Below are 207,500 nucleotides of genomic sequence, written 5' to 3' on the forward strand. Positions count from 1 at the left end.
AATCTTTAAAATTTAATGACTTTAGTTCTCTATAGTCTACTTGTATGTCACATATACATTAATGTGTATTTTACACCATTAGCAAAAACAAATAAAAAATATCCCGAAAGTGTGTGTCACAAAGTATCCTGGTTTTTGGTACTCTAATCAGAACTCACCTTCAAGTTTTTAAGCAGCAATTCTACCACAGATAAAGCTTCTGTTCTCACAGATGAGTAGGTCTTATTTTCTAAGGAAGAAAATAGGCAATTCATAAGTATGTTTTAAAAACAGAACTCCCAAGAGTAAATTAGTGTTTGAAACATAAAAAGTTAAAACTCTGTGGATTCATTTTTGAAGAAAACTTCTATTTGTTAATTATTATCAAATATTTAAATTATGCTCTATGTCCACATTCATTATTTTTTGAGGCACTATTGACAGCCAAATATATTAGCCCTAATATATTTAATGTTTTGAAAGACTCATCTTAGACACAAGGAGATCAAAACACACTATCCCAAACACATGTCATAATTATGTCATACATAAATATGGCTCTGATCTGCATGATCCTCATTTATTACAGCTCTATAGCCACAAAAGCATGCTACTTCCAAGAATTACAAACAAAACAAGCTTTGTTGGTACACATACTCATTCACAAGGCACTGAGTTTTTGGAGAATTGTCTAACCAAAATTACTATGCATCTAAGTCGGGAAGTGAAGTACTAAAAAGTAATGGTGACCCCCCTCAAAGGGACAGGGAATCAGCTTGCAGAGACTTTCATTAGTAATATCTAAGACAATTAAATAACAAATTAATTAATGACAATAATCAGGAGCTAGAGATGGATCAGCACCATGTAATCCTCATGCAGCTCAGAGGCCCAGAGTTGAAATCGTAGCACCCCACTGGCAGCTCACAATAGTCTGTAACTTCAGTTTCATGAGAACCTCACACCTCTGGACTGTGAGGACACTGGTGTAAGTACACATAATTAAAATTAACTCCTAAAAATAATTAGTTATAAAACATTGAGAGGTTGGTGTGTGTGGGGATTGCTATTGTAATGACTAATGATGCATAAATAAAGAAATAGGAAGAAGAGAAGAATCTTGTTCAAATTAAAATGGCAACTACCAAATAGTTAATGTGGAGGAAAGGCCTAGAGTTGAATACAAAAAAAAAAAAAAAAAAAAAAATAACACCATAGAAAAGAACTAAACAAAGAAGAATCATCAATGCATTTTTAAAATCTAAAGGATAAACTTCCAAGAGTAATACATATGAGAATGTGGTCTTACTTAGTGTCTTCTCACAAACTGTTTAATAGATTGAAGGAGATTAATTGTTAATAATAATAATAATAATAATAAAGTATGCTATTAAATACAAGGAAAAATAAGAATGATATTAGAGACAAAATCCACAGTACCTCGACTAGGTAAGCAAAAGTTAACAATGAAAAATTAGGAAAGCTGAACATTGGCCCCTCTTGATGTGAGGAAAAACACATTAACATCAGAATTCATAAGCTAGATCCAAGCCTATTGAAATGCAAACAAACAACAAATGAAATTGTTATTTTTTCAAAAAAGGAGGAAAGGCTTTATCCTTCAAAATCATGAGTATAATATAAGAGAAAGAGAGGCCAAAGGAATGTGCCAAATGAGAAGTGACTATAAAGGCCAGGAGTGAAGGATGGTGCACCACTTTAATCCCAACACTCTGGAGACGGAGGTCGGCCTGGACAACAGAGCAAGTTCAAAAATAGCCAAGGCTATACGAGAGAAGCCCCTGTCTAAGGAAATGAGAGCGAGAGAGAGAGAGTGTGTGTGTGATAAACTATAAAATTAAGTAATTTTATTTGTATTTGGTCCTGGGCTGTATGTTTTAATGGAGGTTGAGGGGATGTGAGATCCAAGCAAAGAATTACTTGAGAAATTACAATATGAATGAGAAAAAAAAAAAAAACTGGTAAAACCTGCATTCTACAATATTGTATAAATTGATAACTACAGTTTTAAATTAAAAAAAATGTATCTCAAAAACTTAAAAATAAAGGAACATGTTATAATCAATACACTTTTGAAGGGCTCAGGATAAAGATAAAGAAGTCCAAAAGATAAAGGGGACAACAGTGTTAGCTGGTAACTCCTGTTAAGTATATACTAAGTACTAACTGAGCTATTTTAACAGTTTTATAAAACTGGAAACTATATTAAAAAATGTTTAATGCTGGCGTAAAGGTAAATCTAAAATTCTACTGTAATTCCGGATAAAACACTTGTCAGGGTACATATGGTATATAAATAGAACAGTCAGCAATAATCCAGACAGCTAGATCCTAAGACTCAGCTCTTAGTTTAAAAATCAGGTTTCTTGAGCTGGGTGTGATGACTGTGGTGGTTTGAATAGAAATGGACCCCATAGACTCATATGTTTAAATACTTAGCCCACAGGGAGTGGTGCTATTGAGGATATGGCCTAGTTGGAGTAGATATAACCTTGTTAGAGAAAGTGTGTCACTATAGGGCCAGCACCACGGATCTCACTTGCTCAAGCTAAGCCCAGTGTGGCACTCAGTCTTCTGCTGCCTGTGAATAAAGATACAAACTCCTCAGCTGCCTCCTCCAGCATTATGCCTGGCCAGAACACTGCCATCTCCATTATAATGATAATGGACTAAACCTCTGAAACACATATGTCACCCCAATTAAATGTTTTCCTTTGTAGGAGTTCCTATGGTCATTGTGTCTCTTCACAGCAACAAATATCTTAAAAAAGAGACCCTGACTCAAAACAAAAAGGGGTGAAGTATATAGTTGAGTGGTAGAGTGCCTGCCTAAAAACACGCATGAAGGACTGTGCCTGATCACCAGCACCAGCATCAAAAACAAAATAAATATAAGCAACAAAAAACTATTCAAATTCTAGTTACACTCACCTAAAGAGTAAGTAATTGATTTACAAGTTTCAAGAAGAATTTAACAGAGCTTCAGAATCTGCATGTTCTTCCTCCAAAAGCATTAACCTATAAGCTTAAAAGTGACATACAATATCACTCCAACACTAAAAGTTTAAAACCTTCCCTGTATAACCTCTATCTGTACATATCACTTATCATGATATTTCATATACTAGTAGTATCTAGAATTAATTATAAGACTGTGTAAATAACACACAATCGGTGGTATTTTGCTGTTTAAAAATGACATCATGAAATTTGCAGGCAAAGGGATGGAACTACAAACGAAAATACATAAAAACAAAAAACAAACCAAAACAAAAAAAACATCCTGAGTAAGGAACCCAGACCTAAAAAGGTAAATATAGTATGTATTCAATTATCTGTGGACTATTAGCTGTTAAATAAATGATAACTAAGCCACAATCCATAGACCCAGAGAGGTTAGATAAAGAGAAAGGGTCTGGGGGGAATGCATGAATTTTCCTGGGAGGGAATATAGATTTTAAAGGCAGGCTGGTAGGAGGGAGGGGGGGGCAGAAACTACAAGCTGTGGAGGACATGGGGTGAGGAAAAAAAGGCTGGGGTGGCTGGAGCTGGGGGAATTTGCCGGGTGGTATGGAAGCCTTAGTGCAGTAAAGCTTCCTGGAATCTATGAGGTGAATAATGGCGGGTAGCGAGTCTCAACTGGCCATCTTTTGTAGCCAGGTGAGGCTTATGGGCTGGGCTGCATTCAGCTGAGATGTTAGTCAGGCAGGGGAGGGGGTCTCACAGAAATCCTCAAAAAACTCAGGCTATTGCTAAGACAAAGTTTGCTCTCCTAAAAACTGATAGTGGAGTCCCATTGCCCAGGACAACACCCACAATTCACTGAACATGGAGTGTTGAACTAGTGTCTACAGGAGCCTTTACCGCTACATTTTAGTCTCATGGTGTGGAAAAGTCCTCTGCAAGTCTACCAGAAAAACAAAACAAAAAAAGGGGGGCCACTAACTCAGCCACAAAACCTTTGACCTATCATCTGTCCTGATTATAAAATACACTAGGGCAATGTTGGCACAGAATTTGTGTGAGCATCCAAACAATACCTATTTTGACTTAAGGGCCACCCACTCCTTGAAAGAATCCACACCTGACACAGCTTAGGTGACCAAGAACCAGAAACTATGTAGCCCAGAGATCTAGGGTAAAACCAAACACTATTGATCTAAAAAGAATGGGTATCAATAAAATGGCTCTTAATGATATTCTGCCGTACTCATGCATCAGTGCCTTATCCAGTCATCATCAAAGTGGCTTCACTCCAGAAGAGGATGGAAACAGATGCCAGAGACCCACAGCCAGACATTATGTAGAGAAGTCTAAATAGAGATCTACATCAAATCAGAGGTCAAAAAATTCCTCTGAATAAGAGGCAGAAAGATTATAAGAGCCTGAGATTAAGAACACCAGGAGAAAAAGCCCTTTGAATCAACTAAGCAAGGCACATATGAGCTCACAGAGATGGAAGCAGCAAGTACCATATCTACATGGGTCTACACCTGGACCTCTGAGTGCACATTATAGCTCTTAGCTTAATATTTTATGGGACTCCTGACCAGAATGAGTGGGTCTCTGACTTTGGTGATAGCTCTTCGAGACTTTTCTTCCTGCTAGGTTACATGTACAACTTTGATACGATAGTTTTTATTTTGTCACTTTTGGTTGTTATCTCTTAGAAAATCTGTTCTTTTCTAATGAAAGACAGAGGGGAGTAGAACCAGAAGGGAGGGAAGTGGGGAGGGTAGAAGGAGGAGAAACTATAATTAGGATATACTGTGTGAAAAAGAATCTATTTCCTATTTTAAAAATGTGCAAATGTTAAAAATTTCCATTCAATAGGGAAATAAAATAAAAACCTGAGATCATGAAGCAAATTACCCCTGGAAAAAGGCGTTCATCGACTGGAGGACACCTAGCTGCACTTTCCATGTGCTGAGTCTTAGTCGTTCACACATCAGTTTGCACAGCTCACACGATAACAGCCTGGGAAGAAGATGAAGAGGGTCAGAGGAGGGAATATCTAAAAGTGAGAGATAACAAAGGAGGGACAGAGAAAAGAATATGCAGCATTAAAAACAGACAAAAGTGGAGGAAAGGCACAAAAAAAATGCCTTTAATTGTGGACATGGAATTTCTCCCAAACTCTTAGCAGTATTTTATACCCTTCTCTAGCTATGAAGCAAGTTAATCAAGCAATCCAATTTCCACTATAGTTCTAACACCACTCCAAATTGATAATTTTTTTTGAGAAATTCTTCATATGCTACACAAAGAATGATGGGCTCAAAGAAAATATACTATACAAAGAAAATATACATATACAAATAATAAATACAGAGATAATTCATTGGGACAGACTGTAGTTCCTAGAACAAGACCCAAAATATTTAGCATCTGTTCAAATATAAGGCCTTGTCAATGGGCCGGCTGTAACCTACAACTTGAACCATTAATCAAGGTTTACTATTTTTAATCCTTTGTTAATATATATTTAATTCTGAAAATCTATGCCATGAGTTTCTCAATAAAATAACTATCACTTGCTTACTGAAGACTTGATAGCAAGGCCAGCAATTTTTGAAAGGAAGGAATTCTACTAATATTGTAGAGCTTTTTTTTTTTTTTTTTTTTTTTTTTTCCTCTAATCCCTTTACTAGAGATCAGGACACAGCAGCACAGAAGGAAGCCATGTAAAGACAAGAAAGGCAACCATTCACAAAGTAAGTAGAAAAGTCTCAGAAGAAGCCAAGTCTACTTGATCTTGTACTTACACTTCTACCCATCAAAATCAAGAAGGAAAAAAAAAAAAAATATGTTGCTTGAACCATCCAGTCTGTGATACTTTTGTTTTAAAGATATGTTTTTACCTTTATCTTTCCTTATTTATTTATTTATTTATTTAGTGTATGGGTGTTTTGTCAGGATGTTTATCTGTGCACCACATGAGTGCTCTTGGATGCCTTGGGTCAGGAGTTACAGATGGATGTGAATGCTTGGACTCAAACTCATTGGGTCCTCCAGAAGAGCAGCTAGTGAATGTGCTTAACCACTGAGTTATTTCTCCATGCCCCTGTGATACTTTCCTAAAGTATCCCTAATACTACAGTGATCCAATCATGTACTTATTTGCTGGTGTAAGAGTAAAATAGATATAGGATATTCTCACTATTAATACTCAGACTACGCCAGAACTATTACCTAAGCCATGAAGAAACTCTGTGTTCTTGCCAAGTGACTTCTGGCTACAGGACTTCTACAAGTTTGTGTTGGGATGCTTACGTTGGGTTTCTGGGTTCCTGGGCCAGGCTTTGCCCAAGCTCTCAAAGGCACCCAGCAGAGACTCCCAACTGCAGCTCTCTTTCCTTATCATTTTCATCTTCACCTTTGGTGCTCCGAACTCCATGCTTTCAAGTGAGTTCTAGGACATTTCAAAACAGGTAAGAAAATTGTATGTATTTCCTTCTTCAAATTACAGTTATACTATTAAAACAGTAAAAGTGTAGAACAGGAGATATTGACCAAGAACTAAATGCTAAGTTCTCTACCATGAGTTCTTATGTTTGTATTAAGAGTATACATTTCTAATAAATTTCAGAAATACTTTAAAAGAATTTGTAAGTGAAAGTGAAAAAAAATGCCAAATATGAACTACTCTAGGTAACTTACAAGAATGTGCATTTGAATCAAAGAGAATTAAAGATGGAGAGAACTTAGCAATGACCCAAACACAACTTTTTTTGAAAAACTGGTAAAGAAGCCAGAAGTAATTAAACAAGTTCACAAACAACATAATCTATTTAAAATACCAATCTCCAAAACCCATACATTACCACAGAAATACCTAAGACAGCCTTATTACTGAAAGAAAACAGATATATGAATTGGGAGCAACACAAGCGATAATGCTTTGATCTGCTTTAAAAATAAGTAGTCAAACCAGGAGTGGTGGTCATACCTTTTATTCCAGGACTCAGGAGGCAAAGGCAGGTAGCTCTCTGTGAGTTTGAGGCTACAATGGTCTACACAGCTACATGGTGAGTTCTAGGATGGCCCGTCAGTACATAATAAAAATGAGCCTGTCTCAAAACTAACCAAAACAAACAGACCAACTACATCCCCTCTTTCCTTGCAATGTCACTTTATTAAAAGATGAGTACTTCAGTTTCAAATTAAGTATTTGTCATTTTTTCTTTACAACCAAAATTCCCCAAGACAATGCAGAGGTGTACTATACAACACACAATACTTGTCTTCACACTAAATGACTTCGCAGCATGTGCACATGCTGGCAAGGTAGAATTTATTGGAAGCTATTCCACTATCTAGGTACTCTCTTCCTCCTCCCACAGGTGGAGAAAGAGTGCCCATATAAAAATTACCTTTCCTAGCCTCATCTGCTGCCAAATGGGGCTATGTGCTAGTAATGGGAAGGCGAATCAAAGCAATATGTTTCTGTTTCTAGAAATTTCTTGAGAGAATTAAATGTTTTACTATGATCCTAACTTTATATCCTTGGTCATCTGCCTGAAACACAAACCACAGACCGTGAGGACAATGTATAAGAAATCACGTCTCTGGATCCCTGAAGACTTAATGGGGCTTCCAACTATCCAGTAAAATAAACTTCTACCTTGTTTGAGACCATAATATTCTGGGGATTTTCTGTTACTTTACTGCTAAACTTGTCCTAGTAAAAATACATAACCAGGACAGGAAAATCTAAGATGATACAGGTAGCCATTACCTTCTTGATGGGGGTGTGACAATATCAGAAAACTCCTAGATCTGTCTTCCTTGGTGGCTTTCAAAACATCAGCTGCACAGCCAATTGCTACAAATCTTATATTTGAGATTCTCTTTGCAACACTCACTCAAGACAGCCTGAAGAATTTCATTTGTGGTGGGTTGGTTGGGCACAGAACTTCTCTAACTCTGTACTATGGAATCCATGCCAAAAATATCAGAATAATTAAAAAAAAAAAAAAAAAAAAAAAAAAAAAAAAAAAAAAAAAAACTACTAGCTTTAAGCTTCACATTAAATTCATTAATAAAAATTACCTACAAGCTGTCACCACACAGGCAATGGCTTTTAGTAGTTCTTCCTGATAAGTTAAAGATGAAGAAATACTGGTAAACCTACATTTCACATTCTTTGCACTATGACTACAATCACCCCATTGAATATTTTATAACTACCACAACAAAAACTAACATTTATTCACTTATGCACATTACTGAATTCTACCCAAACCACCAATCTCTAACTCATAAAAGCCCAAGAACCGTGCACCAAGGTCCCAGGCAATCCATTATTATGACCACAACACTATGGTGGCCACTTTACAAAATACAGTGCAAATATTGACACAATCACGTTTCCCATGGAATGTTCATTATACATATTTTTTTCTATACCCGCTTGTATAAAGAGAAGTTTCTAATTATCAAGCCAGGATTAGAAGTAGTTCAATGTACTTAATTTCACAAATGGCCAATTCTGGCTCTACCTGAAGGTCAGTGGGCACAAAATGATGACCTGGTTTAGAGGGCAACTTCTACAGCTGAATATGTAAAATATTCCAATCTCTAAAATTACTAGGCTTTATTCAAGAACATATAAGACATACTTTGATATAAATTCACTAGCTAGAAAACCTACCTGCAAAAGTAATTCAAAGTCACATCAAATCAGATTCCTACTCTATAGAAAGATACAGTCCTGATTCTTTAACATGAATGTTTCTTTTACCTTTCCTGCCCATGTTCTTCCAGCCAGGCCTTGCACCAAAGCACTCAGTATCATTCCCAAATATGGAGGTACTGAGAGCTTGTTTGTTTTGCAATTGATGCCATAGCAATTGCACCCTGAACTTTCATTTTCCAAGACTGCGATTGTAAGGCCTTCTGGGTAATAGCAACCAACTCCTGCATATATAGTCGAAGGCCTCCAAAAGAGCCTACATGTAAAAGGGAAAGAAAAGTTAAAACACCTCTCCAAGTGACAAGAAAACATTTTAAAAATAATTTTTAAATGTAAGTCAGTGCCATCTACCCAAAGCAGTGACTGTCAACTCATAAACCATACACACCACTTGCTAAAGTTAGACACAGGGAGTAGTGCAGCTTCTTTATGTAACAGCAGGAATTCATGAACTATGACATACTGCTGAGATATTATTCAAAAAAAGTTTATCATCACTAGATGTTTATCCAAGGTTAAAAATACAGCTCTACAATAATACTCTAAGACCACATAAAATCACAATTATATTCAACTAACCTAAGTAAGGTTTTGCTTTGTTTAGAAAGTTTATATTCTCTCACACATACAGCAACAAGTCAAATAAAAGAGCTCTGAGTGGCACTTCAAAAACTTAGAAATTAGGAGGCCCTAAAAATTAAATGTGACACATGTTCAAGTCCTTGAAAAATTATGGAAGAAACAATATGAGTCAAAATTCCAGCTATGGGCTAAAACACATTTACTTTGCAGCTACCATTTACTAACCAGGTACATTTTCCTGCCACACTTCAGTCCACAAATTACATTCTTCTTTTTTCAGATTTCTCCTCATCAGCAATTTCATGCATGCCCTAGGAAGGCCAAGGGCAGAATTTCTTTGGCATGGTTCTTCAATACATCAGGGCTTATCTTCCAATTGCATGAATAGTCAAAGCACAAGAGGTCTTGTAGATAGGTTCTCAAGAGAAAAACCAAAATTTTGTAAGCATTTACTATTTTTCAGGGAAAATGATCTAAATAAACCAATTAAAAATGTTCCTACAAAAACAGTAGTTTATTTGGTTAATACCTAAACTTACAAATGACATAAAACAGAAAAAAAAGGTACCTTCTTTCTCCATGTACCAGCCATTGAGCTTCTGTAGCAGTTTTTTCAGTGCTGCTATCCCGTGGCGTCTGGAAAACAAACAACTCCTACTCACTCGCTGTTGGTAATTCCCCAGAGCTGTACTTAACTGAGTAAGAAATTCAACTCACCCGAACTAAATGGCCCATGGCAAATGCCGGGAGTTCTCAATTACACTGTTCCGATCTGTTAGGCCACTAAGCAAAGCACTCATAAGTTTACCTATAGGAATACATAAAAATATCTATTTGTGTGGTTGGCCAAATAGTCTGTTACATTGTTAGAACTAAACACCCCATAACCCTGAAATTAATCAGATTTACTACATAGTAGTTTAGATCTTTTGAATATTATTTGTTCTACCTACTCCCTTTCTTTCATTTGATTTAAAAATTAAAAATAAACCTATGTCTAGAATATTGTGGATGATACAAAATTAAGAGGAGCTATATACAAAAAATTCTACCAGGATTTCTCTAGAAAGAGAAAAAAAAAAAACATGTAAGTTAGTTATAAACAGGAAAAAAAAAAAAAAAAAGAGGGAGTAAAGTTCTGCAGAATGAAAGGTACTTTTTATCTCTTTACAACACTGAGAAACTTATTTGTAAGACAATAAAAGCTTGCTAACAAAACAACTGTGTCAAGTTTGAATGAAAGCAAAGCACACAAGCATGTCCAAATAATTTTCCCTTTAAAACTCTAAAATCAGCACAGCCATGAAAAAGTATCTCCTTCATATTACAAGCTCACCTGGTAAGGTGTTAAGTCTGGGGACACTGAGTAGTTAAGGAAACGATGACACTGGCACAACCTCCCTTTTAAGGTTACAAAAACAAAGGTCTAAGTGTGATGTCACAATGTTCTATCAAACCACTTCTTTTAGGCCCCAGCAATTTAAAGATAAACCATATGAAGTCTAATAGTTCCTCTGGGATTCAACATAGTAAAAGCAAAGCATTGTAAACATACAGAGCAAGAACTATGAATAAGAAAAAAAAAAACATAATTCTCCAAACAAGATGCGTTATCACAAACAACTGCAGTAACAATTTCATTTGAGGAATTTCCAAAGAAATCAGATTTATGTATGGTTCTTTAATTTCTTTTAAAAGCTAAAAGTCAAATCTCCCTTGTTTGACTAAAATAAAGGATGTATTGCCACAAGCAGAGCAACATCACATACCCTTTAACAAACACAATGTGGAAGATATGCATGCAAAAAAAACACACAGGAGGAAACATTAGAAACACAAACAGATAAATTTTTTTTTAACTTTCTCCTGATTTATAAATGCTAACTATAGGTGAAATAACTTTTTATCATGGGGGAGAAATGAGTCATTTCTTTTAAAATGGAGATGCAGCTGAATGTCATGACACACACATTCCCAGCACTGCAAACTCTGAGGCAGACAGTTGTGTGGGGACACCCCAGAGTTTAGATTTGGTCCAAAATAACAACAACAACAAAATTTTACAGTAGGAAAAAGTAAGCAGATGAAGGTAGTATCAAACCTTTTTAAGACTCTCAAAGAAGATATTTTTCTATCCAAAACTTATTGCTCTTACATGAAAATTAGTAAATTACTATCTAAAATGAATATTCCTTGACAGATAAGGGTGTTTCTCCATTGACTGGTAATAATAGAAAATCCAAAAGTGCTTACATGACAACCAGAAATAATTTTACTAAAAACAGTAAAACAAGCAGAGCATGATAGCATGTAAGATAGCATACAAGCATGACAATATAATCCCAGTTCTGTAAGACAAGCAGAGCATGATAGCATGTAAGATAGCATACAAGCATGATGCTTATAATCCCAGTTCTAGGAAAGATAGACAGAAGAATCGAAAGTTCAAAGCCATCCTCAGCTATATAGGGGAGTTTGAGCTGAGATGAGGCTATAGGAGGCATAGCTTCAAAATAAACAAACAAATATTATGTAAGCTCCACATGCACAGGTAATGTGGGATAATGTTCTTGTTCACTGTAAAGATTTATCACTAGTATTGGATTAATAAAAAGCTGATTGGCCAGTAGCCAAGCAGGAAATATAAATTAGAGACTACCAGACTGGAAGAATTCTGGGAAGGAAAGACAGAGACACAGTCACCAGCCAGATGCAGAGGAAGCAAGATGAGAATCCTTACTGAGAAAAGGTACCAAGCCACATGGCTAAAAGTAGGTAAGAATTATGGGTTAATTTAAGTTGTAAGAGTTTATTAGTAATAAGCCTGAGCAAAAAGCCAAAGAGTTTATAATTAATATAAGCCTCTGTATGTTAATTTGGGTCTAAAGGGAACTGTGGGACCAGACAGAAACTTCCATCTACACATGGGCATACATAAACACACACAGCACACATTACTGGGTGTGGTAATGTGTGTAGTATGACACGTCTTCCAATATTAGGCTAAGACAGGAGGATTGACCAGCCTACGGTATATAATAGAGTTGAAGGCCAGCCTTAGCTGCATGACAACAACTTTTCTCTACACACACACAAACACACAATCTTACCTTAGTTCCAAGACCTACACCACTTCTGATCAGTTCACATAACCTAGGAACTAGCTCTCCCAGCACCGACACATCAAGATATTGCAGGCACTTTGGAAAATAATAAAAACAAAGGCAAGCCTAAGCAAATAATGAAGTTAGTATCATATATTCATCTAAAAAACTACCCATGTCAAATATATACCCATTGGATTTAACATAAAGTTGAAAAATCACTAGTTTGCTTTTGCTCCAGTTGAATATTTTAAACTACCACAGTATTGCAAACAGAAAATTCGCTAATGGTTCAACATTAAAACTGAAATAAAACATAATTAGTTTATTAAAAGAGGAAAGAGTTACCTAAGAATAAAGAACCTCTCTTTCAATCTCCCCTCTATCAATCTATATCTAATATAAAATGCATAGATTAAAACTGATTCCAAATAAGTCAATTTCTTATGACTTCACCTTAGCTTGTTATCATTTTTAAAATGTAAAATGTCTATGGACATTCATTATTTATGAATATTTCCAAGTGAAGTTTGCTAAATATTGCTATCACTTTCTCCAATATACAACTAAGACATAAGATTCTTAGACTAAACACTGGCAATGGTCCCCAGTGACACTAACAACCTTATTCTTGTCCAGTTTGTGGTCTTCTTAGAAAACAATCTCCAGGGAGCAACAAGCTCTTACTAGTAACTACAGAAGTGTACCCAGAAGGCAGCTCTGCCAAGACTCTGAGAACTGCAGTACTCAGAACCTCAAAGCACCATGAATGCTTCACTACACAATGTTTCTGACATCTGAAACACATCTCTATTGCTCAGTTCCTGACACCAATCTTCTGTACTACTAATTTCATTAAAATACCTCTAAAGCTTACAATTTCATGGTCTTTTCCAAAGAAATTTCTCAGAAGCAGGCAGAAAGTAATGACAATAAAATAAAATAAAATAAAATAAAAATAAACAAATAGCATGCCTCTGAACCTTACTAAAATAATAAGACTAAGGTTGTTTTCCATGTAATTCTGCTATCCAAAAAATTTACTTCTATTAGTAATTAAGAAAAATGTCCAAGATATGTACAATTTTTATATACCCATTAAAAACTTAAAATTTTTGAAAGAAAAAATTGGATTCACAGTATTTTATCAATGCATCCCCCTTTGGTTTGTTTCATGTTACACAACATGAAGTCTTTGAAGAACTGTACTTAAAGAGAAACAAATGAGCTTTCAAGTTGTATTTGGAAACTCACCATGTTGATTGTCTCCATCATGGGAGAGGACTTGGCAGCACTGAGTCGAGCACTATCCATTGCAGCCTGAAGAGCACAAACTCAAGTCACTTAAGGCATTCAACTAATTATGAGTTAGCCATATAAACTCCAAATAAAGGGTCTTATTTCCAAACTAAAAACTTTTAAATAAATAATCAATAACGAAAGCAGGTAAAAGTCTAATTCTAGTATCTTCTGACCTCACTTAATGATTTAATGGTACAATTAACATCTCCCAAAGGTTGGAAATTCAGACAACAGTTAAAAATAAACAAAACATATGGGCTGGTGGTACATTTCAATAGTACACTGTATTCTCAGCATGCATAAGGCCCTGGGATCAATTCCTAATATTGCAAAAAAAAATTGACTAATGCATTCACATTAGTTAACAAATTAACTATGGCTCTAATCAAGTCAGCCTTCTTGGGTCTCAGGTTCTCTACCCACTTAAAAAGGCAATACACTGAACTTCTACATAATGTTTAAAAGTTGTCTGAGTGAACAATCAAACATAGTACGTGTGTATATAATCCATTTAATTCTTTAACTTGGTAATGTGGATTCACATTTACAAAGATAATTTAGAAATTACGTGAGGGAAAAACACTACCCAGAGAAATATAAGGCATGCAAAAGTGATTTGTTAAGGCTTGCAAAGCATGGGCAGAATTTATGTCCCCTAACTCTTAATACCTAGTAAACATTGTATAGGGGAGGTGGCAAACCTAATACCGAAATAGTAAAGAATGGTGAATAAAGAAGAAACAACACCTCACTGCAGACTTTTGAGTCTACAGGGGCCCACAACCAACCAGGAGCCTGCCCAGCTCAAGAGTATCCTCACACCAAGTAGTGCCCAAGGTCTCTAGGCCCAGGCTTGGGAGAGAGGGGAGGTAACAGCTCCATGCCATCCTGTCACCTCTTATGGCTGGGGCAGGCAGTATTCAACCAAGTACCATCTGTGATGAAACCAAAAAACCTGGCACTGAGTGGTTGGGCACTGTTGTAGTGAGAGAATACAGGGAGAGGGAGGTAGAAGAGAAGGATAGGCAGAATGATTTGTGGCTGGGAAGAGAGGCAGATGCAGATCGAGAGAGGTGAAGGTGGTAACAATAGTCTTACGTAAATGGCCAGCTGGTCACCTGAGTCCAGGGGAGATGTCAGGGGCCTATGACCAAGGACTAGGCCTTGATCAAGAGCCCTGGAGCAGCCATTGGGGCCTGTGCTTGATGTCTATGGACCCTCTTGACACTGGGGCCCTCATTGGGGTTCAATGGCCAAGCTGCTGTGGGGGCCATGTTAATGCGAGTGGCTTATACAGCCACGTGAGGGCCATGGGAACAACCTGACCTGAGCTGCTGCCAAGAACCATGTCTAAGATCATGATCCTGCTGCAGCCGAGGTCTGCGTTGATGCCCCTGGTCCATGTTGTCACAAGGGCTCAGGTAGATGCCTAGTATCTGGCCCACAACCTCTGACCATTTTGGTGTCTGAGGGTTGTGTTGCTGCAGGGCCAGGCTGATTTGGGTGGAGAAGACTATCAACTAGAGCCATAGTATAGTCCAGACCAGGGGCTATGATTGAGGATCATGTCTGTGTCCATGGCCCAGCTGCATTCAGGGTCTGTGGCTCCTGAGACCATAAAAAACTGTGCCGATTTAAGCAGTCTAGGATGTCACCTAGGACTATGTTGGAATCTGAGGGCCCATGCTCCTGTGGGGGCCTAGGTTACCATCTGGGACCATGGTGACATTTGGGCCTGGGCTGCTACCTAGGACCATGTCTGAATCCATGGTTCTACCAAAGCCAAGGTCTGTATTGATGTCCATGCCAATGTTGCCACCAAAGGTCACATAGATGCCCAGGGTCTTGGCTGTAACCTGTGGCCATTAAGGGCGCCCAAGAGTTATGCAACTACCAGGGACATCCTGATCTGGGCGGCCTGTGCTGTCACCCAGGACTAAGGCATAATCTGGGCCAGGGCTGCTTCGGAGTGCCATGTCTGGGTCTATAGCCCTACATTGGGCAAGGTCTGAGTTAATGTCCAGGGCTCTTGTTGTCATCAAGGGTCATGTAGGATGACCAGAATTTGGTCAGCCACCTAAAACTATATCGGTTTCTGAGGACTGTGCTGCACCCAGGACCATGATGATCTGGGTGGCCAGTGTTGTCACCTGGAATCATGGAAATATCCTGGCAGTGACCAATGCCTAGGGCCATTTCTGGGTCTGTGGCCCTGCGAAGCCAGGGTCTGGGGTGGTGTTCAAGGCTCCAGTTGCCACTGAGGGCTCTGTGGATGCCCAGGGTCTGACCAGCCACTTAGGGGACATGCTACTGCCGGGGGATCCATGCTGATCTGAGGGGCCTGTGATGCCACTGGGGCTGTGATGTGTACAGATTCCCAAGGGGTGCCAAGGGCCATGTCTGGGTCTGTGGTGATATATCCATGTCCTGAGTTAACATGGGAGTCATTGGAACCATGCTGTGCTGAGATGGTCACAAGCATTTCCCTAGCTCGAGGATGGCTGGTTTTGCCCTCCATTGGATACTGCAACAGTCAAGCTGACCCTACCCCTCAGAGGAGAGCTTGCCCCTCACCACTCACCATAAATATGCACCTCACCTGGAAGCACTAGAAGTGACCCTGTGGTCAAGGATATAGTTGAGCCAACCCTAAGGATGCTAGAGCAGGAGAGCTGAGCCTGCCTGCCTCTCCCATCCATGCACCCTATAGCAACCGGGAGAGAGGGCCTTGTTGCACCTTGCCTGAATAAAACAGTAAAGCTGGCCCTGGTAACAGGGCCCAAGAGTAGGAGAACTGGCCCTATTCCTTGTTGTAGGTACACTGGGTGAGCTAGCTGAGGCAGTGCTGGAGAGCTCATCCAGGTAGTAATGATGAAGAAAAAGCTAGCAAGCTGACCAACCCAAGGACCACCCAGGCCCAGAACCAGGGCTATGAGTTGGCCTAGCCCAACATCCACTGAATCTATGAACTGTTGGGAGCATGAGAAGGGGATGAACCTACAGATCCAAAACAACAGGATCTCCATGACACAGAACAACAGGATATCCATGAGGAGCTCCAATGAGAGACCATTATCGGTGGTGTAAAGTAAACTTCAAGCCAGACCAATTATTCATGGTAATGAACACTTGCAAGTAAACATCAACAGACTAAAGGGTAAACTGTGTGTCTCACAGGACACATTACAACTTCCAGAATATTATTCTTCTTTTGTTTTTTGTTTCTTTGTTCTGTTTGGTTTTCTCTTAAATTTGGTTTTGATTTGGGGAGAAGTTGCAAGGACAAAGGGCAGATGCAAAGAGATGGGGAGATGATATCGGAATGCATACTGAGAAATACACAAAGAATCAAAGTTTTGTTTTTGTTTAGTTTTTTTAAGGGGACACAAAAGTATTTAGAGGAAAACAACAAAATAAATTTATTAGAGTAGATTATGCAAATTAAGAATGAAATAGTGAATAATGAACTGAGAGAAAACACTGACATTTATATTGCATAGGCCTAACAGGCCTAGTAAACATAAATGTAAAATAACAACAACAAAAAGGTCCACAGTTCATTTAATGCAATTCTGCTCAAGTGGGTGCTGACCACCCATTGACCAGCCTAGGCCTGTGGGTCCCATTATCATGAGCAGTAGGTGGTGGAGACATGGAGATAAAAAGAAATGAAATGGTTCGTGTGCTGTGGAAAGAGGCAGAACACAAGGTGGTGAGGGGTAGTCTGATGTGGGAAGCCTGCTTGCACCAGGTACCATGATGAGGTCTGGGCCCAGGCTGCTGCTGAAGGACATGTCTGGGGTCCATGGTGCAGCTGTAGCTAGAGTCTGTATTCATGTCTGAGGCCTGTGTCACCTCAGAGGGCCATAGAAACCATGTGTGATAAAAATCAAAGGATCATGCTAAGTCAGCCTCCCTTGCAGGCTCTAAGAAAGCTGACCTTGCCTCTCGCTGAACACTGCAGCAAGAGAGCTGTGCACCCCACCCTCAGAAGAGATGGCCTCACCCCCACCCTGATCCCAATAGCATGGGTATAAGGTAGCTGGCTCTGGCCCCTTGTCTGAGGTGGGCAGCCCCAGTAACCCAGAATGACAAGCTCAGCTAACATACAGGCCCACAGCTGGGCCTTGGGTTGACCCATCCTAACATCCACCCACCTAGGACCTGCTGGAGCTTGTGAAGGAACCAGTCATGTAGAATAACACCCACAGGATATCCATGACTGGGGTGGCCACAGGATACCCCAGAGGAATTTTGGTGAAGATCCAGTAGTGATGGTGTGCCAGAAACCAAAGGCCCTAAACTCACTGCAATGAACATTTGATAGTAAAGCTGATTGGACAAAAGGGTACTATATTATGTGACACACCACTCTCAATGACAGCAGAATGAATAAGGAGGTATTGGAGAGATAGAAAAGATGGAAGATTATAGAGGGTTCTGTTTTATTTTTGCTTTGGTTTGTTTCCTTGTTTTGATTTTTTTCTTTTAATTTTCTTTTGTGGGTGCCACAGGGGTGTGAGGAAGGATATGAGGGGACTAGGACGTAAGTGAGAGGTAGGGTGCATGATGTGAAATTCCCAAAGAATCAATAAAGAAATTACATTTAACAAAAAAAAAAAAAAAAAAAAAAAAAGGGGGGGGGGGAGACTAGGCATAGAATAAAACACAATTCACAGAAATATATAAACAGCCAACGGGAATTAAGGATTAAACATTTGTTTGTTTATGTATAGGGGCTGGCAAGTATGAGTGATTGTACATACCCACAAAGTAGCTAACTGCTACGGCCTCTCTCTAGCCCCCAAAGTTATGGATTTAGCTCAGTGAGTGGCAAAGTGCTCCAAGCATAAGGTCTGAGTTGGGGAGGGGGGAGCACGGGTAAGAAGGCTGGAGCTAAGAGAGTATAAAAAGATAATTGACAATGTATATAAAGGAAAAACTCAAAAACAACAGTAAGGCTCTTTGTATGACTGATGCTATTCAATTATTCAATGTTACCAAAGATACAGAAATAAGGGAAGTTTAAGAACCTTTATTATAAAACCTCCCTACAAAAATATAGCCACCTGATCTTAGTATAAATGAATTGAAAAGAATGAAATAAAACATATACAGACATAATGCACATTATTAAAATAACCAAACTCTGACTTTGTTTTTAAATTGAGTAATTGGGGCTTTGTAGCTTATTATTATGAAAAATAATTCTGAAGCCTCAAGAAACTGTTCATTGTTGACAAAAGCTTTCTGTCCATCCCAGTCCCACCACCCTTCAGTCCCAAATAAACACACGGAGGCTTATATTAATTATAAACTGTTTGGCCAATGGCTTAGGCTTCTTATTGGCTAGCTCTCTCTCTCTCTCTCTCTCTCTCTCTCTCTCTCTCTCTCTCTCTCTCTCTCTCTCTCTCTCTCTCAATTATTAACCCATTTCTATTAATCTATGTATCTTTGCATCATCTTGTCTTACTGGAGAATGCCCAGGCATCCTACTTACCTGGTATCTCTCTGGAGGCTCCTCTCTCCATGCCTCTTCCCAGAATTCTCCTAGTCTAGTAGTCCTGCCCATACTTCCTGTCTGGCTACATACTGCCTGTCCATTGGTCGAAACAGCTTTATTCATCAACCAATAGGAAAAACATATATTCACAGCAGACAGAAGGACAATCCCCAACAGTTCACAGTGGAGACCTCTAGGGGACTGCTTTCTACCCCTTCCAGGTGGATTTCATTTTCCCTTAATAAAGGTGTCATAGACAACTTTTAAAAACTAACTGATCAAAGACAAAGCAGAACAATTTTAGATCACAGTCTAGGTATAGATTCACCCCCTAAAAATGTAAAACTAATTTTAGAGTCTTAAAATTATGTTAATAAGTTGTCAATTTTAGCCAAGTGGTGGTGGTGCATGCCTTAAATCCCAGCACTCAGGAGGCAGAGGCAAAGGCAAGTGATCTCTGAGTAAGTGGCCAGCTTGGTCTAAAGAGTGAGTTCCAGGACAAAGGCTACACAGAAAAACCCTGTCTTGGGAGGAGGGTGCAATTATTGATTTTTATCTGATTAATGAAAACATATATGAGCTGAACAGGGCCTTCCCCCCCCAAAAAACAAAACAAAACAAACCCACTGCATGTAGTGTTTAAGAGTGAAAGCACCATCAGTTAGAGTGTGTCTATGGACACTGGATGGATCTAACAGTGATCATACCTCATCAATGCTAACCAACACAATTCTGCTATCAACTCACCTTTTCTTGTTCTGTAGGCGGAGACTCAAATAATTGAGAACTTGAGGCTCCAATACACTTAAGGACTCTAGCAGTGCTGGGATGAGTTTGGGGGCATGTGGCTTCAACATGACTCCTGCACTTTTGCTGATCTTCACAAGGGTGTTAATGCTAGACACACAGAACACAAAATCTGAGTCTTTTCACCAAATATAAAAAGTCCTACAATCTAATCATGAGGATGTCCTGCAATTGCATTTAGGAATATACTCATATGGTTCAAAGCCTGATTTAGGCAATGACAAAGTAGAATTTATGGTTATGAACCCAGGTCACTTGGCACTTAAAAAAAAAATTACAGATATTTTTAAGTAAGCACACATAAAACATAGAGAGGCTCAAGATGAAATTCCTTGTCCTCTTTACCTATTTCAACAATTAGTAACAATGGCAAATTTTACTTCATTTGTAATTCCTTCATACATTTAAGCATTATTTTCCCCTACTGTTGTACCACTTTAAGCTAAATAAATTTCAGTATGTATCTTATAAGACAAGTACTTTACCACAAACAGAACAATTTTATACTTGAAAAATATCAAAACGTCATCTCATCTATTATCCAAGGTTTTCTGGTTTTCCCAGAAATTTTCTTTAAGAGTTGATTGTGGTGAATGCCTAGAAGTCCTAGTACCTGGGAGATTAAGATGGGTGGCTAAGAGCTCAAAAGGCCAGCCTTGGCTACATAACAAAACTTTTATCTAAAAATATGATAGTTTGTTGGGATCTAGATTCAGAGGTCAAAGTCTACCCAACACCATCTTCAAACATTTTTTGTTTGTTTTCTTTGTTTGGATGTTTTCTGAGATAGTCTCCTTATGCAAAGCATTGACTGACAAGAAATCTGCTATATAAACCAGGCTGGTCTTGAACTCATAGAGATCTGATGGTCTCTACCTCCCGAGTACCAGAATTAAAGGTGTGGCCATCATACCAGCTTGATTCTTGAAACTTTTTAACAGTCCCAACCTGTCTCATTTGACCTCACTGATTATATTCCAGCTGTGTTAACATATATCCTGTACAAATATGTAGGCTAACCAAGTAAAGGTTCAATTATTTTAAAAATACAGCTTATGCGAGTAATGCCAACATTCTGACATATAAGCCTGAAGGATCACAAGTTTGAGGCCAGGCTGAGTTGCATATAGAAAATATAGGGCCAAAGTGAGCTACATGGGTAGACTCTGCCTCCCATACAACCAAAACTCTGTCATAAGCAATGCTGTATGCAGGATGTATCCCCTGTTGTGTTATTTTACACTATTAGGGTCATCACTGAACCATCATTAAGTTCCACATTGTCTTTCAGGCAGTAGTTATAGACACCATTAACAATCACCACATACATTAGTTTACCATGAACAGCAAAACAGTTGGTTATACCCAACAAGCAAGCCCCCTGAAGACCTGTGGTATAACAGCAGTATGCGCTTGCTAAGGAAAGGGGCCAATGACAATAGAATAATATGCAACTCAGAATGCTAATTGAAATCAAGGTCTATAAAAATACTATGACTCACATCTTTTCATAAATGCTTGGGTTACCTCCACAGATTCTCCTCAACCCATTTTCCATATTTTTAGGAATCTGACATTCATGAAAACACATTTTCTACAGACTGGCTATAAACTAAATAATTCCAATACATTCACTTCAACCAAACCACACCTGAGGGCTCGAACTTCCGTCACAGGACTCATCATTCCTTTGTCCAGAAGGCAGGGCAGGAGGACAGCAATGGTTCTCTGGCCAGCTGCTCCTTTGGCAGGGTCACACATTTTCACACAAACCTCACATACAAAGAGCATGGACATTAGTGAAGCTGGTCTCTCAACTATTAAAGCATTTCTCTTACAAAGTGCTTTTCTATGTCACTATCAGAAATAAAGAGTGAGTGAATCTACTTTCTATGCCATTATGGGGGAGGGGGGTGTAGGGAGATAGAGGAATAACCAGAACTGGGTCCTAAAGATCTGCCATATCTAAACAGAAGATTTGGTAATATATTTTATTCTCTGATCTTTTACTTTCTGATTTGTATAATGAAAAACAAAGGAGGTGAAGATGTGATGAACACTATAAGAAAGCACTTTTTAAAAGGCAGAACATATTCTAGTAAAGAACACAGACCTAAACATGAAAGGATTTAAAACATACCCTTAACTACTTAGTAATGTGATCAATGACAAGGTTTATGCAATTAGAATGCAAATTACAATAGTAAGTCCAAGTGGCAGACTATTTGGTTTTAAAACGCTTGCCCATCATAAATTTAGGAAAAATATTAAAAGAAAGACATATTGCTTTATTTAAGTGAGTAATATATTCTTCAGAGTCAAAGGGAAGGAATAGCTCATGTAGAAGCATTTAACCAAAAGTATACTGTGCTCAAGATACATTACCTTTAGCATTACAGAACCCACTTTCTTATTCACTGTAAGAGCAGTAAACTATACAAGGCAATACTATGTCACATGATGCTTCCCCCCCCCCCAAAAAAAAGCATGGTGAGTCCTGCCCTGCCCTACCTACTCTATCCTACTGTGAGATGAGTATTCTCACCTTACTCAGAGTTTTCAGAACTAGTTCTGCTGTTTTCCGTACAGATTCCTAAAAATGAGAAAAGTCTGGCATTATATATTAGGCAGCATTCATTCTTATCTCTATAATGGGTAGTTAACTACCATAGATCCTAATACAAAATAGTAAAACATAACTTTCAATAACAGGTTTAAGTAGATAATATTTCATTAGGCTCTTTGACCATTGAGGAATATATATATATATCTCCTCTATTTTTGCTCATATAAAAATATAGTCATTAACTACAACAGTCCAAAAATAAAATGTAGTATAAAAAATAAATACATAAAAATCTCTGTGAAAATTCTAATTAGCATTTTCTAATGAATAAAGCAACAAGAAAGACAACCCTAGTGGTCTACTTTAAGGATGGCAAAATAATTTAAAAATTAGATAATCTAGTACTTTAGTTGGATCTTAATTATCCTCAAAAGATTTATGTGCTAAAGGCTGGGTCCCCAGAAAGGCACTACTAGAACCTCAGAGATGGGGAGAAAAGTCAAGACCATTGAGAACAAGCCCTTGAAGGAGATTATGGGGCCTCAGACACTCTTCCTTCTCTTTGTTCTCTACCCAAGTAAGTGTTTTCTTCTACCTCAGACTCTGACCTTGCACAGGCCCAAACATGATAAATAATAACCTCTGAAATAGCTAAACCATTTCCGTTTACAAATTATCTAAGCTTATAGTAATATAAAGCAAAAAATACCCAAGAAACAGATGTTTTTATTAATCACATTATTTAGAAATGAATGTCCACATTTTGAAACTTTAGTCATTACATATTACATCAGAATGGGTATTTGCTCCTAATCCAACAGCATCATGAGATTTCTATTAAAAAGAAAAGGCCACCTTCTTTAAGTCAGTTCAGTTTAATGAAGATACCCAATCTTGTAACTTTATATATCAAATTTGGAGATAAACCTATGGTTTCCTAAAATTGTCTAGACAGAGAATTTTGAAATATATGAATTTTTAAACTCTATGACATATTTTAATAATTCCAGTTTAAATTAGTCTATATATAAATGTATATTTATTTCTATAATACCTTAATATCATCTTGTACTCTAAAAAGTGTTTCCCACATTTCTGGAAGTTTGTCAATGACGTCATCTAAAGGTCTTCCTCTCAATAAATCATTCAAAGCTAAACAGCTAAAAAAAAAAAAAAAAACTTATTTCAAAAATATGTTCAAACAAGTCCAATATTTTACTACCAAAAAGTTATACTGAACAATAATATAGACTACATATCTATTTCTCACCCCAAGATAATCATAATTATTCTAGTATTACCTCAAACATTAGGAAACAAATCAGTGACAATCCCTACAACCATATAATTCAATCCCTTTGAATGATATAACAATACACCACTTTTAATTTACCTATGTGCTTTCAATGTCTCACAAGCATGTAAGAAGCACTGAATGTGTACAAACTGCACATATAAAGAAATTCTACCCTATGTCATCTACCAGTTTAACCAGAGATCCACAGATTCATTAACTTCATACTTTTATAAGCTAATTGAGGCAAATCATCTAGTAGAATTCAAATAGTTAAAAAAAAAGAACTAACTCAACTAAAAATATATTTATTGGTAGTTTTAACTTAATCTTTGTTACACCATGTAAAAAACCTTAGAAATTTGAAGGGTACTGTCCAGCTCTATTTGGCTAATCTAATTTTCCAAGTGGTACCTGGATTCTCGAACTCGCCACATGTTGCTGGTAAGGTTTTTAATCACATCTTGAAGAATTTCCTTCAAATATTTATCCACCTAATGAAAGCAAAAGATACAATGAAAAATGTAAAATCCAACAATCAAATTACTTACCTCCCAACAGCACTGATCAGTTTTCTTTATTAAAGTGTTCCTAGGCCTCTCAGCCTACAAATCTCTGAGCACTTTGCAAGTACTCTAAAGTGTAAAGGTAGATGATCCTTTTCCATAGTACATGGAATAAAGTCTAATCACTTGGGCTTTATATGACACAAGCCCACTGTGACTCATCCAGTCATACAGATACCTTGTCTGGTCTTAGTTCGGTAACTTAGCACATACTACTTCTGCAATCCTTTTCCATGTCCAACTTGAGTAACTACTTTTGGCCCATGGAGATTCAGAGTAGCCACCACTCAGAGAAGTTCTGCTATCAAATTTCTTCCATGTTACCACAGCACATACCTAAGGTAAATCATATCACACAAGTTATGATTGTACTGCTCCATTACACTGGAGACCTCAGTGGTCAAAGGGCATCTCTGTACTTTGCAGTGTTTGGTGCAAAAACAAGTATTACAATGATTCAGAGGTTAGGTGAGCTTGATCGAAGCTTTGGTAAAAATAAATTGATGGGGAGACTCAGTTGTCACACCAACAGATCTAAAGATTCTCAACTTTTTCACTTTTACTCTTATAGTTTTGTTATACACATTTACATGTTAGATGATCAAAGCAGAGAAATAAATAACTCACCTAAAATTAAATAAGCAGGTAGCTTCCCACATCCCCTCCTGTATTCTCCATAGGTGTCTCATCATAATTGTGGTTTAACAGTCCTTCACTCAAAGAACATGCCCACATTTCAAGAGCCAACCCCAGTAAACTGAACTCATATTTATAACTCCATTAGCCAATTAAATCTTGGTTGACCCACATCTTATCCTAGAGCAATTAGAATCCAATGAGCGCTCAAAGTCGAATCCTCAAGTACCAACAACCATGAATGGGAATAAACTGTGTCATATATGTAAGAAAAAGAACAGAACTGTACCATGTCCCAGATCTTGTAATGTGTGGGTCAAGAAGGATGAGTGAGTTTAATCTAAGCTTTGGTGATAACAAACTGATGGTAGACTCAGTTGTAACAGTAAACTGCAAGTTCAAAGTAACCTAAGCTAATCTGGAGGCTGAGCAAGAAGTACAAATGTTCAGGGCTGAGTATGAATCAGATCAAGATCTTGTATCAAAATAAGTACTTTTTAAATAGGTCTTGGGAAATATTAGTGGTAGAGCATTTGCCTAGCATGTTTAAGAGCCTGGGCTAAAACACCAGTATTGGAAAGAAAAAATATGAACTAAAATCCATATAAGAATTTTAACCAGACTCTGTGTTCCTGCGGGCAAGATCCTTGACCCCCAAATCCGGGCCTCTGCCAAAAAACGAGGTCTCAGCTGGAGAGCGCCAGTTTCAAGTGAGATCTGACTATCCTGCAAAACCTTCTCAAGTTCCAGCTCAGCCCTTGTCCTCTTCCGCCAGCTATTGGCCAGAGGTCCACTCTGAGTTCCTGCTGGCAAGATCCTTGACCCCCAAATCCTGGCCTCTGCCAAAGAACCAGGTCTCAGCTGGAGAGCGCCAGTTTCCAGTGAGATCCGACTATCCTGCAAAACCTTCTCAAGTTCCAGCTCAGCCCTTGCCCTCTTCCGCCAACTATTGGCCAGAGCTATTGGCCAGAGGACCAATGTGAGTACCTGCTGGCATCTTCTTCTGGATCCTCATCCTTGACCCCATCCCTGGATCCCTGTCTATGGAGAAACCTCCTAGAGAGCTTGGACCACACAGAGCTAAAGATACTGAATCTCAGACCCACATAAGCCCATCGGGGAAATACCATAGAGAGAGGGGGAGACCCCACCAACACCTACTGGAAGAAGCTATGGGAAGAAGGCAATACAAGAAAACATCTAACAACAGAAAGACAAGCATGACACCACCAGAATCTAGGGAATCTACACCAACTAGAACGGAACACAACAACAAAGCAGAGGGTATGACTTAAAAATTACCATCATAAAAATGATAGAGGCCCTCAAAGAAGATTTGAGAAAATCCCTTAAAGAAATGGAGGGAAAAAAAACAAACAAAAAAGGGGAAGAAATGAAGAAATTCCTTAAGGAAAGTACAGAAAGCCAAAAAAACAATTAAGCAGGTGAAGGAAACAGTTCAGTTCAAGACTTGAAAACTGAAATAGAGAAAATAAAGGCAACACAAACAGAAGGAATGCTGGAAATTGAAAAGCTGGGCAAAAAAATCGGCAACTACAGATACAAGCATAACCAATAGAATTCAAGAGATGGAAGAGAGAATCTCAGGCACAGAAGATAAACTAGAAGAAATAGATTCATCGAACAAAGAAAATCATAAATCCAACAAATCCTTAACACAAAATATCCAGGAAATGTGGGACACCATGAAAAGGCCAAACCTAAGAATAATAGGCATAGAGGAAGGTGAGGAAGCCCAGCTCAAAGGTGCCGAAAACATATTCAACAAAATCATCGAGGAAAACTTTCCAAATCTGCCCATGAAAGTACAAGAAGCATACCGAACCCCAAATAGGCTGGACCAAAGAAAAAAGAGCCCCTCAACATACAATAAGCAAAACACCTAGCATACAGAATAAAGAAAGAATATTAAGAGCAGTGAAGGAAAAAGGACAGGTAACATATAAAGGCAGACCTATCAAAATTACACCCGACTTCTCCATGGAAACCCTCAAGGCCAGAAGGTCCTGGATAGATGTTCTAAAAGTATTAAGAGAACACGGATGCCAGCCTAGGCTACTATATCCAGCAAAACTCTCAATCACTATAGATGGAGAGAACAAGATATTTAATGACAAAACCAGATTTTCCCAATATGTATCTACAAATCCAGCCATACAGAAAGTATTGGAAGGAAAACTCCAACCCAAGGAAGGTAACTACGCCCACAAAAATGTAGGCAACAGATAATCCAACTACACTAGAAACCAAGGGTGAAGCAGAACTAATATATTCACAATACCACTGCCAACAACAAACCTAAATCAAACAAGAATCAACAATCAATGGTCCTTACTTACCCTCAACATTAATGGTCTTAACTCACCTATAAAAAGACACAGGCTAACAAAATGGATACGAAGACAGAATCCATCCTTCTGCTGCATACAAGAAACACATCTAAGCTTCAAAGATAGACATTACCTCAGGGTAAAGGGTTGGGAAAAGATTTTCCAATCAAATGGAACCAAAGAGCAAGCAGGCGTAGCTATCCTAATATCTAACAAGTTAGACTTCAAACCAAAATTAGTCAAGAGAGATGAAGACGGTCATTTCTTATTCATTGCAGGAGAAATCCATCAACACAAAGTCTCAGTTCTGAACATCTATGCCCCTAATACAAAGGCACCCACATTCGTAAAAGAAACACTACTAAAACTCAAAGCTCATATAAAACCTCACACACTTATAGTGGGAGACTTCAATACACCACTCTCAACACTAGACAGGACCACAAATCAGAAACTCCACAAAGGAAAAAAAAAGAATTAACAGAAGTTATGTCTCAACTGGGGTTAATAGACATCTATAGAACATTCCATCCAAAGACAAAAGAATATACCTTCTTCTCTGCTCCACATGGAACCTTCTCTAAAATCGACCACATACTAGGTGACATAACAAACCTCAACAGATACAGGAGAATAGGAATAGTCTCCTGTATCTTATCGGACCACCATGCTTTAAAATTGGAATTCAACAACAACACAAATAGCAGAAAACCTGCAAACTCATGGAAACTGAACAATGTGCAATTGTACCACTCCTGGGTCAAAGAAGAAATAAAGAAAGAAATTAAAGACTTTCTAATATTCAACGAGAATGAGGATACAACATAACCGAACTTATGGGACACCATGAAAGCAGTGCTACGAGGGAAGTTCATTGCACTAAGTGCCCATATGAAGAAAACAGAGAATGTTCACATAAGAGAATTAACAGCCCAACTGAAAACCTTAGAACAGAGAGAAGCAAATTCACCCTGCAGGAGTAGATGCCAGAAAATAATCAACTTGAGGGCTGAAATCAACAAAATAGAAACCAGGAAAACAATACAAAAAAAAAAAAAAAAAAAAAAAAAAAAAAAAATCAATGCAACGAAGAGTTGGTTTTTTCAGAAAAATCAACAAGATAGACAAACCTTTATCCAAATTAACGAAAAAGCAGAGACAGAACATGCAAATTAACAAAATCAGAAACGAAACGGGGAACATAACAACAGACACAGAGGAAATCCAGACAATTTTCAGGTCATACTTTGAAAACCTGTATTCCACAAAAATTGAAAATTCAAAGGAAATGGACAAATTTCTGGATAACTATCACTTACCAAAATTAAATCAAGAACAGACAAACAACTTAAATAGACCTATAACCCACAATGAAATAGAAGCAGTCATCGAAAGCCTTCCAACAAAAAAAAGTCCAGGGCCAGATGGATTCAGTGCAGAATTCTACCAGACATTCAAGGAAGAACTAATACCACTACTCCTCAAACTGTTCCACAAGATAGAAATAGAAGGTTCATTGCCAAACTCTTTTTATGAGGCCACAATAACTTTGGTACTCAAACCTCACAAAGACAAAAGTAAGAAAGAAAACTACAGACCAATATCACTGATGAACACTGATGCAAAAATACTCAATAAAATACTGGCAAACCGAATTCAAGAATACATCAGAGAAATCATCCACCATGACAAAGTAGGCTTCATACCTGTAATGCAGGGATGGTTTAAACATACGAAAATCTATCAACGTGATCCACCATATAAACAAACAGAAAAAGAAAAACCATATGATTATCTCCTTAGATGTGGAAAAAGCCTTCGACAAAATTCAATATCCTTTCATGATAAAGGTCTTGGAGAGGTCAGGGATAACAGGAACATACCTAAACATAATAAGAGCAATATACAGCAAACCAACTGCCAACATCAAACTGAATGGAGAGAAACTTAACCCAATTCCTCTAAAATCAGGAACAAGACAAGGCTGTCCTCTCTCTCCATATCTCTTCAATATCGGACTAGAAGTTCTAGCTAATGCTATAAGACAACAAAAGGAGATCAAGGGGATCCAAATTGGAAAGGAAGAAGTCAAACAGTCTCTATTTGCAGATGATATGATAGTTTACATAAGCGACCCAATAAACTCTACCAGGGAACTCCTACAGCTGATAAACACCTTCAGCAAACTAGCAGGATACAAGAAAAACTCAAAAAAATCAGTAGCCCTACTTTTTTCAGACGACAAAGAGACAGAGAAAGAAATCAGAGAAACATCACCCTTTACAATAGCCACAAACAACATAAAGTATCTTGGTGTAACGCTTACCAAACAAGTAAAAGACCTATATAATAAAACTTTGTTACTCTAAAGAAAGAAATTAAAGAAGATACCAGAAAATGGAAAGATATCCCATGCTCTTGGATAGGTAGGAGAAACATAGTAAAAAATGGCAATCTTACCAAAAGCAATCTACAGATTCAATGCAATCCCCATTAAAATCCCACCACAATTCTTCACCGACCTTGAAAGGATAATAATCAACTTTATATGGAAAAACAAAAGATCCAGGATAGCCAAAACAACCCTATACAATAAAAGAACTTCAGGAGGCATCACCATTCCTGACTTGAAGCTCTACTACAGAGCTATAGTTCTGAAAACAGCCTGGTATTGGCACAAAAATAGACAGGTAGACCAATGGAATTGAATTGAAAATCCTGATATTAACCCACACACCTATGAAAACCTGATTTTCAACAAAACAGCTAGAATTATACAATGGGGCGAGGACAACATCTTCAACAAATGGTGCTGGGACAATTGGATGAGGGTGTGTAGAAGACTGCAGATAGACCCATGTTTGTCGCCATGCACAAACTCAAGTCCAAATGGATCAAAGACCTCAATATCAATCCAGCCACATTTTACCTCTAGAAGAGAAAAGTAGGAGGTACCCTGGAACAAACTGGTATAGGAGACCGCTTCTTGAACATAACTCCAGGGGCACAGACACTGAAAGAAACAATTAATAAATGGGACCTCTTCAAACTTAGAGTCTTCCGTAAAACAAAGGACATAGTGGACAAGACCAAACGGCAGCCCACAGATTGGGAAAAGATTTTCACCAATCCTCTATCCGACAAAGGGCTGATCTCCAAAATATACAAAGAACTCAAGAAACTAGTCAACAAAATACCAAATAACGCTCTTAAAAAATGGGGTACAGAACTGAAAAAAGAATTCTCAATAGAGGAAATCAAAAAGGCTGAAAGACACTTTAGAAAATGCTCCACATCCTTAGCTATCAGGGAAATGCAAATCAAAACAACTTTGAGATACCATCTTACCCCTGCCAGAATGGCTAAAATTAGAAACACCAGTGATGACTTATGTTGGAGAGGATGTGGAAAGTGGAACACTCTTCCACTGCTGGTGGGAGTGCAAACTCATACAGCCATTTTGGATATCAGTATGGCGGTTCCTCAGGAAAATGGGAATTAGTTTACCACAGGATCCAGCAATCCCCCTCTTAGGCATATAACCAAAGGATTCACATCCATGCAACAAAGACATCTGTTCAAGTATGTTCATAGCAGCACTATTTGTAATAGCAAGAACCTGGAAGCAACCTAGATGCCCCTCAATTGAAGAATGGATAATGAAGATGTGGCAAATCTACACAATGGAATACTACTCTGCAGAAAAAAATAATGGTATCTTGAAATTCGCAGGCAAGTGGATGGCACTTGAAGAAACCATCCTGAATGAGGTAACCCAGTCACAAAAAGAGGAACACAGTATGTACTCACTCATATATGGATTTTAGACCTAGAGCAAAGGATCACCAGCCTATAATTCACATCACCAGAGGAACTAGGATACAAGGTGTATTCTAAGAGATTCATATACAGTCCCTCACAGAACTGGGAAGGGACAAGTCCCCCAGAGCTCAGGTGAAGTGGGGGGAAGCAGCAAATGGAGAGAGAAGTAGGAGAAAATGAGGGGGAGGAAAGGAAAATGTGCGACCAGGAAGATTGAGCCTGGTTAGGAATAGAAGATGAGACAGGAGAGAGAGAGAGAGAGAGAGAGAGAGAGAGAGAGAGAGAGAGAGAGAGAGAGAGAGAACATAAAAGAGGGAACTAGTATTGGTTTGAAGATAAAATTGAACACAAAGAAAGGTCTAGAGAACTACAAGACTGCTCCCAACTAACAATTTGAGCTTCCGTGGAAAGGCTATCGTAAATGCCCTTCCCGGAAAGTGAGATCAACAACTAACTTCTCCATAGAGCCCTCAATTAATGCCTGTGGAAAACAGGATCAAACACCCACACATAAACACTGAGTCAAACTAGAACCCAGATGCAGATGGAGAGGACAAGACCATGTGGCAGAAGCACATACAGATAGCTTACCTGAACAAGGAGGAGCTAATGGCCACTAGACTGATAGCTGGGAAGCCAGCATGGGACTGACTCAGGCCCCCCTGAATATGGGTCTCAGCCAGAAGGACTGAGCAGTCTAATGGACCTCAGACAGTGGAGCCAGGATGTATCCCTGGTGCACATAAGGACTTTGCAAACATATCCCCCATGGAGGGATAACTGCCTTAATCTAGAGACAGGAGAGAAGCCCTAGTCCCTACTTCACATGACCTGACAGATCTACATGACCCCAACTGGATGGCATTCCCATACATATGGAATTGGGGTGGGGTGATGGGAGGGGAGGGTGGTTAGAATGCATGTGAGAGGGCAGAGAGGGTAAAAGGGAGAGTAAAAGGGAGGGAAGGAGAGAGAGAGGGAGGGAGGCAGGGAGGGAGGGAGGGAGGGAGGGAGGGAGGGAGGGAGGGAGGGAGGGAGGCAGGGAGGGAGGGAGGGAGGGAGGGAGGGAGGGAGAAGGGAGCAGACTCAAGAAAAACTGCTACTAAATTCAATGTGGGATTTGGGGGTGGGGGGAACACCTATAAGACAGAGACAGAAAAAAGGTGACAGCAAATTTACTGGCTTGGACAAATACATGAACTGATAGGAGATGTCATTCTGTATATATGTTTCTCATACTGGTTAATAATAAAGCACTGTTAGCCAATAGGGTAAGAAGATAGGAGGGACTAGGAGACAAGGAGGAAATAGGAAGTAGTAAGGAGGAGTCAAGATGGAGAGTCTGAAGAAAGCAGTATGCCGCCGGCTCCCCCGGTAAGAGAAATACATAGATCAGCAGAAATGGGTTAATAATTAAGGCAGAGCTAGCCGATAAGAAACAAGTAACCGGGCCAACAGCATTGTATCAAATACAGAGTCTCTGTGTATTATTTGGGGCTGGCGCGGCGGCAGGACAATACCAGGCGGCGGGCGGAAAAACCGTACCCCTTACAATGAACAGTAAGAGTAAAGAAGGAAAGGTGTCTTTTTGCTTGTCAGCTCTTTACTGGACACGTTACAGTTATGGCACATGTGAACAACAGTAAAGTGAAAACAATAACCAGGAAGTTAAATTCATAAATATGGATGGAGTACATGTCCTATCTGACCCAGAATAGAACTGAGGACCATTACAATAAACAGAATGTTTATTTGCCCAAGAATTAACAAAAAGAAAGCTAAGAGGACAACAGTATTCAGAGCACTTCCTGAGAAACCGTCATATCTGAAAGGAGGATAGAATAGTCAGATGACAGAACCAAAAAAAAAAATATATATATATATATATAACAATTGACTATTTCTTTTCTCTGTCTTCCCAATGAAAGTAACTCTGTAAGCATGGACCCATTCCCCATGGCATCAGTGATCCCTGTTAACACATAATATTCCATTTATGTGAATATACTGTAATTCTTTAAACTATCTATCCACCCAATGAACATTTAGATCACTTTCATCTTTGAGATCTCAGTAAATGTTACATCATCTTTGAAAGAAAAAATAAACAAGCAATGAAAGCAAATAAATATACAAAGTGAAGGGGGTGAGGGGAACACTGGGTTTCAGTCCATGTGGTACCATAGCCAAGCTAGATTTCCTAACACAGGTTCAAAGATACTTGCCATTGACTTGTCAGTAACCAATGCATTCCAAATACTTGTCATAGCCTGTCGAATTCCAAGATTGGGATCAAACTGGTAACGATAAAGTCGAGGAACTAGTTGAGGCAGAAAAGGAGCCAGTTGTTCTCCAGCTCTAGTAGCAATTACATTAAAACCAAAAGCAGCACCCTATAAATAATAAAAAGAGTGACTTATATGTGCCTGCCATAGTAAAATACCAACACATAAAATACAAAAACAAGTCACAAAATATTCTTTCTAAAATTTGTCCTTGAATAGAGCATTATTTAGTATTCGAGCTTTAGCAATAATAATGGCTAATATGGTAGTTTGACTTTTAGACATAAACCTTTCAAAATTAACTACATATCAACTGGCACTACATGGTTAATATACCAAGTTTGGTTTTGGAGAAAATACAAACTAAAAACTCAGTGAGAGCTGGGGGTATTTCATCCAGTAGTAGAGCACTTGTCATGTATGCATGACACCCTGGTTTGACCTCCAGCAAAAATTTAAGAAACAAAACAATATAGCAACTTACCTTCCTGGAGTTCCACATTGCATGGTGATTTGCCAGATTCATAAATTTATATACCAGATCTGGCTGACTAAGATCACTTGCCAGAGAACAAAGCTCTTTGTAAGTAGAAAGACCCTGGCTTTGAAACAAAAAGAAATACAAAATAAAAACATTTTTCTAGCTATCTTTGCGTTGATGTGAATTTTACCACCAATATTACAGGTGGACTCTTTTAAACTATCCTTTCCCTGAGTTACTAATACCATGTTCATCACTGAGGAGACAGAAAAAAAGAATATAAACTCATATATCTCTATTATCAATAATTCTTCAGTCTTTCTGCTGGTAAATAAATATTGTGATTTGAATGTGAAAGGCCTCCCATAGGCTCATGTGTTTGAATTCTTGGTGCCCAGCTCATGGCACTGTTTTGGAAAGTTGTAGAATCGCTAAAAGGGCTGATCTTTGTTGTCTGGAGGAAGGAGTTACTCAGGAATAAGCTTTGAGATATTAGAGTCCAGTCCCATCTCTCCTTTCTATTCCACCAAGAGGTCAGGAGTTGGAAGCCCAACTAAACACTCCTACAACCAGAGTCATCTACCAGCATTCCTTCCCTTTCATGATGGATCTTACAGCATCCATCTGTGAACCAGAATAAGCCCTCATACACTAAGTCACTTTTTTATCAGGTATATGGTAGTAACAAGCACAATACCTAAAATGCATCTCCACTTCCCATGGAACTGAAGCTCTTTGCACCTCAGAAGACAACTCAACAACTCATCATATTGTACACAATCTCTCATAACCATGAATCATTTGAAAATCTCTTTGTATTAAATTTCCTTGAAGTAAATTTTAGTTGCTTAAATATCATTTTGTGAAAAATCATCACTTTTTTAATTCAGAAAGAAGCTAGATACAGTAGTTTGTACCTCTGTAGTCATACCAGAGGATTCAACTGAGCCAACTAGTTCAGGAACCACCTAGACAATATAATAAGACCTTATCCCCATAAAAGAGAAAGGAAGAAAAAACAAGACAGAAAAGCTCAGAAAGAATCGTAAAAAACAAGGAAATAAAAAGGACTTTCAAAGTGAAAACAGTGAGATACAGAATAACAGGAGAGATAAACCACCTGGAAGTAGACAGATAGTTCTGAACCTAATGTCAGTCTCTGAGAATCTTAAGTCTTTACGGTCATGGTCACCCACAAAGCAGCATACCACAAGTTATTAGTCACTGAACAGGCATAAATGCCTAAAAAGTAGGCCCAAGGTCAAGGCTCTGTGCCTCAGAGAAGGACAACCTTGAAAGGCCATGTCATCCTAGCTTATAGCACCTCAGGAATCTAGTGTCCAGTGAGGCTATGGAACTTTCCCTCTACATCAGCTATCTACTTGCTCACCCCTCCCAAAGACATTCCCAAGGGTATTCTCCAATAAACTTCCAGCATACCAATCTCTAGCTCAGAGTCTATTTCCAAGGAAACCCAATCTAAACAATAGAGTGTTTATTTATCCATCAACAAACAACATTCCTGCTATGTCTTAGTTGATCACTGGTTTTAGATTTAGCACACTTACCCATCAGGTGTTTTGCCAAGGCCTCCCCCTTGAAATACCACTGTCTCTCCAGAAACTTCATGTTTAGCTCTAAAACAAATAAAAATTTAGCTTCAAATTTTCTATACAAACAATAAGCAAATGGATACATCCATTTTCAAACTAATAAAATCTGTATCTAGTGTATGAAATATATAAACTATTTTTTTCTGCCAGACTGGAAACTTTCTAAACTCAAATGCAAACAAATTTGCAGATACTAAAGATTTCTGTATAGAGTTATAACCAAGGTTATAAAAAATTATTTTAAAGTGTGTTATATTTGTTTATACTGAAAAACATTTGTTTTAATGATGCAAGATGAGCTGCACTCTTTTATGTTACATTTGTTTAACTCTGTGAAGCTGTACTACTTTGCCTGTCTAAAACACCTGATTGGTCTAATGAATAGCAATAGCCAATAGCAAGGCAGGAGAAAGGATAGGGGGGGCATAAATAGGAGAAACAAGAAAAGGAAGGAGGACGGCACAAGATAGAACAAGGAGAGAAGGATGTCAGGGGCTAGCCACCCAACCCTCCAGCCAAACATGGAGTAACAGTGAAAATAAGAAAAGGAAAAAGCCCAGAGACAAAAGGTAGGGGGGATAATTTAAGCCAGGACTGTTTCACAGAGAAACCCTGTCTCAAGACAAAAAAAAAAAAAAAAAAAAAACAAGGAAAGAAAAACTAGCAAGAAATAAGCCAAGCTAAGGCCAGGCATTTATAAATAGTAAGTCTCCGTGTATTTATTTCAGAGCTAGGTGGTGGGCCCTCAAAAAAGCTAAGAGTAAATAACAACCAACAGCACAGGAGGTTAACAGAAAGCAGCAAGCAATTGCAAAACCAATCCCCCTCCATGTACTCATCACAGATCAGATTATAAATGACATTCAAGTTTATTAATCACATCTTAACTCTCTTTAGCCAAAGGTATTATAGTGTTTTTCTAACCTGAAGCTTTAATTGTCATGAGACAATTCAAGTTTGAAAACATGACCTAGTTCATGTAAATAGTATATACACTGGGATAATTAAACTGTGTAACAATCATATGCAATGGCTTAATTAGAAAATATAAGGTAGAATTTTTCCTTATTCCATATCATAATATGAATGTCCTATGTATTCGTACCAGAAATTTTTAAATTCTATACCTTTTGCCAGTCATAAGTGTTTCTACAAGTGTAGACACCAATTCTTGTTGATCTTGTTCACTGCCCAGTTCATAAACCAACCCAAGCCCTTTTGAGGCAACATCTTGACTGAGTTCTTAAAAAAAAAAAAAAAAAAAAAAAGACAAAATTACACTATTCTAAAAGAAATTTATCTCCTGACCAATTATTTTCTATCAAGTACTTATCTTTACTCTAAAATGTATTATATAAAAGTAGAGATATAAAAGCAGAATCACTCTATTTTCCTAAATCAACTCAGTAGACATGATATCATGAGTCAACAAAAATGAGAAATCATGATAAAAAAACTAATAAAATGCCAATAAACTACAGTGTCACAGTAATAACTATGGTATCATAATATTAACATAAGTGGTTTATATTAAAGATAAAACAACTACCCTGACACCCATATGCAATTTTAGAAAAATAAAGGGAATGTAAGTCTACACGTCTTAAATGAGATTTTTTTTTTTTAAAGCTATTATTTAAATTTCTAACATATTATGCTTCCCTGGCTTTAATCAAAGAGGACAAATAATCACAAGTAGAAAAAGTTTAACACTAATGTTAAGGCCCCAACTCCATTTTAAAAATATAAAGTTGCAGAAGCTGTTTTAATTCATACATAAAAAAGAATTTCAATTTCCTGTACCCTAGGAAAATGGTACTAGTTAATCTTGGCTTTCACTTTAATACAATTACCTTTAATACTAAAAAAAATTAATTTTTAATATTATTGCAATTCTAGGTAGAGACAGAATTTCATGACCCTCCTGCCTCTTACCTCCCACATGCTGGGATTAAAAGCATATGGCTGGTTTTATTTTACAAGTTTTTGTGCTACATTTCATTTCAATTTTTAAAATTTAAAATAATAAGTTTAAAGACGCTAACAAGTCAAGTAGTTACCAACAACCTACCATCATTTTCTGACAGAACCGAAACAAATGCACTCTGAATTTCCTTAAGATGAGACTGGAAGAAGAGAAAAGGCTTTAGAACACTTAAGACCTACAGATACAGAGAAACAAGGATCTCACTGTTATGATACACTGAGGCCAGAGAGTCAGTATTAAAGCAGTCATCCACCTTTCCATTCCCTCATCTTTATTTACAGATGTCCATATTAGAAGTTGTACCCTCAAAGGTAGTCTAAGCATTCAGTCTAACCTTTGTCTCAATATGAGTATCCCCATTACTAGCACTTCTGACTTTACATCTTCACATTAGGTCATTTTCTTGTCAGTATTAATCATATCATCATCCTTACTGTTTCACATGGAGCTTATTTCTGAACTATTGCTATTTGTTAATGATTCCAAACTCATACACTTTCTTGCTGTTTTAATTTATAAATACTTATAGAGTTCATCACATATACAATTCATATTATGAAGCATACCTTCACTTCTATATGGGTACTTAGCTTCCTCACAAGAGAAAGGAGCCAGATGCAGGCTGCTTGCCTCACATGTGGGTTGGGACTGATAATATGCTTACTTAAAATAACTTCTAAAACCCAGGGAACAACATCATTCATTTTGGCACCTGAGGAAAAAGCGAAGAAAGATCACAGTTAAAACATTTTTCCTATAAAAAAAAAATTTCCACAAAAATCATACAATAACCTGATGTTAAAATTCAAATGACCAAGAATGTCCAGAGCCTAGCATAAACTAATCTTTTTAAAGTATCAAATAACTAGTTCATTGGATTGAAAAATTATCCCACTCTCTTCAATCTCAGCAACTTTTTTCTTTACTAAATCTTTCTAAACTTCCTTCTAAAAACAAACTAAGGAATATCTTTACATTTCACTTTTGTCATTCAGCTATTAACACATTTGTCTCTTCCTCATTACTCGGGGGGTTCACAATCCTAAAAGCACTAGAGCTTGATGAATGGCCCTTCTCCCTTCCATTATACAAATGTCAACTTTCTTTTCCTCACATGCATTCAAAGAGAAGTTTCAGAGAGCTAGTGTGGCTTCCATCAACCACAGTCATACTTATACTGTAAGAAAAACACTTTTTTTTATTTAAGTCTCTCTATGATAAGATTACATAATAATAGGTGAAGATACTACAATAATAAACATTAACTATAACACTAAGCACAAAACTATATTCATTACAGAATATAATTCACAATGGTATTGTTACCATGAAAATATTCCTATTTAATTTTCCCAACTAAGATAAAATAAAAATACTTTATGATTTTTCTTTCAAAATAAATATTTAAAATAATCCTGGTTCAATATTAAAATATATTTTCAATTCTAAATTCAACCCAACACTAGAAGATATTTAAGTTTGTGTTTTTGGATTTTTGTTTTACTTTGTTGTGTTTTGAGTGTACCTATGTACACATGAATGAAAGGGCATGCATGAGGAAGTGAAGGTCAGCTTTGCTACAACTGGTTCTATACCACGTGGTCTACTGATAGAACTCAGGGTATCAAACCTTAACTGCAAGCACCTTTACTTGCTAGCCCTTGAATTTGTTTTTGTAGTATTTTTATTTTGTTTTGCTTTGTTTTGTTTTTGAGACACATACAGGCTTTGATCTCATTATATAGCCCACATGTCCTTCAAGTTGCAATCCTCCTGCCTCAGCATCCCAAGTGGTGGGATTACAAGCATACATCATCTTTTTGTTTTGTTTTCGTTTTTCAAGACATGGTTTCTCTGTGGCTTTGGAGCCTGTCCCAGACATCCACCTGCCTCTGCCTCCTGAGTGCTGGAATTAAAGGTGTGGGCCACCACCACCCAGTAATACATCATTTTATTCTGAAATCTTAATATCTGTAATATATACTCAGAAACCACATACATACTCTCATTATGTAGTCACTAAATTCTAGCATACTTCCAGGACTAGTAGGAGCTAGTGGAGCGTCATTAAATACAAGAGACTCGGAGAGTTTTCATTTTCATACTCAATCTTTTGGGGAGACACAGAGACAAGATCTCACTATGTAGCTCTAACTGGCCTAGAACTCGATATGTGAACTAGACTGACCTTGAACTCAGAGATACTCCTGCCTCTGCCTCCTGAAAGTTGGGATTAAAGGCACCACCAGGCCCAGCCATGTTCAATCTTTTTTTTTTTTTTTTTTTTTTTTTTTTTTTTTTTTTCCCCTTTTTGGTTTTTCAAGACAGGATTTCTCTATGTAGCCCTGGCTATCCTAGAATTAGCTCTGTAAACAAGGCTGGCCTCAAACTCACAGCAATATGCCTGCCTCTGCCTCCAAGTGCTGGGATTAAGGGCATGTACCACCACCACCTGGCTTGTTCAATATTCTTTAATTAACCATTCTCCTTGACAGACCAAATTAGAAGTCCTGTATCAATACTTGGGGAAAAATTATTTTTGCCTCAAATATGACAGAGAACAGAAGGAAGTCAATCAATAACTGTAAATCAATTAGGTAAGTATTTGATACCAGCAAGAGGTGTATATTCTTCTTCAGTCACCACCCAGGCATCTCGGGCAGCCACAGAGTTAGTTCCTATTGCAGCACTGGTGATGGCTTCACCAATGGTGAATTGAAGTTCGATCTGCTTAGCCTGCAATGAAGGGAAAAAAGTCCACAAATAAGAGCATACCCCCCACAAATATCTATTTCTATAAAAGAGCTGCTTTGTACCTTACTTCTCACTCTTTTTTCTCATTTAAGCTAACTCAGCAGTTCAAAAGCAGTTGGAGTAAAGGATTGGAGAACTAGGAAGGATTTAAAGATCATTTCTCACCACCATGAGATGGTTTCTCACCCTCAGCACAGAATCAAAATGCAGTGGTTGATCTTTGAAAACATAATAGGCTTACGAAAGGGGTCTGGGTGGTTCAAGGTAAAGCCACAGAGACCTCAATGCATATTCTACTCAATTTTTCATCAGCTACAAATCCTCATCTAAATTTTTCTGAGCCTCACCATGTTCGGTGGCTAAATGAACACCCATCCCATCATTCCCCTAATCAGACCATAAGAATTAAATGATGTTAATTTAGACAAAGCTGTCACTATTTAGTATGCCTGACTACAGTAACTATAGAATGAATAATGGCTACTACATTTTTTTATAAAAACTCTTCACACTTGTCTACGATATCTGCAAGCTACTCTCAAAAGGTCCCAAAAAAAGTAGAGAATGAAAAGGCAAATATAAAACGCTAAAACTTGGTAAATCTAGATCAAAGGGTACACAGGAGTTCCATGCATTATTTTTAAAACTTCAAAGGCCAAACAAAATTCTATGTAGCTACATACTCAAATATTTACATTTTAATTCATAAATTTTGGTGCTGTTTTACAAGTAGAAATCACTGTCCCCACACTGGAAGTGGATCTGCTTCACCACCCTCTGGTATTTTCTGTTTACTGTGAAACAGTAAGTATAAAAGAAAGACGCAATAAAGAATGGAAAACATATGAGGGATGTAAGCATAATGATTACACAAAAACACTTTGTACTGTTATTCTTAATTTAGTGTTAGGATCTTCATGAAGCACCAAGTGCTCATACCATAGAATTCCTAATCTAGATCAACAGGGCTGAAGGCTTTAGCTTAACAGCATCTGGAACCTCTGGAACCAAGCTTATGGAAACTCATGAACTCTAGACATACAACTGTGGAGACTCCAGGAGAATGAACTAGGCCCTCCATATGTGGGAGACAGTTGTAAAGCTTCAACTATCAGAGGGGCCCCTAAGCAGTAGGACGAAGATACAAACCTGGTACCTGAGCTAGCTTGTTGGAGTCCACTCCCCATGGTGAGATGCCATGGTCAGCTATAATGCATGGGAGAGGGGCCTGGCCCTGGCCCAACCTATTGTGCCAGACTAAGTGGACTCCACATGGGAACCCTTACTAGAGGAGTAATGGACTTGGGGGTGGGCTAGGGAAAGTGGGAGGAAGCGAGGGCAAGCAGGAGGTGGTGTGGGAGTGAGAACTATGTTGGAATGTAAAAATTAAAAATTAAAAAAAAAAAAAAAAAAAAAAAAAAAAAAAAAGCTTCTCTGGCAGACCTTAAAACTAAGAAAAGACATTTCAATGGAAAGGATCCTTACCAGGAATTTAATCGTCGATTTGTTTACCTATTAATTACATGTTTCCTATTATTGACATCATAACTGGAATAAAAAGCAAAATCAAAACCCGATAGATAGCTAATTTAGGAATGATAAGATATCTAGGGGTATTATGTAGCAAGGAAATAAAGAAACTTAGTAATTAAATAAAGCAAGTTCATGGGAAATCACTATATTGTTATTCTACTTTTGTATGGGGAATCATTATATTGTTATTCTACTTTTGTACAGGTTTGAATTTTTCTATAATGAAGCTTAAGGTAGGGTTTGCCAGATATTCACTAGTAGAGTACTTGTCTAGCATGTGTAAGTTCATAGGTGTGATCCTAGTACCACAAAAAACAAAAAGGTTAAAATAAGCCAAAAGGCAGCAGGGCGGTGGTAGCACACGCCTTTAGTCCTACAACTCAGGAGGCAGAGGCATGCAGATCTCTGTGAATTCAAGGCCAGCCTCGAACAGAGCTAGTTCCAGGACAGGCTCCAAAGTAATACAGAGAAACCCTATCTCTAAACACCAAAAAAAAAAAAAAAAAAAAAAAAAAAAAAAGAAAAAAGAAAAAAGAAGAAAAGAAAAGAAACAATGTGTAAATAAATAAATAAACCTAAAAGCACATTAGGGCTTTATTTTAGTTGACTATGAACAGATTTTGGTCCTCAGATTCAACATTTTTGTATTTCTAAATTTTTAAAACAATGACATCAAAATATGTTAAGAATCCAATAAGTTCTCATTTACTTAAATACAACAAGAATTAACATTACAAAGAAAAATATGAAAAAGCAGACATAAGCTTCTTTCCAGAAGATTGAAATGAAACTGACATTGTGGTTTGAATGAGAATGACTCATATATGCTTGTGTGATGGGAGACGTCATTCTGTAAATGTTTCTCATACTGGTTAATGAATTAAGCACTGTTGGCCTGTAGGAAAGCAAGATAGGAGGGACTAGGAGACAAGGAGGAAAGAGGAAGTAGTAAGGAGGGATCAGTGTGGAGAGACTGGGGAGACCAGACACTGGCCCCACTCCCCAGTAAGATGAGACCATGTGGAAATACTTAGATTAATAGAAATGGGTTAATAATTAAGACAGAGCTAGCCAATAAGAAACTAGTACCTGGCCAACAGCATTATATCAAATACAGAATCTCTGTGTGTTAATTGGGGCTGGCATGGCGGCCAGACCAGCTATTGGGGGAAAAAACCACTCGTGACACTTGTGTCTTTGAATGGGTGGTCCCCAGTTTGGTGGAATTGTTTGGGAAGGATTGAGAGGTATGGCCTTGTTAAAGAAGGTGTGTCGCTAGGAGTGGGTTTTGGAACTAGGCTATTCCAAGTCAGTTTTCTCTAACTCACACTTATGGATCTGGATATGAGCTCAGCTACTGTTCTAGTGCCTGTGTCTGGCTGCCTGCTGCCATGATAGTCATGACTCACCCTCTGAACTATAATAAACTCTCTATTCTATAAGCTGCCTTGCTTATAATGTTTTGTAACAGCAATTGAAAATTAACTACGACAACTGGCATCTGATGACCCTGGCAAGGGTATAATTCACTTTGAAAACATTACATGGGAATGGGGATGCAGCTCAGTGGTAGAGTGCACTCTTAGTATGGGCAAGTCCCTGGATTTACTCTTCCACAGAGAGGAAACAAATGAAGCTAGGTTTCAATTTCAGTTTCAATTCTCTTACTCAGTTATCTCCAATCCTTAAATCCTTTACCCTTAACTAAAGTGTATCTCCTTCCTCCCACCCATCAAAGCTCAGTTGTAACTTCCCATCTAAGCAGATTATACCAGAATTCTCTGACACAATCACACACTCCTTTAAAATTCTCCTGCCTTCAATACCTTCCTATTCACGTATTTTTACTAGTATTTATGACAATATACCTTTGCAATCACACTGCTAGACACTTGTGTAATGATGAACAAAGCAGACACTGCCTTCAGTAGAGAATAGTGAGATGTGATAAACACCATAGGGGAAAGGGCTCAAAGTCATTTTAACTAAAGAATCTAATCTAGTTTAAATGCCAAAAAGGTTTTCAAGAAACACAGCAACAATCTGAAAAGGAAACTTGAGGCTTTCAGAAAACTCAAAACAAGAGGTAGGCAGAGGCAAGATTAGGTCATGCTAAGACACATCACTATATACTCGTAGTCATTAACTATAGGTCTTTTCCCACTACAATGGGCATCAGTAACTCAAAAGCCAACTAGAATACCAGCCCCAACTCTCCAAAGAGGGCTAAATTGGTTTCTTTCTTTTATTTCTACTATACCATGTTCTACTCAAAAATAATGAGTCTTTCCCAAACATAAAATTCATAGAGCTATGTCTAACACAATAACAAGCCTAAAGCTACCACTCAAAATTAAATACGTGATAAAGGAATGAATGTTTATTTTATAAAACCTCAAAGTTGGGGCCATAGAGACGGCTCAGTGTTTAATACTGACTATTCTTCTAGAGAACTCAGGTTCTATTCCCAGCACCCATGTAACGATTAAAGACCATCTGTAACTACAGTTTCAGGGGACCCAACACTGGTGCTCTTTTGGCCTCTGTGGGCACTGCATGAGGGACACAAAAAGAATGGGCATACACATAAAAGAAATTAATAAACCCCCAATAAAACAAAATTTTAAAATCTCCAGAGTAAGCAAAACTAAAAACAAACAAACAAACAAAAAAACAAAACAAAAAAAAAACTTTATTTTAGTCACTATAAATACCTCCACAGAATCCATCAGGCCTCGCAAAAGGAGTTTCTGGTGGGGAAAACCCCCATCCCCAACTGGAAAATAGCCCAATGTTTGGATTGCTCGTTCTTTCATCTGGAAGAACACAGATTCTTTTTTTAAATTTTTAAATAAATTAAATAAACAGTATTTCCAAGTGAGATGACAGGAAGAGGCAATCAATATGCCTAATATACCAATGCCTACATTATTACAAAAGTGCCCAATATTACAGTATTATAAGACATTAAAAACAGAAAAATAAGCCCATTAAGGATCTATACCTATAAAAAATAAAAATTAAAAAAGAAAGCCTTATGCTTAGTATTTAAACTGTCAAGGCTGGAAATGTGGTTTAAAGCCACAAAATTATCTATACAACTTAGTAGCTCTTGGGCAAGTTATATCAGCTCTCTGAAACTCTTTGTTATCTCACACAAAAATGACAACTATGCCTATTACACCTTATCTTTTTAAAGACTTAATTTTAATACATGACAAAACTATAGCATATTCCTTGGCTAACAAAAAACTGGCTAATGATTGCTAAAAAGAAAACTACACAGTGTTAATTATGTTGGTTTTAAATAGCAGCTAAACCAAGAACAAGACTACAATGTTTTTTAAAAAACTTAAGTAAACTGGTATTTTTCTACTCAATAAAGCATCTTAATTTTCAACATCAAGTACTTTAATTACAAAGAATGTTTTAAAGTCTATGAAAAGTTATCTCAACTTAAAAAACTACAACTATTCTTTCCCTCGGATTATTCACACTGCTTCCTAACACCTACATTTCTTCAAACCAAACTTACTGTTAAACAGTAAGATTTAGCCCTACCTTAAAATTATACAAATCGTGAAACTGAGCATTTTATTATCAGCTTTTGCATGACAAAAAAATGGTTCTTAAATGCACTTTTAATTTTACTGAAATTAAAACTGTTAAGGAGCTAAATTAGAATAACTGGGTCAAAAGATGACATGCAAAACAGTTTATACATGTCTCCCTTAAAAGCAAACTTAAAAAAGGAAATACCTTTATCAAAATTACATCTTTATCATTTTAAATACATTAGTAAAACTTTATTCTGCTGCAGTGTGCATGGATGAATGTGGACAGATGACTATACTCACAATAACTTGGTTTTTTGAGTTTGTACAACTAGGAATAAAAACACAGAAGAATTCTAGAAGGGAAAGAATAAAAAAAAGGCTTGCCTTATTAGTTTCTTTAGTGGAAGGGATTCTATTCAGTAAGCTTTCTACCAGATGCAGTTTGGTAAATCCAGATCCTTCACTGGGGATGGGGAGAGGACCATTTCTGCCAATTTCACCAAGGGCTGTACAGGCAGCAATTGCCAACAGAGGTGATGTACTGTCTAAAAATGAACCTGTAAGCAAATTTAGACACAGAGAGAGTAGCATACTAATTATTCTTATGGTTTAAAGCAATCAGTTATATATTAATCTTTTTCAAAACAGCAATACAAAACCAAGGTCTATAATGTTTTCTGGCTGACCACTATTGTTATTTATGTTATAGTAAGACACCATGACAATAGGACTTAAGTATCCTTGAATGTTAGTGTTTCCATATTAACATAAATGCCACTGGAATACAAACAAAAGCATGGATAAATAGATTAGTTTATGGAAAAGCTTGTGCCTTTAAAGAACAATGTTATAAGAGGAAACATAAATACCATATTAAAAAATAACACAATTCAAACCCTGTAGCAGCCAAGCCAGTACAGATACTAACCTATTATCTCTGTTGCATTCTGAATGAGATCTTCTTGCTCAGGCAAGAGATCAGCATCTGTCTCCAGGTCATGCTGCTCTGCCATTCTCATTCTCTTCTTAGCCAAGTATCTTCCCACAGTGAATCCCAATGCAAGCAAGGATCCATGCTGTACCTCAGGGCTCTGAATTTAATAACACAACAGTACTGTTTCTACCTCACATGTGAAAAGATATACTGAAGTAACTGCTGTTAAAATAATGTCTCTGATAAAACCTAAGACTATAAAACAAAATGATTCTATTGGAAGCCAATGAATCAATCTTAAGCAACAAGAGTTTATAACACAGAATGCTAAAAAGTTAAGCTCATGTCCAGATTTAGATAATCAAATTTCATACAACCTCCAACTTTGGGTCAGGTAACTTTTAAAATATGCATCTATAGACCTTATACTTTCTTTTTCATTTAATTTTTATTTTATGTATATCAGTGTCTGCCTCAATGTATGTTTATGCATCATATTCACACAGTGTCCCTAGAAACCAGATAAGGGTATTAGATCCCTGGAACTGGAGTCCGGTTGTGAAGTACCTTGGAGGTACTGGGATTGAACCTAGCAACAAGTGCTCTTAACCACTGAACATCACTCCAACCCATTATACTTTCTTCTTGTTTATACCACTATAGAAGCTAATTATCATAATATTCAAGGATAATCTCTCCATACTGCCAAAAAAATACACTGAGCAGTCATTTTCTACCTGCTAAAACCTCCAAATACAAGATAGACAATATTATTAATCAAGTTTGCTTTTTTGTAAGTATTTTTGTAGGTACTAAGTGGCAGCAGAGATAGGGTTTTTGGGAGTGTTAATAACATCAAGCAGTTGTAGGGATTCCCAAATATTGCCTACCACAATGTACACATTACCTAAAACAGTACTCTTCAAACACAGAGTTAGACTGAATCAACACATCTATCTCAATTTTTACTTAAAAAGGCTAAGAATTTGTAAGTTTACTTTATAAATGGAAACCTAAAAACTAAAAAGTACAATCAGATACTTTGTAAAACCCCTATCACCTACTGAAAAAGAATGACAACAAATCTGAGTATGGTAGCAAATGCTAAGGCAAGAGAATAAAGTTTGAAAGCAAGCCTGAACTACACAGTGAAACCGAAGCTCAAAAATTCCAACTAAATCAGGTTAGTCCACTCTTATAAGTGTATTTCCTAGTCCAGGAAGACAGTCCTGCAAGATTCAACTATTTGCAGAACTGAGAGAAAAACAGAGTAGAAACAAAATGTCAAAATTTCATATTTCTTCACTGTCTTACAGGCAAAAGGAGAAAATGATCCTTTCTAGCAAAGGGGTTGAGTCTTGTCATAACAGTACTTTGATCTCAAATAGGATAAATCTGTTGGCATAAAAAAAGAAAACTTTGTCCCAGGATTAATGGCCGTGCCCGAGTTTCAAATATGGGTTCCTATATTTTGTAAAAATACAAAGTTATTTTATTTAAGTAATAAAGAAGAATGAAGATAAAACTGATTACATACATGATTGTCTTTTGTCGCCTTTATAAGTTGTTCTATCATTGACTTTAATTCACTACCGGACACTGTTGACACAACCACAGAATAGAACAAAGCTGCCAATTCACGCATTTCTTCTTTGCTGCTACTCATCAGACCCTAAGCAACACAGAAAAGAAAGAGATGATTCATAACCATCTCCCTGCTGACAACACCTGACATTTAAAGTTATAAAAGTAAATGATACATTTAACATTCAATCTATTAGTATCCATGAAAAATATAATGCAAGAAGCTATTATATTCCAAACAAAATGACTCTGGCAGGCTCCAATAGACAGTTACAATACAAAGGTCAGACATATGGCCTTGGTTAAACTAAATGGTCATGAAAAATAAAAGGAAAATAAAAGAGAATGACGGGGGGCGGGGGGGGAGGAGAGCTATCAGAATGTATTATGTTCGTGTATGAAATTATCAATGAACAAGCTTAATATTTGAACTGGATCTAACCTGAAATCCTCCTTCCTTCAGTCTAGCTTCCATAGTACCAGAAAGTACTATGCAAGCTGACAAGGGAGGGAAATAATTAATAGTTCTATTCAGCCATGACACCTATGAGGCACTACAATGACCAGCATGGCAAGATATTTATAAAGGTGCAATGACAGCACTCCACATATGAGTGGTAACCAAAAGCTGTCTAAATGGAATCAAAGCCCATTCAACAGGAGGGAAATCATGCCTGGTCCTAGAAACCTAGCCAACTACCCAGGACTAGTGAGGTCTTAGAAGAGAATCTATTCTCACCACTTAGCCAGGATAATTCCCATCTACAGTTTAAACATTATCCCTATACGCAGAGGTAAGTATAGTTATCATGTCTCATCAAAAAAAGCTTCCCTCTATTACAAATAGAGACCATTATTAAAAAATCCACAACTGAACACAATGCAAACATCAATGGTTTGTGAGGCAACCCAGCCTGAATGAATACATATGCAGCACAGCTCCCAGACTCTATGACTCAGATAACATCACAGAACAAGGTTGTGAGGTAGAGGTGTTATAAGGGCCAGAATACCAAGACTGCCTCTCTTCAAAATGGTTGGATAAACAAGACCCAAACAATGACAATATCATTAGACATGCTAACACAGCAGAGGGAAATCTTACCAGGTCCCACCCCTAGACAAAGAACTATAGGCAACTAATGATTGCAGAGGGAGAATTAGCCTCTCCCAGGGATGAGCTTCCTGACTGGTTATCCAATACAAAGTGGTCAGTCCTGAAATCATATACACACAAACAACAAAAATGGACTCATTAGATTGTGTGTGTGTGTGTGTGTGTGTGTGTGTGTGTGTGTGTGTGTGTGTGCACATTCAGGCACACACATACATACACACATACACACATATATATACATATGTGTGTATGTATGAGAGACAAAGAGAGCAATAATAATAGAAAAAGAGGGTATCAATTTGAGAATTGAGGAGTAACATGTGAAGGTTTAAAAGGAGGAAAGAAAATGGATAAGTGATATAATTATATTTTTATTAAAATGTAAAATAAATAAAAAGAAAACAAATAATGAGCTGAAATTTAATCCCAGCACTTGGAGGCAGCATCAGGTAAATCTGTGAGTTCAACACTAGCCTGGTCTACAAAGGAAGTTCAAGGACAGCCAGAACTGATACACAGAGAAACCATGTCTCAAAAAAACAACAGCAAAAAAAGAAGAAGAAAAAAAAATATCTTAGTTGCACATTTATTATAACAGGTAAAATAAATGTAGCTGATTTGAAATACAGATCAGCATTTTTTTTTTTTTCTATGAAAAACCAAGACTCTGTTCTGTGGGATGTCTAGTCACTCTTGGGACTACTCCATTCTGCTACTGTTCATAAAAATAGGCACAGATAATACTAAGATATGGACACAGCTATGTTCCAATAAAATGAGAACTATAGTCTGTACTCCTGGAATAATGTCTTTTGTTATTTTTTTCCACTATTTAAAAATATAAAGGGGCTATAGTTGTGGTTCAGAGATAAAATACCTGCCTACCATGTACAAAGTCCTATTTTGTTTTCAAACTCCAGCATAATTGTTTTTTCAAATAAAGTAAAAAACAGAGCCAGGTGGTGGCACAAGCCTATAATTCTAGTACTCAGGAGGCAGTGGCAGGTGGATCTTGTAGTTCAAAGCCAGCCTGATCTACACATCAAGTTCTAGAACAGCCAAGGATATAAAGAGAAACCCTGTCTCAAATAAATAAAAAACAAAAACAAAAAACAAAAACAGAAAAACTCAACAACAAAAAGCAAAAAACAGAAAACCATTACTACCTGATAGATCATAAAAAGTAGAAGTTCATAGGTCACAACAGGCCTGAAGGCCTGAGACTCAAATGAATAGTCTGGTTTCTCTTCATATGATAGAAAGATTAACCTTCTATTAACAGATCAAAACTCACAAGATTTACTTTAAATTAGAAAATATATACAAAGAAATGAAAACCCTTTTTAAATTAAGAAGTACTTTCAGAAGACCAAATCTTTTCAAGAAAAATACAAAACTAGTATCTCTTGACAACCTACATTCCTATTTAAACATTTAAAGATAAAAATTTTACCATAACTCAAGCTACAGTTTCCAGAAAGAACTGCATTTCAAAGCAGAGAGATCTACAATTCTATGATTCATATTTTTACTAAAAAGATTAATTTAAAAATTCTAATTTCATTTACATTTTTATTTGCTACACTTGATAACATCTTTGGTGTTATTATGAAAGAAGAACACTCTCACTTAAGCTGGTAGCAAAACTTAGTACTGCCCACATGAAGGATAATCAAAATTAAAGATGTGTCTACCACGTCTGGGAAATCTAAAAAATATACTTCTCATTCTTATATCTCTCCTATGAAATACAATAAATCCTGTTTGCTATGAAAATAATATCTGGTATTTCTTTGTATGGAAAATAGTATTAAATTCACTGCAGCAGAAAAGAATCCTAAGTGGTCAGCAGTAAGAATCAAGAATTAACCACGCAATAGAAAATGATGAAGCTATTAAAGACTTTTCTCCATAGTTACAAGACAAGCTCTACTATCTGGTAAAAGAAATAAAAAATTGTGTCAACAGTGTACTGTCTTTTGTATAAAAGAAGGGAAAACATTTTAAATGCATTATTTTATGTATATATGCATAAGCAAAATAGAAGGTTTCACCCCATAAAACTACTGCTGTCCTTTTATATGCTTGTCAGAAGAGAAGCAGAGTAGGAAATTGAGAAAATTTAAGGTGGCATGACACAATTACAGAAAATAAGTGTTTTATTGACAAATATACAATGTAAATGTGGTTTTCAAAATATATACACCTATCATTATAAAATATTTTGAATCAAAAAAAAATTTTAATTGATGATTCTTAAATTCATTCTCCGCATCACCAAGATGGGTCATGAAGAATGTTGACCTGCATGTTTTCCAGTAAGTATTTGGTTGTGGGAAATTTTTTAAATGACTTAAAGGTAGTAAAGGGCATATTAAGAGTGGTAGCAAGAAAGAGATCTTTCAATTAGTTTGAGATGTCTGAATTCTTAGAGAAATAAACATGTCATGAGGACATACCTTGATCCATTCTGTTTTGTCTACAAATTTGGTAGCCAATTTTTCTGGATACACTGACACAGCTTCCAATAGACAGTACATGACTGGCAAACCTAAGTAAGAATTCAGAACCATTTTAACTTTCATGAAAAAGAATGAATATACAGAAATCCCTAAATTCCTCTCAAATGTAATGCTTAAACAAAAAATTTAGCCTAAAAATGGAAAAATTAAATTGTAAATAAAGAATGCAATTCAGTTATAAAAAGGAGTCCTGCTCTTCATCTGTACTTCCAAAGATAAAATATGTATGTAAATTAACATTTCTTTCTGAAATGAAAACTCTATCAAGGATAAATCAGCTAAATTTACAAAGTAAACAAGGGTTAATATTTAGGTACAGAAGTCAAGAAAGTTGGAATAGATTTTCTGTAAATTCTTAGTATAGTCTAAAATTTAATTTTTTTTGAATTTGCTTTTTGACAATTTTATATATGTATATAGTATTTTCTGATTAGTGTAACCCCCAATCCTCTATTTTTCTCATCTCTATTACCGCGAGCACACACACACACACACACACACACACACACACACACACACACACAAAACGACCTCCTAACTACAATTCCTTTTCCCAAACTAATATCTTGTTACATTTTGAGGCCCAATGAGTTTAACCAGGGTCATTTGTGTGACCATGGGTTTGTAGCCTATCCATTGGAGCCAAATGTGCAAATACTGAAGAGTAAAGTAACATTAACATTTTGCTTAATTGCTTTAATATTTTTTTCTTAGTATGATTAAGTTCCTACCTCCAACGCCTGCTAACAGCTGTTGAAGCAGGCCTATGTAGATCTGAACAGGATTGGTTTCTCCACTCTTATTAGAAGATGAAGCTGTTGCCTGGCTACTTGACATTAATGTCCGTATGTACCGTCCAATGGCTGGAGCATGATCTTGCATATCAGCCAAACTCTGAGAAGTGGGCACCACCCCTGCACTATGAGCCAGGCACATTCGCAAGTACAGAATTATCTAAAACCAGAAGGATGAGAAATACCAACTTCTTAAAAAGTCAGTTGGTGTATTCTTCAAAGTGACAATTTTCAGTTTTTACTTCCCTCATCGTCCTTCTTAAAAACTTTACAAAATCTTAATGGAAGCCAGGAAGCATGACTCAATATGCTAACTAAACATAATATAACAAAAAGTGCAAAAACATTTCACAAATTCAAATGTGTGGGGTTTTATGTTTTTGCTTTTTTATTTTTTTTAATAAAGTAAGACTTTTCTTTTTCTTCTTCATTCTGAAATTAAAGCCATATCCTTTCAGAAACTAAATAGACACTCTAGCAAGGAGCTATACCCCTAGCCATCTTCTTGCTCTAAGAAAATTATATGTAATTGGTACAAATCAGTAATTTAATACATAAAATCCACCTTAGATGTGATAAATTAATCTTCTCAATAAATGTGACAAATCCTACATTGCCAAGACTTCTAACCTAGAAAGCCCTAGCAATTTCAATAGTATATTGGCTTTAAAAGTCAAATCTAACTTGCTACAAAAACCCAACAGTAACCAATGCAGAGCACCTTGTTCTGTCATAAAAAGACTGTTTCTAGGGACTGGAGATCTGGGGATATGACTCAGCAGTAGAGAATTTGCCTGGCATTTCTAAAGCCCCAGGTTTGATTCCCGGTAACTAAGAATTAAAACAATGCAAATTATCAAATACTGGGCCCTTGTTTCTCAAAACAAACACCCTAAAAGAACAATGATAGCATAATAAGAGTTTACTATAAGCAAAAGGATCATAAACAGCTTAGTTTTCATAGACATTACATAAAGATACAAAAGCCCTACCTCTCCAAATGCAGCTGGGTTAAATGGAAGGACAGTGGTTCCGGTCATGTATTTGACTGGAGTTTTCATTCGATGGGAAGCCTAATAAAAATGAGCACAGAACAAATTAAATTTCTGAAAATTGTTGTCCTAATTCAGCTGAAAATAACTATGCTTCTAGCTATATTACTATTGACTTTCTTTGGGGTTTTGGCTTTTTTGTTTTGTTTTGTTTTGTTTGGGTTTATTTTACTCTATATAGGTGTGTCTATGCATCACATTCATGCAGTGCCTGTGGAGGCCAGAAGGTTGTGAACTACCATGTGGATTCTGGGAATCAAACCCAGATCCTATCAAAGAAAAGCCAGTGCTCTTAACTCATGAGCCATCTCTCTAGCTCCTTTCATTTGACTTTTTCAAGATTTTTCCTTTTATGTATATGTATGTTTTGTCTGAATGTATGTAAGTGTACCATACATATACACAACCCTTAGAGGTCAGAAGTCAGATCCACTGGAACTGGAGTACAATGGTTGTGAGACATCATGTGGACCCTGGGAACCAAACCCAATCCTCTGCAAGAGAGCAAATGCTCTTAACTGCCTTCTCTCCAGCCCTAAAGATTTACTTTTACCATTTTAAATTATGTGAATGCATATGTATCTGGGTGTGTACATTAGAGTACAGGTCCTCACAGAGGACAAATGCACTGGATCCTCTAGAGCTGTAGCCACAGACAGTTGTACACAGGTCCTGAAAATCAAATTCAGGTCTAGTACAAGAGCAGTATATTATCCTAACTATTTAGCCACCTCTCCATCCCATGCATTTGTCTTTACTAAACAAAGCAAAAAAACCAACTACCTGCATTTGTCTTTTCTAAACAAAACATTTTCTACTCTGTATATATCCCTCATGCTCAAAATGCTAGCTATTCTCTAACATAATCAAAATAACACCAATGTAAAAAGTAGACAGTCAATGCTGAAGAGTAAGTACTACTGCCATTGCTCTGGTTCAACCTCAGAAACTGCAGAGCAGAGATCTACCAAAGAATGTGGAATAATAACAGTGGAAAATCTTGAACTTCTCTAAAGCATTCATACATTTATGACACCTTAAGGAAGGAGGGGAAAGAATAAGAAATACAAGCAAATTCAACCTTTTTAAAAATGTGTTTTTAACTATGCCATACCAAAGAAAAATTTTTTCAACATACTCAAACACGAACAAACATTAAAAGAATTACAAATCAGTCATATTTAGGCTAAACAAATCAATTGTACATAAGAATTATATTTCTCTCCTTACTTTGTAGCTCCCTCTTAGTGTAAATACTATGATTGCTAGGAACTTTACCATTTAATATTTAATTATTGCATTTTTCCTTTTAAAATGTTAACTTTTATTTCCACCATCTAATATATGTTTCAAACTAATTATAGATAAAATTCCTACCTTCTCTTGAATGTAATATACCATTTCTGGAAAAGATGGCATCTGCTTAACAACATTTTCCTTTTTGTTTCTACCAGGAAGACATCGTAGTACACGTTGTGCTTCCCCATGGACTTCTTCTCGTCTTTTTGAAAGACAAGCAACAATTAAAAAATAAGCTGCTAACTGGAGAGTCATCACTTGAAGAATGAAAACAGAAAGTTTATATTTGACAGTTGAGTTCTAACAAAATGTCTTGAATACATTTTTGGCTATATAAGCAGTAAATAAAAAGTAAAATAAGAAATTACAATATTTGGTAATTTAATGAGATCTGGAGAATCACTTGGCTTACATTTTTAACTTTTACTCACAGGGAAAAAAGAAGACAGATTAAATATTGCTACTTATTATGCAAATATGTAATTGTGTGCTTTACTCTTATTAAAACTAAATCGCTAATAACTTATAACACACATTAAAGCAGTAGAATGTCCTGTGTTTTACATATCCATCTTAATGCTATCGCTTCTTGGTAGTTTGTCTGCAATTCTATAAAAACTGGTAAATAAATGGCATGAACACATACACTATACAACCTCATCTATTTCAGGACACCTGGAAAATGACCTCACAGCTTTGCTTCTATATCACAAGTCTTCTCAAAACTCCTGGGCTGCCTCTGAACTAGTCATGAATTCCTAAGAGCACCTTACAGAGTGACAGGAAGGAATAAGCAAGCAAAGCCTCAAACTGCCAGAGGACAATTGAAAACGCTTGAACAAAACAATTTTTATTAAACTAAAAGGGGAAAATACTAAATCATGTTTTGGTTTTTGTGGTATAAATAAAAATACTGGTTAAAGTTTGCCTAAATTCTCAGATTGAAATCTTTTTCTAACATCAATTACTACCTTAACTCACAGATACTAGGATATCTGGAAAACTTGAGATAGGAAAAAAAAAAAAGCAGGTCAACAAAAACACAATTAACAATCCAAAATCACTAGAACCAAATTGAAATGCAAATGAGTAAGAAGGAAATCAAGATCAGAAATCAAGAGGACCTGTCAGCAGTGAACTCAGATAAAATATCATAGCAAAATAGATACAATTCATACCAAAGGCAAACAATTGAACCAATTAAAATTCTCAAGTAACAGCTATCAAATAACTACCCAACTTATTTTTAAAAGACCACAGAGTTTATGAAAAGTATATTCAAATGATAAACAGAAGCTTAATTTTATTTGGAACTTCACCATAAATGAGACTTTAAAATATGATAATCTCATTGTTTAAAAAGTGACTAGATATAAAAACCACATATTATGGCAGATATTAGAGTACTTCATACTAGTTAAGATGTCAATGACTATAAAACATATAATAGGTTTAATAAGAGTCATTATAATATGCACACATGTTTTATGATATTTAAATGACTTAAGATCATTTTTCAATTTCAAACTAAATGATTAAAAATAGATGCCTCATTAAAGTACTAGGTAGCACATTAGTCACATTAAAAATATACATTAGAATTACAGTACTGTAATTCACATATATATATATGCAAACCTCATTTTTAAAATCTTAACATACTAGATACAAAATGATTTTCTATCATATATTATTGATATACATGCTAATTCAATATATAAATATATACATATAGCTATGTAAGTATATAGCTATATGACTGTGGGTCACCTGAAGGGGTATACTTTTAACTCCTTAATAAATTACTTCTAAATTTCATAAGTCAACTTTGCAACCAACATAAATTTTATCAATTTTAAAATATATTCAACCAAATTCAAATCAACAAATTTTTAAACTTACGGGTCTCCAGCAGCTAGCAGGAGCAAATATCTGGAAGGTATATGGTCTGAGGGAAACACTGTGCTGGCAAATTTCACCGCAACTTGCCGAACTTGAACTTCAGGCTATTGAACACAAAAAAGAAAAAAAAAAAAAAAAAAAAAAAAAAGACATCAACCCACCCACCCCCCAAAAAAGAATTCAATTATCAGCATCTCAATCCAGTCCTAAGTCAAACTAGTTGTACACAATTCAAATCTGACATCAATAAACACATGCTTAAACCAATAAAAATCAAGAGAAACTATTTGTTCAAGAGCTTACTTTTGGGGGTTTAGCGATTGACTCCAGGTCCACACACATTATGCATAAGTTCTACCACTGAGCTATACCGTTAGCCCTACTTTAGATCTTGAATCACGCTGCTTAGAGAAGTCCTTGGCATTACTTAAAGAGCACTTTTAAGAGCTATAAGGATCCTGCAAATGGACCACAGATGCACAAAGATACTAGCTACAAAGAATCTCTCTGTACATACACATTTCCAGTCCAAACTTGAAGCGAAGTTCATTGTGAGGTTTGCATCACTATCTTTGTCTCTCCAACTTTCAAACTCTTAGTCACAAAAGTGAAATTCAGACATTTTGCAAGGGGTATAATCTATCCTAACTATAATTTTGGGACAAAAATATCTCTTTCTCAGGTTTATTCTGAAATTAACAATGCCTTGAGAACTGAAATTCAACTATGCAAACATATTCCCTCAATTTAGATTAATAACGTATAAAATTGAATAGTTTGAAAATAACTGATGCTAAAGGCTTACTTTCATGTACCTTCCCCCCAACATATTTGTCCAGCCACAAACCTAAGTGAAATATCTGAGAAATTAAGAATTAAATGCCTTATTCTTCTGAAATTCATGCTATTTACAATGCCTGGGCTATATTTTTTTAAATGATATTAAAGACCAATTTAAATTATTCAATTTAACAGAAAGCTTGGTTGCTTTACTTTTAAAGATTACTTTTAATCTTTATGAAAACTAAATTATCTCTGGCTTGGTAATACTGCTACATGATTTCATTTATATAAGTATCCACAAGGCCTTATACATACATCACTCTTGCTTATAAGGTTATCTGCAAAAGTTTCCAGTGTTCTATTCTAAAGAGTTTCCAGACAGGTCTAACCTTTGCCTATGATGTAAGACTATGAGCCACATGAACAAGACACCAGGAGCATGTAGAAACAGGACTCAAAATGTACAATAGGCTCTTCATGTTTCAATAGACACCAGATATCTTTCTGAATCTCTAAGAATTCTATCACATGACTATATCATGTCAGCCTAATTTGAGAAAAACATGTTTGTTAATCTCACCAGTATTCTTTCCTCTATTTCTAGAAATAGAGGACAAAGAACTAATTAAGGCAAACATTCATTTATTATTTATTACATGCTTTACACACACAAACATACATGCTTATAGATATTCTAAATTGTTCTATAAATATTTCCATGAAAAGCAAAATGTGAAGAAAGATTATGTATGACAGTACTGGCTTTTTTCCTACAGGTTCGTTTTGACAAACATGATTTGTCTTTCAGCATTTGTCTAACAGTAATAACCCATAAGCCTACGTCAATGGACTGCAGGGGAGAGCTGTAAGTAATAAAGACAAATACTTCCAGCCTGGAATACAAAGCATTAAGAAGAGTTTCCCCACACAGAAGCTTAAATATAAGCATAACTGTGCATAATTCAACCCAAATCCACATTTCCATCATAAAGAATTAAAACTGATCATAAATCATAAATGTAAACTAGTAAATATACTTCTTAATAATCAAAGTTTTATAGAGAAAAGCAATTCAAATTTCCTTCTAAAAACTATACAATATGACAATAAGGTGCAGCTCAGTAGAAGAATTACTGCCTGAGTAGGACCCTGGATTCAATCCTCAGAATTATAAAATAATAATTTAAAAAGTAATACTATCATATGCAGCAATATGGATGGGACTAGAAGACAAGTTTAATAGGCACAGAAAGGGAAATGCCATATAATCTCACTCCGTATCTCTTAGAATCCTGTGTAGTCTTTCCTTCTAAGACATCTTTCTTAAAAAGTTAACCTCATAGAAGTTGAGAGTAAAAGAGTGGTTACCAGATATGGATAAAGAGGTCTACAGTTACCAAATGAGTTAGATACAAAAAGGATAAAGAGGTCTACAGTTACCAAATGAGTTAGATACAAAAAGGTAAGTTCTGGTGCCCCCTATAAAGAAGTATTGCATTAAATAAAAAAGCCAGAAAGGAGGGTATTTAATTTATCCTAATTTGAATAGTATATAGTTGTACATACTTACTGAAAAATTATACCCCTCAAATCTCAAATATGTGCAATTTATACTTAAATTTTTTTATTTTAATATAAAATGTATATACTACTAGCCATTTTCATTCATATAGCTGGGCCTACCTTTATTAAATATGAAGCCACGAGTGCCTCCATTAAAGTTCTCTGTGCTCCTTCCAAGGTACTATATGCTCCAACCATCATAGATAATGCTTCCTGAATGGCAAGTCGAGTCTCAGGCTCTTCCTGTAAAGACAGTAAAAATGGTGTTTCCCTCCCAGCTGACTTATAGGAAGTGTCCATGCAGAAGCAAAAATTCACAACGTGTTTCCCTACCTTACACAGAGCTTCAAAAAGCTGTTGCACGAGAGCTATATCCTTAGTGAATAAATGGGGCATTCGACTATAAGAGAATGTAAGAATATCATTATCATAAATTTCCATAGGATGAAAAGGAGGAAAAATGAAAATATATACAAACATTCCTCAGTTCACACTTTCACAACATAAAATACAATATCAATATCATTAAGTTACTTTCTCCAGGAGCCAAATATTTTTTAAGTGATTATTTAATTTTTCAGTTATATAAACAATCTTTCATTAAAATATATTTATTTATGGGTATTCCTTGTATAACATTCCATGTACTCAGTTAACATTAACATGAAGGGAAGAGATACTAAACTGTATTTAAATGAAAATCTTCCACAGTCATATGAGGCTTTGCTATTTCATGCTAATAAATAAAGGGACAGAGTTTGTGACAACTCTGTGTCTGTAAGTTGATCTACCTTTCTTCTGAACCCTGAAAGTTCTTCCCCTTCACAACAGAGAAGAGAAATACACAGCCTATGTTTGATGATAAACCAACACAATGGTACCACTGAAAACATCTTATCTCTTTTTTTCCCCCTCCAGTTTGAAATGAAGGATAAGAAAAAATTGGAATGAAGAAATCATATTGAGCAAAGGGAAACACATATCTTTGAAATAGGCTCATTCATGCTCATAATATTATAAGTAATATTAATTAGATAAGGTTGTAAGGTTTAGTGGTAAGAAGCAACAAGAGCACTTAAGATTAACCTAATACTTACAATGTAACTCATTATGCAACTATAATGAAAAGCTATTCTGACACAATTCAGTTTAAAGCCTAATTCAAGATCAAATTTAACATAATATATTTTCAAAGGCAAACTTAAATGACTCCTATCTTTTCAAAAAAAGAAGGCATTTCAAAACAGCTTGTTGCCATAAGATACATTTCCTGTCACAATCATAGCAATTTACTCTCTATCCATTGTTAAATGCCAGATACATCTTTCTCAAGTTTAAGCAGATACTGCTCACAGAAAAAAATAAAAGAAAGAAAAAAACATTGCTCACCTGGAGAGTTTTCCAACAGCTGAATATGCCATTGACAACAGTTTAGGGTCCTTAAAATTAAAAAAAAAAAAAAAAAGAATGAAAATCAGACAAAAAAGATTAACAGCAAAATTTTTGCCATAGTCACATGTATTATTTTACTTCTTACTCACTGTCTTACTAATAATGCCACAAAAGCAAAAGTCCAAACTCAGAACAAAAGAAAATAAAAACAAAACCTTAACTCCTTAACTCACTCCAAAATACAGTGATCATACATGAAAGACTTATCTGGCACTAATTTTAGGGTGTTTTCATTATCATGTATCTTCCAAACACCAAAATTAATCTTCACACTTGGACTTATTGGGAAATTTATCCCTGCTCTGAAAGACAATCTTCCCTCCCACAACAAAAAAGTATAATTTTATAAACACTGGTAATAAGTGGCTTCTTTTCACTTTTTACACCATAACAAATTAAGTAGGTCAGAGTCATTATAGAAGTCAATGGCTTCCACCCAAGATCTAGATAGATGGAGCTTTAGAGTGTCACAAAAACTGAGAGTCAGTGTTACACAGAACACAGTAAAACTTCTGTCAGATAAACTTTATCCTTTAACTCACACCAGCCTACAACAGCCAATCTATTGACACATCTGCTGGGAAGGTATGGAAATGACACCTGGAAATAAGAGTAGGTACTGTGTTTTATCTAGACTGAGCCAGACATGCCCAACCTACTGACAAAGAAAAATTATGTCATCTAAACTGCAACAAAGTTATAAGAAGATAGCAGGGAAGGGAAGAAGGGTTAATATACCACCCACCCACACACACACACACACACACACACAAAGGTTTTAAAGTCTTAATGTGGGTTGTACAACATTCATACCTAACTTGAGTCACAGGGTTGAACACACCTAAAACCTATTTTGAAATATATAGTTTTTCTCCATTTTTATTTCTACCAGCCATTCTAAAGCATCTGCTTATCTCATAAGCTATTCCATAAAATAATACTTAAAAAAAATGTATTAAACCTTAAAAGAGAGGCCAGGGAATATATTTAAAAAAAAAAAAAAAAAAAAAAACCTAGATTCCAAGTGTATAACAAATCTATAGTTTTCATCTGTAATATCTAATATGCCCTGCTTATGCTAAACCATTTTCTGTGTTAACTCATTTCATTATCAGAATAATACAATAAGGTAATTTATCCCTTTTTCTGACAAACAAGAGTTCAAACAACTTGAGTAGTTCATCAAAGAATAGACCTAGGATGCAAATTCAACTCTAACTTTAGATACTGATCTCCCTACACTACTACAAATATGGACTCATGTTTAACTAAGTCTGAGAAATTCAATGCTAGCTAGACTTAATACTTTACTTAAAATTCTGTTTAGTATATTCAAGAAATATGATAGTGAGAAAAATAAAGAAAAGCAGAATTTGAAAATCTATAATTCAAGAAATCTTGAGACTTAGTTTACTGAATCAAAAATTTACTAAAAATATATTTTAATGAAACTGTAAATTAGTGCAATATGTGCCCTTCAAAAATCAACACTATTTCCCAGTACAAGTCAACTCCAAATAGTTCCAGATAGAAATAAAACATAAAATTAATTTAATTTCAATTTTTCATAGGACCTACAAGAAACGTAAAATGCATTTACTTTCACACATAGCTTAGAGAAGGAATGACATCCTTAAAGATGTTATTAGTTTTAACAACTATTTCTTTAAAAGGCAAAAATGGCAATAGAATATGAAACTGTCACCACTTCAAATAAAAATGTTAATAAACAAAGGTCAACTGGGCAGTGGTGGTACATGCTTTTAATCCCAGCACTTAGGAGGCAGAGGCAGGTGGATCTCTGTGAGTTCAAGACCAGCCTGCTCTTCAGGGAGTTACAAGAAAAGCTCCAAGACTACACAGAAAAATCCTATCTCAAAAAACAAAAAAACAAGAAATAAAAAGGAAAAGAAACAAAGTTCAATACTAAACATTAACTATATCAAGAGGTGGGCCTGTGGACCTGGAAGATATATTACATTAAATATTTTATAAACGTTAAAATATAAAAGACATGTCACTTACCTCTTTATATTCGTTTATTAGCTTAGTAAGACCATTCAAAAGCATAGGACCTAGTGGCTTAATCTTGATTTCTGGGCAGCTTTAAAAACAAAAATAAAAATATCCTTTTAGATGATCTCTTTTAAAAAATTTGCAAAAAATGAAGTTAAGCAATATACAAAAACTGAAACTTTCCAGAGAAATGACTCAGCAGTAAAAGCTTGTGCTGTTCTTATGGAGAGCCCTAGTTTAGTTCTCAATACCTACACTAGTCAACTTGCCAACTACACATAACTCCACCTCTAGAAGATTCAATGATTTCTTCCGCACTCTGCAGTAACTATCACACACATGAACAGACCCACACAGTTACACACACATATGCTTATAATTTTAAAATAATTAAAAATAAATCTTAAAGTAAGTAATCTCTCTAAGATAAACAAACATGGTTGCTTTTTAGGAAAGATGGAGGAAAAGTGATTACTCTAAAAAAAATAGTTAAAAAAAAAATAAAATAAAACTTACGTTATACAAATGTGATGTACAAATTGCAGAGACAATGTTCTTAACTTTGAATTTGTATTTGTACCCAAAAGTCCATCATACACCACCTATATAAAATGAACAAAATCAAAAACACCAATTAACAAATAACAATCTGGTATTTTTCAAATAATAGTCAAGACTCAATAAGAGACCACTGAACTACACCATGCTCTTCAAAATTAATACAACTTTTATACTGACAAACACTAGCTGGCTGGGGATGGTGTTGCATTCCTATAACACCAGTACTCGGAAGTCAGAGGCAGGCAGATGGATCTCTGTGAATTCGAGGCCAGCCTGGTCTACTGAGGGAGTTCCAGGACTACACAGAGAAACCCTATCTCCAAAAAACAAAAAACAAACAAACAAAACAGAAAAAAAAAACAAACAAGAAACCATTAGCTGGCCAATTTTAAAAGGTACAATACTGTTTATATATCAAACAATAACAATGTTAGGGACTTATAAAGTGGGGGTTTTTCCCCCCGGTTTCATAATACAAACTCAGCAAGGATTAATTATATAATTTACTTCCATTTACTACCACGAAAAAAGAAAATCAAGCCAGGGCTGAATGGCAAAATATCATGTGCTAACAGACAGAAAAGCACATTATTGGAGATCAAAGAACAAGTCCTGGAGTCAGTTCTCTATTCTGCCGGGTTCCAGGAATTAAACTCTTAGTGTAGTTATGTGGGAGCAGCTGCCAGGACACAGAGAAATTCCACCCAATGTCTGGCACCTATATCTATATAAAGACCTGAGAAAGCTTTAAAAAAAAAAAATGGTTCTACAGGCACAAAAATGAAGCCAAATATCCATTCTTGGTCTTATGGGTCTCATGCTGGCCATGGTAGAGACTGGTCTCCCAGCTGTTGCGTGCAGGCTTGAACTGCCAGTGTGAGCACTGGGAGAGCTAGCCCCACCAGACAGCATGCGACGAACTGAGCCTCAGAGAAAAGAAGATTACCGATATGCAATAAAGAGAGATTCAGACAGTAAAAATCTCCAAATGAGTTACAGTGTACACAGGCTTAGAGGAGAAAAGAGAAATGGTAGACAGTCATAAAACAAAAGTCTAAAAATAATAAAATCTTTAAAGAAAGAATAAGGTAATATAAAAATAAAAGTTATGCCAAGATGGAAAATATATGGGAAATCTGGATCCTATATGGTATTGTATTGATTTTGAATTTTTTTTTCATGCTGATGAGCAAATGACAACTGCTGATAGACAAGGACTGTCTGGACTGGACTGCTAAATTGAACCAACCCACATACTTAGGGCTATCTTAATGTTTAAAACGTCAAAAAAAAAAAAAAAATGCTACTTTAGGAAAGAGGTTTTGCTTTTAGTTCCACAGGAAATGAGAGGCTGTGGCTTCATTCCAAGTTGATGTGGATCAGATTGGATCAGGAAGACCTCCTGAAAATCTTGGCTATAAGCATAAAGAAATAAACTTAGAAAAACTATATAACTGCTCAAACATAAAATGAAAAACCATCTTTGACTACTTGTGTACAACATAGTCTATAATTATGCAGACATGCATGTTACCTTGAAAAGTTTATATATTTTCAGAGCAAGGACACCAAACACCAATGAAAACAAGCCAAGTTAACCAGAATCTCAAAATGCCTCTCTTAAAACCTTCTTAGAATTCTGCATCCACAACAGCTTCAAGGCTGCAGGCTGAGATGCAACCTCACAACCTACTTCAGCCAAGACCTGACAATTATTCTGATTTTCTCAAGTTTTGATACTCGTGCCCACAGACAAATGGAAGTAGTCTAGAGAACAATGCCAAAAGATGGGGTATAAGTGGGTTTTGGTTATGCAAAGTATCATGAATGTTTGTCATTGTTTACAGGGGTTGGTTACAAGTTGTTATTGGTCATGGTCAGAAAAAAAAGATGAACAAATATCTCTATCTAAAGGAAAAAAGGGTGATATGATACTGAAATGACAGAAAAAAAGGTGGATTATTCAATCTAGATTATTTCAAAAAACAGCTATGAATCTTAAAATATTTACATTGGTATAAATGTTGGTTTATTGACACAAATTTAATTTTGCTATACTGTATGTACGTTTCTACTCTTATTTAGGGTATTGTGTTTATGCAGCTCATTTAAAAACATAATTAAGAAATACAGATTAATAGACATCTATAATAATAGTCAAACTTAAAAGTCATATTAGGTATGTTTTCAAGGTCATACACAAATATATTTAAACAGATAGTCTTCAAACATTTCAAAAATCTACAAAATATGGCATTTAATAGGTTTAATAACCTAAATGTTGTTCAGGACAGTGGGACATGTCTGCTCCTTATAGCACCAATGTACTTCAAAAGAGGATAAAGGGCATCAAAGAAACTCTGTATGGAATATGTTTTCTTTATAGCAAAAGATAATTATCTGGACAAAGAAGCTGCCCTTGCCTCAATTGCTGACAGTATACTGTCCAAACTGGACCAGCAGGACACAAAATAATGGCTAACAAAACTTTGTCAAGATAAGGTAAAGAGACCTTCAAAATTCCCTGCTTCTCAGAAATGTCTGTCAGATATAATAGGCCAAAGTTGGATGCCCAACATTAGAACTCTGGGTGGCTATCCACGCAGCCAGCTGTTTCTTAATTTTGGAAATGGCTTGCTCTGTATTTCCTGTTTACTCGGGTAATATTATATCCTTCTCAGGTCTTTGATAGGGTGGTTTGAAGAATAGATAGTTACAGTTACAGTTCTCCCTAATCATGGTAAAAAATAAATAAATAAATAAATAAATGAGTATCAAACTCTGAACTCTTCAGGAGAGGACAACTGATTTTGTCAAAGACAAATGTAATTAATTCTTACTTGATAACTGTTTTGTTGTATATTATTTTACTATGTTAAAGTTAAAACCTTCTTTTTATATTAGGCAAAAAGGGGGAAATGTGAAATATTTTATACTATGTGAATATATGTCACTGTGGCTGGATTAATAAAGAACCTGTCGGGCATAGCTAGACAGGTAGAAGTTAGGCAGCAGGAAGAGAAAGAGGAGGAATCTAAGGATTTGGAGATGTGGAAAGAGATGAACTTCTTGTACCAAACTACATGGCAGAGTGTAGATAAGAAATATGGGTAAATTTAAAATATAAGAGTTAGCTGGCAGCAAGCCTGAGCTATTAGCCAAGCATTTATAATTAATAATAAGTCTCAGTGTGGTTATTTGGGAGTGGCTGCCAGGACACAGAAACTCTGCCAACATTATTCATGAAAGTTAAAACGTGAAGTATGTCAAGGAGCCAAACAAAGGAATGAGACATTCATTCTTAGAAAAGAATGAAATCCTGACAGATGCTACAGCAGACAGACCTCAAAGACATTCACTAAAGTATAATTTCACTTCTAAGTTCCTAGAGAAGTCAAATACATGGAGATGAAAACCAGAATAAGGGCTGGCAGAACATAAAGAAAAATGGAAATGTTTTATAAGTAGAGTTCAGCTTTGAAGGATGAAAAGAACTGTAGCAATGGAAATTTTTTTTAAAGCCAATGAACTGAATATTAACATGGAAAATCTCAGGTACATTTCACCACAATTTTAAGCATGGAAGAAATAATGTAAATAAATAAGATTCCTATGATAGTTTGAAAGAAAATGACCCCCATAAGGATTGACAGTATTAGAAGGTCTGGTCTTGTTGGAGAAAGTGGGGCAGATTTTGAGGTCTCCTATACTTAAGCCCCCCCCAGTGCTAAATACAGTTCACTTACTGTTGCCTGTGGATAGAGATGTAGAACTCTCAGCTCCTTCTCCAGCACCATGTCTGCCTGCATGCCACCTGGCATGATGATAATGGACTAATAAACCTTAGAAACCAAGCCAGCCTCAATTAAATGTTTTTCTTTTATAAGAGCTGCCGTGGTCATGGTGTCTCCTCATAGCAATAGAAACCCTGAGACAACTGCCCAAATATCTGCCTTGAGAGCTGAGGCAATCATAACTTAGTGAAAGACAAAAGATTAAAAACAAAAAAAAAAAAAAAACAGGCTCTAATACCCTTTATCAATACAACAATTTCCTGTTGCAAGATAGTTTGGTATCAATACAGAAGACCCACATTTGGTAGAATGTGGACCAGACAACAGGCCCAGAGACAGGAGAGAAGACTTCTGCAGTCACTAAATCAAGAAGCAACATTGTGAGTTAATATCATCTGTAAGCACAAAACAAAGGTGAAGGACAAAGTCAGAACTGCGTACTGCCTGATTTTTCATTTACATAATTATGATGGTAATAGTTCTGTGGAAAAGATAGACACACACACACACACGAATGTTTAATTTCTTATGGTGCTGTGCAATCACAAAAACTACTCAGAATGGAGTTACCACCACATATGTAAAGTAAATGGAAACCATAAGATAGATAGATAGATAGATAGATAGATAGATAGATAGATAGATAGATAGATAGATCTGTATGAATATGTGTATATATATATATATATAGTAATACAATTTTACAAAATAATTTATATAGATAAGTTAGAAATTAAATTGTTAGTCTTGTTATATAAACAAACTTCCTGAATATCCATTAATACCATTTTTTTTTTCTAAGTAAAGCTATTTGTTGAAGCCATGTCTCTTCTTTGAACAATACAAATTACCTGAATGTTAGCTGGAAATGTCTCAGCAGCTTGTCTAGAACGAAGGAGATGAGGGACAATCTTTAACTTCACTCTGGTACTGACCGGGTCTCTTTTCAGCTCTGGCTTTAGAACTGCTCCCTGGGGAAAAAAAACATATTTGATTATATAAGGCATCTCAAAATTATTTGTTGAGTTTAAAAAATTGCTTTTATATTTTTAAATGGAAAAAAAGAAATAACATTCTGTAGCACATGAAAATTGTATGATATTCAAGTATCAAAATTCACAATTTTATTGAAACACAACCATGTCCATTCAGTTATATACTACCTATTGCTTCTTTTCATGTTTCAGAGTTGAGTTGCTATAGCCTCAGGGCTATAATGCCTACAAAGCCCACAACAATTGCAGAAAAAGTTTGTGAATCCCTCATCTAGATAATGTGTCTTTATTATTTATACATGTACATTGAAAACACCAGATATTTTAAAATCACTTTTTGGGAGTTTAATTCACATAGATAAACATGGATTAAAACTAGCATTTCATAAAGCATGGATTTAGTTTAAAACTAAGTAGGGGAAAAATACAATGTTTGTTATACTAATATGACACTAAATCAGCGCAACTTACCTCTTTTGTCTTCAGTGGTATATCCCCGAGGTATACCTTGTACATCTTATTAATGATGGCAGGATTATTCCAGTCAATTAAACTATGGGAGGTTTCAAAAGAGATGGTTAAAATTACTTTTGTTCCCATTTCCATGATTTAAAAAAATAATAACCCTAATATTTGTCATCAGAGAAAAATGTCAGAAACACACAAATAGAATGAATAACTGACACTATGGAAGAGAAGAAATGAAGGGGACTACTATCAAAGTCAGCTCTAAAAACTACAAATCATTCATTCCAGTTCTTCCATTTTGATTCAACAGATTACTGTAGCCAATGTCCAACTTGGCACCACGGGGGTGGGAGGTGGGAGAGACTGAACCAAGTTTCTTCTACACAGGTGGGTCAGGGCCAATACTATGGAGCAGGCTGGCAGAGCAGACATATACTACACTTGTACTAAAGTCTCTGGAGTAGTGGTTGATGCTTCTGTTTAACCATTCATGATTTGAAAACAATAACAACAAAAATAGTTTTATGCTTCAAATAGTCACACCATAGGAAACCTATAACCTATTGTATTTCTCCAATATTGTTATTTGATTCCTGGTGTCATGCAATTCATTACCTAGCCTAATAGTTTCAATTTCTAAATCTGACAATTTACAATGCCATTTGTCACAGAGACTCATTCCTATTTGAGATATAGAAAAAAGGGTGAGTTGGGATACAGTACCTATCACCATCACAATGGGACTCATTCACTCATTTTGTAAACCTAATAATAATAAAATCTTTAATTTGATTGCTGAAGTTCTCACATATTATCTCCTCTCTGACTCTGAACACTGGTTCTGCTTTCCACTTAAGTGGTGTTTGTGTGAAAACCATTTAGTTATGCTACTCAATTGCATTTTTGATCCATCTCTTCCATCATACCTAATCAATCTGCCTCGTCTTTGGCTATCCACAATCCCACCATTCTCAAGGGCATATTACATTTCAAATTTAGTACTATTCACCTACATCTTTTATCAGCTTTTTGATGCTAATTAATCAATTTCTACCATTATTTCCCTTTTATAAAATTTTCAGGTTTTGAAAAATTCAGCAAAACAAAAAAAATAGTTTAGGAAAGCAAACTAAATACCTAGTTGTGATTAAACCAGAGAAAAATTTTTTCACTGTTTCTTTTATTTTGCTGTACTAATCTTTGTAAGGTTTACTTTTGTGACTATGTATTTGTTATAAAATGTCCAGAAATACAGAAAACAAATTTTCTTTCAAACTGAACTATATTGTTATTTCTTTTCAACATGACAACCATTGACTTTGTTGTATCTTTTTCCAGACTCTTAACAGGTTGACAGTACAGCTGGGGGGGGTGGGGTAGAAAAAGAACAGAAACAATATTTGTAAAGATACTTTGAGCTTTTTTTTCTTTCACCTATGTGTTTTCCTCACAAATGTTTTATCTCTCACTGTAATTTTATGATATACACATTTTTATCCTAAACAAAATTAATTTATATACCTAAGAATTACATTTGTATTTTCAACAATCAAATCTACAACATGGTATATAGAGTGGGGCCAGTTCAAACTTAATGAAATGTCGTGAATGAAGAATGTTTTAGCACTCCAAAACTAAATCTCTTAAATGGGTATCAGAACTATTCCAAGTTATAAGCAATAAATAAACTTGAGAATTCAAAGAATGTTAGAAAAAGATGTAGTCCAATTTTCTCACTCTAGTCTGGCAAGGTTAAGCTTGGCTCTCAGATTCAATCAATAAAAGACATGGACAAAAATAAGATAGTAACTACCACTCCTCTATGTCTCTCTCTTTAAACTGCGGGTCAAGATGGGATCACATTACCAAATATGGGGTCATAACAAATTTTGAGCAATAAAGTTTCTAAACATGGAACAACCAAAAATTCACTCAAAATCAAATGTAATGAATCCAGTGTTTCTGGTAGTAATGACTCATGCTGCACCATGCAGCATCCCTGCAGCCTTTTCTTTGAATGTTCAACATACAGATATTGCTGTGTACATGTCAGTCTACACAACACAAACACTGAATGAAACCCCTTGCCTCATATTAAAGACCAGCATACGATATAAATTTTACTGTTCTTATTTTACATTCCATCTCTCATAGAAAATGACTGAAATACAGAAAATAAAACTTCTATTAGTGTCCTACCATCATTCCTCAGTATGCAAAATCAAATCAGTCTATCTTTGAATAATATCATGTTAGAATATTTGATTAAAACTTGTTAAGTTGGTGACTTAAGTTAAACTTTAAAAAAAATTATTAACATGGGTTTTGGTTTAGGATTAGGACAGACTTTCTAATAATTTCTAAATGTCTTAAAATTACTTCTTCCATTTTGTACTGAATATTTATGTAAAGCAGTGTTCCCTGCAGTAACCATTGTAAAATCAAAATTGTAATCAACCCTGAAGCAGGTTAAAGTTGCTCTGTCTTAAGGTAATTCAGCCAAGACTTTGTTGTTTGTATAAAAATGAACAAGCACATCATAAATGCCCTTCCCGGAGAGTGAGATCAACAACTAACTTCTCCATGGAGTCCTCAACTAATGCCTGTTGAAAACAGGAGCAAACACCCATACATAAACACTGAGTCAAACTAGAACCCAGAAGCAGATGGAGAGGACAAGACCATGTGGTAGAAGTACATAGAGACAGCTTACCTGAACAAGGAGGAGCTAAGGGCCACTAGAATGATAGCTGGGAAGCCAACAGGGGTCTGACTCGGACCCCCCTGAATATGGGTCTCAGCCAGAAGGTCTGAGCAGTCTAAGAGACCTCAGACAGTGGAGCCAGGATGTATCCCTGGTGCACAAAAGGACTTTGCAAACATATCCCCCATGGAGGGATAACTGCCTTATTCTAGAGATAGGAGAGAAGCCCTAGTCCCTACTTCACAGGACCTGTCAGATCTACATGACCCCAACTGGATGGCATTCCCCTACATATTGTATTGTGGTGGGGGGTTGGGAGGGGAGGGTGTTTAGAGTGCATGGGAGAGGGTAGAGAGGGCAAAAGGGAGGGAAGGAGGGAGGGAGGGCTTGGGGGGAGGGAGGGAGGGAGGGAGGGAGAGGGAACTGGGATCGACATGTAAAATAATAATAATAAAAAAAAAAAAAAAAAAAAAAAAAGCTTTGACTCCAAAATTTAAGTTGAAGAACAAGTTACTGGGGAAAAGTATTTCTATTTTTGTTTCCACAGAAAATAAAAAGATGTGGATTCCTTCCAGACTAATGTGGTTTGATCACACCAGACCGCCTGAAACAGAGTACAAGCTGATCCTACATTCCAAACAGCTGGACAAAACAGCCCTACAGACTACAGCTAGGATATCTGAATCTTCTTCGAATCCCCCAAGACAGCGCCCCTTACCAGCAGGAAGTAGTTTGGAAAGAACGACGCCCAAATTCCCAAATATTGTGTATAAATGTTTGTTTTCATTTAATTGGACTTTGTTATATAAAATTAAATAAAAAATACTCTATATGCATAAAAAAAAATAAAACTAGAACTTTGCATTGTCAGTTTTAGCTTTAAAAATACTGATTTTATTTTGAAACTCCTTTTAGGGAAACATAAAACTGCTGTGTGACTCAGTTTATCTAAATAACTTATGCTTCCAAATTTAGCAAAAACAATGATGGATTCCCTTCTGCATCATAAAATATGAGCATCTCAACTTTTGGTTAGTATATACACTGTATGGCTGTGATCTTAAATTTTAGCACTTTGATTTAACTACAAACATTAACAATGTAATAGAAGCACAAATAAATTGTAACTTTCTGAATTTAAACATTTAAAAACTGTCTTATAAAACAATGAAACATCCTGTAATTTGTTTTTGTAATATCAAATTTAAGCACCCTTTATGTCTTTAAACCCATTATGACCTGAGTGACTGTTAAATTTATGTTAATTTCCAGTGTTACTAATTGTAACAGTTTAACTGGTTTCAATTTTTAACAGCATTAGACATAAAACAGTATTAATGTCATCTACATTAAAAGGACATCTGATTTTCTGATAATCTGAATTTAATGACCAGTGCTCAGAGATAAATATTGAGATGAGGGCTATTAGCATTGGAGAGCAAAAATGTTTAAACCATTTTTGTTTTAGCTCTACTCTTGCAATAAACAGGTTTCTAACAGGAAACACAGATAGAACTTTTTGACAAGTACATATATTTTTCTTGAGAGAAATAAATGGAACTTTTAAACAGTTAAAAAAAAATGAACAAGCACATTCATTTTATTAATAGAAAAATGAAAAATTATTATGCATAGCAAACATTATTTTAAAATAAGTTTATGATTTATTACCAGCAAATATCTGATTTGCTAATCTATTAATACATTAAATACCCGCATCACATTAAAAAAAAATCCTTGAACAAAAAGGATCATGAAAAAACAAAAACAAAAACAAAAAAAAAAAGAATCATGAAAAGAAGTTTAAGAAGTCCTGCTATATACCATCTCATATGCCCACCAGTGGTAAGTTACTCACAGTCACCACCATTACCCACCCAAAGTTTTCAACGGGAAAACAAGCCCATCAAGTTCATTTCCTTTTTTTTTTTTTTAATTATACCTCCTTACACTGGTCTTCTTGGAGGGAGCAAAGTAAAATAATACATTTATAAAAGTTTTATGACATTTTCCATATTCCTCTATGTGGGTGATATATTGCTTACAATCTAATAAATCCACTAGGGATCAAAATGCAAAGCTAGCCACAGCCATAGAGCCAGGCAGTAGTGATGATACACACCTTTAATCCCAGCAGCCATACTAGCTAGACAAAGAGGCCAGGAAGTGGTGACACACACCTTTAATCCTAGGACTCAGGAGACAGGAGTGAATTCAAGGCTAACTAGGGTTACACTGAAGTGAATGAGTCTAAAAGATAAATAGTTCACACAAAGGAGTTCTCAGTACTTGGGATCCCATGCCTTTAATCCCAGAGGTATATAAAATAGGAGCAGGACATTCAGTATTCAGTCTCAGAAATTTATTCTCCAGCCATGTGGAGGAGAGCATAGTAATATAGGATTGCAGTATGAGGTTTAGTGAAGAGCACTGCACCCTAAGGATTTATGAAGACAGGATCATCTTTTTCGGTCTGAGGTAGAGGTAACAGTTACTGGTTTGGTTGTTTTGCTTTTCTGATCTTCAACTTGAGCCCAATATCTGTCTCTGGGTTTATATTATTCATGTTACACCTCTGTTTTGTAACATGTTATTTTAACAAAATATATTCATTCAACCTTCTGCACATGGTACCAAACACCTGTAATCCTCAGTAGGCACAGGCAGAGGGGCAGGGAAACTAAGGGCAGTCTAAGCTATATAAAAAGACCACCTCAAAATTCATAAATCTATTACAAAACCTCATGATATGAATTTTAAATATACAGACAGGATCTCACTATTAGCAAAAGCTAACTCTGAACTTATAATCTTCTTACTCCTTTCTCCCAAGTGCTGAGATTATAAATATGAGCCACTAATGTCTAGCTTGATTTTGTTTTTTAACCAAATAGATTCATTTTTAAATTATTCTTCAATCTATATACTTATTTAAAATTTTATAATTAGATTATATCATTTTGTACCCCATTTTATTTACTATTATTTGAGGAGCACTTTCCATATTGCTATATCATTCTTTAAATTTTGAAAGAAACACAATAGTCTGTACAGTAATTTGTCCCTATTGTGGAAAATTTAATTTGTTTTCATTTTTCAATAACTATAGGACATAATATAGCAAGTAAAGTTGTATCATTTGTAAATGTATTTTTCTTCTTTTGAATATTAGATGATAAATTCCTAGACTTAATGTGTATAAATATTTTTTTCATGATTCACTATAGCACTTCTGCAGACTTAAATGGATTTACCAGCAGCTATATACATGTACTGAATCATAGGTACAAACTGGTAGTTCACTGTTCATTTTCCATTGATTCTGATTTCATACAATTTATACTCTTTGTATCTCTTTTCAATTGTTTTATTCAGCAATTTTTTCCATAAACTTAGTTTCTACTATAGTAACTACAATATATATATATACATCCATTATTAAAAGTGATCTCAATTGGTTTAAGACAGAAGAATTAAAAAAATAATTACTTCTCTAATATTTTTAATATTAACTTTTAGTTTATTTGCCTAGCCAAAAGTTTTGTTTCTTATGATGGCATTCCTAACCTACTTCAGCTTAGAAATGCATTTTCAAATAGCTTTTTTCCTCTAACACAAAATTTTGTACTCAGGTAAACTTTACTTACAAATTAAGTATGTGTCTTAGTTTCCTAAGCTGAATACCTCATTCCATAAAACCCTGCAAAGCTTTAGGAATTCTGGCCTTTCAATTTTGAAAGCTTAACAAGGACTAATTACCTCTGCTTGCTTTTCAATTCCAGGTCTGCTGCTGTTGCCACACTATGGCGTGTATCGCTAGAAGCAATCACCAGGTGGAGAACGGCTTCAAGTTCAGGCACCTGTTCAGCTTCTATAAATTTCACTATGCCCAATTTGCACTGTAGGTAAGTGAAGGGAAAGAGAAAGAATGGTTAGGGAAACAGAGAACACTCACTAAAAGTATTGTTTAACATATCAACATGGTCATAAGCCATGGATTAGTGTAACAGTAGGAGCTCCTACTTAGGTTTATAATGTACCAGACACTATACTAAATCGTAACTACTGATGATTTCATTTAACCCTCACAATCTATGAGGTAGATGTTATTATAGATGTTTTTAGGTGAAAAAACTGAACAAGGTTTAAGCTATTAAAATACACAGTAAGTGATTAAGGCAGGCTTCAAAGATAAGTCTCTGACAACAAAACAATGATAAAAATCTCCCTACTAAGGTTACACGACCTTCCTAGACTGATGAGGACTTAAATCTCCATCTGTAGTTACCAGGTAAAAGGTGATGATGCATTAAGAACAAAGTGCTCTATAAATGTTTATGAGAAAAAGAACATATGAATACCTCATATTCCAGAGTTTTACTCTATTGCTAAGATATACATTCTGGTCCTTTACTTTCTTAAGATACTAAAAACAGAAATTATGATTTCAAACAAACTCTAGTCAATCCGAGACCAATTCTAATCCAACAGTAGTATTTAATCCAACAATCTCAATGAAATACAACAAAGAGTCTAAGAAGAACTTCCTGAAATGTGAAGAGTTATGTATGAATTTCAGTACAAATCATTCTGGGTCAAATACACCTAAAATGCAAAGCTGTATCTTTACTTTAAAAAGCAGTTACATAATAGTTCTCAGATACATAAATTAGGAATGATAAGATATACTATTAAATGAAAAAGAATGCCAATAAAACAGTGCAACTGATCACAAAAAGACCTACATCTCCTCCCTGCTCAACATAACTTTCTTCTAAGAGATACAGTTTGAAAAGGGAAGGAATTATTAACATAAATTGCAAAAGCATCGTTATAGAACACACAATACATGGCAAAAAGAAAAATGTATAAAGGAAAACTGAAAACTACATATTCTCATCAATAAGTTAAAATACATGAACAAATTTTACACAACCAATGAAAAGAACAGGTTTTTTAAAAATCCCCAAAGACTATTTAGTAAAAAGACTATTATGTGACAAGTAAAGATATATCATATAAAAACTGTCCATACAAACATACAGAGAGAGAGAGAATAAGAGAGAGCAAAAGGAGAAAGCGCTAACTAGGAAGTCAGATCTATAGGTGATTTTTAACTTTTTGTTATCCTTAAAGTGATATGGATTGCACTCCGGGTCCTAAGCCTGCCTGCCTGCCTACTAGGCATGGTATCACTGAGCGGTATTGTAGGGCTTGTTTTGTTTTGTTTGAGACAGGGTCTCAAATGAACTATGTTGTAGGCAAGGATGACTTTGAACATCTTGATCCTCCTTGCCATAAAGTCTTAGTTATGGAGTGCCAGGAGTCAATCACCACTTCATGCATGCTGGGTAAGCACTCTTATCGACCAATTTATATATCCAGAACCCTATGATTCTATTCCTGAGTACTTAAACCTTTACCTTTATAACTAGGAAAAAAAAAAAAAAAGTTGAATAATTTGTAAGAAAATGTATTCAAAAATAAGAAGTTTTCATTTTTAAAGCTTAACTATTCATTTTAACATTAGATTATGAAACAGAAAGAAATATATACAGAGACCTTTAAATTCAGCAAATAACTAACTTAAGTCAATAAGTGAACAATAACAATAATTAATACTCTCCAGTATATACAGATTTATGCCTCAGAGAAGACTAGGTTCAAAGTCTAGTAAGAAGTGAAATCCTCATGAATCTCAAAATCTCAGTGTCCTTTTAAAAAAAGGAGCTCAATTTCAAACCTCATTAGTTGCTGTGAGGATTAAATGAGATAATGTACTCAAACTACACAGTATAGAACCTGCCACAGGTCACATTCAATAGAGTAGCTTCTATTCTATTTACCTTCCTCATATACAGTTCAAGGAGGGAAAACAGGCAGTGAACAAGCATTAAGTAAATCTAATCAATTACAACCATCATTGAATATAACACACTTATAATTTTTGAGTAGCAAGAATGCCCCTCTTGCTTCTTTTTCCCTCTCCTGGGAACACTTTTGATCAATGGTCACTTACAATCCCAAAAAGAAAAGGATCAAATCATTGAGACTGCTATGGAGAAATAAAAGGATTGGAAGACTAACCCATGTTGCTTGAATTCCAAAAAAATTACATACTGATTTCTGTTCTTCCCTGAGGTGCCTGATGACAGACACAGGGAGGCACCTTCTCTGTAGAGCACCAGTCATTTTTAAAAGCTGCTCAGAGAACATCTGTGTCCTGTTTAAATCCAGAATAAAATTCTTAATGCCAATTTTTAAAACCCCAAGAAGAAATATAAAAGGGAGTCATGCTTTTCCCCACATTTCACTTGTGAAGTATAGAGGTTCCTCACTTTACACAAAATGTACATTCCTAAAAATTGAATAAATAATGTAAGATAAATTGTAATTTAACTGCATCAAAGGAGCTAAGTAATTATTAAGACCTTAATTAGAAATTGAAATGACAGAAAACTAAATCTGCTCAAATAAAAATGGGTGTGAATAACACTGGAAAGATGTGAGCAATGTTTGAAAGACTAGGATCATTTCCCACTCCTCCCTTTCCCTAGGACTTAACAGAAAACAAGCAGAAGAAAAAAACATGTTGTATTGTTTGCTCCTTTCAAACATATTCTTTAGAGAACCTCAGGAATTACACTGCACATGCTTCCATGAACCTCATAGGGACAAGTGTTCAAGGCCAACTCCCACAATGAGCAAACTGTGTGATACCTGTTCCAACTGTTCAGGTGTCCATGGGTTATCACCAATAACTCGCTTAGCTGCATAAAAGCTCATTCCTGGGGGAGGCTGTGGGATTCCAGAACCTCCCCCACTATTTGAAGACGAACCCTGTGTTGAAGATGAATTTTGGCGACTCTGGGATTCATTTAACACATATCTGGAAAGGAAATAAAAATACGTGCATTTGTATATATGCACATATATTCATAAAACAAGTCAAGTCACATTCTGTCCCTATATAGTAGTATATAAAACAGCAATTCTAAAATTATGGGTAATGACCCCTTTGGGAGTCAAATGACCCTTTCACAGGGGCTGTCTAAACCCACTGAGAAACAGAGATATTTACATTATGCTTCATAACAGCAGCAAAATTACAGCTATGATGTAAAATAATTTTATGCTTGGGGCCACTACAACATGAGGAACTGTATTAAAGGGTCACAGAATTAGGAAGGTTGACAAGCTAGAAGAACAACCAAAATAAAAATTCCAACATAAAGAATCTATCTGTTTGAGACAGGATTGCTCTGTGTAGGGTCTCCTGGAACTTGCTGCACAGACCAGCCTGACCTCAACCTGAGATCCACCTGCCTCTGCCTCCTGAGTGCTGAGATAAAATGTGTGTGCCACCACTGCCCAGCAACGTAAAGAAGCTTAAAGGTACCCTAAGAAAAGGTATCTAGATCCTCAGCAAATTAATCAGAAGAACCTATCACTCAAGGCAGTTATACATGAATTACAACACTTAACAATAGTGAGTACAAAATATCTGTACCATTTCCATATATACATTATTGTCTGATAAATTAGTAAAGACTCACTTCATTTTGACTTATAACTAACAAATACAGACACAAGTTTGTTGACCCCACAAGGCATATGGTCACGGATGTTCTATAATCCAAACAGAGCTTTTATAGTTATTCTCCTTTCTTTGTAACTCACATCAGAAAACTCATTGAAGCCTTTGACAAACTGCCAACATATAAGTACATAACATTATAACAGTTTAAAAAAGTAAAAGGCTCAAAGAAAAAAGGTTGGGGCCAGAAAGATGGCTCAATAGGTAAAGGTACTTATCTATCACACAAGTCTGACAACCTGAGTTTGAGTCCTGAAACCCACTAAAAGTAGAAAAAGAGAACTACTCCACAAAATTGCCCTCTGACCTCCACACATGTCATGCCCATATACACAAATAGTAATAATAAAGTTTTAAAAGTACAAAGTCAGAAAAAAAATAAGAATTTTCTCATTATATATTCAAAGCACTTTGTATATCATTATTGTTAACTTATTTACCTTTAACTTGTAGAGAAAAGATATAAGATCCCTAATGAATTCATTTTGATCCACTTAAAACAAGTATTCGTCACAATCAAAATAAATTTTTGATACAATTATTAGTTAAAAATCCCTTCAACAGTATAATTCCAACCTAACAAATCTGGTTATAATGGATATTGAAACTCTCAGCATAATTAAAGAAAACACTTGGAAGCTGTGGTCATTTGAATGACAATGTCTACATGGGCTCACACTTGGTTCCCAGTTATTGGTTCTTTTCGGGGAGATTATACCGCCATAACCATAGGTGCTCATGGACCCCCCCCCCCAGACTGATAACTGGGAAACCAGCATTATAACAACTCAGTAAGAAGCCCTTGGCAGTCTAGAGGACCTCTGATAGTGGAACCAGGATATATCCCTGGTGCACAAAAGGACTTTGGGAGCACATTCCCCATAGAGGGATACTCTCTTAGCCTAGAGACAAGAGGGAGTCCCTACACCAAAATGACTTGACAGATTTTGCTGATCCCTCCTGGAAGTCCTCATCCTCCCTGTGGAATAGGGGTAGGGATAGGAGGAGGGATGGAATGGGAGGGGGGTCAGAGGGCATGGGAGGGAAGAAGAGGGAACTGGGATCAATATGTAAAATAAGAAAAAATATTAAATAAAAAGTAAAAATAATAATAATAAAAAAAAACAAGTTATGAAACTGGAGGAGCTGAAGAATAGCAAACTGGAAGAGAGCGAATCATACAGCCTGAGCACTCCGGTCTCTGCATTGAGACAGATGAAGTGCAGCTCCATTTGCTTGGCCCTCTATGTACATATGCACTCAAGATCAGGGAAAAGAGGATGATGCAAGTAGCACTTCAGAAAACTATTGCTGGCAACAGGATAAAACCAATAGGCTGGTGGCAGGCCATAATCTGGAAACTAGGCCAAATTCCAAAGATGTGTTTGATAAACACATCTTGAATAAACCAGGCCCCCTAAATGTGGGTGTCAACTGGGGGGGGGGGACTGTACAGTCTATGGGGCCTCTGGCAGTGTAACCTGTATTTATCCCTAGTGCATGAATGGGCTTTGAGAGCCCATTCCCTATGGAGGGATGCTCTCTCAGCCTAGATACGCAGGAGGAGGGCCTAGGTCCTGCCCCAAATGATGTGGCAGATTTTGATGATTCCCCCATGGGAGGCCTCTCCCTCCCTGAGAACTGGATGGGGGAGTGGAATGGGGAGTTGGTAGGGGGCAATGGGAGGACAGCAGGGAGAGGGAACTGTGATTGGTGTGTAAAATAAGTTTTTAATTTAAATAAAAATTAATTTGAAAAGAACACATCTTGACTGGAAGGGACTGACAATCTATTAAGAAAGATGAAGATGTCAACAATGTGATAAAAAACACATTGTAGAATGCAGGTGGTTCTTGGGGGTATGAGAACACAGAAAATAGAGCAAATATATCTACATAGGATAAGAAACGTCAGAGACACAGAGTTGACATCAAGACAGTAAGAAATATTTTCTAAAGTGACTCTGTTGTCAGTTTTTCTGTGGAAAAATATCCTAAAGCGAGAACTAACTAAAATGCCTTAAAGAATAAGATGACAAATATTTGGAGGGGAGTATGAGCCACCTAAATGCATATAATGACTGGCTTCTGAGAAAACACTTGTAAAATGTGCATTAAGATTTATGCTAGAAATCAGGTAGTTCTACAGCATTGTAGAGAAGTTTGAAGACATGATAGGGATAACTAAGCAGTCATAGTGAAGCCCCCTATTCTGTATACTAACTAAAAAACTGAGATAAAAAACAAAGAGGTGGCCGGGCAGTGGTGGTACACACCTTTAATTTCAGGAGGGAGATGCAGGTGAATCTCTGTGAGTTCAAGACCACCCTGGTCTACAGACTGAGTTCCAGAACAGGCTCTGAAGCTACATAGAGACCCTGTCTAGGGGGAAAAACAAACAAACAACAACAACAAAGAGGTGAGAACAAAATTGTAGGCAAGAGTTACATAGGTCCAAAACTAAATGGCAGCAGTGCAAAGAGATTTCAGGACATCAAGGAGAAAGGAAACTATAAAAAGAAAAGCAGGGTGTGATTTCCAAAGGGTACAAGATGCTAGAAGACACAACACAACATTCATTTCATCCTGGGACAGGTGAAGTCTGAAATCACAACAGCAGTTCAACATCTACACAGTCAATATGTAGGAGCTAGACCTTAGCATCTAAGACTGATGCAAATCCTCAGAAATGCATCCATTCACAAGTGAGCTAAATCATTTAAAATAGCTCCAAATTCCCATGTAGTAAACTCAATAAAAAATAACATTGCTTGGTTTCATTTGTCTTTTTTAACTCACCCATAAGGCATCAGAAGGACATCTAGCATAAAGTCCAAAAGCAGCTGCACAGTCTTTGGTTTCTCAGCAAGATTAAAAGGAGAAGCTGATTTTGATGACTCAGCTGGATATTTCATGTGAAAAAGGGTTGGTATTAAAAGATGCATTAAGCTGAAAGAAAAATTATATTTATTGAAGCTTCTTAATAAATCAATTTTAATACATGCAAATGGCAGATAGAAAAAAGAACAATTAATAAAAGTTGTCGATTATATCAGGAGCTATTCATTTTTGGTACCAATTATGTACAATATCCTAATTTAGGTAGAAGTCTTGATTTCCTAATTTCAGCACCCGAAAGGCAGAGACAAGCAGATCTCTATGATTCTGACCAGCCTGGTCTACAAAGCGAGTTCCAGGACAGTCAGGGCAAGAGAGATCCTGTCTCAAAAAAAAAATTAAAAATTTCCAAGTAGTAAGCTGGGCATGGAGGTGCATGCCTTTAATCCCAGTACTCAGGAGGCAAAGGCAGGTGGATTTCTGAGTTAAAGGTCAGCCTGACCTACAGAGCAAGCTCTGGACAGCCAGGACTACACAGAGAAACCCTGTTTAAAAACAAACAAAAAAAAAACTCAAAATATTAAGTGATAATTGGCATTTAGCCAATGCTGTTCATTACTTTAAAAATCTGGGAAATATATATATATAATAGCTTTGATGTTACCAAAAGGTGCTTTATATTAAATTTCAGATAAAAGTTCCATATATCCTTTCAATAAAAATTTAATTGCAATTAATTTTCCTTGTAAACACCTATAGTCATTTGCTCTGAGTTTGTGAAGCCCTAGATTTGATCCCCAACACCATTATCAATAAATTGATCAATCCATTAGTAAGTAAATCAAACTGGAAACATCTTTCTCCTTGACAGGTCTGAGATACAGATCTTTCCACTAAGCCCACATCTAAGTCATTCCACTTTTCCAAAGTCTATATTAACATATTATATTAATAATAATCTATTGCCTCCAAAAATTGCTGAGAAATATTTATCCTTCAGACAGAAATGTTTTGATTAAAACGTTCATTTTAATTATTTAATACAAGCATGATATTTCGTCTACATGTATGTCTGTACACCACAAGGATAACCTAATGTCCAGAGGCCAGAAAACGGTGCTGGATCCTCTAGAACTGAATTAACAAATGGCTGTGAGCCACCATGTGGGTTCTCTGAAAGAGCAGCCAGTGATCTCCAGCACTGAGCCATCTCTCCAAACTCAATGAAAAAGATTTTTTTAACATCACATAAATTAACCACTTAAAAACAAATGACCAAAACTGAAGCAGTTAGTTAGATTTAGAAAAGTGTCATTAGTCATAGACATTTTTCAATGTTTACATCAGGAACTTTCATAATGCTATTAGTAAAATAGTAACAGAAAATTCAACTATCTTTCAGCTAAATGAGCTCAAGTCTTTGAAAGCAAATGACCTATATTTGAAAGAAAGTTAGTTGCTGACTCTTGCAGATAGGAAACAGGTAAATGAGGAAGTCATACCTATCCTGCTGTGGCTGAGGCTTCCCTTCCATGGCAGTAAGAAGTGTAGGGGCCAATTCACATTGTTTTTCCACTGGCAGGCGAGGATAGCCCATCTTAACATAAATTATAGTGAAATTCTAATGCAGTAAGAGAAAAGCAAGTGAGCATGAAAGAAAAAATATGATTACAAGAATGTATAACAAAAAACATCACAAGAATCATCCTCTCCAAAGGTTCATTACAGCTTAATCAAAATACTATGTATTAGGGGAAGAATCCAAGCACTACTTATTCAAACTGTTTTAAAGTAGGCTTTTTATAGTTAACCTAAAGTAGTCATGTGCGCAATTACTATTAATTAGAAGAAGAATTCAACTAAATCTACATTATCATCACATCTCCCAAATTGCTGTATTAATCGTACACACATACTAACAAACCCCAGTTTTCCATTTCCCAAATGCTCAGTGACTGAAACTACAGTTCCTCACTTCAGTGGCAACTCTGCAATGGATGACACATGAGCCAAAGAAGCTGAGTGCTGCACATGTTATCAGCAGCTCTATAACCCATGCAAAATGCACAACTGTAGCAAATCCATGACAAAATCCATATTTACACATAAGATAGAGCTGCTTATCTGAAGGATTCATCACAAAAATGAACAGGCTTCATAAGTAAGGCCTTCTATTTGGCACAGTTATTGGGCCTCAATATTTATATTGGCTTAACAGAAAGATATAATCTGCATGGAACTGTATGCCAAAATTAGCCACAACACATCCAACAGTTTTGTGACTCCTGATAAAGCAATTTAGCAAACATTGCCCCATCATTAAAAATCACAAGAACCAAGAAAAATACTGTCTTCATATAACATCAACATTTCTTACATTTTGTTTTATGAAATGGAATGAAGAAGAATACTTGCCAGTCTCAGGTTTACTCCACTACAGAAAAGAGTATCTTTTGAATACACACAACAAACAGTATTGCTTTATAATGCCTATGTGCTGTAACCCTTCTCTTTATTCAGATTTGTCTCATATACTAAAAATCAAATTACTGTTATTTACATAAACACATTGGACTGAGGATATAGCTCAGCACCATACTTGCCTTACGTACATGCAAATGGCCCTGGGTTTAATCCCCACTACCATAATTTTTTTAATTACACATATTACAGAGTACCATGTTACATTTTAATATATGTATATATTATATAATGTTTCCATTAGGTTAAACATATCCTTAAATATCTATCATTTCATTAAGGCAAAACCTTGAAAAGCCTTTTTCCCCCTAGATTTCTGCAAGTTGTTTTGTTGTTCCTGTGCTTGTTTTCAAGAACATCCCATTATGTTGCTCAGGCTAGCCTTGAATTTCTGAGCTCAAGCAATACTCCTGTCTCTACTTAACAAGTCAATGTGACTGCAGGTCCCACCACCACAATGGGAACCTCTAGCTGTTTAATACAAAGTATCAGCTTGTTACCTAAATTCACATTAACTGGGCAACAGTACAGCAGAAGTTCCTGCTCTCTAACTTTGAACCTAGTAATTAACCTTTTTCCAACATCTGATAACCCCTCTTCTCCTCTTAATTTCAATGGATTAACTTGTTCAGGGTCTATGATTAAATGCCTGACAGTCATTTCTCCAACATTTCTTTACTCAATATAAATTCACATTACCATATTCCTATAATTTTCTTTGAAGCAGCATTACCTATGAATCAGTATTCTGTGAAAAAACAGTATATTTAAAGAAAAAAATGTTTCTGTTACGTATAGTCTAAGAATGAAATTCTAAGCTTACCAATATACATTGATGATATCAATAAACATTAAGAAGACTTAATATAAGTAAAAAAAAAAAAAAAAAAACAAAAAACAAAATAACTCTTACTGTGACAAAGGAAACTGCTGCAGGGTCCTGGTACTGAACCAATAGTGTCTCTACTGGGAGTTGTATTTTGGGTCGGCTTTTTATACGTTTGTTCAGATGGACCAACAGTTCCATTACCTAAGCAAAGACAGAAGAACTGAAGTTAGCAATTATATCTTAAAAATAAATTAATTTCTTACACATTCCTTACTTTAGTAAAAAGTAGCTACTTTAATCCGAGTAGTTGGGAAGCAGAAGCAGAAAGATCTCTGAGTTCAAGACCAGCCTGGTCTACAGAGTGAATTCTAGGACAGGGCTATGCAGAGAAACCTGTCTTAAAAGAAAAAAAAAAAAAATAATAATAATAATAATAATAATAAAATTAAAGTAAAAATAAACCTTCCTCTTTCCCTATTAGTGGAAAAGGAATAAAAGTAGAAATTAACATATCAACAATTCCTTTGGAAAGAAGGGGGAAATATGCAAGTTTATGATAAATGGCCTCAGTCTTACTCCAATATATTATGTACTAGAGAGAAGAAACTCAACTTTTTTTTTTTTAACCTCACCTAAGAAAGACTGAACATTTTAACTATTCTGGAGGGCTGAATCTATGATATATTATTCTTAAATATTCACTAAAGCCTCACAGCTCATTAGTGGAAACCACAGTTTAGGTGACTAAGTATAGTGCTGATATGAATATATTTAGACAAGCCAGTTGAAAGACATATGTGATTATTTTTGTTGGATATGAATCCAAGACTAGAAGTGTTTGGTCATGAGGTTATGTGCATGCCCAGTTTAAGCAGCTATTTCTAAGTAGTTTCAAAAATGATGATGGTAATTTATACTCCTGCCAGTAGTACATGAGGCCTCAAGTTGTTCCACAGAATTGCTAATATCGGATACGGCCAGACATAACTTTGTGCTATTCTAGTAATTCTGAACAAAAAAAAAAGTTAACTATAACAGAATTCTTCTAAGTAACCCTCATTTTCCTTAAAATTAAGAAATGCACTTTAATTAGTACAAAAAATACAAACTTTTTAATTATCTTTCACCCAATTTATCCACAAACTCTAATCTATTTTATATTTAAGTCAAACATACATTATGAAATTGATGATAAGGATTCAAAAATTCCAAAGTTAAAGTCAACAAACAAAAAGTACAATACATTCTGGTTAGAAAGTTCAAGTATAAAATTTTACACTGCCTAGAGACAGCTCAAAAAGAAAAGGGAAAGAGTGGTTGCACAAGGTCCTGGACTCAGTCACCAGCATAAAAGAAAATAAAAGACTGGAAGGTGGTGGCACAAACCTTTAATCCCAGCACTTCGGGGGCAGAGGCAGGTGGATATCTGTGAGTTCAAGGACAACCTGGTCTATAGAGCTAGTTCCAGGGCAGACAGCAGTCAGGGCTACACAAAGAAAAGAAGAGAGGGAGGGAGGGAGGGAGGGAGGGAGGGAGGGAGGGAGGGAGGGAGGGAGGGAGGGAGGGAGGGACAGAGAGAAAAGGAGGGAGGGAGGGAAAAACAGAGAGAAAAGGAGGGAGGGAAATGAAACTATGATATGAGTTCTATTTAAAAATAAATCTTTCATAAGTCTTATTTTATATAGTTAAGAAAACTGCATTTGAATTTGTGCTCAGTATCTATACATTTTATTAACAATACTATTCAAATGCCAATTATTATTACATTGGTTCTATAATTTACAAGGCTTAACAGTACATGACTACATACTACGAAAGCAGATTCTTATCAAGAACCCACTGTCTAAAAGTCAAAATTAACACAAGAAAGTTCTATTACTGCCTTCAGAGTCATTTTTAACCCCTATTTACTTGACTGACTTTGGATGAACTAAATTTACTCTCATAAAAACAGTAAAAAAAAAAAAAAAAAAAAAAAAAAAAAACAAAAAACAAAAAACAACTTAACTCATGTAGCCATTACACAGAAGCAGTGCCTGGCAGAAACCAGCTTAATTTTGAAATTACTCATCTATTAAGTCCTTATTTATAAAGTACATTGTTAGTCATGTGATATAAAGCAATTACTTACCTGAGTTCCAATTTTTTCAACTATAAAATAGGAATAATTAGAGCACCTATACCTCACAGAATTGATGAGACGCTGTACAATAATTTTGGCTATTACTATTAATTTCAGGATCATTATTCCCATTTGTAGGACTCAAATGATAATACTTCAAAGGCAAGCAACAAGATTACATGAAAAGTTATGTCAAAGAGTGGCACCAGGCTTAAGGATCATTTCCTTTCTCCCAGAAGTTCTCAAGTTTGCTTAACAGCAAGTCACTTTGCCAATATGTATACAATACACATATATGTATGTATATATATAATACTATAATCAATAAAATATTAAATCTGTACATCAAAATGCATCAAGCCAAAATATTAAACTAACAAGAAAACTGCAACTGTAGAAAATTACAATCCATGACTATCAATATACAAATCTAGAAGACAGATTCTCAAGACATAACTTTACAGTGGTAACAGCAAACAGCCTCAGGACATACTGAGCTCTACATTCCACAAACATTTTTTTTTTATTCTTATGAAGGACTTTTCTCAGAGCACAGAATCTACTTTAGGACTGCAGATGTAACTTGGTAGTAGAACACATGCTCTTCATGCACAAAAAGCCTAGGTGGTAGCCATCCAAAGCACAACCAAAGAAAAATTTACTCAGGTTTCAGTCCAGAATGAAGTACAACAAGGAAAATACTTCAAAACGTAAAAAAAAAAGTTTTTATTAGTAGCTAAGTCAAAAATAAAAGCAAACACTGCATACCAGTGTAATTATAAGATATAACTTTAATAGGAAAGACAACTTCCTATTGTCTTTTTATACGTTTTGAGCATTCTTGAAACACAATGAAAAAATTTATTTGGTGACAAAGTTTGTATTTAAAACTTTAAATCCTGGTTCAACAATTCATTATTTGGTCTTTTAAAAATTCATTAATTCTCAGGAATAGTGGAGCATGCCTTAAATCCTAGCACACAGGCTGAAGCAGACAGGTATGTGAGTTCAAGGCCATCCTGGTCTAGAGTTTCAGGCCAGCGAGGGCTAGTGGGATTCTACCTAAACAAATAAATAAACATATAAGCAAATAAAGATAAAGTTCATTAATCATTCTAAATATAGCTTCATCTGTAAAATGTGGGAAAGAACTGCTTCCTATTATCTTGTAAACCTAGCTCTTTTCTCAACACATAATAATCATTATTACACTATCATACAAGTAAAAAAATCTTATGATAAAAAGAAACATAATTTGAATAAAATAGAAATAATACAATTAACAAGAGGAAAATAAATCTAAGTACCAGTTTGCCTTTTAAAACAACTCAGACCTGAGAAAAATTAAGCCTAAGCTAGAGGTATGGCTCAGTGATATATTAATTGTCAAGTATGTAGAAAGCACTGGATATATTAATTGTCAAGTATGTAAAAAGCACTGGATTAGAGGACTGCACAAATAAACAAGCAAGTAAATAAATAAGCAAGCAAACACACAGCATAATTTTGGTAATAGTGAACAACAAAACTAGAGAGCTAAGAGCTGAGAAGACTTGCTGTGCAGGTCGAAGTTCAATCCAACAGAATCTACATTTTTTAGGATTTTGGTTTTTCAGGACAGGGTTAACAGACTTGGCTGTTCTAGAACTAGTTCTGTAGACCAAGCTGACCTCGAACTCACAGATATTCCTCCACCCACCTCTGCCTCCTGAGTGCTGGGATTAATGGCGTGCACTAGCACCCAGACAGTCAAAATGCATGTTCTAAAAAAAGAAAAACAGCTGGACATGATGCATATACCTGCACTGGGGAAATGGAGCTAATGGCCAACCAATCTAGCCAAATCAGTGGGGCCCAGGTGTAATAAGAGATCATGTCTCAAGGAAAAAGTGGAGAGGCTGAGAAGATGGCACAGGGAGTAAGAGGACTGACTGGCTGCTCTTTCAGAGGACCCAGATTCCATTTCCAGCACCCATATAGTGGCTCACAACAATCTGATAGCCCTCCTTCTGGCCTCAGTGGGCACCAGACATCCATGTGGTAAAGAGATATTCATGCAGGCTAAACATCCATGCGGACAAAATAAAAATTTTAAAAATCTTATAAACATATTTAAAAGGCGGAATGCAACTGGGAAACCTATCCAACATGAATCTCTAGTTTTTACATGTGTACAGTCACATGCACATACATGTACATATACACAAAAACATTAAAAAAAAAAAAAAGAACCCTAGAAAACAAGAATGACATTTCTCCATTTGGAAGGATAATAGGATTGTACAACAGAAAAGAATTATACACAAAACAGAGATGGATGGTTTTCTACAAAAATAAATAAATATATAAATAAAGTACCTTAAATAAACAAGTTTGTTTGTTTGTTTTTAATCTACTAAAAATATTCAGCCTAAACTAACACAATGATTCTTTGGCCACTTCCTGAACTCTACTTTCAGCTTCCAGTCCAAATAGCTTCAACAGTTAAGTAAAGATATATCACTACCACCCTTTCAAATCAATGCTCTACAGCCTGTCTCCTATCACTCATCCTCATCCACTGAGAGAATCTCTGTGGCCTTCTTTAGTTCACCAAGGGCATCACATTCAGTCCCAGTTAAGAATCTACCATCTCTTAACCTGGTGAATCTTCTTGCTTACCAAAAAGCCTCCTATCTATCCAACTCAGTCATAACCAAGTCTCCATGTGTTTTTCCATCTATTCCTTTTTTTTTCACCCTTAACAAATGTAAAATGTGTCCCTCCCCCAAGCCCATGTATTTTATTAGTTAGTACCCATCTGTTGGTGCTATTTTGAAAGGTAAAACCTTTTTAGGACATAAAATCTCACTAGAGTAAGTTAGTCACTGGTAAGGAGAAATTCTGGTTTTATAGCCAGGCTTCACTTCCCATCCATTCTCTGCTTATTGAATGAATATAATATGACCAATTGCCTTCACCCTTTCTTAAACTGTGAGCCAAAAGAAATTCTTCCCTCCTTAAGCAGCTTTTGTTAGGTATTTTGTGTCAGCAACAGAGAAATACAGCATGTACCACAGGCATATAGAAAACCTCCAGTAAACAGCCAGACTAGTAACACTAAGTAAATAGTCATCAATTTGTAAAAGGTCTTTTATATCCTGAGAGCAAGAAAAGTCCACTGAACAATTTTAAATAGAATGACATACCCAAACAGAGTCTACCTCAACAACAGAAGGACAGAATTAACAAATACATGGCAAGACTGTCCATCCTTTCCTGCAACAAACAAAATAGACATTCTAGGAGATACTCTTCCCACTGAACTCAAATCAGGCCTCTTAGCACAGACATTTAAATCAATGTCAATCAATTATAATAACCCAAGAGGTGAGACCTGATGACAGCTCAAAGTCCAGAAGGTCTATCACAAATATACTGGAAAAATAACTATGCTACAAATCAAAGGGGAAAGTGTTCATATAGAACAATTTAAAAACAAAATAGTGATATTATAGTTATATACCTTTTTGAAATAGTATTTTATAGGACATAAAGTGTAAGCTATATAAAAATAGTCTGTTTTCAAAAACATATTTGCTTACCTTTATAACCTTTATTTAAAGATATATTCACCACGAACCACGGATTAAAGAACATTTCCCCTTTCTACACTGGCTTTCATATTCAGTTTTAGATCACTCCAGATAATTATCTTGATTAAATCACCTGGCACTGGTAACAAACACACAATGGGTAATGCAGGCTGTTAAGCTTTTCCATCATGAAAGCTATATTTCAGACTTATCATACATTTGGGAAGAGTTAATTAGGATCACGAACCTACATTTCAACAGGAATTTAAAAAAAAAAAAAAAAACTCACTTCTTGATATTTATTCACCATTTATTCCCCCAAGTGGCCCCCAACATGCTTACCTTTTTCCGTACTCCTTCTTGGGTACTGGACAGCTTGAGCAAAACAGGAGGAAGGAATTTAGATATAATATTTTGTAACTGTTCATCTGTTTCAGCATGGCCAAGTCGTAAAAAGACCCGTTCGAGCTGATCTATAATATAAAAATAAAACAAAAGAGAACTTGACAAACCAAACACAGCCAAGCCTATTTTTATAATATAATCCTATTTTCTGTATTAAAGACCCTTCAAAAACTTCAATCAGACTAGCCCCCAAAGACTAATGACTCTGACACAACCAAGTACCACTTTAAAAACTGTAATAGCTAATCATGTAATAGCTAATTGCATGCTGCCTTAAAACTTTTTTAATATTTAATCTCTAGAGAGGAGAGCAGCCAAAAGTAATGAAATCCCTTCCTACATACAAAGTTACTTGGTCTTTCTGAAAGACTTGGTTATTAAGAAAAGATACAAGTTTTTTTGTTTGCTTGTTTGTTGTTTTAAGACTCTTCTAGCCCTGGCTAACAGAACACGATATAAGACCTTTAACTAGATGTCAGGAACACCTAACTGATGAGGTTTCTCCAAAGACAGAATCACTGACCACTACTGTGTTGTGGCTGAATTAGAAAATCAGAGACAAGTTTCCCAAAGGAAAGCTACAGTGAGAACAATGTTGGAAAAGACCATGGAGGTGTGTTCAGGAAAATGTAGACTGTAATTACTGAACAAGTCATGTATCTTTGGCAGTGTACTATAAGACAGAGGGGAAGGTGATGGAGATGGAACTCAAACAAATGCCAAATATCTAGCTGATAGTTACTGTCAACTTTTTAGGTACTGGGCATTTATGAGGCCAGACCCTTAGCACTGAGGGAAAAAATAGTGCTGTCAGAGCACTAAGCACAATGATGCATGACTGTAATCCCATCATTTAAAAGGCTGAGGCAGGAAGATCACTCTAAGTTTAAAGCCATCCTGTTCTGCATAGCAAGATACTGTCTCAAAAAGCAAGATGGGCATGGCTCAGCAAGTAAAAGCTCTTGCTATGCAAACACAAAGAGCTGAGTTCAAATAACCAGAACTCAGGTTAAAAAAAAGAAAAACAACCTGGATATAGCCACATGCATACCTATAACTCTAGCACTGTGACTAGGCAGACACATGAGGATTTTACACACCAGCCCAACTCCAAGTTTAGTAAGCATGAATAACTTTGCCTCAGGTAAATAAGGTGTAGAATAATAGAGCAAGAAATTCAAAACCTCCTCTGGCTTTCCTGTGTATGAGGACACCTATCTGCACCTAGACAGACAGACATACAGACACACACACACACACACACACACACACACACACACACACTACTTGTAAAAAAAAAATATCAGTGGCAATGAGCTGGAAACGTTTTATATCTTGATCTGGGCATCATACCAACTATGTTTCAATTTAAGAATATATTTTTAAAAGTCTTCACTATGTAGTGATAAAAACAAAAAAGTGTTCAGGTGAACTACTATAGTTACTGAAGTTTACTTCAAATAGTTTAGTGATGTTTTATTTTTAATCTAACAAATAAAGCTTGCCTGAAGATCATAATGCAGATCTAAGCCATTAGTTAGTTAATCACACACACACACACACACACACACACACACACACACACACACACACAAACACAAACACAAACACAAACACACACACTAAGCCACTAGTTGGCCACACACCTAAGCTATTGGTTAGCCATACAGGACAGGCAGTTGTGGCCACACCTTTAATCCCAGGACTTCGGTGACAGAGGCAGATGGATCTCAGCGAGTTTGTTCAAGGGCATCCTGGGCTACAGGAAATTTTATCAGTCTAAAAGAGAAACAGAGCTCACACCGTTAATACTAACACTAGAGAGAATACAAGGCAGGAGTTCAGTGTAGTCTAAGGGAACAGTCTGAGGTTTGGTGGAGAGCATTGCAGTCTGCAGTCACTCTGAGGACAGGATCGCCACCCCCATTGGTCTGAGTCTTGATAGAGGTAAGAACTCTCTAGTAGCTGGCCACTTTGCTTCTCTGCTATTCAGCTTTAGCCCCAAATCTGTCTCTGAGCTTTTATTATTAAGACCAACTAGAATTTGTGCTACAAACAGTAAGTAGAATATTAGCCAATCGACAGGTGTCAGAGTTATATAAATGAAGCTCACACTACCCACTGATAATTAGTCAAGTACTAGAACAGATACTAAGATTAGTTTTTTGTTTACCTCAAATATTCTGTGAAGGAAGTCAAGTCCTAAAAAAACAAGAAGCAACACCCTAGTAGCAACATGCAAACCCTATATCTACATGAATCTTGTTTTTAAATACCATTATGTAATAAAAAAGGGAACAAACTTTTTGGGAAAATAACTAATTCTAGAGCTTAATACAGGAAAACAATTTTACCTGAAAGGTAAGTCTAAAACATCTTACAGATTAGAGATGACATGAAAATGTCAAAAAGGTATAGAAATTAACCTGAAAGAACTCCTACTAGATTAATAACAGAACACAATAAATAGCATAGTGTTGGATTAAAAGCCAAACTAGAAATATCTATATTGATGTCAATAAATTATTAAAGAAACTAAAGAAAAAGAAAGGTTAATCTTTCTTATGGAAGAACAAAATTTTATATGTAGTATGTTCCTAAAGGGAGGTATAGCTTCATTGCTTCATTCCCTCCCCCCATTCTCTTTTCAGGGTACCCTGGTATAGTTACTACTTAGAAAGTACAAAAGGAATTACCTTTACAATGGAAGATATTCACCCCCAAGTAAGTACAGTTTACATCAGCAGTGACATCAAGTAATGTATGCATGATGGGATATAACAAGAAAGACATTTTAGAACTCTTGTATTCATTCCAAAACCCATCATCCTAGTCCATTTGTGGTGAAACAACAGAAAACGCAAACTACAAGATAGTCCATAGGCTGGTCAGTATTTCTCAATACATGGGGGAGGGGGGACAGACTAAGATACTGCCCCAGGGATGCTAGGGTTATTACATAACAACTAAATGCAGGCTTGAACAGGATCATGGGAGAACAAAAGAGGGACATTTTTTAAAAGCCAGTAAAATTCAAGTAAAGTTCAAGTTTAGTTTAAGAAATCAATAATAAAGGAAAAACAGAACAAAGAATCAAAATTATGCAAGTAAACTCTCACAGTACTAGATCAAATGATTCTATTTAATAAATGTTGTGAAAAAGAACTTTGTATAGCCTTGGTTGTCCTGGAACTCACTCTGTAGACCAGGCTGACCTGAAACTCAGAGATCCACCTGTCTGTCTCCTGAGTGCTGGGACTAACAGTGTACACCACCACCGACTGGCTGTAAAAGAGATTCTTAGGAATGGTAAATTCAACCACAGCATCTGTAAAAATTCCATGTAAAGAGCATATTCTTCAGCACATTCCAGCTCTTAAACAATAAAGACAAATCACAAGAACACTATTCTACAAAGAGTTAAACTTTCACAACAAATTAACATATAATCTCCATGCCACAGTTTAAAAAAAAAACAAAAAAGAAAGGAATATATTCTAGTCATTTGTAATGGGAAGTGATAATATAAAGAGCCCCAAACATCATACAAGGATACTTCTGAAGCAGGCAGAGTTAGAGCCTTCCACATTCAGTGGAGAGGGATCAATGTGTAACTCATCAGGTCATCTTTTAGAAACACTATTTACTTTTACTTTTTAAGTAAAAGATAATCAAGCTGGATGTGGTTAACACACTCCTACAATCCTAGCACACTGAAGGCTCAGGGAGCTAAAAAGTTCAAGGCCACCCTACCCTATATAGCAAGAATCTGTCTTAAAGAGAAGAGTGGGATACAGAGAGATGGCTCAGTGGATAAAGGAAGGTGTTTACTTCCCAGGATCACAAAGTGAATGGAGATAATACCTGCAAGTTGTCGTTTTGTCTTTTGACCTCCATACACCTGATATGATGAATACAAACCTACCTACCTACACACACACACACACACACACACACACACAGCTAGAACCTGCACAAAAGGGAAAACATGGAGGTATTTTTCTTCCTAAGATTATGCCTTCTCTTGAGCTTTTATCCATCCACATGGTATAACAGGAAAAAAAGAAAAAAAAGAAGAAAACCTCAACATTTGAAAAACTCTCAATTATAGACTTCCAGCTGTCAGGAACAATAGAAATATTGGGCTGGGTCGGTGTGGATCCACAAGTAGAAAGCTTAGTACCATATTAAACCAAACATGGTGGTACATAGGAGATGTCAGCAAGAGGACTTTAATTTCAAGGGCATCCTTGACTACATAACAAGTTCAAGGCTAGCCTAGGATACATGAGGCTCTGTCTCCAAGAGTGAAAAAGAAAATGAAAGCAATTTCTTTTCATTATAATATTAAGTAACATTATCAAAACAAAAATAGATAAATATCTCAAAAGGACCCTTTCAAACCCAAGAAGAGATTAAGATCACTGTGTTCTGAAGATTCAAAGGGAATCTAAATCTCACATCCATCTTTCTTAAGCTGTTAGCTATAGGAACTATTATTCTCCAAATCATGAAGTAAATTCTAATAGGTGATGAACAGAATTTGAGACAAGAACCAGGTCCATTTTTTTCTCACAATTTTCTTATTTTTCTATTCAAACTCACATTGTTTTATTTATGAGACTTACTATTTCCTTTAAATAATCACTTAAATGTGGGGAGGTGAAAAAGAGCTGACTAATATTGTCAACTTGATACCACCTAGAATCACCTGAGAGAAAAAAAGTCTGGGCAAGTCAATAAAAGACCTTCTAAATTCTAAATTCAGCAGGTTAAAAGACTCACCCTGAATACAAGTGCTACCATTCCATGGATGAGGTCCCACATTTAAAAAAAAAAAACAAAAAACAAAAACAAAAATAAAACCAAAGTGAGGTAAATATAAGACATTTACTTCTGCTTCCCAACTGTAGATGCAGTTACCAGCTCCCTCCAAGTCCTGTGTGCCTTCTTCCTTCATTAAGTTGCATTTGTTAGGCACTTTATTAGGAATAGGAAAAGTAAGTGATTCAGTGAGAGAGGGGGGGGTGAGAGAGAGAGAGTTGGACGCACATGCAGGCTCACATATGTGTGGAGGCTAGAGGTCGATGATAGCTTCCTCCACTGTTCTCCATTTCATTTTTTGAGACAAAGCCTCTCACTGAATCTGAAGCTCACCAAATTCAGCTAAACGAGCTGATCAGCAAACCCCAGAGATCCTCCTGTGTTGGCCCAGCATTATGATTACAGCTACATACCACTCTCTGGCTTTTATGTAGGTGCTGGGGGGAATCTATGTCAGACCTTCGTGTGTGTGCAGCAAGCATTTCACTGATGGTTCACATCTCCCCAGTCTAAACACAGGAAATGTATTTTAACTGCTGTTTTTTTTTCACTCACATAGTAGTATTACATAACCTCAAAACTGGAACATAACATATATTAATTCATACTTTGCCTTTCTTGTATGTGTAGTTTTGTTTTATTTGGAAACAGGGTCTCCCTACAGCTGTGAGCCACCACAACTGGCCTACTTTCCCTCTTAATTAACATAAATCTATTATTTTAGACTTTTAGAGTGATGTTATCTCAGAACCTTATAGATTTTACAAAGATAGCACCTAAGATATGTAAACCAAAACTCACAATATGCCCTAAGCAAACAGCAAAATTGCAATCATCCAATCTCAGCTTCCTAACTATAGGAATTATAGACATGCAAGCATATCCATATGAACTGTAAAAAGTTTTAGAATTTTTTATATTATTATTATTAGTGTGTGTGAGTAAGAGAGTGAGTAGAGGAGAGGGGAAGAGGGTGGTAAGATAACAAGGTAAGATAAGAAGAACGCATATGAGTGCCACAGTGCAAGCATTGAGGTCAGAGAACAATTTGTGGAGTCAATTCTCTCCTTCCACCTTTAGTAGGTCCTGAGATCAAACTTTCTATCATCAGACTTGAACAGAGGCTTACTGCACAGCAATTTTATTTACTATGCCATCTTGTTTGCTCTTACAAGAGCTTTTACATATCTGGCAAGTAATTACCACTTTTCCCCCATATGGTAATTTTTTTCCCAGTTTCTCTTCTGATCCTCCATAGAACCTTTTTTTCCAGATCTATTTTTAAATAGTCCAATTTATCATTACTTCACTTTATGCCTTTTAATTTTCTTCTCGTCATGCTTAGAATGTTTTTATCATGCCATTATTTTTTTTAAAAAAAAAATATGATATACAGAAAAACAATTAACAGGCTGAGGAGATGGCTCAATGGTTAAGAACACTGGCTACTATTCCAAAGGTCCTGGGTTCAATTCCCAGCACCCACATGGTGACTCATAACCATCTTTAATGGGATCTGATGCCCGCTTCTGTAATTCAGGAATACATGACAAGAAAGTACTCATACACATAAATAAAGTAAATCTTTTTTAAAAATAAAAATTAGCATAGCGGATTAACTGACATCTTGAAACTTGGTTCAAGAGCATTCTCACCATTCAGATTAAGAATGACTCAACCATGGCTGAACTGTTTTTACAAACAATATGCTTTATGCTAAACACTTGTGTTTCTTCTTGGAGAATTTTGGTACATTTGAGCAAAGGGAGCCAATATGACCAGCTCCAAATGAAAAATGTGACAGAGTCTCTAATGAATATCCCTATTAGACACCATTTCACCTACGTTACATATCATCAACTCATCAGGACAGAAATTAAAACCTCCTCTGTGTGAATGCCAGGAAAGGAGTCTTGAAAGCTTGTATATGGTGTCCTCCAGACTTCATTCCATAGCACCTTTTCCCTTCAATGGTTCTGATGCAATATATATGTATATGTATGTGTATGTGTATGTGTATGTGTATGTATATGTATATGTATATATACACATACACCTGGGAGTACAAGAATTTGTTGAGTCCAGTGAGTCCTCCAAGACTCTCAAGTTCTGAACCTAGCAGTAAGTAACCTTGGAGAGACCTAACACATTTATTTATCTATATTTTCTGCCAATGCCTTCTGATTTTGCCTTCTATATTCAAGTCTTTGATCTGAAATTTCCTTTAGCAAATGAAGGAATGTAAGAAATTTAAATTTTTCCTGTAGTCATTAAATTTTGTTCATTGTGAAATTAAAAAAAGATTTAAAGCACAAGCCCATACAGTTCAATTAATTATTAGAACTCTCATATAGCTACCACCCAAGCCCATGAGGGGAAAAGGGTGGGGGAGGTTGAAAAGTGATTCAAAGTAGATTTGTGGGCTGGAGAGATGGCTCAGCCAGTAAAGGCTAGGCTCACAACCATATAAAACTATAAAACTATAAAAGTATTTTATATGATGGGGGTGCATGCCTTTAATCTCAGCACTCTGGAGGCAGAGGCAGGGGGATCTCTGTGAGTTCAAGGCCAGTCTGATTTATAGAGCTAGTTCCAGGACAGCCAGGGCTACAAAGATAAACCCAGTCTCAAAACACAAGGGGGCAGAGAGGGAGAAAGGGCAGAGAGAGTGGAGAGGAGAGCACTTTAGACCAAGCATGGTAAAAGCATGTAACTTTAGCACTCAAAGGGCTGAGGTAAAAGGATGAAGAGTTCAAGGCTAACTGAATTCACAGTGAAATCCTGTCTAGAAAGTGGGGCGGGGGGAAAAAAGAAAGGAGGCTAAGGGTGGGGGTAGGAAAAAGATTTGGAGGGCTGCAGGTTTAGTTTATTGACAAGGCATATTCTTGCTATGTACAAAACCCAGGTTCAAACTCTATCATCCTTAAAAACAGAAAGAGGAAAAGACAAATCCTTACTATATTCAGAATTAGAAAAATCTTGGGTTATTTTTCTCATTGCTGTGATTTAATACATGATAAAAATTAACTTGGGAAGGAAGAGTTTATTTTGGAGGCCAGTGTGGGGACACAGTCCATCAGGACAAGAAAGACATGGGAACAAACTATAATGCAGTTGATCAAATTATATCCATGTCAAGAAAGAAACAGTAATGAAAGCTGGTATTCAACTTTCTCCTTTAAAACAATGCTTTTTCAAAATTCCATGTGTATGCTACATATGCCCAAGCACATACAGAATAATTGCCTACAGATGCCAGAAGAGGGCATCAGATTCCCTGGAATCATGAATGATAGACTCCAAACTTAAGTTCTCTGCAAGAACACTATGTGCTCTTAATCACTGAGCCATTTCTTCAGCCCTACTCTCTCAATTTTACTCAGCTCAGGCCCCTAACCCATGGATGTGACATCTCCCCACCTTTATGTGCAGAAATGTGTCTCCCAGCTGATTATAGATCCTATCAAGTTGACAATAAACATTAACCATTACAGAACTAGAAAATTATCTAACATAAAAACAATCACATCTAATAACTAAGCATGGTCTTACACATCTGTAATCCTAGCACTCGGGAAGAGAAAGCAGAATCAGAAATTCAATGTCAACCTGAGCTATAAGAGGAAATAGAAGAAGAAAGGAGGGGAAGGAAGCAAAGGGAAAAGAAGAGTGAAAGAGGGGGGAATAAGGGAAGGAAATGGAGGAGGGACGAGAGAGGAGGGAGAGACTGCTAGACACAAAGGCAAAGACAGAGACAATGAATTTCACTACAGCCAAATGTTGCAACCCAAGGGAGTGGTTGTGTATAGAAAGGATGCCTCAGACTGCCCCAAAAACTGAGAAATAGGCTTCTTCATCAGAAAAGAGCAGAAGTAAAGGTTTGTACACAGATTCTAATTCCAACAATCTATTACAAACTTTAAAAGTACACAGACTCCTGCCTACCAATGAAGCTTTTTGTTAAGGAACAAGTGAAAATGGTCTCATTAATGATCTGTGTGGGAAGCCCATCAACATAGACAGGATTATCTAAAGATCACCAAGTCCTATACTGCCCCCCACCCCACCCTACCACACACACATACACACAAAAGCTGTTTGTAGAAGATGTGACTAGAGAAAGGCATCCTAAAGCCAAAGCCATAGCTTCAACAGTAGCTATGGTTACAGCGGTTCTTGTAGCGAAAGTGGAGTTTCCTCAGTGTATCTATAAAGTACCCAAAAGTGCCAAAAAAAGGTGCTGCTCCCCTTTCAAGGCAAGTAGGTGAAGAGAGGTTGCTACTACTAGTTGCTACAAAATTGAAGGCAATGTCATGTACTAAGATTTAGAAGGCACAGAATAAGTCAGAAGTGTATCAATAGTAGGAAAAGGCTTACCGCTGTCAGGGTAAGAAGAGAAGAAAACATGCTTGAAACAAAACTGAAGAAATGGTAAAGGACCCAATTAAGGTTAGTGAACACATACTACAGAACTAAACAAATCACACATAGCATTTACCAACTGTCTAATGGTTGAAAAAAAATATAGCCATATAAATTTCAAATACTCACGGTATAGGAAAAAAAATTCTGTTTCAAACTGAAAGTTTCTGTAAAAGTGTCCCGATTTTGTATATGTATATACACACATTGAAAAAAACACACTAAAATTATGAAATATATATATATATATATATATATATATATATATATATATATAAAATTTGAAAGCACCTTTAAGTTTAAAAAAGTATTCGTAAACTACATAGTTACTACACCTTGAGAAAGCACAACTAATAACTCTCTTACAAGCCCGAGGAAATACAATGGAACCAACAGACATATTTTCATGTCAATGTTATTTAATGAACTAAACCTTTCTATGGTTATTTTTCTCTTCTACAAAGAATCACACAAGATTGAGTTTGAATATAAAATATGTGAAGCACTGTACCATTATATTATTTTATCGTTATGTTAGTGTATAATAAAGAATTTGAGTTGGGTGTGGTGACCCATGCCTTTAATCCCAGCACTGGAAGAGGCAGAGGTAGGCAGATCTCTGTGAGTTCAAGGCCAGTCTGCTCTACAATAGTGAATTTCAGGACAGCCAGGGTTATGTAGAGAGATCCTGTTTCAAAAATAAAATAATGAAGATTCTGGCTGCCCTATACCACTGAACAGATGGGATACTTTTAGGTCATTAAAGGTTACCCAGCTACTGGGATGCCTTTGTTATTTAATGATGGGACCTCTGATCACATCAGAGAGCTCATACTTAAGGAAGTAATTGATAGAGGGGAATTCCTAAACAGTTTATGCTAAGTAATAACTCAGGAAGGGGACAGATAACCCTAAAAAGACCAAGTACATGCTTGGGGGATTGCCAACAAAATCTAGGTAATAAAGGGAAGAGGCTGGAAATCGACCCACATAAGCAATAACTCAGTAATATCTTGGCAGTGAAAACTGTGGATACTATAACAGCTTTGACAATAAACGCGTATTATCCCAGATCTTGAAAGGATAGGACAAACTAGTAAACCTGGGAAAAAAATCTTTGGAAACCTCCAAGTTTACAGCCAACTGATAAGACTAATCATGGTACCTAATTACAGCCTTGAAGATCACATCCTTAATCTGTTAGATATGTCTAAAATACTACATAAAAATGTTATACTGCGCACACATGTCCTATGTGGCTATTGTCTCTTAAAATACATTACTTCCTGGGATGGTGAGATGACTCCATGGGTAAAGGTGTTTGCCACAAAGCCTGATGACCTAAGTTCAACCCCAGAACCCACATTATGGAGACAGAAAACAAATCCAGCAATGTGCTCCTTGACATCCATATTCATACCACAGGCACAAACAGCCATGAATACACACACATTCATGAAACGTTAAATATATATATTACATCTTAAATTTTACCTGTTTTAAAAAAGCTTGCTACTATTAAATTTAATATAAAATAATATTTATTATTATAAATAAGGAATCTATCCAGTTTTTCAGTTTCAGAATACACATTCATCTAAGATTAGTCTCTAACAGACAACAGGAATCCTATGCTGGATGTTAACACCTCCATTTAACACCATCAAAAGAAAACTAAGACAGGCCTGAGAGCTAAAATCTTATGTGCCTGCAGATAAAAGAGCACATTTACTGAGAGTCAAAAGACAAGTTGCTGGAGTTGATTCTCTCTTTCTACTATGTGGGCACTGAGGGACAAACTGCATATTCAAGGCTGTCGAGCATGGCAGCAAAGTGCCTTTGCCTACTGAGTAATCTCTCCAATGTAAAAAATAACATACATTGTATAAAGTTAAAATCATGATTTATTACACATATGTATATCCCAAATATATCCCAAAAGGCAGAAGTAATAAAATATATTTTACTTGAACACAAAGGCAAATAAAATAGCAAAGCAAATCCAGTGTTACATAAAAATAATACTACATCATGCTAACAAAGGGGTTGTTTTAAAAAATGTTGAAAAAGTCAGTTGCAGTGATATTTTGTTTATAATCTAACAAATGAAGCTTATCTGAATATCAAAGCTAGCTAAACTAGTCAGTCAGAGGCCAGGCAGTGGTGGCACACACCTTCAATACCAGCAGCCACATTAGTCAGTCATAAAGGCCAAGGAGTGGTGGTACACACTTTTAATCCCAGCACTACGGAGGTGGAAACAGGAATGATATGTTTGGGCAGAGAGAGAATATAAGGCAGGAGGAAACAGGAGCTCAATGCAGTCTGGAGTTTCATAGAGACAGATGCAGTCTAGGCAGTCAGTATGAGGAGGCAGTCTGAGGACAGGATGGCCCCTATGGTCTGGCTAGTGGCTGGCCGCTTTGCTTCTTTAAACTTCAGCATTAACTCCAAGTTTTTATTATTGAGACCAATTAGAATTCATGCTACATCTGGCATCCAACTTTTGGGGTACAAATTCATAAAAAGTTTGTCTGTAGCTTTGCAGTCACCATAGGCCAGAGATACACATGGTCAGAGTCACTGCCCTATGGGCTAGGTTTTCCTTTTTTCCCTTCTGGTGGGCTTTTCCTGGACTCCCTTCTCAGGCTGCTGCCAGACAAGGTAGCTGCCTTGAAATCCAGTCAGGCTTTTACTGTTCTACGCAGCAGCAATCAGCTTCACACCTTCATCATCATCAGTGGCAGATTTAGTGAGACAATTGGGAATTCTTAAAGAAAGAAATTAGTTAAAAGAGAGTTTTTTCCCCACATTAAAAAATGGGAAGCACTATGAGTTAGGTCTCTGTGTGATTACACTATGAATGGTTTAAAATTGGAGCAATTAAATGAAGGGATAATCAACCAGGATTGACATACTGTTGTTAACTACCATCTTAATAATCCTTGTTGTCATTTTTGATAATTCTTGGTTATCTCTTAAAGAGTTGTTTGGTATGAATACCAAGATATAGACCTTAGAAAAGCTGAATAAAATAGATTATAGAGATATTCAAACCCAGACAGAGGAATTTAAAGGAGAACCAATTCCAGCATTGCATTATAAGGCTAGAAAGGTCTAGCCTAATGTTTTCAAACAACCAACCTTAATATATCCAGTAATCCTACAGGAATTGTCAAATGATAGAGGATCTATAAGAGCTGACTGGACTCCTGTGGCAATGTTAGATTTAAGGAGATTCAGGGAAGCTATAGTCTCATATGGCATGCATGCATCATTTGTGAAGCAGATGTTAAACTCATGGCTAACTTGTAATAGAATTAGCCCTAAAGACTGGACAGACTTGGTTACAACAGTCTGGGAGCTTGGTTCATACAGCTCTTTTAAAAATATAACATATAATTAAATAAGATTATAGTCACCAAAAAAGGTGAAAACTTATGTTAGTTAAGATTTTCTAGATATACAGAGATATATTTCAAATGACTATGTATTCTTCAAAACCTTTCAAAACCCTACAGAATATGGCATTTAAAATTGGTGTTTTTCCATGACAATGACACACAATTGCTCCTGGTAATACCAATTATGACAGAGAGGAAGATGGGCATCAAAGAAACTCATTATGGAGTTTGCTTTCAATATGGCAAGACTAGCCATTTGGGCAAGAAACTGTTCTTGCCTCGACTGTTGCACTGTATGCTGCATAAAGTGGACATTCAGAACCCACAGGAAAGGTGACAGCTAAACTTGCCAGAAACAAGATGGGTCCGTCCTTTAGGATTCCTGCTTCATGGAAGAGTCTGCTAGACATTCTGCATGACACAGATAAAAAATGACTGACAAACTGCCAATACAGGCAGGACAGTTCCAAATTTCCTGCTTCACTGAGAAATCTGCCTGACATTCTAGGCCTATAGGCTGAAGAGAGTTGCCCCAATATTACAGAGGAACTTTAGGTGACTGTCTAGACAGCGAGATGTCTTTGCCAATTCTAGAGTTTATATATTATCCTTCTGGGGTCCTTGATGGAGTTGAAGACAGATAGTTATGGTTTTCCTTAGTTATGATAAAAGATAAGTTACATATGAAACTTTAGACTCACAAAGATAGGACACAAGATAGAACATTTTCTTTAAATTCTGTCAAATGTTAATGGACTAAATACTGTTAACTATAGTTCTTGCTTGATAACTGTTTCGTTATATATCATTTTACTATATTAAAGTTAAAACCTTCCTTTTTATTTAGACAGAAAAGAGGAGATGATGGGGGATGTCCTTCTGTATGCTGTGAATATGTTTCTCTTATTGCTTGATAAATACAGCTCTTCCAGCCAACGGACAGGCAGGATTAATCCAAGTGGGAAATCCAAACAGGGACAGAGAAAGATAGTAGGTAGAGTGAAAGCAATGCCACGTAGTTGCTAAGAGGTCCAGGCATTACCAATAAGGCCACGTGGATATACACAGATTAATAGAAATGGGTTAATTATTAAGAGAAAGCTAGCCAATAAGAAGCCTGATTCATAGAACAAACAGTTTACAATTAATATGAGCCTCTGTATGTCCATTTGGGACTAACTGGCTTTGGGACCAGGAAGGAGCGAAACTTCCATCCACAAAGGGAGGATACAGATATGATAAGAAGATATATTATTGAATCTACTTTTAAAAAGCAACTACTAGTTTTAAATATTTTATACTGGATTAAACTTTTGTTTTTGTACACAAATTTTGTATAGTGTTAGAAATTTGAGATTAATTATGCTAGCACATACGTATCTACATTTCTAATCTTGTTCAAAGTATTATACCTATACACCTCATTTAATAATGTAATGTAAATTTCTAGTTCTTTAAAGTTATTATTACCAACTATATAAGATAATAAGGAAATGCAGGTTACTAATTGGTCACCTGCTACAATTAAATTTGTAGTCATATTAGTAGTCAAAAGAGATACAGTATTAACAGGTAGTCTTCAGAGATTTCAGACATATATAGAATATGGCACTTAAGATGTTTTAATAATATAGGTTCTTTTTTTTTTTTTTTTAATGACATGAGACATGTCTGCTCCTGACAGCACCAGTCTACTTCAGAGAAGATGATGATGGACATTTAGGAAACGCCACATTCCGTTTACTTTTCTGTGGCAAAAGTAAGCCACTGGGCAAAAAGTGCCCTTGCCTAGACTGCTAAAGTATGCTTTTCTAATGGAAAAGCAGAACACAAAAGAGAGTGACTGCAAAACCTTGTCAAGGCAAGGTGGGACTATACTTCAAAAATCCTGCTTCATAGAAAAGTCTGTAAAATATTTTAGGCCTGTAGACTGAAGACAAATGCCCCAATGTTGCAGAATCTTGGGTGACAGTCCAGGCAACCAGCTGTTTTTATCATTTTTCACACTTTTGGAAGTCCACTGCTTGCACTCCATGCTTACTCGGTTATTATAATTTCCTTCTCAGGTCTCTGAGTTAAAACTTTCCTCGTTTACCAGGTACAAAAAAATAAACTCACTAAAGAGGTGTACAGTGCAAAAAGTTTAGATACAAAAGGTAATTTTGAGTTGGTAATGCAAGTTAGAATAGAAAGTGAATTAGGTACAACATTTTTGGATTCATCAAGATAGGAGAGACAGATATGGAGTATTTTCTCTTAATTTGTCAAATGCAAATGGACTAGACATTGTTGATGTATTTATTGGCTGTATATATTGTATATAGTTATTGTATTTATCATGTAGTTTTTCTTATTAGTTATACCCTTTTCTATTTTAGACAAAAAAAGGAATATGTGATGTTTTGTTTATGATCAAACAAATAAAGCATGCCTGACAATCAAGGTGCAATGCTAGCCACACTAGTTAGCCATAGAGGTCAGGCAGTGGTGGCACACACCTTTAATCCCGACACTTGGGAGAGGGAAGCAGATGGATCTCGTTAGTTAAAGGCCATCCTGGGCTACATGAGATTGAATCTGTCTAAAAGAGAAACAGAGCTCACACAAAGGTGATCCTAGCTCTTGGAGGGATAAACCTTTAATCCCAGCAATAAGGAGGTGGAAATAGGAGTAATATGGCTGGGCAGAGAGAGAATATAAGGCAGAAGGGGAGAGGCACTAAATGCAGTCTGAGATTTCATAGAGAGGGATGCAGTCTAGGCAGTTAGTCTGAGGAAAGGACTGCCCCTTTGGTCTAAGCATTGGTAGAGGTTAAGAACTCTCTAATGGATGGTCACTTTGCTTCTCTGATCTTCAGCAATATCTGACTCCAAGTTTTAATATTAAGGCCAATTAGAATTTCTGCTACAGCCAGTTTAACATGTAAAAATCAGTATACTTGACCACACTAACAGAATTAAGATTTAAAAATCCTATAAAATCTGAATATATTTAAAAAGGGTACTCAGGTTGACAAGATAGGAATAAATTATCCATATTGAATACGGTTAGGAAAAGAACTTCATTAATCTGATAGGATTTTTTGAATTTACAGCAAATATAGTACTTAATGATAAATCAATTACATAAATTACAGTCTTTGCAAACAACACAAAAAAAATGTTCATTAGTAAGAATTCTATTCAGAGAAAGGAGAGATGATTCAGTGGTTAAAACTACTTTCTGGTCTTGCAGAGGACCTGGGTTTAGTTCCCAAAACACACACGAAGGCTCACATGTATAACTGGAGTTCCAGGGGATCCAATATCATCTCTGGCCTCAGTGGGCACCAGGAATACTAAGGTACACATACATTCATGGAGGCAAGCACTCACAAATAAAACAAAAATAATTTTAAAAAAAAAAGAATTATATCAAGGGCAAAAACTGTGAGTCAGTTGTAAAGCACTTGTCTGGCATGTGCAAGGTACTAAGTCCAATCTCTATCACTGCAAATAATTAAATAATTCTATGCAAATGTTTACTGTGAATTTTATTCAAAATAATAACACAAAAATAAATAAAATATCCTAGATTGGAAGCACATTTTCAAGATCCACAGATGGTATTAGCACATAGAAATAAAATATAAAAATATACCTAGAAAATAGTTAAGGAAAAATTGGGCAAGACCTCTTAGCAAAAAACCAAAAAGCACTGTGCTGAAAGAAATTGAGGAAAACTAAAAGGATTATACAATAAACGTGGATCACAATAAAACTGAGGTCTCTTCATCTGATAATTTAAAATCTACAATCCCCCACAATCAAAAATAAGTAGAAAATTCTCAATAGAGGAATCCAAAATGGCTGAAAGACACTTAAGAAAGTGCCCAGCATCCTTAGCCATCAGGGAAATGCAAATCAAAACAACTCTGAGATACCATCTTATTCCTGTCAGAATGGCTAAAATCAGAAACACCAAAGAGTATATGCTGGAAAGGATGTGGAGAGAGGGGAACACTCCTCCACTGCTGGTGGGAGTGCAAACTCGTACAGCCATTTTGGAGATCAGTATGGCGGTTCTTCAGGAAAATGGGAATTTCCACTCTTAGGCATATACCCAAACGATCCACATCCATGCAAAAAAGACATCTGTTCAACTATGTTCATAGCAGCATTATTTGTAAGAGCAAGAACATGGAAGCAACCTAGATGCCCCTCAACTGAAGAATGGATAAAGAAGATGTGGTACATTTACACAATGGAATATTACTCAGTGGGGAAAAAACTATGAAATCTTGAAATTTACAAGCAAATGGATGGAACTTGAAGAAACCATCCTGAGTGTGGTAACCCAGTCACAAAAAGAGGAACACGGTATGTACTCACTTATATATGGATTTTAGACATAGAGCAAAGGATCACAAACCTACAACTCACACTGCCAGAGAAACTAGGATACAAGGAGGAACCTAAGAGATTCATACAAGGTCCCTCACATGTAGGACCCCAAGGCACCTTGAGCTAGCCTGAAGCTGTTGGCGGGAACTCCTTGCCCCAAGGCTGTTGTTGGTACTCTTCTCGTGACACACACCTCGTGACAACACATCTTGTGACACACACCTCGTGACAACACAAGGAGGAGCTGAGCCAAAAAAATTCCTGTAATTTTCCACTGTGCTATAAGTCGGTATTTAAGCCCGTTCTTCCTTTTCAATAAACAGCATTCGGCATTTGGCGTTCCGACTTTGCCATTGAACGAACGACCTGCTGTCTTGTCTTTATTTCAATCTCTAGGCCTTCGCCCGACTCGTGGTAGAGATGGTAGCGCGGACGCTACAAGTGGAGGTCCCGCCGAGATCGGGAAAGAAAGGATCACCTAAGAGATCGCCCTCGAAGGCCGGCCGGCAAAAGTAAGTGAATGAGGGTGTATTGAAGGATGGGTGCCAGTAACTGTAAGGAAAAGCTCAGCGGGCAATTAGTGGCCCTATTGAAAAGGCAGGGCACCAGGATTAAAACAAGACAGCTAAAGAATTCATTGCAATAAATAAAGTAAAAGAAATGGCATAGATGAATAGGACTTTTAAGGAAGTTGAAGATTTAGAACAAGGTAGAAATGCTAGAAAAGGAAAGACAAGTGTTTCCAGTGTTTGAAACAGTGGATTCTCAGGATAACAGGGTTAGGGAACACAGCCAATTAAATTTTAAGAATATAAAACAGCTTAAAGAGGCTGTCACTGCTTATGGGCCCGTGCTCCTTTTACTCAATTTTTGAGTCTTTCACAGCGTTAAATTGCACCCCTAGTGATTGTATGCAGCTCTGTAGAGCCGGGCTGAGTGGGAGTGACTATTTGCTCTGGAGAGGCGAATTTCAAGAATTTTGCAAGGAAACGTGCAAAGTAATGCTGTTTCTGGATTTCCTGCTAGGAATTTAGATATGCTCATGAGTGCAACAAGTGGAGGTCAATATACTACCATTACAGCTCAAATTCTTTTTGACCCAGAGGTTCAAATTGCTGCTGCCGCTACTAGAGCTTGGGAAGCCTTGCCTAATGAGGCTGCAGGAGATCAAATATCTAAGGTATCGCAGGGACCGTCTGAGCCCTACTCAGAATTTGCAGACCACCTCCTACAGCTGGCAGGACGCATTTTTGGTGATGTTGAAAATGCCATGCCCAAAGTTAAACAATTGGCATTCAAAAATGCAAGTAAGTATTGTAAAGAAGCTTTATGTCCCCATAAGTCCAAAAGTCTTAATGACTATATACGCATATGTCGGGATATAGATGGTCATCACATTATGGGCCAGGTTATAGCTTCAGTTGTGAAAAGGTGGGAAAAATGGAGGAGCCAGGCCAAAGACTTGCTTTTGGTGTGGACAGCCAGGACATTTCAAAAGGAACTGCTGTGGCTCCAGAATGTAGTACTGAGTTTCTTAAATGGTCAGATGATGAAGGACATACAGGAATTTTTCAGCCTTTTGTGTTAAGTCATATACCTGTTAATCTTTGGGGGAGAGATGTGCTTCAGGCCATGGGAGCAGTCCTTACTACTGAGCCTGTTAAAAATATGCTGGCTGACCAAGGTTATGTACAAGGAAAAGGACTGGGTAAATTCCTACAAGGTGACCCTCAGTCTGTTGCATCCAAAAATTTAATTATCAAAAGAGCCAGAGATCGCTCTGGGCTGGGAAATTTTCCCTAGGGGCTATTGCTATGCAGCCTGTTCCCATTCCTATTATCTGGAAAACTGATAACCCAGTATGGGTGGAGCAATGGCCCTTATCTACTGAGAAGTTACAGGCTGCACATCAACTTGTAAAGGAACAATTAGAGGCAGGACATATTGTTCCTTCCACTTCCCCATGGAATACCCCAATCTTTGTTATAAAGAAAAAAATCTGGAAAATGGAGACTCCTACAAGATCTCCGAGCTGTTAATGATTGTATGCAAATTATGGGAGCAACACAACCTGGCTTGCCTTCCTCAAGGTATTCCTCAAGGCTATCATTTATTAGTTATAGACCTAAAAGATTGCTTTTTTAGCATTCCTTTGCATCCTCAGGATAGTGAGCGATTTGCATTTAGCATTCCTTCTGTTAACTTTAATGAGCCCTATAAGAGATATCAATGGGTGGTGTTGCCTCAAGGAATGGCCAATAGTCCCACTATTTTTCAAATTTATGTATCATTGGCCATTGCCCCCGTTAGAGAGAAATTTCAATCCCTATATATTATACATTATATGGATGATATTCTTTTAGCCGGCCTGGATTCTAAGGAAGTGAATGAGGCTTTTGGGGAATTGCAACATAATCTTCAACTAGCTGGTTTAAGATTAGCCCCAGAAAAGGTGCAACAAGAATTTCCCTATCATTACCTGGGTCATCAATTGTTATTTTCTGGTATCCGTCCTCAAAAGATTACTTTAAGGCTGGATAATCTGACCACCCTTAATGATTTTCAAAAATTATTGGGAGACATAAATTGGGTTCGATCTAGTTTGGCCCTAACCACTGGGCAGCTTAGACCATTAATTGATATTTTACAAGGAGATTCTGATCCCACTTCTCCACGCACCTTAACGCCTGCTGCATGAGAATGTATACAGCTTGTGCAAAAATGTCTCCAATCTGCACATTTAAATTATATTGACTATTCTCAGAACTTGATGTTATTAGTCTTTGCCTCAGCGTATTCCCCTACTGCGGTATTTTGGCAAACTGGTCCTATATTATGGGTGCATGAACATGCATCCCCAAGAAAGACAGTTAGATTTTATCCTCAGGCAATGCTTTCTATTATTCAAAAGGCATACAAAATGAGTATTCAAGTTTTTGGCAAGATGCCGGATTTAATTGTTACTCCCTATACTCAACAACAGATACAATGGCTTCAACAGTTTGATGAGGAGTGGGCACATTTCTTGTGTTCTACACCCTGCCGCTTTGATAGTCATTTTCCTTCCAGTAAGTTAGCCCATTTTTTTAAAAATCACCCTGTGTGTTTCCCCAAGGTTATTTCCCAAAATCCTCTGAAGGAGGCCCGTAATGTATTTACAGATGGCTCTTCAAATGGTTGTGCAATAGTTGTTTCTTTTCCCATTATCAAACGCTCTATAGTTAAAGTCTGCACAATTTGCAGAACTAGCTGCAGTACAATTAGCCCTTCAACATTTTTCTGATGAGCCATTTAACTTATACACGGATAGTAAATATGTGTATCATATATTGGCTCCCTTAGAAACTGCTGCTTATGTATTTTTATCTAACATAAGACGGGTATCCCTTATAATCCTCAGGGTCAGGCCATGGTGGAACATGCACATCGCACAATTAAAACAAAAAAGGGGGAGTTTACAGGATCTCCTCATAATCACCTTTCTCTTGTCCTATACATTTTAAATTTTTTAACTATTGATGATGCTGCTCGATCTGCGGCCGACAGGCATTGGCGTCCTCGGTCATCTGACTATGGCTCAGTTATGTGGAAGAATGTCACTACTGGAAAATGGTGCAGCACTGACCCAGTTCTAGTATGGGCCCGAGGGTCAGTTTGTGTCTTTCCACAAGACACAGATAACCCTGTTTGGGTGCCTGAGCGGCTGATTCGCCATATGCGGAGGGATGGTGATTGTAACACTCAGAAAGAAGGTCCGATGGGTCTTCTAGAATCTACCCATCCTGATGCCTGTGCATCTGAGTAGCCATATGTGGCCTTTTTCCTGATCATTAATTATAGTTTGGATCAAGCGGCTACATAAATTTACACTGATCCAAAGGACAAGAATTTCACCTTCATCTTAGTCACTGTATTCTGGTTCCATTCTTTTGTTGTAATCAATGCTACTAATTTTGGAGAAAGTTTCAATTGTTCTCAACAGGTCTGCTGACTGTAACAGCTGTCGTGGGCCTCGTACCCCAGGTGTGCAGCAGCGAGGAAAGGAGATTCCTGGATCACGGCTGCCAGTGCCGCCTTCACCACTGAAGCAACAGTTCCTACCATAGCCCTCTCCCAATCTGTAAATACTGCAAGCACAGTGGATCAACTAGCAGGTGATTTGGCTTAAGCCTTAGCTACCCAAAGCACACTTAATTATCTAGTACAAATTGGCATTTTTAAACTAAATTTACAAACTAACCTCCTATAGGAACACTTGAATTTTTGTGAGAAGCTCATATGGCTTCTTGTTATCTATCTTTTACACATATCTGTGTTAATGCATCATTCTTTCTCCAGAAATCCTGGAGTGATCAGTTTTTAAGTTATACACATGCTTTAGCCATGTAGATCATTAACATCTATGAAACCTGAGTGCCACTTGCCAATGCAGAAGGCCTTTTACAAGGACTTCAACTTGTGGGCAAAACATTGGGGTTTGTAGCCCTTGCACTTGGTGCTACTTTGCCACAGCATTAGACAGGCCCAGGCCAACTTTCAAACAAGACAGATACTGTCTTTGGCTCAAGATAAAATGCCTCTGCCCACGTGTGGCTGACAAACTATTCACCAGTGACAGGTAAGGCAGAGTGGGCAAATATCCAACCTAAGCCAGGAAGGTTACAGGCCTGGGTGACCTCTCCAATGACGGGTAAGGAATTATGCAGACGTCCTCTGTCACCTAAGACAGGTGTTAGTATATATTAAAAGAAAGGGGGACCTGTAGGACCCCAAGGCACCTTGAGCTAGCCTGAAGCTGTTGGCGGGAACTCCTTGCCCCAAGGCTGTTGTTGGTACTCTTCTCGTGACACACACCTCGTGACAACACATCTTGTGACACACACCTCGTGACAACACAAGGAGGAGCTGAGCCAAAAAAATTCCTGTAATTTTCCACTGTGCTATAAGTCGGTATTTAAGCCCGTTCTTCCTTTTCAATAAACGGCATTCGGCCTTTGGCGTTCCGACTTTGCCATTGAACGAATGACCCGCTGTCTTGTCTTTATTTCAATCTCTAGGCCTTCGCCCGACTCGTGGTAGAGATGGTAGCGCAGGCGCTACACTCACAGAAGGGGGAAGGGACAAAATCTCCTGAGCATATTGGGAGTGTTGGCTGGGGGAGTGGAGTGGAGAGGGAGGAAAAAGAGAAGAGGAGGAGAGAAGATCATGTGGGATGTGGGACCAAGAAGATTGAGTCGGGGGATGAACAAAAGGGAGCAAGAAAAGAAATACCATAATAGAGGGAGCCATTATAGGTTTGAAGAGAAAACTGACTCTAGAGAAATGTCCAAAGACCTACAAGGATGACCCCAACTAACAATCTGAGCAACAATGGAGAAGCTACCTTCCCTGATAATGAAATTGATAACTAATTTATATGCCATCCTAGAACCTGCATCTAGTAACTGTTGGAAACAGAAGCAAACACCCTCAGCAAAACACTGAGCCGAACTCCTGGAATCCAGTTACAGAGAGGGAAGAGTGATAAGCAAAGGGGTCAAGCAAAGGGCTACAGAAACCCACAGAGACAGCTGACTTTAAAACAAGGGGGAACTCATGGACCCCCAGACTGATAGCTGAGAAACCAGCATTGGACCGACTCAGACCCCCTGAACATGGATCTCAGCTGGAAGGCCTGGGCACTCTAAGGGACCTCTGACAGTGGAACCAGGATGTATTCCTGGTGCATGAAAGGACTTTGGGAGCACATTCCCCATGGAGGGATACTCCCTTAGCCTAGAGGCAGGAGAGAGGACCTAGTCTCTGCTCCAAATAACTTGACAGATTTTGATGATCCCTCCTGGAGGGCCTCACCCTTCCTGTGAAGTAGGTGGGGAATGAGATGGGAGGGTCAAGGGGAATGGGAGGATGAGAGGGAGAGGGAACTGGGATCAATATGTAAAATAAGAAAAAATAATAAATTATTTAAAAAGTACAGTATAGTACAAAAATAGACCAGTTGGAAAATACAGAACCTTAAGAGATAAACATTAAGTCACCTGCTTTAAAACAAAGTTATGAATAAAATGAGTAGGTAAAATATTGTGATTTCAGTAAAATGTACTAAATCAACTACATTTTAATAAAGGAAAACAAAATGTAACTCCTACCTCATCACATAAAACATAAAATAAGATAAATTTCTGGTGAATGATAAATCCAATTATGAAAAGCTAGAGCTAGTCAGTGATGGAGTATGTGCTTAGCATGGACTGAACAACAAAGACCCTGGTTCCATCCTTAACACCACTTCCAAAACCTCTAATATGAAAGATAAAAAAATACAATTTCTAGGGTAAAGAAAATATTTTCATTGAAACAGAAAAAATGAGAGCCTTAAACAGTTAGTTATTTGATAAAAAGAGTATGGGAAATAATACAGAATCTCAGTATCACAGAGCAGAGCTTACAAATGTGGATTTGAAAACAACTAGTGTGGAAGGAAATTACCATTATCTAGCAAAATGTAAAACCTATAGCAAGTATCATACTATAAACAAAACCTGTACAAAACAAAAAGTACATACCATTACTACTTCTGACCAAACTGAAGGTTCATGAAAACGTAGTACAAAAAATAAACAGGTTTTTTTTTTTTTTAACTGCAATATTTCATAGCTTAGTACCTATGGGAAGAGTATGTGGAACAAGAAAGTTCATGTTGCACACAAGATCGGAGTTAAGAAGCTAGTATAGATGAGAACAAAGAATCAGAAAATTAAGTATTAAAATGTGTTCAACAGTAATAATAACCATAAAGTCCTATCCTGGCTGGTTTTGTGTGTCAACTTGACACAAGCAAGAGTCATCAGAGAGGAAGGAGCCTAAGTTGAGGAAACGCCTCCATATGAGATCCAGCTGTAAGGCATTTCCTCATTTAGTGATCAATGGGGTTGGGCCAAGACCATGGTGGCTGGTGCCATCCCTGGGAGAAAGCAGGCTGAGCAGACTATGGGAAGCAAGTCAGTAAGCAACACCCTCTTTGGCCTCTGTATCAGCTCCTGTCTCCAGGTTCCTGCCCTGTTTGAGTTCCTGTCCTTGAATTACTTCATTAATCAACAATGTGAAATTTTAAGCCAAGTAAACCCTTCCTTGCTTTTTGGTCATGGTGTTTCTTAACAAAAGAAACCCTACTAAGACAGGTACCCAGAAATGGATCTAAATGTCAAAATTCTTTATTGAACTGTAACTTAATTTTAAAGACTAGAACAAACAAACTAGAAATATTCAAATTTCTGTATCAGATGGAACAGGTTAGTTGTTTCTGTGATTAAAATGTCCAAGTCTCCACAACCTAAAGAAATTGACATTAACTTTCCACAATACTCGTCACCCAAAACTCAGTAGAAAGGCTCTGCTCAGCAATCAGCTGAAACACTGCTGCCTAAAAATCATACCCTCAACCCTCTACTCAACAAAAAGGGTAAACTAATTTCTTGCCTTATATGTGCACCATGTCATGTCCTTAACAAAAAGGCCACCAAGCACCAAAATGTCTTTTGTGCCCAGGAGAGCCAAAAATAGCTGGTAAACAATAAAAATGTCTGTAAACTCAATATTATAAAAATAGTAGAATATTCCACAACCAAATATTCTCAATAGACAAGAGTTTTCATGAAAGCTGAAGAGATAATTATAAAATTCAAGTATAATATGAATTAAAAAAAAGTGTGGAATATCAAACAGCCAAAAAAATAACCAAAATTTTGCACAAAAGTAAATGGCCCCAGTACATTTTAAGACTTATAAAGTTACTGTAATAAAGAGTGTGTACAATAAAAGTACTTACAAAGGGTCAAATCAACAGATGGAAACAGAATACAGCTGACAACCAGAATACATGAATTATCATAAAAATCACTTCCAGGTAAATTAATAACATGGATAAAATCAGGATATTTTAATCTTTAAATCAGAAAAACAAAAAACTGAAATAGCATACTCAAGTACAAAGTATAAAATACAAAGAAGATATATATAAATATTAGTTCTATAAAAGGGGGAAGAGGAATAAGTTATAAATAGCCAGTATATTTTTAACTAAAAAAGAACTGAATATAAATACTTTAAAACTAAGCTGGGTATGGTGATTCATATCTGAGGACTGCAGAGAGCTGCCACAAGCCTGAGGTCAGTGTATTGAGTTCCAAGGCAGCCTGGGCTAGAGTAATAGATTGTCCCAAAAGCCAAAGACAATCAAGAAGGAAGAAAGAAAAGAAAGGCAGGAAGGCAGATAACTCCTTTTGTATATATAGCACTAAGCACAAGCATATATGCATTCATAGCCACAGGATTAGTGAGAGTTTAAAAATCACTCAACAGATGGATGGGTCACACTCTGGTAAAAACAAGACTCATATTTATATGAACAACAGCACTGTGTTTAAAATTACAGTCCAAAGTAAGTCAGGAAGAGAGGCATATACAACAGGGTACCTATACTTATAGAAAGTTTCTAAATGCATACGTATACTGTTCATGATATAAATACCACAGGAATGAATAACCATGTCTAGGAGAGTAGGGAAAAGAAAAAAATTTTAAAAGGGGAAGAAAAAAGAAGTAACAGGAAATTTGAATTATCTCAGCAATATTTTCTTAAAGGATCTGAAGCTAGTAGAAAAAAAAGGTCAAAACTTTATGATAAGTAGGATAGACATGAGTCAATAAATACTGGTCAAGCACAGTGATAGAGCACTCCATCCCTAAAAACCCTTGCAACAAACACAAACAAATTTGTCTTCATAGTAGTTCTCCATAATTTCCTCATTATACTTACTTGAACTATTTTTGTTTATAAGTGTATAAAGCCAAAATTTTGTTATTAGTGTATAAAAAGGGGAAGGAAATATATCAGTTATGTTTCTTAGTAATTTTAAATATTCTTCAATAAAAATAAATTTCTTTTTTTATCCAAAAAGAGTACAGAGCAATTTAAAAAAAAAATTCCTGTTTCAAGAATAAGGGAAGAATTTTCATCACAGAATCTAAAATGTAAAAATAAAATAATATTATCTGGTCTAAGGAAAAGTACAAAAATCTTGAGAATACTCTTAAAGCCCCCAGTTTCTAGGTCGACTCATGCCAACTATTACATCCACTTAACAAAAAAAAAAAAAAAAAAAAAAAAAAAAAATGGGAAAGGGATTCCTCTTAGGATAACCTTCTTGTTACAACACTCCTCACAGAGGGGGAGTAGACACTGCCTGCCATTTGTTTAACTCTATTAATTACTTCAATAGCATAAATGACATTTTTACATCAGAAAAAGAAAACAACTATTTCTGGGTGATAAGTTTCAGTTTTTTTCATTTTTACACAAGATAATCAGGTTTTACGAATATGAAAGTAAATTTGAGAATATTAATGGAAGCTGGAATGTACCTTAATGACAGAGCACCTGCTAGCATATGTAAAACCTGAGTTTAATACTCAGCACAGAAAAAAACTAAAATAAATAAATAAATAAATTAGGAGTCTTAAGTAGTAGCTAAGATTAGAAAGGAAACTGAAAATACCTAGATCATGTCCCTTCTAACAAATCAACTAATAACCTAAAGCTACATATTTTAACTATCTGCTTAATTGCCACAAAAATATGCCAGATTATAAGAGAACAATTCACAAATATTCTTCCCAAGAGTACTTATTCCTTTTATTTTTATATGTAAGATGACCAGAAAAACATGACACAATACATAATTTACATTTATAGATGAAAAACTAAAATTGATACTCATGACCTAACTGGCTTGCCAAACGTCACTAAATGAGACAGAGAAGTTGAATCCAAAGAGATCTGTACCCTCTGGGTATACAGCCAAATACATTATCTCCCTCCAAAGCACTATCCAAGTAGGTAAAAGTGCTCCAATTTATAGATGAGATGAAAACATCTACAAAGACTATGTTGATCAAGATTACAAAGTTGTTAAGTGACAGTTCATTTCCAATCACAATGCTAAATTATAGCTTGGCTTCAGCAGAGAAAGAAGACAGCATAGATACTAAATCCTATGAGACAAATGTAAACAGCATAAATTTGTACCTTGACTACAGCTGGTGTCAAATATACCAGGTTAGGTCACTCACACAACTTTCTTCAGGCACTCAGAATTGGGATTCACGAGCCAAGCCTGTCCTGACTAGTTGGAACTAGAAACATAAACTAGCAGATATAACACAGGTATCTTGAGTCTAGCCTATTGACCACAAAAATCAGAGGAAGTTCAACTGAAGAATGGCATGAAGGCACAGAAAAGCTGGAAGATCAACAATTTCTAGCCTGTGATTCCAATACTCTCTTGAAGTCTCGCAGTTACCTAAATATTCTGATTCACTGTAAGTGCCAACATGGCTTAAACCAGCTAACAACCTGATCCAAATATAAATGAAATCTTGAACCAGAAAACAAAAATATACCTCCATAAAGTACATTTAAAAACCAAAATGTTTCCAATGCCATGGTAAATCAAAACAGGAGTCCTTCCCAGGAGTAGGCCAATCAATTCACAATGAACATTCCACCTAGGTATGCAATCATTCCCCAAAAGCTATCCAAATCCCAGCTGTTTCTTACATAGACCATAAATTCTCCTAGCCCAATTATTTTGAGTAATCCTTGCTCTAACCCAGACTGTCCTCAAACTTCAGCTCTCCTACTTCCACTTCCCAGGTACTAGAATCAAAGTGTATGCCACCACATCCAGTTTTTCCGAGCCCAATTCTTTTGGCCAAGCAAGTCAATCAATACAACATACTCTCCCAAATTCACCAGACCACTCCTCTATCTACACAGATCTAAACCCATCCCACTTGAGGCCCAGCTCAAATACTACATACTATACAAACAAACATACCACTTCCATCCTGGTCCTATGGGCTTCCTACAGGCCTTTTCTGGGTAGGATACAAAGTACAAAGACCAAGAAAATTCAAGAGGCATGAGAAAGACCCCGTGACCTAAAATTTATCTTTATCAAGTGTAATCCTACATAACACATGCACGTCACAAACCATCATATGAACACATTTAAGTGCCTTAACAACTCTGAGATGTAACTTCAGAATCCACCAAAATCATCTATATGGTTATGGCAAAGACAACTGCAACTCTCTCTTGAGATTTATCTTATATTTTCCCTGAGCACCTCTCTATTAAGCCTGATGCTTAAATCGATGTTAAAATCTCTTCTTAATGAACTCCAATTCTGCTTCATATTGACTCTTCTTGAAACTCTTTTCTGTGGCCAAGTCAAAACTCCCAGCTTCTCCTAAACGTGGCTACAGGAGCTATGCCTCAGCTCCTCAGCAACCTCCTCCCACCCATCCTGTCACTTCATGTCCTATACTTCTTCTGGTGATTGTCATATTTTGCTACATATTATGTAACTGCCCATTCCTCCCTTCTATAAACCAGACTTGATCTGATTCTATCCTACTGCATACTTACTATCTCCATTTTCTTTCAGCTTAAGCTGAGAACCTATGACTGAGTCTCTTATCCCGACACTAGACTTAGTTCCTTTCAGAAAATACTGGTTGAAGGTAAGAGAACAGAAATTCTTCATGTTATCATAAAAGCTATTCAGAAATCTGTGTATCTAACTATGTAATAGGAAAACAGGCAACTTGGGATAACTTCTAAATTAGGATCAGCTGGAAAAGAAAACAGGTTTTTAATACCATGACAAGGAAGTAAGATTCCTCATTGTGGCAAAGCTATCCTAATCCAAACCAGGGGAGTTACAGCAGTTTCTACAACAAAAGGAATAACGAAAAAGAAGGAAATGACAAAGGGAGCAGTGAAATCACAGAAGATCAAATACTCCAAAGATAAGGCTGCCCTGTGACTTACCACATCTTCAATAATTTACCGGGACTGTCTGGTGTAAAGAGAACAGTGAATGTAAGATGGATGGATGGATGGATGGATGGATGGGTCAATGGATCGATGGATCGATCGCATGTCAAGCTTAAATAGGCAGAAATGGGAACCTACATGCTGAGAAAAATAGAATAAATTATACAACTGGAAGTGACAACCTAGAGGTGTAGAAACTGAGCATCTTCAAACACCGAAAACCACTAAACTGAAAAAGAAGGAAGACCTGGCTGGTATCTAGATTATTCTGTCTCATAAATCTAACTAATACTAGCCCTGAAAGTCCACTCTACCTGTTGTTCCTATATACTACTGTAAGTCATTAACTGTCAATCTAACATGTGCAACACCCAAATAAGGACAGCAGGACTTTTTTTAAAAAAAATAATGGCTGGAAATCAGAACTCCCATCTTCATTCCTAAGATTTTAAAATAGAAATTTGCCCCTACTCCAGCTTTTTTTAAAAGAGCTCAAATAAATAGAAATGTATTTTTTAAAAGCAAATGCCAAGCAATCCAGTAGTAAGCACAAAAGCAGTATGTTGGAAATAAGGCAATGATTCAACCCCAGAAAGAAACAAATAACTCGGTTTCTGTAAAAGCTGCCTTCCTCTCTTGAGGGCAGCCCCAGAGAAACACCAGGTCCTGGGTCCTTACCTATGCAGCACTCCTAGTTCTCTCCCTGCCCTTCAGAACTAAGACAAAGTGTGTTTGTCCCTCTGTCCTCAGGGCCAAGACAAATGCCCAATTAAGAAGTCCTTGTTACATAGTTATTTCCTAAATTGAAATTTTTCCTCAGAAAGAGGGTTTAGGATCATAGACTCAGAAAGTTAATGAAACTTTGGAAGTTCAGGAATCCCAAAAATTTATGGTACAGAAGCTCCTCACCCAGTTACATAAGCAGTAAACAACTGCAGAAAAGATGTGAGTCATCCATGCAGCTGCCTGCTCTAATCCAGCAGGGAGCTCTAAGAATTCAACTTTCATGAACTGCTGCCCATGCTGAGGTGGGGCTTTGCAGTCCAGCAGGTGCTTTTGAGTCATGTATTATCCTGCAAGTAACCACTCACCCAGGCTCCTTTAAATAAATTCTTTGTTTCACCAAGCTAAACTTGAGTAGATTCATTTCTTTGGTTTGCCATTGATACATTTGGGGGAATGAACAGATATTATCACATTCCTTAGAAAAAGTCATGGATCTTTTCATCTACAAGGACTAGTATCAAACTCCTTGAGCAAGGTGAAATTAAGAGTCTATTTCCTGGTAACTATGAAATCCTAGCCTTCTATATAAGATGCCAGACTACTTTAAAGTCCCTATCAACTCAGTATGATCCATAAAAAGGCTTCCTTCTTCCTGATCACCTCAGCACTCCACCAAAATTATTTACTGATCACCTGCGACTCTTACCTCTTCACCATACACACAGGAAAGCAAAGAAATCAGGAAGGCAGTTTTACAGGGTTGGACCAAATGTTATGACCAGATCCTCATCAATTCCTAAGATGCAGTGAGTTGCCAGGCTCCTAAGACATACACACTCAGGTTCACATGCACTTCCACCTCCCAAAAGGGCCTCTCCCCTCAGAGACAGCCCCTGGCAGGCAGCCAGTTAGAAATTAATTTTAGTACATTAGTGAGCAGAAGGATTACTTTGGCTTATGAAAGCCAATTTGGAGGAGATACTACATAGGTTGTGAAATAGTCAGATGTAAGACAGTTAATATCCACCAAAAGCAATTAATTACTTGGAAAAAATGTTCATTTACATGTGAAAAACTCTGAAATGTTCTGTTTTATTTTGTTATGTTTATTGAGGCAGGATCTCACACTATAACCCCACCTGGCCTGGATTCACTCACTGTGTGTACAGGACGGCCTCAAAGCTATGCTGATCCTCCTGTGTCTGCCTCCTGAGTACAGGAATTACAGGCATGTATCACCATGTCCACCAAAAAAGTCACAATTTAAGTCCTAGCATTTGTATTTTGGCCTGCTTGTCACCAGTATATAATAAAAGCATTAATACATTTCTCACAGTTCCCAAAAGAGTTAAAGAATCTATGGTAGAATAAGTAAGGACCTCATTGCTCTACCAAACAATTCTTCCAGTCCCCCAACTTTCCATTTCTCCCTCCACACAGCAAAAATAAACCAAAATTTACTCTGAAGTTAAACTCTTTATAAAATATTCCAGTCCCCCAAATTCTACTTAAATGAATTAAGCATCATATACTATAATCAGTAGTATACATACTAAAAATTTATAAAAATAAGTTAAAATAGTCTAAGAATTATAGTAGAGGATAGGCACTTTTAGAACTGATGCTACTAAACCAAGTAGTCACTGGATATTGAGCTTATAATATGAGAAAATTACAACCTGAATTTATGGAGCTTCAAAGAACTATCCTGTATCATTGAAGAGCAAAACTGAAATCACACTCTTGGGTAATTGACATCGAATATAACAGCTTAAAAAAAAAAATAGTGCATATCAAAGTTGCAGAATAAGGAATAATCAATTACCATGAAGATGCCTCCTATATTACCTCTTTTCAGAAGTAAATTAATTAATTCCATAATAATGTTCCTGAAACTGTAAAATACTTTTTGTAGAGCAGATAATATTACTTGTAAACTGTCATCCGTGGTTTCTGCCTGTGCATACTGCTAGGTAATATCTTCAAATTCTAGCTTTTTCTTCTTTCTTGCTAATTTTTTTTTTTATATTTACCACCATAGAGAATAGAAATAGCCAAAACAAACTAACATGAACTTCACTGGTTCTCTCAGATAACTAATAAAGGGAAAAGGGGGGAAAAGTGAAGGTCTTAGGGGAAAATTGCTACCTAATAATCTATGCATTTTTAAATGCTGCTATAAAAATGCACATATCCTCAGGAACTAAATCTACTAACCTCTACAATCAATGTGATACATGGTTTATCCAATCTTGACAAAAATCCTCTGGATCACCAATGGTATGTTCATCCACTCGTACATATGCAATTGTATAAAGAATCTATTATTTAGAACACCAAAAAAAAAAAATACAATTAAAGACTTGAACACATAGCTACTATTTTAAGAAAAATAATCACTTTTCATTTCTTGCTAACATCTCTGATGCTCTTCTTTGTGAATCAGAATAAGGAAAAATACAGTGATTACAAAATTTGGGAAAGAAGAGCATGTCCATAAGCAGAATTTGAGCCTATATAAAGTTTCACAAAATACACTGAAATTACTGACTGAAGATTTTAAAACTGCAGTACCAATACAATATGTATTTTATCATATAAGTATATGTATATTATAAACATCCTTGCATTGAAGTTAAAGGAAGTATCTCAGTTACACAGTACTTTTATAAGAAGAGTGTTAGCCAGTATGATAATTGAAAAATAAAAATGCTTTAAGCACTTAGGAAACTGAAGCAGGAAGATCAAGAGTTTGAAGCATGGGCTACATAGTGAGACTCTTGTCTCAAAAACTCAGAGGGAAAAAAGTTAATATTGATAACTCTAGCAACTCATGACTTTTCCCAGCACTACTCATCTCCTTCAATCATGTCATCTCAACTCTTCCTACACATTCACAGGCTCCAAAGAGATGTCTTTGGAACAACCTGTCCATTCCCATGATCATGCCCGCCTCTTCAAAGCTTTAGAATAAAATTTCCCACACACATGCAGCCCATGGACCCAATACTACCAAGTTTTTAACATGCATCATGCATCATCTCTTCCCATTTTAGAATCCTATAAGCTGATTTTGTTCTGATCCCATTTTACAAATAGGAAAAGCAAGGCCTAAAAGTAGGCAGTTTCATGATCAAGGACACATTAATCAAAAAGTGATAAAATGATGAATTTGAAACCAGCTTTGACTCTATTTTCAGAAGCACTGGCCACCACTCAAAACATTCTCCTTAAACTATTCAACAAAGATGCCTCAGTCATTCATTCACTTATTTGTTGAATAAAATCTTGTTTTTCTTTTACTTCATTTCCAATTCTCTAAGAATGGCTAAAAGCTACTCTCCATCCTATTTCCCAAGCCTACAGTCTCCAGTTACATTCTTGGAATCATCCCTAAGACTTCCCCTCTTTAATAATCACTGTCTATATAATAATTAAACCAATCGTTTCTACTTACTTTAGGGCTCAATATTAATATTATCTCCTTGTCAAATCCATTTCCACTGCCTCAATTCAGACCCTACATTTCTTTAGCTATTGTATCCCCTCCTAATGAGTCTTGTGCTCTTGCTTTCTGGGTTCTTACCACTTTCACCACTGCCATCTATTACCCTTACAAAACAGATCTCATGATGAAAAATTCCTCTTCAGAAACCTCTGCTGGTTCTCCACTGTCTATAGAACAAAGTTCAAACTCTTTATGTTGGCATTTCTATACCCTGGCCCATCCTATCTGCCCAATGTTATCTGTTCTTGCCTTCCCCCATACCAAAAACAGTAAATTTAGAGATCTTAACTTTTATACAGAGCACTTTCACATATAACAACCTAATCAACATGAGTATTTAATGAGAAGGAAACTCAGGAAAGTAATTTATTCTAGATCCCAAATCATAAAGGCACTATAGAGCAAGTTTATTTCCTAGTTCTTTACACAGACACAGTAAAAATATCTTCATTCCTCTCACATGATATACTTAGTCTTTTCTTAAAATGCATGATTATTATTCTACTTCCATGTCTCAAATTACGATGTTATTCCTTAGGCCCTAGAATGCTATACTCATTCCTTGAGGTTTCCAAAGACCCATATAAACATTTTTCATATCATGCTTCATATTAGCTATTTATATTGACACATAGATCTGTGTCAAATTATATGCATTCTGAGGACAAGACCATAAATTACTTGCTCTATTTTAAAAGTTTGCTTACTGAATTGAAAAATATATGATTAAAACATGCCATACAAAATACCAAGCATCAAAGCAGAGTCTTGCCCAGGACTGAAAGGAGAAATAAACTGGATCAAACCATCTAAGCACACTGGCAACTGCCTACAATTCTAACATCTATCTTCTGAACTAGGCCAGTATCCCTATGCCAACTATTGGCACTGGTCTTTATTAAAATTATTGTTTCCTGAAAGCATAATTCAAAAAGAATAGGGTAGAAATAAAATTTGGAATAGAATGAGGGAGAAATCCTGTTGTAATTTTCCATTTTAACTTCATATTTGTTTAAATAACCAAAATCTAATGATACAGACTTGACAGCCTTCTACAAAGATCAGCTCAGCAGTCTATATGCCTGTCATTACAATGATCAACTTTGAAAAACTATTTCATTTCAGTACACCCAAATAATTCAGCTACAAATCAGCTTGCCACATAACATCCTAAAAGAGCCACTCTCATAAGATTGCTGGAATGCTGATTATCTGACTAACTATACCAATAGTTTCACAAAGCCATATCTAATGATGAAATTGAACAGTGTAAGCTTCAAGATTATACGTTGCTTCTTCAAGTAATCCAACAAATGATCAGGTTTGAATGCCATCTTACAAAGTTAAGAACAGGAAACCACTATGAAGCTAAGCAAGCAAAAACTCTTGAATCCTTTCTTCCTTCTATCAGAAGCACCTCTCCCAGCTACTGAAACACTGTTATAGCGCCGGCTTTTCCATGAAACAATAAAGGATAATGTTAGAATAAAAATTAGCCATCTGGCCTCTATTGAATTTCATTCCATTTGTAAATATGAGCCTAAATACAAAGAAAAACCAGACTATGAACATACGTAATTACAAACTAGGTCTAAGAAACACTTTTAACAACATGAATTAATTAATCTTTTTCCACACTCTATCCAAAAGTCTAGTACATTCTGTTCATCACACAGCAAAATGCTGCCACAAAGGCTGGAAGCTTATTCAGTAGCAGAACCCTTCCCCAGAACATAAACTCTGGTGCTGATCCCTATATAAAGAAATAAAAGAAAAAGCACATTAAAACTGTAACTACTTATTTCTATTATTGTAGGGAAGTTAAGAGCTGACAGATCAGAACTGACATTTTTTCAAATCAAAGCATCTAAGTTCAAGTCCTAACTATGCCCTAGGATAACTTCCACATCTGGCTGACAGCAACAAATCCACAGAGTTATTCTGAGGAGTCAGTAAATTATATACACTCTCAAAAATCATTGGCTTTACTACTATTCTGTTATAGCCACCTTATTCAAAGGAAAAAATACAAGATTTATATTTTTTAAAAAAAGAACATAAATTCTAACAAAACTGAAGATTATCTTGTCTTCCTACCTGTTGCTCACTTACATTCAAGGGTATATTATTTAATCAGTCAATCAATCTAAGGCTGGGCATGATGGTGCATGCCTGTACTCTCAGCAGAAGGATCCAACAGTTTGTGGCTAGCCTGGGCTATATACCCAGACTTAGGGGGGGGAGGAGTAATGTATTGTGGCAATGTAATTTAAAGTGGCTATGTATATGAAAGACGGACAACTTAATGCCACTTAACAGTATATCAACAAAAGTAGAATCTAGGTGGTAAGTATATAAATAATCATTTTCAGTTTTTCTGTTATGTTGAACTTCATAATGAAACAGTAGGGTAAAAATCAATGCTGCCACCCAGAGGAATGTTTCTATTATCATCTACTATACAGAAATGATAGTAAGCCAGACACAATGGTAACAGCCTGTGGTTTAGTTGTAGTAATAAGGAGGCTGAGGCAGGAGGATTACTGGAGCCCAAGAGTTGGAGACCAGCATGTGTAACATAACAAGACCAATCACAAAAACAGTAAAATACTACCAGATGTTCAGATAATTAGTTCCATTTTCTTGGAACCCTCAAGGCACCTTTACCATTCATCTCCTCTTTGTACAGCCATTCTGAAACAAAAAAAATGCTACAGTGTGAGTGCATGTGTGTGACAGAGTTTTGCTATATATTTCAGGCTGGCCTCAAACTGGAGCTCCTCTTGCTTCACAAATGCTTGGATCACCATGTCAAGATCTTCATTTGAAATTTCTTAACCTGCACTTACATACATGGTCTTGGGTTATTATAAGGTACCAAATGCCAAGTCTTTAATCTCTCCTGAAAAAAAAAAAAAAACCAAGCTAAATCAACAGATTTCTTTGATAATTTGACCACAGAAAACTACAGCTAGAATTAAACTATCTGTTGCTAACTTCAACATTTTCACTTAATGCCAATAAACCTCTTAACCAGAAATAGTATCAGCACTTTAAATGGTACCTGATATACAAGCACAAACTGCAGATACACAAACACTTGAGCCACTTCAAATGTTATCTAATCCTTCATCTCATTTTCTTTCCCATTCCTATCAGATTTTCAAGTACTTAATGTTACAACAGAAATCCAAACACTATAAGGTCAATTTTAAAATATGCATTTTATATATAAAATCAGACAACCTCACATGCTCTAGAATGATACTAGTGAAAATAAGAAAATAATAATTACAACAATATGGAAAAGTGGAACCCTTTATGCAATGTTGGTGGGAATGTAAAATGGTATGGCCGCTGGCAAAAAGACAAGTGGCAGGCTGGGAGTCTTAACTAGTGATAGAGCACTTGCCTAATACGTGCAAGGCCCTGGTTTCAATCCCAGACACCATAAAAACAAAAAGAAAAAAGAAAAGAAAAAGGAAGAAAGAAAATGGCAGTTCCTCAAAAGTTAGGGGTATATTCCCAAAAGAATTCAAAGTAGGACTACAACAGCATTATTCATAATAACTAAATTTTGGAAGCAACTTGTCCTTGCCCATAGATGAATGGATAAGAGAATGTATTACATACAAGGGTGAGTTACTCAATCTTAGAAAGAAAATCATGGCAGATGTTACAGCATGGATAAACTTTGAAGACATCATACTAAATGAAACAAAACACAGAAAAAGACAAATACAATATAAAGTCATTTAAACATGTTAACTAGTGAAGTTCAGAGACAAAAAGCATAAAAGTGGCTGCCAGGGAGTTCCAGGAGGAAAGAATGAGGAGCTGTTTAATAGGTACAGAATTTCGGTTTTGCAAGATGAAGAGTCCTGAAGATGGATGGTGGTGGTGGTTGCACAACAGAGCAGATGCACATAATGACCCTGAACTACACAATTAAAAATGGTTAGGATGATCATTTGTGTGATGAGTATCTTACCACATTAAAAATACTGAAAAATAAAACTGAGGAATTAATTTCTTCAAAAGGTCAAGTGGTGATTCCATGGGGACTGGCGGGCAAGCAGTCAACACTCCCTCTCTCCAGACCCTGAGACCTTCCTTGCCTTATTCCCCTCAGAGTCTCCTTTCTTCCCAGAGCCATACCAAATGCTTACTTCGGCTTCCAAAAGAGCTACCAATACTCCTGCTCCACCAGTTCTGAGTCAGGCAGCAAGGAACTTAATCCCTCTAAACCTGCCTCCTCTTTAAAACAAGGATAATTCCTACCTACCTGCCACACAACGTTGTTATGAGGGCAAAAGTGAGATCACATTCATAAAAGTAGCTTTCAACTGCCAAGTACCAAGGAAACATAAACTACGTTTAACTACTTTCATATGGCGATTGAGACGCTTTAATAACATAAGCTTTCACAAACATATGCTTAAAACACCTCACCCGTGTTCGCATTTAAAATATACATAAATATACATCATCCCCAAATAACACACCTTTCTTCTTTGCTCTTTAGCTAAAGGGCAACGTGGGGGCTTAGGGAGTGCTCATAAATACCGTAAAGCATTTGAACTAACCACCCAAAACGCAACAAATTATTCTACATATCCCACAAAATTAAATATTTATGACCCCTGAATAGGCCTGCAACACCCAGGAACTACACTTCCCACAAAGCATAGAGTGGAACACTGGCAGCACGCTGGGCGGCCTGGAAATGAAGAGTGACCACTGCTCCCTGCGAGCTTGGATCTTCGTCCCCTGGAAAATCGCAACGCTTGGCATAGAGTATGATTGCCTCTCCTTTCTGACAGCTCTGTCACCTCGCGGGTTTTCTTTTTTTGGGGGGGTAGGTTTTTTTTTTTTCTTGCCACTCACAGCGGCACTATCCGTCTTCCCTGCTTCAACCTGAGAATCATCTCCAATCTGTGACCTTTCCGCCGATTCCTAGGATGGCGGGGAAAGGCACCTTCTCCCCTTCCCAAAAGCTCCATTTCCAGGGGACATGGCAGGGGTCAGAGGGGACGAGCAGACGGACACTGTCCGACCCTGGGGCGGGCGAAAGGCCGCGCGCCAGCTCGGGCAGCAAGTCGGAGGGGCCGGGCTCCCCCTAACCCCGGGCCGAAGCGGATTTCGAGCAGGGGCGGCTCTGTCGGGAGCTCCGGTTTCAATTTCACGACGTGACAGTGCAAACCTGCGGCCTACAAGCGCCCGCGGCGGCGTCCCGCCCGCTCGCCCGCCCGCTCGCCGGCCAGCCAGCCAGGCAGGCCCGAGCGCCCCAGGCCCCCGCACGCCGAGGCCTCCGCTCGCCCGCTCGCCCGGCCCCGCGAGCCTCCAGTGTCCCGCGGGGCCCGGCTCTGCGTGGAGTTGATTCCCGCTCGCGGCCGGCCGCAGGCTCTGCGCCGCACTTACTCAGCTCGTCCTGGGAGGCGGAGGCGACGGCCGCAGCCATGTTGCGCCCGGGAGCGAGCGAGCGAGCGAGCGAGGGAGGGAGGGGCGGGCGGGCGGCCGGCGAGGGGGGCTCGCGGCCGTCGCCGTGCCGTGTCGTGCCGTGCCGTGCCGCAGGGGCCCGGGGCCGCCTCGGGTCCCTCACGCGGGCCGCGCTGCGCCCTCGAGGCCCGCCCGCCGCCTGCGTCCTCCGCGCTGCGAGCGTCGCTCCCGCCGCGCCACGCCACGCCACGCCGCGTCGCGCGAGCTCGCGACTCGGGCGCTCCCTCAGCCTCGCGCCTGTGAGGAGCCGCTGCCGCCGAGTGAGGGACCGACCGCGCGGCAGCTCTGCGGCTCGGCGCCCGGCTCGCTCGCCTCACGCCGGCTCTTATATTTAGAAAGAGCTGAGCCATCCTTCTCCCCCCCCCCTCCGGCCCCTCGCGCGCCCGCCCTCGCTCGCTCTCTCGCGCCTCGTCCTGCCCACCTGCCGCCGCCAAGCTAACCCCCGCGCGGAACCGAGACGCGGCGGGCCGCCCCACCTCAGCCTCTCCCCCTCAGCCGCAGGCGCGCGGCCTCTGACCTGAGTCCGAACCGGTCTCCATAGCCCGGGATGCTGCCGCGGCCGGCGAGCTGTAGGGCGGGCCGGGCCTGAGGGGAGACGCGCGCGGCCGCTCCTGCGGAGCCTGTGTACGGCCGGGCTGGGCCGCGCTGTCCCGGCCTCCGCGGAGAGCTTCCTCGAGGCGCGCGGCCCCGGCTCTGGCGTTAAAGGTGCGCGGCTGTCACGTCTTCCTGGCCCGAGCTGAAGAAACACGCGCCTGGACTGAGGAAGAGACGTGGACTCGGAAAAGTGGAGCGAGGCACGGGTCGGCGGAGGAAGCCCCGCCCTGCGCCTCGCGCCCAACTTCTCGGCCGCCGCGCTGACTCAGGCCGGGCCTCAGAGCAGACCCGAACTTTGAGCACAGAGCAGCCGGCACCCGGGGCTCAGCGCTGAGGGGAGGACCCAGCCACCCACCCCACAACGCCTCAGGAACCTGCCGCGAGCCAGGGCAGGGCCGGAAACACCATAGTTAAAAGTTCCAGTTTGAGCTACCAAGACTTGGTTTAGATTTCTTCCCAACGTGTGGGTCGCTTAGTGGGAATGCCGGCCTTAGTTTGTCCACGAGGTCCTGCATGGCTGAAAAATGGAATCCAGATTAAGGGATTACATGATTACTCCACTATCAGATATTAAGTGCAAGATCAGATTCCTTCCTGGGGGGGGGGGGGAACCTATCAAGACCCTAAGTGAATTGAAATAGCATATATTCCCCAAAAAATGGGATCCCTGGGCCTAAATAATGCCTTGAAATTTGAGTACATATTGTTCTAGATGTGATACAGGCAAGTACAAGATGGTAACAAACACTATTACTTCCTGTGTGTATTTGACATTTTCAAAGAAGTTTACCTTATCTTTGTAAAGAATGCAAATGATTCAGAATATTAAAAAAAAAGAGTCTTCCCTCCTCGTTCAACTACTTCATCTATGTCACACCCAAAACAAAGATTAAGGTAGGATTGTGTTGGTGCTTCAGGACCTTGTCTCCACAGGTTGAGAATGATGAGGCTTGAATATGGACTGTCCCCTGGGACTTGGTTTGCCAGCTGACAGACCCCCCCCCCCCAGACTGGATCCTGGGGGTCTGGCCTAATCAGTAGGCTAATAATGTTTTCACTGCCTCCTTGCCAGTGAGAAGCTGGAGGTAGGGCTAACGGAAGGAAGTACATCACTGGAGGTGTGTCCTTAGGGACTGTGTAGCTATGGTTTCTTCCTGTCACTGCTCTCTCTGCTTCCTGTTTGCCATGAGAGGAGCTGCTTTATTGGACCACACACTCCCTGCTATGATGTCCAGCCTTGCCTCAAGCCCACAGTAATGTAACAAAGTGGACCATGAACTAAAACTCTAAAACTGAGCCAAATATATTTTTACTGATTTTAAATGGTCAGATAATTGTCACAGCGACAGAAGAACAAACACAAGTGGGATCAAAGTTCTAGGTAAATGTGTTCAGCCTCCATAAACATTTTTCAATGTTAATTCAATGAACTTTATATTACCCAACAATCATTTTTGTTAATGACTTCAGAGTATATTAAACCACGCACTTCCATCCTCTCCTATCTCACCATGCTATCCAGACAGATGTTGTAACTCCCTGACTCCAGCTTTTGCCTCTGGGGACACAAAACTGACTATAGATATGTGCTAATGCACTGAGACTTGGTCCTTTTTGGTGGACATTCTTGCTCTTTGGTTTGGCATTTCTTCCAAAATAAGTGTGCAATGAACTATTTATAAATAGTACTGAGGTATAGAAATATCTGTCTACTCCTGTCCACTATCCCTTCATTTCATTCCCTAGAAAGAATCCTTGTCGGAGGAACTTAAGAGATTCATACAAGGTCCCTCACAGAAGGGGAAAGGAACAAGAATGACCCCAACTAACAATATGAGCAACAGTAGAAAGACTACCATAAATGCCGTTTCCTGATAATGAGATTGATGACTAACTTACATGCCATCATAGAGCCCTCATCTAGTAGTTGATGGAAACAGAAACAGACACCCAAAGCTAAACTCTGAGCTGAACTGGAATCCAGTTGCTGAGAGGGAGGAGTAATAAGAAAATGGGGTCAAGACCATGCTACAGAAACCCACAGAGACAGCTGGCCTTAAAACAAGGGGGAGCTCATGGACCCCCAGACTGATAGCTGGGAAACCAGCATTGGACTGACTCAGACCCCCTGAACATGGATCTCAGCTGGAAGGCCTGGGCACTCTAAGGGACCTCTGACAGTGGAACCAGGATGTGTTCCTGGTGCATGAAAGGACTTTGGGAGCACATTCCCCATGGAGGGATACTCCCTTAGCCTAGAGGCAGGAGGGAGGGCCTAGTCTCTGCTCCAAAATGACTTGACAGATTTTGATGATCCCTCCTGGAGGGCCTCACCCTCCCTGTGGAGTGGGGGGGGGATGGGATAGGAGGGAGGGAGAGGGAACTGGGATCCATATATATATATATATATATATATATATATACATATATATGTGTATATATATATATATGCGTGTGATATATATATATATATATATATATATATATATATATATATATGAATGAAAGAATCCTTGTCAACAGTTACATAGAAACCTTCCTGTTTCTGTACTGCATTAAAATACTCCTAATGTCTGGAAAGGCTGGCTGAGGGTCTGTTTGATTTATTTGAATGTTCAAGAATGGCAAGGATAGGGCTAATGGCTCAGTGGTTAAAAGCACGGTTGCTCTTCCAGAAGACCCTTGTTCAATTCCCAGGATCCATATGACAGCTAACAATTGTCTACAACTCAAGTTCCATGAGATCTGACACCTTCTTCAGACCTCTGTGGGCACTGCAAGCATGTGCTGCACAGACATGTGTGCAGACAAAACATCATGTACATAAACCAAAACTAAAATCTCAAAAAGAATGGCAAGGATAGCTCCCTTTGTGTACCATCTCTGAGCTCCTAGCATTCGAGGCTACACACCCAGAAGCATACAGCTCCAGACCTGGAGAACTAGAGGCTGTGGCTTACTTTATATAGGTAATTACTCAGGTAAAAGCAAGCTGCAGCTTTCAAAGCTGGAGGCTTCTAGCTCCAACATTGCAGGCCAGAGATTTAGAGCCTGGGGATATGGGGTCAGAGGCTATTGCTCTAGGCACAGAACCTAGCAGCTGGTTTTACAGAGCCAAAGCTTCAATTATCAGGACCCTCGGCTTTTAACCCTTGCCCACTATCTGGAAGTCTTCCACAGATGAGGCCTGCAGCTTCCTGACTCAGTTCTAAAGAGTTCCTTACCTTCTGTCTGTGCTCGCTACAGTTTCCTGCTTTAGACTACTCTCTGCTTCCTCACTTCTGCTGGTGTGGCCTGCTGGGGCTGAACACCCTCCTGCTTCACCTTCTCTCCATGCAACAGTTCAGCCCTCTCCACCTACAGTAAAGACTGCATATGGGTAAATAAAAGGCCACTTCAGAGAGACTCTTACTGGGGCCTAATATGAAACACAGGAATAGTACATAGAACACAAGCCTTCAAAATTAACCCTGATACATATAAGGGCCCAACAAGCAGAAAGGGGGTGTGGCATATGTAGAAGCATCTTCTAGCTCCACTAGTCACAGCTTTGCATGTCCACCAGTCATGAGCCTGGTTTGTGTGTGTCAATTGCGAGCTTTTTGCTGTTTCACCAGAGAAAATGCTTGCCCTTGTCCTAAGCATGCATAGCAGCAAGATAGGTGGAGACATAGAGATGTCACTGAGGCTTATCATGATGGAAGTGAAGTCTCCAAGAGCTGGTGCAGGCTGTCTAGGACAGACGTAACTAACTGAAAAGAGACCTCTTGAGCAGCCAAAGTCACAGTAGTCCTCAAAACTGTATTTGAGTTTCCTGTTTCCATACAATATTCACAGCAGCCAGGCCACCATGATAGCACTCCTGCTGTAGTCCCCTCAAAGGGAATGCTTGATTGACATTTCCTAGTCAAAGCAGTTGGATCCATGGGAAGAGTCTGACAGTTGTCCGTCAAATGGTAAGGAGTTCAGTCATGACAGCTTTGATTATTTAAAAGAGAAAAACATCAAAGAGTATTTACATTAAAGACCTATCGTGAGCCAGTCAGCACGGAACTCAGTGTTCAACAGTGTCCAACACCTAGTAAAAGTAACCTGAAAGAGATTTGAGCCTCTCGTGTCTGCCTCACAATGACTGGTTAGGGAAAGTGACTTTCCAGAATTTCAAGTGGATCTTTTCAGAGCCATCCCAAAATAAAAACCGAATGTAAGTAAAAAACCATGAGTGAGGCAATTTTAACCTTTAGACAAGATTAGCAACTTAGTTCATCATATGTAGAAATGCCAGTACCCATGTGTGCAAATCACCTGCATGTGTATAAACAGAGATTTTTGTTTTAACAGAAACAGTGGAATCTTATTACACATTATTATGTATTATAATTGTGCCAAATGATATATCACAAGTACCTCTTCTATATCACTGATGGTAATCATAGCTACTAAAATGCTAATTCATCCTGGTGTTGAAATTAAGTATTGGATTCATATAATCCTCTCAACTGTTTCAGGAAGTGGGGGTTTATGTGGCATGGGGTTATTCAGGAATACAGCCACAGCAACACAAACTAGAAAGTAAATGAGGGGTGGAGATCTGAGTCCCCACAGAGTGGACTAGAGCGTATTCTGGTTTGGTTTCCTCTGGTTGATTTATTTTCTATCATTCTGTGCTGTGTTGTATCATGCTGTGTTGTGTTGGGAATGGCCCCCAAGGCATGGTGCATACTAAACAAGCCTTTATCACTAACCTATGCTGTCAGTACCCCAAGTCTGTTTTGTTTCCTTACTTGTTTCAGAGTATAACAGATTAGGTAGCACTACAAGAGCACCTTGTCACAGGGCTACAAACTCAGCTCTGTCATACTGCTTTTATTTTTATTTTGAGGTATAGTTTTATAACCCAGGAGAACCCTGAACTCACTAGGTAGCCCAGCCTGGCCTCCACACTTTCCTAGCTCACTCTCCCCAGAGCTGGGATTACCTGTGCTACTACACCTGTTCAAACCTGATTCTTGCCCACTACAACCAGAATGTACAGAACTATTCATTCTTTTAACTATCTGCATGATATCACAAAATATATTTTTAAATTGTCCTTTGGTGCTGGGGAGCAGGCTGAGTCAGTAAAATGCTTGTTGTGCAAGCATGAGGACCTGAGTTCCATCCCCAGCACCTACATAAGAGCCAAAAGGACAGTAGGAGGGTGTAATTTCCATCACTGCATAGGCAGAAACAGGAAGATCCTGTTTGCTGTCCAGCTAATCTACCAAAGCAAAGAGACCCTATCACAAAAAAACATCAAGTAGAGAATGATTGAGGAAGACATCCGTCATTGAACTCTGGCCTCAGCATCCACACAGGTGTGCATACACTTTCACACACACACGTGCATACACAAAAAAGTCTTTTTGTGAGCACTTAGGTTCTTAATAATTTTTACTATTTTGAGCATTGTTGCCATGTTATGAGCATGTTTTTTCTGCCAGCCTTGTCCCACAGCCACGCCAGCCCCAAATAACACACAGAGGCGCTATATTAGATATAATGCTGTTGGCCAATTACTAGCATTTCTTATTGGCTAGTTCTGTCTTAAATATTAACCCATTTCTATTAATCTAAGTATTTCCACGTGGAAGAGCATCCAGATATCTGTTCTCTCAAGTCCTACATGTTGAATCTACTCCGCCCTCTGCCTGAAACCTCCTTGTCTCCTAGTCCCACCTATCTTGCTTTCCTATTGGCCAACAGTGCTTTATTCATTAGCCAATACAAGAAACATATTTACAGAATGACATCTCCCATCATTTCCTCTTTTCTGTCTAAAATAAAAGAAGGGTTTTAACTTTAACATAGTAAAATAAATAACAAAACAGTTATCAAATAAAGAGCACAGTTAACAATATTTAGTCCATTAACATTTAGAAGATTTAAAGAAAATATTTCATTATCTATCCTATCTTTGTGAGTCTAAAGTCCTATATGTAACTTACCTTTAACCCTAACTAAGGAAAACTATAACCATAATTATCTGTCTTCAACTCCATCAAAGACCACAGAAAGATAATATATAAACCCTAGAAATAACAGAGACAACTCACCTGGTCAGTCACCCAAAGTTCTTCTGTAATGTTCCATCTTCAGCCTATAGGCCATAGTGTGTCTAGCAGACTCCTCAGCAAAGCAAGAAATTTCAAAATGTCCCACCTGTGTTGGCAGTTTGTCAGTCACTTTTCTCTGTGTCCTGTAGAATGTCTGACAGATTCTTCCATGAAATAAGAACCCTGTAGCAATGTCCATCTTGTATCAGCTGTCACTTTTCTGTAGGTCCTGCATGTCCAGTTTATACAGCATAAAGTCAAAGAATCCGGACAAGAAACTCCATAACGAGTTTCTTTAATTTTCATCTTCCTTTCTGAGGCAGGTGGTGTAGCCCTGAACAGTTATGTCTCACTGTTAAGAAAAACCCTAAACCATTTTAAATGCCATATTCTGTGGGTCTTTGAAAGGTTTGAAGAATGTCTATTTATCTCAAATACATCTCAAATACATCTTGAAAACCTAACTAACTTAACTCTAAGTTTTAACTATCATAGGTAACTATCTTATAATCTGTTCTAAATTATACATTACATTTTAAATGAGCTATATAAACATAATACCAAAACAAGAGAAGTATACATATCATAAAATTGACCTTAAATTTGTATCAATAAATGAAAACCCATTCCAAAACAAAATATTTGTATCTATACCATAATCCCCTTTTTACCTTTAAAAAATGATTGGTTGTGGTCATTAATCATTTATAACCAACCCCATTTAAATGAAGACAAACATTTATAAACAAAATTTGGGTGTCATTCTTTCCAAACTGCTTCCTGCTGGTAGTAGGTGTTGTCTTGGGGATCCTAAGAAGACACAGAAATCCTGGCTGTAGTGGTCTGCAAGGCTGCCTTGTCCCAGCTGTTTTGAATGTTGGATCATCTGGGATCCTGTTTCAGGGCGTCTTGCTTGATCAAATCATGTTAGTCTGGAAGGAATCCACAGCTTTTCATTTTCTGTGGAAACAAAAATAGGAATCCTTTTCCCCAGTAATTTGTTTTGGACTTAAATTTTGGAGTCAAAGAATTTTTAAAATATATAAATTGAATTAATCCAGCAGCATTTGTTTTGTCAGTTGTTCCTATTTCCTCAGCAGTGAAACAATTTAAAGACAATACAATACCATACAGTATCCAGATTCTCTCTGTGCTTTTTATCTTTATGTGGCTTTTAAATATTTTATTTCTTCTATTTCTATTTTTTATTTATTGAGACAGGGTTTCTCTTTGTAACTTTTGCCTGTCCTGGAATTTACTCTGTATATCAGGTTCGCTTTGAAATCACAGAGATCTGCTTGCCTCTGTCTCCCGAGTGCTGGAATTAGAGGCATGTGCCATCACACTCAGCTACTCTCTCCAGCTGCTCATACACACCATTGAATTGTTAGCAGCACTTCTTAAAAGCCATGCTTTTTTTCTTTTTTTTTTTTTTTTTTTGCCATTTATGATGAGTCAGGAAACCTCCCTCAAAGGAGCCGTGCAAATCTCTGCTTGTCTCTAGCAAAACAGAGTCCAACCAAGAAAAATGCTGTTAAGAAGTCTTGCTTGTCTCTGTTCTTTTGTTTCTAAAACTCCTTTATAAGCTTTTGTCAAGTTTTAAGTGAAAGTTTTCAGGTCCACGTTGCAGTGCCATTTTGTTACCAGCATGTTTTCCGACAGGGCATGGTCTCAAAGCCGCGCTAGCCCCAAATAATACACAGAGATTCTGTATTAGATATAAAGCTGTTGGCCTGTTACTAGCATTTCTTACTGGCTAGCTCTGTCTTAAATAGTAACCCATTTCTGTTAATCTAAGTATTTCCATGTGGTCTTATCTTACCAGAAATAGGGTCCAGAGTTGTTCTCCCTCAAATCTCTACATGTTGAATCCCCTACTACCTTTCCCCAAATCTTCCTTGTCTCCTAGTCTCGCCTATCTTGCTTTCCTATTGGCCAACAGTACTTTATTAACCAATAAGAGAAACATATTTACATATTTACAGAATGACATCTCCCATCATTGCCAGAGATTATTTAATTATTTATGTTTGTGGACTCATGTATTTCTTCTATATTGAAGAAATACCTCTTAATTAAAATGGTATGACCTTTACAAACACACACACACACACAAACACACATACACACATAGAGTCATTCACTTCCTCCTTACCTAAATTGTTAACATCTAATTGTCCCTTTGATTATAGTCTCATAGTTTTCACTCTAGAAATCAATGGCCCATACTTAGACGGCTGCAGGGTATGGCTTGCTGTTATAAAGCTGGAGAAGGATCATTGTAAAATCCTTAAAAACCATTTCAGGCAAATCAATTTAAAGAAAGAACACACAAACTGGAGGTTAATCTTCTGCACATCCATGCCTGGCTATGTTAAGAATACCTTCAGGTCACCCACCAGCATTTTGTCCCAGAACTCTGCATCTTCCTGGTTGTTCTTACCTTAATCTGTCCACCCTTTGAAACACAGCCTTATTGAGCCTCCTGCTTACTTTCTCATAGTAAAGCTGGACTTTCGTTCTTCCCTCAGCCTGCTGTACTCCCATAAAACTAATCACCACACAAAGTCTGGTGTGAACCTTTCTGTTTCCTGTGCAGGAGATCAACTCCAGGACTCACACATACTAGGCAAGCCATCTGCCACTGAGCTGTATCTTCATCCATCCCGTGTGGACACTTTTTAGTCCCACTCTTATCTGAACCATTTGATTTGATCTCTTTCTAACCTCTGGTCTGATGGTTTCTTGTGGCACTTTTCTGGTCTTTTCCCATGCGTCTGTCAGTCACTGCTGTGGTGCACATTTAGAATGGCACCCTCACTGAGGCCAGTTAAAGACTCACTTTCATTTTGGCACTATTAGAACAGAAAACTCCAAAGGTCAGGTTTTAATGGGAGGTCTTAGTTCATTGGGCACATTACCTCAAAGAAGATCCTGGGAATTCAGCCCTTACCTTCACACTCGACTTCTCTGCCACATTAGGATAAGTAGTCTCCTGCCTCGCCATAAGTCAGAAAAGAACAGGGCCAACAAACCATTGCCTGAATCCTCTGAAACTGATCAAAAATCAACTTTTCCTATTCCAGTTGACTTATCACATGTTTGGCATAGGAATGGAAACATGACCAAAGTCAACTTTGTTGTTTTCTCTTCCTGTTACTCCTTTAAAATTACTATCTTGGAACCTGGGACTATTGCTCAGGCAGTGGGTCCCCTGTGACTGAAATTACAGATGGTTGTGAGTTTGCCTGGAGGTGCTGGGAACCAATCAAAGTCTTCTTCAAGAGCAGTCAGTGCTCTTAACCACAGAATCATCTCCCCAGCCCTACCTCAATGGTTCTATTGTGGTATCACTATCTTGTTAATCAGAATTCTAGAAGTCACCCTTACTGTCTTCTCCCGTACACTGGCCTTGACTTTTCAATCTGTCTTGTGTTTATGTAAGTCCCTTTAATTTTATCACCACTATTACAATTCAAGGTCATTTCTCTCTGCCCCCAAATATCTGTTTACTATTATTGAAACAGATTCTTAGTGTGCCTATTTCCATTCATTTTTCCCCCATTCCCTGCTTTGTGTACCAGGCTTTCTTTTTCTGGCCAGCCACCAACCAGCTCCCAAATTATGACTCAGAGACGTATTATTAGTTTTCAATGCTCAGCCTTACCATAGCTCTTATTTTAATCTGTTTCTCTTTATCTACATTTTGCCTCGGGGTTTTTACCTTTCTTTCTATGTATCTTACCTCCCTGCTAACGCAATGTCTGGCTGGTGACTGCCTGGCTTCTGGCCCAGGGCATGTTCCTCTCTTTCTTCCTCATTCTCTCCTACTTCTTCCCTGTTCCATTGTCAGAGTTACCATAGACTGCCCAGGCCTCCTGAGACCCACGTTTAGTGGGTCTGGGTTGGTCTTCTGCTGGTTTCCCAGCTATCAGTCTGGGGGTCCATGAGCTCTTCTTGTTCAAGTCAGTTGTTCATGTGTGTTTCTTCAGCCTGTCTTTACCTCTTTGATCATCACTCCTCCCTCTCTGCAACTGGATTCCAGGAATTTGGCTCAGTGTTCAGCTGTGGGTGTCTGCTTCTGCTTCCATCAGCTACTGGATGAGGGCTCTAAGATGGCATATAAGGTAGTTATCAATCTCATTACCAGGGAAGGGCATTTAAGGTAGCCTGTCCACTATTGCTTAGATTGTTAGTTGGGGTTATCCTTGTAGGTTTCTGGACATTTCCCCACTGTGAGATTTCTCTTTAAACCTATAATGGCTACCACTATCTTTTTTCTTGCCTCCTCTATTCTTTCCCTGACTCAATCTTCCTGCTCCCTCATGTTCTTCTCCTCCCTACTCTTCTCCCCTTCTCTTTCTCCTAACTTCTCCCCGACTCCCTGCCACCCCACTGCATGCTCCCAATTTGCTCAGGGGATCTTGTCCCTTCCATATGTCTCTCTTAGGGTCCTCTTTGTTTCCTAGCTTCTCTGGAGTTGTGGGTTGTAGGCTGGTTATCCTTTGCTCTTTGTCTAAAATCCATATATGAGTGAGTACTGTTATGAGTATGTTTTACCACCAGCTTGGTCCCACAGCTGCGCCATCCTCCAAATAACACACTCAGAGAGAGACTGTATTAGATATAATGCTGTTGGCCTATTACTAGCATTTCTTATTGGCTAGCTCTGTCTTAATTTCTATTAATCTAAGTATTTCCACATGGTCTTATCTTACCAAAGAGAGGGCCTGGTGTTCTGCTTTGTCAGTCTTACCTGTTGAATCTCTCCTCTATCTATCCCTGAATATTCCTTGTCTCCTAGTCCCACCTATCTTGCTTTCCTATTTGCCAACAGTGCTTTATTCCTTAACCAATAAGAGAAACATTTTTACGGAATAACATCTCCCATCAGAGTACATACCATGTTCCTCTTTTTTGTGACTGGGTTACCTCACTCAGGATGGTTTCTTCAAGTTCCATCCATTTGCCTGTGAATTTCAAGATTCCATTGTTCCCCACCCCACCCCCACTGAGTAGTACTCCATTGTGTAAATGTATCACATTTTCTTTATGCATTCTTCAGGTGAGGGGCATCTAGGTTGCTTCCACATTCTGGCTATTACAAATAATGCTGCTATGAATATAGTTGAATAGATGTCTTTGTTGCATGAATGTGCATCTTTTTGGGTATATACCTAAGTGCTAGGACTGATTTCCATTGTCCTGAGGAACCACCACATTGATTTCCATAGTGGCTGTACGAGTTTGCACTCCCACCAGCAGTGGAGGAGTGTGCCCCTCTTTCCACATCTTCTCCAGCATACTCTCTTTGGTGGTTTTGATTTTAGCCATTCTAACAGGAATAAGATGGTGGCTCAGAGTTGTTTTGATTTGCATTTCCCTGATGGCTAAGGATGTTGAGCGTTTTCTTAAGTATCTTTCAGCCATTTTGGATTTCTTTATTAAGAATTCTCTGTTTAGTTCTCAACCCCACTTTTTAATTGGATTATTTGGTGTTTTGCTGACTAGCTTCTTGAGTTCTTTGTATATTTTGGAAGTTAGCCCTCTGTCAGATGTAGGCCTCTGTCTTCTGTAGGCTGCCGTTTGGTCTTGTTGACTGTGTCCTTTGCCTTACAGAAGTTTCTTAGTTTCAGGAGGTCCCATTTATTAATTGTCTTGGTATCTATGCTACTGAAGTTATGTTCAGGAAGCAGTCTCCTGTACTAATTCGTTCAAGGGTATCTCCCATTTTCTCTTCTAAGAGACTCAGTGTGGTTGGATTTATGTTTAGGTCTTCGATCCATTTGGACTTAAATTTTGTGCATCGCCATAGATATGGGTCTATCTGCACTCTTCTACACACCACCATCTAGTTATGCCAGCACCATTTGTTGAAGATGTTTTCTTTTTTCCATTGTATAATTTTAGCTGCTTTGTCAAAAATCAGGTGTTCATAGGTGTGAGGGTTAATATCAGGGTTTTCAATTCGATTCCATTGGTCTACCTGTCTATTTTTGTGCCAATACCAAGCTGGTTTCAGGGCTATAGCTATATAGTAGCCTTGAAGTCAGGGATGGTGATACCTCCTAAAGTTCCTTTATTGTACAAGGTTGTTTTGGCTATCTTTTGTTTTTCCTTTCAAGGTCTGTGAAGAATTGTGCTGGGATTTTGATGGGGAGTGCATTGAATCTGTAGATTGCTTTTAGCAAGATTGCCATTTTTACTATGTTGATCCTGCCTATCCAAAAGCATGGGAGAGCTTTCCATTTTCTGGTATCTAATTTCTTTCTTGAAAACTCATGAAAGTTCTTGCTATACAGGTCTTTCACTTATTTGGTTAGCGATACCCCCAAGATATTTTATGTTGTTTGTGGCTATTGTAAAGGGTGATGTTTCTCTGATTTCTTTCTCAGCCCCTTTGTCGTCTGTATATATTAGGGCTACTGATTTTTTTGAGTTAATCTTGTATCCTGCCACTTTGCTGAAGGTGTTTATCAGCTGTAGAAATTCCCTGGTAGAGTTTTTTCGGGTCACTTATGTAAACTATCATATCATCTGCAAATAATGAAAGTTTGTCTTCTTCCTTTCCAAGTTGTAGCCCCTTGATCTCCTTTTGTTGTCTTATTGCTCCAGCTAGAACTTCAAGTACAATATTGAAGAAATATGGAGAGAGTGGACAACCTTTTCTTGTTCCTGATTTTAGAGGTATCTCTTTGAGTTTCTCTCCATTTAGTTTTATGTTGGCTGTTGGTTTATTGTATATTGTTTTTATTATGTTTAGGTATGTTCCTGTTATCCCTGATCTTTCCAAGACCTTTATCATGAAGGGGTGTTGGATTTCGTCAAAGGCTTTTTCAGTATCTAAAGAGATGACCATATGGTTTTTCTTTTTCAGTTTGTTTATATGGTAGGTTACATTGATAGATTTTAGTATGTTTAAGCATCCCTGCATCCCTGGGATGAAGCCTACTTGGTCATGGTGGATGATTTCTATGATGTGTTCTTGAATTTGATTTGCCAGCATTTTATTGAGTATTTTTTGCATCAGTGTTCATGAAGGATATTGGGCTGTAGTTCTCTTTCTTAGTTGTGTCTTGTGAGGCTTGGGTACCAAGGTTATTGTGGTCTCATAAAAAGAGTTTGGCAATGAATCTTCTGCTTCTATTGTGTGGAAGAAATTTAGGAGTATTGGTATTAGCTCATCTTTGAATTTCTGGTAGAATTTTGCACTGAAGCCATCTGGCCCTGGGCTTTTTTTGGTTGAGAGACTTTTGATGATGGGAAAAAAAAAATTTTTGAGGGGGGCATCAGAAAATAGTGTTATCTGTCAAAAAATACTTTTGAAAGTTTGAAACTAAATGTTCCTTAGTATGTGTGAATAAATATATTGATAGTCCCCTTTTCCTTTATGTATAAACTCAGGGTTAAAGTGTATTTTTTTTTATCACAAAGTACATTCACTTTGCCTTTCAGCCTGCCTTTGTAGTATATACCTAGCGAGGATTTTTACAAAGCCCTATAAATATGGCATGTGGTTTGTCTAGTATGCAAACATACTGATAAGAAGCTGTATCTGAATTTTGTCCCTGGATGTTGGGCATAAACATGTGGGTGTGTACCACCAATACCTTGTTCACTCTAACTCTAGAAAACAACTAACTTAAAGACATCCATCTGTCTCTGCTGGGATTAAAAGCATGGGCTACCATCACCTTGCTCAAATATTTTACCTAAATTACTCCAATTCTTAGAGATTTAGAAAAAAAATTGAACTATAGTAACCTTTTGAATTTACTTAAAAAATTTAAATCTCTTAACTTTTTTTAATACCAAACAACAAAAATATATTTTTTATTTAAGAAGAAAACTCAAAACCTGATGTCCAAGATGACATGGGTCACGTGGCAATCTATATAGTCTATCACTCCAACATAAAATTAAGATGTGTGATTTAAAAAAAAACAAAACAAACAAACAAAAAAAAAACCTATTTTTTCTTTAATGCCAGTAAGGCAAAGGTGTCTTTGGTAAATTATCATTTTAAAATAATATTATTTTTTATTTTTACTTTTCATACCTGATCAAATGGAAGTTATCTGTTAGTCTTTATAAATTCAAGAGGTCTCTCCTGTTCAAATCTAATTTTTATGAATCTCGGTGGTATCCCTAACATTTTTTTTCTCCTATGGAAAAAAAAAAATCAAAATCTCATCCCCAACATAACACATATCTTAGTTTCCATTCTGAACTCAACACATCTTTAAAATGTACAGGTTGATTTAATTCAGCCGTTTTCCTAATAGCCACTCTTTTTCTACAGCCATTGTTCCTTTTTCATTGGCATTTAAAAAACTTAAATGTTAATAAGCACTGAATAATCTACTGTTGGGGGTCTTTATTACCCCTTTCTGTTTATTAAGCATATCTTTTAAAATGCAAATAAATCTTCCCATAACTGCTTATCCTGTAGGATTGTGTGGCATGCCTATAATATGCATTATGTTGTAATATGCAAAATACTGTTTTATCTTACCAGATACATATGCTGGAGCATTGTCAGTCTTAATTTGTACAGGTATTACTAATATAGCCATAACTTCTAATAAATGTGTAATTACCAAATCAGAACTTAAAGCAATTGGCCACTAGAATCCTGAATTTGTATGTATAGTATAGTGATAGATAAAAATGTTTTTTCAAACCTTTGGTATTAACATGTGTTCCTTATTAAATTCTGAGGCTTCTAGAACATCTTATACCAACGCCTGACCAATTTCACCATGCGCTTGTGCTATACAGGACCTGATCTAATATGTGTTATATACAAGGGATAATTTCTATTTCTGATTATTTGTTTTAATTGAATAAATAACAAAGTTAATCCTGAAATGTCTGGAATAAGTTCAGTGGTTTCAATATGTAAAACAACTGTTGTTTTATTTTATATTGAGAGTAATTATATTAAGAGTTTCTAGAAAAATCTAATAATATCATAAGAAAAGCATATAATTCTGATTTTTTTTAACTGAATCATAAGGGCTTGAGCCAAATTTACTTATTTTTCCTAACTTATAATGTGCCTTCCCTGATTTATTTGCATCAGTATAGCATACAGGAGGTCCAGAAGCCAATTAGTTCTTTTTATAAACTGAAGTCTCTTGCTTTGGGGATATTTGTTGCTAGTCTTTACCCCAAAATTACTGCAAGCTATTTGCCAGTGTTCATTTTCTGCCCATAATGAGGTAATTTCAGCATTAGTAAAAGGTACCATAATTTCTGTTGGGTCTATTCCTGCTAAATGAGGAAGTCACATTTTTCTTTCAGAATCAATCCAGAAAACTTTTCTAGGCCCATAATTTTTTTCAATCAAGCTCAGCCAATCCAATCTCAGCCATTAATCTTCTCTCTGTACAAGAATCCCTGCAGGAGAATAAATAGAGGGTAAAATAACCAGAATATAATCAAGCTCTGGATCTAAGTGATCCACGTATGCATCCCATAATTTTTTTTTTACCAGTTAATTCTCTCCCAGCCTCAATTGATAATTTACTTGGAAGACTTAAGTCCGTACCACTTCATAAGTTTTGAAATAAATTACTTAGCTCTTTAGTAGTTAATCCAATTGTGGGCCATAGCCAGTTAATATCTCCCAGGGATTTTTGAAAATCATTGAGTTTCACATAGGGAGAATGAATACTATATGAAATAAGTGCTTCCTTAAATCTCCTTCAAATCTATTATTTCTATAGGATTCCACTTAGCTTCCTGATAATATTGGGGTGCTTATCATCTCCTGGTCATTCTTGTACAGTAACTGAATAAACTAAGGTTGGTTTTCTAATAACCTTGGGCCGTCCCTCTTCACTTCCATCATGTGGTGGCATGGTAGAGTCCTTTCTAAATTCCTCTGTGTCTGAGTATTTTTCTTAGTTTCATTAATGAGTCTTTCTAAGGCTTGTATCTTATTGGTCGACTTTTCATATTTGGCACAATTATTAGGCCAATTTTTGTTTGGCACAAGAAACCACGTGGCTGTTAAGGATGAAACATGAATTACCAGACTGATAATAATTACAATCAGCATTATGTCAATCCCAGTTAAGTCCTTTATGCCTTGCTGCTTCCATTTGCAAGCCACCCATAGTAGCACTACAAAAGGTTCCTTGCATTGTGATATTTCCCATCCTTAACATGGGAGTGACTTTTCTTTTTAATATTACTTATCTCTCTTCTTAAGGACTTCCCAGGCATCTCAGCAAATCTGCTGACTTCGCAGTTTTGTCCACAGAATTGGTGGCACATTTGGAGGAGTGGAGGTGGCCAAAGCTGCCATAAGTTGGAGCACCAATTGTCATTTGTAACTAAATTCGTATCTTATGATTTTACCAATTAAGACTCAGGAGTCAGAGGCTGGGGTAAAAACCTGCTGGCTCACAGAGGCTGAGGAGCAACCAGCCGACCTTCCTCCTTCACCAGCAGTTCAGAAATTGTGTGCCATTCCAAACCAAAGGGGACCAGCAAGCCAAGACCCTCACTTCTCCTCCCTGTGCATTTTTCGGTCCATCCCCCTGACACTTTACTCTCTATGGCTACTTCCTGTCAACTTGTTGCTGGCTCTACCGCTTGACCTCAGGTTTTTATTTAGTTAATGCAATCTCAGGGTTCACAGTGTAACCAAATATCTGCAACACTAACTAGGTTGTTTATTTGTTTGAGGTGATTGTGAAAGGGATTGTTTTCTCAAATTCTTTCTTGGTATGTTCATTAATTGTGAATAGGAAAAGAACTACTTTTTGTGCAATGATTTTGTGTCTGCTGCTTTGCAGTGTTTATCAAACCTTACAGGTTTCTCGTGAAACCTTTAGGGTCTTTTATGAGTGTGACCATATTGTCTGCAAAAAGAGATAACTTTCTTTCATTATCTGCTATTATATCCTTTTCTTTCTTTCTTTCTCATGCTTTATGGCTCTGACTAAGAATGTAAGTATGATACTGATAAGAATGAAAAGATAGTCTGTCTTAGTTAGGGTTTTATTGCTGTGAAAAGACATCGTGATCACAGCAATTCTTATAAAGGTAATATAATGCAAAATTCATTTAGTCCAACTTCAACAGTCCCCATCGTCTGTCACAGTTTCAATAAAGTTTCCAAGTCCAAAATCAAAGTCTCTCCTGAGATTCATGCAATCTGTTATCTCGAATCACCTTAAAAATAAAAATAAGAAAACAGATCACAGACTTGCAACATATAATGGCACAGGATATACATTAGCATTCTAAAATGCAGGGAAGGGAGCATAACAAGAAAAACTAAACCAAAGCAAGATCGAAAACTATCTGCATGAACTCCAAACCCTGTATCTCTGTCTGGTGTCAAAATGCTCTTCTGATCACCCATCCCATTCAGCTTTTATGAGTGAACACATTTCTTTCTCTTGGACTGATTAGCAGCTCTCCTCGGCAGGTATCCCATGGCTCTGGCACCACTGACATCTTTGAGTCCCCAAGGCAATCCAGGCTTCAACTTCACAGCTTCACGCAATGGCCTCTCCAGGCCTCCATTCAGGGACACTCTGATATATGCCTGGCCTCAGCAGCTCTCCTTAGGGGCAAATTCCATAACCCCTTTCTTCTGTCTTTAATTCCAGAACGACATGTCTGAAGCTGTCAAGTTCTGCTGCTTACTGGGTCTGGAACATAGCCCCCTTGTTAAATTATATCTTCATCAACTGTCTGTCCTACACTGCCTAAGCTTGGCTGTCCTGAAAGTGATCTCAAGACTAGGTTGACCTCTAAGTCAGAGAACCGCCAGCCTCTGCCTTCCCAACGCACGGATTAAAGCCATGCACTATCACACCTCTAAACTTTTCTTTAACTCCTTTTCACAAGTTGGAAACTTAACTGGGTGGGATCTTGCCCAGAGATCCCCATTCCCAGCTATCAGTCTGAGGGCCCATTAGCTCCTCCTTGTTCAGGTCAGCTGTCTTTATGTGTTTCTGCAACCTAGTCTTGTCCTCTCCATCTGCATCTGGGTTCTAGTTCGACTCAGTGTTTATGTATGGATGTTTGTTCCTGTTTCCAACAGGTATTAGATGAGGGCTCCATGGATAAGTTAGTTGTTGATCTCACTATCTGAGAAGGGCATTTATGGTAGCCTTTCTACGGATGCTCAAATTGTTAGTTGGCGGCAGTCTTGTAGTTCTCTAGACCTTTCTTTGGGTTCAATTTTATCTTCAAACTAATATTGGCTCCCTCTTTGATGCTCTCTCTCTCTCTCTCTCTCTCTCTCTCTCTCTCTCTCTGTCTGTCTGTCTGTCTCTCCTGTCTTCTATTCCTAAGGCTCAATTTTCTTAGTCACATGTGTTTTCCTTTCCTCCCCCTCGCTTTCTCCTACTTCTCTCTCCATTCACTGCCCCCCCAACTTCCCCTGTGCTCTGGGGAACTTGTCCCTTCCTGCTTCTGTGAGGGACTTTATATGAATCTCTTAGAATACACCATGTATCCTAGTTCCTCTGGTAGTGTGAATTATAGGCTGGTGATCTTTGCTTTAGGTCTAAAATCCATATATGTGAGTACATACTATGTTCCTATATTTGTGACTGGGTTACCTCATTCAGGAGGGTTTCTTCAAGTGCCATTCACTTGCCTGCAAATTTCAAGATACCATTATTTTTTTTCTGCAGAGTAGTATTCCATTGTGTAGATGTACCACATCTTCATTAACCATTCTTCAATTGAGGGGCATCTAGGTTGTTTCCAGGTTCTTGCTATTACAAATAGTGCTGCTATGAACATACTTGAACAGATGTCTTTGTTGCATGGATGTGGATCATTTGGGTATATGCCTAAGAGGGGGATTGCTGGGTCCTGTGGTAAACTAATTCCCATTTTCCTGAGGAACCGCCATACTGATATCCAAAATGGCTGTACGAGTTTGCACTCCCACCAGCAGTGGAGGAGTGTTCCCCTTTCTCCACATCCTCTCTAGCATGAGTCCTCATTGGTGTTTCTAATTTTAGCCATTCAGGCAGGTGTAAGATGGCATCTCAAAGTTGTTTTGATTTGCATTTCCCTGATAGCTAAGGATGTTGAGCACTTTCTTAAGTGTCTTTCAGCCTTTTTTATTTCCTCTATTGAGAATTCTTTCTTCAGTTCGTTACCCCACTTTTTTTTATTTTATTTAATTTTATATAACAAAGTCCAATTAAATGAAAACAAACATTTATACACAATATTTGGGAATTTGGGCGTCATTCTTTCCAAACTACTTCCTGCTGGTAAGGGACGCTGTCTTGGGGGATTCGAAGAAGATTCAGATATCCTAGTTGTAGTCTGTAGGGCTGTTTTGTCCAGCTGTTTTGAATGTAGGATTAGCTTGTACTCTGTTTCAGGTGGTCTGGCGTGATCAAACCACATTAGTCTGGAAGGAATCCACATCTTTTCATTTTCTGTGGAAACAAAAATAGAAATCCTTTTCCCCAGTAACTTGTCCTTCAACCTAAATTTTGGAGTCAAAGCATTTTTTTAATTTAATTTATTATTTTACATGTCGACCCCAGTTCCCTCTCCCTCCCTCCCTCCCCCCTGTACCCCACTTTTTAATAGGGTTATTTGGTGTTTTGTTGACTAGTTTCTTGAGTTCTTTGTATATTTTGGAGATCGGCCCTTTATCGGATATAGGATTGGTGAAAATCTTTTCCCAGTCTGTGGGCTGCCATTTGGTCTTGTCCATTGTGTCCTTTGTCTTACAGAAGCTTCTAAGTTTGAAGAGGTCCCATTTATTAATTGTTGCTCTCAGTGTCTGTGCCCCTGGAGTTATGTTCAGAAAGCAGTCCCCTATACCAATTTGTTCAAGAGTACCTCCTACTTTCTCTTCTAAGAGGTTCAATGTGGCTGGATTGATGTTGAGGTCTTTGATCCATTTGGACTTGAGTTTTGTGCATGGCGACAGACATAGGTCTATCTGCAGTCTTCTACACACCTTCAAAGACAGATGTTACCTCAGAGTAGAGTTGGGAAAAGATTTTCCAAGAAACAAGCTGGTATAGCTGTCCTAATATCTAACAAACTAGACTTCAAACTAAAATTTATCAAAAGAGAAGAAAATGGTCATTTCATGTTCATCACAGGAAAAATCCATCATCAAGATGAAGTCTCAATTCTGAACATTTTTGCCCCAAATACAAAGGCACCCAACATTCATAAAAGAAACATTACTAAAACTCAATTCACCTAAAAAAAACCTCACACACTTATAGTAGGAGACTTCAACACCTCACCCTCACCATTAGACAGGACCACCAGAAAAAAACCTCACACACTTATAGTAGGAGACTTCAACACCTCACCCTCACCATTAGACAGGACCACCAGACAGAAACTTAACAAAGAAGTAAAGAGACTAACAGAAGTTATGACTCAATTGGGTTTAACAGACATCTGTTGAACATTACATCCAAACATAAAAGAATATACCTTCTTCTCAGTGCCACATGGAACCTTCTCTAAAATCAACCACATACTCAGCAACATAGCAAACCTCAACAGATACAAAAATTGGAATAAACTCCTAAATATTATCAGATCACCATGGTTTAAAGTTAGTATTCAACAACACAAACTGCAGAAAGCCTTCAAACTCATGGAAATTGAACAATGCTCAATTGCATCACACCTGGGTCAAGGAAGAAATAGAAAGAGAAATTAAAGACTTCCTAGAATTCAATGAAAATGAAAGCACACATATCCAAACTTATGGGACATTTTGAAAGCAGTGCTAAGAGAAAAGTTCATAGCACTAAGTGCCCACTTAAAGAAACTGGAGAATAGTCACACTAGAGACTTAACAGTATACCTGAAAACTCTAGAACAAAAAGAAGCAAACTCACCCAGGAAATATCAAATTGAGAGTTGAAATCGATAAAGTAGAAACTAAGAAAACAATACAAGGAATCAATGAAACAAAGAGTTGGTTCTTCGAGAAAATCAATAAGATAGACAAACCTTTATCCAAATTAACCAAAAGGCAGAGAGAGAATATGCAAGTTAACAAAATCAGGAATGAAAAGGAGAACATAATGGACACTGAGGAAATCCAGAGGATCATCAGGTCATTCTTTAGAAATCAGTATAGAGGTTTATCAGAAAATTGGGAATCACTCTACCTCAAGACCCAGCAATACCTCTCTTAGGCATATACCCAAAGGATGCACACTCATACCACAAGGACATCTGTTCAACTATATTCATAGCAGCATTATTTGTAATAGCCAGAACCTGGAAGCAACCTAGATGCCCCTCAACTGAGGAATGGATAAGGAAATGTGGTACATTTACACAATGGATACTAGTCAGCAGGAAAAAAAAAAAGTGAAATCTTGAAATTTGCAGGCAAATAGATGGAAATAGAAGAAACCATCTTGAGTGAAGTAACCCAGACAAAGAAAGAAAAACATGGTATGTACTCACTCGTATATGAATATTAGACATAGAACAGAGGATAACCAGTTTACAATCCACAACCCCAGAAAAGCTAGGAAACAAGACCCAGGGAGAGACATACATGAGCCCCCAGAGAAGGGGAAAGGAACAAGATCTCCTGAGCAAATTGAGAGCATGAGGGGGATAAAGGGGAGAGAAATAGAGGTAAAAGGGGAGAGGGAAGGAGACTATGAGGGGTCAGGAAGGTCAGAGTTGTGGGAAGAATAGAGAAGGAGTGCAAGGAAAGAGGTGCCTTAATAGAGGGAGCCATTTTAGGTTTAAAGAGAAATACGACACTAGGGAAATGTCCAGAAATCCACAAAGATGACCCCAACTAAGAATCTAAGCAATAGTGAAGAAGCTACCCTTAAATGACCTTCTCCTATACTGATATTGATGACTACCTTAAATGCCATCACCCAGAAGCAGAGATTCACAGTTAAGCACTGAGTTGAACTCCTAGAATCCATTTGTAGAGAGGGAAGAGTGATGAGCAAAGGGGTCAGGACTATGCTGGGGGAACCCACAGAAACATCTGACCTGAGCAAGTAGAAGCTCACAGACCCCAGTCTGACAGCTGGGGAATCAGCATAGGACCGAACCAGGCTCCCTGAATGTGGGTGTCAGTTGAGGGACCTGGGCAGATTATGGTGCCTCTGGCAATGGAACCAGTATTTATCCCTAGAGTATGAATGGGCTTTGGGAGCCCATTCCCTATGGAGGGATACTCTCTCAGCCTAGATACACAGGAAAGGGCCTGGGTCCTGCCCCAAATTTACAGGCTTTGATAATTCCCCATGGGAGGCCTCACTCTCCCTGGGGAGTAGATAAGGGGTGGGATGGAGAGTTGGTAGGGAGAATGGGGGAGTGGAGGGAGAGAGAACTGGGATTGGCATGTAAAATAGAATTGTTTTAATTTAAATAAAAATTAATTTAAAAGATTTATTTATTATTATACAATGCTGCCTGCATGCCTGCACAGTAGAAGAGGGCACCAAATCTCATTATAGATGGCTGTGGGATACCCTATGGTTGCTGGGAATTGAACTCAGGACCTCTGGAAGAGCAGCCAGTGTTCTTAATTTCTGAACCATGTCTCCAGCCCCAAGAGTGTTACTAGTTTCATATAATGAGTTTAGAGTCATTCCATTACTTTCTGTTCCATAGAATAATCTGAGACACCTTAGTGTTAATCCTTTAAAGTTTGTTAGTATTCAGCAATGACTCGACCTGGTCACAGGCTTTCTTTTTCAGGAGATCCTTTGCTATGTGTTCACTCTCATTGCTTGTTAATGATGTAGCAATGTGGTTGATTTGTTTGTATTCTCTAGGTTCAATTTTATAAATGTGATGGGTAACATTGATCATTGACTTAACAGGCAGTTAACAGCAGTCATCCAGGACTGCTCTTGCCACCACTGTCTAGATTAGAAATGGATGTGATCTGAAATCACAGTGAGACTATAATTGCTCTCATGGTCTTTATGAGGCATCATGGATGGTGATTTCAAGAGCAAACTTTGGACCCAGAGTACCTGAGTTTCAAACCATCCCATCTACTCACAAAGTGGATGACTGTGGGGAAAGTTACACAACTTCTCTGGAGCTGGCTTTCCACATTTGTAAAACATAAGCTGTGGGACTAAGTAGAGAACTTTCTATGGATCAGCACTTGCCTTCCATGCAGGAGGCCCTGTGTTTATGCTCTGTTGTTGCAAAAGAAAACATAAAGGTTATGGGACATAAAGATCAGTCGGTAAAATACTTGCTCTGCAAGCATGAGGACCCGAGTTCAATGTGTATACACACACACACACACACACACACACACACACACACACACACACAGACCTGGCAGTGCACAGTAGGATCCTAGGACTTACAAACCAGCAAGAATTGCCATATCTGTGAGCTCTAGGTTCAATGAGAGACCCTGCCTCAAAAAATGAGATAAAGATATATGAGAAAGTCATATGAGTTAGACTTCTAAGTCTTTATACACATACATGCAAAACAGAAGGAGAAATGGTCATAATCATACCTATATTGTGGAATTGTAAGAGTTTCTGTATGCAATATATATATTTGTTCCTTTTATCTCCCTGTTTTCATTTATTTTTTTAATGGTGTTTGGAATTGACCCCAGGGTCCATGCATGCTAAGCAATGCATCACCAAGCTACAAAGCTGGTGGTTTTTTGTTTGTTTGTTTTTTAAGAGAATTTGTAACATGGTAAATAAAGGACCCAGAGACTAATATTGGAGTTTCAAGCTTCAAACTGAAGATCAGAGAAGCAAAGCAGCCAAGCCAATAGATCTTACCTCTATCCAGCTGAAATGGCAATTCTATTCCCATGAATCCTCAGCGGCAAAAAGCTCCCTGTTCCTTCTTGTTATTTTCCTTTCTCTACCCAGCCATGTCACTTCTGTCTCCTCCTCTCTAGTGCTGGGATTAAAGGCCTGTGATCCCAAGTGCTGAGATCACCTTTGTGTGAGCTGTTTCTTTTAGTACTGGATTAATTTCATGTAGTCAGTGTGACATTGAGCTAACACAGATCCGGCTACCTCTTAATCCTGGGTCTTGGGATTAAAGATGTGTATCACCACTGTCTGACCTCTATAGCTTGTGACTGACTTTGCTTTCTGAATCCTCATGCAAGTTTTAATAAATCATAACTAATTTATGGCAAGAATTAAAATCAAATATATTTATTGTGCCACTGAACTCTTTCAACTTTACTACCTAAAGAATCTATTCAATGCCACCAAGTCCTTTGTTTTTACCACCCTCTCTCCATGCTCCTTGATGTAAAAATCAGTTTTCTGGAGTATGGTAAATTCCTGCCCATTCATCCATCTGCCTTTTCTCTCCATAAAATTGTATTCTTGTTACTTCCTTTTCATTTCCAATGTCTTTATAAATCTGAGCTTTAACAAGTCCTTGCTATTACATTAGAGGATACAGAAATGGGGAAAGTAGATGGTTATAATGGTCAATTTCCACTCATGTAACAAAGTCTTGGATAATCAACGTATATGGAACTTTCTGTCCCCCTGCTCCAGTAGATAAGATTTTTGCCATTACTCTGACAAATATTTTGCTTTGTATTGTCTTGGCTTACTTTTTTTCCAGTGTGGGGAATCAAAGCCAGAACCTTTTAAATGCTAGATAAACTCTATGCCACTGAGCTACACATCAGCAATAGTAAACATTCTCTATGAAGGGCTGGACTGTAAATAATTTAGGCTCTTTGGACCTCACAGTCTCTCACAATTACTCACTTCTGCCTTTATATTGTGGGAACCACCACAGACAAGTTCTTCGCAAAGGAGCATGATGGGGTACGTTCTCCTGTGTGTATATTTCTCTTATTGGATAATGAATAAAACACTGATTGATTGATTGGCCAGACAGAAAGTGACATAGCGGGCAGAATCAGGATATAAGCAGGGACAAACAGGAAACCGCTCTCTTCCCTGCTGAGAAGCCGAGCAGTCATCATGCAGCAGACAAAGGAGTTGCAGGTCCAGCATTCTCCGGTAAGATAAGACCACATGGAAATACTTGGATTAGTAGTTATGGGTTAATTTAAGACAGAGCTAGCCAATAAAAAAAAAAGGCTAGTCACCAGCCAATAGCTGTATAATGAATATAGCATCTGTATGTTTATTTGGGGCTTAAGGGCCATGGGACCTGCTGGGCCAGAAAGCTCACATTACAGGAGCACAACTGTGCTCTGGGGATGCTTAATTTACAAAGAGAGGCAATGGAGTTCTATCCTCTGCTACACAGCAAGGGCCCTGAAGAAGATGATAGTATGTGGTACATTTCAGGAAAACAAAAGAACGAGTTTTGAATGTTTCATGTGAAGATATGTGACAGGAAATATGCTCACTACAGTCTGAGTATCACACATGCATCAAAACATTGCACTGGAACCAGTCAGATGGTTCAGCCAGTAACTGGCCTTCCTCCAAGGTTGATCTCCAGCACCTACATGGTGAAAGGAGAGAATCTATTCCCACAAGTTTGCCTCTGAACTCTGCATGCATCCTATGGCATCACATGAGTAAATAATGTAATTTCAAAGTAAAAAAGTAAAGAAAATATCACATTGTGCCCCATAAGTATGTACACATTTTCTGTGTCAGTGAAAACTTAACAGTAAGCAATGCTGTGTCTATATTGGACTCACAACTTGCTGCTCTTTGTCTTAGAGGCTCCATGGAAAAGGAAGGCTTGGGGGTGGGGGAGCCTGAGAATTCACTGCTTCTGAAATGGCTTTGAGCCACTAAAATATTCAGGATGGTTGGGGAAATCATATTTGGAAATACCTCCCTTTCTAAGTTCAAAAGCGTTTGTTTGTTCTCTTGTTTTCCAGTTGCTGAGATGTTTGCTGCCTGTAATGTTACAGTTTGACGCCTCTGCCCCCACCCTACTCAATGCTTGCCACACAATGCTACAGTCAGTTTCTGGAAAGCCTTCTAGTCTCCTGTGGATTTTCGAAACAATTTCTTTTACTCTCTTTGAAACTGGTAATAGATAATAAAGCACTGAGATCAACAGTTTAACTTTTTATCATTTCACTCTGCTTTTTCATGTATTTGTCTTGTCATCTACTCCCTGAGAGACTTATCAACTTCATGTCTTAAACTCTTTCAGTCTTTAAATTCCTGAACTGCCTCCTAATTTCTCTGATTGTTCACTGCATTTTCAGTAATGTCCTATAACCTCTTACACACACAATAACATTTATTGTTATTTAATGTCATGTATTGTTATTACTTTGTTATTACTCTGAAGGTACCACTCCTGGGGATTATGTCTATTGGTGTGGATCCATTGTCCACCTAGTTCTTTCCTGCCACAGCTCTCAGCCTCTCCTTCCAGCCCATCTCCATTCCTTGGTAACACCAGCTGACCCAAAGAACCACTCTGTAGTCAGACTTTCTTTGGACTGCCAGCTCCCAAATAATGACACAGAAATTTCTTATTAATTATGAATTTTTACTTTATCTTAGGCTTGTTCCCAACTACCTATTATAACTTAGATTAACCTATTTATGTTGATCGATGTTCTGCCACATAGCTCGTTACCTCTCCTCAGTATGGTACATCCCACGTCCTCTTTGACTGGATGGCAAGTTCCCCACCTCTCAGACTCTTCCCAGAGTTCCTATCTCTCCCCAAAAGTCACACCTATCCTCTCCTTCCTACCTATTGGCCATTTGGCTCTTTATTAAACCATCAGAAGGTGCCTTAAGCAGGTGAGGTAAAACAGTGATACATCTTCACACAGTGTGGTCAAATATCTTACATTTCTCTGCTTTTTGTCTGAATGGAAATGGAAGGTTTTAACTCTAACAGGTAAAACTATATAGAATTGTTAACAAGAACAATTGTTAAATAAGAATTACATTCACAATGTTTAGTCCATTTGTATTTGGAAACTTTGGAGAAAGTACCCATTATCTATCCTATCTTGGTGAGTTCAAAGTTTTGTACCTAAATTACTTTCTATCATAACTTGTGTTACCAACCTAAAAATACCTTTTAAGACTTTAAAACAATTTCTTAGATAAACAGCTTACGGTTTTATGTCTCATAACCTTTATAAACTTTACATCTCTTTTTTTAGTTTCTTTTCTGAATTTGGTAACAAGAAAAACTGTAAAACAAGAACTATCTTGTCTTCAATCCCAACAGAGACCTGAGAAATATATAATATTACCTGAGTAAACAGGAATTGTAGAGCAAGTGACTTCCAAAACCATAGAAGTGGCAGGATTTGGTCTTGCATCAAAAGGGAAGAATGTCATGGATTTACTAATTCAACAAAAGAGGGGAGACTCTACAGAGGGCTAAGCCTTCACTCAGGATAGTTCAGTCTGTTAATTGAGCATCAGTTCCCTTCCATTTACCTTGTGAATCATGGTCTCTGTCATGCCTCTTCATTGTTCATGTACTTTGGAGGTCTGGGCCCACTCAGAACAAGAAGTCTGTCTACCTAGAGGAAGACACAGAGCCTCTTGCTTTCCAAAGATAAGGAAGCTTACCCCATCCTTATCCTGAGAATTAGGCTGATGTGTGGGGTCTGCGCCTCTCCTTTTAGCCAACTGAGCCATCCATTCAAAACAACATAACATGCACACTGATGGATCTTCATGAAGAATATAAAATGTCTGATTTTTCCAATTCCCTTCAGACACCCCAAAACTACATGTGTCCCATAAGGACAGAGTTGATGAGAAAACTACTCTAAAGTGCTGGGTCCTGAACTTCTACCATGGTAACATCACCCTGACCTGGCAAAGGGATGGGAGCAACCAGACTCTGGAAGTGAAGGCTACAGGAGATGGGACCTTCCAGAAGTAGGGAGCTGTAGTGGTACCTCCTGGGGAGGAGCATAAATATACATGTCATGTGAATCATGGGGGGCTACCTGCACCCATTACACTGAGATGGGGTAGGGAGTAGGTGTGATCACAGAGCCTAACACAGGGAGAGTGAGAGTATTTGGGAGATCTGGAACAGGGTCATAAGAAAAAAAAAAGTAAAAAGTAAAAACAGAGAACCTCTATATGGAGTTTGCTTTGAATGTGGCATGTGGCAAAGTTAGCCACTGGGCAAGAAACTGCCCTTGCCTTGACTGCTGACAGAGTGCTGTCCAAACTTGACACTAAGGACACAAAGGAAGTTAACTGTTGAACTTTGCCAAGACAAAGTTAGACAGTCCTTCAAAATTCCTGCTCCAGAGAAGAAGTCTGTCAGATATTCTAGGCCTGTAGACTAAAGATGGATGCCCCACCATTGCAGAGGAACTTTGGGTGACTGTCTAGGCACCAAGCTGTCTCTGTCATTTCCCTTTTTTTACTCCCCCCACCATCTTCTATGAAGTAGATTGGTGCTCCCCAGGATCAGATGTATCTCACTGTCATGAAAAGCCAGAGGTTATTAAAATATCTTAAAATCTGTAGATCTCTGAAGTGTTTGAAAGCCGCCTATCTAAAATATATCCCTGTTTAACCTTAAAAACATACCTAACATGACTACAAGTTTGAATTTCATAGATGACTAACTACTAACCTGCATTTCTTAATTATCCTATTCATAATATTTTTCAACAACTAGAACTTTACATTACATTTTTAATGAGCTGCATAGGTATATTACCTTAAACAACAGTAGAAACATATACAGTGTAACAAAAGTAACCTTGAATTTGTATCAATATACAAAAACCCATACCAATGTAAAATATTTGAGATTAATTGTTGCTTTTTAGTTTAAAGTAGATTGAATAATTTACCCTTTAACCCTATCATTTCTATACTACATCCCCATTTTTCCCTTTAGAAAGACATCCTTGAATCTAATCTCATTCTACTGCTATTCTATCTTGAGGTCCTGTAAAGCATCTTTGTCTGTCATGCCAGCCAGGTCCCAAAATAATTACACATACTTATTATGAAAGTGCTTAGGCTTGTCCCAATAGTTTTACAACTAAAATTAATTCATTTATATTGATCTATGTTTTATCTCATGGTTTTTTACATTTCTTTCATTCTGTATGTTAGACTTCATGTCTTGTCAGCTTCTCCCACACACCTAGATTCATCTCCTTCTCTCTCTCTCTCTCTCTCTTTCTCCTCTCTCTCTCTCTCTCTGTTTGGAAATCTAGCCTATAACTCCTGCCTAGCTATTGAGCTTTTTATTACACCAATCACAGCAATACATTTTCACACAGTGTACATGCTGCAATTTATTTGAAAACACCATGAAATGAATTCACAGGGTACACATGGGAGGTTTATTGGAAGGGAGAGAAGGGACAGAGAAGGGGGTGGGTGGAGACAAACTGGTGCCTGGTGACAAGGGTGCTGGAAGAGAGAGAAGGGGTGGAAGAAAGGGAGAGAGAGAAATACAGTAGGTGGGCAAGACCCACCTTTTAAAGGGGAACATAACAAATGTGCACAGGGGGTGCTTTAGTGGCTGCAGCCGAGGATGTATCCTGTCAGGACCCCAAGGACAGGCCAATACAGACTCCTGAATACTAACAGTACAAATATCCCACAACAGATGTCCTATGCAAGGAACTGTCCTAGCTTGGTACATAAATTGAAAATCTAACTGAGAAATATACTCATATAACAAATAGCTGATTGGCAGTGGTGGCACATGCCTTTAATCCCAGCACTTGGGAAGCAGAAGAAGGCAGATCTCTGTGAGTTCGAGCCTGATGTGCAACAGCTAGTTCCAGGACAGCCTCCAAAGTCACAGAGAAACCCTATCTTGAAAAACCAACCAACCAACCAAACAAACAAACAAACAAACACAAAATGAAAACAAAACAAAAACCAAAAAACCAAATAGCTGAGTCTCAACCAATTGGAGCAACTAAGTATCTGTCAGTCATGGACTACCCATTCATCAGACTAGGCCCAGATAAGGCAAATCCAGAGCCATAAACGAACTCATTAGTTTGTATATCTCACTTCCAGGTTCTGTTTGTCAATATTCCCTCTGGACCTCTTCTGGTTCTAAATGATGTCTGATTTGACAAATTGTTCAGGTAAGTTATTCAATTTAAACTGTCTTGATGGGGGATGGCCTTCTGTATGCTGTAAATATATGTTTCTCTTACTGGTTGTTGAATAAAACTGTTTCAGCCAATGGACAGGCAGAATTTAGGCAGGTGGGAAATCCAAACAGGGACAGCGAAAGGTAGTAGGTAGAGTCAAGGAGATGCCATGTAGCTGCAGAGGAAGAAGAGGCCTAGGCATCACTGGTAAGCCAAGACCATGTGGAAATACACAGATTAGTAGAAAAGGGTTAATAGTTAAGAGAGAGCTAGCCAACAAGAAGCCTGGGTCATCCTCCAAACAGTTTATAATTAATATAAGCCTCTGTGTGTTTATTTGGGACTAAACAGCTACAGGACTGGAAGAGACAGAAACTTCCATCTACACTGTCTGTTTTTTCTTTTAATGTCATTCTCACCCCTCACCTAAACGGATAATGATTAGTAAATGACATAAGATAATATGTTTTTATTTATTTTCACTGTGTGTGTGTGTGTGTGTGTGTGTGTGTGTGTGTGTGTGTGTGTGTGCACGCACTCAAGATTGAACCTGAAACTTCATGCCTACTAAGGTTAGTGAGATGTGCCAGGTTTAGTTGTTCACACGGGGGAGGACTGCATTCTGAGAGACATTATCAGATAAGGTAGGAATTCCAAGATCAGACGTGCACATCTGTTTAACCTCTGATCCACCACGTTACTATGGGTGTATAATTGGTCTTATGATAACAATCCACTCTTTTGGGAACTCATGCACTCCACAGACAAGCATTAATGCCTCCTGAGGGTGGTATCCACTATTCTGTGTTTAACTTAATGAGCTCTGGGCACCACCTCACAAAGGTCTTACCACCTCCATACCACACCACACTGAGACCAAGTTTGCAGTCAGAGAACCTTTGGGGTACAGACCACAACCAAATCATAGCAATATGCCTTCATCTTTATTGAGGTAAAGCTCAGCTAAAACAAAAGCCATACATCTAATGTGTATATTTCTATCTGACAAATACATTCAGGCAGCCTATAATAATCGCACATCCACTACCAAAGCCAAGCTATAATCCTGGTCTATTATACAAAGGCTTTCATCATAGCATTTCTTGCCCCTCCTAGTCCCTGTGAACCACACCCTGATTTCTGCCTCTACATCTGTCTTTTTACAAATGGAATCATATTGGGTGTACCTTTTTGTGTCTGGCTTCTGTCATCTTATATGCTGCCTTTGGGTTGTGTCATGTTTGCACTTATCAGTAGTTTGTATTCCTTTCCACTGCTGAGTGGGATGTGAATATGAGAGTTTAAGTCTGGGAATGAAGTATCCTCCAAAGACTTGTGTTAAAGGCCTAGTCCCTACTGGGTGGCATTCTTGGAAAGTGTTTGAACTCTTGACCTTATCAATGGATTAAGTGACATTATTGGAAGATAGGGACTAGCTGGTCTAAAGCAACAGAGCAAGTTGACCATGGCTTAAAACATCCGAAATCATGACTAAAAATAAATCCTTCCTCCCTTAAGTTGTTGTTGTTGGTGTTGCTGGTATTTTGTCACACGATGAAAAGTCAAACATGGAGGCTAGTGAGATGGCTTGCCACCAAGATGGAGGACCTAAGTTCCATCACTGGAGCTGACATGGTTGAAGGAGAGAACTGATTCCTCAAAGTTCTCCTCTGATCACAAGCACTATAGCACATGGCTATACTAGTACAATCAATTAATCATCAACCAATCAACTAACTTTGAAAAAGAAAGGCTGTACACTGATGCCAGCATTTGAATTGTCTTCTGTCTTCAGCCTTTAGCAATCATTAGAAAAGCATACTCAAACACTTCTGTATGATCTTTTTGCAGCTAGATGTTTATATTCCTCCTGAGTAAATAGCTAGGAGTGAGGCCGCTGGGTTGCATAGTAATGAATAACCCATTGACTATTAAGATTTGATTTCCCTTCCCCTTTGCCCTCTTCCCTTCCTCATTTTTTATCAGTTACCATTTCCTCTCCCTCATTTAAACTGGGTCCTTCTTCATTCCATACAAATATACTCAAATGTTTGTCCTCTGTCCTCCTATCAAACTCACCCACAAAATTCCATCCCACTGCCCTTCTGTTCTGTCATACTGGGGGCTACTTTATGTATCTTGAGAAAAATCATTCATGGGACATGAATGGGTGATTTTTAATCACAAATGGGCCTTAGTGGGGAAATCTATGTATTTCTGGTTAGCAGTCCTGTTCCCAGCAGCTATCTCAGACCTAACAAGCTTTAGGCCCCATTTCCCACCTCCCTTCTGCTGTGTGATCACTGATCACAGTGGGGAATCCCTCAGACACCCTCAGTTATGTATCTCCTTGCTTGTACTCCCTTGCCCCCCTTCCATCTGTTCTGAGGAAGACTGAGCATTGCCTCTGGCTGCCTAGGGCAGATCACTCCATCTGTACTCCCTCTGGAATCATCACTTGTAAGATGTGTCTTTCTCTGCATTGCTACTTCATAACTGTAATTTTGCTACTGTTATGAAGCATAGGGTAAATACCTGTTTGATGATAGTCATATTTGTCCAACCCCCAAGATGAGAACCACTGTTCTAGAAGGGAATCAGAAAACTAGCCAGCCCTTTATAGACACACTTGCACATGTATATAGTTCTTTCCCCATCCACATAGTGAATCAGATGTTGAGTTAAGAGCTGTGTAAATAGGAAACTTATGTAACGCAGCAATGAAAACAACTAACTTATAACCATATGCGACAGTTTTGACAAATCTCATAGATTCAATATTGAATGAAAGAATCCATCTATAAAGAGTAGGTTAGAATTTAAATCTCAGACTATAGGGACAAAAACAATGATTCCATTTTGTTATACATTAAAAAAAAAAACCTTGGGCTATATGGATGACTCTTGCTTTTAAACTTTCAAACACACACACACACACACACACACACACACACACACACACACACACCTGAAGCAAACCCAGGACCATACTTCACAATCCTTTACAACAAAGTACCATTGAACTATACCCTCTGCCCATTTTTGGACTCTTAGGCTATGAAACATCCCTAGTTTCAAAAACTTCTCTCAAAAAAGCTACAGTGACATTGCACTTGTAGGAAGAGCTTGCTAAGTACGTAAATAGACATCGGTGTGGTTATCTTTACTAAATATGATCTACCACCCTTGTGTTATCTTGTTCATGTCCATTTATGGCTGATGTACATCTCCAAACCCCACACTTCTATTATCTCTTGTACTATTACTCCACAGATATCTGTTTTCCATTATCAGTTAAACCACCCCTAGAATTACTTGGAATACCAGCTTCAGACATGCATACCTGTGTGGGATTATCTTAATTGCTTTAGTAATTGCCTTAACTGAAATGAGAAGATGTGCCTGGTATGGATGGCATCATTGCCTGGCAGGGGATCCTAGATTGTGTAAACACAGAAAGGGACCTGAGCAGCAGTGTGTGTCCACTTCTCTTCTGGCTGTGGATGACCAGCTGCTTCAAGCTCCTGCTGCCATGACTTCGTGGCCATGAGGACCTTATCTTGATCTGTGAACGAAAATAAACCCCTTTCCTCCTTAGTTGCCTTTGTCAGGGTATTTTTATCACAGTCAGAGGGAAAGTAACTAAGACAGCAGAGTTTTGAGCAGTCCTTCTATGGAGGGACATAATCTGGTGTAAATAATGGACGGGGGATAAAGGGAAAATCAAGAAGCTATTGCAACAGTGCAGGGAAAGCATATTTGGTGCTTTGCTCTTGGATGATGGTGGCAGGTATATAAGTCAGAAGACGACATTGTATAACTTATTTACAGCATTACTTCTATTTTGCATTGAATGGATCGCTAATGCTTCCTCGGTGAATTTTTTTTTTCCCAAAGGTAGTGATGGGAGAAGCTGAGGAAAATTTAAAGTTACCGTGGATACAGGATCGTATAGATCTGACCGCCTTAGCGGGTTCTAGGCCTCAAAGCCTCTGGCGCAGCAATAATTTAACTGCCGAGCCCCCAGCCGCTTCTCAGTGACCATGCGCAACAGGCCAGCTAAGAGCCTATGGAAAGCACAGGAGTTTCTTGAAATCCAGGCCAGCGGACCCCGGGAATCGTAGTTCAAAGCTTCTGCGCAGGCGCAGTGGCTCCCGCGGGCTTGCGTGCGCAGCTGCAGCGGGACAATGTTCTGAAAGCTTATTGCGGTGGAGCTGGCTGCGGATGCTGTTGCAGGTATTGGTTTCCGCCATTGCTTTTGGAGCTGCGTGGGTTGCGGCCTCCGAACGCACACTTTAGGCTGGTTGGGACCCACAGCATCCCACGGACCTGGCACAGCGCTGCAGCCGCCGCTGCGGAGGCGTGCACTTCTGCAGCACCGCGCCATCCCGTCCTTCCAGTTCCTCCTTGTGCTCAGGGATTGAAAACTTCGGCACCGTTGGTATTTTGAACGGGATAAATCCTTGGTTTGTTTGCCCGCCCGCTCGCTCGCGCGTGTTTGTGTGTATGTGTGTGGTCCTTGTATTAGATGTTTAGCTGCATCCCTGGCTGTATCTCTGAAATCATCCTTTATCCTGGGTCTTATTGAGCCAGAGCGTCTGCAGGCTTTGCCAGCTGACACCTGTGGGGCAAATTGCCGCTGCTTTTCTCTCTCAAGTTGAGAATCTTTACCTGCGTCACATTTTCACAGAGCCTCTATTAAGCAGCTGCGCATGTCTCAGTCACTGCGGAGACTCAAGTGCCCAAAGGGACGCCAGGTAACATGGTGGGCACCTGATGATTAGCAAAGAAGTAAATGATATGCATGCTGTGTGTTGGGTCCTAAGATGGGTAGTTAACGCTATGCTAGTTGCAGTAAGATGCTCGTCCATCTTGCCCAATAGTGGTAATAAATCTTAGGTCATCTTTTTTTGATGTAAGTGATCTGTACATGCCTGTCCCTACAGTTCCCATTCCCATATCTGTAGATGCACAGTCATTTATGGAATGAATGAATGAATGAATGAATGAATGAATGAATGCAGCACAGGCCAGGCTGTGTGCAAAGGGCCATTTGGGGGATCAGAGGGAAGCTTCACAGGAAGGTGGTGGTGGTGATGGTGGGTTTGGGGGTAGTGGTGGTGATGGTGGGGGTGGGGTGAGTAACTGAGAAGAATCAGGGGTTTTGCTTTTGTTTCTTGTGGGATCCCCCCCCCCTTTTTGGTGGTGGGGGCCGTGTGTGTGTGCGCGCGCGCGTGCGTGCATGCATGCATGTGTGTGTGTGTGTGTGAATTGAAACCAGAATCCACATGCTAGGCAAGTGTCCGACCACTGAGCAATATTTTCAGCCCTGATTTTATTTTGTGTTTATGGCTGTTTTGCCTGCATGTGTGACTGCAGTGTATGCTTGTCAGAAGAGTGTTGGATCCCCTGGAACTGGAGTTACAGATTGTTGTGGGAGGCAATGTAGGTGCCAGAAATAGAATCAAACCCAGTTTCTCTACAAGAGCAGCAGGTTCTGTTCACCCCTGAGCCCCAGGAGTCATATTTTGAAGGATGAGTAAAGGATTGGTAAGAAGAAGATGGGACATTCCAAGGGACAAGGGGGACAGGATCTGTTGTAAAGGATAGGAGAGTGTTGGTATGTGGTATGTCTGTGTGGCTGCAAGGCTGGTTGTGAAGTATCTATGCAAATCTCTAGGTTGTTCTGTGCTCTTTGCATTGAACTTGGTCTTAGTGGACCCATGAGGGCTTCCAAGCAGAAAAACAACAGGATCAGCTTCTGAACATTAGGAGAAATCCTTTGGCTACAGTGTGAGAGTGGATGGAAAAGAAATATACTTTGGAGCGCAGCCCCAAGGATAAGAGCACTTGCTGCTCCTCAGAGGACTGGCAGCTCACAGCCTTTTGTAACTCCAGCTCCAGGGGATCCAATGCTGCTGTCTGATCTCCATGGGCACACACAGTACACATACATACATACAGGCAGGCAGGCAAAGCACTCATAAAATAAATAAATATAAAAATAAATGTTAAGATGGAGAGGGTCTGAGCTTCATCATTTACAATGTGGAAAGTAAGAGGGGTAGGAAGTAGTCAAATATGAAATCTGATTTCTGAGTTGGACAACTGGTAGGAAATGCGTGTTTGTTGAAAAGGACTGGACCTGTCGGATAGGTTTGTGACCTAATCATTTGGAACTGGGAGACTCTTCTGTTCATTTTGTTTGTGAGGAGTAGTATTAAGTCTAAAATAACTGTGTGATTGCAGAGTATGTTTCATTGTCTTTATTGGACCCTTCGGTTTTTATTCCATAAAGATTCTCCTTTTGTGGGGTTGGAGAGATGGTTCAGAGGTTAAGAGCACTGGCTGCTCTTCCATAGGTCTTGAGTTCAATTTCCAGAAACCACATATAATGAGATTTGGTGGTCTCTCCTGGTGTGCAGGCATACATGCAGAGAGAACACTGTTAACATAATAAATCTATATGGTTCTCCTGTGCCTCTATGTGTATAGGTATGGGTGTAGAGGGGGTTGCATGGCTGGGTGAGAAAAGCAAATGTTTTCAGAATTAACAATCTGCTTACTCATTTAACATCTTTGTTTCTTCTTGACAGTTCCTTCAAGACTGTAAATTGGATTCCTGGAGGCCTTGGTAGTTTGCTGTGCATAGATAGTGCCTGTTGGCAGATCACACATACTCAGATAGTCTAAAGAGGACTGGATTCCTGCTGGTAACACAGTGCAAGCTTTAGTGCCCTCAGACCTCATGGCAGCCATGTCCCAAGACCCTCCAGCTGTGACTTCAAGTGAACAAAGCGGGGTCCCTAGCGTGGATACTTCTAGGGTCCAAGAAAGGCTCTTAAGAGGATATGCAGATGACCTAGATTCTTTCAGGCAGAAGTTTAGGTGGTTTTGTTACTCACAAGAAGAAGGACCCAGAAAAACCCTGAATCAACTCTGGGAACTCTGCAAGCAGTGGCTGAGACCAGATATTCACACCAAAGAGCAGATCTTAGAGCTATTAGTGTTTGAGCAGTTCCTGAGGGTTTTGCCTGGAGAGACGAGAATTTGGGTGAATTCTCAGCATCCTGAGAATAGTGTGAAGGCAGTAAGCCTGGTAGAAGATTTGAACCAAGCACTTGAAGAAAGGGAAGGTGAGAGTTGCAGGTGGAGGGGGGGGGTGTCCTAAAGTTTGAAATAAAATTTGAAGATTGAAAATTAAGAATTAAAATTATATATTCAAAGATGAGGTATAGTTTAAGTCAGTGGTTCTCAACCTGTGGGGCCAAGACCCCTTTGGGGGTCAAACGACCCTTTCATGGGGGTTGCATATCATATATCCTGCATACTAGATATTTACATTCTGATTCATAACAATAGTAAAATTACAGTTATGACATAGTAACAAAAATAATTTTATGGTTGTGGTCATCACAACATGAGCTATATTAAAGGGTCACACAGCATTAGATTGAGAACCACTGATTTAAGGAAAAGATTTGATTTTACAGATTACTTATAATAAATTTTGCATTGTCATGTCTCTTCTTAGTGGCCCTAATTTGAAAATTTAGCATGTTGGAGTGATAAACAAATCAGAGAGGAGTTGGGCAGCCCACATTTTAGGCATACCAGTTACCTGTGCGACAACAAATTGAATTGGTAGTGGTAAACAGTACCTAGCTATCTTAGAATCCATTCTGTCCATCACTGCTTCTCCAGAATCCTGGCCTCTGTGGAGGCTCCTATGATGAAGAATCCATTGCTAGCCACAATCTGTAGGAAAGAACAGTTTTCTTAAATTGATCCTCTTGTATCTTTTATAAAATTCTTCATTTTCCCCCAATTATCAGTCAGTATGGTTCTTGTTATAAGATGGTAGAATGTGATTTGGAAAAATCATTTCCCCTTTTTTGAAAATGACTCTTCATCTAAGGATGTTCAGCATGTTTAGTCACTGAATTCAGGCTCCTCCTGGGGTCCTGACCCAGTCTCCCACCCCTGAGACCTCAGTGAGCTCACCCAGAACCCCACACTGTTCTGTTTCCCCTGAAACACACAATAGAGTTTTCTTACTTCTAATCTAGTAGCCTTAGGAATCAGCTGGCAACCCCAGAGGCACAGTCAGGTTTTAGGCAGCTTAGTATCTTTGTAAGTAACAGCCGTAAATTTCATAAACAGCTGTAATGAGCAAAGCTGGCTTACCTCGACAGAGCTAATAAATTAGAAATGTTTTTAAACTATGTACAAAATATTTTACAGATAGGTGTTTGTGGAAGGAAGGGACTCAGTTTATGTGGACTCATGAACTGGAAAGCTCTTTTGATAAAATAGTGGGGAAAAGCCTATTTTCTAATATTAAAAAAAAAAAAAAAACTATCTCTGGTGGTTCTGTGTTTTAAAGAGAAGGAAAAATTGATTTCTGAACTCTCCTCCAGAGGGCCATGAAACACTATGGTGTTATGAAATATATATTTGACTTTTCATCCCCTCCTTGGCCTGCAGCCCCTATAGCCCTTGTCATTTCCCAAGTGACTAGAGCAACAAATGCCTTATTAAAATATTTGTCCTTTCCTCCTTAGTTCCTAAAACCTGGTCCAGAACCCTTGATTCATGTAAAGGTGAAAGACGGCCATCTTGTCATTACCATAGGCCCCTTGTAGCCATGCTCGGATTTAATGAGATGATATTTAGAATGTCCAGAGGTAACCACCCATGGAGGCAGATTTCCAGTGCAGTTATAGAAGGATGGAACTCACAGCCCCCACCTCCAGAGAGGAGAGGGACTGAAAGTTGAGATGATCTCCAACGATCTCATTATTCATGCCTATGTGATGATACCGGCTTACCAAAGCTGGGTACATGGGGACTCCTGGAGAGTGGAACACCTGAAGAGGGTATGCAGGGAGCTTATCTCTGGATGTGTACAGGCTGTAAGTTTAGAAGCTCTGAACCTTTTTCTATAGTGTTGCCCTGTGCAGCTTTTTTATCTGGCTGTTCATTTGTATCCTTTCCAATATCTTTTATAATAATTGGGTGGTAAACGCTTCCTGTGAGGTCTTCTAGCAAATTAGACCTGCCCAAACAAGGGGGCTGTGGTAAGTTCTGATTCCATACGAAGGATGGAGCTAAAAGACCAGATTGGTTTTTTCCCTTCCCAGATCGTAGCACTCAAGATTCTGCTGTTTGCAAAGTGGAGGATTTGGGAGAAGAGGCGATGGTGGTTGTTCCTCCACATCTGGAACCACGTGTAAGTGTTCTTTCGTTGGTTTTCATTCTTCAGTGGGAATAGTACTTAGTGAGCAACATAAAGATACAAAATCAACCAAGACAACTTGTAGGTCACTGTTTACTTGCTATTTACTTGGATCCACAGACTATAGCATAATTTCTGATGAAAAACAAAAGCCAGTGAGATGGCTGAGTAAAGGCTCCCGCAGCTGAGACTAATGGCCTCAGGATCTACACGGTAGGAGAGAACCAGCTCCAGTGGGTTGTCCACTGACACCCACAGGCATCCTGTAGCATACATGTGAACCACATCATCCCCCCCCAAAAAAAATTTTTTTTTGGGGGAAAGCATTTATGGAAACCCAAAGTTATTCTTGATGAAATGAGTCAGGTAGAAATAGAATTGTATTTCCCTAATATGGTAAAGAATATCTCCTCCTGGTTAGAAAATCAGGAGATATAAAAGGCAGGGCTCACAGTGTAAGCAAAAAGATCAGTATTTCCTGAACAATGCAGTCAACCAAGTGAGTAAGACAGAATTGAGGTGTACGTGTCAGAGTCTGAGAGACAAAGGCGTATTATTACAGACAATGTTACTGTCTATTTGGAAAGCCTTGGGATCAACTGAGTAAGGCTAGAATGCATGAAGTAACTGGGAAAAGCAATACAGATCAGTAAGTTTCCAGAAGCAGTAATTACTAGTTAGGAAAAATCTTAACAGTAGCAAGTGGTAATTCTACTGTAGGACAACAATGAGCTCCAGGAGTAGGTCCGCTTCCTGGTTCCTGGAATTTGTGAATATTATTTAATTGAAGAAAATTCATTCATTGCAAGTGTGATTAAGCTATGGGTTTAAAATGAAGAATGAGTGCTGCTAAACTTGAAAAAATGTCTGGGCTGTGGTGGTGCACACCTTTAATCAGTCCAGCACTCAGGAGGCAGAGGCAAGAAAATCTCTAAGTTCAAGGCTACCCTTGAATGGAGTAACTTCCAGGCCAGTCAGGGAAACCCTGTCTTGAAATATAATAATTTATAATAAAATAAATTAGAAAGATGGGGAGTTGATCCTGGGGTTATGAGTAGTCCCTAACACATAAATGCCCTTATTAGGGAAGCAGAGAGAATTTGAACACAAAGAGATGATGATAAAGAGAGGGAAGTAATTAGGAGTGACTGGGCCACAAGCAAGGGAAGATCAAGGAATGCTGGCAGCCACTGGAAGCTGGAAGAGGCAAATGAGCTCTCCCCCAGAGGCTCAAGAGAGTACACCCCTGCTAGCTCCTTGATCTCCTTTTTCTGGCTTCTGGAACTATGAGAGGATGTATTTCTGTTGTTTGAAGTCACAGGGCCTTGATTGGCTACATGCTATGACCCTGCAAGCTGCTAATCCCAGTGCTAAGAGGCAACATTGCCTACTTCCTGCATAGAGGATGCTGTACATCTATCATATAGAAAATAGGTAGGATGCACCTATAACCCCAGAACTCAGAAAACTGAGTCAGGATGGCTGGTTTGAAGCCAATGTGGATTCCAAGCAAGTCTCAAAGGAAAAGAAAAAAAAAGTGATTTTAATGTGAATGCAGCATACTTGTAAGCATGAGCATATTCCTGAACCAGAGTCTCTTTGAGTATATATTTTGAAATACTGCTGCAGCCGGGTGTGGCAATGCACACCTGTAATCCAGTACCAGAGGAGCCGAAGCAGGAGGTCCCTGTATGAGTTTGAGGCCAGCTGAAGAGAAAAACAGTACCCGAGTGACAAGACACGTCACTACTTCACAGGACAGCTGCTATTATGTATTTAACTATTACCTGTAGCTAGCTTGTAGTCTACAGATGTGAGGACGGGGAGTGCCAATTCATTCCCCTATTTATGGCTTTCTATTTAATCAGGAATTAATGTGTTAGGGTTAACTTGATCAGTGTTAACAATTTAGAGAAGTCTTGGAAGTCAATATATAATGCTAGATTCTTAAGTGGGAAAGGTCAGGACTATGATGTCCCCTTGCTCTGTGTTTCTTGTAATAGTTATATGGACTCTGGGACTTGCTTTGAAGCTTTAAAAAAACAAAACAAACAAACAAAAGAACACTTTCCAAGCCTGGACTAGAGAGATGGTTTGGCAATTAAGAGCACTAGCTGTTCTTTGCAAAGGACCCCGGTTCAGTTCCCAGTACTACACAACAGGTTACAACTGTCCTCCACTCCAATACTAAGGGATCCAATACCCACTCTTGGCCTTCAGAAGCACAAGTCATACATGCAGCATGCATACACACAGGCAGAACATTCATGTACATAAAAATAATTGTTTTAAAATTTTTTACTAGGCCCTGATTGGGCATGGGCCTATAATCCTGGCTACTCAGGAGGCTGAGGCAGGAGGAACTCAAGTTCAGAACTTGCTTAAGCAACTTAGTGAGAAACTATCTTGAAATAAAACGTAAAAGAGGTTAAGGATGTAGCTCAGTGATAGAACACTCACCCAGCATGCACCAGGGCCTGAGTTCAACTCCCAGCAAAACACATACACATAGAGACAGCTTGGATAACTTCAAACCACTTAATATCCTAACCACTTCTCTGAATCTTTAAGCTCTGCTGGGAACTAATACAATGCAAAGATGCTGTGTTTGGTCTTCTAGGAGCCTATAACATTTGAGGATGTGTCTGTGAACTTCACCAGAGGAGAATGGAAGATGCTGGAGCCGTCTCAAAGGGAGCTGTATAAGGAAGTGCTACTGGAAAACTTAAGGAACCTAGAATTTTTGGGTAAGACATCTCTTCATGATCTAGCATCTAAGAGAGCAGCTGTTTCATCCTGTTATCTGCAAGATAAATGACATGTGACTGTTTTAACTGGATCTGCTGGGCACTCAGGACCTGCTATGACAATTTCTAAAAGTGGACTTTCTGTGAGATTTCCTCCTAAAAAAAAAAAAAAAAAAAAAAAAAAAGTTTTGCTTCATTGCATTGGAAATGTGGGACATCATTTTGTTGTTCTCAGTATCATGCCTTCCCCTCCTTCCTTGGATTCGTCCTCTATATTTGACGGCATCTTTGTCTTCCTTAGAGAAACAGGCTAACTATGAATGCTAGGTCATCTTTGTTCTGTGTGTAAACAATCATTTTCTATTCTTTTCTCTGAATAGGCCTTCCAGTTTCCAAAATTGATTTGATTTCTCAGCTGAAGTGGGTTAAGTTGCCAAGGGCTCTAGAAAAAGAAATCTCAAAAGGTCCCAGACCAGGTGAGTTGGTAAAAGGTAAGAAGGAAATGAAATCCATGGGGGAAAGAAAACAAATTTTGAAATGCTGGGTGGACCTAACGCTAGAATATAATGTTGACTGACTAAAAGAGGGCCTTCATCTTCCTGGAATGTTCATTTTAATGGAGACACTATTGTTTGGGATCCTCCAAAAAGTAGATGCCAAGATGTGACTCCCAAACTGGAGATTGTTGGGAGAAATCAAGAGAAGGAAAATGGAGGAGGAGTATGGATTGTCGGGAGAGTACAGGGCAGGTACAACCTCTGATTGAGGAAGAAGGAAGGAGGCTGGGAAGAAAATGTTTGTAAAGTTTAGGCAAGGCCAAAGAGGAGGCCTTTGGCAGCAATCACACGAGAGGGGTTCCACATTTCACAGAAATGGTCCTGTTGATAGTGAGAGGGTGTGTGACAGTGGCCCTGATGTGAATACAGCAGCAGGGGCAGGCAGGCAGGCAGGAAGTCTCCCCACAGGAAATCCGAGAAGCATGTTCTTATGGACGGATGCTCAATGGATGCACAAAAGACCAATTATCAGAACAAGTGTGCTGGTGACACAATGCAGGCCATAAGAATGGCAAAAAAAGGGAACTGTGGAAGTCTGGGATGATAGATCAGACTCATAATGGCTTGTTTTAGAATGCAGAATGATACACTCCGTAGAAACGATACTTGACTAGCAGTGTGTGTTCTGCTACTCTTTTACAAGGCTGGGCAGCAGCATCACCCAGCAAAATCACCATCATATAGCCTCATGCTTGAAGCCCCACAGTTTGTTGAGTGTGTTGAATACATTTTTACTTAGGGTATTTTCAATTTACGATGACTTACCAAGACCTAATTCCATTGTAAATCAAGGAGCATCTGTATAAAGGAATAATAACTTAATTACCATTTGAATTTAATCTCAAAAGGTAAGTGGGAATTCAGCCAGTAAACGTGCATAATAATTCTATTTTTTTTTTTGAGTAAAATGATCACATGTCTAAATGCATAGGTTAACTATGGATTTTTAACATGTGGAAAACATTTATGTTAATATTTATGTTAGTTTTTATTATGTTAACCTTCAAGGAATTAGGGTGGGTTTTTTTTCTTTGTATCTTCCTAATTAAAAATAACTACATTTAATATATATTTATATATATAGATGCCATTACATATATTAGTACCTTCATTTTTTTAAAAATGGAATTTTCTAAAATGCTTATTTTAGTCAGCCTCTCAACTGTTTCCATTATAATTACATAAATTTAAAAAAACAATTATCTTTTTTTGTTTAAGCTACTATTTAGACATTAATCCCTAAAATGTGTCTTTGCACTGTTTTGTAGTACTGTACATGTCAAAAAGACATTGACATGGAGGGAAAGACAGATTTAAAATAGATAATTTTTTAACTTACACAAGTTAATAAAGAGCTAGCAGTATGTAACATTGAACACGTGAACAAACGAGCAGACAACTGACAAAACTGAAAATGTTAATGTCATGAACATGAAAAAGTTCAGACCTAGTCATTAATGGGACTGTTAATTTAAAGCAACAGTACCATTACAAATTGAGTATATAGATACTTAAGGATCATTGATTGGGGTAATTATGCACTGGACCCCAGTGTCTCGTGCATGCTAGGCATATGTTCTACCGCTGAACTATACCCCTAACTATAGGGATATCATTTGATAAACATTCAGTAAGGAAATCAGTAAATTATGTAGGATGGATTATCATGTAACTGACTAAAACTATCATTTTCAGCTAGGTGGTGGTGGCACATGCCTTTAATCTGAGCACTCGGTAAATCTCTGTGAGTTCAAGGCCAGTCTGGTCTATAAAGTAAGTTCTAGGACAGCCAGAGCTGTTACACAATGAAACCCTGTCTTGAAAAAAATTATTTTCAAAATTTACCAATGATATTGGAAATGTAGAAGAAAAATAACAATACATGTTTATTTTCCATATAGTTTAGAATAGCTGAGCCATATCTCTTAAAATTATTACTGTGTTCCTATGTCAATTCCAAATATATCAGCCTCCCTAATGCAAAATTGGAAGTAATTGCTTTGTTATCTCTTTTAGAGAGTGAATCTAGAAGTGAATTGGATGTTTTTATGGAAGACTTCACTTTAGAGAAAACAGTAGACTACTGCTTCAGTGATGATGGTTATGGCTTGAAAGCAGAATTCCAGAAACGACATGGCAAATCCAAGAAAGATCATAGCAAGCAGAGTAGCCATGAGAGAAAAGATTCTGACTTAAAAGAGACTCCCTCTGGAAAGAATTTGAAACAAACTTCAGACACAGTCAAACATCGGAGAACCTGCTTATCAAAGAAGACTTACAGGTCTAAGGAAGGCAAGAAACCCTTCATCTTTCATTCAGATCTTGTGAGCCGCAAAGAACACAATATAGAAAAGTCAAAGAAATTTGGTGGAAATGAGAAAGATTCACGTCACTCTTCATCTCTTACTGCACATAAGAGAAATCCGAGAATTGGTTCACTCAGTAAGACCCAGAAGTGTAGTAAGTGTGGAGTAGCCTTTACTCAAAGCTCATGGTATTGTAGTAAAAGCTCTCAATGTGAAAAGTGCCGGAAGAATTTACTTCAAGGTGAAACCTCAAATAAAGAAAAAGAACCTGAAGTTGAAGAGCCCAGTAAGTGCAGGAAATGTGGAAAATCCCTTGACAGTAGTTCACAACACTCTGTGTGTATGGAATGTAGAAAAAAAGCTCACAAAGCTAGTTCATCATCTAAACCACATAAAAAAACTGACAAAAATGGAAAGCCTTACAAGTGTGATGAATGTGGAAAAACTTTTGCTGGTTCACAAGCTATTGATAAGCATCGAAGAACTCATACTGGAGAAAAGCCCTATGAGTGTAAACACTGTGGGAGATCCTTCAGTGACAGCTCATCATTTTATCAACACCAGAGAATTCACACTGGAGAGAAACCATATAAGTGTAATGAGTGTGGGAAATCCTTCACTCATAGCTCCTCTCTTTCGAAACATCAGAGGATACACACTGGAGAGAAGCCCTATAAATGTAATGACTGTGGAAAAGCCTTCAGACAGAATTCTTGCCTTACCCGACATCTGAGAACCCACACTGGAGAAAAACCATATGTTTGTAAGGATTGTGGATCATCTTTTAGCCTTTTTAGTACTATCATCTATCATCAAAGACTTCATGCAGGAGAAAAACCCTACAAATGTACCCACTGTGATAAAGCCTTCCCTACTCATTCCCGCCTCGGTCGTCATTTAAGATGTCACACTGGTGCAAAACCATACAAATGTAATGAATGTGGGAAAACTTTCAGACAGAGTTCATCTCTTAATTTACATCTCCGAAGTCATACTGGAGAGAAACCCTACAAATGTGATTATTGTGGAGCAACCTTTACTCGGAGCACAATTCTTATTGAACATGTAAAAACTCATACTATGTATGAGTGTAAAAAATGTGGTAAGAAATCTAAAAGTCGGGCAGCCAGTCTTAAACATCACTGTACCGAGTAATTCTGGGAAAGTAGTAAATGGAGGGGAAATTAATTCCAATTGTGCCCTTATTTTAAAACTTGACATGTAAACTACCCAGAGCATTGATTAGAAACTTCAACTTCAATGGGTTAACAACTAGGAATAGCCTTTTTTCCCCTTTGGTCTCTCTTCTTGAGGGTGGTCAATTTTGACTAGAGTTGGTAAAGTTATGTTGACATGAAGAAAGCATATAAAGTGAAATGATTCTGAAGACAAACTTAAGTTTGAAAGACTTTCTTCAAGGATTTCTCTTTGACTTCCTTTCCATGACCATGCAGTATAATGGAAAAGAACATGACTGAACTCTAATAACTTAGGCTATATCCCAGATGGCCAATCAACCACTATGTCATTCTAAACAAGTCATTTGAATCTTCTGAATATTAGTTTCTTTACTAGTAGAGTGAAGAGATAACATTAATGATTTCTAGGTTTTCTATTTAGCTGATATTCTGATATTGCAGAAGATAATTTGAACATGTTTGATTTGTTGGAAGTTTTACTTCTGGTTTAGATGCTTATTGTTTTAGGATAGTGGACTTCTAGATTAGTGACAATATGGAATGTTTGATGTAGGGTATCTAGAATGTGATAAACAGAATAAGTCAGGGAAGCTCATCAAAGTTTGCTTTCAGGGAATGTTCAAATTTGCACAAATCACCCTGGTATCCTTATCTTTTGAGTTTTGCCTCAGTAGATTGAGAATCCAGAGAGCTTGTACATGAGCCAGCTCAGACATGAAATTAACAGTCTGAGAAGAAAAACCAAAACGAGCTGTTTTGGATGGATTATTCCCCCTTCAGTGATCACAGTCTCCTGCACCACAGTGTAAGAATTTTGATTGGTATAAGATGCTAGATTGAATCAGATTGCATCTTTACAATAAGATGCTAGATTGAATCAGATTGCATCTTTACACATGTTTTAGGGTGGGGTATGTATATACACACACGGTTTTCACTCTTTAGAAATAGGGAATTTTGTGTTTTAAAGAGTTTGTCATTAAAATCTGTGCAGGAGCTAACCACATTAGCCTATTATGTCTATTGAGTGCTCAGCTGGTCCTGGGTGTGATTGCCACTTAAATGCCAGCTTTCTCTTTTACCTGGCCTTCTTACTGCAGCCTGTGATATTTTGTTACTCTGCCATTTAGACAATATATACACTAAAATCTCAAGGGAGCCCTATTGAGAACAAGTAAAATTCAGGACAAGAACTCAGAAGTAAGTTGTACTTGATATTTTCTTTGGTGAAATGAGACTTCATGGAATGGACTATCTGGATATTGACAGGTTGATGGAATCTTAATTTCTAACTGAGAAAGGAATTCAAGACCCTGAATGAGCTAGTTTGGGTTTCGGGTCATTAGATTCCAGAGGGACTTGATTGTGGTATAGAAATAAGTTCCTAAAGTTGAAATTTGAGGCAATTCCTAGAGAGAGAACTAAACCAGATCCTGGTTTTACAGGTATGAAGGTTCTCCAATGCTGATCTGAGACTCAGGAATATTTGTTGATGTGCTTAGGTTTGAAATGTGCTACCTCTGGATATAAGGTTTTTGGTTTCTTCTGGGTGGCTCCATCCTCCTTATCCCAAAGTCTAAAAAAAAGCAGACATTATTCTGTGATACATTAATCAGTATACCTGTTGCCAAATGGACAAAGTAAACATATTCCTGACATCAAAGGAACCTGGCATGTAAGAATAACTCACGGGGGCTTAACAGTTTTCAGAAATGATATATTTTATTGAAATAATTAATGAAATGCATAAAACAATTCTTGAGAATGACATCTGTCCCAGGTTGTTCCAGGGAGTTCCACATGAGGCTGTTTTTATCCCAATCTCAGTTGGGGATTAGAAACAAAACATTTTTTTTAACTTCATTAAAATACAGAACACATATGCTTAAAAACTAAGTTGTACCATTCAGTGAGTTTTTGTCACTTCAGAACATCACCCAAATAAGAGTACCTATTGGATACACCCATTTATACATAATTCCTACTCTCATCTCTTATACCCAGGTAACCACCAACCTACTTCATATTTATAGAATGGCCTTTTTTAGTCATTTTATATTGGTCTTTGTTTCTCCAATAACATCATGTTTTTTAAGTTTATGCATAGTATAGCCTATGTGATTTCTATTAAAATGTTATTTGTTGGTATTGTTTGATGTTAAATGGTAGTCTATTGTATGGATACCTTATGCATTTACCTGTAAGAGGACATTCTCTTCTTTCTCCCTAGATAGTTGGCTGCTAGGAACAACACTGTGAATATAATATGTAAATTTTATAGATATTAGTTTTAATTGTTTCCTTAGTAGACATCTATAGGTAGAGTTTCTGTGTCATGTAAATTTTTGTTTAACTTTTTAGGAAATGCCAAATTGCTTTCTAATGTGACTACATCATTTTAAATTCTGGCCATTAGTCTGTGGATGTCCCATTTTCTTTACATCCATGCCAATCTTTAAAAAAAAAATCTTATCCTGATAAAGTGGCATTTCCATATGCTTTCAATTTGCAGTTGCCTGACCTAATGTCATCATGTACCCATTACTCAGCCTTTCACATATCTCTTTTGAGTTTATTTTCAAATTTCTTATCTATTTAAAAGTCAGGATGGTTGGGTTACAATAAGTTCTTTATCTACATACAATCCCTTATCCAATATGAACTTTCTATCACTGTGTTCTAGAAGAAAACTACAAATCCTACTGTAAAATATTCATCAATAACTAATGATTGCCTGAAAGGCATTCAGTCTGGCCTAGCACCCACATACTTAAATCTATTTTTAGATTGTCAGGTCATCTAAAGGCTTTAAATTTATGATTTATGACTCCTCATAGGATTTGTTTTTAAAGCTTTATTTAGCATTTTTAGTTGTTTATAGTGACAAGAATTTTTAATCCACTCTGACACATTGTAAAATAAAGTCCTTGTTCTTTAGAATGTTTTATAAAGAGTTTCTATATAGAGTTTTCTTTCAAGTCACAGGATAAGACAAAGTCCCTGTCAGTGAATTTACTTTATACTTTTTACTTTAGAATTATTTCTGATGTAAAATATGTATACCATAAAACGAACCATTTTGATCTTTTTAGTTGAATGATTCCGTGATGCTCATTTGCAGTTGTTATTCATCCTCAGCACTGGTCCACTCTTCCACACTCAACTCATTGAAAATGTATTCTCCGTTTTCTTCTCTCCCAAGCTCCTGGTTGTCACAATTCTACTTCCTTTCCACATCTGGCTCTTGTTAGTCCCTCACATTAATAATGATACAGTATGTGTCTTTTCGTGTCTGGCTTATGTCACTTGGCATGTAATATCTGCAGACACTCAAGGAAGTCTTAGTTGGATTTTCTAACACAGGAAATCTTAAACTCTTGTGTCATCCAGGTACCAGTGATACAAAAGGACACAAGGTCATTGCATGTATCCTGTCTCATTGGCTCCATAACCTGTCATCTGCACATGCACAACCAAGAGTCTGTTTTCAAAAACTGAGTAAGAACACTTACAGCATGAATCACAAACTGTAAAAAAGCAACGAGGAAAAAGCTATCTCTTGCTTTAAAGTGGTGACCTACTTGGTCTTTCAACTCAGCTACAACTTTATCTCCTTGAGAGAAACTAATCCTTCTGTTAGCTGCCATTCATTAAACATGAAAAACATGTTTAATAAATGAGAAGTTTGAGATTTGAGGTGATGAATTGGCTTCTCCTTGTAAATTTAGGTGTTCTTTGAGACAATATAATCAAAGTTCTTGCACAGTGTCTTACACGGATCATCTAAAACTAAAACAATACTTGAAATTTTTCAGATTTTTCAGTCAGTTGATTTTTGATAATAGAAATGTATATATTCTGTGAGAAAATAGTGCTCGTGTGTACCCTGAGAAGAATTGCTAAATGGTGTAGTGTTTCCTGTTTCCATTGGTATTTTTCAAATTGTCGTTTTCTCCAGTTTTTGAGTGAGTTATAGCAATTGGCTTTGCTTTTATCTATCCATGGTTCTATTTGCACGTGTGTGCATGTGCAAGGGTCAAGCTGCTGTGTAGTTGGCATGCTTGCAATCCGAAACCTGTTTTAAAAGTTGTTAAAGGTATTTTGGTTAGAAATTTAGATTTCATTTAGCTAGTTTTTGTGGCTTTTTAAAACTAAGTTGTTGAAAAGAGATATAGAACTGAAATATCACTTTCAGTCTTGCCTACTGTGTTATCTTCAATACTTGAACTTGATAGCTTTTGTGTCTGCTGCTGCTGTAAATTGCAACTGACATTTGTCAGTGACTGTGCACTGGACCCTGTTTTAGTCCCTTCTTTCCCTAATGTGCCACTTACAGTAAGCGCTTCTGTGTCTGCACTGAATTCTGCCTTAGAAATATGCCTTTGACTAAACTTTAAATATTTTTCCATGTATTTTTACCTATAGGATAATCACAATTCCACTAAGAAGAATTTTGACTTATGGTTATAAATTATATGTAATGCTCTAACTTGTGCTATCTGCATAATATGTTGGTGTAATCCATTATGATATTCAATCTGTGCAGAGACAACTATCATCTGTTGGTTTATCAATACTGAATAGATTGGTGCCATATTTGTGTGTCACTAAAAAATGCACGATCCTCAACAATGCTGACAGCGTCCTGTGCAGTGTAGTAATCATAGTTCTACTAAAACAATAAAGTTGTACTTAATATAGAGTACATCCTGCCTTGGGTCTTGTTTGTTTTGTTTGTTTGTTTGGTCTTTTTTTTTTTTTTCCCCTTTATTGAGACAGGGTTTCTCTGGCCTGGAACTCATGGAGATCTGCCAGCCTCTGCCTCCCCAGTGCTGGAATTAAAGGCGTGTACCACCACCCCTGGCTCTGGTTTTATATTTTTTAAGACAAAGTTTCTCTGTGTAGATAGCCCTGGCTCCTGGAACTCGCTCTGTAGACCAGTCTGGCCTGGAACTCAGAGATCCACCTGTCTGTGCCTCCCGAGTGCTGGGGTCAAAGTCATGTTCTACCACCACTCAGCCCTGCTGGGTTTTTACCTTTTTTAGTCTTTTGAAATTTATTTCTCTCTCTCTCTCTCTCTCTCTCTCTCTCTCTCTCTCTCTCTCTCTCTCTGTGTGTGTGTGTGTGTGTGTGTGTGTGTGTGTGTGTGTGTGTGTGTGTGTGTGTATGCATGGACATACCTGTCATGTCATGTGTGGAAGCACGAAGACAATTATGAGAGTTGATTCTCTCCCTCCACCATGTCTTAGGTTGTCAGCCTTGTTGGCAGGTCCCCTTACCTGCTAAGCCATCTCATTAGCCCTAGGTTTGAATTTTTTGAAATAAGTACCATGTATATCTCTGGTTATCAGTAGCCTCCACTAGTTACCAAATTGGACGGAAGAGTTGGAGAAAGAAATATTTTTGTTGTTTATCTATTTTTTTGTTTTTACAAACCAATCAAAATTTCTCCTCTTCCCAGTTCCTTCCTCCCCTCTCCCCTCCCACCACCCGCCTCCCATGGATATAAGCCATTCATGGTATATCAAGTTGGAGTGAAACTGGGCACTTCTATTAAAGCTGGATGAGGCAATCTAGTAGGAGGAAAGTGTCTCAAAAGCAGGCAACAGAGTCAGAGATAGCCCCTGTTCTGCCTGGTAGAGTCATAAGAAGGCCTGATGGGGCATGTCCTTCTGTCTGCTGTGAATGTGTATTTCTCTTATTGGTTGATGAACGTAGCTGTTTCGGGCCAATGGACAGGCAGGATGTGGCCAGGCAGGAAGTATAGGCGGGGCTACCAGACTAGGAGAATGCTAGGAAGAGGCGCAGAGGGTGAGTAAAGAGGGAGATGCCATGTAGCTGCTGAGGAAGCAAGAGGTATGGGCATCACCAGGTAAGCCAAGACCAAGACCACATGGAGACCAAGACCACATGGAGATACATGATTAATAGAAATGTGTTAATAATCAAGAAAGAGCTAACCAATAAGAAGCCCGAGCCGTCGGCTGAACAGTTTATGATTAAAATAAGCCTTGGTGTGTTTATTTGTGAATGAAGGGCAGCAAGACTGGGTGGAAAAGAAACTCTGTCTTCAAAGACCAAGTTACACAACTGTAACATATTCAGAGTGCCTACGTCAGTCCCATGAAGGTTCCCTGGTTGTTGGTTCAGTCTGTGAGCCCCTATGGGCCCAGGTTACTTGGTTCCATGCCCTTGAGACCACTGAATCCTACAATCCTTCCTTCCCTTCTTCCACAGAATTCCCTGAGATCTGGCTGTGGGCCTGTGCATCTGTTTCCATCAGTTGCTGGATGAAGCCTCTCTGATGACAGTTGGGCTAGGCATCAGTCTATGAGTATAGCAGAATATCATTAGGAATCATTTCACTGACTTTATTTTATTTTATTTTATTGGCTATTCGTGTATATTAGCCAGAGAAGGCAACAAGCCACTGTAGCTCGGTTCAAAAAAGGATGATTTCCTAGGCTGCCCTTCCAATATGTTGCTGCTTTGCAACATTTTGCAGCCATTTCCACCTGGGTCACGTGACCACCAAGTTCCTAGAGGCAAGAAAAGGGAGAAATACAATGCCTAATGCTTTTCACCTCTGACCTAGTTCTGCAAACTGCTCACCTTAGTCCTGGAAACCTGACTGGGGAGGAGAGTGACTGAAGATGAACAGATGAGCACAGAAAAACTGGAATCGCTCTGCTGGAGCATCACCAACTACCACAACATCCCAGAACCTCAGCATGTTCATAATGTACAGGGGGATGAGCTTGGCTAGCCTCAGTAGGAAGTTTCTCTAGTAGTCTCCAGTTGCCCTCATCCAACAGGGGGAAGCAGCAATTGCTAGTGTTTGCACACACTGGTCAGTCATTCTGTACCCATACAGTTGTTTTAAATTTTCACAGTCTTTCATATATTTTAATTAAAATAGAATTGCATTACTTTCCTCCTCTCTTTCTTTGAACCAGCCCCTCAGTCACTCTCCTCTCTCTATCTTATTCCTTGAGACAGGATTATCACTGAATCTAGAGCTTGCCGATACTGTTTAGCTGGCTTGCTGTGGATTTCATGTCTCTACCCCTGCATGCTGGGATTACACATGGGCCAGGATGCCTACCTGGCTTTTCAGTAGGGTCCAGGATCCAAGTTTTCACACTTGCATTAACAGCAATCTACCCACTAAGCATCTCCCCACTTCATAAAGCCCTTGCTCAACAGCAAGAAACTCTAGTTTCTATTGTCCATGTTTGATCAAACCTATATGGAACCATCTCATGTCGACACTACTCCCTCTCATGCAGACACTACTCCCTCTCATGCAAGTGCTCCTCACTCCCCTCCAGCTAAGACGTCTTCTGTGACTACTTCTACTACTCCCTGTGTTGCTGTTTTCTATGCCCCCACAAGGCCCTGAAGCCACTCAGTAGCTCTACTCTGGGTCTGACCTCCACATCCGCTGTGTCAATCACCTCTTCAACCTGCCTGGGATCCAACTGCCTATACCAGGTCCTTCATTCTCCTGTGGACACTATCCTAATCCTCCTTGGGACATCTCCTGCAGGGAAACCCTAAGGGTGACACTCTGTGTAGACTGCCTGACCTCTTTAACTAGGCTGTTCGTGTGTACTGCACTTCCCTTGTTCTGCTGTCTCTGAGTCCTCACACTAGGCCATCCTCCTGTTCAAATGCCATCCTTGCTCTGCTTAGACTCCGACACTCTTCATCAGGCCATGCTCCCCACACACACTGATGGCTTCCTCACCCTCCTTAAGACTTTGAGAGCCTCACTGGGACAAGAAGCCCTCTTCATTCATTCACTTTGCTTGGGATTCCAAGTCTCTTCACTCCCAGCCCATTCCACTCTGATTTCATATGCCAGGCACACTGACCTCCATCAATAATTTCAGTCTGCTCTGGGCCATGGGTGCTTCTCTACTCCAACTCCTAGCAGGCAGGCAACAGTTGTCTTGACTCTTGCCTTTAGGACCAAATGGTTTGATAAGAGATGATAGATCCAGGTGTGGTGGCACACACCTTTAGTCTCCACACTTGGGAAGCAGAGGCAGGCAGATCTCTGAATTCAAGGCCAGCATAGTCTATAAAGTGAGTTCTAGGACAGCCACGGCTACACAGAGAACTCTCCCAAAAAACCAAAGAGAGATGGGGATGAGGGGTTACAAAAGCAGGGAATTTTAGTTTTTAATTGTATTTGTCAGAAAAATTTCCCAGAACATTCAGGATTCCAAAAATACCAGTGTACAATGTAAAGTCTATTTCTTACCCTCTTGTAAATGACAGATTCCTTCCTTGGTCTGCTATGTGGCCTTAGCCTCACCAGCAACAAGTGTAGGCTGACACTGAGACCTCCAGATATCAGCAGTATGTTACTGCTATTTTGTTTTTCTTCTAGTATCATTATAAGCAATTGGTATGGAAATCTTACGCCTTCAAATTCACCAATTTCTGCACTGAGTTAGGTCACGTTAAGCTTTTGGACACTGTCCTAAGTAGCTTTAACTTTCATCTTGACACACATCACCTGTAGATAATCCTCAAATGAAGAACTACTGTGATCAGACTGGCCTGTGGACAGGTCTGCACAGGACTGTGGGAAATAGCATTTCCTAGGCAGGTGATTATGGACTGTATGAGAAAGTCAGGTGAGCACCGGCCTGCAGGAGCCAGCTAGCAAGCAGTGTTGCACCGTGGTTTCTGCTCTGTGCCCATGGCTATGAGTTCCCTGGTGAGAAGCAATGCTAATGGAACACAGGCAGGCCCACCTACAAGTTCCTCCCCTAATTTCTTGCAATGATGGACTGTGACTAGAAAGTATTAGCCAAGTAAACACTTTCCTCCTCTAAATTGCTTTTGTCACAGCAACAGAAGTGAAATTAGAACACAACACCAAAGCCATTATTTCTTACAGTCACTTAGGAGGAGCTGAAGTAGGCAGAAACTTGGCCTGCTTGTTGTTTGTCAGGAGACTTTCATTCTCTATCACAAATTAAAAAGAAAAATCACACATATATTTTATTAGATAGGTCAGATCCCTTGCTGTTACTTATTATATAAGGCAGTATACATGTGTACCAAATGTTTAAAAAGAAAGAAAGGAAGGAAGGAAGGAAGGAGGAAAGAAAGAAAAAAAGCGAATCTCCCAGTGGTGGTGCACGCAACATCTTCTCATGCTTTCACTATCGCCTTCCCCAGATTTTCTCCTTTCAACATTCCCATGAACGCTGCTGGCATCTTTTCAAATCCTTCAAGGATATATTCGTGATACTGGATTTTACCCTGCATCAAAGCAACAATTACAGGTTGATTTCATCTTTCTAAATGATTTCTCTTCTCATCCTAGTAACAAATTTATCAGGTATACCATAAGAACCTTTAAAGTCTTATCGGTGGACAAGATCTATGGACAGAGTGCATACAATACAATTACAGTGTAATAACAAACAGGCAACAATTAAACGATTCCTAAGTGCACTGTACAGACAAGTTTAACAATTCGATGGTCACAGAAGAGACGAATGAAGAAAGGTACACTCTCAACAGATGCTGTTTTTATCACATCTAGTAGCCAACTGATAAGAAACACTACACCTCAAGTAAGACCAGAAGAGGTGGGCCCTGTTTGGGACATATGAATACCATAGAACTTACACCTTGTTCTCCCTTCTAACCACGTTCCTTTCTACATGTTACCAGTTACTTTGAGAGGGAGGGAAGGGTTCATACCAGAGAAGATTTTTCATGTACTTTACATGTTCAAGGATTGTTTGGCTCTGATGAGACAAGGTTTGGCTATTGTAGTCCAAGTTGGCCTTGAACTCTTGTCCAATTTCTCCTTAGACTACAGGAATGTCCCTACACTAGCTTTAGGGCTTTTGTTTTTAAAGGGGTTTTATGTGGAAACCAAAGCTACCCGATAACACTTTTTCATGATATAGTCCAGCAGTGGCTGAATACCCTTTATAGACTTATGGACATGCCATGTGCTTGAAGTCACCCAAAAAGCACAGAAAGTAGAATATGAATCCATGACTTGAAAATCCTAGCTCATTCCAACTCTTAAAAGGACAGAGACTGTACATAGGATAGAATGCTAAAATCTAGTGTAATGATTGAAAGTACAGAATGGATATTGCTGTGGACTGAACTGAGTTGTACCCATTGCCCAATTCCTCTGCTGAAGTCCTAAATCCCTCAGTGCCTTGGAATGCAAGTGTCTTCTAAGACTGGGCCCTTAAAGACATAATTAAAATACAGGAGGTCATATGAGTATGCCATAAACAAGCAGGACTGGTGTCCCTTTTGAGACTAAGGCTACTCTGATCTCAAGTGAGTAGCCTCTAGAACTTCAAGAAAATAAATTCCTGTTGTTTTAAGCCACCCATCTTGTTCTACTTTGTGGTGGTAGCCCCAGAAAACTAATGCAAATACTAGTGGGAATTTTAATAATAGGGAAAATTAAGGTATAACACGAGGGTATGGGAGCTTCCTATATTGTCTTTCCAATTTTTTTAAATCAATTTGTAATGTGTTAAAATAAAAAAAAAAAGTACTTATTTTTATTTATTTATTTATTTATTTTAGCTAGGGCTCTCTCTCAGTGAGGAAAATATTTGCTTGGAGTTTGTGAAGCCTTTGGATTCAATCCCAGCATTGGGCTGGGGAGTAGGAGGCTGGGGCAGGAAACAAAGAGGTGGATTAGAAAGAAACGAAGACAGCTCAACTCCACTTAGCATGAAATCCAAAGTAGTGAGGAAATGGGACTGATCATCCCAGCAAACATTCACCATAGCCAAGTGACACCAAGACTCCACCTTAGACTTCTCAGTGAAAAGGGAGGGAGGGAGAGAGCCGAGTGGTAGTAGCATATGCCTTTGATATCCCAGACTCATGAGACAGAGATTGGCAGATCTCTGTGAGTACAAGTCCAGCCTGGTCTACAAAGGGAGTTTCAGGACAGCTAGATCTGTTACACAGAGAAACCCTGAAGAAAGGAAAGGGAAGGGAAGGGAAGGGAAGGGAAAGGAAAGAAAAAAAAAGAAAGAAACTATATGGGAAAATATAAATGATACCAACTGTAGGTATTATGTCAAGGCATGGATGGGTTTGAATAGCAATAAAATTCAGAAAGGCTATGAACACAGTGGTGCAAGTCTGTCGATGGGGACGCTCTTCTGTATATATGTTTGTCTTATTGGTTGATGAATAAAACACTGATTGAGCAGGCAGGAAGTGATGTATCATGGCAGAAACTGCCACTAGCTAACCACAGAGGTCTAGAGGTCTGTACAGACAGGCAGGAAGTGACATAGCTGGGCAGAATCAGAATGTAAGCAGGGACAAATAGGAAATCGCTCTCTTCTCTGCAGAGATGTAGCAGGCAAAGGAGATGCATGTCTGGCATTCCCGGTAAGCCAAGACCACGTGGAAATACTTAGATTGATAGAAATGGGTTAATATTTAAGACAGAGCTAGCCAATGAAAAATGCTAGTAACTGGCCAAATTTCATATTTATACAGTGTCTCTGCGTGCTACTTGGGGCTGGCACAGCTCTGGAACCAGTAACATTTCTCAGCATGCAGGATGCTGAGAAAACAATATCATGAGTTTGAGAATAGCCTGGGATACACAGTGACACACTGGTTTCATTAGTGCCTTCACCCCCAACCCCCAATCAAGAAATGTGTTTTCTGTTTTAAGATGAGGAAAGAATGCTTATATCTGAAAACACTGATCCCAACAGACAAGGAGAGGCAATGCAGCAGAAAAGGGAAGGTCTGAAGGATTGAGGGTTGTGAGGTCAACCCTGGGGAGCTGGTGGACAGTGGGAGTGGTTGGGTCTCCTTACCTCTGAGACCCAATTCATCAAGTCTGTCAGAGCCTTCTGGCGGACATCTCCCTGCCAGCGAGTAACGATGAACCCCTCCATGCGGAGCTGCTGATAAATAACGACCTCTGGGGGTGGGCCTGGAAAAGAAGGATTCGTTTGTGTGACAGGGTCCAGGGACATGTCCACAGTGAGACACACTGTTGAGGTTCTCCAAGCCCCGCCCCCATTCTGTTTCCTCCACTCCCGTCTGATCCACGGGGCTGTTGTCTACCGCCACTAACTGTGCAGTGGGGAGAATAATGGCCAAGACATCCACACCCCAACCCCCAGAGTCTGTGAGTATATTATACTCCACAGTGAAGGAGACAGCAGTGCGGGAAAGGCTGCACTGGTTGGCTGGGAGCCAACAGCCGAGAGCACGATGGGAGTCACATACTCTCCAAGAGTCAACGGAAGTGTGCTTAAGGAGCCAACAGCCGAGAGCACGATGGGAGTCACATACTCTCCAAGAGTCAACGGAAGTGTGCTTAAGGAATGGCAGGGTCGGAAGAACAGCTACTACGCATCTCTGGCATCTTGAACAACTGGTGTCACTCATGGCTCCATTCCTAGTCAGAGCCTGGAGCCTTCCTTGTCTTGAACCATAGACTCTGGCACATGACAAGTGACATGTAAATGCTGGGATGTGCCTCAGAATAAATGCATTAAGTCATAACAAGTCCATGCTCAGACCACTTCCGAAGCAAGATGCTTCTTCAAAAGGCCCATAGCAACCTTATTTCCTTTTGAGTTAAAGGGCTAGGGAGATGGTTCAGATCCCTGGCACCCATGTAAATACCAGGCACAGCAATTCGAAAATATAACTCTAGATAGAAGGATCCTTTGCACTCATTGGCCGGCCATCTAAGTGAAGTGATGGGCTCCAGCTTCAGTAAGAGACAGTAATCTCAAAAAATAAAATGGAGAGCAATTGGGAAGATCCCTAAGGTTGACCTCTGACCTCCATATATACCCAAACACACCTGTACACACCACCCACATAGGTGGGAACCTTCATTTCCTCCTCTTGGAAGAGGTTGAAATACTGTTACTGAGCTAACCACCCAACAGGAACATTTGTTTCTTTTTTGAGTACAACAAAGCAAATATGGCTATAAGGTGGTGAATGTGCTAGAATTTCTGGGCCTCAGAAGTAAGGCAGAATCCCAACTGATTAAAACAGACAAGGTCAGCTGCCATCTCCAAGATCTAGCTGAGTATTGGAAATTCCAAAGACTAATTACTGAAAAGACTAGGAATCACTATATCCAGAAATATTTGGTTGTACCTACTTAGACTATGGTTAAGAAAATGTATCCTGGCACTCCCTTTGGTTGGCAGATGGACGGTTTCCCATGATTCTGCCTTAACCTCAAAAGAAGACAGGTGAAGGGTTTGTCCCTATCGATGAGATTGCTAAGTGCATCTGGAATTTCCTGGCTGAAGAAGGCAGTGTTTTGATTTCCCATAACTCACAAGGGAAACTGCAAATCTCCTCTGTCTTTAGGCAGCTCCGTCATTAAACAGTGCTATGGGATTTTATTCACTCTAGCGAAGTTCAGAACTGAAGAAGTAACCAGTTGTTCTGTTGTCACCCATATTCTGATTAGAGACACAAAGATCCCTTCTTCTTTCTCCTTGGGGACCTCAAATAACTCTGTCATTCTGATAACAGAGATAGGACCCGATGTGAGGAGTAAGAGCACTGGGCTTTGTTTTGCATCAGTCATTCGTCTTGAGGCAGAGGCTTGCACAAGACCCCTCATAGCCCAGAAGCAAGGAGTATAGGGATCATTGGTCACATTGCTTTTGGACCTCTGGGAGTATAAAGGAGAGGGAGGGGTAATTTCAATATAGGGAAGTACAGAAGAGAGATATGGAGAGGACAAGGGAAATAAGAGGCCAATCAGAGTGTGTGTGGCAAGAGGATGGGGGCAGCCATGCCCCTTTCTCCTTTAGGGGAAACTGTCAGGCCCCATCAAACACAGATGCTTGCTGCTCTAGGAGGTACAGCCCACACCTGCGTAGGCACGACAGCCCTCGCCCCCATCCCCATATCTGTGAATCTTCCCTTTGTCCAGCCCTCCTACATGCAGGAGCACAATACCTTGAGGACATGGGCCAGTGCGGTTGTACTGAGAGATGGCCCCACAGATGGCAATTCTTCCAAATGTCTTCATCTGGGGTATAACAGTGTTTGAGAACTCTCCACCTACCTAAGTAGACAGCCAAAAACAAACAAAAAACAAAACACTTTATAAATAATTTTTAAAATTCATTTAGGAGAATCTGCAGAATTGATTAAACCAGTACAGCAGTTGCAATGACTGCAGCTGAAATACAAATCAGAAATGGACATTTCCAGGAGGCGGAGGCAGGAGGATCATAACTTTGAGGTTATTCTCAGACATAGTGAGTCTGAGGCCAGCCTGGGTTATATGAGATGGTTTGCAAAGAAGGAACACTTTCATTTGACCTCAGGAACATACTTTACATAACAAAAAGTTAGTATGTTAAAAAGAATCTTCTGCATAGCCCAGTAGTCTCATTGTCCTAGAATCTAAGGGTTTGTAAAAATACTCAAAAGGCATTTGAGAAACAAAGATACATGACTCACACTTTTCAAATTTCAAAATACACTGCAAAGCTCAATTAAATCAACAGGAAAAACAGAATATAGGTCAGTGGAGCCAAACTGAATCCAAAGGGAACCTTACATTTACTATCAGTTGGTTTCCCACACAAATGAATGCCAAGACAGTTGATAAGAGGGAAAGCCTCAACTGCGGGTGCAGAACTATATACCCACATGGAAAAGGTCAGAAGTGGCTCTCCTGAACTATACACACAGGCAACTGAATATGCAATACAGACAGGAGAGGCAGGACTAACATCTAAACTCTTAGATGCAAAGGAGTAAGTATAGGTGACCCAGATATGGCAACAGTCCCAGACAGTACAGCAAATGCCCAACCAACCAAGGAAGTAATTAAAATGCCTGTGCTTCTAAAGGTACCATCCAGAGAATAAAGACAGCTCACAGAGCTGGAGAAAATTTCTGAAAACTATATACAGTCAATCTTCACCCTCACAGGATCCTATATTTATAAAGAACCGTATTACTTGCTAAGACTCATCTGTGCCTTCAAAATAGATCCCAGATCATTTGCAAACCAGGTGGTCCCAGCAGAACCTGAACAAGCAATGCAATACTCTGCCTTCCTGCCAAAGAGAGATGACCAGAGGATGGGGACAGTGGAGCTCTGGCTCTTTGCAGAGTAGAGTGGAGATGAATGTCAACTTTGAGGGCTTAAGGGAAAGTTACTTAAGACTTCAGTTTAATGTAGCATGTCCAAACCTCTCTTTAGTAAAATAAAGTAAAAGGCTACATAAAAGGGGGGTTAGGATTCAAGATTATAATCCACACGAGAAATGTTTATGTGTAGACATTTGTCCTAAAAGCCATAGTTCAGTGTTCCTGGTGACTTTACAGAACAGAACACAAATAATGAAAATGAAGAGATGTGTACTCATATATAAAGAACTGATAATCCAGTTGAAAGTGAGGTCAAAGTTCTGTACATATGTCCCCAAATGTGATACATGTATGTCCATGATCAATCTTTGGTGTCATTTGTCACAAGGAAATGTGAATCAAAGCCCTTGTGAAATCACTTCAAACAGATTAAGATGGACATACAAAAACCAGTCATTACAGATGGCATTAGGACTATGGAAAAGTTCTAACCCTTTGAGACCACTGGTAAGGATGTATGACAGTGCAGTCACTTTGCAAAAGTACTTTGGTAATTCCTCAAAATGTTAATGTGAATTTTCCATATGACTTAGCAATTCAACTCATAAATGAATATCCAAGAGAAAGGAAAACAAACTGAAACAAAAATTTGTATGTGGACGTTCATACTAGAATCACACAATGGTCAAAATGTGTAAAGAAACCAGATACCTATCAACTAATGAATACACAGAAAATGTGGTATATCCACACAGTGAGCTATCATTAACTCATAAAAAATGAAGAATGAAGTGCTAATATCTACCACAACATGGATAGATCTGGAATCAGTTTGCTAAGTGAAAGAAGTCAGAGACAAAAGAACACATTTTTGAGCAGAAAAAATGAAGCAGTAACCGATGATTACGGTTTATTTGGGGAATGATAAATACTGCACAACTGTGGTCACATAGACAGTTTGGTACTCAAAATGGCTAGGATCTGAATTCTAACTCCCCCCTTCTTCTTCTTCTTTTTTTTTTTTTTTTTTTTTTTTTTCAGTACTGAGATTGGATCCAGGGCTGTGTACATGGTAGCAATGGCCCTATTAACTGAATTACATCCTTAGGCTAAAATTCTACATTTGGCTTTATTTATTTATTTATTTATTTATTTATTTATTTATTTAGTGCTTCAAGTGCTTCATATGAGGGACATGGTCTCACTAGTAAACCCTGCTCACTAGTAAAGCCTTCTCTCCTCAACATCATGAGTGCTGGGATTATAGGCATAGCTACCATGTCTGGCTCTGCAGTTTAAATGAATCAATTCCATGGTCTGTATATCTTAACAAATACTTCTCCCCTAAAGAATGTATATTATTCATATATTCTGGATAGAAATTTTAGAAACATGTTACTTTATGTAATATGTTATTGATAAGTCAGGTAAGCTCTATTTGTACTTACATTGTCGAAATAGCAATCATAACCATCAGGAGAAGCCGTCCTCAAAGCTTCTTCCAAAGACTTCACTGTCTTGTAGTTAAAGGCAACATCGAATCCAAGCTTCTTAAGATAGGCAACCTTCTCATCAGACCCTGCTGCACCAACAACTTTGCAGCCCTAAATGGGGTGGTGATGAATGCAGACCATTAATGAAGTAGGAGCAGGGCCCAATTCCACTTCCCCAGTCTTGTACAATCAGCTTGCTCAAGAACACACTTGGTGCTAATCAACTTTCCCACGCCATGGCAAAACACCTGAGAAAACAACTTAAAGGAGGAATGAGCTATTTTGGCTCACAGTTTCAGATGCTTTACTCCATCGTCTCTTGGCTATATGTTGCTGGAATGTATATTATATTTATCACAGCAGAAGGGCATGACATTAGGAAAGCCACTCAGCTATGGCAGCCAGAAGAAAGAGAGGCAGTGACAGAGACAGATAAGAAGAATCTAGAACAACTTTCAAAGTCAATTCCAATGATCTACTTCTTCCAGCTAAGCTTTTGCATTCTAGTTTGTCTGATCTGCCAACAATACCATTAAACCATCAAATGAGTCTACCAGTAGATTGATCCATTGATGAGGTCAGATTATGGGGATAATACAATCACTTTACAAAAGCCCCACTTCTGAAGTGGAAGCAAGCCTTCAAATTATGGGGAACACATTTCCTATCCAAACCACAGCCCACCCCACTGGTCCTCAGCCTAGAACCCAGCTACAGCTAGCCTGACCACTCTGGAGATCCCTTCTGTGCCCATTTGGTTTGCAGTTCATTTCAACCTGCTGCTTTAACAATCTGGTCACTTGACCTCCTGAGTTCTTTGCTGTGGGGCATCTCTTATCCTCCAATGACATAAATCCTACTTTGATGCACTGTTTCATCTTTTTTGTTGCTGTGTTAATTGTGTGTGTGCGCGTGTGTGTATGTGTGTGTGTGCACGCGCACGCGCACACACACATAAGCCTAGGAAGAGGGCATCAGATCCTCTAGATCTGGATCTACAGGTGATTGTGAACCACCATATGGGTGCTGAGAACTGAACTTGGGTCCCCTGGAAGAGCAGCAGTGTTTGTTATTACTGAGCCATCTCTCCAGCACAGTGCAATGCTTCTTAGAACATAATTGTCTCTCTCGATATTTTTAAATTGTATATTAATTATTAATAATCACGTGTATGCGCTCATGATATGTGAGTATGGGTACATGCATGCATCAGCACATATATGGAGGTCAGAAGGCAACTTTGTAGGGTTGGGTCTCCTCTTTGCACCTTTATGTCATAGATTAAACTCAAGTCATCAGGAAGATACAGCAAGCTCCTTTACCCATGGAGTATTTCCATATTTAAAACCAAACATTTGCAATTTAAATATTGGAAATACTTCTAATTCATCTTGTAAATCTAGCCTATGTTAAATATAGTTAGACATTCTGAGTTCAGAAAAAGGAAAAAAAAACCTAAAACCTACAAATCAAACTCATATGAAAAGATAGAGGCAAAATTCTCTTTAAATGTTATCACAGGGATTGTGTGGTAGAGCCTGTGTTTAGCGTGTACTAGACCCTGGTTCAATTACCGGCCTTACCCCCAAAGCTATTATCAATTCCAAAGGTATACCTACATTATGCCACTATTTCTTGAATTTCTGGAATGTTAGAATGATTTTGGAAAACATATGTAACTTGCTAGCTGTGAAGTTAATATGAACCAAAGCTGAACCAGTGTTCATAAGATTCAGCTTTTCCCACATGCATACTTACTTTACCTAAATACTTTCTACAGCCTTGTTTGCATTCAAGTTCCTTTTAGTAACAGAGGCCAGCCCTTGGCTATTGGCTATAGCCCTACAGTCAACACTATTCCATTTACCTTGCCCTATAAGAATATGTCCTAAGTCCAATACAAAAGCCTTTGGTAAAGCTGTATCACCCAGTTAGGTTACCTGAGAACATTCCCACTATGAGAAAACAAATCCTAACCAGGTCTGATAACTGCCTGCTATCCTGTGCATGCACCATCAGGCTGGATTCCTTGAGCAGAGAGCTGTTCAAATCAGAGCCTACATGCTGCTTACATTTCTGTTCCAGGAGCTAGTTCCCAAACAGTGACCCCACCACCCTATTCTTTCTGGTGCAACAGCCTTTGCAAGAGCCATGTGGGTGATGACTCTTGGTTTGGCTGACCTCAAGTCCCTGTTTGTATTCCTGGAATCATGAAGGAAGGCAATTAAACTGAGCAAAAGAATGTGAAGTTAAAACAAAACATATATGTTATGAAAACATATATGTTATTGCTAACCACTCAGTAAACCAGATGGGCCCTTGTTTGACTTGATATCCACAGTGTTACCAGTCAACACTGGTCAGCTCATCTTTACTGTTCTCTTTTCTTCATTCCCCCCATTTCTTAACCTCTAACTTCTAAGAAAAAAAAAGTCCCAGCAAGTTGATTGTACACCCCTTGAGTCCAGAAAGTCCTCTGTTTTCACTGCTGCACTCCCAGTGCAGAGGTATGACTAGAGGAAGACACTTACCTTGAGCTTAGCTATCTGCCCCACTACAGAGCCCACTGCTCCTGCTGCTGCGTTGACCATCACCGTTTCTCCACCCTTCACACCACAGATGTCAAGCAGGCCAAAGTAGGCAGTGAGGCTAAGAAAAGAACATAAAGATGTGGGAACAGATTCAGACTCTCTCTCTCTCATCTTTCTCCTCCTCAGCCCCACCCACTCCCATTCTTCCCCCTATGTAGCCCAGGATGGCTTTCAAATTGCAATCTCCTTGCCTTTTCACAAGTGCTGGGATAACATACCCTAAATAGCAGCACAATTTCACACCACACACAAGTGTACACACATGCACACATGCATGCACGTACACATGCATAAATACACTCGAGTGTGTGCATGTACACACACAGACGTACACATCTCTCTCTACCACCCCAAGATCATCAAGCAACCTAGGCTGCTTAGCCTGTGAACCCCAGGGATCTGTCTGGCTCTACCTCCCCAGCACTGAGGTTACAAGTGTGTGCCACTGCCTCCAGCTTTTAAGTGGGTTCTGGGGATCCAGCTCAAGTCCTTAAGTCCTTACAGACTGAACCATCTCTCCTGCCATGGGGAACTTTGAACAGGAGAGCAGCATAAGGCTAATCAAGACCAAGAAGTTGTTATCCCTCACCTGCCAACAGTGCTCTTATATTAGCCTGGATATGAAAACCCACTGTATTTAACTGAAGCACCAAAATACAAAGCCAGAATACGAGGTTGGTATAAAGACGAGTTCAGCAGTAGAAAAAAAAAATTGCATCCTTGATTTAAAGCCAATGAAATTCATATGTATTTCTGTGACTATTAAACCAACTGCAGAATTTCTGACAGATGCGTGGTGAAGTCAATGCTGTCTGAATGATTGAGCTTCATCCTGTAGTTGGAGCCATGAGAATTGTTGGGCAGGACAGGCAGAGGATCCACATATAGTCATGAGCTGCCTAACAGTATGCGAGCCAGTGACGGATAGAATGTACAGTGATGCTGTGTAAGATGGCATCACCTAATGACACTGGAGCTATCTCAGTGTCAGTGTAAGTTTGGTTTGGAAAACTACGAAAGAAATATACTCATGGTTTACTTTCCAGAGCATCCCGTCAACAAGAGATGTGTGGCTGCACCTGACATCCCCTTAATCTACTATTTGTCAAAAGACAGATGTGGCACCACCTACCTATCTCAGACTTTTTAAATAATTCCTATGCTCCATCCTAGACTCACTGATTCAAAAACACTGGGCCACAAAAATTCAAATTTTAGTCAGACTCCATGAATGCTAGCAACAGAAAGCAACTACCTGAAAAACAGAGATACCAGAGCTTTCTGAGTGAGTTAGCCTAACTCCAAAAAGAGATACTGAGCTTACTTTTCCTACTTCTGTCTCTTAAGGTTTCAGATTGAACCCAGGGCGCTATGCATGCTAGGCAAGTGCTTTAGCCCAGGCTACATGCCCAATCCCACATTTTCTAATTGCATCATTACACCAATGTCAACCAGCATCTCCCTTTCACAATCTACCTCCATGGTATTTTAAGAGTCAGCTTTCAAAACAAAACAGGAGTAAGATGGAAGAGCCAACACACAAGTCCTAGGGGGGAATTAAGCTGCCGTAGCCTAAGGGGAACTCAAAAGAATCAGCAATTTAGAGAAGAAAACCCCCTCCTCCTCTTTTTATTTTTGAGACAGATCTCACTGTGAAGCCCTGGCTGATCTGGAATGCACTATGTAGACCAGGCTGGCCTCAAACTCGGAGATCTGCCTACCTCCAGAGGCCTGGGGTTAAAGGCCTGTGCCACCATGCCTGGCCTAACATTTCGTAAAGATAGGATCTAGCTACATCTCAAGCCAAGCTTCAACTCATGATCCTCCTGCCTCAACTCTGAGTATCTGGGATCACAAGACACAGTTTGGACTCCTGTGTGTTACAAAATGTTATCTCGGGTTGGCAACACTGAGAGATGGTGGAGCATTTAAGAAGTGAGGCATGTCCAACCCAACTTTTCCCCTCTTTTGTCTAGTCTCAGGAGTAATGCTATCTTACCTTTAACTGCTAAGGAGGAACTGAATAAATATATAAAAATGAATATGCATAGTATGTAACATGTTTTAAATACACATATACAGTAGAATATCTAAATTAAGCTAATTAAGGCATATGTTACTTCACAAGTTATCACTTCTGTGGTCAGAACACTTCAAATCTGTCTTTGCAGTAATTTCCAACATTACTCATTGTTGTAAACTACACTCCTGCTGTAAGACAGATCTCTTGAACTTATGTCTGTAGACAGAGTTTCTTTTCCACCTGGTCCTGCTGCCATTTAGCCCCAAATAAATACATAGAGACTTAAAATATAAACCATTTGGCTGATGCCTCAGGCTTCCTACTGACTAGCTTTCTTTTAATTATTAACCCATACTATTAATCTATGTATTTCTACATGGCCTTATCTTACAAGAGAATGCTGGCGTCCTTTCTTCCTAGTAGCTACTTGACATCTCCCCCTGTGTCCTCTCCCCCAATTTTCCTCAACTGATAGCCCCGTCTATATTTCCTGTCTGGCTACTGGCCAGTCCTCAGACTGCATCTCTAGACTGTACCTGTCTCCAAACAAACCTCAGGCTGCACTGAGGCCCTATCTCCTCCTGCCTGATACTCCTCTCTAATGCTGGGATTAAAGGTGTGGCATCCCAAGTGCTGGCTGGGATCACCTTTTCATGAGCTCTGTTTCTCTTTTAGTCTGGACTAATTTCATGTAGCTCTGGGTGGCCTTGAACTAGCTGTGATCAGTCTACCTCTGTCTCCCAACTGTTGGGATTAAAGGTGTGTACCACCAGTGCCTAGCCTCTATGGCTAACTAGTGTGGCTAGCTTTGCACTCTGATCTTCAGGCAAGCTTTATTTGTTAGATCTTAAACAAAATATCATCACAATGCACTAATGCCATGATGGCATTATTATCATATTATCATCATAATGTGATGGCATCATTAGGGAGATGGGAACTAGTCAGAGGAAGTGGATCACTGATGACAATGCCCTAGAAAGATACATCTCATCTCTGGCTCCTATCTGTCTTCCTCTTCTTCTGGGGTGCTATCAGAGAAGACAATCTCATCATTCCCCTTATACCATGATCATTTACCTTGCCCCAGGTTTAAAGCAATTGTGTTAATGAACTGAAACCATGATCCAGAAGAAACACCTCCTTCATTAAAATTATTTTTCACATAAATAGCTGAAACAAGATGAAAATGAGTTTTGTGGGATTTGACATTCTGTACCTGACTTACTTCACTCAAAGCCCTCCAGGCTTATGTGCTATCACTGTAACTGAGTGGGAGTGCCAGGTTTTGGCACCAAATATAAACAAGTGGGAATGTACAGCTCTGGGGCTGTCCCAGGCTACTACCTAGGACAGCTCTGGGGGCTAGAGCTCTGTTGGATAGCTCAGCCCTGGAGAGAAAGGTGTCCTAACTTTTTGGGAAGCCAGGCTACCTGAGGCTAGGGTGCAGTGGGTGATGGTCTCCCTGCAGAATATCCTAGGATACCCTGCTCCTCTCCTAGGGAGGGCCATTATAGCTGAGCTCTGCTCTGTTCCCCTAAGGGAACATTCTAGCAGAGTTAACAGCTGCTGCTGCTGCTCCTCCTCCTTCTCTTCCTCCTCCTCCTTTTGCCACAGTAGGCTAAAGGGGAATCCCCTGCAGAAATGTAGCAATCTCCAGTGAAAACTTAATTTTCTGGTACAGACTTGCTCAGCCCTCTAAGGGACGCCTTAGCAAGTTCTATTCTATGCTGGCATGAAGATCTTCACCCAAGACTCTTTTGAGAAAGACATTTATTTGGAAAGGAGTCCAGGAGAGTGGCTGTCTCTACCAGGGTGGGAAAAGACAGCCAACGACTGAACAGGCAGACAGGCTTATATAGGGCTTCTTGGGAACAGAGTTTTCCCAGGGACAGATATTTTTGCTCAGGGATTGGTTAGTTTAGTGTGTTAGGAGCAGAGATGGCCCTGGTGTCAGGGCAATCTGTGTTTCTTTCCCTGGCCTTTTTTTGTTTTTTAGCCTTTTGGCTCTAATTTTAGGGCCAGCGCATATTTCTTTCACTGGCTCTGATTCTAGGGTCAAAGTGTGTTTCTTTGGCACTAGTTTCAAAGTCAGGGTGTTTCTCTTTCTGGCTTGGGTTTCAGATCCTGGGTGTGTTTCTTTCACTGGCTCTGGGTTCAGAAAGGGTGCTCAGGGTTTGGTTAGTTTCCTGTCCAGGGTGCTCAGGGATTGATTAGTCAGAGTTAGCTCTGGTGTCAGAGCCAAAGTGGGTTTCATTGGCTGGCCCTTTTATCCTACAATCATAAATGCCAAGGTTTCCTTCTTTTTAAAGGTTACATAGTATTCTTTTATATATAACATTCTCTTTATTCGTTCACTTAACATTCCTAACATTTTCCTCTCATCAGTCGTGTGCCTTAAGTCTCTCCTTGTGGTTAAGTTATAATGTTAGACATTCTGACAAACAAAACATACCCATGACGCTTACCCTGGCATGCCAACTGTCCCCAAAGCCAAAGACAGTGGTAACTTGTCTGGCCACTCTGCAGGTAGTTTTCTCAGTCCATTCCCGTCAGAAATGGAATGTGATGTCCAGCCTAATAAAGCCACTACGATAGTTCCTGTGGGGAAGGCTGGGTTTTTGCTTTCCACAACCCTGAAAGACAAAAGTAAGACATGTGATATCTTTTCCCATTCAAGGGGTCAGGATGCTTTGTAGGGAATGTTCACAAGACAGCACTGAGCTAAACAGACCATGACTGACTCTGAGAGCCACGTGAGAGCTATCAAAGAACGTCCTCACCTGGTTGAGCACCAACCCCTGTCCCTGCCCACTTCCCTTCCTTTTAGCAAGGGTCCTCTGTCCTCTGGCCAGCCTCCCCTCTCCCTGAGGGACCCTCCACCCTGTGCCCCAAGTCCTCTTCCCTCTTGCACTGTTATTTCCTTCTCTCTCATCCTTTCCTGCATCAGTAGGAAAGCACAACTCAGCCATTTTATAGTCCTCTATCTTAAGTGTATAACCATTCCTCATTTTCCATTCACATGACAAACTAGGACAGCATGATCTCCTCCTTCACCAGTCCACCTGCTGACTGTAAAACCTAGTGGCTATTCTTTTTTTTTTTTTTTAAACATCTTTGAATTTTATTTATTTATCATTCATGTGTATGGAGGAGGAGAACACAGGAGCCATGGCATGCTTGTGGAAGTCAGAGGACAACTGTTCAGAGTCCAGTCTCTTGCCGTCACAGGTTCTAGGGAAGGAACTCAAGTTAGCAGGCTATTCCTACTCACTATCAGCCTCCACTTCTCTACTCTACTCTGTTCCTGCAATGCCCAGGGCAGACTTCTCCTGGCCTTTTGCCTTTCCTTTCAAAGCTGCCTCTTTTTTTTTTTTTCTGCCTCATCCTCTGAGTTATTGCAGCTCCTCTCAGCCTCTCCTTACTTCCTGACTGCCTTCCCCTAAGTTACAGCTATACATCACATTTATTTTAAAGAATTTAAATAAAATGAAAATATCAGACTGGAAACTTAGTAGTACAGTACTTGCCTCATGTATGTATAACCCTGAGCTGAGTCACAAGCACAATTTTTTGAAGCAAAATTTTTAAAATGAGAAAAAAGGAAAAAAAACAAACTTAAAGAAAATCGAGCCAGGCATTGGTGGTGCATGCCTTTAATCCCAGCACTTGGAAGGCAGAGGCAGGCGGATCTCTGTGAGTTGGAGGCCACCTGGTCTACAGAATTAATTCCAGGACAACCTCCAAAGCAATACAGAGAAACCCTGTCTCGAAAAACAAAACAAAACAACAACAAAAAAAAACAAAAAAAAAAAAAAAAAGAAAGAAAGAAAAGGAAATCAAACAAAATTAAATCAGCTGTAATCCTACAACATAAAGATAATAGCTAATATTTTTGTATGCTTCAAGGTAATCTTAATGGTAGATTTAAAATATATAATGTATGCTTACATAACTGAAATAATGTTTTGCAACCTAATTCCCTTTCAACTTTAATTAGTTCATATATAATTTATATTTTCTGTATTATTAAGAATCTTTTAGTGTTGGACAGTGATATCACATACCTTTAATTCAGCACTAGGGAGGTAGAGACAGGAGGATCTCTGTGAGTTTGAGGCCAGCCTGGTCTACACAGCTGAGTTCCAGGAAAGCCAGGGCTGTTACACAGAGAAACCCTGTCTTGAAAAAAAAACATTTTAAAAAATCCTTTAGAAACTATAACTTCAAATGGTTGATTTTAATTTAGTTTTTTTGTCAATATTATTCCTACTGTAAATTACATTTTAACTAATTATTACTATTGTTTTTGAGACAGGGTTTCTTGTGTAACCCTGGCTGTCCTGGAACTCACAATGTAGAACCAGGTTGGCCTCGAACTCACAGAGATCCTCCTGCCTCTGCCTCCTGAGTGCTGAGATTGAAGATGTGCTACACCACACCTACCATACTCAGCAGTGAATATAACGCAAAGCATTCTTATCTAAGTAGTTAAATACACGTGTACACACACACACACACACACCCGCAAACGCCATAAAGAATTACTAGTAGTAGAAAACTTTGAAAATAGCTGTTATCAGTAGTAGATTTAATTAAATGGAGGAATGTAATGGGATAATATATAATTTTTAATAAACATAGGAGGCATATTTATGCACTGACAATAGCAATGTATGACTTACAGAAAAAGTACAGTTTGCTGGCAGGCATCTAATCTTATTCAAAGGAGAAGTCTGTACTTACCAGGTTTTGAAATAATACATTACCAACTGACTCAGAAAGGGAACTTTCCATTTCCAAATTTCAATTTATATGTATTTTTACAATAATCATGAATTAAATATATAACGCTTTATTTACATCATTAAAAGTAAGGATTGCAAAGAGACTAAAATAATAATCCTATGTCCATGACAGTTAATATTGTCAATTCAACTGGTTGAGAACCACCCAGGGGGTAGTCAGTGCATATCCCTGGCTGGACATGTCCTATGAGGGAGATAAAAGAGCAAAGAAAGCTGGGCTGTGGTGGCACCCGACTTTAATCCCAGCACTCAGGAGGCAGAGGAAGGTGAATCTCTGTGAGTTTGAAGCCAGCCTGGTCAACATAACAAATTCTAGGCCAGCTAAGGATACACACCGAGATCCTAACTCAAAAAACAAACAAACAAAAAAAAAAAAAAAAATATTTCCCAGCCTGGTCTACAGAGCCAGTTCCAGGGCAGTCAGGGCTACACAGAGAAACCCCCACCTCCAAAAAGAGGAATGAAGAAACACAGCTAGCAGCAAGTGCTGTGCCCCATCTCTCTCTCTCTCTCTCTCTCTCTCTCTCTCCCTATCTGCCAGGAAGCAAGAAGACTCTCCTACAGGCTCCTATTCCCATGATCCTTCTCCTCTCAGGACCAGAATCAGCAGAGGCAAGGGCTACATGCTGAATCCTATAAAACTATGACCCAAAAGGAGCCATCCCTCCCTTTTAGTCATTTCCCTAAGATATTTAGTCACAGCCACATCATCCTTCCATCCCTCTCAATTAAGAAGGGGATGAAGGGTCTTCCCAAATTGTTTCCTAGTGAACCACATAGGCTGGAAAAGGAGCTGCAGGAGTAGTGGAGAGAGACCTGGCAGGAGCTTGAGGGACATTTATCGAAACACCAAGGCAGGTGTAAATACTTACCTGGCCACTTGCTCACCCATCATCCTGTCACCCTCCTTCAGTCTTTTCGATGCAATTCTAAAATTAAAAAAAAAAAAAAAATCCATTCTTAGTGTGCAAGACTATCTGGAGGGAAATAACTTAACTATCAAACCAAATGGCAAAACACAAAATACCAGGGCAGTACAACCAGGTGAGACACAGCATGAGGTGGCCCTGCCTTGGGCCCCAACATATGCATTCTGTGCATGAATGTGAGAATCTTACCACTATGCTCAGCTAGAGGTGAGTTTCTGCCAGTGACATGCAAAATACAACACGGGGCCCTGCTGGTATCTGTTTCCCCAACATTAACCACCCACCAAAAGGATGCTAATTACCATTTTGTTTTCTTTAACAGGGTCTCCCTGTATCTGGTCTTAAACATCAGCTTCTCAAGGTATGAGCCACCATGCCCAGTTGCTAGTTACCATCTCTAAATGGTTATGTTTCCACCAAAAGTTGAATCTTTGCCTCTCAGCTATGGGAAAAATACTATATGGTGGCTGTATTTCTTACTTAGGTTAAAAACTTGCTGAAGTGCCATTGGAGGGCATTTATTTCCTCTGTGCCTTCCAATGCTTTCAGAGTTGTAAGTTTGAGTCAGCTACAAACCACATAATAAACAAATACTGGTGAAGAGAAAGCGAAGTACTGGTTTTAGTTTTAGCATCTTCTGCTCCGCTATTGCCAGTAGTAAATGGGCAAGTAAGTGTCTAGCTTCTGCCTCTTTCCCCCATCTTTCCTGGAAGCAATGAAAGGCAAACTGTGCAGAGAGGACTTTTGCCTAGAGAGGATGAGCACTGTTGAATCTGATACACAGGGAGAAACAGAGGAAATCCTGGTGTTTTAACCATGGGCTACCCTAAAAGATGAGCTGCAGGGCTTCAAAATATGGACCAAAAACATGGAAAATTGAGGAGGGAGAGAGTACCTCATGTAAGGATCCACAGAGAGGAACAGGGCTTCCAGTAGGACCTCTACAAAATAAAACATCCAGATGCAGTTAGAGACTCAAGCCCTGATGGCTGCAATATTATGGTCTAGTCTTTCTGCTTAGGGGCCGCCTCTCATCTGTGATTCACTGTGCTGTGAACTGATCCCAGAGCCTTGTGCATGTAAGGGAAACTCTCCTACCAGGAGCTTCACTTCCAGCTCCCACCTCAGCTTCCTATTGAAGAGAAGAATGGCTTTCACATTTGGCCCAGCCCAGCTGATGACGACGAAGATGATGATGGTACTGCTACCTGTGTTATTGTAGGTAGATGGATTGATTCGAAGTTTTCAACTATTGTTCCATCCTATTTGAGGTCAAGTTAAGGAACTTACCATGGCCACTTTTGTAACTGCCATGGTACAGTATTCATGTAATGTCTTAGCTTCCTACCGCTGTGATAAAGGCCATGACCAAAACCAACTTGGGGAGGAAAGGGTTTATTTTGGTTTACCTGACTCAATCACAGTCTAATATAAAGAAAGGGACACGGGGGCAGGAGCTCCAGGAAGGAACCTGGACGCGGGAGTTGAAATAGAGGCCATGAAGGAACTCCACTTACGCTTACTCTCATCAATCAGCCTGTTTTCGTACACAACCCAGGACCACATGTCCAAGGGTGGCAGTGCCCACGGGGGTTGGGAGGTGGGTTGAACCCTCTTATATGAATCAGGAAAATATCTATAGACTTGCCTACCCACAATTTGATAGTGACATTTTTCTCAGTTGAGGTTCTTTTCCCCAGATAACTTCAGCTTGTGGTTAATAAGGTTTCTTAGGTTACAGAGATTTCATGGAGTACACAGTTTTTACAAGGCGGGATTGTTTAGAGCACCTGCAAGGTTAGGGAGTTTTCTTTCTCTAGGACCAGTGGGCTCAGTGACCTTGTCCTTAAGATAATGGGGGGCAGGGAGAATGTACTCTCCAGTCAGGGAGTTATCTATATCTATTGGCAGAAGCACTTGTTCTTTCTAGTTTTCCCTTCTTGCCATGAGTCCCGTCTCTTTTAGTTATGCTTGTAGACAGCATGACCCATAACAACTCCCAGACTGTTGAGAATAACAACATGCCTCAGAAACTAGGTGGTTATAAATAGTAATAATAAGTTTCAGAAACCGATCATCATGACCAATCTATTTCATGTATTTTCTTTTTCCTGAGCTTTTCATGTAGCTGGGGTGATTTTTAAATACATGCTGGTGGATATTTTTAAATGTCTAACTTTTAGTGGTCATTAGAGAGTTAGGCTGTATTTCCATCCTTTCAGCATCCAGGCATGAGCTGCATCAAAGATACCAGGGAGAGGGGGAAAGGGTGTGATGGCATTAAAGCTGCATAGACAAAAAACAAAACAAAACAAACCCTAAAAGGTTTTTGTGGCAGGTTGCAAACACCTCCCGCTACTGTGTGCTGGCCTCCTGGCCACTCTTTCAATCAAGGAATCTGCTTCTTCCATGGGTTCAGGATGAAGCAAAGTGGCTACCTAAAATCACGAGGAGGGGAAAGAAGAGGCGGCAGCAAAGAAAAGAAAAAAAAGAAAAGAAACTTGATGGCCTTTAAATCTGGGCTATTTGCTTTGACCCATGGGGTTTTAGGAAAAGCAATATAAGTAGAAGCTTGAAAAGTTCTTGAACACCAGAGCTTAACAACCCACCCATGCCGTTCTAGATCCACAAGACCACTCCCTCCATGAAAAGAACCCAATCTGGCTGTCCAGAACGTGGAGAGCTGCAGCCTGATCCCAGCAGAAAGCTTTCTATCATTAGGTAGGCGAATGAGACTCACCCTAAAGTAACTAACCATTTGGCCCAGGAGAGACCTACAAAGAACCACTCAGCTTACACTAGCCTAAACTACCAACACTCAGAACTGTAAACTAATTTTTTTAAAAATTGTCTGAAGTCAAACTCGGGGATTGCCCATAAGGTAGCAGAAGCTAGCTGATACAGCCTCTGCCAGCTCCGACTTACCCCCATTACTTAAGGGTGGGAGTTCAGCAGTCCTCAACTCGAAGTTACTGTCAGTAGGGAAGCCTTCAAAGTGCTTCTTCAGGGTCCAGCTCTTGGCCTGCACCATCCTGATGTACCTAGAACATGGTAAACATGTGGTCCATGACCATCTTAAAGCCCCTAGGCATAGCACTGAGGCCAGAAAACACAACCCCATTATCACACTATCATTTTATCGAATCCATTTAGAACTTTCTGGGATTGTGCTAAGCACTTCATATGTCTGACCTCATTTTATTCCCATGACTTTTCTGTAAGAGTCATTGTTAAAAAATCACTTCAGGGCCGGTTAGTGGTGGCACAAGCCTGTAATCCTAATACTTGGGAGGCAGAGGCAGGTGGATCTCTGTGAGTTCAAGGCCAGCCTGGTCTGCAGAGTGTCAGCAGAGGCTTCAAAGTTACACAGAGAAACCCTGTCTTAAAAAACAAAACCAACCCCCCCCCAAAAAAAAATCACTTCAGGTGTGAAGCTGCAGAAACAAGCTAAAGCAAACTCTCAAGGCAAAGAAAACATAAACTGACTAATTCTGTCCAGGCCATGCTGGAGTTTCTCTAGGATATTAAACAACTAATGGGTGGGCAAAGCCCAGCAGTTTCTCGCCTCTCCTGCAGAAAATCTTCAGCCTCAAATACCAAAGTCCATGCCTTTCTCTCTCTCTCTCTCTCTCTCTCTCTCTCTCTCTCTCTCTCTCTCTCTCTCTCTCTCTCTCTCTCTCTCTCCCTCTGCAGAAGAATGAACCTCATAGCCACGCGGGGGCGCCGCTTCTCCATGTAATTTTCTCTGGCTTTAGTTCCAATGAAGAAACTGGTTTAAACTTGGCTCCAGGAAAAACCAACAGATAATCAAAACTGTTCTGTGCTTTAATGAGTTTGGGCCACAGAACTACACATCATCAGGTGGGACCCCAGTGGCTTCTCCAGATAAGTACTCAAGGCTGACCAGTTTGTCCCCTATATCTTTCTCACCCTTGGAAACAACCTGACTGGAGGGTGGTGAGTGGGCGAATCCAAACCCCAGTTCTTCCTATCTACTTGTTTCTGGTTTCAACAGGAGTTCATGAAGCCCAGGCTGGTCTTAGTGAGCTTACAATCTGATCCTCAGGGGAACCGTTTGTGGTGCTGGCAACAGAAACCCAGACCCTGTACAAGAACAAGTGTTCTTAACTGCTGAGTCATCTCTCCAACCTCACACCACCATCTCCCCAAAGTTGGATTTTTAAACTGAGAGATAACAGCTTACATCGATAGGCACAGTGTATGCAATATAGAGTGCTTAACACACCCATTATCTTC

At 38.4% G+C, this 207,500-nt stretch overlaps 3 protein-coding genes across 5 annotated transcripts in view; 1 reads left to right on the forward strand and 2 right to left on the reverse strand.

Annotated features, from left to right (window-relative positions):
* Positions 1 to 158: 158 nt before the first annotated feature.
* Positions 159 to 129,725, reverse strand: Ecpas (Ecm29 proteasome adaptor and scaffold; the record flags this gene model as incomplete). Its single annotated transcript, XM_051187859.1, is given in 60 exon segments — positions 159 to 229; positions 2,932 to 2,972; positions 2,974 to 3,018; positions 4,873 to 4,966; positions 4,969 to 4,977; positions 6,274 to 6,337; positions 6,339 to 6,412; positions 7,733 to 7,829; positions 7,831 to 7,920; positions 8,013 to 8,022; positions 8,053 to 8,096; positions 8,744 to 8,817; positions 8,820 to 8,951; positions 9,503 to 9,551; positions 9,553 to 9,588; positions 9,590 to 9,645; positions 9,648 to 9,695; positions 9,846 to 9,888; positions 9,890 to 9,913; positions 9,995 to 10,023; positions 10,026 to 10,085; positions 10,606 to 10,678; positions 12,388 to 12,477; positions 13,636 to 13,701; positions 19,934 to 19,950; positions 19,953 to 20,083; positions 21,645 to 21,766; positions 22,539 to 22,586; positions 23,614 to 23,719; positions 24,268 to 24,347; positions 33,454 to 33,621; positions 33,998 to 34,115; positions 35,563 to 35,631; positions 36,735 to 36,849; positions 37,679 to 37,733; positions 38,161 to 38,306; positions 40,207 to 40,330; positions 44,596 to 44,697; positions 45,823 to 45,995; positions 46,367 to 46,529; positions 47,910 to 48,044; positions 51,533 to 51,624; positions 52,327 to 52,549; positions 53,382 to 53,462; positions 54,819 to 54,942; positions 56,643 to 56,746; positions 59,109 to 59,231; positions 59,322 to 59,388; positions 60,378 to 60,427; positions 62,466 to 62,544; positions 62,973 to 63,058; positions 67,663 to 67,782; positions 68,278 to 68,359; positions 74,738 to 74,877; positions 77,699 to 77,867; positions 81,374 to 81,523; positions 82,915 to 83,033; positions 84,807 to 84,923; positions 90,762 to 90,892; positions 129,414 to 129,725. Coding segments are annotated over 60 exon segments (5,388 nt in total), but the record flags the coding sequence as incomplete, so codon positions are not given.
* A 34,581-nt stretch (positions 129,726 to 164,306) lies between these two features.
* On the forward strand, positions 164,307 to 176,743 carry Znf483 (zinc finger protein 483). 3 transcript variants are annotated; one of them, XM_051187871.1, is made up of 6 exons: positions 164,307 to 164,459; positions 166,820 to 167,359; positions 169,367 to 169,455; positions 172,082 to 172,208; positions 172,589 to 172,684; positions 174,782 to 176,743. In XM_051187871.1, exons 2-6 carry the CDS (start codon positions 166,972 to 166,974, stop codon positions 176,224 to 176,226), a joined length of 2,145 nt encoding a protein of 714 aa, XP_051043828.1. In that variant the 5' UTR covers positions 164,307 to 164,459; positions 166,820 to 166,971; the 3' UTR covers positions 176,227 to 176,743. The 3 variants fall into 3 exon arrangements, with proteins under 3 accessions (XP_051043828.1, XP_051043830.1, XP_051043829.1); XM_051187873.1 differs by lacking the exon at positions 164,307 to 164,459 and adding an exon at positions 164,515 to 164,664; XM_051187872.1 differs by lacking the exon at positions 164,307 to 164,459 and adding an exon at positions 164,731 to 164,980.
* Positions 176,744 to 185,262: 8,519 nt separating this feature from the next.
* Ptgr1 (prostaglandin reductase 1) overlaps positions 185,263 to 207,500 on the reverse strand; it is a 23,395-nt gene continuing 1,157 nt past the window's right edge. The window contains exons 2-10 of the mRNA XM_051187874.1: positions 206,169 to 206,284; positions 204,139 to 204,184; positions 203,187 to 203,243; positions 199,975 to 200,142; positions 195,424 to 195,541; positions 192,848 to 193,003; positions 190,251 to 190,359; positions 188,123 to 188,241; positions 185,263 to 185,552 (exon numbers count right to left, since the gene is read on the reverse strand). Coding sequence (XP_051043831.1) covers positions 185,442 to 185,552; positions 188,123 to 188,241; positions 190,251 to 190,359; positions 192,848 to 193,003; positions 195,424 to 195,541; positions 199,975 to 200,142; positions 203,187 to 203,243; positions 204,139 to 204,184; positions 206,169 to 206,274 — 990 coding nt within the window. The 5' untranslated portion in view covers positions 206,275 to 206,284 and the 3' untranslated portion in view covers positions 185,263 to 185,441. The remainder of the gene's footprint in view (positions 185,553 to 188,122; positions 188,242 to 190,250; positions 190,360 to 192,847; positions 193,004 to 195,423; positions 195,542 to 199,974; positions 200,143 to 203,186; positions 203,244 to 204,138; positions 204,185 to 206,168; positions 206,285 to 207,500) is intronic.

Source organism: Phodopus roborovskii, unplaced genomic scaffold (genome assembly GCF_943737965.1).
Source record: "Phodopus roborovskii unplaced genomic scaffold, PHOROB, whole genome shotgun sequence".
Lineage (NCBI taxonomy): Eukaryota > Metazoa > Chordata > Mammalia > Rodentia > Cricetidae > Phodopus > Phodopus roborovskii.

What these genes read in the sequence shown, in the direction of transcription:
- Znf483 (XM_051187871.1), top strand. Translation starts at nt 166,972, where the DNA reads ATGGCAGCCATGTCCCAAGACCCTCCAGCTGTGACTTCAAGTGAACAA. An exon ending in AGCACTTGAAGAAAGGGAAG is followed by an intron (nt 167,360 to 169,366) that starts GTGAGAGTTGCA and finishes TTCCCTTCCCAG; the next exon opens with ATCGTAGCACTCAAGATTCT. An exon ending in CTCAAAAGGTCCCAGACCAG is followed by an intron (nt 172,685 to 174,781) that starts GTGAGTTGGTAA and finishes TATCTCTTTTAG; the next exon opens with AGAGTGAATCTAGAAGTGAA.